A 288,358-nucleotide genomic window follows, 5' to 3' on the forward strand; every position below is an offset into this window, starting at 1 on the left:
AAAATAACTCATCTTATAATCCGAAATGTACTTCCTGTCTTTTAATTCAAACGGGATACGTAAGTATGTCGGCATTCCACCCAAATTATCTACGTACCATATGGGAGGGTCTCCACCCAAAATTATCCATGTGCTTCCACGTGAGGGGGAGTGTTAAGAAATAGTCTTACATGGATTAATAAGATAAAAGATCTTGAATTAATTAGTAGGTGGAAGAGGTTTATTAAGTAGCTAGTCATTTTGGGATAGGTTATTCGACCCAACTTAACATGGTATCAGAGCGATGATCTTGAAATTACTCCTTTCAATTTTTTTTCCGTCTGTCTCGCTGCCTCTTCCAGTTCCGGTGTCGCTTCCGTCGAGGTCCAAACCCTCGTTCGACAAACGAAGACATATTTGCGCTCATCGTCGAGAGAAGCGACCAATGCTCTTTTATTCTTTGGCAAAGGTCTCTCCCAGATCTAGGAACAACAGCATCAAGGTTTCATCTTCCCGACTGTCTTCGTCGCTGCCATTTCCGACTTCGCCCAAGTTCTGGATTCATTGTTGAGCCTTCCAGCCTCCTAGCGTCCTCCTAGCACTGCACCTTCCGACCTTCCTCTGTCGCACAGACGTCGCTAGAAAATCGCACTCTGAAATTCTGCCTGGCGCACTGACGACGTTCGCAATTTGCACCAACATCCTCTCTTTGCCAAGACGCCCATTGTAACCTGAACCGACATTCGAGTCGACATCCACAAACGTTGAGGTGTCTAGCTCGAAGTTCAAGCCAACACTCCACTCTAGGGCACAGTTGTCGAGGCATCTAGCCCGAAGACCGAACCGCTGCCCGAGCACACTAGTGTCTTGTCATTTGGCCTTGCAACGCCAGATAAGATCACGTAGACCAAAAAAACGACGCTACAGGAATTACATTCCAACAAGTATATCGTAAAATATGACATCCAACTTTGCTAATCCGAATCACCCACTATATCTTCACCATTCAGATCAGCAAGTGTTGGTTCTTGTACCACAACTTCTCACTGAGGACAATTATAGCACATGGCATCATTCCATGATTATAGCCCTCACCATCAAAAACAAATTTGGTTTTGTTGATGGATATATACAATATCCAGATAACGATACCGACAATGAATTACAATAGTGGATTTGTTGTGATAACCTTGTCAAAACTTGGTTATTGAGTTCGATCTCCAGAGATATTGCAGCAAACGTATTCTATTGTGATGGAGCACAAACAGTTTGGAATGAATTGTGCGACTGTTTTTCTCAAGCAAACAACATCCAATTATTTCACATTGAGAATTAAATACATTATTGCATACAAAATTCTACGTATGTTATTTCATACTGACAGCGGCTAGCAAATACAACCCAATAGACCGATCTGTTAGGTGCGAAAAGCTACCACCTACAAGAGTGGACGGAACCACTCTAATTCGAACACGGGACGTGGCGTGCCTATCTCTGATATCATGATAAAGTCCTAGGTAAGAATCTTTCCCAGGAGGTCACCCATCCTAGAATTACTCTCGCCCCAGCTCGTTTAACTACGAAGTTCTGAGTCAAATACCTAGCCAATACAACCCGAAAAGACTAGCCATTTAAAGTGCGAAAAGCCAAGTACCTAACTCAGACCATAAACTCTAATAAGAGTGGACGGAACTACTCTGACACCTACCCCACCCATTCTAGAGCCACTTCTCACAGGATACGAACGTGGGCCGTAGCGTGCCTAGCTCTGATACCATGTTAAAGTCTTAGGCAAGAGTACTTCCCATGAGGTCACCCATCCTAGAATTACTCTTGCCCAAACTCGCTTAACTTCGGAGTTCTGAGTCAGATACCTAGCCAATACAACCCGAAAAGACTAGTCATTTAAGGTGCGGAAAGCCATGTACCTAACTCAGACCACAAACTCTAACAAGAGTGGACGGAACCACTTTGACACCCCCCCCCCCCCCCATTCTGGAGCCGCTTCTCACGGGATACGAACGCGGGCCGTGGCGTGCCTAGCTCTGATACCATGTTAAAGTCCTAGGCAAGAGTACTTCCCAGGAGGTCACCCATCCTAGAATTATTCTTGCCCAAACTCGCTTAACTTCGGAGTTCTGAGTCAGATGCCTCGCTAATACAACCCGAAAAGACTAGTCATTTAAGGTGAGGAAAGCCAAGTACCTAACTCAGACCACAAACTCTAACAAGAGTGGACGGAACCACTCTGACACATGACTGTGGGATGAGAGACATTCTCTTTGTCCTATCTCACATTGTCATTGTGACTTTATGAAAGAGGAACTATCCTATCGAGAAACACAGAAAATCATCACGTTTCTCATGGGATTAAGTGAATATTTTACTACCATATGTGGGCAGATATTGACAATGGACCATTTGCCTAAGATCGACAAGGTTTATTCTCTAGTGCTCAGACATGAACCGCAGAAAGATGTATCTGATAAATGGAACATCATTCAACCTGAGGCAGCAACTTTCACTATCAGAAATTCAAAGAGTTCAGTTCTACAATGACTCTTGAAGGCAAGAGGATCATATCTGCAGAGGAGTTTGAATTACTCCAGAAGATAAAGCATATGATACCGTCTACCTTCATGAAGAATTTAAATTAATTCAAAAAATAAAGCACATGATGTCCCCGACTTCTTCACCATATCTTCCTTTAATTCCCCATTAACCTTTTATTTGGCAGCCTTTCTCCTACCATCCTTAATTTCTCCCGTTTACCCCCTTTGGCCAACCCTTTGGTGCGTTGCTTTGTGTTGGAAGATGGGCCCACGCCCACATGACCAAGGAAAGCCCACATATCCAAGTGTGTTGGAAGATGAGCCCAAACCCATAAGATATGGACCCACCATGATGACACGAGCTGGTGGGACCCACCATGATCACGTGAGGTGGCATTATGAGTCTTACCTAATAAGAAGTTTTACACAAGAAGAAGTATGTAAGAGCCACAATTATTATGAAAGGAGGTCTCACAAAAGAATTTCAGTTCAAAGGTGTTTTAGTCATGTTAGTCTTCTATTTATATTAGATTATTTTATTATGCTAGGACTTATCTTTAAGTGTTAGAGTTGAGTGTAATTGGAAAAAATGCAGTTTAATTGTAGTTGGATTCTACTACTTTTCCTCTATTATAATAGAGGTTCATGTACTCTGATTACAATAAGTCAATGAAGTATTTCTCTTTTCCATAAATTCAACATGGTATTAGAGCAGGTTCGGTGAGTTGACTTGGTCAACCCAGAAAGGTAATGTGATATTTTATGATTTATTATCTCTAATAGTTTAGGTTCATATTTATCTTTTTTTAATCCCTATACCCGTTATTTTCTTTACTATTTCACCTCTATACTGAGCTTTTCATATGACAAATTATATATTGACGAAAAGCTATTCGATTCTAATTTCCAATTATAAATGAGTTTTTTATAATTGGAGTTATCTACAAAGAGAAATCGATATTTGAAGCAGAAAAGTCCAGATTACAAAAGAGGTTCGAAGAGCACCAGAAAGCTTCAACTTCTGAGATATTTTATGTTATCAAGAACGAGACTTTATATGGAGAATTATATATCATAAGAAATATCTATAAGTCTATTTTCTTACCTATTCAACCAATTCTGGATCTGATTTTTTTATATGGAGATATTGATCTTGGAAGAGTCAATGGTCATGCTAGCAAAAAGAGAATGAGTACTTAGTTCGACCAGATTACAAAGACCAAAATTTATCAGATAATATATCTCAAGAGAAGTATCTTTTATGAAGAGAGTTATACTTGGATGAAAGTTATTTAAGTCTATTTTCATAAGGAGAAAGTTTCATATCAATCTGATCTATATTTCAGGAAATATTCGCATTGGAAGAATCAAATGTCATACTAGTATCCTGTTGCATTGAAAAATCAGAATTTAAGCCGATTATTTCGCATCGCTTTTTTAGTTACTGTTATTGATCAAGTATATCAGGAAAATATCTCATTTACCCCTTTTCGGTTACTACATCTATGATATTTGGTTCAAGCTGGGAACACTGCTATTACCTCCTAGCTTGAGGGGGAGAAGTACAAGAAGTACAAGAAAGAGGTATTTTATTCCATATATTGTGGTAAGTTTTATGAGATAAAAAAATTCAAGAAAGGGGAAGCACAAAAGATAAAGCTTTTGCATCTAAGAAGAAATCTTTGCAACAAAAAAAATTGAAGACCAAGAATTCTGACTTGTAATAATAATTGTGGCAATTATTGGTGATACCTGACTCGGGTCGACTCAAATCTATTTCTCCGACTAGATTATGTTAGTGTATCAATGCCCACCTCTCTCAAGTTACCGTTAATGTAATGTATTCACTGGCCCCCAAGTATGAGAAGCGCCAATGTGGATAGTGAGTAATTAGTTAATGGGTTCCAGCTTAGACGTTGATGAGGTCAAATTGTGACCGCAATGGTTACTTGTGAAGAAACTGTAAAACGGATAGTAGGGTTCGGGGCGTCAGCCTCGACGGTGGTCCAAAGGGGCTGGCCGCACAGTATGCACGTGTCATGATTGCATCACCAAGTGATGTCGTGGAGGACAACTAGATGACTTGCTCTACAAGCTTCCTAGATGGCTTGCTCTACAAGCTTACTAGATGGTGTGCTCTACAAGCTTCCTGATGGCTTGCTCTACAAGCTTCCTAGATGAAAAACACTTATAAATAGAGGTGTTCTTCAGTTGCATTGGTATCCAGAAAATGAGAGTTATTCCTTCTTCATTACTCTGTTTTATTGTTTAGTTTCTTCTTGTAATTTCTGTTCAATCTAGCAACCATTGTAGCTCTTCTAGAGCGTGTGGTGGGACGAAGTTTCTTATCGTATTTGTAATAGATCAGTGTTGTCTTTCTTCTTGATTGTTGTTTAGATGTTCCTTGGCTGAGCTTACTCTGTTTTACATGGTATCAGAGCTCTAGGGGACTCTTAACAATAATCATCTGTCGTAAAGCACAACATCATGACTGATCTTAAGCCTAGTAGCTCTTCTGCTAGTTCTGGTTCTGTACCAGCAATACGTATTCGTGCCCCAGCTTGCACAGAAGGTAAACTTGATGGCACGAACTATCTCCTGTGGAAGTTCAAAGTCACTATGATTCTGGACTCCTATGAACTTCTTGATATAGTTCTGGGAGTTGAACCTGTTGCCGTCACCAATGGTGGAAAGATCACTCCTCCTAATCCTCAGCTCGTCAAAGATTGGAGAAGGAAGAATGCTGATGCACTTTGTGCAATTGTCACAAGTATTCAAGATTCTGTCCTCACCCTGATTCAACATACTTCGAAGATGAATGAAGCATGGAACATACTGAAAAATCAGTATGAAACGAGGAACCAGACTCATATCCAAAATCTAGAAAATCAACTTGCTGTTGAAAGATTAAGTGAAGATGAGGCAGCAGAGTCTTTTATTACTAGGATGAAAAGCCTATTGATAAAATGGCTTCTGTTGGTATAGCCAAGTCAACAGAGGAACTTGCTCGAAGATGTATTCGAGTGCTGCCATAAAAATTTGATGGCCTCGTGACAGCACTCAATACACAAGTTCGTGATCCTCCGTTGACCTTTGAAGATTTCTCTGCCTTATTGATGGAGGAGGAGATGAGGCTAAAAGGTAGAGACAATCAGTCTGATTCTGCCTTCACAGCAAAAACAAAGGTTAGCAATGAAACAAAGAAGAAACAAAAGAGTAAGAAGTTCTTTGGATCTTGTTATTACTGTAACAAGAAGGGCCATGCTGTCAAAGATTGTAGAACACGAATCCACGATGAGAAGAACGACACAGTGAAACAAAACTGGAAGAATAGAGAATCTACAAATTCTGCAGAAATTGAGCTTCCTTTGTTCACTGTCACAGAGGAATCATGCTCTAGTGCTCATGTACAACAAAAGAGTACATGGGTGTTAGATTCTGGAGCTTCCCGACACATGACCAGCAAGAAAGAATTATACGATTATTTAAATCCTCTATAACAACCAATGAACGTGGTAGTCGGGAATAATGCGAGATGTCCCATTGAAGGGATAGGTACCATATCCATTAAGTCTGATGATGGAGAAAGTAAGAAGATAGCGGATGTTCTACTTGTTCCCCAAATCTCAAGAAACCTGTTGTCCGTAGCTGCAATTACAGACAAAGATTTGGAGGTACGGTTCAAGAAAAATGAATCTCTTATTCTTGATAAAAATGAGAACATAGTTGCAAGAGGTATCCGCAGGGATAACCTTTATGAAATCAACTCACTTTCTGTTGTTGTTGATGCCAAAAATAGTCAACTTTGGCATGAAAGATTCGGACACATTTCCATTCATGTGTTGAAGGAAATGCAGAAGAAAAATATGGTGACAGATTTGCCTTCAATTGATGTAATTGAAGAACCTTGTGAAGCTTGTATGCTGGGAGAGCAACAAAGAAAGTCATTTCCCAAAGAGAGTCAAAACAAATCAAAGGCTCTTCTAGAGTTAGTACATGTTAATCTCTGTGGGAAAATGACTACGATGGCGTTAGGAGGATTTTTCTACTTTATGCTGTTAGTTGACGATTATAGTAGAAAGATGTGGGTGTACTTCCTTCGGGACAAGGTTGATGCTCTTGCAAAATTCAAGGTGTGCATAAGCAAGTGACAAATGAGAACGCAACAACTGTGAAGAAGTTTCGTACAGATCATGGGGGGGAATTCTGTTATGCTGAATTCTCTAGCTACTGTAATTCAGTTGGCATCAAACGCCAACTTACTGCTCCACATACACCAGAACAAAATGGTGTAGTTGAACGTCGAAATCGAACAGTGGTGGAAATGGCTCGGTGCATTATAAAAGGTGTGGGCTACCAGATATGTTCTGGGGAGAAGCAGTAAATACAGCAATATATGTCCTAAATCGATGCTCCACAAAAGCATTGAATGACAAGACTCCAAATGAGGCTTACTCAGGTATGAAACCTTCTGTGTCTCATTTAAGAAAATTTGGGTGTGATTATTTTGTACATATTCCCAAAGAAAAAAGAAAGAAATTAGATGACAAGAGCAAGAAATGTATCTTCTTGGGTTATAGTAAAGAGTCTAAAGCATATAGACTCTATGATGTAGAGGCCAAGAAGTTAGTCATAAGCCGAGACGTGGTGTTTAATGAGTGACCATTCTCAATGGAGGATAATGATCCTGCCATTTTGTCACCAACCGATGAAGTAACTCACCAAGTGCCTGCTGAACAGCCAGTAAGTGATGTAGAAGATGTTTCTATTAAAAAAGAAACAACAACCCAACCTAGTGCACCCCCACGGAAGCCACAACCAAAGTGGGTGCACCAGCTCTTTGATGACAGAACTCCAGAAGTTGAAGATAAAAGCCCTTGTCCTGATGGGCTTAGACGACCAAAGAGAATAGAGGAGCAGAACAAAGCAGGACAACAACTTTTGAACATGGCTTTGAAGATTCAAATCATCGAGACGGTAAAAGAACCAGTAAGTGTGGAGGAAGCCATGTTAGATCCAAAATAGAGAGCTGCAATGCAATTAGAGTATTATAGTATCATAAAGAATGATACTTGGGAGATTGTTGATAAACCTCCTAACCGAAAGATCATTGGCAGCAAATAGATTTGGAAAACAAAGTACAAGGTTGACGGTACTCTTGAAAAATACAAAGCACGCCTTGTTGCTCAGGGATTCTCACAAATTGAAGGTTTTGATGTTGATGAGACCATCGCTCCAACAACAAAGATGACAACAATTCGGGTAGTTCTTGCAACTTTTGCTCATTATGGGTGGACGGTACATCAAATGGATGTAAAAATCTGCCTTTCTGAATGGGAAACTTGAGGAAGAAGTCTCCGTGGCACAACCACAAGGCTTTGAACTACCAAATGCAGAGGAGAAGGTATGTAAATTAAAAAAGGCCTTGTATGGTCTAAAGCAGGCACCACGAGCCTGGTACAAACGTATCGACTCTTTCTTTTTGAAGTGTGGGTTCTGTAGAAGTAAATATGAAGCAAATTTATATGTTCTTTGTGAACATGAGAAAAGAGTCATTGTAGTACTCTATGTAGATGACCTGGTAATCACTGGTGACCATGAAGACAACATTGTGAAGACTCGGGAATGGTTGAGCCAAGAGTTCGACATGACAGACTTAGGCCTTCTTCATTACTGCTTGGGAATTGAGGTATGGCAAAAATCTTATCATATTTTTATTTCTCAGGAACGTTATGCTCGAGAACTGTTATCTACTTTTGGCATGACCGAAATTAATCCAGTAGTCACCCCAATGGAAGTGAATACCAAGCTGTCAATCAATGACTCCTCTGAAAAGGTTGACAACAAGCTCTACAGAAAATTAGTTGGAAGTTTAATCTTCCTTTGTAACACAAGACCTGACATTAGCTATGGTGTGGGAGTGCTCAGTCGTTTTTCTAACAATCCAAGAAAAACGCACTGACAAGCTGGAATGTGAATCCTCAAATATCTCAAAGGTACTTTAACTTTTGGAGTATCTTACACAAGAGGAGATATTTTATCTGGGTATTGTGACTCAGATTGGGTTGGAGATATTGACACGAGGAAACCCGTTACTGGCTACGGATTCTTGTTTGGAAGTGGTATCATCTCATGGGCTAGTAAGAAACAACAAAAAGTTGCACTATCATCAACCGAAGCAGAGTATAAAGCTGCTTGTGTAGCAACCTGTGAAGCTGTGTGGCTACGACGCATCTTGACTGATATAGGTATTCCTTTGACTGAGTCAACTACCTTAAATTGTGACAGTCAAAGTTGCATAGCTATGGCGAAGAACCCAATGTTCCATGCTAGAACTAAACACATAGAGATTCAGTATCACTATGTAAGAGAACTGATTGAAGAGGAGACCATATACATGGAGTACTGCCCTACAAAAGACAACCATGCAGACATTTTTACCAAAGCACTAGGGAGTGCTCAGATGAACAAGCATCTTCGTGGCTTGGGCGTTGGCCCAAGAACATAGTCCAACAGAGGTGAACATTGAAGGGGGGTGTTAGTGTATCAATGCCCACCTCTCTCAAGTTACCGTTAATGTAATGTATTCACTGGCCCCCAAGTATGAGAAGCGCCAATGTCGATAGTGAGTAATTAGTTAACGGTTCCAGCTTAGACGCTGATAAGGTCAAATTGTGACCGCAATGGTTACTTGTGAAGAAACTGTAAAACGGATAGTAGGGTTCAGGGCGTCAGCCTCGACGGGGGTCCAAGGGGGCTGGCCGCACAATATGCATGTGTCACGATTGCATCACCAAGTGCCGTCGTGGAGGACAACTAGATGGCTTGCTCTACTAGCTTCCTAGATGGCTTGCTCTACAAGGTTCCTAGATGGCTTGTTCTACAAGCTTCCTAGATGAAAAACACTTATAAATAGAGGTGTTCTTCAGCTACATTGGTATCTAGAAAATGAGAGTTATTCCTTCTTCATTACTCTGTTTTATTTTTTAGTTTCTTCTTGTAATTTATGTTCAGTCCAGAAACCATTGAAGCTCTTCTAGAGCGTGTGGTGGGACGAAGTTTCTTATTGTATTTGTAATAGATCAGTGTTGGCTTTCTTCTTGATTGTTGTTTAGATGTTCTTGGGCTGAGCTTACTTTGTTTTACAGATTATTATTTTGAGGTACTCACAACATATTCCTTGGTCAACATATTATTTGGTGCAAATACTCGCATCGGATTATTTCATGGGTCCTTTTACAAGGATTTCTTTTATTTTGGTCTGTGTTATATGGGCCCAAGCCCATTTTATTTGCAACTATTGTGTCTCTTTGGATGAGACATTATTATTGAAGAAGTGGTGACCTCAATATCCTATCTTCTTGTTTAACCATTACCTATTGGTTCTTTGACAACCTTACTCCTACCATCCTTTATTTGATTCTCACATACATCTTTGGGCTAACCTTTTGTGTCTTGCTTCGGTTGGGAGTTTAAGTTCATCATGTATATTGGTGTTTTAGGTCCATTGAGACTTATATATATATATATATATATATATACTCGTGGGTCTTTTATCGCCGTCTTGTGAATGACATACATTTATCACCCACTTTTACTTGTGAGAGTTAGTGCCCTGGTTGGGACACCGTGATAGAGGAGCTTATTACTACATATATGTTACCCCCCTTAATTGACATTTATTACTCCTACCACTTGAGAGTCGTTGTCCTGTGGAGGGACACGGTGATGGAAGAATTTTACTACACTTCTGAACACTATGTAAAAACCCACTACCTGCGAAAGATAGAAGTGCCACTACCTGCGAATGATAGGAGTGCCACTACCTGCGAATGATAGGACTGTGCCCTACATCCAGCATGGGTTATGATTGGAGTATGGAGTGATGTCATACGGCTTGGAATGATTTTACTCTCACTTTTCTTATGCCAGATGAGCCTCATGGAAGAGAGCATCAGCGTGAGGGAGAGTGTTGGAAGATATGGAGGACTGCCATTTTATACGAGAAGATCCTATACATCATTTGCACCAAGCTAGGAGTTCATTATGTTCTCTCACCCCCAGTTGAGGGGGAGTGTTGGAAGATGGGCCAAAGCCCACACGACCAAGGAAGGCCCACATATCCAAGTGTATTGGAAGATGGGCCCAAACCCATATGACCAAGGAAGGCCCACATATTCAAGTGTGTTGAAAGATGGACTTAAGACCATAAGATATGGACCCACCATGATCACACGAGCTAGTGGGACCCACCATGATCATGTGAGGTGGCATTATGAGTCTTACACAAGAAGAAGTTTGTAAGAGCCACAATTATTATGGAAGGAGGTCTCACAGAAGAATTTCAGTTTAAAGGTGTTTTAGTCATATTAGTCTTCTATTTATATTGGGTTATTTAATTATTCTAGGACTTATCTTTTAAGTGTTAGAGTTTGGGTGTAACTGGGACAAGGGTAGTTTAATTGTAGTTGGAATCTACTAATTTTCTCTATTATAAATAGAGGTTCATGTACTCTATCATAATAAGTCAATGAAGTATTTATCTTTTCCATAAATTCAACACTTTGGTTGGTCCTTTTTATATGTATATGTTTTTAAGTCCAGTGAGACTTTTTTATTGGTAACCCTTGGATTTTTATCGTCGTCTTGTGAGTGACAGACATTAACCACTTTAATGATTAATGACACTATTTTTGTTTGAAATCCTTTGAGGTTGGTTTTGACTTATGTTTTAATCACCCTTTTTTTTTTAACACTTTTTGAGAGTCTGTGTTTGATTTCGTACTTATCCTTTGGATACCTTAATGGAGGAGATAATTACTACATCTATTTTATTTGTTTCAAGTTGAGATCACTGCCATTACCTCCGAGTTTGAGAGTGAGTGTTGGAAGATATGAATAAGTTGAGATGTCATTGATGTAATTATCTTATGATTTTTGTCTTTTATTCACTCATATGAGGGTGAAGGGCATACTTGTAATATTGATACTTTAGGCATCTATAAATAAAACTTAAGGGGGAGGGTTTGGATACAAGTCTATAACCCTATTTGGGATCCTCTTTTTCCTCAACGTGCTCACATCTCTCACCTATTTCTCTTGGACGTCCCCTTCTCCGTTCTTTCTTCTCTCTTCTTCCTTCCCTTCTTTACCCAAGATTGTCATCTATGAAATCTTGATAATCAACACCCTAGAACATAAATAATTAACACCCTAGTTACACCTAAAATCAAACACTAAAAGATAAGTTCTACAATAATTAAACAACTGAACATAAATAAAATACTAGTATAACTGAAACACCTATAACTAAGGATCTTCTGTGAGACCTCCTCCTGTGAGACTCCTATAAGACTCCAATATATTAATTATGGCTCTATGAGACTTCTTGATGTGAGAGACATGTAAGACTCTTTCATACATGTTCTTTAACATTATGTGGGTAAAAGGATGATATTATCCAAATCCTTAAATTTGATAAATTGTTTTGCTTCTTACCTAATTAAAATTGAATTGGTAAAGCAATAGAGCTAATAATTGGTAAAATTGATAGCCCTATTACCTACTTTATTTGGTTCTTTATAAAGATCAATCATGTTGGTAAGTTCAGAAGAAGTTCATTCCAAGATGAGAAATGAAAAGTTTATAGGTGACAGATTTAGTTGGACTTCAATAATTTCTTCTTTGATAATTGGCAAAAAAATTAGTAGGCCTATGAACACTTTATTTTGTTCTTTTATAAATTATTATATTGGTAAATTCAAAGGAACTTCATCCCAATATCAGATATGAAAATTTTATAATTGAATGATTTATGTGGACTTTGATAATTTCTTCAGGCAAAACCCTTTGATAATGTTATGAGGGTAAAATGATGATATTTTCTAAATCCTTAAGCAGATAAATATTTTTGCTTCCTTCGTACTTAAAATTGAATTGGTAAAGCAATTGAATTGATAACTGGTAAAAAATGGTAACCCTGTTACCACTTTATTTAGTCCTTCAAATAAATTATTTATATTAGTAAATTTTAAATAAGTTCATTCCTGTATTAGAAATGAAAAGTCTGTAAGTGAAGGATTTCAATAATTTCTTTGAACAAAAGCCTTTTAGGTGATTTTAAAATATGAATTTTTTAGATGTCATAATTTTAATGTAGTCAAATTTAAAATATTAAGAAAATAATCAACAATTAAGTTTAAGAGTAAAATAACTATATAAAATTCAAAATATTATTTTTAAATTTATTAAAAATAAAACAAGAGTCTAGCTATTGATGGGTCCCTCTTTTTCCAACAATGAGGGGGGGGGGGGGGCAACCCTTTGTATTTGTCATTTCAAGAAGAAGGGAAAATGCTCCCTATCTTACTTTCTCTTAGACTAAAGATGGTTGCCTCCTCTATTGTCCTATTTCTTAACACAGGGGCCAACTTTCGTCCTTGCTCTCCCAACCATGCTAGGGAGGGGGAGGGGGCAGCCACTTCCCCTCTCTTTCTCTTGCGTGTGAAAGAGGAGAAAGGAAGGGTGGCCGGCCACCTCCCTCCTTTCCTGCCTCACAAGCAAGGAGGGGAGGTGGACTAATTATTTGAAGTACAAAGTGAGGTTAGGCGGGTTGATTTTTTGAAGTAAAATTTTTTAATGAGTTTTTAAAAGCCATAATTTCATAATTTTGTATTAGGGCCTGTTAATGGTGTCGCCTTAATTTTCTATTAGATTTGAATCACAATTGCGTATTCAAAAACATATTTTTTTAAATGCACTAAGCTACATAATCTCCTCTGTGTTTTTGGCTCCAGAAACGCTGGTGTTCTGCATATTTATGAGCTCCTGCCTACAACTCATAAGCAGATGCCAATCTCAAATGGCCAACACTTCTAATCCAGAACGCGCTGAGAGATGCCCGAATCTTTAACAGAAAGCAACAGCAACCAGAATCCGAACTGATGAGACAACGCCATCAGTAGCTACTCAAAACGTAAGTATTCATTTTTATGGTTCCATCACTGATCTACATGGAATTAACTCTCGCTTATATCTTATTTCAGGTGGAAGGTTTCGTCAGCCGGCTGCTTTAATCGTGCGACGAAGATAACGGAAGATTCATAGCGGTAATACGATCGGAACAGGCCACAAATTAATCTAAAAGTGGCTTTCCAAGTTGAGAGTGACACGGACCCAGAGACAAAGCTAGCCGGTTTCGATCTTTGAGCAACTCGAGCATGTATAAATGGCCATCCGTTAACTGGAAGAGATGACGATGACTTTCTTTGTCCACACGAAGTACGTTCAATCAGCTGGGGCCAACGTGCAGTCAGCCATGGGCAGTCTTTGTCTTCAAGTAAAACCAGGAAAGTCTTTTTTACTTCCCAGTGTTTTCAGTTGTCTGCTCCACCATGGATCCCCGCTGGTTCATGCACACAGAAGAATAAATTAGGCTGCGCTTGGTAGATAATGTTCTGGGGACAAACACACAGTATTTGCAGTATCTGGTGAGGTCGAACTCAGTGAAGGGGTAAGCGATGAAATCAAGAAACAAAAAAACACTCAATGACAGCACTGGAGTCTGGTTTTTTATGTATAGATGATCGACACATGCTTTTTGGCTTTTTTAGTGGAAGAATTTAAAGAAAACGGAAGAATACAAAGTTAGTGATGAAGATTCGATTGAGAATAGTTAAAATCACGGGGAATCTGTTTCTTAATCCATGTTGGAGTATAGTCTTGGATTCTTTTTACAACTTCCGTCGGCCAAGAAATGTATCTTTCCACCATGATTGAAGTTCAAACTTCCACCTTATGCCTAGCTTTAAGAGCAGAAAGACAATCCGACATTTGCTTTAATTGATTTGACGGAAGAACAAGGAAAAGCTTTGTATATAAAAATTATTATCTCAGTAGCTGATTGTGGATCGCTTCTTCTGTTTTTCCTCTGTTGAAGATCGAGGACCAGTCGGTCTGTTATGCAGCGTCGGTGGAAGCTTGTATGCCCTTCGAAGAAGAAAGTAAGGCTGTGAAATGGTCGTATTGTGGGTTAGTATTGTACATCAGATCAGGGGACTTCAAAATCTACATATGATCCATTTTCATATGGATCTAGTTAAGTGCAGATTCGAGCAGCCTATTCAGTGAATTAGAATGAACGATTTTAATAAAAATTCTCTCAATTTGAAGTAACAATTTCACATTTCATGACTCCTAATTGCATCTTGATCAAAATAGGAACGATGTAATTTCTAAGTCAGTTTGCAAATGGAGAGAGTCAATTAGAATCTTATGAAATAATAAGATATTCATGTATTATTATTATTATTATTATTATTATTATTATTTCCAGTTGTAATCGAGGAAGTATCAAAATTAGAAAAATAATTTTTAAGTAAGTATCACTTTGATAGACATAAAGTGATGAGGTGATTCTTAGCATGTGCATTGCAAAAGTTAGAAGAGATTTTACACTTGAGTAAAATAGTTTATATAAATAATTACAACCTTGATAGCTGTTGAACTGTATAGTTGTATAGCGTGATCGGAGGAAACTGTATAGTGTGATTGTTTCCTCCGATCCCATGAATTTTATTCTTGATTTTATCCTTGATTTTATGATCTAAATTGATCCTAAAATCGACTTGTAATGTATTATAAATAGCCTCCTAGACGAAGAAGAATACATCATTGAAAATTATCTTGAAGGTTCTTTTTTTACATGGTATCAGAGCAGGTCGGTCCCGAGTTCGAATCCCGCTCCCTCCGATTTCCACAAGCCCTGAATTTCACAGATTTCCCCGTATGGGGGAGTATTGAGATATTTATATCGGGCTAGTCCTTATCGTCTTTATACATACTTGTTGCGTCTTCTCTAATGCCTAGAGGTTTTAGCGCAACTGGTTTCAACATGGTATCAGAGCAGGAGAAGTTTTTCTGCCGTCGCCAAAGACACTATCGCCGAAGAACAGAGCAGAAGCTCTGCCTCCTAGCCGAAGCGCACAAAGAGCTGGTTTAAAACCAGCTTCTGAACGTCGCAGACGACGCTGATGACGCCGACGACACCGATGACGGCATCATCAGCCCGGACGTTGCCGCCGACGACCGTTACACCGAAGACACTCTGTCGTCGCCATATCCTCGTCTTCGTCCACCACCCACTCCAGCGGAACTTCCGTCGCCGACGATCGTACCGTTAGCCAGCGAGGAAGAGGCGCACGACTGTCTCCTCTACTGTCGCAGAAAAATTCAGGTTGTAGCTGAAGACGAAGGCAATGCCGAAATAGCTGTCATCAGCGACCACCAATCACCGTCGATGAAAGAACCACCAGCCCCGTTGCTGACCACCGCCGTCGCCGAAGTAAGCTGAAGGACGACCGTCGACGAAACCAGAAGGCTTGCCGTCGCCGAAGACGGAGACGACCTGGTACGCGAAAAACAATTTTTTTCGCTTAACTTAGGTATGATTTCATTATTCATTATTCTGCCAACTCGGACCACAACTGAACCGAACCCAAACTGGGCCTGAACAAAACCGGACCTGAACCAAACCTGAACTGAACACAAACTCGGACCGAATCGGACTACTTCCCGAATCGGACCCAAAATTCGAGTAAACCCAGAGACAAAAAATGGGGAGCTATCGTCCAATTTCTAACAAAGCTAACAACCGGGTATGTACTCACAGCGGGGAAAAAGGTCATTCGCAACAGCATTGTTACGAGATTATTGGTTATCCAAAGTGGTGGGACTTCTCAAAAATACCTCGGACAAAGATTGTTGGGGAAAAGTTGTTGCCTACGACGAATGTTGCCCATCTAGGTATTATCAGTAAAGCTTCAGTATTCTCTGCATATTCTAATAATAGAAATTGGGTTATTGATACAGGTGCATCCGATCACATGACGAGGGATTCCAGTCAGTTAAAATCTGTCCTACCTTCTCCTCAATCCGTTATTTCTACCGCCAATGGTAGTTCCTCTCCTATTACTGGGGAAGGATCAATTATCTTGTTGAATAATCTTACATTAGATATTGTCCTTCCTGTTCCATCTCTTGAATATAATTTGTTGTCTATTAGCCAAATTACTTCAACTCTTGCTTGTACTGTAACTTTCTGGCCCTCCTATTGTGTCTTTCAGGATATTCTAACCCGGAAGATTCTTGATTATGGCGTTAGACGAGGCAAACTCTACTATTTGAATTTAACAGAGAACGGGGGATCAAAAATTAGTCAGGCAAATCAAGCTAGTAGTGAAGACAGTGCTTGAGTAACTATATGGTTATGGCATTGAAGACTCGGTCATCTTTCCCTTGGTTTTCTTAAGAAATTGTGACCACAACTATTTTCAAGTTTGAATAATTTGGATTTTCATTGTGACAATTGTGAACTGGCTAAGAGCCACCGTATCACTTATTTACCGAGTTTGAATAAGAGTTTTGAACCTTTTGAGGTTATTCATTCTGATGTTTGGTGTCCTGCAATGGTTCCCTCTATTTCTCAAGCTCAGTATTTTGTGACCTTTATTGATGAATGCACCAGAATGACTTGGGTATCCTTGCTTATAAAAAAGAGTGAGATGTGTCTAGTTTTTCAGAAATTTCACCAAATGTTACACACTAAGTACCAGAAGCAGGTTCGTATTTTGCGATCTAACAATGGTACTGAGTTTGTCGATGCTTCTCTTAGTATTTTTCTGAACATTCATGGAATTCGTCATCAGACGTCATGCACCTACACTCCCCAACAAAATGGATTGGCAGAGAGGAATAATAGACAACTTTTGGAAGTAGTGCGTGCCTCTCTCTTTGGCATGAACATGCCTCGATTTTATTGGGGCGAAGCTATCAAATCTGTTGCCTACCTTATCAATTGAACACATTCTCGAGTTATAGACTTTCAAACTCCTCAACAAAAAATTCACTCCCTAATTTTCATTCCCCATCTTCCGAATCTTGAACCCCGGGTTTTTGGGTGTACTGTATATGTTCATATCCCAAAAGTCTTGCGAAATAAACTTGATCCATGTGCCAAACAATGTGTTTTTGTTGTCTATTTTGATTTTCAAAAAAGGATATCGGTGCTATGATCCAGACACCCGAAAGCTCCATGTAACTCTAGATGCCTCTTTCCATGAATTAAAACCTTATTACGTAGGGGGAGTCTCTCAGAATTCTCTTCAGGGGAGAGCTCAAATGAAGAGAATAGCGGAGGGGCTGAGTTTATTGAGTTAGAAGCGGTGAATAACATGTTTAATCAACAAGAGAATAGTGGAGGTGTTGAGTTAGAAGTGCTGAATGAATTTTTTAACCAACCAGGTTGTCTTGATGTGCAACAAGACTGTGCTCCCAACCATGAAGCCGAGAGTGAATCATTAATTGCTCCTGAAGAATCCTCAGAGTTGCCTTCGTCTGCACCATCAACTAAAGAATCAATCCAGAATATTCCTCCTCAGGTAAATACGAATCATGTGTTTGATGAACCTATTGAAATATGTGTTCCTACAGAAAATATAACTCCTAGATATCCACAAAGATTGAATAGGGAAGTTCCAAAAAAATAGTATGAACCTGATCTTGAAGCCAAGATCAAATACTCAATCAACAACTATGTGTCATCTCATAGGTTGACTAAATCGTATGCATTTACTGTTAATCAATTGTCCAGGGTTTCTATTCTTAGTAATGTGCAGGATGCATTAGCTGATACAAAATGGAAAAAGGCGATGAACGAAGAGATGGAGGCTCAACAAAAGAATGCCACTTGGGAACTTGTTCCCCAACCTAAAGGAGTAAAGACAATTAGATGTCAATGGGTATTCACATTGAAACTCAAATCGGATGGAAGTATTGACAAATATAAAGCTCGGCTAGTTGCAAAGGGATATACGCAAAGGTATGAGATAGACTATTAGGATACTTTTGCACCAGTAGCTAAGATCAAAAGTTTTCACATTCTTATATCTATCAGCAAATTGAGACTGGCCTCTGAAACAGTTTGACGTTAAAAATGCATTCCTTAATGGAGACTTAGAAGAAGAAGTCTACATGGAGCTACCACCCGGAGTTAAAAGTGGTTCTTTGTGTCAAGGTGAAGTTTGTAAATTGAAGAAGTCATTATATGGGATTAAACAGTCACCTAGAGCATGGTTTGGGAGATTATCGGCTACAATGAAGGAGTTTAGCTATAAGCAAAGTAACTCCGATTATACTTTGTTTAACAAACACAAAGAAGGAAAAGTAACAGCTTTAATTGTATATATTGATGATATGGTCGTGACAGGAGATGACCCATGTGAAATGCAAGCTTTACAGGAGTATTTAGCGACTAAATTGGAAATGAAGGATCTCGAACAACTTAAATATTTTTTGAGAATTGAAGTTGCAAGATCGAAACATGGAGTCTTCCTTTCACAGTGAAATTATGTGTTGGATCTTCTAGCCGAAATCGGAATTCTTGATTGTAAACCGATAGAGACGCCCATGGAAATGAATCATAAGCTCAGAATTCTCCCAGATCAAAACCCAACAGACAAAGGGCGTTATCAAAGATTAATTGGAAGATTAATCTACCTATCGCACACAAGGCCCGATGTAGCATATGCAGTGAGCGTTGTGAGTCAGTTCATGCATGCACCAAGTGAAGAACATATGGAAGCAGTCTATCGGATCTTGAGATATTTAAAGAGTGCTCCAAGAAAAAGGTTGCTATTCTCAAAAAATGGTATGTCTAATATTGAAGGATACACAGATTCTGATTAGGCAGGTGATCAAACAACTAGAAGATCCACATCGGGTTACTTTACTTTTGTGGAAGGGAATCTTGTTACTTAGAAAAGTAAAAAAACAGAAGGTAGTATCAAGATCAAGTGCTGAAGCTGAATTTCGAGGTATGGCTCATGGTGTATGCGAGTTGTTATGGATACATAATATACTTAGGGACTTAGGGGTTGAATACGACAAACCTATGAATCTTCACTATGATAGCAAGGTAGCCATCACAATTGCACAAAATCCGGTTCAACATGATCGCACTAAACATGTTGAAGTTAATCGTCATTTCATCAAAGAGAACCTCGATGCAAAGATTATACAATTCCCCTTTATTCAATCTGAGAGTCAGATGGCAGATATGCTCACGAAGGCAGTATCAGGGAAAACATTTCATGGTATAATTGACAAGTTGGGCTTGACTGATATCTATGCACCAACTTGAGGGAGAGTGTTGAACTGTATAGCTGTATAGCGTGATTGTTTCCTCCGATCCCGTGATTGTATTCTTGATTTTATCCCTTGATTTTAGGATCTAAATTGATCCTAAAATCGACTTGTAATGTATTATAAATAGCCTCCTAGATGAAGAACAATACATCATTGAAAATTATCTAGATGGTTATTTTTTTACAATAGCAAACACGAGTTGTCCATCTACTTATTGAATCAACTATATATATCAAGCAAGTATTAATCAAATGCACTAAATACTTAGATAGACTACGGGAGTTTGGACTTTGTCATTAACATCTTTTTAATTAGCCAAAGAGACTTTCTAGTTGCACTAAATACAGTTGTGAAGCATAATCCAAATGGTTCCATGGCCCGTCTCAAAGCCCGTCTAGTAGCAAAGGGGTACACATAATGTTATGGAGTTGATTACGAAGAGACTTTCTCTCCTATGGCCAATTTAATTTGGTACATATCTTGTTACCACTTACTGCAAATTCTTCTTGGTCAATATATCAACTGGATGCGAAAAATATTTTCTTAAATGGTGATATAAAGGAGCAAATCTATATGCATCAACCACCGGGATTTGTGGTAGAGGGGAAGTCGATATGCAGATTGAAGAAATCTTTGAATGGTTTAAAACAATCTCTTTGTGCTTGGTTTGATAAATTTAGCCAAGTGATGCTTTGATATACATTTACAAGGTATTCAGTAGATCACTCCGTCTTTGTAAAGAATACCTCAAAGGAAATTATATTATTGGCAGTTTACGTGGATGATATTGTTTTGACTGAGAGTGATACAAATAGTATAAAGGAAGTCAAACAAAAAATATGCAATGAATTCAAAACAAAAGACGTAAGACTTCTTAAATATTTTTTGGCATTGAAGTCTTCCAGTCAAAGCATGACATTGTCTTATCTAAGAGGAAATACTTTCCTAATCTACTTGAGGACATAAGAATGATAAGATGTGGACCGATAGATACTCCTATCGATGCTAAACCAAAGTTATATGCAGGCTCCAATGAATATGTTGACGTGGGTAAATATGTGAAACTCGTAGGAAAACTTATTTATCTCAAGGTGACCATACCAAACATATCATATGCAGTAAGTGTGGCTAGTCAGTATATGGTTAAACCATAACTTACTCATTGGCAAGCTTTGGAGAGGATTCTCAATTCTCAAATATTTAAAAAAAGTTTATATAAATATCATGGCCACTTTGACATTGAAAGATTTGTAGATGAAGATTGGGTTGTGTTGAATTTCTGGAAAAGAGAAAATTTTCACTAACTTATTATAATTTGAGTACAATGAAGTTCTATTTATAATAGAGGAAACAAGTAGAATCCAATTACAATTAAACTATCCTTATCCCAATTATGCCCAAAATTAAACATTAAAATATAAGTCCTAGAGCAATTGAATATAAATAAAATACTAACATAACTAGAACAATAACCCCTCCCCCCCCCCCCCCCCCCCCCCCCCCCCCCCCCCCACCCTCCTCTCATGCTAGAGTTTATAACTTCAACTTGCAAGGAAAATTATTCTCGATCTTCAATTTTATTTTGTTGAAAAAAAATCTTGATAAATACAAAAAACTTCATCTTTTGTGCTCCCCCTTTCTTGAATATTTTGTTCATATAAAAACTACCACAATATGTGGAACAAAATACCTCTTTCTTGTACTTCTCCACCTCAAGTTGGGAATAAAAATTACATAGAGACCCAACTTGGACAAAACACAATATGGGAGAAGAATATTACTCCTAGCCATACGACAAAGCTCCAAACACCAATCAAAATGGTCATAATCTAAAACACACTCCACTCAATTTTAAAGATAGAAAAATTGCCCAACTTTAGGGCACAACAAAGAGACTATCAATTTCAAGGTTAGCTCAAACAGAAATCACATCTTGTATGAAGAACACAAGACCTGGCTCATGCTGAATTTTTGGCACACTCTTATACTTTTAGGTGGTGGGTCTAGGCATGGCTCTGAAGTGATAAAAATACAAGATGATAAACTGAAGAAGTGCTAGAGAAAAACAATTTTAACTGGAATGAGGCGACTATGCAACACTCACACTTCCAAAGTTACTTTTTTTTTTTAAAAAAAAAACACTAGAGGAGATTTTAATGGTAGAACTTAATAAATTTGAACAAGTATAACTTTTTTGGGGTGACTATAATTTTTCAGAGTTAACTATGCAGAAGATACACAACCTCGTAACAAAAACGGAAAACATAAAAACAACATTAAAGCAAGATATAACTTACCTTGAATGAGCACATCATGGAGTGAATAAGCATGACAAAAAAATCTCTTATTAGAAGAGAAATTTGGATAAAAATGGAATTTTGGGAGAAAAGGAAACTCAATTCTCATCAATGCAAGGAGAGATTAAAGGAGAGAAAATAGGGAAAAAAAAGAAATTTTTGGCGGAATTGACCTTGGTACTTTTGATATATCGATATCTCCAAAAAAATAGCTCAAAATCACAAAAAATTGTTGATCAAGAAACTATACTCAAATAGATTTAAATTTATACACAATTAGACGTAAAAAACTATGTTCTTGAATATTTTATGATCTCTTTATTTTCTTGTCTTTGTGGCTTGACCCTTAACGACTCCAATGCATCTCCTTAAATATAGATCAGATTGACAAGAGATTTTCTCCTTATGAAACAAGACTTTGATACCTTTCAAATAAATATAACTTTTTGTCTTAAAAATTAATTTTTTTAAAGAAATAATGATAGATTTCATACTCTTTAATCTTACTGAACTGAGTACTTGTTCTTCTTTGGCCTGCGTGACCATTGACTATTCCAAAATCGATATATCCCTGTAGAAAACTCAAATTTTGAATTGATTAGATAGGTATGAAAATGGACTTAAGTATATTCCTTTTGATATATATATATTTACCCGTATAAAGTCTCATTCTTGATGGCTTAAATCGGCTCAAAAAGTGAAACTTTTCGCTGCTGCTCGAAACTCTCTAGTAATCTGACCTTTGCCGCTTCAAATATCAATTTCTCTTTGTAAAAAACTCTGGTGTCCAAAATCATTTTTGAGTTGGAAATTAGACTCAATGATATTTTTGTCAAATATAATTATAAATATTAATTTAAGGTGAGAATGCCAAGAAACCATTGGGTACCGAGACATGAAAAAATGAAAAAAGATACAATATTGAATTTTTGGGAAAGAGAAAAACTTCTTTAACTTATTGTAATTTGAGTACAATGAGCCTCTATTTATAATAGAGGATATTAGAAGATGGACTCAAGTCCACACGTCCAAGGAGAAGGCCTACATGTCCAAGAGAGGTGGTATCTTGGTAAATAAGAAGACTTCTCTTAAAGATGGTATAAGGATATAATTATTCAAGGAGAAACATGTCTACTTATATCTTTTCTTATGTAAATCTTGAAGCCCTAAGGGCATCATAGATGTTGTAACATCCTCTAAAAAACTATAAATAGAGGCCTTTGTTTTGGGGTGGAGCATCAAGATCTCTCCCCTTGTCTCAATTCATCCAAGATCCCTTTGAAACCTTAAAGGCTCTTCTCCTCTTTCTCTTGCCCTCTTTTCTTCTGTAGCCGAGTTCTCTCTTTCCCTCTCTTCCCTTCTCTTCTTCTTCTCTTCTTCTTCTCTTCACCTCTCAAACTCTTCTTTGTTCGAGGTCTTAATCAAGGATGCTAAATTTAACATGGTATCAGAGCCATGAATTTAAGATCCCAATGTCAAAAGAAGATGCTCTAAAAGTTTGATGATCAAGTCATCCGTTGAAGGCTCTTTGAAAAAGCGAACTCATTGAGATAAGTTGATTATCTTTATTTTATCTCCTCATGATATGAAGAAGCTCTAATACTCAGATAATTGAATTCTTTTCAATCCCAACTTGTGGTTATTGTGATTTTAAGATTGGATTCTTGAGGCTTAAAAGATAACTACATCAATTATATGTTGCTTCTCTCATTGCCTCTTATTCATTAAAATCGGTTTGATACAAGTGATGATGAAAGTTCTTTTTTAAAGCATCACTTGGTTTTTTCTTTACTTCACCATAAGCTTATGATACTCTATGTTCTTCTCAAAGCCATGCATGCGAAGTTACTCAAGATTTTTCCCAATGATCAGATATTAAGTTCGAAGAGGCATTACCAAGTTTTTTCCTCAAATCGAGCATGAAGAATGAACTTCTTTGGTTTGCCGAACATGAACAGCAGTATTTGGTGATTTTTTATATTGAGAATTAATCTCCTTTCTCACCCTCACACGTTGAGAATAAGAGAAGATTTACTTTCCCAAATATCTCAAGAAAAAAAGGCTAGGAAAATTTTTCACTACCTCTCATGGCGGCATTTAAGGAAGGAAACTTCCCCTTTTAGACTCCCTTTTTTTGGCCAACCACGAATTTGGAAAGATGGTATTAGATTTTTAGAAATATTATAAGAATCAAATTTGATATCCTTGAGTATGAAGGCAAGGAAAGATTAGTTTTTTTGGCAAGTGATGCCATAATACAAGGAAAACTTTCCTTATTTATATTTGAAGTGGCTGATTTTGTGGAAGATCTTCTAAGATCATGAGTTGGTGAAATATTTGGTTTGATCAAGAAAGATATGATTTTGTTTGGCCAGCCAAGAAGTTCCTTAATTAATTGCATTGACTAAAGTCAATAATTGAAGATTGAAATTGAAGGTTTGAGCTCGGATTCTCTCTTGAGCCGAGTTGGTTCAAATTGATTGGTTCTTGGGCTTGAAAAATATTTGTTGAAGTTTCTTTCCTATGCTTTATTTGAGTGAATTTTTACTCACGATTTGCCTTTCATGGCTGAAGAACATATTGGAAGTAAGAATGAAGTTTTTAGGATTGCCACTATACCCTTAAAAGAGTTATCTAATTACTTGAGTTGGTAACGATTGGTTAGGAGACTCCTTATTACCCAAGACCTATTAGGTCACTTGATCAAGCTATGATCAAGTATTGATGAAAAAGACATCAATTACAATAAGTGGTTAAAAAATGATACCTTGGTGATTAGTTGACTTATAAACAACATGGAGGAATTTATAGCTAATAATGTAATCCATCTAGAGATAGTTAAACAAATTTGGGATACATGTCTCAAGTTAAACTCAAGCACTGATAGTCTCCAAAAGTTATATGATGTTTTACAAAGTATGTTTAATACCAAACAAGGAGACAACTTACATGAGTATTTAGCAAGATTCAGGGGTCTCATTCTAGAGTATTTGGCAAGATTCAGGGGTCTCATTCTAGAGTATTTGGCAAGATTCATGGGTCTCATTGGTCTTACTCCACCAATGTCTCTATTCAAGAAAAATAGAGGGAAGCCTTAGCCACCTCTATTTATCTAGCAAACATCATGCCTTATCTTGAGATTGCCAAAACTCAACTTCTTAGTACCTCCACTATTCCAACATTTGATGATGTATGTGGCCACGTTACTTAGAATTCTAGATTCTTCTTCCACCTCCTATAATGAAGTATCATTAACCATGTACTCCTGTAATAGGGCCACATCTTCCACCAACTGAGGTCATGGTCCACCAACTGAGGTCATGGTAGAAGTTATAGAGGAGACCGGAGAAGAGGAGGAATGCCCGGTCCATCCAGAACAAACAACCAGGGATGCGCTCATTGTGGGAGGTCCAACCATACTATAGAAAATTGATGGAAACTCGATGGAAAGCTAGACTAGACCATGGCTAACCAGGCCTCAGTCTACAGTAAAAAGGAGAACAAGTGAGAACCACAGTCAGAAAAAAAGACCCTCACTAATGAAGAGTATGAACTATTCCACAAAAGGAAAACTCTGATGGTATCTCCTACCACACCTTCACCACCACTTCAGGTATGCTTTCTACCACTACCTCTCTTTCATCCTTGATTATTGACTCAGGGGCTTTAGAGCATCTTTTGGGTAAGAAAGGTCTACTAAATTCTTTATCTCTATGTCTCTCTGATAAATTTGTTACCATAATTGCTGGATCCCAAACCAAGGTTCTCGGGAAAGGATCCACCTCTGTTACTCCATCAAAGATATCCTATTTGTTCCAACCTTTCCCTTGAACATATTGTCTATCAGTCAACATACTAAACACTTTAATTGCTCCATCACCTTCTCACCCTCTTCTTGTGTTTTTCATTATTTAACAACGAATCGAGTGATAGGTGGAGGCCGTGAACAAGAGGGGCTTTACTACTTGGACTTGCCTCAAATAAGTGTAATCTCAACCAAGCAAACAAAGGCAAGATTATGGCATAATTGGTTGGGACACCCTCAACACCACCTCTTCAATATCTCTTTCCAACCTTTAAAAATTTGTCATTTTTAAACCATGAAGTGTGTCAACTAACTAGAGGATCACATACTCTCCTCGGACTGAAGTTAAAGGTATTGCTCTTTTTTCCTTGATTTACACTGATATATGGGGACCATTAAGTGTCTCAAACATTTTCAGAGTTAAGTACTTTATCACTTTTATTGATTGTTGGAAGATGGGTTCAAATTCACACAACCAAGAAAGGCCCACCCGTCCAAGTGTGTTAAAAGATGGGTTCAAACCCACACAACCAAGGAATGTCCACACATCTAAGAGAGATGGAAGATGGGTTCAAGCCCACAAACCAAAAAGAAGGCCCACACGTGGTAGCATGATGGTAAATAAAGAATAATCTCATAAAGATGACATTGATATAATTAGTTTAAGTTTTAAGGGTATAATTACAATATTATAGTTTTACTTTTCTCTAAATCGAGCTTCAAGGGAGAGGGTTAGGACATAAGTCCATAACCTCTTTCTTCCTTCCATTTTCTTCTCAATATGCCATCTCTCCTTTTCTCCATGACTAGATCCATGGAATCCTAGAAATCAACATGGTATTAGAGTATTGGTTTTCAGGACTCCTAGTTATGGTTTTTTGAATTCTCATTTTTTAATATTGGGCACATGCCTCCACGTCGTCTCTTTATTTTTTTCTTTCTTCAGATTCTCAGCATGAATTTTTTTTTTTCCAGAGAGCTGGTCCATAAATTTTCCTGATAGAGAAAAGAGAAAACGGAGTCTATGCTTCATTTGAGTCTAGTTTGAAGAGAAAGGAATTGTCTAAGTCAGAGTTCAATTATCCAAATGGGCAAACCAGTTGTAGCAAGTTGATCAATGGTAGATCTCATGTAAGCCAGGTTAACACTCTCGAAGTGACCAACCAGTCCAATGGTCCTTGTGACTTGGTCTCATTCACCTTCTTGATATATTCAGATGGAGTAACAACGTGGTCACCACAATTCTCAAGGGTGTTAAACTCATTCAAAAACGCAGTCGTCCTTCTGTCCAACCGGAGAGCTTTCCAGTAAGCGTCAGTCAAAAATCCATCCCCATGCTTTCCAGTAAGCGTCAGTCAAAAATCCATCCCCATGCTTTCCAGTCATAGAAATTGAAATGCAGATTCTCATTCATGACGTCCCATCTGTTCACCTGGCATGCGTATCTCAACATGACGGAGTTGATCCTCTCGTTCACCACCGCTCTTAGCTGGTCCAACGAAAGGTTGTTGGTCCAATCGCATAAGACGTATCCTTTGACGGCGAGGTCGTGTTGCTTTGCAAAGGTGAACAAGATGTATTCACTGTCAGAGATTGGATTGATGAGATCATCGTCCAACAAATCACGTGAAAATCTCTCTGCTTCTAGAGAGCTGCAGCTGGAACAACTATTCTTCTGGAACGAGCAACGAAGACATTTTTTTTCGGACATTATCTTGCTGTCAATCCAAGTATCTTCACTTCCTCGTCAATCCGGAAAATAATTCCGAGTTTATGATAACTTTGTTGTCTGATTGCCATCTTCAGAAGATTCGTTTCTGTTCCTTCTTCTTCGAAATTTTCTCTGCTAGATCGTTGCTGCTGTTTTTTTCGGAAACTAATATGCCGCTGCCTCTGTTATCTTATTTGCGGAAGTCTCTGGTTCGTGTCTTCGCTAGCATTGAATCGGATTGATATTCCAGTCATTGTGCCAGCTTCATTGCCATTTTCTGGAGGAAGAAGACCCGGCTATTATGGTTCTCAGTGGTTCATCGCCGACTATGACTCTGCTGTCCATTCCAAGTTCCCGCCAGCTGGTTTACTGAGCTGGTTTGTCCGCTGTTTGGAAGCCAGTGTTGCGTGGAAGACGGAGACATTGCTTCCGAATTAAAATCCTCCCAATTAGGTGACTGCTGATTTTCATTCAACGTGTTAACCCAGCGAACCAGCGCCTTACTATTTTGGTGAGACTCGGACCAAGTCCACTCGGTCTGGGTCAAGCTGACTCAGCTCAATTGCTCCTTGCCTCTTTTATATTGGTCTGGGTCCCGAGTTCTATACCGACTTCTCTCGCGACTTAGCTATATTGGTTTGCTACTTGATTCAGTTCGAATAAGTCCCTTGGCTGTAGCTTGATTATTATTTTTGATTTTTGGCCGCTTATTACTTGGTTCCTTATTCAAGGATAGACTCTTTGAAGATTATTTCATGCTTCATTATTAAGGCCCCAGGCCTATTTCCGTTGCTGCTATTGTGTTTCTCTGACTGTGACATTATTATTGAAGAAGAACTTCTCGGTTGCTGATTGTTGTCAGCAGTAATTATTCTTATGAAGAAAAATTAACATGTTGACCTCATCATATTATCTTTCAGTGATTCTCCATTATCCTTTTAAAATCACTTCTGAGCAATGCTTATAGACCCACTACCTAAAGAGGATAGGAGTGAGCCCAACATCTAAGGTCAGTCAAGTCTATTATTTACCCAAGAGGTGTTTTTTTAGCTATCCTAAGAAAGTGGGTAGACTATGTACCCCACAATTAGGCTTCTTTTTCGCCTTTGAAATTGAGTGGAGAGTATTTCTAACTATGATCAATTGTCTAGAGTATGGAATTTTTTCATATGGCTTGGAGTGATTTTTTTCTCTAATATCATTATGCTAGCTAGGTCTTTTGACATGAACAAAGGGCCCACCAACTTGAGGGAGAGTGTCGAAAGATATGGTGGACTGCCATTTTATACAAGAAAATCTTATATATCATTTGCAGCAAGTTGGACATTTATGATGTTCTCTCACCCCTAGCTTGAGGGGGAGTGTTAGAAGATGGGCTCAAACCCACACGTCCAAGTGTATTAGAAGATGTGGTTGAAGCCCACAGACCAAGGAGAAGAGCCACACGTGGTGGCATGATGGTAAATAAAGAGTCATCTCATAAAGATGGCATTGATGTAATTAGTTTAAGTTTTGGGGGCATAATTATAATATTATAATTTTACTTATCTATAAATAGAGCTTCAGTGGGAGAGTTAGAACACAAGTCCATAACCTCTTTCTTCCTCCTGTTTTCTCCCCAATATGTTGTCTCTTCTCTTCTCCATGAGCTAATACATAGAGTCCTAAAAATCAACATTGATGATTTTACTCAAGTCACATGGATATTTAAGTCCTTTCATGCTACATTGACCACTTAATTTGCCATAAAAATAAAACTACTTCGCTCTGATAATGCCAAAGAGTATTTCTCTAGACGTAGCCTGCGACTTACTATACTACATGAAAGTACCATACTTCTACTGACCACATGTCATACTTACTGTTTGCTTTCTTATTAATAGGTTACCCTCATCCTTACTCAGTCATAAATCTCCATACTTTTTATTATTTCCAAACGACGAACCATTTTCACTTCCTTTAAGAGCTTTGGGTGCACATGTTTTGTTCATGTTACATCACCTTAGAGAAATAAACTTAACCCAAAATTTATCAAATGTATCTTCTTGGGATACTCTCGCACACAAAAAGATTATGTTAGTTATAATCCTATTCTTCAAAGGTTACTTGTGTCTAGGGATGTGACCTTCTTTGAAGACACTTCATACTACTCCTCCAAAAATGCTCATCAAGTTCTCTCATTTGTATATGCCTCTCTTCGACTGGTTGTGCCCCGTACTACAAATATTCTTCAACCCCCTGAAGTATTGACCGATACCACACCTGCGGAGTTTACGGATCCTACATTAGTAAGTCCATCTCCACCTACTTCTATTCCATTTGGACCACAATATGATACTCGGCGTATAGCCTTAAGGAAAGGACCCATGACTTGTGCTAGGCCCTCTACTTCTCACTCAATATCCAATTTTTTGTCTCACCATCGTTTGTCTTCTTCATGTTGTCAATTTTTTGCATCTATTTCTTCTATCTTTTTGCCACAGTCCTATCAGGAGGCTCTCTGAGGCATTCAGGATGGAAGACAGTAATGGAAGAAGAAATGCATGCACTATATGAGAATCTGAAATAGGCTCTAGTTCCTCTTACTTCAGGCAAGAAACCTGTGGGTTATAAGTGGGTTTATACAGTTAAACATAATCTAGATGGACCAGTTACTCACCTTAAGGCATGCCTCATTGCCAAAGGCTATACTCAGTGCTATGAAATCAATTATGAAGAAACATTCTCTCTGGTGGCCAAATTGAACTCGATACGTATATTATTATTCCTTGTTACTAATTCCTTCTAGCAGGTATATCAATTTGATGTAAAAAATGTTTTCTTAAATGGGGATATTAAAGAAGAAATATATATGCAACATCCACTTGGATTTGTGGTTGAGGGGGAGTCGATATGTAGATTGAGGAAATCTCTATATGGTTTGAAACAGTCTCATTGTTCGCGGTTTGATAAATTGAGCCAAACACTTATATGGGTAGGATTTCATCGATGCTCAGTAGATCACTCTGTATTTATTAATGATACCCCAAAGGGAAAGTTCTTATGGCAGTCTATGTAGTGTCAGGAGGCTGGCCAATACAACTTAAAAGACTAGTCATTTAGGTGCGGAAAACCAACCTAATCAAGAGAGGTGGACCGGAACCACCTCTGACACCCACCCCTACCCTTACAGCTCCCCGCGGGGTTTGAAGGTGAGACATGCCGGACCTGGCTCTGATACTATGTCAAGAGGTTAGCCGATACTACCTAAAAGACTAGTCGTTTAGGTGCAGAAGGCTGACCTACTCAAGAGAGGTGGACCGGAACTACCTCTGACATATAGATGATATTGTCTTAACCAACAATGATTCATATGATATTCAAGAGGCCAAAAAAAAAAAAAAGATATGTGAAGAGTTCAAAACAAAAGACCTTGGACTACCTAAATACATTTTAAGTATTGAGGACTTACAGTCTAAGCTTGGGATCAAACTCTCTTAGAGAAAATATGTCCTTGATCTACTTGAGGAGACAAGAATGATGCGATGTAGACCAGCAGATACCCCTATGGATTCAAATACCAAGCTATTTGTAGGCTCTGGAGAAGTTGTGGATATCGAGAAATGTGAAAGACTTGTGGTAAAACTTATTTACATTAGTGTAACAAGACTAGCCATATCAAATGCAATAAGTATTGTAAGTTAATACATGCACATTCCACGAGTTACTCATCGGCACGCTTTGGAAAAAATATTACAATATTTGAAAGGAGCTGCGGGAAGAGGGCTTCTCTATAAAAATCATGGACACTTCGACATAGAAGGGTTCTCGGATGCAGACTGGGTCGGATCTTTGGATGATAGAAAGTCTACTTCTGGGTGCTTTGCGAAGTTTGTAGACATGGTGGGGATGATCACGATCAATGAAGCCTGGTGGTTGTGCCATAAAAACATCCTTAGACAAGGTACCTTGGAGAAACACATTATTGACATCAAGTTACCGAAGCGACCATAGCCACGACTTATGGCAAGACTAAGAATAATGGGAATAGTGGTAGGCTTGACAACAGAATTAAAGGTTTCATGATAATCAATCCTAGGGCGCTGGTAAAACCCTTAGGAAACTAAGCAAGCCTTGTACTTGTCAATAGAGCCATCAGATAGATCTTTAGTACAAAAAAATTATTTGCATCTAACCAGATTCTATGAGGGATCCAAGGGAACAAGTTCCCATGTCCCATTCCAAACAAGAGCTTCATACTCATCAGACGTACCTGATGCCATTTGGGATCAGTGAGAGGTTGAGTCATGGTAGTTGGTTCATAGTCGATGGATGAAAGAAGTTGGGCTATGAAGTTTAATTTTTGGATGGGCTTGGAAATGTTGTTCTTGGATCTGGTGACAATAACACGAGGAGGGGAGGAAGAAGGAAAGGATAATGGGTGTGGGTCGTCCGATGTTTTAGTCGAGTTAGGTGTTGTAGTGGGGTTTGGTGTTGGAGTGGGGTTAGGTGCAAGGTCTTGAATGGAGCTTTTAGAGAGCGTAGGAATCTCATATGTGGTGGATGTGTCGGTAACAAAAAGTAAGGGCACAAACGTATAGCAATGGGAGAGTGTGTCAAACACAGAACGATCGCTGTGAGACTGAAGTGTAATGAAGGGGAAGATAGACTCAACGAATTTTGCATGAAGTGATGCAAAAAGATGAGAGGTAGTGGGTTCAAGACATAAATAGGCACTTTGAGTGGTAGAGTACCCAAGAAAGACACAAGAAGAGTAATGTGGATTGAGTTTGTGGGAGTATGGTCTAAACCATAGATAACAGAAAAACCTATTTCAACAATATTACGATGTCGCCATTCAAAATACCCATTGTGTTTAGCCGTATGTGGAGGGGACATGAGATGAGAAATGCAATTGGTAGTTAGAAAAGAGAACATTGCTTTATATTCTCCCTCATTATCAGAATAGAGTGTTTTAAGTACTGGCCAAAGTACTCTAGGCTTCATGAGAAGTCCTTAATTGAGTGATAAGCGTAATGAGAAATGGTATGAGAGAGCTGACAAAAGCACCAAAAATATATTTGTCCTGACCAAGCCATGTATGGTATTAGGGATTAGGAGCTGCAAGATTATTGACAGTCTTTGTGGTTGAGGGTGCAGGATAAGAACCATCAACGAACTTGTAGAGATCATAACCAATAAGAGTAGTTTCCATCTAAAACTTTCAACAAAGATAATTTGTGGATGTGTGATTGACATAATTATAGATGTTGAGCACCAAAAGAGGTTTGGTTGGGTCATGGACATTGGGAATTGTGGTTTGAATCTCTTCATTAGCCATGAGCACAAAGTCAGACGAGGCTTTGAGTAGTTTTTTTTTTCTCGCAATGTGAGATTCGCACTTGGGGCTCACTTGGACAACGTGAGTCGGCCTCTTCTCTAAGACTTTGATTAATTAGAAATCTGATTAATCGAAGCTTAGATCAAAGGTCTGCATTGAGGAGGAAGGAGGCAGCGACGATGATGGCAGCTTTGGAGTGGTCATCGAATATGTCAGTTGACATTGGCGACGAGCAAATAGAAAAGTGAAAGAGGGAATGACGAGTTACCTGGTTTAATAGACAACGTTGGTTTATGTCGAATTTTTCCAATAGTGGTGGAGAGAGGAACTTCTAGAGGGGTTCTAGAGATGAGTGATGCTGCTCTAGACGGGTCTTCAGCAACGGGGAGGGGGATTGCTAATCGAGAGCTTTGACGGGTCTTCAGCGTCGGGAAGGAGGATTGTCGATCGAGAGCTCTGATACTAATTAGAATGAAGAATATTTTGTCGTCCTTTACATTCATGAATCACAAGTATTTATAGGTTAGAAGTCTAATTGTGATGCAAGCAAGTAGTAAGGTGAAATTTTCAGATACATATTTATCGTAATCAAGCTTTTAATAAGATCAGTTCAAGGCAAGTCTCATTCCAATGGCATTCATGACGCCTAATGAAATTTAAATTAGTTATCAAGTACATTGAAGTGTATGAAGGTTTACCTGGCATATCTAGTTGTGTTGTGTTAAATTTAGAGAAAAATATAATCAAAATTACAACAAGGATACTATGGCCAATCAGGCTATTTTCAAGTGGTCTTACCAAAATGTCCTAAAGAAAATATTAATCACCCTAAACCCTAATTCCAGAACCCTCAAATACCGAGCACCAAACGCTAAAAACAAACCCTAACCCTAATCAAGAATTTTGATCCTAAATCCCACAATTATGCACAAATAACCCCAAATTAGGCACTGAAACTAAAATTAAATCAAATACAACACTAATTTAATAGAAAAAAATTAGGGTTTAGTCATACCTCCTAAAATTTGGGGAAAACCGAAGGTGAAAGGTGAAATCGATGCCTAATTAAAGTAGAAATTAAGCAATTGATGCCCAAATGTCAAAATCGAAGAAAATCGAAATCGAAATGGGAAAAATCGAACAAAATCGGAAGGTATTTTGGAGGAAAAGAGAATAGCAAGAGGGAGAAGGGATTGGGAGGCCGAAAGAGAGAAGAGAGGGAGGTCGAGAGGGATAAGAGAGAGGGAGAAGCGAGAGAGGGAGACTGGAGACCGAGTCCGAGAGAAGAGAGGGAACAGAGACCTCGGGGGCACAGGGAGACGAGAGAGGGGATGCGGGGGATAGGGCGAAAAAAATGAAAATGAGAAGAGACCGAGATACGAAGGCCAGAGAGCGAGTCCGAGAGAAGAGAGGGAGCAGAGACCTCGGGGGCGCAGGGAGATGAGAGAGGGGATGTGGGAGAGAAAAAAATGAAAATAAGAAGAAAGCGAGAGAGAGGAGGTGCGGAGAGAGAGAGGAAAAAAAGTCAAGGGTTCGAACCTGGGCATTTAATTCATCTGGATGATTGACAATTTTGGGTGAAAACCAGATTCCATAAATTATAACATGGAGATGATGTTCAGTTTCATCTTAGTCATCGAGATAATTTGAAGTCCGGCGCTTCACTAACAATGTCCGGAGATGAACTAAGTAATACAACTGAAGCTCATTTCTTACATCAAGTTGACTAACCCCTCACAATAGATATAAGTGACTTTAATTCTCGTTCGTCAATCCAACCAGGGCAAGCTATATACAATCACCTACTCACAAATATGGCATCTTGTGTCAAATCATGGGTTATAGGAAAGTTAACTGTTTGATGCTGTCAATGTGATCCTTTCTTTTAAGCTAACCCATGCTTGACAAAGGCAATCAATCATCCACGCAGATATCCTCGACTTATATTTTAAGAACCAATCTAGTTGTGCTTATTGGTCTCTCCTTTTTATGCTGATCATGTCTTCTTGGGAGAAACCCCTCTCTGATTAATAATATTATATAGCTCTAGAATTATTCTTCCTTGGCTCATGGTTATCCCAACGCCGTTGTTTAAGCTTTAAAGTAATGCTACCCTCCGCCCAGTGGATGTTGGCCAATCACTATATATAAACAGTTCTTGATTAGACTTCTCATTATCCGTTTCATATGCCCTTTAGTCCGCTCAAATTTTTACCCATCTTCGTTACCATGGGACTCTTCAAACCTTTCGAAAGACTTTCTTCACAGGGCTTAATCCTTACTTATTCATACTCACCTGATATAATAATGCTGGTGCCGTTAATTGCACGTGTAAGAACAGTTTGACGTCGAAAAGGAAGATTCCCTTCCAGCGGTAGGTGCAGGAGGAAACAGAAACAAGGAAATTATTGAAAGTTGGGTGCGCATAAACATATATTAACCAAAAGGCGAGAGATCGACTCTTTAGTCTTTGCCATCTTTAAATACACGACAAGTGCCAAAAGAAACATTAGGACTGCATTACTTGGTCGAGTGATGTTTAATAACTCAAAAATCTTGTTCATGGGGACCTCAAGTTCTCAAAAGTTGATTCCTCACACTAATGAGAAGCCACGGTTTCTTTCATATTAATAGACTATGAAAAAGCATGAAGCTTGTCTACCTACTACGAAAAGCTGCGATGCCTTCCAAACTGTAGGAATCTTGAACACAAATGACTTCTAAGGAATTGGAGGCTTGTAGCAGGCAAGCAAGTAGTTGGCAATGATGATTAAGATTAGAGGACAATCTAGTGAGCAAACGAAGTGCACTCGTGATTCGATTCCATGGAGATTGCTCGCGACCCGCCCGATGGGACATCACTTATGCAGAAAAGACTCATTTCTGCAGGTGATTCAAGTATAGTAGATTGTGATGTTTCTTTTAATGCCAAACTGGGCGAGATGAAAGAGAATAGATGTAAAGAACTTGCTTGCTTCCTGTTGATTTCTTGATCCCCAAAACAGAATTGCATTTTCACTAGTCGATGTTAATTAAGGACCCACTGGATTTCTTAGCAACAAGTAACCATTACGTGGAGAGGACCACCGATAGTTGGATTCTAAATTACATTGTGTGGGGGAGAAGTACATAGTGTTAGATATTAAACTCAACCACGTTAGATGATGAAATGAACCACAACTTTATAATTGATTAAGGATGATATTTATACAATTTAGAATAGGTAAAATAAGTTTTACATAAATCCAATGAGATCTTATTCGATAATTGAAAGGATGAAAGGATTATGCTTATCCCTTATCATACCTCCACAAGATAGGCAATTGTTAGAGAGGCTAATTTTGTCTCGTTGGCCCTGGCTATGTAAGAGATTTATTTCGAGGGTTCTTGGAAGTAAAATGACAAGAAGAACGGCACCGGTAGCTGTTGTGGCGAACAGAATTGGAGAGAGCTCATCGTCCGTTGAAGAGATGTGGAAAAGTAGTGGCTGGGGCGGACGAAATTGAAGAGAACTCATCGTACGGTGAAAATAAGTAGATGAGCAGTGGTTGGGGCGGACGAAATTGGAGAAAACACTTCATCTCATGAAGAGTTGTCAAAGAGTAGCGGCTAGGGTGGATGGAATCGAAGACAATGCATCGTCCGGTGAAGAGATGTGGAAGAGCAGTGACACTAGTAGCAACTAGGAATTGGTGCAAACTCATCATCTGGTGAAGAGATGTGGTGGAAGAGCAGCAGCACTGGTAGTGGCTAGGGCGAACGAAATCGGAGAGAACTCATTATCCGGTGAAGAGAGGTGGAAAAGCAATGGCACTGGTAGCGGCTGGGCCAAATGGAATAAAAGATAACGCATTGTCCGGTGAAGAAAAGTGGATGAGCAACAACAATGGTAGTGGTAGGGGCGGGCGGAATCGGAGAGAACACATCGCCCGGTGAAAATTTGTGGAAGAGTAGCGTTAGTGGTAGCAGCTGGGCCAGATAGAAAGAAATGTGGAAGAGCAGCGGTTGACAGTGAGATTTTTTTTTCTCTTGCATGTGCAAAATTCTTTTTTAGGGCTTCAATTAATCAAGTTGATTAATTGAAGCTCACCAAGAGATGCAAATGGGGCAAGGGATCTACCAACCGATGACGACAACGACAACAAGGAGTGACGGTTGTGGTGGCGGTGGCAATTGGCGGTTGTGATGATGGTGGTAGGGGGCAGTTGTGACTACAACGGTGTCTACGACTCCAATAGATGGTGACAGCGACAACAAAGACTGAAGATTGTGGAAGAGGAGACAGTTGCAGTAAAAGAAATATTCACAAATGGAGTTGACGACGACAACATCGCTACGAATCCAATGAAGGTCGAGAAAGCTGAGAAGGTTGCTGCCGTGATTAGCGATTTGACAGAATCGACGACATAGAGTCAAAATCTGCAGGTGGTAGCAGCAAGGACTCTTTAACCTCTTGCTAACAAAGTCGGGAGCAAAGGAATGATGGCGACAGGCACAGAAAGGAAGCAACAACGATGTCAAGCGACCTAAAGGTTGGGACAAGAAGGAGAAGTCGTGGTGACAGTGGAGGTGACAACAAAGGTTGGAGACGGTGGAGGTTGGCAATGAAGGATGCATCATCTACCAGAAGTCTGAAGGGTGACTAAAGGAAGAACAGCGAAGGGTTTCAGAGCTAGTGGGAGGGAGAGGAGAGAAAAGGGAGGGAAACTTCTTTTTTTTTCGAGAGGAGAGAGCTGGTGGTTCAACTTGAGTTGTGATGGGCGGCGAGGATTTCAAAAAATAAAACAATTGGAAGAAGTTAGATGTAGTTGTGACGGGCGGCGAGGATTTCAAAAAATAAAACAATTGGAAGAAGGTAGATGTAGAGAGTGAGTTATAGGTGCGATGGTGGGAGAGAGCGAGGTGGACGAAATTGAGAACGCATCGTCCGAGTGGTTTAGCTTGGGAGGGTGTGGCAGAGAGGGAGTTACGGGTGGAGAGGTAGAGGAAACAGGAAAAAAAAATTAGATGATGGCAGTTACAAAAGATCGATTGCTCTGATACCATATTAGATATTGAAATGAACTAAGTTAGAGGATGAATTGAACCACACCTTCTCGATTCTCCATCAAGAGTAATTCTTTTCATGACAATTGACTGATGAAACCCAACAACCTTGAGGGTTGTGGAAAACTTCAAAAACCACTGTCTATAAGCTCGTTTCAGGCCATATAGGGACTTGTTGAGTTTGCACACTCGAGTCTCCCCCTTTGGTCCAAAATCGGGAGGTATGGACATGTATACATCTTCATTAAAATCACTATATAAGAATACATTGTTGATATCGAGTTGGTGAATATGTCATCTTTGAATAGTGGAAACACTCAGTAGAACACGTACAGTCACTAGCTTGGCAACTAGGGCGAACGTCTCTTGATAATCGAGTCCTTCAACCTGATTGTATCCTTTGGCGACTAAAAACACTTTGTAATGCTCGACAGAGTCATCATATTTGAGTTTTACTTTGTATACCTATTTATATCTAATGGGTTTCTTGCCAGGTGGAAGAGAAATGAGTGTCCATGTATAGTTAGCCTGTAGTGTTTGAATTTCATTATGCATGGCTTGACACCATTATGCATGGCTTGACACCATTAAAGATCGCTCTGACTTGTAAGAAACTAGTTAATTTTTTTGGTAATGGTTAATGAATTTGTAAAAGCTTTACGAAGACCACACCAGAAACATATGATTATTCACGGTAGGGTCACTTCTACATAAAAAAAATTGAAGAAAATTGAGTGGCTTACTTGGTCTAGTAGAGAAGGTATCTAGGGCGAAAAATCATTATCATCATTATCTTTATTTTTCTTTTTCTTTATATAACCGCAAGAGAACGAGAGAGCGGTGAATATCAGTGAGGCGAGTTGGTTGCATCAAAGCAAGCGTGTCTCCTTCAAATTCAATTACTCCAATTAAATCATTCCTCAAAGCACTTTCGCCTGCCAAAAGGATGTAGAAGCTGGGCGATGGAATGGTGAAACTGCCCAGCACTAGCCACCGACCGCCCCTAGTGTCAGTAAGGGAAGTGAATGAGTCCAAATTTAAGACACGATGACAGAAACAATACAAAATATTACAATCATCTTATCAGAGAGGACCCAGAAGGGAGATTTTCTCGCTTTTTTCAATAATACAAATGAGGGAGAGGGAACAAGAAGGAAGAAAGCGTCAGTACGCATCGACACCACCACCTTCTCCTTCGTAATCCTCCAAACGCCAACAGCAAGGACCCATTCTATCACCCATCCCTTCAACGAGATTTGGTCGGCTCGTCAATCGTCAAAGATATCCCTTTCGTCTTGTGGGAGTAGCCCCTGAGCTCTTTTGTAGGGTAACCTTCGGCTTTCCCTTCAGTACACATCGTGACAGTAAGAACCGATCGCTCATTTGCTTTCTTCTCAAACGAAAACAAGCACGAGGCAAAAGCAGAGGAATGAGCACTGGTTTGACTTGGAAAAACGCCTCCGTTGGTATGAAAAGGGTCGTCCTGTTGCCGGTCGCCCAGCAAGCAAAAAATCCAAAAGAGATCTTGGTGGGTCTTGTTCTACAGGCGCTTTTCCTTCACCCTCCTCTTTCTTCTAAAAAGTAAAAGCTAGCTGCGACCATCTCTTTCCCTCTTCCGCAGTCCGGTTTTCCCTTTCAACCTGCATTTGCAACGCCAGCCGAAAAAGAGCAATATGTTAATTATCGACCAGAAGGTAAAACCGACCCCTCTGCAACAAATACAATTGCTAAGGTAGCGATTACAGGCTCTGTCTCCGCATGATAAGAGGATTACAAGGACGAAATCCGCTTCGTTTTTTGTAAAATAACTAGCCACCATCAAGAAATCAGATTAGCAATTACAGAGTCGCAGCCTGATACAATGGCTAACCACAGGGAAGACTTTCTTGAAACAGTCAAAAGGCCAAAAAGGCCCTTTTGCCAGCGTGCGCCGGAGTCGGAAGAGGGGACTTTCTCATTTGTTGCAGTTTAAATTGCATTTATCCAGCTGATAACTGACCTTTGGGTCGCTGTTATTCCAATTAAATTTTAGTATGTTCGTCGCCATTAATTCTGTAGGAACAGCAGCATAAAATTTAAGAACAGGAACGCCCCTAATCTCATTAAACTGAGATTTTCTCATGCTCAGAGATAAGACTGAGAAAGTGTGTCAAAACAAGCAGATACAGAGCTAATTTTCACGCTTTTCATTCATTTCAGATTTCATTTGGCAATAAAATGAGGAATCGAAAAGAGTTACAAAATCATCCCTACTCTCAATGACCTGAATATGTGTACAAGGATGGTTTCAGAGAATGAGAACACTTACTCACTACAAATTGAGGATTTAAGTGATTCTCGGAGCTGCCTGCTTGAACGCAACAGTGGGAGCTATTCTGCAGCTCCTCCTCTGATGCTCCAGTACCAGCTGTCCAGCAAACCAGTCCAACTTCTCCGCATTCGTCAATCCACCGATCCTCTTCCCCCCAAACAGCACCGATTCCACATTCTTCTGTTTTAGCATCTCGTCGGCAACTGCTGAAAGCATTTTCACGTTATTGGGGCTTGAATCAGAGTCGATGTTGGTCGACCACTGTCCCACATTAGATCCATTTGCCTGTAAAAAAAAAAAAATGCCACCACCATCTTTAGAAACTTCAAATGGAAAAAACGAGATGCCAAAACATCCACCATTTTCACGACAGACGGCGTCTTTGACTCTTTGTTTCTATAAAAGGCCCTGAAATAACAGCTTTCTTCCCAAAGTAAAGAAACACCTGGTCACCGTTTTAAAACCCCTACCTGTCCTCATCCGTGAAGACAAGCTAATCAACGCAGCTCATTGATGCTTCCAGCACTGCTCAGAGAGGAACGATCAACCCACCTCTCCTCCACAGCAAACATTCAGAAAGAGAATAAACCTACTAATGAGCTGTCCATCTAAGTTCAATAATGGAAATGGTAATGTTTTGACACAAGATTGAACTATGCTAACAAACTGATTCAGTTTTGATTCCACCACAATTACTAGGAAGGGATCACTGTTTTCGCGAAGAAAACTGTCGAGCGTGCCCTAAGTCTTCCCCTCTTCTTCCACAACCTCAATAACAAAATGACAAGTATCTCAGAGGAGCTGTCCCCGAGCAAACCCCGCCACCTATCAACCGAGAAAACAAAGAAAACAGAAACTCTCCGAACGAAAACCCGACTCCCGTCCTTGACGGAGCTGACATTGTGTCCTGACACGTATAACCGTTACGTGCTAAACAGCCTAACGGACAAGAAGACGACGAGCACTGTGTCTATATGGCGCATGTTAGACAGTTTCTGTGACTCTTGTCGGGTTGTTTGCGGCTTACCTGAATCCGAACATAATTGCTGCTCCGGCTTTGCCCGAAGGTCATCGCCACCGCGTGGTCCACCAAATCCGCAGCTCCGTCGCCGGCGATTCTGGCCATCGGCTTCGCCCACTCCTTGGCTTTCCACCCTTTCACCTGCTCGAACTCGTAGGTCCCCTCCATCAGCTGCCCGCTCCCTAATGACAGCACCAGCAGGTCCTCCACCCCCCGCACAAACGGGAACTCCTGCTTGTTGTGCAGCACGTGAGTGATTGCCGCCGCTGCCGGATTGTTCATCGCCAGCCCTCCGTCCACCGCCACGCACCGAGTCTGTCCGTCCACTGACTTCATCTCCAATGGCTCGAACACGCCCGGCAATGCCGATGTCGCACGGCACACTTCCCACAGCCGGAAGTCGTAGCTGTCCGTCTCCAATGCGTCTGCTCGGGAGAACAAAAATGGCGCCGAGCTCGAAAGGTCGTAGCAAGGAATTAAAACTGGCTTTATTGTATCTTTGAGCGTCATAGACGAAAACAGCCCTTTCATTGACTTCTCCATTGCGGCCGTCGCCGTTTCAGACTCCGGTCTTTTGCTTCCTTTCAGAATCCGGCGAATAAGACCGCCGCCGCCGTGCGACCTGCGGAAGAATCTCTTCCCTTGTTCCGCGAGAAATTTCCATGTTTCCTCAGCCCGAAAAGTGGGGCGGTTCTCTTCGCCTTGATAGGAGAAGAGCATCGCGGTGAAAATCCCGCCGATGCCGGTGCCTGCAGCGACGTCGAAGTAGTCGGCGATTCGAGCCTCAGGATCGCCGGATTTAGTCTTTAGGGCCTGTTCTAGGTAGGCGAGAGTTTTGCCAGAGAGGATGCCTCGCATACCTCCGCCGTCGATGCTCAGGATACATATTTTTCCTCTCTGGTTCTTGATTGATGCGATGTTGCTGGAATCGTCGGCCGGTGCTGTAACTGGTACAGGAGTGTCATCTTTTACCTCAGTGACGATGGCGGGGATCTGTTTGGGGACCCAGAGCTTCTGATCGTCATAACCGAAGAGAAACTTGCTTTCGAGGATGGAGAAGATCTCGTAACTGAGCTTATCCGTGTCAATGCTGGGTTCCTGCATTTCAGATGGATTACACGCCATTTCCTTGTGCCCTTTTTTCCCAATCTGGTCGCCTCTCAGATGAATGCTTTTAACCCTGTCTCTATTCCCTCAACCCGACGGGGATGGCCTAGGCGGACCTGGGTTTAAGGATTCTTTAGTGCTTTAAACGGTTTCGTGAAAGAAATAACGCCTCTTCCTAAAGCTTCGTTTTTAAAACCGTAAGGAGGTTTTGCCGCTTCTCGGTCCCGCCAAGAGATCGCCCCCCCTCCGAAATTCTCTGCTCTTTAACGAATTCCCGTCGATTTCAGATTCGTATCCTTTGTCCGTGCAAACGCTCGAGGAGATGGATTTATCACTTTATCAGATACTTGGGACAGTTTTCTTAGCAAATGTTCTTGAGCTTTTTCGACATCGGTAATCCCCAAAGCGCCTTCTCATGTGCTACTCAAGAATAGAAGAACTTCTGCAAAGATTGAAAGGCGAAATGACGTTCTTCCAATCAACTTTTTTCTCCTTCATCAACCTCTCATCACATCACCTTCCTGAGACTAGCCCCTCGTTATCAGAAGAAATTGAAAGAATTATGCTCTCGTTGTCTCTGAAGAATGGTCTCACCCCTTTCTTGAGCACGCCCAATAAGCGCAGATTAAAAAACCACAAAAGAACGAGGAAAGCACGGAACGAAGGGAGAGAGAGCTCACGAAGGAAAGCAGGAGCAGCGGACGCAGTGGGGATTCAGAGCATGTCTGCTGGTTTTAATACCCGAGAGATTTCCAATCCTCCGATCCCTGTCTGCTGGTTTTAATCCCACCCCTCTCTCTCTCTCTCTCTCTCTCTCTCTCTCCCCGACCCTCGTTTTCTTGTCTTTCTTGCTCGTCTCTTCGGGTTACAAAGTAACCTTGGTTACGGAAATGGAGTCACAAGGGGTTGGCTGACTTAAAAGACTTTCAGGTCGTGCCCTCCCACGCCTGGGATGTACTGGGATGTACTCTTCGTGCGCCATTGTTTCTCCGAGATGGACGGCGTTTATTCCAAATTTTCTTGGCGCGTGGAGCCCAGCTCTCTCTCTCTCTCTCTTGCAGCTACGGCCATGGCAACAATCGTCCAAGCGCATTCAATTGTTAAGAGTGAAAATCTTTCCTCCACAGTAAGGCAGCCAGCGGGTCCTTCATCGTTCTCCTAATTTCTTCTAGTCGGAAATCCCACACAAAGAACTCCCTTTCGTGATTCAAGGGACAAAACAATATTCTCCAAGACTTGTGTTCCTTCCTGTAATAAAACATGAGACGACCACAAATCAGCCACGGTTTCATGTTTGGCACGTTAATGAATTGCTTCAAGAGAAGGGAAATTAAGAACTCGCAGCCTGCGGAGGCGATGGTAACTACACTTGCAATGTCACAAATACGATTTACCTGTGACATGGCTGCAAGTTTAATAGCCCACAGGCTACCAAAACTTCATCCCACCACCATGTTTACTACTTTTAACTCTTTTGATTTAGAAGATAATGTAGGAATTGATTGTTGATAGTTGTAACTGTTAGAAAGTTGATTCAAGAGATAATTTAGGAATTGATTGTTTGCTATTAATTGTATATTCTTATGCATATACTCCATATTTACTAAGAAGAGAATTATGGGTTTTGGTAACCTCTTTTATGGCATCAGATCTTCAACCCTATTAATTGTCTCAAAAAAATATTTCGACAACCTTCAAGCCTTTTGTACACTTATTGTCTCCTACTCGCCATTGCTTTTCGCATGTTGTCCACCTTGAAAGTTTATATTTTGCGACGGTTCTTCTATTGTAAGATTTTTTACTCTTTCTACCATACAACCTACTTAAAGCATTGTAATTTTTTTTTTTTAATTTTTTTTTTGTTTTTGCTCTTTGGGAAGATTTTCCTTTTCTTGAATCTTTGTGCTACAAGACTTGAAATTGATTTCTTTGCCATCATGAGTTCTACAAATGAGGCTTTATAGCCTATTAATGTTGAATTTGATGGGTCCAATTATATCTTTTGGTCTCAATGTATGAAAGATTATCTTAATGGATGTCGTTTATGGAACATTGTGGATAGTTTTGAATCTCAACATAGTGAAACATATGCAAAGAAATTCAAAGAGTGGAAAATGAATATGAATAATTCTAAAATCATTTCATGGATTCACTCAACTTATAAGCAATTTATTGCTTTATCTACTGGTAAGACCACATCCTTTAAACAAGTATGGGACAAGCTCAGGGCAACCTACCTTCATACGGATTTTATCTGTGCCTATCAGTTAGAGATGTAGATTCATGCATTAAAACATCTACCTTCTCAGAATATTTCTGAATTTTATTCTCAAATAACAATTTTATGGGACCAGTTAACCATAATTGAACCCGAATGGACAAAAACACATGATGGGTATTAGGTACTATGTGAACGGATGAAACTTGTTCAATTTCTTCTTGCCCTCACCGATGATTTTGAGGTAGTCAGGAGTTCGATTCTTCATCATAAGCTGCTGCCCACTACTGATGACATTCTTCTCGAACTACTTGCTGAGCAGGCTAGTAAAGGAATGTCCACGCCTCTGCCATCTAATATTTCTCTTGCTACTTTATCTAAGGGTTCAGGGAAGAAACCATTTTGTGTTTACTGTCGCAAAAGTGGACATTGGAAAGATGATTGGCTTTGTCTCAAATGCTACAACAATGCTAGTTCCTCTAGAGCTGTAGCAGTGGAGGCCATTTCTGAAACTCCTACTCGGGAAATTGTAGAGGAGGCACCCTATTCTTCATTCACATATGAAGAAGTGCAATTGATCCGTATGATTCTCATGGTTCCAGGTAATTCTCATCTTGAAACTTTTTCCAAGTCGGGTACATCTCGTCACTCTTTGTGGTTCTTAGACTCTGGAGAGTTTAATCATATGACTTTTAACCCTGCTAATCTTTCCCATTCTAATCATGTTAAAAATTCCTTTTTGAATTATACAACTAATAACACTCCTCTTCCCATTACAAAGATTGGCATGGTTAATACAAGTTTACCCAATGTTTTACTTGTATTAAACCTTTCCATGAACCTTATAAACTTTAGTCAATTATGTGATCAAGGTAATCATATTTAATTCACTGCCTCAGGCTGTGCTGTGCAGGATCATTAGACAAGGAAATCATGTGGGAAAGGTGTCGAGTTGGACATCTCTATTGCATCAAGTCTCTCCATCTTCCATCACCTTCTTGTATTGTGTTGAGTTTTAGAACTCCATGGATCACATCTTCGGTAAAGAAGAGAAGGACACGTAGGAGAAGAAAAGGGAGGAAGAATAGGGTTATGGACTTAGTACAAACCCTCCCCCTTAAGCTATATTTATATATGATAAAAAGTAAAATATTACAATTATACCCTTCACCCTAGTAAGAGTGCAGAAGAGACAAAGAACATAAACTAATTACATCATATCTTCCAACACTCCCCCTCAAGCTGGGAGGTAATGGCAGTGATCCTAGTTTGAAACAAATAACAGAGATTTAGTAATAATCTCCTCCATCATGGTGGCCCAAGTATAAGTACAAAACCGGGCAGTGACTCTCACAGGGTAGAAATGGGTGAAAGAACTTAAGTCGAAACCAACGTCAAATGATTTCGAACAAATATAGTGATAATAATCACTAAAGTGTGTCATTCACAAGCCGACAATAAAAAATCCATGGGTACCAATAAACAGTCTCAATGGACTTAAAAAACACCCATATATATAAAAAGGACCAACTAAAGCAACACTCCAAAAAGGGTTGGCCAAAGGGGTAAGTGAGGGTCGAATAAAGGACAGTAGGAGAAAGGCTGCCAAGTAATAAAGGGTAATGGGGAATGATAAGGAAGATACGATGAAGAAGTAGTGGTCATCATGTGCTTTATTTTCCTAAGGAATTCTCATATGAACCAATGCTGACAACAGTCAGCAAATAATGAACCCAAGGCAAGCAACCGAGGATTTCTTCTTTAATAATAGTCTCAGTCAAAGAGACACAATAGCAACTGTGGAAATGGGTCAATTCTCAAATAACACGTACCAAATATGCAGTTGTATAGCTGTGGATAATTAGTAAAAATGAAAATTCTTAAGAGTAATAAGGAAACATGAATTAATCTGTAGTGAGTCCATCCTTGAATAATAGAACAGTGCACCAAGTAGTAAGCAGAAAATAATCCAAGGTAATAATCAAGTTGTAGCAGATAGCAAATAGCAGCTTTGACAGTGGGTGAGTGAATCAAGTCGAGTCATAAAAAAATGAGTCACGTTGAGTCAAGACGAGTCAAGTACTAAGTCAATTCGAGCAGAGTGGAAGACTTGGAATAAGTCAAGCGAGTCAGGCTGACTCATGAGTCCGAGTTGACTCGATCCAAGTTAACCCGGGTTAACAATATCAATATGATTATCAGGTCGCTGGTTTGAACCCGACATAACAGTACTAATAAGCAGTTGGGGATGTAATTTTTCCCATTAGATGATCCCCTTTCACCTCTCTCTCTCTCTCTCTCTCGGCTTCCCTCCTGTCTCAGTGGTCAGTCGGCATATTAACAAACAAAGACCCTTGATTGAAGAGCAATATGCAGTAACTCAGAAATGCCAGATTGAACTATGGGGATCAATCAGAGATCATGATAATAAGGATAGACAACAAAAAGGATTCCAAAGCATCACTCCAAGAGGATCAATCTGATCCAACACCAACAAAAACCAGCTCAGTAACTCCAAAAATAAACTAGCCGACTGAATGCAAGATGATTAGATGACTAGTGAGATTGAGGTTGTTTTCGATCAACAAAAAATAGCCAGAAATAGCAACGAACACACACAACAATGTTCGGGATGGCATAGCATAGACAACTACGTGTTAGGAATTAGACACCTTAATTCAAAATTAATGAGACCAATAATAATAATCATGGAAGAAGAAAAAACAAACAATAAAATTTATACAGGTTTGCCTCAAGGTGAAACTACGTCCAGTCTTTTGTCGATGCAGTAATCCACTATGAAGATGAAATAGTTTACAAGAGAAATCGCACACAGTTACAAGTATTTTTTCTCTAACCTCTCTCGGGCCTCAAATCAAGATGCTTCTCGAATGATGATAAAACCCTAATAGTGGTGCCCCATCAATTATTAAGAGAAAACTATGACAATCACTTTATAAGAGTGAAAATCTCAAACTACCCTTAATGAAATAACAGTTAATACAAGGTCGATCTACGTACCGACTCACCATAAGGCATTGATTAGGCTTCACAACTTAACACTATGAAGACGTAAGATAATTTCTCACTGATTGAGAGCAACAATCCAGTTTATAATTTTTGTAATCAAGCTAGACGAGATTGACGACAACTCTGGATAGTGACTTTCTAATCGAATTCCAGATTGTTGAGAATACCAGATGACCAGCAATAGTAGTAAGTTACCAAGTAGTAGTGAAATATGATCTGCCAGAGAACATTCAAAACAATAATGTTCCTTGATTGAGTAGAGAATGGACAGAAATAGATGAAAGATACAAGATCAATGGAAACTATGGATGGCAATGCAAAGATTGACAATTGTGCATGCTAGGTGTATGTAAAAAAATGGCAATGCAAGGGAAGACTTCAGTTGCAACTCTTCTTTGTTCTATAGTAGCACAAACAATGGCCACTGGCGTCCTCTAGCAGTGTGGCAAAAATGGGACAGGATGCCAATCTATGTTTCCTATTCGGCGGCGCAAGGTGATGCTCGGAGAAGGCACGATAATGAAATGAGAAATTGGATAGAGTAGCACAACAAAAGAGATTAGGGGATGCAAAAAATTTGATCATTGATGTTGTTGTGAAAGCAACTTCTTCACCCGAAGACTATCTTTTGGATCAACGGCTCTTCCCAAGGAAACAAAATAGCTTTGCCACCAAGTCCAACCAGAACAGGGTTGACAACAAAGAATCTCAAGGTGGACGCTTATTCTATCTGACAACAAGCAAGTGGTCTGAAGTGCACTGTTACTAGCAAGAGAGGTTTGGGGATTCCTCACAAAAGAACAAAAGGACAGTCAATCATGCATCTATTAATGCACAATTTGATTAGAAAGAAGCAACACAAAATGCCATTAAACAACTCCTCTTAATGGTAAACCAGTAAGGATCATATTCTCAATGGGATCCTAGTATTGAATGCTTCAAAAAATCGGCCCTCTTGCACAAGGCACCAACATGCCAAAAAAAAAAAAAAAAACTTACTGTTTCATAGAGAACTAAAGATGAAAATTTGTTATCTTTTCTGAATTAGCATAGGTAGTCTTCTTCAAACCGAACGACACCTTAATACCTCATATCCAAATAGCAAAGTAGTCCATTATTATGAGTCCTGAAAATAAATGCTCTAATACCATGTTGATTTTTAGGACTTCATGGATTACATCTTCCGTAAAGAAGAGAATGACACATTGGAGAAGAAAAGGGAGGAAGAACAATTTTATGGACTTAGACCAAACCCTCCATCTTAAGCTATATTTATAGACTATGAAAATATAATATTATAATTATACCCTTCACCTTATTAAGAGTAAAGAAGAGACAAGAAACATAGACTAATTACATCAATGATACCTTAATTACGTCATATCTTCCAACATATTGCTACTAGTCCCACCTCATCTCTTTGGCACAATCGTCTAGGACATCTTTCTTTTGATTGTTTTAAAATTTCATCTTCTTCTGACTATTTGGAATCTGGTACTTCTATTAAACATGTTAATTGTGAACATTGCATCTTAGGCCAACAAACTATTTTACCTTTTCGGTTGAGTTCTAGGATGAGTACAAGTATTTTTTATTTAATTCATAGTGATGTTTGAACTTGCAATATTCTCTCTTAGTGGTGCTTGTTATTATGTGCTTTTTATTGGTGATTTTTCTTGATATATTGGGCTTTATGTGATTCATCTAAAGTTTGATGTCTATAAAGTGTATATTGAATTCATCACTATGATTTTCACACAATTCTCCAAAAGAATTAAAATCTTTCGATTTGATTATGCTGGTGAATTTCGTTTTATTGCTTTTATAGACCCTCTTGAATCTCATGGCACCATTCCCTTGTCTAGATACACCATAACAAAATGGCGTGGTTGAGATTAAACATTGTTACATAATTGAGAGTACTCACACCATACTTCTTTGTTCTCGATTGCCCAAGTCCTTTTGAGGAGAGGTTGTTTCCACTGCTACATATCTCATCAATCGCACCCCGACACCGCCTCTACAAAGCAGGTCACCTTACGAACTTCTTTTCAATGTAGTTTCATCCTAGTCTCATTTACAGACTTTCAGTTCCAATTGTTGTCTCGTTGCCTATTGTTGAGCATACAAATTTGTTAGAAGGCACCCATGTGAAGGGTGGCACAACTAGTAACAAGGAGGAACTCCTCACCCACGTCTAGCAGTGGCAAGAAAAACTACATTAAGTGATCTTCATAAGGATCGCATAAGGGTGTAATTATATAAGATTGTATGTCTACTTATGTGTTGTCTTTCATAAAGCTTGTAGTTGTAAGGGCATTGTAGCCATTGTAAACCTCCTCCACAACTATAAATAAGAGCCTCAAGGTATGAGGTAGAGCATCAAGTCTCTCCTATTCTCCTACTTTGTCCCTAACCTATTCTCTCTTTTCCCAAGGGCTATCTCCCTCTTTCTCAACCAAGCGTCCCTCTCTTCCTCTTCTCTTCTTCTCTCCTCTTCCTTTCTTCTCTACTTCTTCCTCCTCTCCTTCTCCACCACCTTGATCAAGGCCTTCCACCATGGAATCCTAAAATTTACATGGTATCAGAGCAATGGTTTTAGGATTCCAAGTCCCTCGGTTAAGGTCTTAATCATACGAGTTTATCAAGATTGCCAAGTTGGAGTTTCGGTTGAAGCAAACTTAACCAACTCATGCTCATCCAAGATAAGTGTTCTTCTCTTTTTTTTAGATGATTATTTATGATTAACCTCATGAAGAAGGTAGAATAATGAGTATTATCCTCTTATTTTCATGAATATTAAGTGATGCTATTTTTTATGAATCAATTTAAGGTTTTTTTATTCGGTTTCCTCTCATTCATACAAGTATCGGTTAAGAAACAGTTTTCTATATTTTACTGCTGTTTTTTATCTTTGAAAATTTATTGAAATCAAGATTAGTTGATTTTATACTGAAATAATGGTGTATTATGCTATTACCATGGCAAAAATTATTTGAACAGCCCCATAAGGTACTCTTGGATGTGTATTGCTTGTTTTTCTCCACCATTGAATTCTTGGTGTCATCAAGGCAAGGAGAATTTTTTTTTTTTTTGGCAAGAAGGTTGTTGAATTCAGAAACATTTAGGTCCTTCTAATAATGAAATATATTCTGAGATTTATTTCTTTAAATACTCAAGAGCAAAAGAAAATTCCAAAGGCTGAGATTTCTTTACATATGGGGCATGCACTTCAAGGAGGAAAGTTTGCTTCTTTGGAATTGACTTGATTTTAGGCAAGATTTGAAGATTTGATGATTTGATTTGATCTTATTTTGGATTTGGAGAGTTTTTCTTGATTAATAATGATATTAGAATCCTTCTAAATTGCATGGGCAGGCATATGGAAGGTTTATTCTTGTTTGAATGCATGCATGAATTGATGTTCAGATTTAAGAAAAACAACACTTGATATGTGATCTCCTTGATTCATTTGTTGCTTTCTTATCTTAATTCTGGATTTTTGCACCCTATGCATGAATCTAGGTCTCTTGGATTTAATTCATCTTTGGCATTAGAACCACGAGGACATGTAGTTAAGAGATTGTTGTCCCACGTCAAAGGAAAAAAGGGGTGCTGAAATTTCAACAAGTGTAAATGATTCTTGAAGATACAACTTCAGCTCATAATTTCTTTGAGTGGGATTACTTGTTTAGTTGTTAAAAATTCATGGCTAAAGATATTGGATTTAATATGGCTGGGAAAAGTAACCTACTCAAAATCACCACAATTTTTCTTAAGTGGTTATCATATTATTTGATTTGGTCACAATCTGTTAAGAGATTTCTCACCACTCGTGACTTGTTGAGTCACTTGAATAAGCCACCTCCTCTTCTAGATGAGAAAGATAGTGTATACACCAACTGGATAAAGGAGGATACACTTGTCCTAAGTGGGTTGATTAACAACATGGAAGAGTGTTAAAAATAGTGTGGTGCTTCTTGAGACTACTAAACAAGTGTGGGATACTTGTGTAAAGCTATACACTAGTGCCAACAACTTGCAAAAATTATACGAAGTTTTGAAAACAGTGTATAATACCAAGCAAAGAGATAATGTACATGACTATATTTCAAGGTTTAGAGGTCTCATTCAAGAGTGGAAACTTGTTCAACCCTATTCTGTGGACATTTTGGTTCAAGAGAAACAAAAGGATGCATTAGCAGTAGCCATCTATCTTGCCAATGTCAAACCATATCTTGAGGTACCCAAGACTCAAATCCTCAGGTCAACAACTCTTCCCTCCTTTGATGATATATTACACTTATACGTATCCCGAATCCATCCACCACCTCCCAAGTTGATGTCTCATCAACCTTGTACTCTAATAATAGAGATGGTAGTTCCAGTAATTAGGGTCAGGGAAGAAATACTAGAGGTGATAGGAATGGGGAAGGTTCTTCTCAATCTAAAAATCAAACTTGTTCTCACTATGGGAAAACAGGTCACATAGTAGACACTTGTTGGAAAATTTGTGGGAAACCAGACTGGGTTACAACCAACCAAACTTTTACCAATAGTGGAGATAAGGTAGAGAACAGATTTGACACAACCAAAGGCAAGAAAACTGTATCCGAAGAAGGCTATGATTTACTTCAACGGATGAAGAGTATAATAATATCTCCCAGAAACAAGACCTGTCCCACTATTGCATCTACAACTATCTCAGGTATGATCTCAGATACTTCACCTTCTCCATCTTAGATTATTGACTCTAGGGCCTCTGAGCACTTGATAGGTAATTGTAATCTTCTGAGTTCTATCTCCCCTTGTTTGACTGATAAATTTGTTTGCATAACAAATTGATCCCAAACCAAGGTCCAAGGCATGGAGTCCACTTATACTACACCGACATTGCACTTACAAGATGTGCTTTTTGTTCCTCAATTTTCTTTAAATCTTCTATTAGTCAGTCAATTAATAAAAATATTTAATTGTTCCATTACTTTTTCTCCTACCTCTTGTGTCTTTCAGGACCTTCAAACAAAACATGTGATTGGTAGAGACCATGCACAGGGGGAAAATAGTTAGCAGACTCAGCCGCAACCAGATCACAGCACCAAGCCCTTCACAACAGACTAAGCCACCCGTCTTTGTAAACATTTGATTCCATCATTACAATCTATTTCTCATTTGCACTGTGAAAGTTGTCAACTGAGTAAACACCAGGGTAGTACTTACTCCCCTCGAGGTTAAATCAAAGGTGTTGCGTCTTTTTATTTAGTCCATACTAATGTGTGGGGACCCTTGAACATTTCTAATGTTTCTCATTAAAAGTATTTTATTATATTTTTTTATGACTTCTCTCGAGTTACATGGTTATTTTTACTTAAAGATAGATTGAAGGTATTAACTACTTTCAAATCCTTTTGTGCTATCTCTACTCGGTTTAATACCACCTTAAAGGTTCTCTGGTCCGATAATGCAAAAGAATATATGTCGAGAGAATTCCAATCCTTTGGCTATGATAATGGAATCTTACATTAAACCTCTTTTGTTTCACATCGTAGCAAAATGGTGTGGCTAAAAAAAAAATATAGACACCTTCTTGAGGTTGCTCGTGCCCTTCTTAAGCATATGCATGTGCCCAACTTCTATTGGCCCCATTCTATCCTTAGAACATGCTTTCTCATCAAAAAGTTGTCATCATCAGTTCTAAATGCTCAACCACCCTTCTCCCATATCTTTCCTACTGAAGACATGTTTTTCCTTCCTATGAAAGTGTTTGGTTGTACTTGCTTTATCCATGTCACATCTCCACTTGCAACTAAATTAGAGCCCAAAGCCATAAAATGTAATTTTTTGGGCTACTCTCATACTCAAAAAGGATACTTGTGTTATAATCTTTCACTCAAGAAAATTTTCATATCCAAAGATGTGACCTTTTTTGAAGATCAGCCTTTTATTCGTCCACTGGTGCCCCATCTGGTTTCTCTCCTACAAATGAATTTCCTCATCCTACTGTGCCCATTGAAGACTAAAAAATTGATGATCATGATCAATTATCTTTTCAACCCCCTAAAGCATTGGCTGACACCTCGCCTATGGAGTCTCCAAATCCTTCAGAGGTCAGTTCACCCTCTTTTCCTCATATGTTTTGTCCTCCCTTTGATACTTGACCAATTGTTCTTAAAAAGGAACTAATGTCTTGTACACGACCATCTACCTCTCACCCCATCTCCATTTTTTTATCTACTCATCAATTATCACCATCTTTTCATCATTTCCTTGCCTCCATATCATCTACCTCTATTCATCAGTCTTATCAAGAGGCCCTTCAACATCTAGGATGGAAAGCAGCGATGGATGAAGAAATGGCAGACCTATATAAAAATTAGACTTGGACACTTGTTCCCCTTCTATTAGGGAAACAATGAGTGGGTTGTAAGTGGGTATTCACTATTAAACACAATCCGGATAGTTCTGTGGTGTATGCCTTAAAGCTTGCCTCGTAGAGAAAGGCTACACATAGTATTATGGTGTTAACTATGAGGAAACATTTTCCCTCGTCGCTAAACTCAACTCAGTACACCTCTTAATATCTCTTGCTGCTTGGTCTTGTTGGTCAGTGTTTCAGCTCGATGTAAAAAATGTTTTTCTTAATGGAGATATTAAGGAGGATATTTATATATAGCAACCACCTGGTTATGTAGTTGAGGGGGACTTGGTATTCTATTTACAGTAATCCTTATATGGGTTGAAGCTGTCTCCGTGAGTTTGGTTTGATAAGTGTAGTCAAATTCACCAGGTGTTCTATGGACCATTCAGTATTTGTCAAGCACACTAAGAAGGGTGTGGTGCTACTTGCTTTATACGTGGATGACATTATTTTGATGGGAAGTAATACTGAAAGCATAAGTCAAATTAAACAAAAGATATGCATTGAATTCAAGACAAAAAGTTGGAACTCCTAAGTACTTCCTCGGTATTGAAGTTCTTCAGTCCATGCATGGAATTATCCTATCATATTTAATTCAGGATCCCAAGATTAGAACCTCGAGCAAAGTAAGAGAGGGAGAAAAGAAGAGAAAAAGAGAGAGAACTAGGGTAAAGAAGGGAGAAAGAGAGAAAAAGGAGAGAGCCTTTAGGCTGAGAGAGTTGGATGAATTTGGAGAAGGGGAGAGAAACTTGATTGAAAAATCCTTCAACCAAGACCCCTATTTATACTTTTTTCATTACATATTTAGGAAAACTCCTCAATCAATTAGGATCCGTAATTACATCATTCAAGGAAGATTACAAAAGCTTCCACCTCATGTGATGACACCTCATGCCACCTCTTGGATGTGTGGGCATAGTAGGCTTGGTCCCACCTTCTAACACTCCCCCTCAAGTTAGGGGTGAGAAAACATCATAGGTGCCCAACTTACTGCAAATGATTGACAGGATTATAATAGTGAGTGGTTTGGTGAAAATGTCTACAAATTGTCCTCGTGAGGAGATATATTTGAGAGATAATATGTCGGCTTAGAATTTCTCTCATATAAAGTGGCAATCCACCTCAATGCGTTTTGTTCTATTACGGAAGACCGGATTTGAGGTGATATGAATCGCTGCTTGATTATCGCAATATAGATCTATGAGGGTTCTTTATAGAATCACAATTCACTGAGAAGGGACTTGATCCATAGAAGTTCACTGAGTGTATGTGCCATGGTCCTGTATTCTGCTTTTGTATTGGACATTGCAACTATATTCTGCTTCTTGCATCTCCATGTAGCCAACTTTCCTCCAACCATTGTACAGTATCCCAAAGTAGATTTTTTGTCTGTCTTCTGGGGATCCAGCCCAGTCTTCATCTAAAAACCCTTTTAGGTTCTTCTAGAGAAGCCTTCTTCCAATGTGTAAGTTATAATTTGTGCATGTATTGACTCACCACACTCACTACATATGAAATATCCGACCTTATTACATAAAGATTAATGAGTTTTTCTACAAATTTTTAATATTTTTCGATATCCACATCTTCTCCAGTGCCTACAAATAATTTTGTATTTTATCCATAGGAGTTTCTGTTGGTCTACATCCCATCATTCTTGTCTCCTCCAATAGATCAAGGATATAGTTCCTTTGAGATAGTATAATCCCATGTTTGGATTATAGCACTTCAATACCTAAAAATTATTTAAGTAGTTCAAGATCTTTTGTCTTGAACTCTTCACATATCTTTTCCTTGGTTTTATGAATTCCCTCGAAATCACTACTGGTTAAGACAAAATCATCAACATAGACGGCCAAAAGTACTTTCCCTTTAAGGGTGTTTTCAATATACACAAAGTGATCTAAAAAACATCTATGAAATCTGGCCTGTGTTAGTGATTGGCTAAATTTATCAAACTATGCACGAGGAGACTGTTTCAAACCATAAAGGAATTTCTTCAATCAACATACAAATTGCCCCTCAACAACAAATACAGGTGGTTGTTGCATAGAAATTTCTTCTTTTAAGTTCCCATTGAGGAAAACGTTGTTCACATCAACTTGATAAACTAGCCAAGAAGAATTAGCAGCAAAGGATAATAAGATACATACTGAGTTCAATTTGACCACTAGAGAAAAAATTGCTCATAATTGATCCCATAGCATTGGGTATAGGCTTTAGAAACAAGGCAGGTCTTAAGGCGTACAACTGACCCATCCGAATTATGTTTATTCATATAAATCAGACATGGGTGCTAGTTCCTCTTCCTTCAGGCAAGAGACTTGTCAGCTGTAAGTGGGTCTGTATTTCCATAGAGTGCTTGTATTTCCTCTTCCATTGTCGCATTCCACCTTGGATGTCTCAAAGCCTCCTGATAGGACTAGACAAAGATGGAGGATATAGACTCAACAAATTAACAACATGAAGAAGACAGACGATGGTGAGACACAAAATTTGATATGAGATGAGAAGTAGAGGGCCTAGTGCAAGTTTTGGGTTCCTTCCTTAAGGTGATATGTCGAGTATCATATTGTGGTCCAAAAGGAATAGGAAAAGATGGACTTACCTCGATGGGATCCACAAACTCTGCAGGTATAGTGTCGGCCCATGCTTCAAGGGGTTGAACAGTTTCCATAGCATGGGGTAATACTGGTCAAGGAGAGGTTGGGACAAAGGAGAGACCTGGAGAGGTAGTTTTTTAGTAGTATGAAGAGTCTTTGAAAAATGTTACATCTCTAGACACAACCTTTGAATAGTAGGATTATAGCAAACATAACCCTTCTGTGTGCGAGAGTATCCTAATAAGATACACTTGACAGATTTCAGATCAAGTTTACTACGCTATGGAGAGGTAACATGAACAAAACATGTACACCGAAGACTTTCCAGGGAAGTGAAAAGGATCACCATGTGGAAACAATAACGAATTTGAGAATTTATGACTGAGAATGGAAGAAGGTAGCCCAGTTATAAGAATGCACGCAATAAGGATGGCATGTGGTCAGTAAAAGCATGGTACTTTCATAGTATATTATAAGTTGTGAGCTACCTCGAGAAGATAATGTCATTTTCTTGACAGAAGGAGTAAAGGTCAATAGAGATATATTTTTTGGTATTATTGGACCAAAGTACTTTTATTTTATGGCCAAATTCAGTGACTACCATAGCATGAAAGGATTTAAAGATTGATGGTATTTCGGATTGCTCTTTAAAAAGAAATAGTCATGTGGTACGAGTAAAATCATCAATGAAGGTAATAAAGTACTTACCTAGGGAAATGTTTGAGACGCTGAAGGGTCCCCATGCATATGTGTGAATTAACGAAAAAGGAGCAACACCTTTAATTTCATGCCAAGGAGAGTAAATGGTCCTCTAATGTTTGTTCAATTGACACACTTCACAATTTAAACTTGAAATATTTTTAAAAGTAGGAAACAGAAGCTAAAGAAAATGGGCGATTGGATGTCCCAACCAATTATGCCATAGACTTACCTCAGTGTGCTTGGTTGAGATGGCATTGATTTGAGGCACGTCCAAGTAGTAGAGCCCCCCTTGTTCTCGGCCTCCACCAATCACCTACTTTGTTGTAAGATCGTAAAATACATAGGAAGTGGGTGAGAAGGTGATGGAACAATTAAAATGGTGAATAAGTTGACTAATAGATGAAAGGTTTAAGGGAAAGGTAGGAAAAAAAGGATATCTATGACCGAAAGTTATGTCGTAACAGAGGTGGATCATTTCCCAAGAACTTTAGTCTAGGATCCATTAGCAATGGTAACAAATTTATTTGAGGGATAAGGAGAGACAAAATGGTGTAGACTTTTGTTGCCTGTTAGATGCTCGGAGGCCCAGAGTCAATTATCTGGGATGAAGAGGAGGAAGTGGTAGAGAGTATACTTGAAGTGGTGGTGGTAGCAGTTGTTGAGGAGGAACTTGGAGGAGAAACCATCAGAGTTTTTATTTTTTGAAATAAGTCATACTCATCATCGGTAAAGGTATTCTTTTTTGTTGGTTGGGCAGACCTGTCCTCCTTTGTACTACTTGTTGAGGCTTGATTAGCCTTGGCCCATTCTAGCGTGCCATAGATTTTCCAACACTGATTGATAGTGTGACCATATTTCCCACAGTGGGTGCATTCCTTGCCTTCTATTTTGGAGGAACCATTCCTTCATCCTCCTCTATAATTTCTTCCACGGCCTCAACTGCAATCGGTTGATTCGGTACCCGAATCAACATAACAAGATCTTTTAGCTCCAACTCACTCAATCTTGACTCGGTCCCTTGACTCAATGGGACTCATTTTTGTGGTTCGGCTTAACTTAGGATCCTATGCTTCCTTATTAACGAACTGACTCAGTGCAGATTATTTCATATGTCCTTATTACTCTTAAAGACTTTCATTAATACCGATTATTCGCTACTATACAACTGCATATTTGGTACGTGTTACTTGGGCATTGGCTCATTACTATTGTTGTTATTTTGTGTCTTTGATTGAGATATTATTATTGAAGATGAACTACATGGTTGCTTGTCTTGGGTTCATTATTTGTTGATTGTTTATGGCATTTGTTCATCTGATGAAGAATTTGAATTTCTTACGAAAATAAAGCACATGGTGGCCCCAACATCTTATCTTCCTTTGACTCTCCATTACCTTCTTATTATTTTGCAGCATTTCTCCTATTGTCCTATATTTGACTCTCACTTACCCCTTTGGCCAACTCTTTTGGTGTATTTCTTTGGTTGGTCATTTACATATATATGGGTGTTTTTAAAATCCATCGAAATTTTTTATTAGTACCCTTGGGTTTTTTATCGTTGTCTTGTGAATGGCAGGCATTACCCACTTTAGTGATTATTATCACTATATTTGTTTAAAATCTTTTGAGGTTGGTTTCGACTTATGTTCTTTCACCCATTTCTACCCTTTGAGAGTATGTGCCCAGTTTTGTACTTATACTTGGGCAACCGTGATAGAAGATATTATTACTACATCAATCGTATTTGTTTCAAGCTAGGATCACTGCCATTACCTCCTAACCTAATGGGGGTATTGGAAGATATGATGTAATTAGTTTATGTTTTTTTGTCTTTTCTTCACTCTTTCTAGGGTGAAGGGTATAATTATAATATTATACTTTTATCATCTATAAATATAGCTTAAGGGGGAGGGTTTGGACTGGGTCCATAAACCTATTTTTCCTCATCTTTTCTCCTTCTCCAAATTCATCACTCTTCTTCTTCTCCTCCTAAACCTTCTCTCTACAACGCTTCTTCCTCTTCTCAACCCTTAATCTTCTTCTACTTTGATCATACATCATGGAATCCTAAGTTCTAATAATGATATTTCAAGACAGGTGGATAAGTGTTATTTATTGTAGTGACTATTTCACTAAGACCAATTAGTTAGTCAAAGGGACCCCGCATTGCACTAAGAAGAGCTACTAGTCTCACCAAATAAATTTAAATGGAACCAATAATATAAAAATTGAGTGGGTCAACCAAGTTTAATCACTAGTTCAAAGAACAAGGTTTAACTCATTGAACTAGATGACATTATTATATATTATTCATATTTAAAAAAAAATAGAGTTCTGCCCCATGTTATGAAGTGGTGAGAGCTAGGGTTGTAAATAAGTTAGGTCGAATCTTGAGATCCACATACAATCGAATGTTGATCGGGTTTAAATATTTGAACCACACACTATTGTAAATCAATCGGCTCAAGTTAATTAATAATTTTTATTCACCTATAGACCTTGCGGATCAATACAGATAATTTTCAAATCCACTTATGATCCATTTCTATGTGAATCAAATTGAGTGTGAATTGTAGCCGATCATATTGCGAATTAGAATGATTTTTTCATACTTTATTTGAATGATTTTTTTATACTTTATTTATTCAACTTAGTTACAATAGACAAACTTACTTAAACTTTAAATGTACAATAAAAGTTTATAATATGCATTTAAATAATGATGGATACCGAAGAAGTAACATATATAATACATACGTATATAAAAATTTAATATATAAGAGAAAGTGTAATAATCTGAAATAAAAATAATCACATCAACTATGTGATTAGCTCAAAATAAATTTTATTAATTGCAACAAAGTCATTGAATTGATCGTTACAAAATTTAGTTACGACATTTTTAAATATAAGCATCCATAAGAGAACAACTAGTGCATTTAAAAACACATTCATAAATTTACACTTTAAAAAGACATAAATAAAAATATATAACACATTATCCACATGTCCCCATGACTCTTCTTTTCATCATCAATAAAAATTTGGGCAAAAGGAGTCAACTCCATGCATACATAAGATTCAAGCACTTCAATAGGGAAGACGAAAACTTGAAGCATAAAGGCTAAAATCAGTCCAACACATTCAGAAGAGTCGACCCGTTCAATTGAATAAATGAAGAAATAAAGTTAAAACCTTTAGTATGAGGGTTGAAGACTTGAAACACAAAATTCCATAGGAGTCGACCGCTTCGTAGTAGATACAATGAGAAAAGGAATCGACCCTTCAAAATAGTAAGTGTTCAAAATGAAAGGAATCAACTCCTTCATGAAGCAAAAACCTTAAAGGTTGAAAAAGAAGAACCCCTGGATATAGTGAATTTTAAATTAGAAAGAAATTGACGCTTTGTATAAATAGAAGAGCTACTAAGATTAGAAAAAAAGTCAACCATATCAAAGGAGTCAACTACATATACCTCCTCCTGAAGCAAGCCAGAAATTCAAAAAAGGGTCAACTACTTCCACTGGAGTAGACCCCTTTCAAATTGGCATAATGTCAAGTCCATGTTTAGTGATTGTAGCTCTCCAAAATACGTAAATGATATATTACTATGTTTAGCAACAAAAATAGGATTTAATGTATATTTTTCATAATATTAAGAATTGATTGGGACCAACTTTTGTTGGATGAAAAAAAAGTCATTTTTTCAACCATAAGTGCAAGTTTTTAAAATGTAGGTAAAATTTCTATTTAACTCAAGTCCCAAAACTCGTAACCAATAAGCTACAATGGTTTTCAAAACTCTCAAGCCATTCCACACGATTTGTGAAGTTTTTACCTCCTCTATAAGTTCAAATGAAAGTAAAATTTCATATTTTTCTTTATAAATTTAATATTTCAATGCTAGTATTGTCAAATTTGACGAGAATTTTTAGGATTTGTGTCAAATGATTTTTAAATCATATAAAATTTTGTTTTTACACTTTGAATGCTTGATTGATCAGTTTTTCTATAAGACCCATTTTGTAGTCACTCTTGTGGTTTTAATTTTATATAATTATATCCGAATTGTTGGTAGATTCACGTTAGGTTGGTATAATCTTTTATCGATCGTGACTATAATACCTGCTTATTAAGAGATATTATTTTTCTTAATTTGAAAAATGAGGAACCCTTGTATTTGTAAATCAATTAAAACTTTTATAAACTTGTTAGTAACGGTTAGAAAATGCATTCATGGGTCTAGGTGTTTGTACCTAGTTGCTACTAATAATAAGTCCCAAGATGTGGGTAAGTATTGTATGCACCCCTCGAGTTTGATGATGTAAATGTTGTCTGAACTTGTTATTTAGTGACTTGAACTCTAAAGGGTTGTGACCCATTATAAAAATACTTGTGCGTTTGTATTGATATCTAAATTGCTTATATTTAACTAAAAGATCACAATTGTCACCTCTTCCCCTCCCCTCCCAACCACCGCCGCCGCCGCCGCCGCCACCACCACCACCAATAAAATAAGATCCAAGATAAAATACAACCAAGTCTCATTAAATCAAATGTTACTTTTCCACTATCATCTATTTCATTAAAACATGTGGAAACATTAAAAGTGTGAAAACCATTTACTCATGCAATCAAATTATTATATATAAATTATAATCAAATAAATTATTTTTTTAAAACAATAGATCCAATTCGATCTATTTTCATATGCACATCAGATCAATTTGAATCGGGTTTTGTGTATGACATATCTATATATATGGATCTATATATTTTTCACCCAAATACTAATTCAATCTATTTATTCGTGTATTGGATTGAGTTTGACATATAAGCGGGTTTGAACTAAGGATTAACCCAACCCATTTACAGCCCTAGTAAGGATAATCCCTTTCTTCTGAAAGGGTAAAAGAGGGGAGGGCCTCCCCCAACAAAAGGAAAGGGGAAGAGGGGAAGACAAGGGAGAAGCATTCCCTACTCTATATGTTACAAAGAGAGGGAGGGGGCTCTCCCCTGCCCGCTTCCCGCCGGTGATCAGTCTAATCTTATCCCAAACTTTCAGGGATGAACTGTGAAAACTGGTATGAATTCCCCTTTCCCTCCGGGAGCCAAGTTCCGGTGACTCACTTTCGAAAGGGGAATTCCCCCTGCCCGCTTCCGGCCGGTGAGCTTCATGTGCCTCTTCTTCATCTTATCTTTTTTATACCCATGAAACTTTTGCACTGATTCAAAAATCTGCGCGTTCTAAGTTTTCATGCTCTGCATCCATCTGAATCCGAAAAGACGCAACAAATTGAAGCTGCTTCTACAAAAATATCTTATCACCAGGGTACGAGCAGAAACAGACAAAAAATCTCAGAAAGCGGAGTCTTCCACTAGAAAACTCTCAGCCCGGTTGATCACATTCACAAATTGATTCGATAAATGAGCATCCACGCTTAGAGTTATCATTCACAGAGAAAGTTACGAGCAGTTGAGGCATCATCTCAACCAACAGAAAACTTCAACCCACCTCGGTACATGAAGGGTTAAACATACTTGATTTGACGGATGATCATCACCAGCATCCCACAAGTTCAGGACTTGGCAAAGCTGATTGGTTCAATAACTAAAACCAGTCTTGACGCTCCAGGAACAGTCCCAGAACTGCTCAGTAGAAATTCAGAATCAACTCTACCGCGCCATTGCTTACCAGCAAGTAGCACAGGGACTGAACAGCTTCTCAAGCAGTTTAATTAAGACTGAGCAATGGCTATAAGAAGAGTACTTGAAAGGCTTCCTTTTCATCAATCTAATAAAAATAGAGATGGAAGACATTGTTACAAGTATCAGCTAGAGGCTTTTCACAGTGACTCGAGATTGAGATGAAACACGAAGAGAACACCCAAATAAAAATACAATCTCACAATCGTCTAATTATGCACCATGAAACTCAAGGCAGGAGGTAGACTCTTACAGCCATGCCATCTGAGCTGGTTCTCAGGTTACTTTTATAAGTTCCCAAATGGGTAGGTCTTGGCAAAAGGGCAACCAATTTCCTAGAATAAAAAGTATTAAAGCAAAGGGAAAAGAAAACACGAGGGATGACTACAAAAACTAACCTGCTTTATTCACCGTGCCCTGATCTCCCCCAACCCTGCCCCCCTCAGCTGTGTAAGCTACTAATCTCCATTTGGGTCTTCATATAAAACTGCATTCTCTGCAATTCAAGCTCCCTCAAGAAACCCATCCGCTGTTTCTCCATCTCTGTCACTTGCTTCAGCTTCGCTCTCTCCACTCTCTCATACACCTCCCCAAATCTCTCTATCGCCCTTGTTAACTCTCTCAGGGGATCCCCTCCTCCTCGGTCACCCTCCTTCTCCAACCTTCTCTTCTTCCCATTTACCATCTCCGGTGGGAAACTGTCACTGGAATCTTCCGAATTCGCATGATACTGGCGTACGGAGCGGGCTCTAGTCGGCACGGTGAGGGGCAATTTAGCCACAGGGGGTTGTGGAGGTGGCAAAGCAGGGGGTTTTGGAGTGGCGGTAGGTCCGCCTATGAGTCGGTCCAGCTTCTGAAAGAAGATCCAATTGGAATGTCCACCGCCAGTGGTAATCTTCCCCTTCTCGACCTTGTACTTCTTCTTCAAAGTGTCGATTCTATTCTTACATTGAACATCGGTCTTAGAAGTTTTCCGGTAATTCTCACGGGAAGTAACGGCATCAGCGACCTCCTGCCAGTGGTTGTGCTTGAGATTCCCGCGGCTGAGATGCAGATAACGCTCGCCCCAAGCATCAATAAGAGTGTCAGTGGCACCCTCGCTCCAGCAATCCTCACGGCCGCCGCCGGGAGGGCGAGGGTTCTGAATAGGGAGCGCAAGGGTTAGGTTTTTGTGGGAAGGGGGCGCAGGGGCCGCTAGGGTTACAGTCGGAGGCACCGGACGGGAAGCCGGAGGCAGCGAGGAAACGGCGATCGGCGGTGGCTGGTGCGAGATATCGTCGTTTTCGTTTTCGTTTTCATCGTCGTCCTCGTCAAGATCGTAATCCTGATTATGCTCCTGTTCCTGCTCTTGCTCCTCTTCCTCGTTTGAGTCGTCTTCCATGGTGGGAGGAGACCAAGATCCGGCGACGCAGAGGGTGGCAAATTAGAAAAGGGCGAGTGAAAGGGGACAACGGCAAGGGAGGAGCAGGGAAAGCGCAGGAGAGGAGGAGAAAGCAGATAGGGTTCCGTGTGCCCACCGGCGGAGGGTTGACGGGCGTTTTTACGGGTGCGAGTATGTGGATTTGTCATCTTTTCGATATTAAAATTTGGTAATGTAATTAGGTTGTTCTTCTAACTTCTAAAGGGTTTTTTTTTTTCTCTCTCTCTCACTCTCTCTCTCTCTTGTTTTTCCTTTCTGAAGTCGCGTGGGGGCTTTAGACGGGGAAACGGGCGGATCTGATGCCGTCCGTCCAGAATCTGGGGCGACCATGGACGTGGACGAGCACGAAGGTTTTCGACGCCTTACGTGGCCCTCTTTCATTTGTGGGGCCCAGTATCCTACTTATTCTTTACCAATTCCACTAACTCGATTGTCTCAGTAAGATTTTCTGTTGGTCCGAGGCCCATGACCCAGCCGTCCATAGCTGTCTTAACTATAAATCGGACCGGTTGAATCATATTAGCTTACCAAACTATTGTATTGTGTTAATAGCTAATGAATTAACCAATATATAATAAATTTAAGGGTACCATCCCACTTTGGTCCAACCTATGGTTGAACCCGGTTTAAGGGTAGCATGATTAATTGCTTTTGTGGGTGTCTAGTATGTGTCTATTCAACTTTAGCTCTTCTTGTATCTACTTTCAACTAAAACTAGTTAGAATTTCTTAAGAGTTGCTAAAGGTATCCTTTCTTAATTATTTGCCTTCTTGTTCTTTGCAGTGGAAAAAACAGGATTTCTTGGGCCAACACATAAACACAAGAGATCTCAAGCGAAGGAGAGAAAAGAGGAGTTCTAACCCTTGGGAGAGAAGAGAGATAATCAGTCTAAGTGTGGGATAATATTATCTCAGAGAAAGTATGTCTTAAGACTTTTTAAGTATTTTCTGAGCATTGAGGTTTTTTAGTCCAAGTATGGGATAATATTATCTCAAATGAAGTATTTCTTGGACCTTCTTGAAAAAATGGGAATGATGGGGTGTCGCCTAGTTGACACATCTATGGATGCCAATATTAAACTATGTGCAAGTTTTGGAGAAGATTTTGATATTGGTAAATATCAAAGACTTGTAGGCAAACTTTATCTACCTCGTAGTAATTAAACCAGACATATCATATGCTATAAGTGTGGTGAGTCAGTACATGCATAAACCACAACTTACCCATTGGCAAACATTGGAGAAGATATTACGATATTTAAAAGGAGTTGCAGGAAGAGGATTACTTTATAAGAAAAATAGTCACTTCAACATAGAAGGTTTTTTGAATGCAGATTGAGTTGGATCACTTGATGATAGGAAGTCCACTTATGGATATTGCACTCTTATTGGAGGGAACCTAGTTACATGGAGAACCAATAAGCAAAATGTGGTTGCGAGACCTAGTGCAGAAACAAAATACAGGGTTATGACTCATCTAGTCAGTGAACTCTTATGGATCAGGTCCCTTTTTGCCAAATTGGGATTTTATAAAGGAGGTTCTATGGGTCTATATTGTGATAACCAAGCAGCTATTCATATCACTTCAAATCCGGTTTTGCATGAAAGGACAAAACACGTTGAGGTGGACTGCCATTTTATACAGGAGAAATTTCAAGCGAGTATAATCTCCCTCAAACATGTATTATCGCAAGAGCAAGTAGCTGATATTCTTACAAAATCGATCACATTTATGATTCTATTTTTTATATGTGGCAAACTAAGTATTTATGATGTTTTATCTCCTCCAACTTGAGGGGGAGTGTTAGAAAATGAGCTCAAACCCACACGACCAAGGATAAAAGCCCACACATTTAAGAGGTGGCATCTTGGTAAATAAGAAGACTTCTCATAAAGATGACATGAAGATGTAATTACATGTCTATTTATGTCTCTTCTCTTATAAAGACTGTAGCCCTAAGGGTATTGTAGTTATTGTAACATATACTCTAAAAATTATAAATAGAGGCCCTTGGCTAATAGGAAGAACATTAAGTCATCTCCTCTCTTCACAAGTTCGTCTAAGCTTTCCTCTCCCTTCTCTTGGTAATCGAGCTCTAAACCCTCTCTTTTTCTCTCTTCTTTCTATCTTCTTCTTCTCTCCCTCCTTTACTTGAGATTAATATGATGAAGTCATAAATCCTACATGGTAAACAAAACTAGCAACAAAATCGAAAGGAGAAAATAGACCATGCATGAAAAAAAAATCATACAGGATTCATGAATCAAACAAAATGAAGCAGTAAGCCAAATCAGGGGAGAAGAGAGGGAGGGAATGAATAGAATGAGAGGGGTTGATAAAGATCACAAAAGGGGGGGAAACAGGTGGAGAGGAGACGGAGGAGAGGGAGAGAGTCTCGCTTGTAGAGAGAGGGGGTATCGCTTTTTGTAGGAAAAATTAGGTCAAGCAAGGTTGACCCAATGTTTTTCTAGGTAGTAATTTTCCCTCATCTGATGATATTCTATGTAAATATGTATTTCCTGGAAAAATGGAACACTAATGAATCTAGGAAATATTTTTCTAGCTTTTCATGGAAAATGCACTAATAGGGCCTTAATTTCCTTTTTCTAAAAAGAAATTTTTTGCCCAAGTGGCTTATCAAGAGGGGGGTGAATTGAGATTATTAAATTAAAACTTAGTTGTGTGTGTAGCTAAAAATCATGCATAAAACCAATTGTAAGCAACTCAAATGTGGGATAATATGTAGAGTAGAATAATTGACTTACACACAACCGATTTGTTTTAGATACAAAAGTTTTCAAGTTTTATACTTGATATTTTATTTTATTTTATTAACAATTTATGGTAATATATAAAACTGATTATTATTTTTTATTTATTTCCTGAGAAAATACACTAATAGGTTTATTTAATTTGTCCTGAAAAATATTAAATTAATTAATTTAATTTTTTAGTAAGTCATTAATAGAATTTTATTGAAGGTTTCTTGAAAATATATATCCTTGAAACAGTCATTAAATAAACGCCTAACAAGGCGTTTATTGTGTATTACTCCCACCTGAGTCCTGTATGGAGTACGGACTAGGTATCCAGAAGCTCAGACTTCAGACGGAGTTCAGAGACCATCTGTCTTTTAGACAGAACCTCGCTGATAATTACGCTCCAAAATTTACCCTATCCGGTATCCATAATATACCAAAACGGCGGGAAGAAAAACGGATTAAACGATTCCTACTGAAACAGCAGAAAGAAGAAGAGACCACAGATGAATATTTCAGCAAAAATTGCTGAAAGATTGCCATATCTCCACCGCCGTCTTCGTGAGGATTTGCCGTCTCTCAGAGGTGCACCTTAGAAAATCGTCAGTTTTCTTTTTCTCTCTCTCTCCCTCCCTCTCTCTTATGATGCTTATATCCCTCTTTCGTTTCTTCGTCAATATCAGACTGTCTTTGCTGTTTCTCAACCAAAAAATATGAGTTCATCTTATGTTTTCAGTGTTAGTGTAAGAATTTTACAGTTAGTAAAAACTAGATTTCAAGTCAGTCTGCTCTCTCCTCGATTTTGGCTTTCTCTAAGCTACAAACCCCTGCTTCCCTCTTTTATGCTTCGTGGGTTGGGGTATTTTTATTTTGTCTGTCATAATAACTATAGTTTCTAACATTTTTATTTGTGTGAATGTTTAGGTCTACACAACTTGCGGTTTTCCCCGTCTCTGCACAAAACCAGAGGAGCTATTGGGGGATTTTCAAAGAAAATGGCTTTTGATTGGAATGGATACGGAGCGGATCTTGCTGTTGAAACAGGGACTGTTCTTCCTGCATTAGAAGTTCATGCTGAAGAAGCAATTCAAGCAATTAAAGCTCAAAAAGTCATTGCAGTTCCCACAGATACCCTTTACGGTTTTGCATGTGATGCCTGGTAGGATTCAAAGTTCAAACCAAATTAGCCTTTATGATTTCTCTGTTCTTATTATATATCGTCTCATTAGATAATGTCTGATGAAAAACCTCAATAGTTTTCAAGCAGCATACAAGCTTTTATTCTCGAATGTTCTTGTATGAATTTTGTAGGCTAGAAAGTTATTGCCTCTCCGACTGATACCAATTACGATTTTTCATGTGATGCCTTCAAAATTCAAACCAAATTAACCTTCGTGATTTGGTATTCATGTTGTTTTGTGGTTCATTAGATATTGTATGATGCAGACCTCAATACGTTTCATGGGGCGAACTGTTTCATGCTGCATTATTCTATTAATACTCATTATTAATGTGTGTGTGTGTGTAACGGTGGGGTGGGGGGGGCGGGTGTTGTCGTATTGCGCCGATCAAGCCCTTGAATCAGTTTTAGAGATGGATTAGTGCGGAAGTTCAAGAGAACGGATTGAGACTCGGCTTCCCTTTGTTAAAACTTCGTTAAGATATGCAAAATCAGAAGATTAGCATTCAACTTCAAATGACCTTATCTGCACCTTCAAATGATTTACAAGATTGTAGCACCTTAAATGATCCTTTCTGTGCCTTCAAATGTTTTGGTTTTTAGATCTCCATAGAAGGAAACAAAACAAGGATACTTTAACCTAAGTCAATACCAGTAGTAAAAGAAAATCAATTGATCCCTCTTGCTCTCTTTGTCTGTCTAATTGGTATGAACTTTGGGTAGATATCATAATCGTGGGTCTACAAAAGCATTACGACACTATTTAATGATTGTAGTTAGCATCTCAGAAGAAGGTGCTGATATTTGGGCCTACTTCCAATCAAGAATATTTTACCTGACGGACCATATGATAAATACTCCTATTCACCTCCTGCACCCAGTCTCCACCACTGTAAATAATTTATTGTCTTATGCAAATGTTCTTGCAGCTCTGAAGAAGCTGTCCATAGAATTTATGAAATCAAGGGACGTAAACATACAAGCCCCATGGCAATTTGTGTTGGTGATGTAATGGATATAACACGTTTTGCAGAGACCAATCATTTACCTCATGGGTTGCTAGAGAACCTGCTGCCTGGACCTGTTACTGTTGTGCTTAAGCGAGGTATGCTTGATGATCATTATGAGGGAAAGTTGATCAGTTGACATATTCTTCTGCTTCTATTTTGAGTATAAAATGATGCTTGGTATGGTTTGCCACACTTATTCCTTGCAGGTGATTGTAGCATTCTTGAGAGGTCTTTGAACCCAGGCCTGGATACTATAGGAGTCCGAGTTCCAGATTCCAACTTCATCCGAAGAATAGCAAGTGGCTCTGGGAGTGCATTGGCCCTCACAAGTGCTAACCTAAGTGGGCAACCAAGTAGTGTCAGCATCAACGAGTTTGGAAATCTCTGGCAGCATTGTGCATATGTCTATGATGGTGGCATACTACCTGCAGGGCGAGCCGGTTCAACAGTTGTAGAACTCACAGAACCAGGACTTTACAAGATCCTTCGACCTGGAAGGTAAGCAAATATATTTGCTGCAGTGCTATCAAAGTCATCTATTGTGTGTCATGTATGTTTCAGATTGTGCTACTGTAGTCTTGTTTTGCACTCAAAGTTGTGGGCACTACAACAGAAAGCGTTAAACTAAGGCTGTGTGGGTCAATAAAGAACTATAGGAAAAAATGAGTGGCAAAAATTATTATGTTTGACAAAAACTTTTTGGTGCTTGTGCCAGTTTCTGGGAATGTTAAATGTTTTGTTTTACTCCTCTTAAATCCTTTTACCTTTAAAAAATGTTAAAGAGGATAGGAAAATGGGGTTTTTATTGCTCCAATAGGAAATCATGGGAAAGATAAACCAAGAAGCAATAAAGTGGTTTTTTTATCATTCATCTCTTCTACCGTTTCTTTTATTATTATAAAAAAAACTTTATATTTTGATTTTTGTATAGACAGTAGACACAAGCACTAAATTAGTTTTTCTGCTTTATGTTTTTATTATTTATCAACCTTTTTCTCTAGTGCATACACAAACACTACAATTAATTCTTTCATTTTTTACAGCGGCACAAAAGCAATAAAATTTCAGTTTGGTGAAATTCATTCCAATGAAGAAATTGTTCAAAGAAAAAATAATTTTCCCATCATTTTGTTTCCTATAGTTGCACAAACAGTCCTTATTACTAATGCACTAAATGGCCTGTAATCTCAGATTTCCTAGAACTATTGAGAAACATGTTCTGATACTGCCATAAGCTGCAGAGACGAGTATTAATGCCCCTGTAGACCTGAGCAATGTAGGGTCTTGCTAGTCCTTGATTTGGGAAACAATTTGTTGGCCTCTTGGGAGCAGCAGTCCTTTTAGTCCAATAACGACTAAAAGTTACAATTTTTTTCCTGTAGGTATTGGTGTAGGGATATATGATAGTTTTGTGCCTTATGTATTTCAAGCACTTCACTGTGAACTAGTAAATCAGTCTGCTAAGTTGTTTAAAATATGCAACTACTGTCCTGGGTTCATGCCATGGAAGCAGATGGCTGGTTCTTATTATTGATGTTTCTGTGATTTTCATGTACATGAGTTGCAGTGCAATGGAGGAAACTGTGAAAACCCTTGAGAAATTTGGCATTCAGAACGAGCACTGAAATTTGGCATCGATGGTCGACCAGAGCCTGCGGCGAGAGTGTGTTCTTCAGAACTCTTTTTCTCTGTTGAAATTGTAAGTGATGCTTGCTGTGGATATCATTTCCAGAGGTCTATTGATGATTGTAATCAAATATTATTATTATCAAAGAAAAATCTCAATGATTGATTAAAAATGATGATATTTTATCTAAAATCAGTAAAGGGATTATGGGAGAATTCGAGTTTGAAATAGAGGAAGAAACAAAGGCAAAAGAGAATGGGAGTGTTTATTGATTTGCTTAGTATTTTTTTATTTTTTTTTATGAAGGATTTGCTTAGTATTTCACACAATTATTATTTTATTTTAATAAGTACCCTTAATTTTTTTAAGTTTTTAAATTGTTGAGTGTCTCAACTCTCAATCATCTTTCTTCCAACATGATTTCTTCAGTTCTATCTGTCATGGGATGTCTAATTTGTTCTCAAATTTATTTAAAAGTTCTCAAAGTTCAGATAAGATGATGAGTTGATTTTAAATGGTTATCTTACAATACAAGAATTTGAACAAGACAAGGTTACCGTGATTAAATACAATCTTTGATCTTCATGATAAGAACAATTACTCTCAAGAATATTATTAGAAAAGATAAATGAAGAGAAGAAAGTAAGCTAAAGCCTCTGCCAACATTGAAAAAAAAAAATGAAAATTATAGCATGTTTGGAGAAATACATTTAACCATTCGTTTTTTACAGAAATGAATCATCCAAGAAAAGGCTTTACCCCACGAAGAGAAACAAGGAGAAGTTTGAAGAGCTGCCCAACCCTTCCTCCATTTTGCTGGGAAGCAGCTAAATTTTATTCCCTTACCAAATATTTTATTCTCACAATTACATCCATAATAGTATTCTTAATCATAATTTAAGTAAATAACTACTTAAAAGATAAATTCTAGAATAATTAAAAAACTTTTAGTAAAGTAGAAATCTTAAAATACTAAGGCCTTGTTAGTGCCTTTTTTCTAGGAAATGTTGGAAAAACATTTCTAGTAGAAATACGTTTTCGATGACCATTAATGCCTCATGTTTCCTTAAAACACTTTTCTAACTAGAAATTCTTACCAAGAAAATCATATAATTTTTCTGGTAAGATTTTTCCAACCAAGATGTGTTAGAAAACCATATGGAAAGTTTTTGAATAAGTATTTGACAATTAATGTTGTAATACTTTCAACACAAGATAAAATTTTTATGGCAATTTTATATTTGATAACTTATTTTAATGAAATTTGTTGGATAAGTATAGCAATGTATGAGATTTGATTACTAATTTTCATTTATTTCCCTAAAAAAGGCACTAACAGATTCATTTAATTTTCCATGTAATTTCTTAATAAGGCACTAATAAGATTTTATCTGAAGGTTTCTTGAAAATATATATCATAGGTAGGGGTGGCATCGAGCCGAGCCGAGCCCGAACCTGCTTATGTTCAAGTCGAGCTTGATTTAAATATTTCGAGCCAAGCTTCGAGCTGAGCCTCGTCTCAAGCCTAAAATTGTTATCGAGCTCGAGCCCAACGAGTTCGAGCTGAGCTTCGAGCCGAGCTCGAGCCTCAACATACATTTAAAAATTTTTAAAAAATATATATCGAATAAAATATATATAAAATTATGCATACATTTTACATAAAATCGGGCATAACTTATATATATAATATGTGTATAAGATTGGGCATAACCTCTACTTAAAATTGAGCATAATCTATATATATAATACTTGTATAAAATTCGGCATGACCTCTACTTAAAATTGGGCATAATCAATATACATAACACCTGCATAAACACTCCATAAACACTCCATAAAATTGTCTATACATTCCATAAACACTTCATGAAATTGTTTATACACTCCATAAAATAATCTAAACACTCCATACACTACATAACATTATAAATAAACTCCATACAATAATCAAACACAACAAAATTAAATAAAATATCACTATCAATTTACAATCACCCAAATAAAAACTATAAATCCTTTAAATAAAATCCTATTACTATTACTAACTTACTAGAAAATTACAAGAAATATTTTAAATTTTTCTTAGGAAAGTTAAATGGACCTCTTATTGCTTTTTCTAAGGAAATAAATAAAAATTAATAATTAATCTAATATATTATTATACTTATCGATAAATTTTTAATCACATAAAATGTCAAACACAAAATTGCTATGAAAATTGCCTCATGCTCAAAGTATTATATCATCAACTGTCAAATACTTATTCAAAATTTTTCTATATGGTTTTCTAATCCATCTTGGCAAGAAAATCTTACTTGGAAAATTATATGATTTTTTAAAAAGAATTTATAATTAAAAAATATTTTGAAAAAATATGAGGCACTAATGGTCCCTATATTTCTATTAAAAGTGTCTTTTCAACATTTATTGAAAAAACCACTAATAGTCTCTAGAAACGTATTTCTACTAAAATATCTTTTCAATTTATTTAAGAGTCATGAGGAAGGGACAAAGAGTTTTTTTTTCCTTGTTTATGATCTCACACGTAGGGGTGGCTTTGAATAAATTATATATAAAATTATGCATACATTTTTAAAAAATATAATGATAGGGGAGGTTCAGGATTGAATTTCAATAATGGATTAAAATGCACCAATATTAATATTTTTTACTCCAATTGTTGTCGAGCTTGTTTTGTAATTTTTGAATATGTTTATGGCCTCCTTAGTGCCCCTAGATAAAAATTTATATTCTAGGAAAAACTAAAAATATTTTTCCTATGATACGTATTCCCAAAAAAACCTTTAAATAAAATCTTATTACTATTAGTAACTTATTAGAAAATTACGGGAAATATTTTAAAATTTTCTTAAGAAAGTTAAATGGACCTTTTATTGTCTCTTCTAGGGAAATAAATACAAATTAATAATCAATCTAATATATTATTATACTTATCGATAAATTTTTAATTAAATAAAATATCAAACATAAAATTGCAATGAAAATTGATTCATGCTAAAAGTATTACAGCATCAACTGTTAAATACTTATTCAAAAATTTTCTAGACAGTTTTCTACCCCCCCATCTTGGTACGAAAAATCTTACTTAGAAAATTATATAATTTTTAATAAAAAATTTCAATTAAAAAAATATTTTAAAAAAAATGAGACACTAATAGTTTATAGAAAATTATTTCTATAAAATTTATTTTTAATTTTTTCCAGAGGAAAAAGTTTTTTTTATTTTTTTATTTTATGATCTCACACGTGTGAGATCATCTTCTCGCGAGGAAGGGGGAGATTATTTCTCCCCTGTTCTGGTTTTCCGTCGAGACGACGCGGAGGGAAGGGGGTTAAGGCGCCAGGGAGGACCTATCGTCGGGGATGATGGCTACGATGGAGTCGGTGGCGACGGAAGCGGCAGTGACGGAAGCAGCGGCGATGGAAACAGAGGCGACGACGAGGAGAGGAAGAAATCGAACGGACGACCACAGAGGCGGCCAGCGAGCAGCTGTGACGGCGGTATAGACGCCGGCGAATAGCTACGACTGCGTTAGAGGCGGCGACAACAACCGATGGGAGGGGACAGCGGTGACGAGGGGGGAGGAAAAATTTTCCCCCCCCTCGCTCTCGCTCCTGCTCCTGCTCCTGCTCCTGCTCCCCCGCTTGCTCGTGATCCATACCGATTCATACCGATCCGATTCATTTCGAGCTAGTTCGCGAGTCGACGAACCGAACCTAGCTTTGGTCGAGCTCGGCTCGTTAAGGTAAACGAGCCGATTTTGGTGCTCGAGCTCGATAAATGACGAGTCGAACCGAGCTGATACCGAGCAGAACCGAGCCGGCTCGCGAACCGGCTCGGTTTGAAGCCACCCCTAATCATAGGAAAAGCATCTCTAGCTACTCCTGGGATATAAATTTCCAACCAGGGGCACTAACGGAGCCTAAACCTCCTCCTTGGCCACAACTCTTTTCCTTAAGATATTTTTCCATAAGAGTCATGTAAATCTCTTCCATATTTATTATTCACATTCCCCCTCAAACTGTAGTTTGTAGCTTTTAGTTTGCAAAGAAAAATATTTTTGGTCTTCAAGTTTATTCTTCAATCTTGATTGGCTCAAAAAATTATTGTGTTCTTCCCTTTTCTTGGATATTTTGGTAATATAAAAACTATCACAACATGTAGAATAAAACACGAAACCATTTCTTCTTACTTATTCTTCTACTTATCTCCCTCAAGCCGGGGATCACTCTTTCTTTTTCAAGAGGGTCAAATTGCACAAAATAATTATAGGAAAAGAAAAATTACTCCTATTCATAAGACAAAACTCCTTACACTAGTTTTGACAAAAAGTCCACTTAATTTCAAAGGCAAACCTAGCCCAACATTAAGGCAAAAAAAAGAAAAATAGTCTATATTCTCATTTTATAATGATAGCTTAAAAATACCACTTGGGTAAAAAGAATAAAATAATTGACTATAAGTTGGATGTTGGGAGCACTCTTGTTCATTACAAGTAGTGAGTCTATAAACATTGTTGCAAAGTAATAAAAAATAAAAGATAAGTTAAAAAATACTAGAGGAACAAAAATAACAACACTTATATTTCAGATAGAAGGAGATGACAATGCAACATTTATACGTCTAAAATATGAATTCTTAAATTTAATAACTTCAAACAGAAAGAGGCAACAAACCGAGTTTCTAAACTTAAAGAAAATAAGGTGTTTATCAAATCAATAGACTAATGAGAGTGAATAGTTTTAACATTCAAGAGGAGAGACTATAACAATAAATGTACTAAAAGAATAATAACATATATAAACATCAAATTGACTTTTAGAAGAGACCAAGTTATGGAAAATAGTGTTTAAGAAGCAAGCCAGAATCAACAATGTCACCGACAATGTGAAAGATTAGAATTAGATATTCATAATAATGAAAACAACAAGCCAAAAAGGTTGAAGGAAAGTGTTGTAAAGCATAATAGAGAAATCTCAACTTGGAAATATGGAAAGAAGACTTTGAATTCCCATAAAAAAAAAATATTGACAACACCAATGAACCATAGAAACGAAAATTACCCAATGACCATAGTACTAAAGTCGTAACCAATGGATACCAATTGAAGGTCAACCAAAGAAACATAGAATTTTCACGTAAATATCCTTAATTCAAGAAAAAAAAAGTGCATAGAGCAAATGCCTAGAAGCCAAAGAACAGGAAAAATAAAACATATGAGAGGAGATAAATGACTGCCCCTCTCCTCTGTCTTAGTTTTCTCAGAGTGACTTTGATCTCTAAATTCTTGCTTCAATAAAAATTTGTTTCTAGCCCCCAAAGTTTGCCCATGAATTAATCAAATAAGACAACAACCATATATCCAAGCAACACCAAAAACTATTATTATGGTATGATCTTCTTCCAAATAATTACTCTGGTCCTATGCTTCTTCTTAAGGAATATTTTCAAACATACATTTATGTGTCCTTTGCAAATAACAACTATTTTCAAAATAAGATGTAGCCATCCAAGGTTGTAATGCTTCCGACTTGAGATAATTGCCACGAGGATCGCACAAACACTCTCACTAGAAGCATTTTCACTTTGTTGATCATTTGAAACAAAAGAGACGAGTGATCTTATCTTGGCTTGCCCCTCTTTGGGGGGTTAGTCAACATGACTTAGGACATGATCTTCATGCGCATTACTCAGTTCATGTCCTGATGTCGTTAGGGAGCGCCAAATTTCATGTCATGTACATGATCATCCATGACTCAGAAGTTCATGTCCCAAGAGTAAACGACGAAAAGTGTTTTCCGCCCGATTTTGAGAATCATGTACATGACTCACATGTGGGGCTCTCTCTGGCGCACATCGTCTCTCTCATTTATGCTCATTTCGTTCCTGCAGTCCCTCTGTCGTCTCCCTAAACCCCGAGCTCTCTGCTCCCTCTTTTCTCCCTCTCGGCGTACCGTCAGAGCGCCGCCTCTATCGTCGTTGTCCGCCGCCGTTGCTCGTTGGCTCGCCGCTGAGGAAGACGACAATGGTTTAATTTTTCCTAAGTTAGGAAAAATCAAACTATCGTCATAAAAATCATTAATTTATAAATTTTATTTATAAAATATTTATTTTTTATTTATTTAATATATTTATTTTATGATTACTATAATAAAATAATGATTTAATAGTCATAATTAAAATATTTATAAAATAAATATTTGATAAATTATTTTGGCATAATTATCCAATTGCTATAGTTAATTAAACCAATTGTTTTAAATTTTGTGATAATATATTATTAATTAATAATACATAAAATATATTATATACAAATATATAGTGTGTTAAAGTTATGATTAGATCAATTTTTTCTCTTAAATTATTTATTTTTAGGTTAAAGTATATCATATGTTATTAATAAATTAATAACTCAATGTATTACTTTTGTTTTTGTTATTTATAACATTATTTATTTATTATTTGTAATTAATCATGTGCATATTTAATTGGCTCATGTAATTACCATATTAATGCATAATAAAATATCTAATTCAATTAATACATATATTAATATATTTAATTATACATTAAATAACTTATTCGTGTAGTAATAATGGTTGTTTTACCTAATTTGGGGTTTAAGGATTATGTTGTAATTAAGTGTACTGTAAGGGTTTAGGGATTCTCTTATTTTTTATATTTTTTTCATGGGGCACTAACACTGGAAACTGTTTTTTAGTTCACATAAAGTCGTCAACACTAACACCAAGTGCGAAGATGATCTTCATGTACATGACTTACATAATCTTCATGCTAGACATGAACTTGAACTCCAAAAATTCATTTAGGGGACTAACCCCCCCTTTGTTGCTTATTTCTTTCTCTTCCAAAGAGTCTACCTAAATATTTTTGTCTTTGACATGGGGGTTTAGTAGAGACATCATTAAATCTCTAATCTTGCACAAAGACATAAACTTGTAGGACAAAGACTCAAGCTAATGACATACATATAAAGTCTATGCCGTCTCCAGATGATTACACCTACGTCATAGGATTAGGAGGTGAGAATGGATTTGAATTTTAGGTGTGCCCAAGTGACCAGAGAAAGGCACTGACGGTTTTCATAGTTTTGGTTCAAGAGTCAGTGGTGAAGCTTGTGGCAAGTGTCGTACTAGTTGCGAAACCTTAGCTGCAACAAAAAAGTTGTCATTCGCTTGTCACTTTCCTTCGAGGATTGGAATCGCAACACCGACGACTTAGGTGTCAAAAATCGCTTTGTGGACAAGGATTTTGATATTAAATTCGATAAACCATTTGATAAAACAAGTAGAGAAAAAAAGCCTACAACTTTGACTCCATGGCGAAGAGAAATGGAAGCCCAATCTACCATACAAAAGCGGAGTTTAGCAAGAAAAAGTGAGCCAAACAATATTGAAAACTAGGTTGATAAACACTATTGTAAGTAAAAGTTGAATAGAATAGAAGAACATTAAATACTAAAAGTTAGGAATCACATAAAATAAGTGCTTCAATGTCTCTGTGAGTTGATCGAGGCAACTCACAAAATTTTCTCTAATATCATGTTAATTTTTTGGAAAAAAACAATTCATTAACTTGTTAAATTTGAGTACATTGAGCCTTTTATTTATAATTGAGAAAAGGCATAGAATCGTAATGAAATTAAACTATCGATGTCCCAATTACATTCAGAGTAAAATTCTTAATCATAATAACAGTAAGCATTTACTTAAAGATAAATCTTAAGACAATTAAATAACTTCTTAAGTAGAAATCTGAAATACTAAACTTCTTCCTGGGTTATAACTCCTTCCTATGATATAACTTTCATAAGAGATGTAAAATTCTTTCGTGTCTATTCTTTAACACTTGATATTAAGCAGGTACTCGAACCTTCTTTAAAAATGATCATATTATCCCCTTTAATCATACAACTTGAAATACAAAGTGGGTGTGGCGTTAGTATTTCATCCTCAAATACAAAGTGAGCTGGGTTTAAAGTTGGATTGGACTTGGGTCATTGATCTCTCACCAATTACATTAGGGGCCTATTAGTGCACTCAGTAAGTGAGATTTCACTTTTACTAGATAAAGTACCAAAAAAAAAAAAAAAAAACGATAGGTCACTCTGTAAGTTACGAGTGAAATTGAATTACATAAGTAATTCACTTTCACTCGTTCAGTTCCCTTGTCAAAAGAAAGAAGGAAGGCCGGTCTGCCCTCACGAGAGTTGAAAAGTTCATCATCCCCAAGTTTGGCTTGCATGAACAAAGCCACCCCACAACAATGTCTTCAACCCAATTCCTTCTTCTCTTAATCAATCCATTCTTCCACGAAAAACCCACCTCACCCGCACCATCTCATCTAATTACTTGAACTCTACAATCGCACCTTGGGGTGGAGGGTCACGAGCCAATTCTCTGGTTAGATTCCGTGAACTCGAACCTATATTAGAGGCTCCATGGCCATCGACGCTAGTTTTGAATGGCCAAAAAGAAGGAGACGCAAAAGAAGAATTCAGCTTCTCGATACCAAGTTTCTCCAACATCGATATCATTGAAGGAAAATAAGTTACAGTGCCGCAGTCACAGGCCAATTCTCCGGTTAGATTTCGTGAACTCGAACCTATATTAGAGGCTCCACGGACATCGACGCTAGTGTAGAATGGCAAAAAAGAAGGAGACGCAAAAGAAGAATTCAGCTTCTCGATACCAAGTTTCTCCAACATCAATATCATTGAAGGAAAATAAGTTAGAGTGTCGCAGTTGTTCGACTTGTGGAACGGAGCAGAGAAGGATTCTTCCCTGAAACCACTTGTGTCAGCTATGTACATGATTGCCAGGTTGGGGTTCATACAGAAAATTGTATATTGAGAAAAAAAAGAAAATTTCGGGCAAAAAAGAAATACAAGAAAAAGAGAAAACTTTGCAATAGGGCAGATAAGGGTTTTTCCCCAAAACCACCTATGTCAGCTATGTACATGGTCGCCGGTTTGGGGTTCATAATGAAAAATGTAAATTGAGAAAATCCATTTAATAGCAAACTTAATGAATAATTAATAAAATAATTAATTTAATTTTTAATTATTTATTAATTTATTGCAAGTTAAAATCTATCTTAATGCACTTATAAAGAAAGTTAAGTACAAATATCTTAAGAGTTAATAAACTAACTTTATATAATAAAATATCCTTTTTATATAAATTGATGATGGTTAATATTATATTTAATTATTAGTTTATGAGTGAGAATTTAGATATTACAAAATTATAATTTGATTAACTATTTTAATATTATAATATAATTATTTGTTTAATTATTATTTTTAGATATTTAATTAATTAACTTATATTAATATAATTTTTTAAGTATTTCGTAATTCATCACAAATTAAAATTGATGTTTTTGTTTATTAATAAAAAAATTTAAGTAAAAATTATAAAAGTCAAATCTATCATAATATTTTATTAATAAAAATTCTCTTTCACTTTACACTGCACTTTCCATTATGCATACTAATACAAATAAGTACTTTACATTGCACTTTTCATTGCACACTCTAGCACAAAAAAATAATTTACTTTCATTGGAAATTTCCTTTGACTTTGACTTTGACTTTGACTTTTCCTTTCCACATCACTTCCAAAGAGCAGACCCCCTAAATTGGAGTGAACGCTTCAGCACGAGCACGCTTATCGTGGTGCCAACATTTCTTTTTTCAAAGCTTCGATTCGTGGGTTTCTATAGCTCTATTAGTGTCCTTTGTAAGTGAAATGTATTTCACTTATGCTAGGTAAAATGCACTAAAACCCGTTAGTGCCCTCTGTATGTTGGGAGGGAAAGTGAATTCAGAGGGGTCAAGCTCTGAATTCACTTTTCGTCCATCAATTAAATCGGGTTGTCGGGAGGGCTGTCAAATGAAAGCTTGGAGAAAAAAAAAAATTGGCTCCTCTCTCGCTCGCGACCTTTGGCGATTTCAATCGGCCCCTCTACAACCTCTCCCCGGAGCTCGATGAACCTCTCTTCCTCTCGCCATTCCCAGTACCAACGACCTTTAGTGACTTTTCTCCCCCCTTTGCAACCTCTCTGGCTCGATTAGAAAGAAACTAGGGTTTCTTCCTGAAAATCGAAGGTTCGTTCTTTTTGTTGTTTCTAAATCATTCTTTTGCTTCTCATTTTAATTTTCGGCTCCATTTTCGGAATCGTTCCTTTGCCACTGCAGCCCTTCTCGTTCTATCCGATAGAAATTTTGGTAGTTCTGTAAGTTCTATAAGTTCAGAATCGTTCCTAACCTATACCTTTGTTTTATGTCACATTGAGTCCAATTTCATAAATTTCATTCTCTAGATTGTGAGATGAAGGGATGGATGCCATAAGATCCTCAAATTTCAGAGGTGAGTGTCGGGCAGTGTACTGGAACTTACAAAACTTACAGAACCTGTATCTGACCACTGTTTTCAGCAGTGATGTTGGAGATTATCTAACATGCTTCTTTCTAGTGTGTTTGTGTATTAAACCAGAGAAGTTAATGATCTCGTTGATCATCTAGTACACATTGGAGTTTCCTGTGATCACCTAGTTGTGATTGTCTAGTAGGAAGAAAACTTACAGAAGATGTGATCACCTAGTTGTGATCATCTAGACTCTCTATATTAGTTTGGTGTTTGGTGTTATGATCCAAATTCCAACTCAAAGCTCAGGAAGCAAACCATTGAAAAAGGAAGAAAATATAAGATGCAAATGTAGTTATTCTAAGGAGGTCAGAATTACATTCCTATATTTTTTTTCTAGAGTGCCCATCTACATTATTTATGAACTTATATCTTAGCTATGAACTATGAGTTTGAGTCTAGACACACTGTACTAAGTAATTCCAATTCCACAACCACAAGAAAGTCATGAACAACATTCATACCCAACAGCAATAGCACTTGCATCAAAACTTCCTCTATCAATAACTGTATTGAAATGGAAATCCCTGTGTGAAAACTTTCGATTTCCGACATTGCTAGTCTTAGACTTCTCTTTTGCTATCTCTGAAAGAGATGGAGAAGATTCAACCAAATTTCTTTTGGACTCAGGTTCATCATCAACTTCTGCAATCCTAACAAAGAAATGAGAGTTCCTAAATCGACTCCAAAAGTGTTTGAGTTCTTTCTTTGTGTGTTTCTGGGGTTTTATTTTGCTGCTTACCATTTTGGTCAACTAAACTATTTTTACTCATGCCAACAACAACCTTAAATGGGGTTATAACTTTGGTATCCCTGCTTTGATATGGAAAGCATGCCAGTATATGAAGTTGTTCATCTGCAGGTAAAATCAAGGTTTTTGTCACGAGTACAAGTTCAAGCTTGTTGCACCTTTGTCACAAGTACAAAATCAAGGTTTTTGTCACCAGTGAAGAAGATGATTCAAATGATGATTATAGTGGAGAACATTGTGATGATAACAATGCAAATGAACATGAAAATGAAGACAATGATAGTGGTGATGATTTTGAGGATGATGTGGACACTCAAAGAAGTACTCAGAGGGAGTCTGCAGTGCAATCTACAAGAGCAACGTATTTTCGAGATGTATTAGCAATTCAGATGTGGCAAAATTATTGACTATTATGTTTTAATGCCATTAAATATTTTTTTGTGCTGTATTTTGTATGTACAGTTGTAGGTATTTTATATTAATTAGGTTATTGAGTTATATTTGTATTATTTTTAATTTTATTAGTACGATGTTTGCATAATACACTGGGTAATGAATTTAAACAAATATAATTGCATATATACATTAGTTTAAGAGTGAGAATTGAAGCACTTTTAATATAAAAATTACATTAAGTTTTTGGATATTATAAAAGTAAGTATTTGTGTAAATATTTTACTTTTTTATAAATTATGTTAATAAATTAATATTATTTTGATTTTACTAATATATATTAAGTTAATAAATATTTTATAATATCCTTTTTATATAATTATTTCGTATTTAAATATTACATAATTAAAATTTGATTACAATTTTAATAGTATAAAAGTAAGTATTTATTTAATAATTAAATTTAATATATTTTATTTATTAACTAATATTAATTTAATATTATGAAAGTCAGATATATCAAAATATTTTATTTAAGAAATAATCTCTAAACTTTAAACTGGTGCACATTGTATTGTACTCATTAACAAAAACAATTACTTTATATTATGTTTTCCACTGCTCACACTAACACAAAAGTTCTTCGCTTCCCAAACGGGGAAAGTATTTACACTTTCCTAGTAACTTCAAAGAAGTGGTAGCTGCCTCAGAAAGCCGAAGCACTGGAGCAAGCCTAGGTCGAAGAAACGGAAAAGAAAGAGCTCAATGATGAAGATAGCAGAGGTCCAGTCGACTACAAAGAAACAGCGAGTTGCTACTTATACTCACATCAAAGGCATCGGTCTCGAGGTGATCCTCCTGCTCCCTCGTTAATACTTCTTTGTCATGCCAAAATAAAAAATACATTCTTTCGTCTCTTTTGCCGTTGGGTCCCCCTGCATTTTTTGCTTGAAGCAACGTCTCCGGCTAGAAACATAAGTAGTCTTTAGTTTTAAGCTTTTAGGAATTAGATTTTTCGCATTTATTTTGCCTCTGTTGCGGTTTTTCGTGATTTCGAATTGTCAAAATTTTGCAAGTTTCTCATTACTTTTTGGTTGTGGTAAAAAATCTAACTAAAGGAAAGGAAAAGAGACACTTCGCTGGCTCTGTGTTTTGTTTGAATGGTTGATGTAATTCGTAGTTTAGAGAACTTAGGTGGTTTAATATAATTGACAAATTTTTAGAGCCGTGGCAGTATCTATGGAGTTTATTCGTTCATTATCTGTCGCCTAAGTTGATTGTGTGGAAGATCATCAAAGAGGCAAGGTGACTATCTTCAGAAGGGAGATAGTGTGACAGTAACTAGTATTTGTTTTTAGTAACTAATGAAAGTTATATCTAGTTCCTGGACTGTGTGTGCCTCTTAGCAACATTACTTTTAGTGCATAATTTATGGAAAATTCTTACCAGAGAGAAAAATAAGTTGTATAAAGGATAATAGGATGCATTCGTGTCAGCACAATCCTTTTCACATAGCCTTCCTGTTGGCCCTTATTCGTCAGGGTAATATGCTTTTGAAGGTCTGGATTAATGAAATTTTGGCTTTGGTTTCTAATGAATTATATTATTTTTATTATTTTTGAATGTTTGCTTTACCCTTGTGAGACTTGAACTCAAGAACTTGAACTAAAAACCCAAATGTCGCCATTGAGCCAGAAACATTAGTCATGTTATTGTTACCTCTCTGAAATGAGATTTATCATCTTCTTGTGACTGTGTAGACCTTTTGTCTGAGTAAGCTGTATATACCTTCAATGTCATTGTTCGAATCTTCTTAGGCTATTTCTCCTGATGATTGGGTCTTTAGTCCATATTGCTCATGTTTGTAGTTTGCACTAGAAATATTTTATAAACTACTAAGAGCTCAGTGAGTATGCACATGACAAACTAAGGACTTGCTATTTATGCAGTCATTCAGCCCTCATCATGTAATAATATGGTATGTCATGGCTTTGTTGATGAGAGTGAAGAATCTATAGATGTAGCTAGGACTTAAGACTAACCAAAAGTTGAGTTTGTTGTTCCAGGAATTGAAAAGGTTTTATTAAGCATGCATTTTTGTTGCTTTTCCTTTTCTAGTAGTTGGAAATAGTGCAGTGTAACCTAAGGCCATGTGGTCTGATGGTATTCTCTTTACAACCAGGAGCGTCAGGTCGCAACTTCGAATTGCGTCACGCCCTCTCAAAAAAAAAAAAAAAAAAAAAAGTGCAGTGCTTTTTTTTTTTTTTTTTGAAAAAGGCGGATTTCATTAAAGACAACAGCCTACAATGGGGGATGATCAACACAAGGAGAGATCAACCCTGTCTTTTGCTAATTTTTTTGTGTGCCCATTGGCACTTCTATTAACATGAGACCAGCTGCATACAACACTATCAGCAGGGAAGCATATCTCAAGATTAAAATTCGGGTGCCTCCAGTGTTAAAATTGTTTTGGGAGCTCAAATATTTCGATTCTAGGTTTTGGTTTGTGGATTATATGCATTTCTGCTTTATTCCCTTGGCTATCAATTGATGTTAGTGTCAAGAATGAAAATTAGAATTTTTTTTTTTGAAATAGGAAAAAAACTGGAATAAAAATTTAATTTACGGTGCTTCAGATGAGTCTTGGCTACTATCTTGATTAAGGACTTGTTAATGCTTACAGCTTCATGATTTCTTTCAAATTCCCTCTTTGTGTTTATAACATTGTTTCATTTCATGATAATGCACCTGTGCATTTCAGCCTAGTGGAGGCGATACATATGGCTGCAGGATTTGTAGGTCAAGTGGGAGCCAGAGAAGCAGCTGGCCTTGTTGTCGACACGATAAGGCAGAAGAAGATGGCAGGGTGGGCACTTCTACTAGCTGGTCCTCCTGGTACTGGCAAGACTGCATTGGCTCTTGGAATAGCTGAGGAGCTAGGAACCAAGGTACTTTTCATATTATTTGGTTTTCTTTGGTGGCGCATGCTATTGTGGCAATTCCTCTAGTGCATAAATATGGACAAACATATATACACCATGGACATGAATGCACAAAGAAAAGATGATGGGGACATCCCTCGTGTGCCACCGATTACACGAGTCTATACTCAGAGACACCGGACTACGACAAGACCCACCATGTTGTGGTTGGGGAATTAGGTGTTTAGGACAGATTAATTGTTATTTTATTTGTTTATATTTTATATTGTCCTTAGAAGTAATTTTATTTGTTCAGGGGTATTTTGGTCTTTAAGGGCATTTTTACTATTAGGGGTATTTTGGTTATTTTGAAATGTTTTAGGGTTTTGGGTCGCTATTTAAACCCGTTATGCTTATAATTGAGGATCATTGATGAGTTGATAATTTTTCTTCTTCGTTCTCTCTTTCTTCCTTCTTCTTCTCCTTCTTATATTTCTCTGTTCTCCTTCATTGCAACCATACTTGACGCTCGTTCTGCGTCAAAACATTTTCTGTAGGTGTTATCAAGCTAGGTAATAAGCCATTTTTTGGTTGTGGATATATAAGCCTTACTCTGCATGTTAGTTATCGTAATTTAGGTTTGCTCAGCCTGGAGAAGGGCTTAATCTGAGTTACATAGCATAGCCTAAATTCGACTACTGCCTTATTGTCCTAATCAACCGACTTCATTGAGAAAGATTACTTTTTTTAGGGCAAGAGATTGATAGCGAGACCTTAAATCAAATTGTGGGTCTCATGATATATCTTTTTTTGAAAAAGTCTCTCCTTAGTCTCATGATATATCTCAGTATAGAGAATGTGAGCAGGGATCTTTATTTGTTTATAAACTCTCCCAGCGGGTTGGTAATCCCCGGAATAGCTAAAATTTGACTAATGCCTTATTGTTGAGCAATGAATGGCCCAAGTCACAAAATTCTAATGGGGACACCAAAACAGAGATCTGTTTCTAGGTTGTCCACAATTGAGCAGCTGTCATATATATATGATGCCATTTTTTATTTGCTGATGTTTACATATTATATTACTACAAATGATCAAATGCAGGTTCCTTTTTGCCCTATGGTGGGATCAGAAGTCTATTCCTCGGAAGTAAAAAAGGCTGAGGTGCTTATGGAAAACTTTCGAAGGTCAATTGGTCTGCGTATCAAATAAAATAAAGAAGTCTATGAAGGAGAGGCAAGCTTTTCCTGCCAAGGACTTGAGAAGAGTGCATTTTACTTCTCCTTGTCAGTTTCATTGTACAATCCTTTTTTCTTTTGCCTGGGAATGGTTCTATATCTTATGCTTGTTGTTACTCTTGATTAGGTGACTGAGCTTTCTCCTGAAGAAACTGAGAGTTCAACTGGTGGCTATGGAAAAAGCATTAGTCATGTTATTATTGGACTCAAAACTGTTAAATGAACCAAATAGCTGAAGTTGGATCCAACTATATATGATGCTTTAATTAAAGAGAAGGTATGAAAGACTCACTCCTATGCCTATTTACAGCATTTTCTAATCAGGTATAGTAGCTTCTGATAGAGAGTCAGTCATCTATAATATATGGTGCAGGTTGCTGCTGGTGATGTTATATACATTGAGGCAAATAGTGGAGTGGTGAAAAGGGTTGGTAGAAGTGATGATTTGGCATCAGAATTTGACTTAGAAGCTGAAGAATATGTTCCACTTCCCAAAGGGGAGGTTCACAAAAAGAAGGAACTAGTTCAGGTATCTATTATTTTACTGTACTCGGTTTTTTATGAAGGTATTTTTGGGATCTAGTGCACTAGTAATGTGTATCACCTTGGAGCCATTGTTGTAATCATGGTTTTACTTTCATAATATTGAGGTAAAAAACATTTGTAATAGTTTCTGTTATTTGTCAATTTCCTCTACAGGATGTTACGCTGCATGATCTGGTTGCTGCAAATGCTCGCCCACAAGGAGGCCAAGATATGTTAAGGAATTGTCCTACATAGATTAGTGAGTACAAAGATTTTGAGTTTATTAGTTGGGAAAGAGGCTTCTTAAGGTGGTTGCTCATTTTGGGATGAGCCTTAGACCCAACTTTATATGGTATCAGAGCAGGTACTCATATATGGGTCTACACCTAAACTATCTACTTGTAGAGCCACAAAAGAGGGCCTACACCTAAACTATCCACTTGTAGAGCCAAAAAAAAAGGGGTCTACACGTGAGGGGGAGTGTTAAGGAATAGTCTCACATGGATTAGTGAGCACAAAGATCTTGAGTTTATTAGTTGGGAAAGAGGCTTCCTAAGGTGGCTAGTCATTTTGAGATAAGCTTTAGACCCAACTTTACATATTGTCTTTGATGGGTCAGATGATGAAACCCAGAAAGACTGAAATTACTGACAAACTACACCAAGAAATAAATAAGGTCTTTTATTTTATCCTGGACATATTTTTTTCTTCAGAATAGTAATCATATCGTGCCAGGCATAGTAAAAGTTTCATGGAAACAGGTTGTGAACAGATATATTGATGGAGTAGCAGAGCTTGTCCCAGGTGTTCGTTCATTGATGAGGTATTATCTTCTTCCTAAGTCTGGTTACTTACTAGAATGCTTGGTCTTACGGTGAGTGTCAAAATGTTTGAAGGTTCATATGCTTGATATGGAATGTTTTTCTTACCTTAATTGTGCTGTAGAAAGCTCTTTATCACCCATTGTAATTTTTGCTACAAACAGGGGGATCTGTAACATAAGGTATTTATACTATTAACTTCAATTGTCAATTTAAAAGCTGAAAGGGCATGCATATTTTTGTGGCATAGTTGTTAATCACTTATTATTTTCTCTTGTTTTTGTTGATTTTGGACTTACAAAGGAACAGATATGAGCTGCCCACATGGCATACCTGTTGATTTATTGGATCACCTAGTGATCATACGAACGGAGACTTATGGACCTGCTGACATGATGCAGGTATTTGGTCATCTATCATTAGGTGGCACACTGGCTTAAGTTCTTGTATTTAATGGTTGGTTTTTCCATTCCCAGATATTAGCAGTATTTGCCCAGGTTGAGGAATTGGTCATTGATGAGGAAAGCCTCATCTACCTTGGAGAGATAGGGCAACGAGCATCACTCAGGTCAGTTGGCTTTTTTTTTTTTTTTTATCAATTGTATAATTATTGTTTCTTACTTGAATACACTTCATTGCTAATGGCAGAGGTTTTTTTTCCCTTCTTCTAACTTGTCTCAACTTGAGTTTTGTGTGTGAACAATTTAAACAGTAGTAGTGTACTAATGGAGATTTAAGTAGTTGATACCATAGTGCTTGTGCATCCTAAGTAAGTTGGAGGCCAATATTGGTAAATAATAGTGAAATGCCACAAGAGTTCCAAGCATGGAAACGAATTTAGGAGTAGTATTATCAATTTGATTCTAAAAAGCGGGTAGAACTTTACATGCCTGCCAAGTCAACAAGGAGATAATGCTTTGATTTTATCAATTTCTGTCTTTAATCTATGCACTTTCATGTAGATGAAGCTAAAGAAACTACAGGTTTTCATCCCTTAAATACCACTTTTGGTCATCAAAGTGCATTTATCTGGACTAGTTATGTTCATTAGATTAAATAAACTTTCTTTGATCTGAGCCTTGGATCACCTAATTGGAGATAAATTCAAAGGTAGCAGTGGTTTGGAACCTTTCAGAACTTCCTGTGAATAATTTTGTGAAGTCTCTGGAATCTTGTATTGTATATTCCAGGAAAGTTTAATTTGGACATGTTTACTGTGAGAAGCACATATGAAACCTTATCATATTGCATATATATTTCATCATAGCAGCATATAAACTTTCACTGAGTTGGTTAAATTATATAAAATTCATGGAACTTCAAACAGTAGACTAACTGTCCAACGTAAACTCTTTCTTGACTTGGTTGTCTTGGGTCCTGGCTAGGTCAAACCCAACCAAATCTGAGACAACTTTGCTGAGGATGAAATGTTTTCTTTAGTCGCTTATATCTGATGAAGATAAGAATTTGAGAATACAATGAAATGCGAGATCAGATGATGTTTTTTAATTTTTTATTTTCATTTGAATTTGTTTTGGTGGATTTAGATTGTGGGCTTAGCTCATACCATAGCAGACCCATAGTTTAAGAAGAACTAATACATGATCACCTATAAGCTTGAGGCTATTAGAATCTAATGAGTTTTTCCTAGTTAGTGCAGTTTGCTGACAAGCTGGTAAGAATTTTCGGGCTATCTCGGAAAAAGGGTATGGCAATAGACGTATGGAGTAAATTGTTGATATATGAAATTGTTGGATGTATATCAGATTTATTAGATTTATGGATACCACATTCTGATACAGTAAGCCATGCATGTGACATGAGATTGTAATCTATTGTTTGCAAACTATAAAATTATAAAGAAATCACTATGTCAATATGAGTTATAAATTAAGGTTTGAGTCTGAAGAGAGAGAAGACAACGTAGTGTAAGAAGATTTAATAGGTTAGAGAGTCAAATATGGGGTTTGGAAAAATGCAATGTGAAATCTAGATGGCAGAATGTGGTCAGAAGTGTTGCACGAGGTGTTCTTAATAGGGTTCAAAGTAAGGATGAGTGTTTTGGTTTTTTGAGATGTCTTGCCCATGTTAAAATCTGAGATATCTCGAGTGTAACATTACATATGTTATTCTTAGTCAGGGGTGAGATGTCTGGTCCCTTGGAAATCCGAGACATGTTGCCCCAAACATGAGACATTGATGAAACACTCACTCCTTAGAGCATAAGGAACATTCTCAATATTTTGTTGCAACTTGAAAAATTCTCATTTTGGAACGAACGAGGTGACTTCGGATGGAGCGCCACCTGGGTCCTCCCAAGCGTACCCCTCGGATATAGGGGAACAAGAGAAAGAAGCACGCCGACCTCCCCAACCTGGAATCGTCGACGATGGGGAGGCTCCAGTCGCGCGAACCCGACAGTGGCCAGCAGACAATGGAAAAATGGCGGCAACGGACGAAGATGGATCCTGGAGCACGGCGAAAGGAAGGTCTTCGGCAAGGAAAGGAAATCTTAAAACCTGGAAATCATCGTGGGCTTGCGGTGAGTCGAAGATCTCTCTGGAACTTAAGCAAGAGCGAAGTGAAAAGGTAATACGAATCACTATTAGAAATGGATGAAGAAGCTCTTTCATTTCGATCCCTCTGGCTTCAATTTTGGATTTTGTGTGAAGTTTCGAGGATGGGGATACGGGGAGAGCGCCGAGACTACGTGAAATCCGGATCGGAGAGGTCTTTTTCTCCCTTTCTATTTTTCAGAAAAAGGGGATTAGAGAGCTCAAGATAATCTAGCGAAGGGGGACTACCATCATGGCGCACGTCTACCTACTAGAAATTTTCAGGTCCTCTCACTACTGGAAAGAATTGCAAAGCTCGATCATAGCCATAGGTGAGAAGTTCGCCGAGGTTCCTCCGACGAGAAACTTAAAAAGTAAGATCCTCCCCATAAATGACCTCTGTCACTTCCCTCCCCTTCAAACTCCCAACCAGGTAAACCTAACCCCTAATACACAAACTCCAAACATCACCTTCCTCCCACCCCCTCAGAAAATCCCTTACCTCACGGCCCAAAACTTGTATAAACTTACCCTTAGACACCTTCGTAACCGGAAAGATGAAGCTCAGTAATGGCGTAATCGTGAATATCTGAGTGCTGGAATAGCACAAGTCTCGCGGAACGGTTCTGTGACTCCTTCCAGCTTGAGCACAAAATAGCTTGGATGGAGCCCCGGAAATGCCTGGTTATTCTCAAATCGAGGGAGGAGGTAGAAGATATTCTAGTTAAGGGGAAATGGTTGAAGGAAGATGGCATTTTGGTGTCGACGTGGGAAGAAACCCCGGTGTGCCAACCACTCAGTCAATGGGTCTCGGTCCGAGGCCTCTCGGTCGAACTATGGACGGATGAAGTGCTAAATCAAATTTTCAGCTCATTCGGAAAGTTGATACGGTGGTTAGATACCATGTCGAAAAAATCAAAGCTCGATGTCACGACGACTTTCATAGACCCAAACTCACGTTGGATTGAACCTTGTTTCTTGAAACTTGTTTTCGGCGAGAAGTTTGTATGGATTGAGGTTTCTTTCAGGGAAACCTGTATGTTGAGGTTGTCAGAGTGTCATCGAACGTGATGCACGACTCCTGAGTTCCCAACCTGTTCGACATCCGGACGAGTCAACTCAGTGAGAACTCAACAGGACCCCTCCTGTTCAGGTGAGTCCACATCACTCCCAAGTTCTGATTCAAACTCAAACTCGGGTTTGATTTCTTTGGGTTGTTCTTCGAGATCTGGCATGGTCCCGACTCACGATGCCCCTCTGTCAGAAGGGTTTAAATCAATCCCAGATTCCCAAAATGAAAAAGTGACATATGTGTCAGATTCCCCATCCACTCTCTCTGTCCCGATATCTAAAGCCCCTCGGGCTCCGACCCAAACGTTTCAAAATTCAAATTTAAAGTGTCAGGTGAGATCCCCGAGACATGTCCCCTCAAATTTAGCTTCGGTTAACAAGTCAACTTTATGTGATCCAACTATAAAATCGGGCTCCCAAAAAGAAAATGTGTTAGACCACACTCCCTTTCCCCAACCCCAACACGGAATCTTCTCGTACTTCGGCTCCAAGCTATCAAATTTCGTTAGGTCTCTCGTCGCCTCTGTCAGAAAGGTTACCTCGTCAATCTTCTCAAACCCCGAAAATACATTTCCTCTGTGTCTACTTCGTTTTTTTCAACTTTCCCAAGTTCACCCACGAGCCTTCTTTCCAACCCTCTCTTCCAAAAGTCCTTCCATGTTTTACCCCTCGTACCATGAAACATCCCCGCAGAGTATGAGATTATCTGTCGGTCACAAAGACTTTGGTATCCTCGGGCACTCAACTAACCAAAAGGAGTCCTTCAATCTAAACCTCAAACCAAGTTCCTCACTTGCTCCTCATCTCGAGGGTCCAATCAACAGTAACATCTCGGGACTTGTCTCTTCGAGCACAGAGATTACAGGGACTTCTCTCGTGGACATCACACTCTTCCCCTCAAACTCTGTCTACTTCGGGGGACGGAATTACCAACCTCTTATCGATTCCAGCTTCCATCTGACTACTATTGAGCAAGACTCCCCCCCTCTGAGAACTGAAAGGTCGTCGGCCCTTACCTCACCCCCTCAAACTCACATGGAACCCAGACATCCCGACCATCCAGACCCGAAAACACACCTCCTTTACATCCAGTAACTCCCCCTGTCTCGGCTACATATCAAAGAAGAAGAAGGCGTATGGAAAATGATGTTTCTTAGGGTGAATCTATTCGTCTCCCTGATAGAAAATACTTTGCTCAACCTCCTTCTATTCCTAATGATAGATCAACTCGTCTTGTGGAGGAACGTCAAAGATATGACGATGAGACATGGAATCATATGATGCATTTGGCACGCCTTATGGGTGTTGTCTATAAAGGTTAGTTGCCTGGTGACAGTACTACGTCAGGAGTCAAAAATCGAGGTATCAAATGATTTTGATATCTTGGAATGTCAGAGGGATTGGTGTTGCCCGGAAGCGCAACATGATATCCAACTTCCTTTCCCAATTCAAACCATCTATATCTTCCAACAAACAAAATGTCAAGAGATGACAGATGACGTTGCTAAGGAGCTCTGGTCGTGCCCCTCAATTCAGTGGGTGGTGGTAAATGCTATTGGTTACTCCGGAGGGATCTTTGTAGCTTGGGACACGACAAAATTCGATTCTCTTAATGTCATCGAGGGTCGTTTCTCTTTGGGTATCCAAATTAGAGATCTTTCCTCCGGAAGAATTTGGTGCATGGGCGGCGTGTATGGTTCGACCAGGTATAGGGAGCGAAGCCTATTCTGGAATGAGCTCAGTGTACTTTAGTAGAATTGGACTCTCCCATGGATATTTGCGGGGGATTTTAATGCAATCAGATACTGTCATGAGAAGAAACCTCTGTCAACCCAAATTTCTGCTTCAATGTGAGGCTTCTCGGACTTCATTGGCGGATGTGGTTTGGATGAGATTCCTCTCTCCGGAAAGAACTACACTTGGACAAACGGCCAACAACAACCTATCCTATCAAAATTGGACCCTTTCTTGGCATGTTATGATTGGATGCAGCTGTTTGGGAATGTTACTGGACGAGTTCTCAATAAGGTAGGGTCTGATCATTGGCCTATCATGTTGACCACAATTTTTTAAAAAATGGGGACCCTCTCCTTTTCGTTTTGAAAACTCATGGTTGATGGAGTATAATTTTGAAGTTCTTATTGATAGTTGGTGGGCTGAAGGTTCTAGCTTTGGTAGAAGGGAGTGGGCCTTTTCCTCTGAGTCTGAGCATAAAAGGAAAAATAAAGGAGTGAGCTACTAGTCGACATGCCTCTTTGGGTACCGCGAAAGCCTCCCTTCTCTCTTAGATCGCGGCCTTGGACCTGGTGGAGGAAGAAAGGTACATAACTTCTGATGAGTTTTCTTCCAGAATTTCTCTAAATTCTAAGCTCAATACCATTTTGTGTCAAGAGAAGATTTGTTGGAAGCAAAGAGCCAAATTAAAATGGCTGAAGGAGGGGGATACAAACACTAAATTTTTCCACGTCGTTGCCTTGACAAAGAGGAGATCCAACTGAATTACCTCATTATGCATTAATAATGTGGTAACGTCGTGTCGGACTTCGATTACTAACGAGTTGATTAAGTTTTTTACATATCTATATTCGGAGTGCCCCAATCGGTCGAAGTTTCAACACAAAACTTCTCTCGACTCTCTCCAGCAGCCGCTTTACTGATTGAGTCCCCTTTCTCTTATGAAGAAATTGAGTGGCCAATTTTGGGCATGGAAAGCGATAGGGCCCCTGGCCCTAATGGCTTCAATGGAGATTTTCTAAAAAGATTTTGGTCTCGACTCAAGGAAGATATTATTGCAATGATTCATAGTTTCTTTAGAAATGGCATCACCTTCCATAGTATTGGTACCTTTTTTTTATCACTTTGGCTCCGAAGAAAGCTAGTGTTGAGAAACGAGAGTATTTTTGCCCAATCAATCTTTTTATGAGTGTATATAAAATCATTGCAAGAATCCTAGTTCATCGTTTAAAAGTACTGCTTCCTATCGTTATCCACATAGGGCAAGGAGTTTTCCTTAAGGGGAGAGAAATTTTAGACTCCACAATGGCAACCCATGAGCTCATGGATCACTTCTGTGTAATCAGGACCTGAGAATCGCCCTTAAGCTTGATTTGGAAAAAACTTTTGACAGAGTAAATTGGATCCTGCTTGATGAGATAAAGGAAAAAATGGGTTTCAGAGAAAAATGGCGATTATGGATCAGAACCTGTGAGCTTGGCATCGTATTCCCTCATCCTCAATTATTCGGTCTGTGGTTATTTCAAAGGAACTAAGGGGATCAGACAAGGTGACCCTCTCTCTCCACTCTTATTCAATATAGTAGTAGAATTCCTCTCCGCTATGTTTTATTCGGCTGTTAATCTTGGATGACTTCCCCCTACTAGTCCCCAGCAAACTTTTAATATCCCTATTCTACAATATGCGGATAACACCATATTATTTGGAATCGGAAATATTGATGGAGCCAGAAAGATCAAAGTAGTTTTGGGCCTCTTTGAATTAGCGTCTGGGCAGAAAATTAATTGGGGGAAAACTTCCCTCATCGGATTCAATGTTGGCCCTGAGCTTCTTGCAGGGATGACAAATTTATTTGGTTGTTCAACTACTAACCTCCCAGCAACGTACCTTGGTCTCCCTCTTTTCAATGGGCATATATCCCAAAGTCTATGGAACTCGGTGGTCGAAAAAATGGAGTCCCGATTAGCAACTTGGAAGGGGCGTCTCCTCAGTATAGGTTGTAGGCTAATCCTCATTAAGTCTTGTATTGTAGGCATCCCAAATTTTGCAGTCTTTCTTGCCTTGTCTTTCTTCTGTATGTAAAACCATGGATAAGATGAAAAGAAGGTTTCTTTGGAGGGGATCAAGTGATACATTTAAATATCACTTGGTTTGATGGGATGATGTTTGTCTGCTAAAGACATTGGGTGGACTGGGGATTCAGAAAACAAAAGAAATGAACCAAGCTTTGCTCATTAAATGGTTATGAAAGTTCAACACTAATTCTTCTAATCTATGGAAGGATATGGTTTGTGTCGAGTTGGGTTGGAACTCTCCTTGGTGGATGTCTGGTAGAAATCGGAGAGGATTGTCCTCAATATGGAGATCATTGTACCGACTTCTCTAGAATTTTTCCTCAGCCAGTAAATTCTATGTTGTAAACGGTTGATCCCTTAAATTTTGGGATGATTTGTGGACAGGGCAAGAGCCATTGCGGAATTCCTTTAGGAATCTATTCCTCCTTTCTACACAAAGGGAGATGTCAGTTGCCGATGCTTTTGAGGGGGGGAGGGGGGGTCGGAACCTGCACCCTCGAAAGGGCCTTTCAGATTCAGAGGCCTTGGAAGCGAGTAGTTTATTGGATTCCTTGAATTCTGTCAAAATGAGACCTTTTGATGCGAACAAGCTTATTTGGTGGCTTGACAAAAGCGGCACATTTTCAGTTTCATTTGCATATAGTTACATTAATGGCTGGGGTTCGACGCAAAAGGGAGCATGATATCCACTTTGTATGGCGTTTTTATGCACCTCCAAAGATAAAATTCTTCATGTGAAGCGCTTGTCAGAGTAAAATTCTCACGACTAATGTGCTTAGTAGAAGGGTCCCACCCATCTATCGACCCCCTCTGTACTGTCTACAACACTGAAGTAGAAACCGCTAGTCATATTCTTTTACATTGCTCCTTCTCATAGAATGTGTGGACCTCTGTTCTATGTAAGATGGGGCTGCAATTTTGTATATCAGCTGATTTGATCTCCTTCAGCAAGTCGATCGTTGGCCTCCCCCTTCCTGGTCTCAGAAAAGTGATGATCTCCGCCTGTACCAGCTTTGTACCATGGGGGTTCTAGAATGAACGCAACTGAAGGCAGTTTAATGCTAAAAGTGAATCAGAAGTAAGAGTAGTGGAAAAGGTATCAGAGCAAATATCCTCTTGGCTTATAACTAAGAAGGTTTTTTCCTCCTTCAAACGAACCTCTATCCGTGATAATTGGAGTATTTTAGCAAGGATGCACTTTGGGATCAAGGCTCCAGCAATGTAGGAGTGGACCCCCCCGAAAGCTGGATACTTAAAGTTGAATTTTGATGACTCTTCTCTTAGCAATCCAGGATCACTAGTTTTAGGAGAGTTATTTCGGATCCATCTAGCAATCAATGTTTCTCTTATGCCGGCCCGTTAGGTATTTTTTATTTTACGCTGGCTGAGCTCTATGGCCTCCTCATTGGGCTTCTCATTTACATTGAAGGAGATTCGAAGGTGGTCATTGGATGGTGCGAGCGTGTTTCCCCTCCACTGTGGAGATTTTAGATATTACCTCACTACACTCTTGTATTTGGTCTCACATTTCGAGATCTGCAAATTCGATTGCAGACGTGTTAGCCAAACAGGGAGTGTCCCTGCAATCTCTTGTTGTGAGGAATTTGTTCCATCTTCTTTTGTAATTTTCTCTTATTAATATAAATACATCGTTATAAAAAAATAAAAAAATAAAAACAAAAGGAACAATTAAATAAAAACATCTTGATGATCAACTGAGGCTGCAAAAGCTGCCTTATAAGAATTTCTTGAAGAATGACTTTTTCTCAAATATGAAGATTATAAATTACATAAATAAACAACAAATAAAGCTATATGGGTTGTTAAGCAAAGGAAGATCTATAACATACAATAAATTAGTAACTACTTAGGAGAGAAAGAAAACTATAAACAAGCAAAATTAGAGGAAATGAAAAGGAAAGATGTAAACTGTGTTAAAATGCATTAAGAGTAATGAAAATGTTCTTGTTGGAGGATGAGATCAAATAAAGGCCCTGAAACTCTTATTAGTAACTAATGAACAAATTTGGCTGAAGGATTTTGGAAACACAATAGATATTTGTAGCAATGACAGAGTGATTAATGAAAAAACAAGAAGCTTTAGCAAAGATGAAGATTAGAAAAATTACGCGGCCAAATATGATATGTGAATGTTCATGGAAAGAGAACTATGCTCTTGAATAAGATTTTAGATAGAGAAGTGTTGTTGTTGCGCCTGTTATTAAGAACAATTGAGTACTTCCAAAGTTATAATTGTAATTGGTGAAGAAAAATATTGATCACTATGGAATTATGGGAGAATGATAGAAAAGAGGTGTAGGTGGATCACTAGAAAAGTCAAAAAGCGATTTCCTTGGGTGATGAGCAATTTTCTTCCCTGGGCAACATGTTGTGGAATATCAGGACAAGAATCGTGTCATCTTCATTGATCTAAAGACGGTGGAAGTTGGTGAAGATTGAGAAGAAAAATTGTTTGTACAGGAGTGTTGTAGCTAGTAAGAGAATGATAGCTGGGGATGTGGAGGGTGTACATAAAAGGATCAATTTTATGCTTGTATCTGTTTGAACTTACTATGAATCCACGGCACCTTGAGATTTGGAAATGATTAGATTTTTTTGTAATCCATAATATGATAAATAGAATTAATATGGAAGTGGCGTTCTGAATCCTTGGTCAATCTAGGACTGGTTGTAGTATCTGCGGTTTTAATGGAGAAATTCAGGAAATCTGTCTCTGCTGTGAATTGAGGTTTAAGTTTAATCACAACGAGGACTGTTAAGTATGAGCAGTACTAAAGTACAATAATATGTAAGTTTGAAAGATAAAAGACTGTTAAGGTGGTTTTATGACAAAGCTAGGAAAGGAAAAAATGAGAGATGAATGTACTAAAGAAGTGAGAGTAGCACTAAAAGACTTAAAGAGAATTTTTTGGTATGCTTTAAGTAATGCACCTGATCGAAAGAGTTGAATGTGAACTAGGAATGGAGATAAGGCAGATTAAAGCTTTTAAATACTTTTTCTAATGAATTGTTTACTTTCAAACAATTACAGATATTATTCCTATACCCTTGAGCATCTTTAACTAAAAATGCCTTGGTTTGTTATCTTCTGAATCGTATGGCTTGAGTGTTGTTTCCACAAATTTGGTCTTTATGTTTTATCAGGACTGCACAAACTTGATATCTATCATGGCTTTCTTCCATGCAGTTCAGCTGTTATCACCTGCAAGCATTGATGCTAAGATGAATGGTAGAGACAATATCTGTAAGGTAAGTTAATTTCATCTTTTGCTTGGTCAAAATGGCTTTCAATGACCGTCACGTCCATATCTGAGCACAGAGAGCTTTCATTTTTTGGTGTAACTTTTGCTCCCTGTAATGTTTCTTTGGTGTATGACGGTAATCCTGATCTTTCATATTTACTCCATCCAGGCTGATCTACAGGAAGTCACTTCTCTCTACTTGGATGCAAAATCATCAGCAAGTCTGCTTCAGGAAAGATACATCTCTTGACTGCCATCGTTCTGATCATCCGAGTAAAAAAAGCATATGCTATATGATTGGAAACAGAATGGCATCCTAATGCAGAAACCTTGAAATTACAGCGTTTGCGTTTGCTATGTTTACTTCATGCTTGTACGGCCAAAACAGATCAGCACATTTTCTGAGTTGACCAGGCTATCCACTCAACCCTACTCACAACAAGATTGTACGAGAAATATGAACAGTATACCTTCTACGCCTCGTAGAAAGGTCAAATTGGAAAACCTCGAGACCCCTGATGACGTCACACCTGCCTCAATTCTTCGTGAGATGAGAAAAGATCAAATTGAGTTCATCACCCATCGGTGTTTAATTTACCTTGTTCCCAGGGCATACGTCGCAGCATGAAAATAATGGTAACAAAGGACATCACAATAACTTAGAGGGAAATGACCAACAAGACTACTACAGTAGAGAGCCGTCCAAGGAAATCAAAGAGAAAACATTACTAAATAAGAGCAGCAAAATCCTGTTATCAGTCCACGAAACAGCTTTAATAAACAATTCATCTGATAGATCAATGATCAGAGAGAGAACATGATAATTTTAATAATAAGAATGCTTCAATAATATTGATAACATGACCTTACCATCCAACGCCTGCCTAATGAACTATGCTGTACATATACGGCTTCAACAATTCCACCGAATCATTTGCTCCAATTCTCCTTCCTTTCCTCCCCAAGGTAAAGCTGTCAATCATCTATTCCTGCACAACACCTACCTCCTGTTCTACACGCCAGTAGTTAGTGTCATTGTACTCCAAAATGCCTACATCATCTGCACCTGTCTCAGGTATCTTTGACATGATGAGGTTCCTCCTCAGAGGCCCTGCCTCCCCCACTATTCCTTCTTTCAAAGCCAGCTCCATTGCTTTCTCTATTCCTTCCAACTCGACCCCAACAAATTCCACATCCTCTTCAAATAAAGAGAGCACACTCCGTGAACTCACTTCATTCCCCTTCAGACCATTGCTATAACCCATCTTGCCACTCTGTCCATTTGGAATCCCGGGTCCACCATCAGACTCTGAACCCATCACCGACCCCTCTGCTGTGTTTGGTTTGATATTTGTATGAGAAGCCACTCCGTCCTCAAATGGATTCCCATTTGACACACCCACCATAAAATTTGATGATGAATCAGACCGCCCTACCAACTCAGGTTGAGCCCCCTTGTCCGTATTCAAAACTCTCTCATAAGAGTAACCATTGGTAATGTTTCCATTTGAAATACTTGTACCAGAAGCAGACACGCTATTTATAGATGAACTTGATTTTTCAGCTATTGCCTCCTCTCCAACCACCACCTCATCATCGCTGCTACTACCACGATTGGCAGATCCTCCAGTGCCATTGAGATTAATCTCATCCATCCTTTCCAAAGGAGGACTAGTGCTCAGGGATTCATTTGCAACTATATCTTCTTGGAAAGTAAACCAGTTGGAATTAGTAAACACACAGCTGCAGCACAGATTTGCCATTTCAAATATCAGGTAATTAAAGGAAACAGTTCTCATTTGCATTATTCATAGATTACAGTAAGGATCCATAATTTGCTCCTAACTTCAGACAAAATTCTCATTACACACTGGTATCAGATCACCAAGAAATTTCCTGGCTCTTTACCCAAATGAGACAACAGAAGATTCCTGAGCAGATTTCAGACTCATCCATGGTACACAATCTAGCTGTCCAGATCAAAGAGAAAAAAATAAATCCCAGTGGGCTAGAAAAAATACCTCTCACGATCATCTCCCAGTCTTAGTGATGATATAACAACTTCAGCAGATTCATCTTCAAAGTAAACATCCTGTTTACAAAAATGCATATCAGAATATTGGTAATACAGTATTCAGTACAGAAATGCAGTTCATGAATATAAAGGTAATGAAACAGTTCTTTTAATAGTAAACACAACAATTTAAAATGCTTGCAATGGTAATAAATAATAATGTCAAATTACCTCATCATCCCGCTCAAGGTAACCATGGACCTATGCAGTTAGCACATTTGAAGAAGTAATTATTGTAAGAATAAAAAGAAAGTACACAATTAAGAAAAAGTATTCTACACAATCAGCACCAAGTGACCAAGTGATACCTCTTCACAATCTTCATTGTCATACATGTTGTTATATCTAAAGGCATTGCTTATATCATCAGCCAATGCAGATACATCATAATCACGGTGATGGAGTTCTTCATCATCACTGTCCCTTGTCCAGTCATGCAAGGCACTTGGGCGGCTGCAGATACAGGATAATGACACCACAACTCAGCCAAGTCCAGAAAAAGTTTATAAGAAATATTCCTCCCCCCCAAAACCAATGTGCTAATTACATGAAAGAATTTCTCATGAGAACAGACTAACATTAGTGACAAGTACCAATTTTTTTTATTTTTTTTTGGTAATGAACTAATCATAAATACCACCTGACATAATGCCTTTACCACTATTCACTTTTTTTTTAATAAATGTTTCTTGTAATAGTCCCAGTAATTCATTGTTGCTGAGAAGAGGAGACCAAAATGAAAATTAATGGAATATGAGTTTAAAAAACTTGACATTAAGCCAAAATGGCGAAACTAGACAAAGGAGGGACTAGGAGGGGTTGATCGTTACAATGAGAATTTTTCAGAGCATTTCAAATCCAGTTCCAATATTTCAAAATTTATTGCTCTTGAATTGTTCAGAGGCAAGATTTTGATCTTTTGGTAGATAACTGATCAATTGTTCTACTTGTGCTAACACATGCAGATTGAGAGTTTAAGCATACATACCCACAAGCCCATAGGTAAACATTTTCCACAGAATTACGTTCTTCTAAAATATTAGCTTGCCAATCAACCCATTCAGAATTTTCCTATGAAATGAAGGAAGATCAAAGCAAAAAAAAAAAAAAAGAGTTAGAATTTGTAATAAAAAAAAACTTAAATTTTGGTTCAGCTCAATCAAAATGTTCAATGAAGCAGATCATCTGAGAGATGGCAAAAGAATAGATATAAGAGCATTTCCATAGACCTGTAGATATCCATTAATATGGTTATTGCCAATCGTCAACTGAACAATCTTGTTTGCAATCCGAGTTATGTGTCCTATGTTGCCTATACGAGGTGACTTTCTTCCAACAGCACCGAATGTTGGCTGACAAATTCACAATGAATTACAACTCACAAATGTAACAGGACCAGAATGATGACATAAAATTAACCTTAATATACAGAATCATCAGACAGGATTATAAAGCACAAAAGAACTTTTTATACAGATTACCATATCTGACTCAGAAAGAACAGGATGCCTATCAGCATGGACAAACTTGCTGATTAAGTTACAATCTCGAAAGAGATGATCAACTACAGTATTATTATTGCACTCCAAGCATGATAATATGATGCTCTCAACATGATGGTGCAATGCATTATTGAAGGGGAACCTGCATCCATACAAAGACCACATTAAAAGGCAGAAGCTTTCTCCATATGCTGCCAAAGATCATTAGCTGACGAGAAAACTCACTGAAAAAACAGCTCTAGAACTCTCTGAATAGCACCGGAGCTAACCAAATCTTTTTCAGCAACATGATGACCAGTTTTCAAAAGCACTGCTATGAACTCCACAATCTGAATATGCAATTGCATGAAGAAACTAAAATATTAAAAAAGGATTACAAACTGTGGTAATCTCAGGTCATCTTGAGAAAAATAGTAGAAGTAAAAGTAACTTTCTCATTACTTTCAATAAATCAAACAGTTCATCCAGACGTATGCTGACTAGCTTCCTCATTCTTGATTAAGAAGAGAAGCCAAGCAAAATCAGGTTTTATAAATAAAGAGCTTCCTGCAACACCTCTAAAAATAAGAACAGCAGGATACACCATAGGCTATGCAGAATAACGATACTCTAAAGAAAAAATACCTTTAGCCGATGCTTCCCAAGTGGAGGTCGTAGTTCACCATAGGAAGTAGGCAGAACATTTTCATTATCAGTCACATTTAAAAGCTGAAGTAAGTCACCTGCACCAGTTGATCAGATACATCAGAGATGCCTGACAACAGAAGCTCTTCAAGAAAGTAATCATGAATCAGGTTCTAAAAACAATAATAAGTTTCTAAAGGTCAATGATTCATAAACTCATTGATGTCAACTGCTATTTTCTTCTTGGCAAGAGGAATGCTTATTTCCAATAAAATATGTGTATATTAAACATGAGTACAATCATTGATGCCGTTGAGAAATTAGAGAGACCTACGATGGACTAGGTAAAGGCTGTAAAAAGAGTTCTCTTAGACATTACTGTTCTTGAAATAAAAAACATTAAATTTGCCCGTGGATTAAACTAACATCAATTAGTGGCAATAAGCAATAATTTTACTTTTAGCTCACACTTGTACAAGTCCACACAAAGAATCCATCAAAGGATCAGCGCAACTTACTCCCACAACTTTCAAAGGAGCACAGAAGTTCCCGTTCTCCATTTCCACAAAGAAATTACAGAACTGAAAGAAAAAACAGACCTCAAAACACTACACTACCATTTAAAATTTGCGAAAATCCATAAATGTATAAGAGTTAATTAGGCACTAATTACAGAAACACGTGAATTGCAGCAAAATAGCAAGCGAGTTCATTGACAAGTTAAGAGCATTTTACATTTGATCCATTGAGGAGCTTGAAATCAGTAAAAACAGGACCTTGCATAGAAGAATTCAATTATGAAGCCAAAGAGGCTCTCTCATGAACATTAGCCTCTCCAATAGAAAAAACATCAGATAGAATACGCCATTTCGGATTTCTCACCGCCCATGCCAAAAGTGCATGTACTACTACTGTTCAGTTGTCCAACATTTTTTTTCTTTGTGCTCATTTTTCAACCAACTAATAAAATATAAAACACTGAAAAAGGACCCAAAGGTAACTGACAAAAGCAGCAAAAACACAACTAAAATTTTGGAGAAAAAGATACCAGTATTCCTGAAACTCACCAAGCTTAGGCAACATTGCACTGATAGTTTCAGGATTTACAGGAACAACAGATTCATATAAATGCTGGCTTCTGAAAGAATGAACCAGAGTAGATGAGCTTGATCTTTTGGGTTCCAATAAGGATATACACACAGATAGCGAATAGATAAGAGAAGATCTCGACGTTGAGCCTTCCAATGTGAAACCAAGAATCCTCTCAACAAAGCTACATACAAATGGACAATGGCATAGTAATTTACATTAAAACAATTTTTTTCTTGCAAAAACTGTTTGTTAAAAGTCTCATTTAATATTTATATACGCACTTTCATAAAAAAGAAAACAAATTTAAAGTATAGATAAAATGTACCTTGGACTAGATATTTTAACTTTCAGAGCTGAGGGAATATTTCGCGTTATTGCACAAAGCGTTTCTGATGCATTAGCATGTACTTCAGGAGGGCTCTAATCGATGAAATCAAGGTCAGCAGTGACAGTGAAAAGATCAAAATTACAAAAAAAAAAGAATTGTTTTATGGACAAAATGAAAAGAACCATGTAAACCAAAATTTCCCCTTCTCCATGTCAAAAAAAGTTTCCACAACACTGACGTGTATCAATCACTACAACAGAATCTCACTAGATATATTTTCTGACAGAACGAAGTCAAGAAAATTGAACACCAGCAGTGCTCCCAATAGAAAGCTTGGTCAGTTTCTTTTCCATAAATAGCAAAACCAAGGTTACTACAAAGAAAATAATTACGGTTGGCTAATTCAACTCAATCACAAACAGGGCGTTTCGCATGATTGTTAATGTCAACTCCAATTCTATCCTAAAATCACTAGCTGAAGTTTAGGAGATTTTTTTGAACTATATGACTTTTCCTGATATTAACCCATGCAAGGCAGATATCCTACTTTTATACCATCTTAAACTCAATGTCAGGTTCACCACAAAATGACTAGTTGAAGTTGGGAAGCTTTTTTCCAACTTATTATATAATGATTTTTCTAATATTAACGCATTTGGGATTATTCTTGTTGGATTCTAGGGCTTTAATGTTGGAAGCTCAAATGAAGAACGTGTGAATGAAAGCTAGACGGAAGAGAAGAAGATGAGAGAGAATTTTAAATTTGGGAAAAGAGAGAAGCTTAGCAAGGAGAGAGACAGGGAGAGCAAGTCCCTTCTCCTCTATAGTTAAGTAATAAAAATTACAAAGTTTCAAATATGCCCTTGCAGTAAAATACAAGTTTGGGCTTACATATACTGAATAATAAGCAATAAAGTATACAAATATAAGCAATTCAACACTCCCCCTCAACTTGGCGCATACAAATAAAAAATGTCTACCTTGAAACATGCTTCATATAAGGTCCACAATGCAATCACTTTGGTGAAGATATCGGCCAATTGATTCTTTGAGGCAACACATTGAGCCACAATTCTTCAGTCAATAATTTCTCTCTAATGAAGTGGCAATCAAGCCTGGCCTATAACAATATTAAGACATTTGCGAGTAAAATCCAGGCTATGCTTGATTGGCCCGCACCGACCACACTTAGGGACCTACGAGGTTTCCTTTGTCTTACAGGATACTATCGGAAATTTGTTTCGGGTTATGGAGATATTGTGCGACCTTTGACTGATCAATTAAAAAAACATAGGTTTGGGTGGTCGGATGAAACCACCGGGGCATTTGAGCATTTGAAGGAAGCCATGACTACAGTACCAGTTTTGGCTCTACCCGATTTTTTGAAACTGTTTGTTGTGGAGACCGATGCTTCTGGATATGGGCTAGGGGTTGTTTTACTGCAAGAGCAACGGCCGGTTGCATTTTTTAGCCAAGTATTGAGCGAACAAGCCAAATTGAAGTCTATTTATGAAAAAGAGCTCATGGCCATTGTGTTGACCATTCAGAAATGGCGTCCATACCTATTGGGCAGGAGGTTTTTGGTGCGAACTGATCAGCAAAGTTTAAAATTCTTGCTGGAACAGCGTCTCGTAAGTGTGGAATACCAGTGCTGGTTGGTGAAATTGATGGGCTATGACTTTGACATTCAATACCGACCGGGGGCAAGTAACCGAGTGGCGGATGCACTCTCTCGCAAACCGGACATGATGAATATAGCAGCAATTTCTGGGGTGCAATGGCTAGATATGGATGTGTTACAACAAGAAGTGGCAGAGGACTCATTCTTACAACAAGTTATTACCCGATTGGCAACTGGTGACAAAATAGTCGGGTTTTAAGTTGACCATGGGCAGCTCTTTTACAATGGCAGGTTGGTTTTGTCGGCGATTTCCTCTTTAATTCCAACATTATTGCGTGAATACCATTGCACACCTATTGGGGGCCATTCGGGAGAGGTTAAAACCTATAGAAGAATGGTTACGGACTTATATTGGCCGGGAATGAAGAAATATGTGACAAAATTCGTGCAAAATTGTGAGATTTGCCAAAAGAACAAACGGTTGGCAAGGTCCCCAGTTGGTCTTCTTCAGCATATTGATTTACCTGAGAGGGTTTGGGAGGATTTGACCATGGACTTTATTGAAGGGTTGCCCAAGTCAGAGGGCATGGATACCATTATGGTGGTGGTGGATATGTTGAGCAAGTATGCTCACTTTTTGGTGCTGCAACACCCATTTACAGCCAAAACCGTGGCTGATTTATTTGTGAAACAGGTGGTTCGATTGCATGGGGTGCCCAAGTCTATTATTTTGGATCGGGACAAGGTGTTTATGAGTCATTTCTGGCAGGAACTCTCTCATTTTCAAGGGACTGATTTGCGGCTCAGCACTGCCTACCACCCTCAAACAGATAGTCAATCTGAAGTGGTCAACAGGTGTTTGGAGACCTATCTTCAATGTTTTGCTTCTGATAGACCAAAAACTTGAGCAAAATAGTTGTCATGGGTGGAATATTGGTATAACACCAGCTTCCGTTCTTCTACGGGTACCACTCCATTCCGAGTCTTATACGGACGTGACCCTCTGTCCTTATTGTACTATAAGTCCGGGACAGCTACAGTTTCTGAAGTCGAACAGATTTTAGAGGAACGGGATGTGTATCTCGATGATTTGAAGATGCAATTACTGTGGGCTCAGCAGAGAATGAAGGCCACGGCTGATCTTAAAAGGAGGGATGAAGAGTTTCAGGTGGGGGATCGCGTGTTTGTAAAACTCAGACCCTATCGACAACGTTCCTTGGCCACTCAGCGTAGTGAGAAGTTGGCGGCACGTTTTTATGGACCTTTTGAGGTGGTGTTACGTGTTGGAAGCGTGGCTTACAAACTGCAACTTCCCCCAAAGTCCTCCGTACATCCGGTGTTTCATATCTCCCAGCTTCGTCTGGCAAAAGGAATATCACATTCATCTTCGCTTCTTCCTCCACAATTGAATGCTGAATTAGAGATATTGGTTGAACCTGCTGCAAGTTTGAATATACACAGAGTGGACAAAAAATGGGTAGCAACGGATGGAGGTTTTGGTGCAATGGAAGGACCTACCAGAGTTTGAAGCCACTTGGAAGGATTTTGAGGCAATGAGGCTCCAGTTTCCTGCTTTTCACCTTGAGGACAAGGTGAAAGTTTGGGCGGGGGGTAATAATAGGCCCCACATTAGTATTACCTACTCTAGAAGGATAATTAGAGGGTGATTAATGGGTCGGGGGCATTTTGGGAATTTGAGAAGGCTAATTGGTTTCGGTAGGGAATTTAGAGGGAGAGGAAGGGCGGTTGTTTCGTCTACAGAGTTGTGCATCAGGGAGAGTCTTGGTCTCTCGATACCAGTGGTTATCTTGCTGATTTTAGTGGAGTTCGATTGGGATTTCGATTTCAGAGTTTCCGTTTTTTGTGGTTATCGCTTTCACCGTCTGGGATTACTGTTATCGAAGTAGTTTGGCGTGATCGGGAGGTTATTGTCTACTCGAGGTTGGGTTTGCTGAGCTATTGAGGAATCACCGTCTACTCGAGGAGGTTATTTATTTTGATTTCAACAGCGAAGGTTCGTGATTTATTTCTCTTTGGCTTGAAACTCTTTTATTTTGGTTATCGGGGTTTATCAACATAACTACTTGATTATCACAGTAATGGTGCATAGGACTAATCATAGACATACCAAGCTCTCCAAGTAGAGACTTCAACCACATCATCTCACATATTGCTTGAGCCATTGCCGCATATTCTGCTTCAATGCTTGACTTAGCCACAACATTCTGCTTCTTATTTCTCCCAGTAACAATATTACCTCCAACAAAAATGTAATATTTACACACTTCTTCTTCAAAAAAAAAAAACATGTCAATAATATTTATACACTAGTCCTTGTCTCAGAGCCTTTCTCAAGTAGTGCAAAATTATATCCAAAGCATACCAATAACTAAGTTTTGGATTGTGCATGTACTGCTACTACATTAACCAGAAATAAAATTGTTAAAGAATAGTCCCACATGGATTAGTGAGAACAAATACGTTAAGTTTATTAGTTGGGAAAGAGGTTTCCTAAGATGGCTAGTCATTTTGGGATGGACCTTGGACCCAACTTCACATGGTATCAGAGCAAGTACTCGTACGTGGCCCTCCACCCAAATTATCCACATGTAAGAGCCCAGAGGGCCTACACGTGAGGAGTGTTAAAGAATAGTCCCACATGGATTAGTGAGAACATATATGTTGTGTTTATTAGTTGAAAAGAGGTTTCCTAAGATGGCTAGTCATTTTGGGATGGGCCTTGGACCCAACTTCACAAAAATGTCTAGTCAAGTAATAGTACGACAGATGAGCTTACCAACCATGTGCGTAAATCTTTCTAGATCAGTGAGAGTATCATCTGCTTCAGCCTCTGCAGATAATTTAACATTTGGATCCATGGGTATCACTACTAGCAGCACCCTAAGATCCATTTTCAGAAGGTCTAGCATAAATTTTCTTTGGAATAAAACTATGCCATATCTAGATTGTAACACTTCAATACCCAAGAAATATTTAAAGAGACCAGAATCTTTGGTTTGAAAATTATTACACAACCTGAGTGTTACCTTTTGCATTTCTGTTATCTCACTTCCTGTCAAGATTACATCATCTACATACACAAGCATAAGCATCACCCCTCCAGTTGTCCTCTTTACAGAAATTGAATGGTCCAAAAGCATCTCCTAAAATCAAACTATACAACCACCGAATTGAATCTATCAAACCAAGCTCAGGGGATTGTTTCAGACCACATAGGGACTTCTTTAACTTACAAATTATCTCCCCCTCAACCACAAAACCAAGATGGTTGGCTCATATAAACTTCCCCAGTGACGTCACCATTTAGAAAAGCATTTTTAATATCTACTTGATACAAGTCCCATTGAAAATTAGAGGCTAAAGATATGAGAATACGTCTAAATTCAATTTTGCCACCAAAGAAAAGTTTTTTTCATAGTAATATTGTAGGCCATGTAATATTGTAATTTTTTTCAGATTTTACACATTGATAATGGATTGGAATTCATGAATAAGAAATTTAGAGCATTTTGTCAAGGTCATGGTATAATTCATCAGTCTTCATGTGTGTTTACTCTACAGCAAAATATAATAGTTGAGTATAAGAATAGACATTTGTTAGAAGTGCAAGAACAATGCTTATCCATATGCATGTCCAAAGTCATACAGGGGTGATGCATTTCTTACTTCTTGTTTTTTTATCAATAGGATACCATCATCAGTACTTGGGGGTAATATTCCTCAATTGTTGAACCTATCAACTACATTGTTTCCAGTGTCTCCTAGTAGTCATTTTGCCCATGTTTTTGGTACATCATCAAATAAATTATCCCCACATGCAGTTGAATGTGTTTTTCAGAGATACTTTCGAACACAGAATGATACAAATGTTATTGTCATTCGCTGAGGAAAACATTTGTAGCTACAAATTTGACATTTTTTTAGGATGTTTTGTTCTTTTCTAACTCCGATGCAGTGTGTCCTCCATTAGTCTTAATTCCAGGTATTGCTGCTCTTGCTCATGTAAAAGATATGCCTTGTCCATGACAATCCATTGTTATAGGGAAACCCTCAGGTGTATCAATGACGTAAACATGGTCGGCAAGATGCCATAGTTCCCTCTCTCTCTCACAAGTTCCAGCATTTTCTTTGTCTTCAAATCCTGAGATAACTAATTTAAATCTTCCTATTGCTCTTCATAAAGGAGTTCATGTGTCTACTCGCCATCCATCATCCCATTATGTCTCTTTTGACTCTTTGTCTACCAAGTATAAGCAATTTTTAATGTCATTGTTCTCTTGTATTATTCCTTCTTCTGAGTAGGATACTCTTCAATCACCTCAATAAGCAGGCTATGGATGTTGAAATGGAAGAGGAGGTACATGGACCCGGTGCGACGCTCCTTCTAATGCTAATACAATTGTTTTGGGGCATACATAATTAAATACAAAGCAGATGGATCTATTGAACATATAAAGCTTGGTTAGATGTTAAAGGGTATACTCAAATGTACGGCATTGATGTCTTTGAGGTTTTTCCTCAATTGCACGGTTGACATTTGTACATATTGCAATTAACCAAAAATGATCATCGTTCCGACTAGATATTAAAGATGTTTTCTTTTATGGTGATTTAGTAGATGAAATTTATGTGGAGCAACCTCTTGGATATGTTGCTCAAGGGGAGATGGGAAAGGAATGTAAACTGAAGAAGGCAATTTATGGGTTTAAGTAGAGTCCTAGGGCACGGTTTGAGAAGTTTAGCCAAGTGGTGGTGTCCTTTGGGTTCTCATTGAGCCACCGTGATCATTCTCTATTTGTCATGAATAGGTCTTCTGGAACAGTAATTCTTCTTGGATATGTCGATGATATTATTCTATTAGGCATTGATATGCAAGGTATTGAAGATGTTAAGCATCATCTAGCTAAACACTTTCAGACAAAAGATTTGGGGACTTTGATATACTTCCTTAGGATAGAGCTTGTCAGAAATAAAGCTAGTATTGTATTAATACAGAGGAAATATGTCACTAACATGCTGCAAGAGTATGGCTTATTGGGAGCAAAACTTGTAAAAACACCCATGAATGTTGAGAATAATCTTGATGAGGACAATGGTGAAGAACTCAAGGATAGAAATATATTTCTCAGGTTGGTTGGAAAGTTGATCTATGTCACTATCATGAGACGAGATATATCATTCTCGATTAGCTTGGTGAGTTAGTTCATGGAACACTCATGGAAAGTTCATTTAGAAGTTGCTCAAAGAATCCTAAGGTACCTGAAGATCATCTGAAAATAGAAGTTTGTTCACATGTTGATTATGTTGGGTCCAAGCTTGACATAAGGTCCACTACATGGTATTGTGTATTTGTTGGGGGAAACCTGGTGAGCTAGAAAAGTAAGAAGCAAAATGTGGTCGCTCACTCCAATGCAGAAGCTGAGTATAGAACTATAGCTCATATAGTCAGTGAGTTAAGAGGGTAAAGCCGTTTATTCATAAATTGAACCTAAAGACTGATGCACCTATCGTGATGTACTTTGACAATCAGGCAACTATCTTTATTGTAAGTAACCTAGTATTTCATAAGCAGACCAAACATATAGAAGTGGATTGTCACTTTGTTTGAGATGCAGGGATGGAAAAGAAGTTACTATTCCTTTTGTACGATCAGATGATCAGCTTGGTGATGTTTTCACTAAAGCATTGGGTAAATGTGAATTTGGAAAATTTTGTAACAAGTTGAGTCCTTTAGATATATATACTCCAGCTAGAGGGGAAGTGTTAAATATGATGTAAGGGGTATTTTGGTTATTTCGCACGATGGGTATGTATCAGTTAATACTAGTAGAGTCAGTATGTATATATTAGTCTATGATGAGATATTGGGTTTTATGTGTATGAGGGGTAGAGATGGAATTTCATCTCTAATCACTTAAGTTAATAAAACCCTAATGGGGGTCGTTAGCCTCCCTTCCAAAATAGTTACACTCTTTTCTAAAAGTCTCTCTTTCTCTCTTCTCCACCCTCTCAACTCTCTTTTACTAACAATTTCACACTCATAGTATAAATTCATGTTAGGAAGAGATCGACCCCATTCATGACCTAAGTGGGAATTCCTCAACATGCCCTCAAATTCTCCTTCTCCTCTTGCCTTCTCTCTTCCAACCTCATACACTAGCTTCTTCTCTCTTCTTTCCCTTCTACTTTTTACACCTTAAGACTATGAAACCTAGAATCTAACATGGAATCAGAACAAGGATTCTAGGGTTTCAATTTGAAACTGCTCAGATTTTTCATGCAATTTTAGAAGAACACAACTCATGTGTCATGTAACAGAAATTGTAATTCACCAAGAATTCCACAAAGTTTTTTTCTTGAGAAATCCTTTTAGGGAATCTCTCCTTGAGTTCCTCAAGGTGCAATTTGAGTTTCTTATTTTTTTTAAATTTCTGGAATCCCTCCCCCCCCCCCCCCCAGCATAGCCTCTAAAACTTAATTTTTTGAAAGCCCCTTAAATCATCTCAAAAGAGGTCAGATTTAAAATATGCTATGGCCATGAAAATTTCAAGCACTCCTTTTGAGTTTCTCCTTTTAAAGTTTTATACTTTTTGAGTTATTGCATCTCATGTGAAAATCAAAACCCTAATTTAGGGTTTGATGCAACTCAGCCTTGATTCTACTTCTAATGCATGTAAGAGGTTTGCTTCTTTGTTTAATTGATCGAGTCATCCTCCTAAATATGTTTTGGCATCAATATCAAGTGTTGTGAAAGACAAAATCATACCTTTATCTGCTGACATAGAAAATTTGAATTTTATATATTGCTTCTTTATCTAACTCTTACATACTAAAGTTTGTTGATTTATTTTTATTCTTAGAAGTGTCTTTGTGTTGCTTCCTTCATAAGTGAGAGTGTGTCTCCATATATTCCGTTCTAGTATTTAATAGAATTCTTGGAAGTTTTTAAAATTTTGAGAGTTTACATCACTCATGGTTGAACACTCATCTTCTTCCCATGAATTTCAGAAATCTAATTCTTAAGAATCATTATAATTCCTTTGAAAGGTGTCTCAAATTATTTAGCCTGCTCTCAATCAGTCAAGAGATTTCTCGTTACTCATGACTAAGATGACACCTCACAAAGACACCTCCTTCATTAAAAGAAGAGGATTCTAGCTGAAAAAAATGGCTTGAAGAAGACTCTTTGGTGATTAATTGGCTTATTAACAATAAAAAAGAGTCAATGGCTAATAATATGCTCCACCTTGAAACAACCAAAAACATATGCGATACATGCCTCAAGCTTTATTCTAATACTGATAGTCTTCAAAGGATATGTGATGTTTTTAAGGCCATGTACAATATGAAGCAATCAAAAGATCTCAATGAGTAGTTTGCCTGTTTTAGAGGATTCTTGCAAGATTGGAAGTATGCCCAGCCTTACTCCATTGACATTGTTGTTCAAGAACGATAAAGAGAGGAATTAGTTGGAACTATAAGCCATGCTAATTTACAACCAGACCTGGATGTTGAAAAAACCCAAATTCTAAGATCATCTGCAAAGCCCTCATTTGACGACATATGTGTTATAAAGCTTCAGATTCCAGCCAAACAAACTGAGCAAAGAACTGAACCTTCTAAGACATCATTTGTGGTTAGTCAAGTTCGAGGTCAGACCAATCACGGAAGGGATCAAGGCAGAGGTTTTGGTAGAGGCGGAGGTAGAAGTTCTAGAGAGTCTTCAAGGGATTCTTCAAACCTGGAGATAATTTGTTCTTATATAATGACTTCATTTTTTTGGTACTCTTCCAGCCATTATTGCCACTACTAGTACAGGTATGTTTTTTACTTTTTCATGCTACAATTCTTCTTCTTGGATTATTGACTCAAGTGCCTCGGAACATCTCACTAGGAAGTTAGGCAATTTATCTTCCTTATCCCCATGTACTACTGACCAATTTGTGTCTTATTAAGGATGGCTCACAGACAAGTTCAAGCCATTGGTTCTTCCTCTCCTCATAACATCTCACTAAGAAGTTAGGCAATTTATGTTCCTTGTCCCCATGAACTACTGACCAATTTGTGTCTTATTAAGGATGACACAGACAAAAGTTGAAGCGATTGGTTTTTCCTCTCCTTCCCCAAATTTGCCTTTGTTGGATGTCTTATTTGTGCCTCAATTTGCATTGAAATCCATGTTTATCAGTCAAATTACCAATAAATTAAATTATTTTCTCACTTTTCACCCTTCTTATTGTGTTTTTCAGGCCAACCAGAATCTAAAACCATAAAATCTAACATTCAAGACTCCATGTTATGTATAGTGGATTGAGCAGCTGCAACAATTAAATCCTAGGATCCCTGTTTTGAAATCATGTTGGATTCTAAGGTTTTAGCATAGGAAGATCAAACAAGGAACGTGTGAAGAAAGCTAGATGGAAGAGGAGAGAAGCTTGGCGAGGAGTTGAAGAATGTGTGAAATAGAAAGGGAGAAAGAGAGAGCATGTTTCTACTCTACAGTTTGTACTCATTAGAAGTGAAAATTACAGAGTTCCCAACATGCCTTGTAAGAAAACCTAAGTATGGGCTTACATATACTAAGTAAATAAGATATAAACTACAAAAATATAAGCAATTCCACAATTCCCACTAACATTTTTGTAGGTTAGAATAGAGAATGTAACAGCTTCCATTGACTTGATTTGTCAGTTTTCTGTCTAATCCTGGATCAGACAACTTGGCCAAGATTGTATTTATTTTTCAGCAAATTACATCAGCATCTCTTTTCCCATCAAAATTCTAACAGAATTTTCTATGATGAAAAACCATGAGCATTGAGCCTCCACAGAGGAATTCTCTCACTAGTGAAACCAGCAGACATATACCACTTGTATGCACTAAAGAAAATAAAAGAAGAATAGAAAAGAAACAGAAAAACAATAAAATAATGGATCTCGGCCCTCTTCAATTGCCGTTTGTCCAAATATATAACAAAAAACCAAAGATCAACCTAACCTATTCTTACATGCACTATCAACCAGCTTACATTAAAAATGTGAAATCAAGGTCGCCATGCATACGCTCATTTAACACAGGCTGATCTCCTACTTTATTCCTTCCTTCAGAAACAATAAACTATTCAACATAGAAAGGCATCTAATACTTACAGATGGGCTCAATTTGTCCACAATCATTTCAAGCAAATTGCTATCAGCTAACCACTGCATCACATCCACAAAATTTGGATACATATGATCTTCGGTTCCCACAAGTCGAACCAGAACCTATGGAAGGAACATTTTGAAAAAAGAGGTCAACAGCAGAATGATCAAAGCAAAAAAACAGATGATGAATGGAAGGAACGTTTTAAAGAAAAAGGTCAACAGCAGAGTGATCACAGCAAATCAACAGATGACACACAATCCTGAGTTTTAGATGAAGAGATATAAAATTATTTCAAGGAAGACTAACTCAAGGGGCACCTGAAGGAGAATGATGAGCCTGTAATCAAGATATTGGTGTTCTCTAATTTATGGTTTCATGAATTTTTCAATTCCAGCAATTGAAAGACCAAACTAATGCGCACGAAGAAACAACGTTTTCTTTTAAAATAATAAATAATCAAGACATAATTGATGTGATAGTCACTTCAATCATAGATTTGAGTTTTAACTTACACTTAAGTCTTCACTGACTGATACAATCTCATATCCTAAACCATTTTCAAATATCATATTAATATATTTTTTCCATACACCATCTACCACTATTTCATCTCATTTTTTATGACATTATTTGCTTGTATAAATTTTTTTACAAGATGGATATAAGATGTGCTAGTTGGATGGTCCTCTCCATAGTCATTACCCTCTCATCAAGATTTTCTCCATCCCATATGACACTTCATCGCACAAGTACAAAGAAAGTTCCTTTTACAAGATGGAGGTTCTATCCTGCAAGACAGCAAGTTGTATTTCCTCTTACCCCCAATACAACTTGAGGGGAATGTTACGAGAGAAATTAAATTAAATTATGTAATAATTTAGGAAAATAATGACAAATCAATCAAGAGATTGATTTGTCACGATTTTCTAAAATCAAGAGAAAATCTTGATTGATTTTGATTTCATAAATTAAGGAAATTTGAATCCTTAATTAAGGAATCAAATAATCCTTCATTAGCCTATAAATAGGATTATATTAATTGTAAAATTCATTCTGATTCAATAAAATTTATCCCTCTCTTTTCGTTTGTGGATTAGGCTCCTAGGACAACCACGTAAAATTGGTTTGTGTTTTTTGTTCCTTTCATCATCAATGTCATTTTTGCTATGTTTAGGTGTGTCTCTCAACTCACTTTTTTTTTTAAAATGAGGCGATATTTTATTAGAAACAGCAAAAGCAAACTAGAAATTAGAGGAACTCTCCCCCTACAACAAGGGATTGGAGGGAGGCTCCATTTTTAGCAAGAGAATCAGCAAGCGAGTTTGCTGATCTCGGGGTGTGGATCCAATAACATTGAAAGGGGAAAATAAGATTAAAAAATTTGTGAAGAACATTCCAATGATGCCAAGGAGGAAATAAGGTGGTAGAACACCAGTTGATGACAATCAGCGAGTCACCTTCGATAATGAGGGGGCCGCTGAGATGATGCCAAAAGAGGAGGCCTTGATAGAGAGCAAAGAGCTCAGCTTCGATAGAGTCAACAGTCCCCATAGGTCCCGAGTAAGTGAGGAGGGATCGACCATCAGCATCATGTATGATACAACTGAAACCAACTATGCCATGGCTCCCACAGGCGCTACAGTCAAAATTTAGCTTAAGGAATCCGACGGGAGGAGGGGTCCAGGATTTGTTGGTGGGTGGGCGTTGATGGCAAGTTATACCAACAATTATCAACCAATTGAGATGAGGGGAGGAGCTGATAATCTTGTTGACTAACATCTCAAGACAGAAGGCCTTGAAGTTGAAACGCATGTTATTATGCTCTTTCCAGATGGCCCAATGAATGTGACCAATAGCTGAGGAGATCAGGATTTTACCTAAGGTGAGAAGATGGGGTCTTGAAGCGATCTTTAGGGTAGTGAGGAGGTCGCTGGGCAAATATAATTGAAGACCGAAGTGGTTGAAGATGTTGGACCAAACAAACCAGGCAAAATGACAGAGAAAGAGAAGATGATTGGTTGTCTCCTCAACTACATTGCAGAATGTATATAGTAAGGAGGGGGAGGTGTTACCCAGTTTGTGAAGATTGGAGGTCATGAGAATTCTACCTTTGATGGCACACTAGAGGAAGAATTTAGCTTTGAGAGGGGCGGCCTACTTTCACATGCAACGGAGAAGATGGGATCACGTTTAACGTGCCACAGGATCTTATCTTTGGCATTTGGTCAGATAGTACTATGCTCAACTCACTTAAGTGAATAAGAAGGGGGGTCGAGTTGTGATCCCCAACAAGAGCTAGTACTACTCTCTCTTCTAGCACCTTCTTCCTCTCTCTTCTTCTTCTTGGTAGGAAGATATGATGTAATTACTTTACGTTTTCTATCTCTTATTCACTCTTACTAGGGTGAAGGGTAATCTTGTAATATTAGTATTTTTATTATCTGTAAATACAACTTAAGGGGGAGGATTTGGTTAAATCCAAGACCCTAATTTCTTCCTCCTTTTACTTCAGGTATTCTCTTCTCTTTTCTCTCTTGGACATGTATCATACTCTCTCCTATCTTCTCTCTTGGATGTGTATCATACTCTCTCTTCTCCCTTCTTCCTTCTCTCCTTTGCTTAACCTTATTACCTATGGAATCCTGAAAATCAACATGGCATCAAAGCGGAGATTGATTTTCAAGATTCCAATCTACCAGTGGAGCAAAACTTTTTCCATCTTTCATAGTTCATCTTGCTCTTACTGAGAATTCATCATCTCTCTAGCAATTTCATGGTGTTTTTGGAGTGTTGTTAATCTCTTGGCAAAATTGCAATTATGTTAACTAATTTGGCTCAGTTCGTTGGAAAGGAAGAACCTGCAAATGCTTGCACCTGAAAGACCTTGCGAATTCAAGGGGGGAAAAATATCTCTTTGATTCTAAATTCTCTTTGTTATTGTTAAGTTGTGGAGCCTAATTAACACTTTATACTCTGTTGCGGATTGACCTTCATGGTAAGGTCACCGTAGGGGTTGGAAACCCCCCTCCAGGGGTTTCAGAGGCAGAGCCCCCTAGCAAATCCACGATATATTAATTGTTGTATCATTGGGGATTTCACACTTGTAATCTGGTTGCCCTAATTTTCTCTTTATATATGGGGGCACCATTGTTAGGGTTTTATCACCTCGACATCAGTTGCAACTGAAAGAGGTTAGAGAAAAAACAACACATATAAGTGTGTGCGATCTCTCTTGTAAACTATTTCATCTTTATAGTGGATTACTTCAGCGGCGAAAGACAGGACATTGTCTCACCTTGAGGCGAACTTGTATAAATTTTGTTTGCTCTCGTGCTTGTTTTTTTCCTTCTTCCGCGATCATTATTATTGCTCTCGTTAGTTTGGAATTAGGGCGTCTAATTCCTATCAAGTGGTATCAAAATTTTGGATCGTGATTGAGAGCAATGGCTGACCAAGAAGGATCAACACTTGGAATCAATAAGTTCGATAGTATGGATTTTGTATTCTGGAGGATACAGATCGAAGATTATCTTTACAGTAACAAGCTGCACTCACCACTTCTAGATTTGAAACCAGAAGGTATGAAAGATGATGAGTAGAATCTCCTCAATAGACAGGTGTTGGGAGTAGTTTGGTTAACACTACTGAAGAACGTTGCTCACAACATGGCATCAGAGAAAACCACAGCAGGGATGATGAAGATTCTATCCAACAAGTATGAGAAGCCTTCAGCAAATAATAAGGTACATCTTCCCTCCAACAGCTTGTTGTGGAGGAAGGCCACTTTAGCTAGGTATTGTATTCTCTCTCTTCTTTTGCAATATATTCACAACTTCTCTAAAAAACAATAAAATAATAATAAGGTACATCTCATGAAAAAACTCTTCTCTCAATGGCATCGCATTTGAATAAGTTTAGCACGATTGTCAATCAATAGACCTCCGTTCAAATTAAATTTGTTGATGAGGTTCTTGCTTTAATTCTTTTGGCAACTCTGCCAAATAGTTGAGAGTCTATGACGGTTGCGGTCAATAACTCTGTAGGCAACGGGAAGTTAATCTTTAATGATGTTCGGGATACCATTCTCGTGGAGGAAATTCGTGGAAAGGACTCTGGAGAATCATCGACATCTAATTCTGCCCTAAATGTCGATACTAGGGGCAGGAACTTCGAGAGGAATTCCAACAAGGGCAATGGTTGAGGGAAGTCAAGGAATGGCAGAAGCAAGTTCAAATCCAGAAGGAATGTGGAATGTTGGAATTGTGGCAAGTCTGATCACATAATGAATAACTATAGAGCACTGAAGAAGGATGAAACGAAAAGCAATGCTGCAAATGCGGTGACTGAAGAAGTACAAGATGTTTTACTCTCGTCAATTGATAGCCCTATTTTGACTCTTGGGTATTAGATTCAGGAGCTTCTTTTCACACCACCGTACATCGTGAGATCATGGAGAATTATGTTGTTGGAGATCACGGGAAAGTGCATCTTGTTGATGGAGAACCGTTGGATATTGTCGGTATTGGTAATATCAGTTTGAGGATGTCAAACGGGCTAGTGTGGAAAATTCACAAATTGAAACATGTACCAAAACTAATGTGTAATTTAATCTTAATAGGGCATCTTGATGATGAAGGTCATAATGTTGGAAGATGGGCTCAAGCCCACGAGCTCAAGACAAGAAACCCACACGTCAAAGGAGTGGCATGTGTAAAATATGGTACTTTCCATAAAGATGGCATAGAAGTGTAAATATGTGTTCCTTTTATGTCTTTTATTTTATCAAGTTGTAGCCCTAAAGGTATTGTAAAACTATAAATAAAGACATTGGCTAAGAGGTAGGGCATTGAAGCACTCTCCTCTCTTTTCACAAATTCGTCCAGCCCTCATTTTTCTTTTTGACGCAACCCTCTTCTCCCTTAATCCAAACTCTCTCCTTCCACGTTCTTCTTCTTCTCTTCTCCTTCTCTCTTCTTCTTCTTCTTCTTTCTTGTTGATCTAAAGTTCCTTTCATGAGATCCTAAATTGTACATGGTATCAGAGCAAGGAGTTTAGGATCTCTTCATGGAGTTATTATGAAATCTGTTCAAGAAGTTGTAAAAGGAATTCAGTCATAAAGAGAAAAGTTCATCATCTTCTTATTTATGTTTTTTTTTTGTTTCTTTTTCTTATTTACATACTCCTTTTTACTGTTTTTCTTTACTTCTTGAATTTTGAGTCACATCAAGTCAAGATAAATCTTTATATGTTGTAAAGATTTATTTCTATGACTAAATAGATGTTATAATCTTGACTCCTTGTAAATCAATTACAAGAGTGATCAAGATCATTTGTTGTTTGCATCTTATTAAGATTGATGGGTGAAATTCAATTACCTTTATGTAATTTGGATCCATCTCATTTGAGGTAGAATTCCAGCACATGTTGTTGTATTTTCTCCTACTTTAGGTTGCTCATGAGTTTGTGTTATGTTGTTGGATGCCCATTATATGTTTGATGAAATGCCAACAGCCATTTACCCTTTGTAGTTCCCTTTTTTTTTAACTTCAACCATTGAATTTTTTCTTACGTTGATGTCTCCCATGAGCTAAAGATAAATCTCTTCCAAGTGTCTTGGTTTGTCGTTAAATCTTCTCTAAATTTTTGTCTATTGCTCGTTTGTGTTGGAGTTTGGATTAAGGCCTAATCGATTGCATCTACTTTCTTCTCTTTGTTCTTATAAATACAAGAGAAGTTGAGTAATGACTGGATGTTATTATCACTTTCTAAAGGCACAAACTTGTTGATAATTTGGTGTTTGCCCTTGTGAAATAAATTGGTTCTTGTTCTCTTTTGTTGGTGATTGATTTGGTCTACGGGTTCTTCAAATTACATAAGAGTAATTGTTCTTTGAAGAAGGTCTTTTCCCTTGACCTCCATATTTTACTTACCTCATCATGGAGATTGGATATAATAGTAATAAGGGTGATATACTCCGTATTACTACAATTCCACTTAGAGGTCTCTCCAATTACATGAGCTGGTCACAATCGGTTCGGAGGGTTCTTATTACTCGTGACCTTTTGAGCCACATTGTTAACTTTCCTCCTCCGACTGATAAAGAAGATGTGTCCTACCACAAGTGGGTTAAGGATGATAACATGGTGATAAGTTGGCTCATTAATAGCATGGAAGAGCAGGTGGCCAACAATGTGGACCACTTGGAAACCGCCAAGAACATATGGGACACTTATGTCAAGCTTTACTCAAGCACTGCTTCATTACAAAAAATATATGATGTCTTACAAAACATGCTGCATACGAAACATGGAGATAATATTCACGAATTTTTGGCACGGTTTCGTGGTCTTCTTCAAGAATGGAAACTAGCTCAGCCATATTCTACTGATATTACCGTTCAAGAACGACAAAGAGAAGCTTTGGCAGCAGCCATTTGCTTATCGAATATTAAACCATACCTTAAGGTGGCCAAAACTCAACTTTTAAGTTCTTCTACTCTTCCATCCTTCGATGATATTAGTGCTACATTACTCAGGATACCGGATCCATCCCCTCCTTTTCCTATTGATGCTCCATCGGCGATGTTCTCTGGAAATCGGGGAACATCTTCCTCATCCAGAGGACAGGGCAAAAATATGAGAGGGGGTCAAACTATGAGAGGGGCTGAAAATAGAGGTGGTAGAATGGGTCAGAATTCTTTCCGTACTGAGCCTCAACTTTGCACTTATTGTGGCCATCAGAATCACCTTGTGGCATCATGCTGGAAACTTCATGGCAAGCCTGATTGAGCCACAACTAACCCAGTCTCAGTTAATGCTGAGAAAAATGAAGATAAGGTTGAATCATCATCCGGAAATGTGACTCTTACGGCTGAGGACTATGCTGCATTTCAGAAAATGAAGTCCTTCATGGAATCATCTATTCCCTCATCATCTACTGCTGCCACTACTATTGCCTCAGGTATGCTTTCTTCCTCTTCTTCCTCTTCCTCTTGGATCATCGACTCCGGGGCCTCCGAACATCTATCAGGTAACAAACACTTGTTGCAATCCTTATCTCTTTGTTATCCTCATAAATTCGTTACTATTGCTGATGGTACCCAAACCAAGGTCCTTGGCAAAGGTTCCTCCTCTCTTACTTCATCTATTCCCCTTCAAGATGTTTTGTTTGTTCCTCAATTTCCTTTAAATTTGTTCTCGGTTAGCCAATTGACCAAAGAATTAAATTGCTCTATCACCTTCTCACCGTCTTCTTGTGTCTTTCAGGATCTCACTACAAAGCGGGTGATTGATGGCGGCCATGAAAAGGGGGGTTTGTACTACTTCACTCTTCCACCATTAGTTGCATTATCGTCCACTACATCTGAGGCCCAACTTTGGCACAACCGACTTGGTCATCCGTCTACCCCTTCACTTCGTTCTTTGGTTCCATCTTTAAAAGGACTTTCTAATATCAGTTGTGAGGTTTGTCAATTAAGTAAATATGTCAGGAGTACATATTCTCCTCGTCTTACAATTACAAGTACTGCTCCGTTTGAGCTAATACATTCTAATGTATAGGGCCCTTTATGTGTCTCAAATATTTCCTAAGTTAAATATTTTGTCATTTTTGTTGATGATTTTACTCGAGTGACTTGGTTATATCTATTTAAAGAGCATTCCGAAATTCTTCCTTTGTTTAAAAATTTTCATGCTATGGTCTTGACACAATTTGGGAAGAAAATTCAAACCCTTAGTTCTGATAATGCTAAGGAATACATGTCTCATGACTTCAAATCATTTTGTGAGAGTAATGGGCTTACTCATCAAACATCATGTGCCTATACTCCTCAACAAAATGGTGTTACTGAAAGGAAGAATCGTCATCTTCTTGAAGTTGCTCGGGGCCTCCTCTACTTCATGAAGGTACCCTATTTCTATTGGCCTCATGCTATACTTACAACATGTTTTCTCATTAATAGGTTACCTTCAACAGTCCTTCATCGTAAAACTCCTTACTTTATGTTATTTAATGGTGAAGATCCTTTTTCTCTTCCTTTGAAAGTGTTTGGATGTACGTGTTTTGTTCATGTTACATCTCCACATAAAAATAAACTTGATCCTCGGTCTATGAAGTACATTTTTTTGGGATACTCTCGCACCCAAAAAGGTTATGTCTGTTACAATCCTACCCTTCGGAGGATGTTTTTCTCTAGGGATGTGACTTTCTTTGAGGACACTCACTTCTACTCCTCCTATGATGCTCCTCCAGGATGGACTTGTCCTTCTACTACTCCTTGTCCATTTGTGCCGTTCAATCTTGAAGTGGATCCATCCCATGATGCACCGGCCGTACCTTCACCTGTGGAGTTGTTGGATCCACCCGAGGTAAGTCCTGCTCCTCCTATGTATGGGCCTGAATTTGATACTCGGCCTATTGCTTTAAGAAAAGAACATCGCTCCTGTACTACTTCGCATCCTATCTCAAATTTTATGTCTCCCCATCGCTTGTCTTCCGAGTGTTTTTAGTTTCTTGCGTCCCTTTCTTCTACTTTCGTTCCGCAGTCGCATCAGGAGGCCCTGAGACATCCAGGATGGAAGGCGGCTATGGATGAAGAAATGCACGTCTTATACGAAAACCAAACCTGGTACTTAACATCACTCCTGAAAGGTAAAAGACCGGTTGGTTGTCGATGGGTTTTTTCGGTGAAACATAATCCAAATGGATCGGTTGCTCGTCTTAAAGCTCGACTGGTTGTTAAGGGCTATACGCAGTGCTATGGGATAGATTATGAGGAGACCTTCTCTCCTGTTGCAAAATTGAATTCGGTACGCATCATCTTATCTATTGCTGCTAACTCCTCATGGCCCGTCTATCAGTTGGATGTAAAAAATGCTTTTTTAAATGGTGATATCAATAAGGAAATTTATATGGTTCAACCACCTGGTTATGTGGTTGAGGGGGAGTCGGTATGCCGGTTAAAAAAGTTTTTATATGGGCTTAAGCAGTCCCTTCGGGCTTGGTTTGATAAATTTAGTCAAACACTCCTACGGTTTGGTTTTCATCGATGCTCAATTGATCATTCCGTATATTATAAAGATACAGTCAAAGGGAAAATATTATTGGCTGTATACGTGAATAATCTTAACCGGTGATGATGCTTTGAGTATACAAAAGGTGAAACAGATGATATGTCAGGAATTCAAGACTAAAGACCTTGGTATGTTTAAATATTTTTTGGGTATAGAAGTTCTTCAATCCAAGCATGGGATAATATTGTCTCAAAGGAAATATGTCTTGGATCTCCTTGAAGAAACAGGAATGAAGGGTTGTAGACCAGTTGATACACCTATGGATACAAATGTAAAATTATGTGCCACAAATGAAGAAGATATTGATATTGGCAAATATCAAAGACTTGTGGGAAAACTGATTTATCTCACGGTAACTAGGCCAGACATATCATATGCTGTTAGTGTGGTGAGTCAATTCATGCACAAACCACAAATTACCCACTGGCAGGCTTTAGAGAGAATATTACATTATCTAAAAGGAGCTCCAGGAAGAGGATTGTTGTATAAAAAACATGGGCACTTCAACATAGAAGGCTTCTCAGATGCAGATTGGGCTGGATCTCCTGATGATAGAAAATCTACATCAGGATATTGTACTCTGGTTGGGGGAAACTTGGTTACATGGAAAAGTAAGAAGCAAAATGTGGTTGCAAGATCTAGCGCCGAAGCAGAATACAGAGCTATGGCCCATACCGTTAGTGAACTTTTATGGATTAGGACCCTTCTTACCGAACTAGGTTTTTATAAAAAGGGGTCCATGAATCTGCATTGTGAAAATCAAGCAGCCATTCATATCACTTCAAATCCAGTTTTTCATTAAAGAGCTAAACATATTGAGGTGGATTGTCATTTTATACGGGAGAAATTTCAAGTAGGAATAATCTCTCTCAAACATGTGTCATCTCAAGAGCAAGTAGCTGATATTCTCACTAAACCCGTTACATCTAAAATCCTATCGTTTATATGTGGCAAGCTGGGTATTTATGATGTCTTTTCTCCTCCAGCTTGAGGGGGAGTGTAGGAAGATGGGCTCAAGCCCACGAGCTCAAAACAAGAAGCCCACACGTCAAAGGAGTGGCATATGTGTAAAATATGGTACTTTCCATAAAGATGGCATAGAAGTGTAAATATGTGTTCCTTTTATGTCTTTTGTTTTATCAAGTTGTAGCCCTAAGGGTATTGTAAAACTATAAATAAAGGCATTGGCTAAGAGTAGGGCATTGAAGCACTCTCATCTCTTTTCACAAATTCGTCCAGCCCTCATTTTTCTTTTTGACGCAACCCTCTTCTCCCTTAATCCAAACTCTCTTTTTCCACGTTCTTCTTCTTCTCTTCTCCTTCTCTCTTCTTCTTCTTTTTCTTTCTTGTTGATCTAAAGTTCCTTTCATGAGATCCTAAATTCTACAATGTTGTTGGAGATCACGGGAAGGTGCATCTTGTTGATGGAGAACCGTTGGATGTATTGGTAATGTCATTTTGAGGATGTCAAACGGGCCAGTGTGGAAAATTCACAAATTGAAACATGTACCAAAACTAATGTGTAATTTGATCTTAATAGGGCATCTTGATGATGAAGGTCATAATGTGGAAAGCCACTAAGGGACTCACAGTTCTTGCACGAGGAATTAAAACTGGAACTCTTTACATAACTTCCAGTTGCAGAAACACAGTTGCAGTTGCTAGTGCTGTTACTGATTCTGATTTGTGGCATTATAGGCTCGGTCACATGAGTGAAAAGGGAATGAAAATGCTTCAGTCCAAAGAGAAGCTACCAGAGTTGTTATTTCCTGAAAAATAATGAGGGAGAATACATAGATGATGATTTTAAGCGGTATTGTGCTGATAATGGAATCAAGATGAAGAAGACCATTCCTGGAAAACCTCAACAAAATGGCGTGGCAGAGAAGATGAATAGGATTTTGAACGAGCATGCTAGGAACATGAGATTACATGTGGAATTGCCAAAGATGTCCTGGTTTGGGGCTATTAGCACCGCTACCTATTTGATCAACAGAGGTCCTTCAACACCATTGGATTGCAAAATACCAAACAAGGTATGCAGCAGCAAAGAGGCAAACCTCTCTTTCTTGAAAGTGTTTAGTTGTGTTTCTTATATTCACATTGACTCTGTTGTTAGAAGTAAACTTGATGTTAAATCTAACATATGTTTCTTTATTGGCTATGATAGTACCAAGTTTGGTTATCGCTTCTAGGATAACCAAAGTTGTAAGGTTATCAGGAGCAAGGATTTGATCTTCAATGAAAGTGTCATATATAAAGATAGGTTGAGAACAAAGTCTGAGAACACAAATGATGAAGCCAAGAAATCTAAAGTAATTCAATTGAGAAATCTTCCAATTATTGAGATGGAGAATATTGCTCAGGAAGACCAGTAAATCAGAACATTCTTGTGACTGAACTCAGGAGATCTACAAGAACTAACAAACCACCACAAAGGTACTCCCCTGCACTGAATTATATATTTGTTGATTGATAAAAGTGAACTAGAGAGTTATGAGGAAGTCGTGTAAATTAATGAATCAACCAAGTGGGAGTTGGCTATGTGGGATGAGATTAATTCACTAATATCCAATCAGACATGGCAGTTGACCAAGTTACCAAAAGGGAAGAAGACCTTTTATAACAAATGGGTGTACCGAATAAAAGACGAACATGATGGCAGCAAGCAGTACAAGGCAAGATTGGTGGGAAAAGACTTTCAACAAAAAGAAGACATTGACTACACTGTGATTTTCTCTCCAATAGTGAAATTGACTACTATTAGAACAGTGCTTGGACTAGTGGCAAATGAAGACTTGCACTTAGAGCAGTTGGATGTAAAGACAGCCTTTCTTCATGGTGATTTGGATGAAGAAATTTACATGATGCAACCACAAGGTTTCAAAGCACATGGAAAGGAAAAAATGGTGTGCAAACTTCAAAAGAGCTTGTATGGTCTTAAACGGGCTCCAAGACAATGGTATAAGAAGTTTGACATCTTTATGTGTAGTAATGGTTTCTTGAGGTGTCATGCGGATCATTGTTGTTATGTGAAGAAGTTGTATAACTCCTACATCATTCTACTACTATATGTTGAACACATGTTGATAGCAGGTGCTTACAAACCGGAAATAGATAAGTTGAAAAGGGAGTTGTCCAAGAAGTTTGCAATGAAGGATTTAGGTGTTACAAAATAAATCATTGGGATGAGGATTACTAGGGACATTGAAGTCTAGAAACTGTCACAAGAAGAATATGTGAAGAAGTTGTTAAGGAGGTTCAACATGAACGATGCAAAACCAGTGAGTACTCATTTGGCTAGTCACTTTAGGCTATCTAAAGAGTAGTCAGCAGGAGAGCCTTATGCTTCTACTATTGGCAATCTCATGTATGCCATGGTGTGTACTAGACCAGACATAGCTCATACAATGGGAGTTGTGAGCAAGATATATGAGTAATCCAGATAAACAACATTGGGAAGCAGTGAAATGGATTCTCAGGTATTTGAAAGGCACTGCAAACTCAGCCTTATGTTTCAAAAAGTCAGACTTGGGATTACATGGTTATGTAGATGCTGACATGGCTGGAGATATTGATGTAGGAAGAGTACCACTGGATATGTATACACATTGGGTGTACAGCAATTAGCTGGGTCTCTAATTTGCAAAAGATAGTTGTTATTTCTACTACTGAAGCAGAATATGTCACCGTGACCGAAGCCATCAAAGAGATGGTATGGTTGCAGTCTTTCAGGGAAGAATTAGGTCTCAAGCATGGGAAGAATGTGTTGTATTGTGACAGTCAGAGTGTTATTCATTTAACAAAGAACCCTGTTTATCATGCCAAAACAAAGCACATACAGGTGCGTTATCACTTCATTAGATCGGCACTGAAGATGGAGTATTAGCACTTGAGAAGATTCAAGAGAGTCAGAATCCGGTTGATATGTTGACAAAGACTGTAACGATTGAGAAACTGAAGTTGTGTGCAATTTCAATTGGAATTCTCTTTTAGGATTGAGAAGTTGTTGTCGTTGCAAAGGAGATATTGATGATGGATTAGTCTCTAAGTGAGAGATTGTTAAGTTATGGAGCCTAATTAACACCTTACACTTTGTCGCGGATATATTGACTGTTGTGTCATTAAGGGTAATTTTGGGATTTCACACTTGTAACCCGATTACCCTAATTTTCTCTTTATATACGGGGGCGCCGTTGTTAAGGTTTGCTTACCTTGACGAGGATCATCATCCGAGGAGCATCAGTTGCAGCCAAGAGAGGTTAGAGAAAAAACAACATATGTAAGTGTGAGCGACCTCTCATGTAAACTATTTCATCTTTATAGTGGATTACTGCAGTGGCAGAAGACAAAACGTAGTCTCACCTTGAGGCGAACCTGTATAAATTTTGTTTGTTCTCGTGCTTGCTTTTTTTCTTTCTTATGCGATTATTATTATTGCTCTCGTTAGTTTGGAATTAGAGCATCTAATTCCTATCAGTTATTTCCTGACCACCTCCACCCGTTTTGCTGCCTTCTCTTGACAAACCCTTCTATTTGGAAAGGCTGGTTACATCTTTGTTCGAAACTCCCGGCTTGATGAAGTTATCTCGGGATAAAGGCTCCCACTGATTGAGAATAGACATCGTAAAGTTATTGCAGTATTGAAAGGTTATGTTTTTCTGTTTGAACATGTAATAATCTACACGTTGCTGTTTGGAAAGTTTAGAATGTTTATCTTTGGAATTGATAAACATGGAAAGGTTATGTTTGGAAAGTTTCCGTTTCAGTCATGGAAGATCAAGCAAAGCCAGGCAATGTTTCATGTTGTTGTTGCTGTAAATCCGGAAATCACACCACAAGATTCTGGCTTCAGAATTCTCCCGCATTGTCCCGTGATTCTTGGTTGGAGTCTTTGAAGGATTGATATCGCACATGTTCGTCGGGATTTTCTATGCAGTTGTTTTTGGGGGGGGTTAGTCAACTTGAAGGACGAGAAGATCTTCAACCGCATAACGCCCTTCAACACTTGAAGTCGTTAGTGGAGCGCAGATGAAGCTTCATCTCGATGCAGGGGATGAAGGGGTCCTTCATCTCCACGGTTTAATTTTGATCATCTGGAAGAAGGCCTTGTTTGATCTTCTTTGAATTGAAGGACGGGCGACGCTCGCTTTTTCCCCTCTCTCTCCTCGCACCCCCCCATCACGCGTCGTCATTTCTCATTTTTTCTTCCTCTCACCCGTACTCTCTCGTCTCCCTGCGCCCCCGACGTCATTACTGCCAAAATCGATCTCGTTCTTCGTCTCTGGCCACTGTCTCAGTTCCCTCTCGTCTCCGGCCTCATCTCTCGGCCTCGCCCTCTCTCTCGCACCCCTCTCTCGTCTCCGTGACTCCCTCTCTTCTCTCTGACTCGCTCTCTCTCGCTTCTCTCTTTCCATTCCCTCCCGACCTCCCTTTCTTCTCTGTCTTCTCCCTCTCTTCTCCCTTTCGGCTTCCCACTCCCTTCTCTCTCTGGCTAGTCTCCTTCCCCCCCCCCCCCCGAAAACCTTCCAATTTCGTTCGATTTCCCCATTTCCATTTTCTTCAATTTTGGACATTTGGGCATCGACTGCTTAATATCTACTTCGATTAGGCATCGATTTCACCCTTCGGCTTCAGATTTCCTCAGAAGGTATGCCTAAACCCTAATTTTTTTTCATTAAATTAGTGTTTTATTTGATTTAAATTTATTTTCAGTGCGTAATTGGTAGTTATTTGTGCATTATTTTGGGATTTAGGGTTACGGTTTATAGTCTAAATTCTTGATTCGTGTATGGATTATTTTTAGGGTCTGCTCGGTATTTAAGGGTCCAGTAATTAGGGTTTAGGGTTTATGGTTAAGGATTTAGGGTATTTTAGGGATTAGGGTTTTTAAGGTTTAGGGGGTTTAGGGTTTTTAAGGTTTTGGGAGTTTTGTGTTTTTATGCTATAAGGTTTTTTGGGTTTAGGGTTTGGAATTAGGGTTTAGGGCTTTTAATGTATTAAGTTCTGGAATTAGTGTTTAGGGTTTAGAGTTTAGTAGGTGATAGGTTTAGGGTTTGATGGTTTAGGTTTTTTTTTTATGGTTTGTGTTTCGGGTTTAGGGTTTAGGTTAAGGATTTAGGGTATTTTAGGGATTAGGGTTTTTAAGGTTTAGGGGGTTTATGGTTTTTAAGGTTTTGGGGGTTTTGTGTTTTTAAGCTCTAGGGTTTTTTAGGTTTAGGGTTTGGAATTAGGGTTTAGGGTTTTGGGCTTTTAAGGTATCAAGTTCTGGAATTAGTGTTTAGGGGTTTTTAGTCCAATTCAAACAAGGTTGAGTCGCCTACACAGGCGTCCATTAGCCAATGAAACCTGACCCCCATCACTGACGAGGTACAGTTCATAGTGACTGCGAAGTTATATGGGGCTCTACCAGGGGTCTTCGGTGAATTTGGACTTGATGTGTGTGTGTTTTCATTGTTTAGTGCATATGCATTAGTGAAAATAATTTAATTAATTTTGAAATGTGTGAGAATGTTGTTGAGAATTTTTGAAGTGCCATGGAATGTTTTTGCCATGTGGGGAGGAGATTCGGGTATTATACATATCCACCACATGGTATTTTTTTTTATGGTTTGTTGTGGTATTTTTTTTTTATGGTTTGTGTTTCCGTGACGAGTAAAGGTTGTCTGATAAAGTTTTTTCCGTGAGGACCATCTCGGATTTAGATTATACATGGCTGCAAGAAGACAACCAAGTGGTTGAACATATGATATTTGGACATTCGATGATGATAGCAAAATGCTCGATCTCTTGGTCGAGCAGGTCAAACTAGGGAACAAGTTGCCTAACAGGTTGTGGAAACATGAGGTATACATGGACTGTGTAAATAAGTTCAATGAAGACACAGTCATGAAAAAAACTATTGATCAGGTGAAGAATCGAACAAGAGCATGGAAGAAAACATACCAAACGGTAACGAGCTGTATCAACACTAGTGGGTTTGGTTGGGATGCAACCACACAACGAGTTACTGCATATAATTCTGTATGGCTTGATTACATAAAGGTCAGTAAATCTATATGGCTTGACTACATGATGCACTATAAAATATTTTTTATGTTTTCCGCATTAGTATAACTCTATTCCAAGACGTGTAAATGATGTTTTATTCTTGTAGGAGCATAAAGAAACTAAGAAGTACAGACGTGAAGGTTGCCCCCTGTACGACAAATTAGCTGTGGTGGTGGGAAACACAATAGCGGTAGGGTAAGGAGCTGCAACCTTTGTAGATCAGGGCGATGAGGTGATCCATGAATCGGAACATGTCCCGATGGATGAGCCAGAGGATGTTGATATAGTTAGGGATACTCCATCACCATTATTAAGCATGGATGAGTCTCTAGGTAATCAATCTGAAAGAAGTAAACGGTCATCTTCAAGTCGTCGTAGAAAGAGAACCGAAATGCCCGATGATGACACTAGTAGAAGAATCTTTGATGCAATAGATCGAATTGCTAAGACATTTGAGAATTTCATGATGAAAGACGATATTGTAAGAGATTGGGTCAAAGCCCTCAGGGAAATCCCGAACTTGCCTACAGAATTGAAGTTTCACGCTCCTTCATGGTTGGATACGCCAAGTAAGAAGGTCATGTTTACGGAGATGACAGTAGAAGAGCGAGTCGAGTGGCTTGAATTTTGTTTTGAAAACTAATTGTAATGCATTATAAATACACTATTCTTTTTTGAATATTGTTATGTATTAGGTATGATATTTGAATTATGACGTTGCAAGACTTATTAGTATGGTTTGTATTTAAATTTGATATGTTGTTGTGTTTATATATTGCATGGATGAATATGGTGCTTTGAGTATGGATGTGGAATGTGGATGAATATAGGATGTGAAATGTGGATGAATGTAGGATGTGATTGAATGTAGGATGTGGAATGTGGATGAATGTAGGATGTGATTGAATGTAGGATGTGGAATGTGGATGAATGTAGGATGTGATTGAATGTAGGATGTGGGAATGTGGATGAATATGGTTGTTTATAGGTGTGATTGCAAATAGTTTATGATTGAAGATTGGTGTTTACTTGTGTTTATGAATTTTAGGCGATTGAATTTGTGGATTTCCATGGATACTATGACAGACGATGAAAATGTTGCAACTATGGTTGCATTCACAACTTTGTTGATCGCCATGGAAAGATATTATTTGTACCATTGCAACAGACATGTACCATGTTCTTGTGGGATGAATGGTCCATTGTATTTGGAAAAGGCACTAGACAAATCACCAGTTAAATTTTGGAAAGTTTACAGGATGAACCAACTGGTATTTCACAAATTGGCAGATATACTTACTAGTAAAGGGTTTTTATCAGCCACAAAGACCATCTCAATTGAAGAACAACTTGCATATTTTCTCCTAACTGTTGGTCAAAGACAAGTGTATAGTGTCACAGCAGAGATGTTTAATAGATCAAACTAGACGATAAGTAAGTATTTCAACAAGGTGTTGGATGCAATCCTCAAACTTCACTCTGATTACGTCAAACGGCCTTCGGAACGCACACACTCAAAGATTTTAACCAATTCAATGTTTTATCCCTACTTCAAGGTAACATCACTTCCTATAACTAAATAAACAAAGTTAGTAAATATTAATTGAAAATGTATAATTAGGATTATATTGGAGTTATTGATGGAACTCATATCAAAGCCACCATTCCACTTGAAGATCAACCAAGGTTTTGGAATAGAAAAGGTTATCTCTCACAAAATGTGATGGCAGCATGTTCATTTGATATGCAATTCACTTATGTACTTGCTGGATGAGAGGGGTCAGTAGCCGATTCCCGTATACTGAAGGACGCATTGACTCGTCGAGATAAAATCTTTGTGCCTGAAGGTAAGTAATATATTTTTATGCAGTAACTTTTTATCTATTTTATCTTCAATTATTTTATGTGGTATATAATTTCTATTATAGGAAAATATTATCTAGTCGATGCTAGTTATGCAAATATTCCGGGATTTTTGGCTCCATATCGATGAACCCGATATCATCTACAAGAATTTGGAGATAATATTCCTAGAAATGAAAAAGAATTATTCAACCGAAGACATTCATCTTTATGGAATATTATTGAGCGAACTTTCGGTGCTTTAAAAGCTCGATTTCAAATGTTAAAAGGCACTACATTTTCTTTTAAGATCCAGGTGAAAATTGTACATGCTTGTTGCATATTGCACAATTATATACGTGCAAAAGATTATGATGATATATTTGAAGATGAAGATGATGATTCGGGTGGCGAGCTCGGTGGAGGAGGTGATGCGGTCCAATTAGGTGCAATGAATGATACAGATAGCAACGATTGCGATGATCTTGAGGATGTGGGTAGCCAAGTAACAAGCATTCGGAGGCAGAGTGCATTAGGTTATTTGAGTTCCTCTCATCTTTTGGAGATTATTACAAGAGTTGATTCTTTGTCTTGGGTCGATAACTTTTGTTGGTATTGACAAGGCTGAACATATCAATTAACAGCAGCTGGAATGGCTGTTGAGATACGATTAGCTCAGCTTCAGAGGTTGCTCTCTCTGGTATCTCTGTTCTAAGTATACCAGCAGCAGAGATATCTTCTGAGCAGCATAAGGAAGACATTACTCTTCTCTCAGACATCTATTATGGCAGCAACATTCCGTATTGAAATTCTGCAGATTACGCATCTATGGCACATTGCTGATTGAAGATCAGCATCAGTATCTTCTCTGTTTGCAGCAGCAGTGTATTCTTCTCAATTATCTTCCTCTGGTTTGCAATAGCTTTTGAGACTAGCCGTTGGAGCAGCAGATTTTGATTTGAATTATCTCAGCAGCAGAGGTTTATATTCTGCTCACCGTGTCAAGACAAACTCAGAAACCAAAATGCTGTGTCAAGTGTCACCTGCTTTGATAAGAGAAGCAGCTGCTGCCTTCTCATCTCTCCCGAATTCCAGCACATGTTGCTGCAACTCCTCTAACACTAGGTGCTTTTATTGATGACTGTTGCTGTGATTGAAATATTACTTAGTGCTGAGATATATTTGGTGACTTGCTGCTTGATGATGATGTTTTGATACAGCAGAAACTGAAATCTCTTATACAGAAAGCCAACAAACCAGCAATTATTATCCGGAGATAATCTTTACTGCATATGAGGATTCCATATTCCTTGAATCACGTGATTTCTCTTTGATCCCGTAAGATTAATCTGGCAATAAAGATTGGTAATGCCAGCATAGATCTTTGGATTCTGCAACTCTATTCTCGTTTTATTCTGATCCAGCCTGCTGTTGGTATCCCGAGTTGCTGATTATACATAGAAAGTATTGGTATCATAACCACCAAGTTGATGTTTATATCTAACGAGTTGCTGAGTATAGCAAGATTTCTGAGTTGCTGATTTAACTTGGACCAGCGAGGTGTGGCTCGAGACAGGTCCACTCAGACTCACGAGTCCGCTTGACTCAGTCTGAGTCTTCTACTCTACTCGGCATGACTCATAATTTTGGTGACTCGCCTTGATTCACTCATTGACTATCAAAGCTGCTATCTGCTACATTCTTGACTTTGGCTGGGTTATTATCTTGGATCATTGTCAGCTTATTATTTGGTACACATTTTCCTTATTCAAGGATGGACTCACTACGAATTATTTCATGTGTCCTTATTAAGGACTTTCATTATTTAGTAAACGTTATTTGGGCATTGGCTCATATCTACTGCTGCTATTATGTCTCTTTGATTGAAACATTATTATTGAAGGACTCCTCAGTTGCTGACTATTATCAGCATTGGTTATTCTAATGAAGAATTGAATTTCTTAGGAAAATAAAGCACATGGTGGCCCCAACATCTTATCTTCCTTTGATTTTCATTACTCTTTTATTATTTGGCAGTTTTTCTCCTACCGTCCTTTATTTGACTCTCACTTACCACTTTGATCAACTCTTTTAGGAACGTTGCTTTAGTATGTTCCTTTTATATATGTGGGTGTTTTAAGTCCTTTGAGACTATTTATTGGTACCCTTCGGTCTTTTATCATCGTCTTGTGAATGACAAACATTACCCACTTTAGTGATTATTATCACTATATTTGGTCAAAATCCTTTGAGGTTGGTTTTTACTTATATTTTATCATCCATTTCTACCCTTTGAGAGTCGGTGCCCGGTTCGTACTCATCCTTGGGACATAGTGATGGAGGAGGTTATTACTATATCTATGTTATTTGGTTTAAGCTACGATCATTGTCACTACCTCCCAGCTTGAGGGGGAGTGTTGGAAGATATGATGTAATTAGGATGGCATTGATATAATTAGTTTACGTTTTTTGTCTCTTATTCACTCTTACTAGGGTGAAGAGTATTCTTGTAATATTAGTATTTTTAATAACTATAAATACAACTTAAGGGGGAGGGTTTGTTTAAGTCCAAGACCCTAATTTCTTCCTCCTTTTTCCCTCACGTATTCTCTTCTCTCTTTTCTCTCTTGGACGGGTATCATACTCTCTCATCTCTTTTCTCTCTTGGACATATATCATACTCTCTCCTCTCTTCTCCCTTCTTTCTCTTCCCTTCTTCCTTCTCTCTTTTGCTTAACCTTATTACCTATGGAATCCTGAAAATCAACATTCATCTCCTTCCTCATACCTCTATTTCTCATTATTCTACAACATTATATTCCAGGACAAGATCATGAAACCTTAGAGAAGTAGTCCTACCCAAGTTCTTTACTAGATTATCAATTACATTGCAATTGATACGAGGTTATTCTGAAAACGTTTACTAATATGTTATCACTTATTGTAGCATTGAACACATCACTTAAACTAAGTAAAGGCCCAGCTATACATGATGGTCCATTTGATTTACTTAGATACCATAAGAAAGACATCCAACTTAAAACCTCAACCTTGAGAGGATCAGACAAAGTTCTTAAACAGGTTGTAGATGATTTCACAACGATGTGAGATATGGATATATTTTAACACCATGAAAAAGACCATCCAACCGCAATGCTCAACCCTGAAGGTTCAGCTAATGTTCTTAAACTACATTGCAATGACTTTATAGCTAATATTGGATTATCCTCAAAAAAATATATTTACACAATCAAAGCAATGGTAGAATGATACTATAGTACATGTACTGTCCAAAGCATCTCGGATTTAAGGGAGATATTATGGACAATATGTAACGCATAACATGCAGGGCATCATGCATTTTGGGAGGTATTATGGATGTTACATAACATGCAATGCCCAATAGGTACCAGGTTTTGGGAAACCTAATACACACCGGGATCTCATAAAGCACTCCAGAACCAAATTAAAAGATAAAACAGTACCAGATGCCTTTTTCTTTTTTTTCATGGCAATACTAGATGCACTTGTCTCATGGTCCAAAGAAAATGCAGCAAAATAGTGCTTTTTCATAATCAGTGGTCTATAAACTTGAAGTAATTAATATGTAGTGGCAGATTTAGCTCCTGACCTCCATGATGGATGTGATTCCAATCAGATCAACCAACTTACAAATAATATCTTGATGAGCCTGAACAAGCCACCAAAGAAAGGATTCATTTAACCAAAAAGTTCCCGAGCTCAGAAAACCAAAAAGATAAATAACTAAATAATACAGCAAAAAATTTACATACTTGAACGTAATTCATCAGAGGCACTGTCTTTCGCATCATGAGGCATACGAGAACCTAGAAAATGACAACAATAGATTAAACAGCTTATTGAAACAGGTGATCTATTAGAACACCAAACTTCGAGAAAAAACCTATTTTCTTTCAATAATATGAAACATATTAGAAAGATGATAAAATCTGGAAAACCCAATATACCTTGCTAAAGTACCCAGCCAGTAACGTCCCATGATGGTGGTGCGGTTCCAGGAAAGAAAAGAGCAAGTTCATCAACTGCAGCAGAAAGCAAAACTTCAGAGTAATTATTGAAATGATTTTGCAACTAAAGTGAAAGCTTGAAAAGGACACATACCGCCTCATCCTCAACTAAGGTCTTCAAGATCACATCAATTTCGCAACTGAATATCTCACAAGCAATAAATGGAAACCTAAATCATCAAATGAACCGATACATGAGACACATAGATCAATTTCAAATCTAACAAAATTAAAATAAAAAAGAAAAAAGTACATACATAAAATAGATCAGGCAATTATAGGAGTTTCAATAGCCATGGATTATAGTGACTTACTTGAAGATCTGCTTGCTTTCAGCATCTTCCGGAGGTTCCTCAACAATATATCTAAGTAACTGCTCAACCTGAGTCGCATCTCGAAGACTGAAAAAATACAAAAAACAAATGTTCCTTAACTAGTGCATGTCTCTTAAAACTATTTATTAAGGAATAATCCCACATAGATTAGTGAGTACAAAGATCTTGAGTTTATTAGTTGGTAAAGAGGTTTCCTAAGTTGGCTAGTAATTTTGGGATAAGGCCTTGGACCCAATTTAACTTGGTGTCAGAGCGGGTACTCATATGTGGGCCAACTCTGATACCATGAAAAATAGGTGATTTGGGGAGAAAATAGAAGAGAAAATGGATTTCTGGAAGAGAGGCAGTTTTGCTGCCTTGGAATACGAACCAGAAAGGCCCTTCTTGCTTCTTTATAATCAGGGTTTAAGTGAAATTTTACAATAAGACAAAAATGCCCCTCAATACTCAAAATTACATATCTCCTAAAATACATGTCTAAATTGAATGAAAATTTAACTAGAGATAAAAAAAGACATTCTCTATCTAATAACCATACTATAAGAGAAAAATGTAAAATTGAAAATATAAGAAATGACCAAAATACCCCTGAACTTGTATTTTAACACTCTCCCTCAAGCCGGAGAGTAGATATCAAACAATCTCAGCTTGTCACTAAAGGATACATGTTCACGTCTCCCCAAAGGTTTGGTAAATATATCTTCCAACTGGCCTGAAGACTTTACATAAGGAGTTACCACCTTCCTCTACATAACTGCATCTCTAATAAAGTGGCAGTCAACCTCTATCTGTTTCGTTCTCTCATGAAATACAGGGTTGCTGACAATAAAAATGGCTGCCTGATTATCACAATTTATAACCATAGGGTCAGGTAACATAAAACCAAACTCAAAAAGCACAGACTTAATCCACATAAGCTCACTAACTATATGAGCCATTGCTCGATACTCGGCCTCTGCACTGGACCTAGCCACAACTGTCTGTTTCTTACTTTTCCAACTTATCAGGTTGCCTCCAACAAAACAACAGTAGCTTGATGTAGAACGTCTATCCATCTTACACCCAACATAATCGGCATCAAAATACCCAAGTACATCAATTTTCCCATTATGAGTATACAGAAGACCTTTTCCAAGTGCACCCTTCAAGTACTTCAAAATCCTCTGAGCAGCTTCTAAATGGACTTTTTGAGGATTTTCCATGAATTGGCACACAACTCCCACAACAAATAAAATATCCGGCCTGGTAACTGTAGCATAGATCAGTTTACCTACTAACCGTAGATATTGAGTTTTATCCTTGAGTGTAGGACCCTGGGTGTCATGTAGACTATGATTAACTTCCATGGGGGTGTCTATAAGTTTAGCACCTAATAAACCATACTCCTGTAACATATCCAATATATATTTTCTCTGAGAAAGAACAATACCTCGCTTGCTACGAGCGACTTCAATGCCAAGGAAGTACTTGAGAAAGCCCAAATCCTTTGTCTGAAAATGTGTGGCCAGATATTGTTTAACTTATGTAATACCATCAAGATCATCACCAGATAACACAATGTCATCTACATAGACAATCAAAACCACCATACCCGTCTTCCTTTTAAGTAAGAACATATAATGATCACAATGACTCCTGTAGAACCCAAATTGTAGTACCATATCACTAAACTTTTCAAACCAGGCCCGTGGACTTTGTTGAAGTCCATAAATAGCCTTTTGTGTCTCCCCCTGAGCAACATACCAGGAGGTTGCTCCATATACACTTCCTCATGTAGATCACCATATAAAAAGGCATTCTTCAAAGAGAGGCCAACCCTTATTAACAGCCACAGATATTAAGATACGTACCGAAGTAAGTCGGGCCACAGGAAAGAATGTCTCAAAGACATCAACTCCAAAAGTCTGTGTATACCCTTTTGCTACCAACCGAGCTTTTGTTAAGCTCCTAGCCAATACTACCCAAAAGACCGGGCTGTTAGGAGCGGAAGACATAGGTACTTAACTCAGGCCCATAACCAAGATGTCCCATAACATCACACTCCCCCCCTTTGCGAGCCGAAGACCACGGCGGCGCAACGACATAGGCCCGACCCGGGTTTTTATCCTACGGCCTACCTGTATTTTAATCTAGCCTTTGCGCGCAACGCAACGACATTGGCCCGACCCGGGTTTTTATCCTACGGTCTACCAGTATTTAAATCCAACCTCTGCACCGTTGTTGAGAATCAAACTCGCGACCGAGGGTCGGCTTTGATACCAAATGTTAAGCCCCTAGCCAATACTACCCAAAAGACCGGCCTGTTAGGAGCGGATGACATAGGTATTTAACCCAGGTTCATAACTAGGATGTCTCATAACAGCTTTGTACCGTTCAATAGAGCCATCAACATTATATTTGATAGTATAAACTCAACGACACCCCACAATAGCAGCTCCTGCAGGTGGATCACATAGATTCCATGTTCCCCAAAACACTAAAGCACTCATCTCATCATCCATAGTTTGTTTCCATTCTGGAGAGCACAAGGCTTCCTACACCGAACGAGGTATATGGGAAGTAGACAATGACATAGCAAAGGACTTGAAGGATAGGGACAAAAAATCAAGTGACACATATTTGGATCGGATGAGAAGTACAAGATCGTTTACCTTTTCGTAGACTAATAGGCAAGTCCAAATCAAAGACAACAGGATCTACAGGCAATGAGGAAGCTGGTGGATCATGAGGAGAGAGCTCTGTAGAGGTAACTGCTGGAGACACTGCAGGAGTACGAGAGCGACGACTGTAAACACGAAGAGGCAATGAAGAACTCGATGATGCTGGTATATTCAAAACTGCAATAGGAACAGGACAATCTAAAGGAGATGCATGTGATACAGGAAGCTCAGTAGATGATGAAAAATATGGAGTATGTTCAAAAAAGATCACATCGGCTGACACATGTTTTCCGTCGAACAGGATCATAACATTTGTACCCTTTTTGTTTACGAGAATATCCCAAAAAAACACATTTGACAGACCGAGGTGACAACTTATCGACTGAAGTTCCAATCATATGAACAAAACAGGTACATCCAAAAATACCAAGGAACCACACCAAACAATTTACAATTGGAACAGGACAATCTAAAGGAGATTCATGTGATACAGGAAGCTCAGTAGATGATGAAAAATATGGAGTATGTTCAAAAAAGATCACATCGGCTGACACATGTTTTCCGTCGAACAGGATCATAACATTTGTACCCTTTTTGTTTACGAGAATATCCCAAAAAACACATTTGACAGATCGAGGTGGCAACTTATCGACTGAAGTTCCAATCATATGAACAAAACAGGTACATCCAAAAATACAAGGAACCACACCAAACAATTTACAATTGGGTTTTAAAACCTGAAGTGGAACTTGACCACACAAAACAGTTGAGGGCATACGATTAACCTAGTAGCAAGAAATTAAAAATGCATCTCCTCAAAAAGATTTAGGAACATTCATATGCAATAATTGTGTCCTTGTAACCTCAAGGAGATGTCTATTTTTATGCTCAGCCACCCCATTTTGTTGTAGTGTATAAGGGCAAGATGTTTGATGGGTAATACCATGAGACTCACAAAATACTGAAAATTTATGGTTAAGATATTCCAAACCATTATCAGTACGAAGTACATGAACACATGCACCAAATTGATTTTTTATTTCATTGAAAAAATTGAGGAATACATCAAATACTTTGGACTTCTCCCGTAGGAGATACACCCAAGTGACTCTACTAAAATCATCAATGAACGACACAAAATACTTATAACCAAATGGGCTAAGAACCCAACATGGACCCCATACATCAGAGTGAACTAATTCAAACAACTTGGTGCTTTAACTAGAACTAACTGGGAAACTGGAGCGACGATGCTTTCCCAGTTGACAGGATTCATATACAAACGAAATATTGGCCGGCAAAGAAGGAAAAGACTGACACAACTTAGCTGGTGAGGGATGTTCCAAGTGCAGATGCCACAAGTAAGAAGAATCTATAGTAGTGAGAGCTACAACTCGAGAAATGGATACATCATCCAACATGTAGAGCCCTCCCTTCTCATGTCTTGAACCAATCGTCCTCACGTCTGCAAATCCTGGAAAACACAAGAAGTAGGATAAAAGGTTATTGAGCAGTTTAAGGATTTAGTTATATGACTCACAGACAAGAGATTAACTGAAAACTTTGGTACAAATAAAACAGAATCTAAGGATATTTGTGGAGTAGTGTGAACTATACCCTCCCCCTGAATGGGAGAGGTGGACTAATGGACTGAAATAGAGAGGACATATCTGACATGTGTGTAGAAGCTCTTGAATCAATGATCAAAGAGGGGGAAGAGACACATTTAGTGCATTTATACCTGTAATAGCCATCGTGGCAATCGCTGAGGAAGAAGGAGTCGTTTCGGTAGTTTGAGAAGTAGTAGATGAAGCAGTCAATTGACCCAGTCACTGTAATAACTGCTGAATTTCCTCATACGATCCAGTGTGTGAGGAGGTGTCCTTATCTGTGACTATAGAATTGGCCCGGGTAGGTTTACCAAATTTGTCCTAACATTTCTCAGAAATATGATTAGTCCTACCGCAATAAATACATTTTTGATCCCCCCGACCATTTCGGCCACGACCATGGGTTGTGTAAGAGCGACCTCTTACCTCTATTATTACCACCATGAAACCGACCGCCGAGCTTACCAGTAGAAGATTGAAGGTTAAGAGCAGCTGCTTCTGAGAGCGCTCCACCTGACTCATTCTTATTTTCAACTGCACTTTCAGCTCGAAGAACTCTGTTAAAAGTTTGCTCAAAAGTGGTCACATCCTCATTAACCAACAATTGGGCTCTAATAGCATCACACTCATGTCCCAAACCATCCAAAAACCGGGCTACTTGAATCTGATTTTCTTTCTTACGGATGTCTTCAACATTCATAGTAAAAGGATAGAATGTACTAATCTCCTGTAGTACTCCCCTCATCTCAGTGAATTTGTCATTGATCTACCTCTGCGCTTCATATTAAAGAACTTCACATATAACTCATAGATCCTTGATAAATTACTTTCTTGAGACAAAATGGAAGCCAATATAGTCCACATTGCCTTAGCAGTATTGCAACTCAAAATCTGATTACTAAATCTGGATTCCATACTATTTACCAACCAGGTCATTACTAAATTATCTTCTGCCACCCAATCTTCAGTAATAGGTACTGGGGGATCATCATTTATATATTTTGTCATTCTTCTGGCTCTCAAATACATCAAAACTGATCTAGACCAGTTTACATAATTCGATCCATTCAACCGGATCGTAGTTATCTGAATAGATTGAGAGAACTTCACATCTAAGTTCTCAGCTGTCCTTTGGACAACAACCTATGTGCTGGAATCAGCGATTAAATATCACCAAACACCACACTTCAGTACACTAGAGCGTCAATTAACCAAAGGAAAGCACTTTCCCCAAATTTCAATATTTGCATAGTCAAGTGGGCCCCACACCGAATTCAATTAGGGCAATACAGCACCCAATTCATTCAATTAAGAACCAATAGTGATCAATTCCAGCAATTGAGACCATTAATCAATGAAAGAATGACCTAATTGCAAGAAATCAAGATGGTGTAGGCTATATGGATGATGATGCAAGCATTAGGTTGACGACGCAAGCAGATTTGAGAAATTTCCTCAAATTGGGATCATTAAACACTTCTAAATCCCAACATTCAGTCAAATAGAAACAGTAATCATTAGCCAATAGGCTAAGATAGGCACAAAAAGGAAAAAAAACGAAAACTTTACCCTACCAGTCCAGAAATGTGGGAAAAACCTTCAAGGATATTGCTAAAAATGGAGAGAAGATCCACAAAATCCAAAGAAACTTGCCCAAGACTTGCGTTATTAGTTGGTAAAAAGGTTTCCTAAGTTGGCTAGTCATTTTGGGATAGGGCCTTGGACCCAATTTAACACTATTAATACAGTTAGTGAGCAAAAGCCCATGTACACCTAAGCTCAAAAACTTGCCTCAGTTGTTTATTAATAAGAATGTAAAAGGACTCAAAGAAATGAATTCAAAATCACCTAAATTTTCAACAATGATGTCATGACTAAAATTACAACAAGCATCGCAGCTTTTCAAACTCATTATCCTCTATGAGTGTGAGAGGGATCTTGTTGAAGAGAAAAGAAAGCTTTGAGGAATGGAGTCAGAAAAAGATCTAGGCATATAACTTTTTTATTTATTTTTTAAGACAACTATAATTTGTTTCTACATGTCACCCAACAAATAGCAAAATGAGATGATGAAGTATTTAACATTGCTATACCCTAACAAAATCAGTATGACTTTGAAATGTGTCAATTTTCTCATGTCCTAAAATCAAACGAGAATATTTATCTTTGGTGTTTCAGGTGAGCTGAAAGTAAGATGACCCGACAACTTGCAGGTGAGGAAAAGGAATTCCAAGACTCCTGAGCGCAACCCAATTGTTGTGGCCTATGTGCAACCCATATGTCAGCGATCATACACCTACTTTCTGTATAAACTAGAGATCAACTGATGAGGATGGTTCAAAGAACTGCCAATGGCAAAAAACGTAGACTTTAAAAAAAACAAAACAAAAAAAAAAGCAAAGATTTCATTCCAGCAAAGCTTACAAGAATAAAATCTTAGGAAATAGTCCCTTAACAACAAGGGATTAGAGGGACAAAAGTTTTTTTAGCTGAGTCAGTGACACTATTAGCTGATCTCGAGACATTAGTCCAAGTACATTGAATTTCTTCTACACAAGTCATAATTTATGATAAGTTTGCCAATGCTTCCATGGATGTGGGTTGGCCTTAAAACACCAGCCAATTATATTTTCAGAGGCACAAAGAATGCATTTGTAAGGCAAGTTTGACATATTTAAATGTATTACAAGACAGGAGATACAAAATATTTAAATAAAAGGCCATACAAATTTATGAGGCGACAATTTAGTCCTTTGCACTCTTGGATTATTTCTTCCTCATCAAGAAGCTCCTCAAGGGTGAAGTTTTCCTTATCCAAGATTGATTCCACCTATCAAAATTAAGGCTCATGCAATCAGCAGAAAACATCATAATTGCAGAGCAGCTCTTGGAGCTAATACATGTAAAAGAAAAAGAGGAAACTCAAGCTCACACACAAAAATTGAAAAAAAAAAATATAAAACACAACCAAATATCTAAACAACAAAGGGTAATGACTAAGAAAGGGTATTTCTCATACATCTGGCAAATTTAGAAAAACAAATAGGAAAGGATATCAAAGATTGTAAGCTAAACGCACAGTTAGCAACTCAAACTACAAATGCCAATTTCTTTACCATTTTTCCATGGAGAAAAACCCAGTAACCTCCAACTAAGATGGAACAATTCAACAGACCAAAATTCCTCATAAATAAGGGTAGCCTTTAACTAAACAAAACTGTTTGTCAAGTGCAGACACCAAGATCAAACGAAAAAAATAAAAAATAAAAAGAATCAGAGAAGAAGGACAGAGCTTTCTACCAAGCAAGGAAGACAAAAAGCTGTTTGCTCTTCAATTTCAAACCTCAAAGCATAAAAAATATTTAGTGACAACAGTAAAAGAAGAATAACGTGAACATACAAAATCAAGAAGAAGATAACAACTGCTTCCAACCTAATAACCAAAGTAACATGCAACTTCTATTTCCCATGAATCTTCTCTCACTAACTCATGCGATCTGTAACAAATAATGAGAGGTAGGTATCTATGAGGAATATCCAAAAACAGAAACATGCAGAGCAGTCCAACGGTACGGAGACCCAAAACCATAACCAGCTCGTGCAAAGACACTCATTTGAGAATTTTTAAAACATAAATCCACCAACTAAACTGATTTAATGGAGGCAAAGTCTATATGCTTCTCTGCACATTAACAATAGCAAATCAGCAGGCATCCGAACCAGAAGAAACTTTAATCAGAAGCATCAGCAAAATAGATGACTCAGAAATCAATATACGGAAAAACTCATATACTTAAAATTTTCTCAATGCCATAAATTTATCCTCAACCAAAGGGAGTATAACTTGAGGTAAATACTAAATCGAACCTTCATTATTATTGTTACTCATAGCAAACAGCCATATCCAAAAAAGGATAATTGAGTAAACTCCTATCATAAAAATAAAAATAAAAACAAAGATAGAATGTGCCAGGCAAAGGTAAGAGGAGGACGAGTGCAGACTGTCGAGTTCCACTTACAGGCGAAGATGCAGAAAGAGCAGGCATGCACCAAAACATCTTGACAGAGAAATGAGAGCTCGACGATGCAGCTGCAGAAATCTCAAACCCTAAAACATACAAGAATTGAATTAAGCTGCTCTGCAGAGCTGGAACAATAAAAAACAACCAACTCAAAGTACTAGAATAAAAGAAAACCCTAGTGTTGCAGCTACTAAAAAGCAGTTTGGGGAAACATAAAAAGAGAAAGACATCCAGAAAGACGAAAAAGGAGACCTACCACCCTTAGTAGAAGTTGGGAAGCAGCCCAAAAACTCAGACCTTGCAGCACGATGGTGATACTGACGGAGCGAGTAGCAAAAGTACAAAATAGTCGGAATTTACTAAACCCCCCATACGAAGAGATCAGCCGATGCTAAATTGCGCCTGCCAAGGTGAAGGTGAAGGCTTCAATGTGCGCTCCCAATCCGTGCGCTTGTCCGAAGCCCCGATTGTCGTGTATGTCACATGCAGCATCCGCCCCAATCCGTCAACCCTATAAAATTGGAGTCGTCTCACACGTGTCGAATCTGAGACTTTTGTTGAACTCAGGCTTTCGTGTCTAAAGTACGCAGGGACGAGCACTAAGCAGCACGCGAGCCCTAGCTATTTAAAAAAGCAGAGCGCCAACCATTTTTCAATTTCAACACGCGCGAGGGAATCTCATTTGCATGCACTGGCTGCTAGAGTGCGCCGGGTGAACAAAGCCCACATACCTGGTTCTGCCCCCTTAAAAAAAACAAAAAATGGATCCACTCATTATACGTTAAAATCCTCACATAAGTGAAAGTAATTTTAAATTAACGGAAGTCACGTGTAATGTATGCTAAAAAAAAAAAATTAATGTCAAAATCAAGAGAAAATTATGTGTTCTTCCCCAAAAACTGCCGGCAAAAGCTTTTTTTTTCTTTTATCTTTTTATCTAAGACCGTTTATAAAGCCTCTACTAGAGCATACCTGAGATAGGGAGATCTTGACCGACTATGAACCTATGTCCTCCTCTCAATTGTTTCCTTCTTTCTTCTCTTTAGTTTTTTGTTTTGTTCTATTTGCTTTAGATCTTGCTTATGTTTTTTCCTTTTGTTCTTACCTTAGTTTGTTGGCTCCCTATGATATACTCTTCGAATGTTTTTCAATTATTTTTTCTTCTTAGGTCTATTAGTTCTCAACAAAATTTTATAGATTTACTCTTTGATCTATAAAATTACTAAATTATTTGATGGTTGAAGAGCTATTTTCCATCCGCTTTTGTTTTTTTATCATTGAAAAGCTAGCTTTCACTGTCTTTGTACGTTTTTTCGATGGATACATGAGAAACTTGTTATGGTCAGTTCTTGATTTGAAGATACTCAAAATAATACTTTTTTCTTGCAACAAAAAATTAGCTATGAAGTGAAAAACATGTCATTAGGTTTTTTATCTTTGTAGAGTTGTCAAACATTTGAGAGAATTGATGATTATTTGGATCATATTTTGGCATTTTTATGAAGTATGGTAGATATATCATTAAAAAACTTCCCCTTATCGTAGCGTATGTCTCATTGGAAATTCATTTGGTGGTCATTAATATGTTGTGTATTTTTCTCTTGCTATTCATTTTTTAAATTTTTTTTAGTTTGTTGGGATCTCAAACTAGTTATGTTGTAGAGTTAGTTTTATTTTTCTTTCAACATAGGTGTATAAGATGTGTGTAAATGATCTTATATCGCACCCTGCATAATTTGCTTTAATTGTTATCTACCTATTTGACTTCTAGTTCACTTTCTCGCTTCATTTAGCAATTTATGAATTCATAATTCAAGTTGTCGGACTTCTACAATTGGCAATGCTATCAATTCTATCTATAGACTAGAAAGGAGAAAAGAGTGTAGTGTCCTTCTATGTGTTTAGAGTATATGTGATAGGAGAGAGTGGTGGAGCTCAAATAATTATCTCCTATCTGTGGTTTATTTACACATAAATTCCATTGAATTTTCCATGAAAAGTCAAAATGGGAAACTTTATATCGAATCTTAAAGAACCAAAATGGAGTAAAGAACAAATTTGTTGGCAAGTCTTTTCCCGTCTACTCTTTAATGATGAACATCATCAAAGATCAAAAGGCAAAGAAAATACACAATTCCAATGAAGCAGTAGTGAAAGGGAAATAACAAGCAAAATAAATTCTTTATACAAACAGATCTCAACTCTCTTGGTGGGGTAAAAAAAAGATGCATTAGTTAACGTTTTACCATTAAAAACAAATATGTGTATATATATATATAAAGAAATTAAAGGTTCACAAATAATTCATTTGAGAAAGACATTTTCTTGAACTTATTTTATAAAGTAGTGAGTGCGCATATCAACTTTATCATATTTTCAAAATAATTTCTAAATAGGGATGCTTGAAGTCATCAAAATAATCTCCAATATTAGACTAGAATCAGGTATGAGAGTTTGAATAATTTTAGTTTGCTCAAGTGATTGTAGTAGATTCTTCATATTATAGGTCTGGATAGGAAATGAAGGCGATGAGATATTTACAATCACTGATTCATAAATTAAAATATTACATTTTTAAATAAAAAAATACAACAACTTGAAATCTATTGTTTTACTACTTACCAATACTGATAATAATAACAAATTCAAAATTTAAATTTGATTCAAACTGAAGAATATAAAACATCATCAAAATGATGGAGGTTGTCTTCATTTTTTTATATATTTCCATATGCAAGAAACAATGAAAAATTGAATTTCATACTTCTAAAGTTATCTTAGATAATATTTATAAATGCATTTAGCTATTAACACAAAATCAAAATCTATAAATAAAAAAATTCAATGATATAATATGTTGGAAGATGGTCCCAAGCTCACACGACCAAGGAAGGTCAACAAGTCAAAGTATGTGGAAGATGGTTTCAAGCTTATTGATCAAGGAGAAGACTCACAGACCCACACAATGGTGGCATGATGGAAGGCCAACCAGTCTAAGTGTGTGGAAGATGGATTCAAGCCCATAGATCAAGGAGAATGCCCATAGGCCCATGCAGTAGTAACATGATGGTAAATAAAAAGTCATTTCATAAAGATGACACTGATGTAATCAGTTTATGATTTATGTCTTTTATTCACTTTTACTAAGGTGAAGGGTATTCATGTAATATTAGTATTTTTTATATTTATAAATACAACTTAGGGGGGAGGGTTTGGATAAGTCCATTGCCCTAATCTTCCTCTTATTTTCTCCAAATTTGTCACTCTTCCTCTTCTCCTCATTAAACCTTCTCTCCACAACTCTTCTTCTTCTCATCCCTTAATTATCTTCAATTGTAATTATACATCATGGAATCCTAAGTTTCAATATGGTATCAAAGTGGGCAATGATCTGAGATGTAAAAGAAGAAGAAGATGGAGAAGAAAGGGAGGAAGAAGAAGAAGAAAAAAGAAAAAAGAAAAAAGAGGAGTCTTATTTCTCAATTTCTATATTTCATTGGATGTTTCACTCTCTTGCCATATTTTTCATATACAAAATTATATACCATTGGAAAGATATTTGAGTTTAGTTTATAAATAAAAAAGAATTGTTTAAATTATATTTTACAAGAAAGAGAAATCGATATTTGAAGCAGCAAAGATAAAGCAACAGAAAAGTTTCGTGCTATAGTAGCAAGCTTTACCTTTTGAGCTATTTTATGCCATAAAAAATGAGATTTTATATGGAGGATTATCCAATCTAGGAAGAGTCAATGGTCATGTTGGTCAAAGAAGAAAGAGTACTCAATTCGGCTAGATTATAGAGTCGAAATCTATCAGATTATTTTTCTCAAAATAAGTATATTTTATGAATATAAGTTATACTTGTTTAAATATATTTAATTCTAGTTTCATAAGGAGAAAATTTCATGTCAATCTGATCTATATTTTAAAAGATATTGAATCAAAGGTCATGCTGGTATATTGTTGCATACAAAGATCCGAATTTAAGCCAAAAGTTTTGTTTAACGTTTTGAGTTGTTATTATTGATCAACAATATCAGGAAAATGTCTCATGATCTATCCTTATAAAATTTCTATTTGTTAATTAACAATATCTGGAAAGAATCTTTAGAAGATCATCTTATTTTCAGAAACTTCCATTGATTTATTTGTCAAAGATTGTCTTGCCTAAAAAATTTAAGAAAAAAAAGGCAATGAAAGGTGTCTTCTTTGATTGTTAAGTTGGCACCAATCGAAGGAGGAAAGTACCTTATTTAGAAGATTTTTCCAACCCAAATTTTGTGAGATTTTTTTTGGTATTTTGAAAGATTACAAAGAATTTAATTTAGTAACCTTGCCTAAAACATTAAGGCAAGAAAAGATTGAAATATTTGGTTTGGCTTGATTTACTTGGTTTACAATATTTGAGTTAGCGAAATTGTTGATACTAGCCTTCTTTTAGTTGATCATACAAGATGGATCAACACTTGAGCTTGCAATATATTTGTTGACTTCAAGCTCAGAACATTGACATTATCTCCTAGTTTGAGATGGATAATAGAAGGAGAAGTATGAAGGATGAGCACATTAGAGATTGTTTAATTTATTGGTTATCAAACAATACTTGGTTCAACTTATTATTGGCAGTCAATTACTCGGCTTGACTTACTCACTCACTATCAAAGTTATTATCTCCTATCTGCTACCGACTTGACTTTGGCTTAATTATTACCATGGATATCCTCAGCTTATTACTTAGTGCATAACTTCCTTATTCAAGGATGGACTTGCTACAAATTATTTTATGTGTCCTTATTGCTCTTAAGGACTTTTACTACCTACTGGTTATCCGCTGCTATATAACTGCCTATTTGGTATGTATTATTTAGGCCCTTACCCATTTTAGTTGTCGCTATTGTGTCTCTCTAATTGAGACATTATTATTAAGGAAGGACTTCTCAGTTGTTGATTGTTCTCAGTATTGGTTATTCTGATGAAGAAAAAAATACATGGTGGCCCTAGATTACCCTTATTTGGTATTTTTACTTCTACTATTTGAGAGTTGATGCCCTCTAGAAGGACATTGTGATGGAGAAGTTTATTACTACACTTATAAGTAATGCCTATAGACCCACTACCTACAAAGGATACGAGTGTGCCCAACATCCAGCGTGAGTCAAGTCTATTATTCACCCAAGAGGTGTTTTTTTAGCTACCCTAAGAAAGTTGGTAGACTCACAGTATGGCTACTTTTCCGCAAGTGAAATTGATCAAAAAATACTTTTGACTATGACCATTTGACTAGAGTATGGTGCGATGTCTTGGGCTAGGAGTGATTTTACTCTATCTTATATTATGCCAGTTGGGTCTCTTGGAAAAAAACAAAGAGACCACCAATTCGAGGAGGAGTGTTGGAAGATATAGTGGACTGCTATTTTATACGGGAAGATCCTATACAACATTTGTAATAAGTTGGGCATTTATAATGTTCTTTTATCCCTAACTTGAGGGGGAGTGTTGGAAGATGGACCTAAGCTCACACGACCAAGGAAGACCCACATATCCAAGCGTGTAGAAGATTGGCTGATACCAAGGAAAATACCCACATGCCCACATAGTGGTGGCATGATGATAAATAAAGAGTAATATCATAAAGATGACATTTATGTAATCAATTTATGATTTATGCCCTTTATTCACTCTTAGTAGGGAAGGATATTATTATAATATTATTACTTTCGATATCTATAAATACAACTTAAAGGGGAGGGTTTGGACAAGTCCATTACCCTAATCTTCCTCTTCTTTTCTCCAAATTCGTCACTCTTCTTCTTCTTCTCCGCCTAAAACCATACTATGGATAAAAATAATCAAAACTATTGAAGAACATGTATTGCTGGTCTTATATGACTCTCATAGCCAGAAGTCTCATAAAGCCATAATTAATATGGTAGAGTCTAAAAAAGTCTCATGGGAAGGAGGTCTCCTAGACTTGGTTCAATTTAAAGTTGTTTTAGCTATATTAGTTTTAAATTCATGTTTAGTTGTTTAATTGTTCTAAGACTTATCTTTTAGTATTTAACTTTGGGTATAACTAAGACAATGATAGTTTAATTATAATCAAATTCTACTTGTTTTCTTTATTATCAATAGGCTCATTGTATTCAATTATAATAAAGTCAATAAATTATTTCTCTTTTCCATAAATTCAATATGGTATGAGAGCAAGTTATGTGAATTGACTCGATCAACTCATAGAGATAATAGAGCCTTATTTGATGAGATCTTAATTTTTAGTTTTCTTTGCTTAGTCTTTTATTTGTTATGGTGATTGTCAACTCACATAGACAATGATCTTGGTTGTTCATCTCTTTGTTTAAATAATTAGTTCTTCAATTTGTTTATTTGTCTTAATTGTTTATATGTTTATCATCTCCCTTGAAATTTCCTTCCCACGTGCTCTTAAAAAATCAGCATCTTAGTCTTTGTTGCATTTTGCCTAAAATTAGACTAGTCATGCTTTGGTTATGGGTAGTTTCCTTGTCAAATGTTTTTTTTGTCGGCTCAAAGGATTCACGACAAAAGTTGTTGCCCAACTAGATTCGATTGATTTGTTACTCTTATTAATTGTTGTCTGAGTTGTTGTTGTGAAGCTTGGACTTTTCAATGAATAAGACAATTCAATCTTACATTTGAAGACAATAGCACAAGAGTGTCATGCTTGGGTAGTGAATCTTGTTGTTGTTTTTTACCAGCAGACCAAGCTTTTGTATTCCCACAAATCAAGAGCTTGCCTACCATTGCATTGACACCGTTCTAGAGTTTAATTTTGTTGAATAATATATATGGAAGAGTCTTGTATCACTCTTACAATAAGAAGTCTCATAAAGCCAAAATTAATCTGGTGGAGTCATATAGGAGTTTCACAGGAGGAGGTCTCACATAAAAGTCTCAATTAAAGGTGTTTTAGTTATTTTAGTCTTCTATTTATGTTAAATTGTTCATTATTTTAGGACTTATCTTTTAATGTTTAACTTTGAGTATAATTGAGACAAAGGTAGTCTTTTATGCACTGACATTTGCAAGAACAATCAATGTCAATGCTTCACCTTCACTAAAATGTAGTCGGTTGCTTCTTAGATGCCCAGGACGATAAACACTAGAGCCATGGATAAAATGATGGTAACTAATCTAAACTGAATATCAACTTATGAGTTTGAACATACTTAACAGGTTAAGAGGTTTTGGGAAGTCTGCATAAATTGACATAGATTAATAACATGTGTACATAAGTTGAAGTTGCATACTAAAACAAACTATTAACTTAAAAATATTTTTCACTGGAAGTGGATCAACATCACTTAAAAAGACTTTAGACTGAGCTTGCCAATCCTGCCTCACATGAAGAAATGGCATCTCATCCCCCTCTTAAAGCTTTAGAAGTAGAAGACTCAACTTAAAGTCAATGTTAGTTTACCTAAGAATCTCACTCGTTAAAATGTCATGATAAGTAAAAACTACTATTTGGTCCATAACATCAAGTAGCGACTTCCCTTTTATCATTTAAGAATGAAAAACTTGAAAGGAGTCATAGCTGTAACATGTGGTACAAAAAAAAAAAAACTTTTATTTGAAAAGGGTTGATATTTAAGCCATTTGAGGAAGTTATTACTTTTAGATTATAAAACCCGATTGAACAAAGTAATCATCAATTGGATTTAGTCCCTAATCCAGGTTGAAAGTATAAAAGATCTAGGAAATTCATTAAGTTCGGTTGAATCGGCCAAGTTTGCCTGCTACCATTAGAAAGGGTGGTGGGTGTTACCCCCTCCTTGCTAAATTGGGGGCATTGAATAATTTAATAACATATTGAATTGTAAATTAAATTTTTTTTATAACATTCTGTAATCATATGACTAAATCTTCAATTTTTCCTATATCCCCCTAGGCAGTATCTATCTCATTTTTTTATTTTCAATTGTGCTTCGAGCCATTGAGTTTAGATTTTGTTTTCAATGTTTTCATGTTAATGAATGATGAATGAAATTACAAAAGGAAACTAACTTACCAAGCCTTTTCAGAAATGGAGAAGGTTGATCGATTAACTTGAGAAGAGTGTTAGATACTAATAAGATCATATTTGTTAATTTTTAAAATTAGTAATAAAATCTGAAAGTCTATAGCTGTACCTTATTGCTTGGTAAAAGGTTTCCGAAGCTTTGGCAGCAGCAAACAGTTTGGAATCAGTGAGAGCCATCTGTGTAATGATCCTTGTATTCAGTTCTTCCAGGGATTCGTCTATTTCTTCTTATTCTCCTTTTGACCTGCTCCTCGCCGAAACTTAAGCAAACCCATTAAAGCTTTTGATCTTCTTGGATCTGGTTTCCGTCAACAAGGCTTTCTTTTACGCTGTAAGAACATATCAGGATTGCAGTTGAACGAAAAGATTGCACTTCCTTCCATTCTATTGACGATTGTAGAGTGCAAAAAAGGTTTTGAGGATCAAAGGTGAGGCTACTGATTGAAATTTTGGTTCTTTTTCATAGATTTTGATCTGTTAAAATTTTCATAAATACTTGTTCCAAGTTTTTTCTAAGTTTTGGCCCTAAACAGTAAAAAATGTTCCGATCTCTTTAATCATTTTACTTTCTAAGTTGCAATGGGAACGTTGGACGAATTCAAGAAGCAAGCATCCTCATTTCTTCAAGAAAAGTACAAGACTGCAAGACTTGTCTTGACAGATGTAACCCAAGCAGAATTGTGAGTATCAGTGACCCCTTTTGTTTAATAAGACAATTGTGAACTGAGAATCGCCATTAAGATTCAGATAAAAGAAAGTTTCAGTTCTTCTCTTTTTCTGCAAATAATAAATTCTCTAGCTTCTGTCAAGAGAACTAATTCAGCTAAATTATGTCTTCCCCTGTGAAAAAATAATATTCAGGTTGGCTGAGGATGCTACAAATGGTGATCCTTGCACTCCTGATGCCAAAACCATGACTAGAATCTCTGAGGCTGCATTCGACATGGACGATTACTGGAGAATCGTCGATGTTGTGCATAGGAGGTAACGTGACTTTGCCCTAATTAATCTATATGGATTTGCATCCTTCATCTCTGAAAATGCCAAACCAGCCTTTGATATCAATTCGACAGGCGGAATCCCAAAGAAAACTGTTTATTCGAAAAATGAAGAATAGATTATTCCTGGTCCTGAATCGATGCCAATTTATTTATTCAGTTGTCTACTGTAAAATGCAGACTCTATGTTGTTGAATGGCTAGACTGGAGGCAATCATACAAAGCATTAGTTGTGTTGGAGTTTCTACTCACCCACGGGCCGGAGACTGTCGCAGAAGAATTTCTTTGTGATGGAGAAGCCATTGAAGATCTCGGAACATTCAAATATGTCGACGAACGAGGGTGAGTTACCGATTCTTGCTTCCGCTGATCAGCAAACCAGGGAGATAGGATTAAATTCATATAAAAATCTTGAAATAAAGAAATAAATGATTAGAGAAGCTAAAGTTGAACGTACTCTTATCAACTGAATTTTGTCGCTGTTTCTGTATCAGATTCGATTGGGGAGCGGCAATGCGGAAGAAATCAGAGAGAATACTGGAACTCCTTCTGCACAAACGTTTACTTAAAGAAGAACGGCAAAAAGCTCTAAGATTAAGCAAAGAGATTCAAGGATTCGGCAATCTGATCATCAGTCCACCTTCTTCCTCTTCGCCTTCGACATCCTCGACGGTCAAAACAAATTCCCCTTTCAGCTCCAACTCAAGCTCTGCTCACAGTCACACCTGCTTTGATTCGGAATTCAGCGAAAAATCATCGCCAGCGTCAACGAGAGAGAGTGCGAGCTCACGTACTTGGGAAGAAAGCGTGGAGGAGACCGGCACTTTGCTTGACGATGGTCGTGAGGGAGGGAGAGAGAGAAGCAAAGAGAACTGGCTCTTCAATGGCGGGAAAGCTGGTCTGCTGCGGAGCCTTTCGAATGTGGGGAGGGAGATGAAGAAGAAGCTGGACCGGAAGCGGTCCATTGGGTTTTGAGGGTTTCGGAGTTTCAAAATTCGGTTGGTGTATTCTCAGGCTATATAAATTAAAATATAAAAATTTAAAGAAAGAATAAAATGTTTACTCCTTGAATAAAACTATTTTCCTTTCGTAGGTTTTAGTCTTTCAGATTAATTTAAAAACATTTTCCCTCAATTTTCTACCCGATTTTTAAGGAAAATAAAGTTGTTAAGAAAGAAAAGACCACGTCCGCTTTTATAGACGATTTTCATAAAAGAAAAGATGCGCCAATGGATCGTATGGATTGGCAGACATAAAATTACAATAAAGTATTGAGTCACTGAAAATGAATCTAGTATTGTTAAAATTGAATTTTATATCCCTCAAAATTTTCAATTCTAAAAAGTATAATTCAGTTTTGAAAATAAGTCTATAAAAGTTTAAGTAAACCCATTTTTTTATTTAATAATCCAATTTGAATTTAATGACTTAAAAATTTTATTTTTCTTATTTTACATTTATTTATTATCTAATACTTTAATATTGAAGTGCATTTAGATTTGTTGTTGTAGTATTGCATGCTTACATCATATAATAAGATTTAAGCTTGATCAAGAAATAGTGATACGTGAGCATGACCTACGCCTGGGCCCACATATTGAACAAGAGGTATAGAAGAGTCTTACATAACTCTTGTAGCAAAAAAGTCTAATAGAGCAATAATTCATAGGGTGAAGTCTTACAAGAGTCTCACAAAAGGAGTCTCAAAGAAGTGTCTCATTTAAAAGGTGTATTAGTTATTTTAGTCGTCTATATCTTATGAGTTAGACTTTGGGTATAATTGGGACATAAATAGTTTAATTGAAATCTAATTCCACTTGTTCCCTCTATTATAAATAGAGACTCAATGTACTTTGTCTTAATCAAGTAAGTGAATTATTTCTCTTTTCTAAAAATGTAACACCACATAAACGATGATTATAAGTAAAGTACTTTGATACGATAGAATCTTGTTCATTGAGTTTGACCATCGATTGTCCTAGATTATTTTATTTATTTTGAAAATTTTAAGAAAGAGTGATAAGGGGAGACCTCCCTTGATCAATAATGAATTATGAAAAAGGTGAGGTACACTCCTCCCCCTTCCTTTTCAACGATGGGGAAGGACTCTTCTCTCCGTCCTTTTCATCTATAAGGGAGGCCTTCCTCTGTCGAAAGAAAGAGAGAGAAGAGTAGGGGTGGATCAGTAGTGTCCTCCCTAGCCTATTTGTTACGAACATAAAGGTCGAAGAGGAGGGGGCCTCTATCCCACCCTCAACTTTTTTTTTTTTCTATAAATAAGATAGGTTTGCCTTGTACTCCTCATTTTGTTCTAAAAGGAGGGAAAGAGGGAAGACCAATATAATTTGAACTAGGTTAGTTTATTTCATGGGTTAGTTTTTTCCCATCCCCTTGGTTTTCATACCTTGACTAGAGGTTAGGTCTAGTTGAACATGACTCAACTGGTGAGATCGATTAAAAGATCCAATTAAAACTTTATCTAGAATATATAGATGATTTTAATATTTTATTTCTATCTAAAAACTTTTAAAAATAATAATGTAATACTTATGACTCATACACCCACCTTGCTTTAAAAATTATAATCCTAAATGTCCAGTCCAATGTTGTTAGAACTGAACTATATTGGCCAATTGAACTTGATTGAACCGGAATCAGACCCTTTTCTAGTGTCATATAACGAATACGGTTTTTGGCTTAAATCATGAATATTTGGCTGGTTAATTTGGTTTGAACCTTAATCTACCTACTTTGTTTGGTCTGGTTCAATCATTTTCTTATAAAGAAATGGTGAAAAAAATTATTACTAGAGAGATGATTCAAACCATTGTAGAATATAAGAATAAAGAATAATATTGTCATGATTATTATTGATCAGGTGTAAACTATATATAGAATTACACAGAGACTGTAGGTGATTAGGACTCTACAATTTGAGTCTATCTCTAATTCAATTACTAGTCATCTTTATCTCAATCATTATCTTTATATATAAACTACCTACATAGAAATGAGTTTCATGCAAAAAAATACGAAACGACTATTCTAGTCGTTCGATCTTGATCAACGGCAAAGGCAAAAATTCACATTCATCCTCGCTCATTCCCTCTCATTTCGCCGTTCGTTAGAGAGTTTCATTCTTATCGTCGTCATTTACCATTCATTGTAGAGCCTCTTCCAGCCTTCATCGCCCCTCACCTCTTATTTGAAAATCCTTCTTAGTCTCCTCTCATTCCCTCCCGCACGTCTCCATCGCTATCGTTGTTCATCGGACCTCACCTCTTCCTTGAAAAAGAAAATCCCTCTCACTCTTAGTCACCTCTCATTCCAATCGACACCTCTCATTCTTGCCTCTACTAGCCTTTCTTTGTCCCCATCCACAAGCACCTCGTCCTCCCATTCTTCTCTTTCGTTTTGTCAACACCTTTGACTCAGACATTGGCCCTCCACAATCTTCTCACTTAGACATCAATTTGCTGAATGGTAAGAGAAGTAGATCATTCTTCAAATCTTAATAATTTTTCTCCATTCTATTTTAGTTAGTTCCCATTTAGTGATAAATTGGGATATGCTTCTAATATTTTCATTTTTTTATTTGGAGTAATTTAGGGAGTTGTGTTAGAGAACAAGAAGATTAGTTAGCTATTTTTTGCTGGTTGCTAACGTTTTGTTTTATCTTCTAACATTTTGTTTAATTTCTTTAATGTACACTTTTTTTATATATTTTGAATATTTCACTGGTTATTTTTGGAAATCCAGTAGCAAATTGATGTTATTCCTTTGAAAATTTGGGGCTTCAGTAATCTCCATGCTCTAGCTACAGTGATCACATTTTTGTGGTGACTTGTGAATGATTAGAGCTTCAACCTCTTTGATTTGTTTAATTTTTATTTTTTATTGTTAACATTAATTCAGCGATGGGTCCCTTTTTTCTTTCTTTGATGTTTTTTTAATTTCCTGGTTTGTTGCTACTCGCTTTCCTTTTGTTGATGGTCAGTCCTTGGCTCGCCTACCCATTCATTTGTGTTTTTTGTCCTTTTTTTAGGGATTTTTCGGATATTTGAGTGGATTGACATACTTAATGCTCATATTATTTCAAGTCTAGGCATTGTTAATTATCTTAAGTTAAAGGTTTACTTTTTGTGGTCTTAAGTTAAAAGTTTACTTTTTGTTTGTCTTATCTTCGCATGGCTTTATCAAGCCACATGATGGTGTGGTTCTATTGCATGACCAAGAATAAAACATTGACACTTTGAAAATGTTTTGCATGATTATCATTTCTTTTTATTTGGACTAATTTTTTTCTTGTCCTATATATGTAGGGTTTGCCTCATGGTAGAGGTTTGTTGTCACTTGCTAAGATGAGATCAACAGGTAACCTTGCCACTGGTGATTATACTACCACTGTTGTAAAAATTGCATAGAGCCATTCGGATTTTGTTGATGGATTCATATCAGTCAACTTTGTATCATGGAAATCAAGGCCCTTGAATCCATACTTCATTCATGCAACTCTAACGTAATGTTGATATTGGTGACCATGAAGCCAGAGGTAATCTGGGTCTAGCTGGTGGAGGTAATGTTTTTTAGAACTATTATCGTATATGTTCACCTTGTATACTCGTGTCTTTTAGCAATGTAACTTCCATGGTAGGTCTTAAGGCTGAGCATCTATTTGTGTTGATTTGAATTATGCAGAAAGTAACTCTACAGTGGTTATCCGTAATGTGATTGAGATCATTACACGTCACCTGGTAAGAATTTAGGCTTTTGTATTAGATCGGGTAAATCTCATGTAGTTGAAAGTCCAATGCATGTCATGTATTCTCACATGTGGTTGTAAAAACTATACTTCTATTGACTCTAGAAATGCCCTAATCAAAGAATTTGTCATTTACGTTTTTAACATTCAAATGTAGAAGAAAGAGTTCTTGGTTTTCGGAACTGATAGGAGGTTTTACTACAGTTAATCAAGTAATCTTTTCAACTACCAAGTTTTGTGCTTTAGTTATTTTAATTTCATTGCTTTCGAAAACATGATACAATGTTTTACTTGTTTTTCTTTATGAATTTATGATATGTTTTGGAGCATCTTTGGCATACCTTCTCAACACTATTTTAACTTGGAAAGCATTAGCAATATTGGGTACGCTGGAACAATTTAGTAAATTTTGCACATTCAATTCCAATTAAGTAGAGTGCTCCCATACATAAACAAATAGGTTATAATTTGATATAAACGTGGTACTAGTAGTGGATTCTATTTCAAGTAATGAATTTATTTCTCCCAATTAATTTGCATCAATCTCATCATTCTACTTTTGTTTTTTGTTTGTTTTGTTTTTTTTGCTTCTTAATGTTGATGCAACAAAATTTGTCCTCCTTTGTGCTTAAGACAATGGCCTAATGGATAAGGCACCAGATTATTTGGAAATTTTGGGTTAAATTCCCAACTGAGACATGCATTTAGTGTCATGTGTAATAGATTTTGGGCTAAAAATTTGTGAAGCTAGACTTGTATTTGATTACTATAGCATCACTTTGGTGTAGATTGGGTAGAAATTTGGCAGGTTTTGTGGATGGTGTGGTTGGTAGTGTAACTCTTATGAGTATGGTAGTTTGGTATAATTGGTTGTTTAATAGGGTTCATTCCGTTTCTCTCTTTTTTGTGGTTTGGGGAGGTTTGGCGAAGTTGGTGCTGGTTCATCGTGATTCTTATGTGTGATGATTTATGGGCTACATAGACAAGGAGTGTGCTATTTTTCCTTTTATATAGCTTTGCTTCTCTTTGATATCCAATATATATCTAGTATGTTTTCTTATCCTTTGACTCTTTTCCAAGATATAACTATTATGACTCCCAATCTTTGGAAGAAGGACCTACCAAATGGTTTTTTGTTCTGCAACTATTTTTCCAGGTGTACTTATGTTTGATTCTCATATCTTTCTAATATGACTGTATTGGAAACATGATTTTGACTAAGAAGTATCTCTTATTGATGCCTTAGTCGTGGATTTAGTCGTGCATTTTAAAAGTTTTACATCGTATGAATTTTGAATTTCTAGGGAAGGCCAAGAAATTTCTTATGGTATTAATTGGACTTTAACTGGAAGTGGTGTAATTGTAAAGGAGAAAGCATTTCAAAACTTGAAGACTTCAGAACTTCATCAGAAGGGTGCAACCACTATACGTAGATACTTTCACATTTGCTTGCATGTTTTTATCTTAAATGTTTTTCTCTATAGTTGAACCCGATCCTTTCTCTTGTGTTTTGTTTATCTGTTGGATAGTCCATGATTTATGTATCGAAAGAGTTAAGAGAATTGAAGACTTTGTGGCCTAATAGATAAAACACCAGTTTAACTGGATAATTTGGGTCTGATTCACAACAAAGTTGTTTATTTGTTGTGGTTTTAAGTAGATTTTGGCGTGCCTATGCGTAACTACCAAGATACCTACCCAAAAGTTGTGCACTTTTGCTTGACACTTTTGCTCCTTCTATATCCTGCCTATGATTCTCAGCTTTAGCTCTTTCCTATCCCAAAAAACGAGTGTCATGTTTAAGGAGTTGTTTTCCACAGTTCACATGCCAAGTAGGATAAGACTTGATAAACCCCTCAGTTTTGTACAAAGTAATAATCTCTAACAACTTTTGAGATTTTTTTGAAGGAAAAATATATACTATAAAAAAGAAGAATAAGAAGCAAAAGAAATAGAAGAAGGGTTCCAATCCAAATAGGAGGGACAACTGATTCCTTATGACCTCTAACAAAATATACTTATGATGGTATTTTGATTTTGGACGTACATAATCGACTTCTCTAGTGACATACAATTTGTACTTAACGCCTGACCTAAGGCAACATTCTTTTCCACATTATCAAAGTAACCATGAAGTGAGCATTATTTTGTTTGCCCAAATCATGAAGTTAATAATTGCTTATAAACAACCCAAATAAATGAGAATATTTATCTGAACTAGCTTCATATGAAAATTATCTCCGTGGTATTCTTTCTTGTGGGTGCACAACCATTTAGTTAAAAAAAACACACTTCTATTCCTTGCGTAGTACGACACAATCCACAAATCTATCCAAACTATAAAGAGAGAAAATGAAACAAAGAAGACTAGAAAAAAAGATTAGAAAAATTACCAAAGACAATGGGTGGAATAGTTTGGAAGGGAAGAAATAAAGATTCCAAATTTAATATTTCACTGTATAAAATACAAATGTGATTTCATTTTCAACAATGAGATAAACGTAAAGTCTAATTAAGAGAGACCTACAATAGGGACATGCTAAGCTTCTATAATTAGTTGTTGGTTTTTCAGTAGCTCCTCTAATCGCAAAAGAGTACAAATTTAGGTTAAAATAGAAGAATCCATAACCTTCCTTTCATTGTTGGAAAACAAAGTCATAAACATAGCTAGAAACCCACCAAAAATGAAATTGAATAAAACTTCAACAGAGAACAAATTACAAACAATCAACACCCAAGACCCCATACTGCCCATCAGAAGTAAAGTTGCTTCAATTGTCACATTGGGTGAGGGTTCCATACTAATTCCACATCGTTGCATGAAGAAGAAAGGTTATACATCTTTATCATTGTATATGCCAAAGCATCCAAGAGTAATGAAGTCATGGCTCAAAATATTATACCATACTAGAATTGTTATATTATTATTATAATCATAGTAAGAAATAATACATAGATAGAAAAAGTTCGAAGTGCAAGAAAAGCTTGTAACCACTAGAATGAAGTGAAACACATGCACATCAATACATATATTAGCCTTTTCAAGTAGGTTGACAAACCTTCTCACCATGTATGCATCAAGCACATAGATATGATTGTTTCTTGTTGTGAGGAGCAAAGATTTTCCATCATTGCTGAACTTGATGTCACATACTTCATATGTATCCTCACTTACTAAAAAAGTATCAAAAGGATCCTATATTTGGGATGCAAAAATGAGATCAAAATCCTTCTTAGAACACAATTAATGTACATGATTCTGTATTCACAAGGGAACTGAGAACCTGGCCTTGTCGTATGAATGAGAATCAAACAACTTTGGCACCCCCTTCCATTTCAACTGCAAATGCTAGGCCTTGTTGATCATACACACAGGTAGGCCTACTACCTAAGTGCATATGCCTTTGAAACTTGTATCAGTGAGAATGTATCATTATCTATCTATATTGATTCATTTTCCCCTAATACAATTATTAAAAAAATGTAACTTTGAGAAATTAAACTTTCAAGCGATTCACACGAGAAGTAATATTCCAACCTGGCAAGCATTAACACGAAGATCCCATAATCTCATAGTATGAGCAACTAGGACAAGTGGCTGGGCAGGCTTCTTCTTCGCCAGAGCAGAAGAGGGATGCATAAGTTTCTTCTCCGTCAAAGCTGGCTACAAGGTTTTGCGGGTGGCCCAAATGGGTGGGAGAAAGAGGAAGGGATTGCCGGCAGTTTGATATCCTATGTTGATCATCGAGAGATCTTAGATAGGCGAGAGAAAGTGGAAGGGTGAATGAGAGTCTTGTGCGAAGGAGGAAGAGAGGGAGGAATGAGTGTTTCATTGTCAAGCTGCTCGGTCAGGCAAGTGAAAGAGGAAGGAATAGAAATTGAAGGGAGGAAGAGAGATTTGAGCGAAATTAAAACAACACAGTTAATTATGATGGAACGGTACAAAACTCATTTTCGTAAGTTTCACTTCCCTTTATATAATAATAATAAAAAGAAGAAGAAGAAGAAGAAGAAGATGACCCAATTAGACTTGGTTCAACTAATGGTTGAACCTAGTGCTACTAGTTTGGACTAAAACTAGTCAATGTTAATAAAATTTCACTTTAGTTAGGATTGCGAAGTCATAACCACCCACTAGCCAATGAAAGCGTGTATAATCAAATACATACTTTTTAAAAAAAAAATTCATGGATGGGAATGGGATTTGTAAAGCATATATTCTATGACACAAATATTTTTTTGCTGGTTGTTGCGTCATTGTTACTAACTGCCATTCCAACTCCTCTAATCTCATTTCCAAAATAATTAAGTTAGTTGCGGAATCATAATAATGGGCCCACAAAACAAATAAAATTCGAGCTAATCAAGATTAATAAGCCCAATCTAAAAGTGGCACGGGATTATGTGTCAAAAGAATATGATATGGGAGGAAGAAAAGAAGGAGAGAAAAAAGAATCCATAATTGTTTATTTGTACTTAGAAGACAAGCAAAGGTTGCCATTGCTAAGTTGTTCACCTGAATAAAACACGTATGATCATGCCAATAAAAGTCTAGGGGTGGGCCCACCTCCTTTATCTTCTTCCCTTCTTAACCTGATCCTTGCTTTTGACTCTTTAATCATATTATTATAATAAAAATCTTATCAAGTTTAATTATGGAGAGATACGCCTTAACTCTTAATTGGACTTATGATGAATATATGAAGGCCGAGCCCTTTTCCGCAATTACTCGTTCGCACGTGGGCCAATTTGTTACTGAGTTGGATTCTCGGCTTTCGCCAGCTCTCCACCGTCGCCGACGAAGATCACCCTTTCTCATGGGCGCGCTCCCCCCGCTCGGCTGATGCGGGTGGCGCCATCATTTGCTGTGATCTGCAGGAGCGGTTGTCGTTACAGTAAAGGGTGGTGGAACGGCATTGGCCACGGAGTTTTATCTTTGCTGGACCCACTTACGGTAACGTCGTGGAAAGGAAATACCACTTGGGCTGAGTAAGAGTGCCAGCTGGCAAAGATTGCGAGGGTGTTTTCGTCCGTGGAGAAAAAAATTCAAAGAGAAGGAATCTGCTCACGTCTTCGTGATTCTCTCGGTATCCAGCAACGCAAGTACATAGAGAATAATCTTAACATAAAATTTTTAGTTGACGATTATACCCTTAGAAGGCCGTTGGGTTATCGAGGGCTAGGGTGGTTTTGATGCGACCTATCAACGGTTCGATCTTAATGCGACTGTAGGCAGAGTGAAGGGGCAATCTGTTAATATGTGAGGTGTTTTTAGTAATTTGACGAGAAAAGTTTACTTGCTCGCGGTTGCTCCTGCGTCTTTGTCCTGTTCTGGCCACATTTTTATCTCTTTGCTTCAAGTGTCAGCGTCTTCTGCAGATTGAAAAGACGAAAATACTCTCTCCACCCTCGTGACTGACTGATTTCTCGTGGCATTTCGCGGCTACCGTCGGAATCCCAAGACGGGCTCTCTCTCTCTTTCTCTTCCTTCCTTTTATTTACTGTTTCGTCATTAAAGCAACTCGGTTTCTCTCTCTTTTATTTGTAACTATTGATTTTTTCCGCCATTAAAGCTCCTTTGTGAAGTTTTTTCAGTTCTTCTTCGGTTTTGGTGCTCTTCTTCATGTTCCGGTGGATTTCTCCGTTATTTTTTTCTTAAGAAGGCATGTTACTGTAGATTTTTCTCCGAGTGACTCTGGGGAGTGATCTCCGTCGTTTGAACGTTGAAGACAGTTCTTTTTTCGTTTTTATACGCTTTGTCTTGGCTCTCTTCATTCGGTTGATGATCATCAGTTCTCTGGAGATCTATTAGCGGCAATGAAGTCGGAAACACGCCTCGATTCAGTTGTTTTTCAGCTCACACCTACTCGGACTAGGTACTCTTAATCTGTGATTATGGCTTTGTGTTGGTCTAGTTCCGTTTTATTGGTTGACGTGGATTCCGGAGTTTCAGAGGCGTATGGGATTTGGCTTGAGAACTTTGGGGCTTGAAAACATGTGTATTCGTATCACATTCTTTCTGAATGCCTTGCGTTATACACTGCTGATGAGAGTTGATGATAACCCATCTGTGTGCGTCATGTCATGTTCATTGATTGCGTTTTTTGATTAGTTTAAGTTTTTAATTATTTCGTGTATTCCCTCTATTTTGGCTGTCATGGCGGGCTGAGTTAGTTGATCTCGCAATTCTATCGCATTTCAGCTGATTAGCAGTGATATGGTTACTTCATGAAACTAAATATTTTCGGAATACTAGTTTTTGCATCTGGGAAACTATTGTAAAGTGCGATCTGGATTCAAAATTAGTTTACGGAGGAGAGCCATGAATTGATCATTTGCCATTACAGTTTCCTCTTTTTTTTTTCCTCCTGTCTACTGGAAGTAATTTCTTATGGCTTTCAGCTGTTATAGACAGGTCGCTCTTTTAGATAACTTATGTTTGGAGCCTGAAATGACCATCTTGTTGGCTTTATATCTTACCCATTTAAGGCCTTCTCAATCTCGTTTCATACCCAGACTTCAAAATTTTACGTTTCTGTATCAACAGATTGCACTAGGGACAGTCTGGTATTGGCATCTTGAATGCCTTCTCGTTAGCTTTTTGTGAAGAACACCCAAATATTCTGAAGTTATGCTCTTTGTGCTTGTCTATACTGCACATTGCTAATCTTCTTGTTACCCTTTTGTTCATCAGGTTTGATTTGGTTATCATAGCTAATGGTAGGACTGAGAAGATAGCATCAGGGTTGTTGAACCCTTTTCTTGCTCACTTGAAGATGGCCCAAGATCAAATTGCCAAGGGTGGTTACTCAATCAAACTTGAACCAGAGACTAGCAGTGATCTGACATGGTTTACAAAGGGAACTGTTGAGAGGTTGGTAAATTTTTCTTTTTTCTTTTTGGAAAAGTTTCACAGATTTTTCTTTGACATGCTGTGATCCATTTAAGTGGGTAGCCTAGTTTAAAGATTTATCTCAATCTAATACTTGTTATGTCGTGATAATTATCTCTTACCAATGAAAAGCCCTCTTGATCTTTATGTTGCCTATTGCTTATTAAATGCTTGATATTCTGGTATAGAATTTCTGATATGAAAAATTCTCAAATGTGTCTGTCGATTAGATTTATGCGGTTTGTGAGCACCCCTGAGGTTTTGGAAAGAGTTAATACCATAGAATCAGAGATCATACAGATTGATGATGCTATTGCTATTCAGAGCAACGAGAATCTAGGGCTGAATACTGTAAGTAATGACCTCTACTGTAAGCTATTTTCTCTAGTTTATTAAAGAAAAAAAATTAGGTAAATGATCTTTTCATTTGCCATCTTGCATGCAGGCTGAAGATCGTCAAACAAGATCCAGTGACAGTACAGAAGGTACTGATGAAGTTAGTCCATAAGTGAATCTGTAGTATGCTACTAATCTATGTTAATCCATCGCACTTTGTGCTTGCTTAGTTCAGCTTCAAAGTTTGTGCCAGTAGGTTTTCATGTTTGCTGGTTCCTTTTCAAGTTTGGAAACTGTTACATGTAGAAATACATGTCAACACATGTTGATTGCTCACATTTCATCCTTAGTGACACTAGTCATCTTGAACAGGTAGCAAGCTTGCGTTTGATGCAGATTCAGAAAAAGCAATCATCCTTTATAAGGTGTGTACGTACATGATAAGTCTAAATACTTAGCTTCTCCACCATCTAAGTAGATTTTCTTTTGTTTAATGGCAGCCCGGGGTGCATACTCCGGAATCTAATGGTTCTGCACCGGCACAAGAGGAGAACTCAAAGTATGTATAGAAGATGCTCATTTTTTGAGTAATGTTCATTGCATTTTGTTGAATTTATGAAAAAGAGAAATACTTTACTAACTAGTTGTAATTTGAGTACAACGAGCCTCTATTTATAATAGAGGAAACAAGTAGAATCCAATTACAATTAAGATACCCTTATCCCAGTTACACCCAAAGTTAAACACTAAAAGATAAGTCCTAAAACAATTGAACAATTGGACATAAATAAAAAACTAACATAACCAAAAATTCTTTAACTGAGATTCTTCTGTAAGACTCCACCATATTAATTCTGGCTCTATGAGACTTAATACAGTGAAAGTCATGTAAGATTCTTCCATATCTACTCTTCAACACTCTCCTTCATGTTGGAGTTTATAACTTCAACCTGCAATGAAAAAGATTTTTGGTCTTCAATCTTCTTTTGCTGAAAAAATTCTTCATTTATGCAAAATTCTTCATATTTTGTTCTTCCCCTTTCTTGAATATTTTGATCACATAAAAGTTACCACAATATGTGAAATAAAATACCTCTTTTTTGTACTTCTTCTCTCTCTCAAGATGGGGATAAAAAAGACATAATGACCCAACTTGGACAAAACACAATATGGGAGAAGAAAATCACTCTTAGCCGTACTTCAAAACTCCAAATACCAATCAAAACGGTCACAATCTGAAGCACACTCCGCTTAATTTTAAAGGTGGAAAAATGACCCAACTTTACGGCTTAACAAAGAGACTACTCACTTTTTTAAAAGTAGTTCAAACACTAAAAGATAAGTCCTAAAACAATTGAACAACTAAACATAAATATGAGACTAACATAACTAAACACTTTTAACTGAAACTCTTTTGTGAGACCTCCTCTTGTGAAACTCGTATAAGGTTCCACCATATTTATTATGGCTTTGTGAGACTTATTATTGTGAGAGTCATGTACGATTCTTCCATATTTGCTCTTCAACACATTTGTTAAGCCTCAAAGGGCTAAGGAGTAGAAGATAGATGAGTAGTTTTCTTTCTTCTACAGATTCAAGTAAAAAAAAGAGACTCCCTAAACATAACTCTGCACTTTGCTCTCTGGCATCCTGCCAATGATACCTCACTCTTCAGGGAGACTTTATGATCATAGTTGTTAACATCAATATGGAGTCTTAGTTGCCAATAATTAAAAGGAAAAAGCAATGTTATAGGCTCAAATGATCTTTTCATTCTGTTTAAATAAGGAAAATGTGAGTTGATAACCTTGGTATTTATCATTGTAAATTGATATGAATATTCATGGAGGACAAAGATTTTCTTGAAGCAGTTCATCTTTTAGTCAAATTGATGCTTATTGCAACCTTTCAATCTTTTTGCATATTTATTTCTCAGAGTTCAGCTTCTACGAGTGCTGGAGACACGTAGAACTGTGTTGCAAAATGAACAGGGGATGGCTTTTGCTCGTGCTGTTGCTGCAGGCTTTGATATGGACAACTTGGCACATTTGGTTTCATTTGCTGAATGCTTTGGTGCCTCACGTTTGAGGTAAGCTGTAATCTTTATCAAATGATTGGCTTTATAACAATCATTACCATGTCCATCAATTATTATTAGATAAATGGCAATTTCCTTGTTAGTACTGGTCATCAATGATATATTTGCTTGTATAACAGGGAGGCATGCTTAAGATTTAGGGAATTGTGGAAGCGAAAACATGAAACGGGCCAATGGGTTGAAATAGAAGCAGCTGAAGCTATGTCCGCCCAATCTGACTTCTCTTCAATAAATGCTTCAGGTAGAATGCTCTCTGTTGATACCAGGAAGCAGATGGAATTCAGTGAAGGATGGTTTGGATCCAACGGTCAGTCTGAAAGCAATGGAAAAACCAGTGTTGCCATTGATAATAGTTCAGACAGTAATGGAGGTATCTTGTTAAGTGTGGTTCTGTCATGAATGATATCTGTTTCTCATTTAAAACATTGTACTTTTTTAGAGAGAGAGTTTTAGAGAGAGAGAGTCATCTAACTGCTTCTTTATTTGATGCAGATAAACGGCCTCCCCTGGATTCTCAGGTCCCATATGGTCAACACGAATATTTTCAAGGGCAATTTCAGCCTCATATGTACTCTCAGTGGCCTCTTCATCCTCCACCAGGAGGCCCAATCTTCCAACCCTATCCCATGCAAGGGATGCCCTACTATCCAACCTACCCAGGAAATGGGCCTTTTTTCCAGACACCGTATCCACCTACGGATGAACCTAGGCATAATAATTCTCATAAGGCTGGACGCAGAAGGCATTCCATGGACAGTAGAGAGAGTAATGTTGAATCTGAAGAAGGTGCAGAACAGAGTATGGTCGAGTCAGAAAAAGAAGGTCACCAGGGTCATAAATCACAGAGGAAAGATGGTCGATCCGGTAAAAAGAAATCAGGAATTGTAGTTATTCGGAACATCAATTATGTCACTTCAAAGAGGAAGAGTGCTTCAGAGGATGAGTCTCAATCTGCATCGGAATCTGGAAGTGATGAGGAAGCTGATAATGCTGGATCTGGTTCCTCAATAAGGAAAAACAGGAACTTGACAAAATCTTTGAAAGGTAATGAACTCTATCGCAAATCTACTGATGCATGGAAAGCAAATGATGGGGACGAACTGGTCTGTGAACGGGGAACAGATAATGGAAACTGGGACGCATTTCAGAATTGTCGACTGCAAGAGGAAGAAGAAGAAACCAAAAATCATGCAGATAAATATTTTTTCACGAGCGAGAAAGAGATATACTTTAAGAGACAACAGAGTACTACAGGGGCAGACCCTATACTTTCACACAAACGAGATTTGAGTGAAGTCTCAGACAAAAGGATGCTTGAGTTAAATACAGGCAGTGGGAACATGACTCTCAGTAGATCAAAGATGTCAAGTGATGTACTGGCAGTTCGTCCTGAAGGGCTTCAAGCAGATGATTCCCAAATGGATGTTCAACTTGCTGAAGTTGAAGGTGGTGGCCGTGGTTACAGAAGGGTGTCTAATGATGACTTTGTCATTTATGGAAGAGGGAACCGGTTAGGAGATGTAAATTCTTTCTCAGACCCACTTGCAGGAAATGAATATGGGTGTGCCGGTAATTGGGACAAGAGCTCCTCACGTGACACAACTGATGAATCATTTATAGTTCCTTACAGGTCAAGTTCACCAGATCGTGTTGCAACAGATAGCAGGATTGCTATTGACATGGACTCAGAGTTACCCTCTACACATCAGAGAAGTGTAGATTCTTCTAGTAGGCTTAGGAGCCAACTCAACTATGAACCTAATGACCTGACCTTGATGCCAGAGCGTGGAACTGAGAGGGAATCTATTGGTTATGATCCCGCTGTAGACTATGAATTGGAGGTGCTTGCTAAAGATATAAATGCACAAAACACTGGTGATGAAGAAGTAGTAAGTGTGGATATGGAAGGGTCAAAAACGTTGGACAAGGAAAAGAAAGGAAGTTTGGAGAGAAGGAAGGCAGAGTCCGCTTTAAGGAAGGGCAAACCATCAAGGTTGAACCCTCTGGTGGAAGCACAATTACAAGCAGAAAGGCTAAGATCTTATAAAGCAGATCTTCTGAAAATGAAGAAAGAAAATGTATCAAATCCTATTCTTCTTCTTAATCACAATCTTTTGAGCATGTCTCATAAATCATTACCATTTGGTTTCAAATCGTTTAAAATATTCCAATTTCCAAAAATAAAAGACTAACTATGCTCTTCAAGTAACAAAACAATACTGTCTTAGTTTCATCATTTTCAAGGTAAGCCTGATTAGCCAAATCTACTGAGTTTTCTGATTGTATGAATTATTGCAACTTTATTGCTGAGAAAATTGTACAGAAAATGTAACTGCTGAAATGGGCTGCTATTTATTGTTGCATTCAGAGGAGTTTGCATTAGTACTTTGTGAGTTTTGGCATGGTTGGTGAAGGTTCAGCTAATGTGTGTCACCCTTACCCTCTGGTTTTCTGTTGTTTAATCAGGTCGTGGTAGTTCCAAAGTAGCTTTAGATATTCCCCTCGTTGTTCTCACACTCAGTAAGATATTTGTTCTGCTTTTCGAAAATGTGACTGTTAGAGAGTAAAAAAGTCCATCAGTCAATAGTTGAACATGCACCCTACATCTCAGGCTTGTTGTCTGAGAGTGAGAGTTGTTTGGTATGGGAGAATAGTCTCAGATAATTTTGGCCATGAAAAGACATTATTCTTATTAGTTAGGAAGAGACTTCCTAATTTTGACTAGTCATTTTGGAATGATCAAGGTCCAACTTAACATGGTATTAGAGCCAACCCATCAATTTTTGTGTTTCATATGATCTCTATGTTTGTTCTCTATGGCCCATGTGTGTATATTTGCTATGACTCGAGCCAGGTGTTGGTTTAGGCTTTTAGACATTAGGAGGATTAGTGGGTATTACTGTCCACCAGTTCATAGTGGTACAGATTCTCCATGTCTCAGGCTAATTATCTGAGAGTGAGAGTTGTTGTGCATGGGAGAATAGCCTGTCATTGGTTTGAGCTTAACATTAGGAGAATTAGAGGGTATTACTGTCCATCAGTTCATTGTGGTACATATTCTCCATGTCTCAGGCTAATTATCTGAGAGTGAGAGTTGTTGTGCATGGGAGAATAGCTTTTCATTGGTTTGAGCTTAAAAATATTCTATGCTTATTAATTTGGAAGAGACCTAACTTCAACTAGTCATTTTTGAAATAAACCGGGTTCAACTTTAATGGTTGTAGAATGGAAGGATGATTAAATGATCCACTTTAACGTAAAAGGAATATTAATGTCAGTAGTATGCGGTGCAAAATCTATAATGAAAAGGAAACTGGTATTAGATTGCATATTTTACATGCATGTATTTTCCTATTCAATGTGTGGTAGTTTCTGTTTGTGACTTTGACCTTTGATGGTGTTTCTTTCATGTCTGTTAGTTTGTGTGTATGAACCCTCTGGATTTATCTTTCTAATGCAGGAGGAGGAGGAGATAAAACGACTGGAAGGCTTAAAAAGGGAACGGCAAAAGAGAATTGCTGCAAGAAGTAGTTCAAACTCTCTCCATTCATCCTCTGTGACAACAAAATCTCGTTTGTCTGCAAAGCTTTCCCCTAGCTCAAACCGCTCAAAATTCAGTGATTCTGAACCTGGATCTGCTTCACCTATACCAAAGTTGCCTTTCAGGATGACTTCAGTAGGAACTGTGGATACCGAAAAAAATTCTATGGTCAGTAAATCCAACAGTCTGAACATTGCTGGAAATGGACTTAGTCGGTCAGTGTCATCTTTATCTGAGCTGAAGAAAGAGAATAATAGCAACACTTCTGATCCTAAGGGAGCCCCAATCCGTGCTCGAAGATTATCAGAACTGAGAGGGAGCAACAGCCATCATGTTTCTTCTCCAAGATCTGGAAGAATTGATTCAGCAACAAAGCCCAAATTAGCTGATGAGCCAGAAACAAAGAAGATGACTGCTATTATGAATCTTGACAAAACAAAGTCTGCTAGACTTCCAGAGCTGAAAGTCAGGGCTCCCAGAGGCCCTTCAAATACAGTCCCTGTTAAGCCTGTCGCTAAGGAGACAGCCAAGAAAGTAAGTGGAACAAAAGCATCTCTATCTTCTGAAGAAATAAAACCCAAAAAGGGTAGTGACAAAGGGCCTTATGAAAGCCATGGAGATGACAACCGAGCTACTGAGAAAACAGTTGTGAGACTTGAACACAAAAGAATTCCAGCTCCTGTAGCAGATACATCTCAACAAACAGAGTTTAGACATACAGGGATAGGTGCTGATAATAATGGAGAGGAAAATGTCATACGTTCAGCATATGCTGCTATTCATGCACCACCTTTGCCGATTATTGTAGGTGAAGCTGAAAATCAAGGTCCTCCTGTATGTCTGTTTGATGGGCACTCTGATTCTCAAGAGGTAAAAGAAGTCCTCATCGTTGATATTTGAGTGTCTTAATTTTGTTTTCTACTTACTTTTCTGGGAGCTAAACTGCAGCATGGTGCTCTTAGGTTTAGAAGTGATATATCTAATTTCATATTATGTTTGTATATAGTCTTGTCTAATTGCCACCATAGTGTTTCACGAGTTATCTAACACTGAGAATCATGCTGCTTGTTGTAGAGAATTCAATGTAGTAAAGTATTTCTATTTTTTCAAAGAATCTTGTGCAGACACTAAGCATTTATCTTTTCATTCCTATTATTCCTGGTTTCTTATTCGTTGAAAGATTTCTAGATTCAAATGTGTACTGCTTGTTTGATGGTGAGGATTGTGAACGGTGATTGCAAATGGAGACTGTTAGCTTATGCTACTTCCCTAAGTATGAATACTGTGCAGGACATAACTCTCTCATAGCGACTTTCTAATGGAAGTTGAAACTGCCTATTCATAATACATTTGATAGATCTTTTAGAAGGCTCAATGATAACAGAATCAATACCTAACTGTACAGTGCAATTGTCCAACTTGTATGGAGCAGTTGGTATCCAATGAAATGACCTAATCCTAAATGCAGAAACACAATAAAGGTGGGCAAACATCTTGACTTGTGGTGGTTAGCTTGGTTTGATCATCGTCTTTGATGTGCTATTTTTGCTTTTCAATAACTTGTTTGATTAAGTGTAGCAAGTACGACATCTTTCATACCATTTGGAAGGGCTTCATAATTATGCATGGGTGTTTGTCTCTAGCATGACCACTTGATGAAATGTGGAGGGAAGGTAAACGGCCGCTTATACTGGAAGCATTCCTCTTTGGTTGATAGGATTTTGCTGATTGGATGATTAGGATTGTCCAATCATGACTATTGTACTGCAAGAGCAAGGTCCTAAAACATGTCTGCATACTTAGTATGTCGTTTAGTTTTTATACTAGAGACTAACTTTGTGATATGTACTGATGGTTGGTGCTATAGGATAAGCTGCCAAAGTCATCTATCCTTAACAGTGCTGATGAAAAACCCTATCAGCCTATATATGCACGTACTTCCTCTCTAGAAGATCCATGCACAAGCAATGTCGATTGTGGTATAGCTCTATCAATTTCCTCTGAAGAGAACAACATAGAGGCCATAAAGGCCCACATCTCTGATTTTTCAGAACCCCAGTCACCAGGAGCATTGGAGAAGCCTCGGGGAAAAGAGTCGACCAAAGGATTCAGAAAGCTTTTGAAGTTTGGAAGAAAAACTCATGGTTCAAGTGGAGGTGAACAAAATGTGGATGCAGACAAATTGAGTGTGGACAGCCCAACAGCTGATCATAACAATAACATGACTTTCTCCGATGAAGGTAAGTTTTTGTTTCAGACACTTGATTGATTTTTCAAATCAGTTCTATGTGACAGTTCCCAGTATCTGGTCATGTTTCTCAAATAAAATTTCCTAGAGCTTTCTACACCCTACACACTACATCCTCCCTCTCTTCTGACAATTGGAAAAAGAAAAGAAAAACAGTGGACACTAAGCCAATGGCCCAATCCAGAATTACATCCTGCATGTCCTAGTCCATTGACTTCCTTGGACACAACCTTTGTTCTATACCTGAAGGCATGCAGACTTACTGAGCCATTTAAAAACTGCATTTTAAAATATTTACATTCTTTACTTGGTTTCCACGCACTTACATTCTTGAGCCAATGTAATCTTTAAAATTACACAATTAATTTAGACTATGGTAAAAGTTATCCAGCATGTCCATCCTCAGCTTTGTGAGAATTTGTACATACAAGTGTTTTGGCATTAATTCTTGCATCTCCTTCTGTAATTCAGTTCCAACATTGAAGAATCTCATTTCCCAAGACGAGAGCCCTCTGGCTGGTGCTGCCCAGAAGGGTAAGAATTTTGTTTAGTTTTCTTGGTCTTGCTGCAAATTTGTTGCTTCATTAAAAAAGAAAGATGGATTTGAGCTCATTTGCTTAATTGTTTGTTACAGTCGGTCGGCCGTTCTCTTTGCTCTCGCCCTTCAGAAGCAAGCCTGCCGACAAGAAGTTGATTACATGAGTTTCCAGGTAAAATATTTGAAGGACATGAAGAAAAGGCTTTAGGTAAAGCAAGTTGTGTTTCTGTTGCCAATTCTAAGTGGTTAATATCATTTCGAAATTGGTGGTGTTCTTGATCGTTCTTGTGAAAGCTGTTTTTTTCTTTTCATTTTATTTGTTAATGTTTTATATCATAAATTGGTTTCTCTTATCTTTGTATTCACATTCTGTAATTGGTTTGAGTTCATTTTATACCTATGCCATCCGGTTGTATGTATATAATAATAAAGGCTTCACAGGTCCTAACATTGAAAGAGTCAATCATTTACTCCCCACCAAGAAGTGCAGAAATAATGCACACCTCCTTGGTAAGTGGTAAATTACTATTGTCCCTGGATTTCTAGTTTATTTTGCTCACCCTGCTTTTATCGGGGGATGACAATGGGGTTGGGTTTAAGAAAACCTTACCTTACCTTACCTCACCAATCTACCTTGTGAACTTGCTCTACAAAAGTCCATAAAAGGGTATTTGGTTTTCGAGAACCGTATCAGACCCATGATGATAAATTGAGAAAAATTGATTCCTGTTTCAAACAGATAAGACCCCCTTCCTCCTTGCCTCTAGGACAAAGGGTCTTTGTGCTGGAGGATGGAGGGAAGGGGCGGGGGCTCCCCCTAACCCCTTAGGTAAGAAATAAGAATGGGTCCATCCTTCATCAAATTGAGCTTTGCTTTTAAATTATGAAAGTTACAAAAAATTTGAACTGTTTGGGGTGTATGCAATTTCTGATAAATCTGAGAGCTATAGTTTTGACATAATTTCAGTTTTCTATTAGCTTGTTGGAATGTGAGAAAGATTGAATAAACAGAACAGACTATTCTTTTTCTTTTGTTGAAGCTTGAATTCATCATGGTATTAGAGTAACAAATTCTAAAGGAATAGACAGTCGGGATTTCAACCAAGGGAAAGGAGTTTTCTATGGTATTTTTTTTCCATTTTGAAGAGATTACTAATTTCTGAGAAGATTTGGGAGGTTACAGTGTCACAAATGCAACAACCTTATGCATTATTAATTTTTTTTTTCATAGGTATCATGATCTCCATACGACGTCTTTTTATTTTATTTATTTATTTATTTATTTTTTAGTAGAATTAGGAGGAGGAAGAGGAGAAATAACAAGAAATGTTTACCAAATTAGAAAAAAAAACCACAAAAAATTAGGGAAAAGCTCATAAAATTTCAATTTTCTTTTTGTAAAAATCTTACAAAAATTCTCTTCCACATGTCTCATCAAACCGTCTTGTCATAATAAAAATAAAGTCCAAAATTTTAAAAATTACCATTGTACTCTTGAAAGGTGTTATTAAATTTCTTATTTAATCTAACGCTACTAAATGGTTTCTCATTACTAGAGAACATCTCACGATCTCAACACCTATCTAGGATTCCCCCCCATGCAAAATATAAAAATGGGTGAAAGAGGATATGTTAGTTGGATAATTAATACTATTGAGAGCAATAATAATTGTTGAAGAAGAAATAATCAAGCACGAATACACAATATTTATATAGGTTTGCCTCATAGTGAGACTATGTCCTAATCTTCCATTGTTGCAATTATTCACTATGATGAATAAGAAGTTTACAAAAGAAAATCACACACACCATTCTCTTTTTATTTTACTCTTTCGCTCAGTTGCAATGGAAGACAATAAGTTGGATGGTGAACTACATGGAAGAAAATGTTGCTCACAGTAAAGTTGACCCATCCCAAAATGACTAGTCATCGTGGCACTCGTTGAGGAAGGAGTCTCGGTAGTTTAAGAAGTAGTAGATGAAGTAGGAAGTTGACCCAATCGCTGTAATTACTGTTGAATTTTCTCATATGACCCAGTGTCTGAGGATGTGTCGTTATCTGTGACTATAGAGTTGGCCCAGGTAGGTTTACCAAAATTTTGCCAGAATTTAGTAGAAATATGATTAGTCCTACCACAATAACACGTTTCTGATTCCCCCGAACATTTCGACCATGACCACGAGTTGTGTAAGAGCAACCTGTACTTCTATTATTATCTCTATGAAACTAACCATCAGGCTTACTAGTAGAAGATTGAAGGTTAAGAGCAGCTGCTTCTGAGAGGGCTCCACCTAACTCATTCTTATTTACAATTGTACCTTCAACTCAAAGCTCGAAGAACTCTGTTAAAGACTTTTTCAAGAGTGGTCACATCCTCATTGACCAACAACTTGGCTCTAATAACATCATACTCATGCCCCAAACCATCCAAAAATCAGGCTACTTGAATCTGATTTTTCTACTTACGAATGTCTTCAACATTCGTAGTAAAAGGATGGAATGTACTAATCTCCTATAGTACTCTTCTCATCTCAGTGAAATAATCTATCACTCGTCTACCTTCACACTTCATATTAAAGAACTTGTATTATAACACTCCCCCTCAAGTTGTAGCTTGTCTCTAAAGGATACATGTTCACGTCTCCCCAAAAGCTTAGGAAATATATTTTCCAATTGGTTTGAAGACTTTACATAAGGAGTTACCACTTTCCCTTGAAGTCGCAATCAACCTCTATATGTTTCGTTCTCTCATGGAATACAGAGTTGCTGGCAATAAAAATAACTACCTGGTTATCACAATTCATAACCATAGGGCCAAGTAACGTAAAACCAAACTCAAGAAGCACATACTTAATCTACATAAAGCTCACTAATTGTATGAGCCATTGTTCGTTACTCGGCCTTTGCACTAGACCTAGCCACAACTATCTGTTTCTTACTTTTCCAGCTTACCAAGTTGCCTCCAACAAAACAACTTAGCATGAGGTAGAACGTCTATCCATCTTGCACCCAGCATAATCGGCATTGGAATACCCAAATACATCAACTTTCCCATTCTGAGTATACAAAAGACCTTTTTCAAGTTCACCCTTCAAGTACATCAAAATCCTCTTAGCAACTTCTAAATGGACTTTTTGAGAATTTTCCATGAACTAGCTCACAACTCCCACAACAAATGAGATATTTGGCCTGATAACTGTATCATATATCAGTTTACCTACTAACTGTCGGTATTGAGTTTTATGTTTGAGTGTAGGACCTTGGGTGTCATGTAGATTATAATTAACTTCGATGGGGGTGTTTATGGGTTTAACACCTAATAAACCATACTCTTGTAACATATCTAATATATATTTTCTCTGAGAAAGAAGAATACTTCGTTTGTGACGAGCAACTTCAATGCCAAGGAAATACTCGAGAGAACCCAAATCCTTTGTCTAAAAATGTGTGGCTAGATATTGTTTAACTTTTATAATACCACCAAGATCATCACCAGATAACACAATGTCATCTACATAGACAACCAAAACCACCATACCGGTCTTCCTTTTAAGTAGGAACATAGAGGGGGGGTTAGTCCAAAATGAATCAGACATGAATTACTCCCGCATTACTCAGTTCATTCGATTAGGCCGTTAGTCCAAAATGATATCCTCTTCATATGAATCACGTCAGGTAATGTGCTCAGGCAAAAACGGGGGAATTAGGTTTCATACCTATTTTGTGAATCATCCACATGACTCACGTGCGGGGCGCGTTTCTCCCTCCCCCCGAAGGAAATTTTTTCCCACATTTCGTTTCCTCTTGAAATTTTTTTCTCCCGCTTGGCCTTCCTCCCCAATTTTTTTCCCCTCTATCTTCTCCCTCTCGGCGTATCATCAGAGTGCCGCCTCCGTCGTTGTTGCTTGCTGGCCCGCTGTAGTCTCCCGCCATTATTGGCACTATGAGGAAGATGACGCATCGGGGCGCCGTGAGGAAGACGAAGCTGGTTTAATTTTCCTAAGTTAGGACAAATTAAACCAGCGTCATAAAAATAATAATCTATATTTTTTATTTATAAAATAATTGTTTTTATTTATTCAATATATTCAATTTATAATTATTGTATTAAATTAGTGATTTAATAGTCATAATTAAAATATTATTAAAATAAATATTTGATAAATTGTTTTGGTTTAATTATCCCATTGTTATAATTAATTAAACCAATGGTTTTAAATTTTGTGACAATATATTATTAATTAATAATACGTAAAAATATATATTATGTTATTGATAAAATAATATATATGTATATTTATTTATTATATTTTTATTACTGTATTAAATTAGTATTTTTAATGTTAAAATATATCTTATGTTATTAAAAAATAATTTATTTATTTATTATATTCACTTATGTTATTTTTTACTTTTATTTTTATTTTTATAATATATCCTAATCACACGTAATTATTATATTAATTTATAATAAACTGTAATCATCAAGTAATATAATATAGTCTTTCATTAATTAGTTTATTAATATATTTTAATACTACACATTAAATCACTTATAAGTGTAGTAACTATGCTTATTTTGGTTAATTATCTGTTTAGGTATATGTCTATTTAAGTATATTACAAAACGTTACTCATTCTCTTGTTTATATCATATTTTTCATTTTGGGGTACTAACACTGGAATCTGTTTTCCAGTGCACTTGAACTCGTCTATACTAACACCTAAGGTTGAGTTGAAGTTGAATTAATTCATTTAAGATGAATTGAAATCTTCACTTCATTTCAAGTTTATAATGGACTAACCCCCCCCAAAATGATCACAATGACTCCTATAGAACCCAAATTGTAGTACCACATAATTAAACTTTTCAAACCAGGCCCGTGAACTTTGTTTAAGTCCATAGCCTTCTTGAGCTTACACACCTTTCTTGTCTCCCCCTGAGCTATACCCAGGAGGTTGCTCCATATACACTTCCTCATGTAGATCACCATATAGAAATGCATTCTTCACATCAAGTTGAAAGAGAGGCCAACCCTTATTAACAACCACATATATTAAGATACATATCGAAGTAAGTCGGGTCACAAGAGAGAACGTCTAAAAGACATTAACTTCAAAAGTCTGTGTATTTCCTTTCACTACTAGCTGAACATTGTACCCTTCAATAGGGCCATCAACATTATATTTGATAGTATAAACCCAATGACACCCCACAATAGCTACTCTTGCAGGTGGATCACATAGACGCCATGTTCCTTGAGACACCAAAGCAATTATCTCATCATTCATAGTTGGTTTCCGTTTTGAGAGCACAAGGCTTCCTGCACTGAACGTGGTATATGGAAAGTAGACAATGACATAGCAAATGACTTGAAGGATGGGGATAAAAAATCAAGAGACACATATTTCGATATCAGATGAGAAGTACAAAATCGTTTACCTTTTCGTAGACTAATAGGTTGGTCCAAATCAGAGACAACAAGATCTGGAGAATGAGGAAGCAGGTGGATCATGAGAAGAGGGCACTGTAGAGATAACTGTTGGAGATACTGCAGGAGTACGAGAGTGACGACTATAAACGCGAAGTGGCAATGAAGAACTCGACGACACTGGTACATCCAAAATTGCAACAGGAACAAGACTGTCTGAAGGAGATTTAGGTGATATAAGAACCTCGGTAGATGATGAAAAATATTGGGTATGTTCAAAGAAAGTCACATCGTTCGACACATATGTTTTCCGTCGAATAGGATCATAACATTTGTACCCTTTTTGTCGACGAGAATATCCCAAAAAAACACATTTGACAGACTAAGGTGACCACTTATCGACTAAAGTTCCAAACATATAAATAAAATAGGTACATCCAAAAATATGAGGAACTACAACAAATAATTTACAATTGGGCTTTAAAACCTAAAGTGGAACTTGACCACTCAAAACAGATGAGGGCATACGATTAACCAAGTAGCAAGAAGCTAAAACCACATCTCCCCAAAAAGTTTTAGGTATATTCATATGCAGTAATATCGTCCTTGTAACCTCAAGGATATGTCTATTTTTACGCTCAGCCATCCCATTTTGTTGTGGTGTATAAGGGTAGGATGTTTGATAGGTAATATCATGAGAAACACAAAATACTAAAAATTTATGGTTAAGATATTCCAAACCATTGTCAGTACGAAGTACATGTTCATAGACACCAAATTGATTTTTTATTTCATTGAAAAAATTGAGGAATACATCAAATACTTTGGACTTCTCCCATTAGTGATACACTCAAGTGATTCTACTGAAATCATCAATGAACGACACAAAATATTTAAAACCAAATGGGCTAGGAACCTGACATGGACCCATACATCAGAGTGGACTAATTCAAACAACTTGGTGATTTGACTAGAACTAACTGGGACACTGGAGTGACGATGCTTTCCCAACTGACATGATTCGCAATCAAATGAAATATCAGCTGGTAGAGAAGGAAAAAACTGACGCAACTTAGTTGGTGAGGGATGTCCCAAGTGTAGATGCCACAAGTAAGAAGAATTTGCGGTAGTGAGAGTTACACCTCGAGAAACGGATATATCATCCAACATGTTGAACCTTCCCTTCTCAAGTCATGAACCAATTGTCCTCTTCATTTGCAAGTCCTGGAAAACACAAGAAGTAGGATAAAATGCTACTGAACAATTTAAGAATTTAGGTATATGACTCGTAGACAAGAGATTTGTTGAATTTATAGAAAAGAGAAATAGTTCATTGATTTAATCAGAGTACATGAACCTATATTTATAATAGAGGAAGGTAGTAGAGCACAATTACAATTAAACTACCTTTGTCCCCATCACACCCAAACTCTAACACTTAAAGATAAGTCCTAGCATAATTAAATAACCTAATATAAATAGAAGACTAACATGACTAAAACAACTTTAAAATGAAACTTCTCTATGAGATGTGCTTCCATAATAATTGTGGCTCTGTTAAACTTCTTATTGTGTAAGACTTCTTATGCCACCTCACGTGATCATGGTGGGTCCCATATCTTATGGGCTTGGGCCCATCTTCCAACACTCTTGTATATGTGGGCATTATTTGGTCTGATGTGCTTGGGCTCATCTTCCAACACACTTGGATATGTGGGCCTTCCTTGGCCGTGTGGACTTGGGCCCATCTTTCAACAAGATTAAGTGTGAACGATACCCTCCCCCTGAATAGGAGAGGTGGATCTATCAGCTAAAGTAACTCGACAATATGAATGAGATGGACTAATGGACTGAATAAAAGATCCAAGAGGGGGAATGAGACACATTCAGTGCATTCATACCTATAGGACTAATCATATTTTTGATAAATGCTGGATTTTTTTTTTTGTAAATCTACCTGGGCCAACTCTATAGTCACAGATAAAGACACCTCTTCATACACTGGATCCTATGAGAAAATTTTGCAATTATCACAACGGTTTCATCTACTACTTCTTTGACTACTGAGACAACTCCTTCCTCAACGAGTGCCACGATGGCTAGTCATTTTGGGATGGACCTTGGACCCAACTTTACGTGGTAATAGAGAAGGTACTCATATGTGGGCCTACACCTAAACTATCCACTTGTAGAGCTACAAAAAGGGCCTACACCTAAACTTTCCACTTGTAGAGCCATAAAAAAGGGCCTACACCTAATCTATCCACTTGTAGAGCCACAAAAGAGGGCCTACACCTAATCTATCCACTTGTAGAGCCACAAAAGAGGGTCTACACCTAAAGTTATCCACTTGTAGAGCCAAAAAAGAGGGCCTATACCTCAACTATCCACTTGTAGAGCCACAAAAGAGGGCATACACCTAATCTATCCACTTGTAGAGCTACAAAAGATGATCTACACAAAAAATTATCCACTTGTAGAGCAACAAAAGAAGGCCTACACCTAAACTATCCACTTGTAGAGCCACAAAAGAGGGCATACACTTAATCTATCCACTTGTAGAACTACAAAAGAGGGTCTACACAAAAAATTATCTACTTGTAGAGCCACAAAAAGAAGGCCTACACCTAAAATTTCCACTTGTAGAGCAACAAAAGATGGCCTGCACGTGATAGGGAGTGTTAAGGAATATTCCCACATGGATTAGTAAGTACAAAGATCTTGAGTTTATTAGTTGGAAAAGAAGTTTCCTAAGTTGGTTAGTCATTTTGGGATTAGCCTTGGACCCAACTTCACACTCACAATGGAGTTCTTTTGGACACTACCAAAGAAAGTCGGGAATCAATTGTATTTTAGTTTGGATAACTTTCAAAATATTTATGATATCCTTTGGGAGATATATACTTTAATTAGGGGAGGATTTAAATGCCTATTCTACCCAGTTCAAAGAGTGGTTCACATTGAGTTGAAAGATAAGTCAACCCTTATTAACAACCACATATATTAAGATACATATCAAAGTAAGTTGGGTCACAAGAAAGAATGTCTAAAAGACATTAACTCCAAAAGTTTGCGTATACCCTTTCACTACCAGCCGAACATTGTACTGTTCAATAGGGTCATCAATATTATATTTGATAGTATAAACCTAATGACTCCCCACAATAGCTACTCCTATAGGTGGATCACATAAACGCCATGTTCCTTGAGACACCAAAATACTCATCTCATCATCCATAACTTGTTTCCATTTTGAGAACACAAGGCTTCCTACACTAAACAAGGTATATGAGAAGTAGAAAATAACATAGCAAAAGACTTGAAGGATGGGGATAAAAAATCAAGAGACACATATTTGGATATCGGATGAGAAGTACAAGATCGTTTACCTTTTCATAGACTAATAGGTTAGTCTAAATCAGAGACAACTAGATCTGCAGGCAATGATGAAGCTGGTGGATCATGAGAAGAGTGCTCTGTAGAGGTAACTATTGGAGGCACTGCAGGAGTACGAAAACGACGACTGTAAACGCGAAGAGACAATGAAGAACTCGATGACACTGGTACATCCAAAACTGCAACAGGAACAAGACTGTCTAAAGGAGATTTAGGTGATACAAGAAGCTTAGTAGATGATGAAAAATATTGGGTATATTCAAAGAAGGTAACATCGACTGACACATGTTTTCCATCGAATAGGATCATAACATTTGTACCCTTTTTGTCGACGAGAATATCCAAAAAAAAACACATTTGAAAGACTGAGGTGATAACTTATTGACCGAAGTTCCAAACATATAAACAAAATAGGTACATCCAAAAATATGAGGAACCACACCAAATAATTTACAATTGGGCTTTAAAACTTGAAGTGGAACTTAACTTATCAAAACAGATGAGGGCATACGATTAACCAAGTAGCAAGAAGCTAAAACTGTATCTCCCCAAAAAGATTTAGATATATTCATATGCAATAATAGTGTCCTTGTAACCTCAATGATATGTCTATTTTTACGTTCTGCCATCCCATTTTGTTGTGGTGTATAAGGGTAGGATGTTTGATGGATAATACCATGAGAAACACAAAATACTAAAAAATTATGGTTAAAATATTCCAAATCATTGTCACTACGAACTACATGTAAATGGCACCAAATTGATTTTTTATTTCATTGAAAAAATTGAGGAATACATCAAATGCTTTGAACTTCTCCCGTTAGTGATTCACCTAAGTGACTCTACTGAAATCATCAATGAACGATACAAAATACTTAAAACCAAATGGGCTAGGAACCCGACATGGAACCCATACATCAGAGTGGACTAATTCAAATAACTTGGTGCTTTGATTAGAACTATCTGGGAAACTGGAGTGACGGTGCTTTCCTAACTGACATGGTTCGTAATCAAATGAAATATCAGCTGGTAGAGAAGGAAAAGACTGACGCAACTTAGTTGGTGAGAGATTGCGTAAGCGCAGATGCCACATGTAAGAAAAATTTGCGTTAGTGAGAGTTACACCTCGAGAAATGGATATATCATCTAACATGAAGAACCTTCCCTTCTCATGTCATGAACCAATCGTCCTCTTCATTTGCAAGTCCTGGAAAACACAAGAAGTAGGATCAAATACTACTGAACAATTTAAGGATTTAGTTATATGACTCATAGACAAGAGATTCTTTGAATTTATGGAAAAGAGAAATAGTTCATTGACTTGTTATAATCAGAGTACATGAACCTCTATTTATAATAGAGGAATGTAGTAGAGTCCAATTACAATTAAACTACCTTTGTTCCAATTACACCCAAACTCTAACACTTAAAGATAAGTCCTAGCATAATTAAATAACCCAATATAAATAGATGACTAACATGACTAAAACACCTTTAAACTGAAACTCCTCTATGAGACGTGCTTCCATAATAATTGTGGCTCTACTAGACTTCTTACTGTGTAAGACTGCTTATGCCACCTCACGTGATCATGGTGGGTCCCATATCTTATGGGCTTGGGCCCATCTTCCATCGCACTTGGATATATGGGCCTTCCTTGGTTGTGTGGGCTTGGGCCCATCTTTCAACAAGATTCAGTGTAAACTTTGGTATAAATAAAACAAAATCTAAGGATATTTGTGGAGTAGTGTGAACTATACCCTCCCCTTATATAAGAGAGGTGGATCCATCAGCTAAAGTTATTCGACGATATGAATGAGATGGACTAATGGACTGAAATAGGGAGGGCATACTTGACATGTGTGTAGAAGCTTCTGAATCAATGATCCAAGATGGAGAATGAGACACGTTCAATGCATTCATACCTATAGGACTAATCATATTTTTGAGAAATGCTGAAATTTTTTTGGTAAACCTACCTGGGCCAACTCTATAGTGACAGATAAAGACGCCTCTTCTTACACTGGATCCTATGAGGAGATTCAGTAGTTATTACAGCGATTGGGTCAACTGACTGCTTCATCTACTACTTTTTAGACTGTCGAGACTCCTCCCTCTTCCTCAACGAGTGTCACGATGGCCAGTCATTTTGGGATGGACCTTGGACCCAACTTTACATGGTATTAGAGCAGATACTCATATGTGGGCATACACCTAAACTATCCACTTGTAGAGCTACATAAGACAGCCTACACCTAAACTATCCACTTGTAAATCCACAAAAGAGGGCCTACACCTAATCTATCCACTTGTAGAACCACAAAAGATGGCCTACACCTAATCTATCCACTTGTAGAGCCACAAAATAGGGTCTACACCTAAAGTTATCCACTTATAGAGCCACAGAGAGGGTTTATACCTAAACTATCCACTTGTAGAGCCACAAAAGAGGTCCTACACCTAATTTATCCACTTGTAGAGCCATAAAAGAGGGTCTACACCTAAAATTATTCACTTGTAGAGCCACAAAAAGAGGGTCTACACCTAAATTATTCACTTGTAGGAATGAGATGGACTAATGGACTGAAATAGGGAGGGCATACTTGACATATGTGTAGAGACTTCTGAATCAATGATCCATGAAGGGGAATGAGACACATTTAATGCATTCATACCTGTAGGACTAATCATATTTTTGAGAAATGTTGGAAATTTTTCTGTAAAGCTACCTGGGCCAACTCTATAGTCACAGATAAAGATGCCTCTTCATAAACTGGATCCTATGAGAAAATTCAGCAATTATTACAACGACTGGGTCAACTGACTGCTTCATCTACTGCTTATTAGACTATCGAAACTCCTCCTTCTTCCTCAACAAGTGCCACGATGGCTAGTCATTTTGGGATGGACCTTGGACCCAGAGCAAGTACTCGTATGTGGGCCTACACCTAAACTATCCACTTGTAGAACTACAAAAGAGGGCATGTACCTAAACTATCCACTTGTAGAGCCACAAAAGATGGCCTACACCTAATCTATCCACTTGTAGAGCCACAAAAGAGGGTCTACACCTAAAGGTATCCACTTGTAGAGCCAAAAAAGAGGGCCTATACCTCAACTATCCACTTGTAGAGCCACAAAAGAGGGTATGCACCTAATCTATCCACTTGTAGACCCACAAAAGAGGGTCTACACCTAAAATTATTCACTTGTAGAGCCACAAAAAGAGAGCCTACACGTGAGGGAGAGTGTTAAGGAATAGTCCCACATGGATTAGTGAGTACAAATATCTTGAGTTTATTAGTTGAGAAAAAGGTTTCCTAAGTTGGTTAGTCATTTTGGGATGAGTCTTGAACCCAACTTCACACTCACAATGGAGAGGGAGAAGAGAGGGAGGCCGAGAGGCTCGGCCTCCCATGCTTTGCGACGGAGGTCGAGAGGGAGAGGAGAGGGAGGCTGAGAAACAAAAATTTGGGGGAGGAAGACCGAGTGGGAGGAAATTTTTTCGCAGGGGGGAGGGGGGAGGGGGGGAGCAACGCGGGACATGCGATTCATGTTAATGAATCGCAAAATAGGTCTGAATCAACTTTCCCCAATTTTTGCCTGATTCAATTACCTGACGTTCAAAAGAAGAGGAATTCTTTCTACACTAACAACTTATTCTAATGAACTAAGTAATGCGGGAGTAATTCATTCTTGTTCATTTTGGACTAACCAGCCCCCCTCCCCCCCAAAGAAAGTTGGGAATCAATTGTATGCTAGTTTGGATAACTTTCAAAATCTTTATGATATCTTTCGGGAGATATATACTTTAATTAAGGGAGGATTTAAATGCCTATTTTACCCAGTTCAAAGACTGGTAGTTGGCGCAAGCATATAGAATAAATATTGCAATTCAACAACAACAAGGTGACAAAATCATGATGTTTTCTACTGTTCTAATATTAAACCATACTTGATGACCATACATATAGATATTTTAACCCATTTTGCAAAGTCAGAAATTGAATGATATTATCACATTCTAATTGACGAGTTTGGATCATTGACTTAGAACATTGATAAAACAACAAGGAAATGGAAATTCCGTGCATTCCAATCAAGGATGCTTTTTACTTTTTCAATAATAAAGCATGCTTGGAGACTACTCATATATAGATTTTAATCCATTGTGCAAAGCCAAAGCCAAATGATGTTAAAATTGCACATATTGTGGAGTTTGGGTCATAAAGTTGATGCTGTTTGGTGTCTTCATGGAATAGTTGATTGGGCAAAGGCCAAAGTTAAACTAGGCAAAAGGAAATTGTTTGCTTTTTTCCAAAGAATTTGAAATGTTTCAAAAGATGAAAGATCAATTTCCCACTTCTTTTTCTAGTGCCACGTTTACATGAATAGATTCGGGCTTGTCTCTTTGTCCTTCCCTCATTCTTGGATTATAGATTCTAGTTCCTCTTAAACTATGTCCAATCCATTATATTTATTTTCCTAGTATTAACCACAATTTCACAAGTTTGTTACATTGGCTAATAGTTCTCAAATTAAAATTTATGGCATGGGATCCTCAAACATTACATCTACTTTATCCCTATCAAATGTTTCGTACCCCCTTGGTTTCCTATTAGTCTTCTATCTTTTAGCAAAATCAATAAACATCTGAATTGCATTGTCAACTTCTCTACTTCTCATTGTACTTTTCAGGACTTATAGATGAACCAAGTAATTGGTAGCGGCTGTGAACATAGTGGTCTATATTATTTAATTGTTGATCCTTCCAAAATACTAGCAACTACATGTACACAATTGCAATGGCACTAGAGACTTGGGTAACCTTAACTCTCATCATTACAACATCAAGTTCCATATCTAAAACCAATTTCTAGTTTAGAATGTGAGTCATGCCCATTAGGTACCAACGGATCTTTAGTCTTGAGGGATAAGTTGCGGTCTTTCGAGTCTATTTTCGTTGGCACATTTAGATATCCGAGAGGACCTATGCGTGTATCAAATGTATCCAATTTTTAGTATTTTGAATTTTTATTGATGACTACTCCAAGGTTACTTGACTTTAATTGCTGAAAGATAGATATGAATTGTTTTCAATCTTAAGGTTAGTTTTTTTTTTTTTTTTTGTGGTGAATTGTGATTTATGATGTGATTAAACACTTTATAAAACAAATTTACAAGATTGAAATTTGAAAAGGAAAAAATTACAAAATCATCTATTAGAATTGATAGATTGTATGCAAGAGAAGGACTGAGACCAATCCGAGCTAGTAGTGGAGTGGTGAAGGAGATCTTGATTAATATGGGCCAAGCCTTGAGATTGCACGTGAGTAAAAATGAATAAAGGAAAAAATGGAAGTGTGAAATCCTTTCTACTTCCCCTTAGTTTATAGCGATGTTAGCTCTTATATATGGCAGGAATGTTTATTTAATTCATTAATTGGGGAGAAACAAGAAAGAGATAACAAAGTCCTTTGTTTTTTTCTTGCCTAGAAGTTTCTTTCTCATTATAGAGCAACCTTTTCTTCCTTTTCATCTCTCTCTCTCAACTCTTCTTTTCTCTCCATTTGGCTTGCACCAGTTATAGGATCCTGGTGACATCTTCCACCATTAAGTCTTTGTTTTCTCGTTTCCTCTATTCTGTTGATTCTATTATTTTGTTTTATGTTCCCTTTTCTCTTTTTTCCCTTTTTTTATTTTTATTATTTATTTAAATTTATTTTTTTCCTTATAATTTTTTATTTTTGCTTTTCTCGACTTGGAATGAAAAGTAGATGAAACCAACCATCTAGGTTTCTCCGTCTATCTTACTTTCTACTCTTTGTTTCCTTCTTCTTCTTCTTCTTCTTCTTTTTTCTTCATTTCAAGACATCAGCTTTGGAGGTTTCTGGCTTCGCCACAACTGTATTTGGGCTTTGCTCAGTCACATGAGAGTAGAGAGCTTCTCTACCTACGTGCTTTTTTTCTTCTCTCTTTCATTTTTATTTGTTAGAATTTCATTTGAAACTCAAAATCATTCTTTTGAATCCTATGAATCATTGATTTCAAGAAAAGATATTAGAGCATGAGATTCAATAAAATATTCAAAATCATCATATAAATGCTTCAAATTGTCTTTGGAACCATCCTACAAAATTTTACCAAGTTTGGATTCGATTTGAATCTTGAAAAGGGTTAAAATTGAAGTATTATGTATGACATGATAACAAAGATCGATCATTCACATACAATGATATGTCATCCTTTATATTTCATGATCGATCATCCAGGATACAACAAGTCAAGTTTATAAATTATGATTGGTCATTGGCTATAAAATATGATTAATCAATTGTGAATTGTTGGCCTCTGAAAGATGCATGATAAGTGATCATCAAGCTATGTGAATTCAAAAATACTGCCATTGAAGGCCAATAATCAATCATTGGAAGGTGAATGATCGAATATGATCGTGAAGCAGTTTTTATAACTTCTCTCCAAAGTCACATAACAGCTAACTTATAAACAGGGTTCTTAAGCACATCTTGAAGTATGAATTCACTTGAAAATCCTTTGTATTTATGAAAACATAACTTTTTGTGCGAAATCTTAAAAGAGAAACTTTGGGCTTATTTTCTCAAATCCTTTCAATTCCTACATTGGTTTTTCATCATTCGTAATCTAGTTGAAGCTCCAATTCATAGGCTAGCTCGACCTCAAAGATTTGGGAGTTTCAAGTTCACCACATGTCACAACCACATGTCACAATATGACTATCTCCATAGTTGTAAGTAGTAGTTCCTGTTATTTGGTGGCTTTATTGTAAAGGTTTTAGAACCTAGAATCTAGAGATTGGGCTATCTAGAGCCATGAATCTAGAGTGAGGGGTTTCTAAAGCCAAAAGCTAGCCTTTGTAAGGAAAATCTCTTAGGGATTGGGGATTGAGTCGGTTGTGGTTTTACTAAGGAGATTAGTGAATTCTCAGGTAGGAGTTCTTGGATGTGACTACCAATAGGAAAACATTGATAACAGAACAACTTGTGTTGTGTTGTTTGTGTGCTTTTTATCTTGTATTTGTATTTCTTAATTACCTTTGTACCGTAAATTTTTTTTTAAAAAAAGCTCCACTCATGGATTGTACTACATTTTTAGTTCTTAAACATTCAATAGAAACATCAAATTGGCTCTGAATTTCATTACAATATTTCTATAAAATAGACAACATTTCAATCCTTTATTTCAAAATGAAAACCCAAGTACATCGACTGAAATCATTAATGAAAGTAATAAAATACTGAAACCCACCATCAATAGGTACCATGCATGCTTCTTAGATATCCGAATAAACTGATTAAAAAACTTTTGAGCTACCCAAACTCTTCCTTCTATGAAAAACACTCCTATGATGTTGACTAAGTTAATAGGACTCATATAGTAATGGACTTGAAACCTTGATTAATGGAATCAATTTAACTTGTCTAAGGAGGGATGCCCCAACGTAACATGCCCATCCAATGGAGATGCAAAACTTCATCTTTATGCAAAAAAACTTCATCTTTTGTGCTCCACCGTCTTGAATATTTTGGTCACATAAAAATTACCATGAAATATGAAATAAAATTCCTTTTTCTTGTAATTTCCCCCCTCAAGTTGGGGATAAAAAGAACATAGAGACCCAACTTGGACAAAATACAATGTGAAAGAAGAAAATCACTCCTATCCATATGACAAACCTCTATACACCAGTCAAGACGGTCATAGTCTGAAATACACTCCATTCAATTTAAAGGTAGAACAATAACCCAACTTCAGGGCTTAACAAAGAGACTACTCTCTTCTTAAGGGTAGGTAGCTTAAACACAAATTACCTCTTAGTTGAAGAATAAAATACTTAACTCAAGTTAGATGTTGGACACACTCACATACTTTTTAGGTAGTGGGTCTAGGCATTGCTCTAAAGTGATGAAAATATAAAAAAATAATATGAAGAAATACTAGAGGAAAATAATTTTAACCGGAAAGAGGCGACAATTTGTTTGTCTTTTGAGTTTTTAGAACCAACCTTTTTTTTAAAGAGTTACTAACCACTTCTGCCTTATCCTTGAAGGGTGTAGGAATATCTTTAATGTTAATGATATGAGATTGAAAAAAACCATTCTTTCAAATTTCTTAGGCTTGCATTTTCATCATATCCGAGGTCACTCATGTCGTGAGCTACCTTATAAGATTGGATTAACCAGCCCATTTATCCTTCATTCAAAAAAGAACATTTTCAAAATCCATCCTTAAACAATTTTTTTTTTCAAAAGAGGCAATTAGCCTTCAATGCCTCATGCTCCTCACAGACTTATGTGACCACCATACAATTTTTCAAGGTCTACATGCTCCTCACATTTAGTACATTTTTCCATGTGCTTTGACCAATACCTCATGCTCATCATCAAATTATCTAACCTTCAAAACACTTCATTGTAGATGACATTTGATTTCACATTGTCAATCTTTTTTTTGGTTCAATTCTTGTTTTCTAAAGAAGATACCCATATTTAGCGAGCTTGTTCACATCAAGATTATATTTGCTGTTTATGTTGAACCTGTCTTCTATGACACTAACTCGGACGAGTGTTAATTGCTCCAAATTAACTTTTCGACGAGTGATGATCTCATAAAGAGCCAAAATGACCTTAAGGTTAATCTTCTGTTCACAAACATGTAGTGTCATATGCAAATTGGAGGATTAGAAGGTTTGTTTCCTTTATAACTAATTAATAATTTTTATTAATTAGAGCATGTAAGTAATTGTTATGTTTCTTTAATAATTTTTTACATTCACAATTTTTTGTTTTTTTTGTATTATAACATCAATAGGGACGTAACGTGTTTCCACTCCTGCGAGACGTATCGGAATATAGAGTGGACGATACGTTATGCCTTGCCGAAACGCCCACCCTTGGTTCGGATTCTCCGTTCTCACGGGCGGACTGAGACAGGGAGGTCAACGAGTGGAGATGAAGAAGAAAATACGATAAGCGAAGTGGTGAAGGCGTAAATCTACTATTTTGACAAAGCTTTAGCGTACAATCACATTATTGCCACTTCTCCCTACCTGCCCTCTCGGTCGCCTGTCTCTTTTTTCTCCATCTTAAACGAGTCTCCACCCTCTGCTTTTTTTTGTCTGCCGCCATCCTTCTTCAAAAATATACATTATTTGATACTATTTTGTACCTTAGTTTCTATCAGAGGAGTATTTGGAAACAGTTCGGGGAACGATTCGATTTTGTATCTTAAGAGTTTGAGGAAGAGATGAAGGTTGTTGCATTGGTAAGCGGTGGCAAAGATAGCTGCTATGCCATGATGAGGTGCATCGACTACGGCCATGAGGTCTGTCTGCTAGTTCTCTTGGAGCTGTTTTTTTTTTTTCTATTTTTTATTTATTTTTTGTTCTTCTTGTAGATCGTGGCTCTCGCGAACTTGATGCCATTTGACGATTCTACTGACGAGTTGGATAGCCACATGTATCAGACTGTTAAGTTTCTCTCTCTCTCTCTCTCTCTCTCTCTCTCTCTCTTTGAAGTTCCTAGTTCTCTGTTCCTTTTCGTTACTTAGCTTCTTCATTTGGTAGTATTCATGTCAAGTGTTCTTTACCGGCTTATCGCAGGTGGGCCATCAAATTATAGTTAGTTATGCAGAATGCATGGAATTGCCACTGTTTCGAAGACGCATACAGGGATCCACAAGGCAAGCACTTTGATTGGGGCACTGTGGGTAAATTTATTTTTTGTTGACGAATCTGATTCAATAAGAAAAATAAACTATCTCAAGTTGCATAACGAGGAAATTTTCAAAAGAAAAGCAAACTGTAAGTTGCATAATGCGGAAAAATTCAATTATAGCTGTTTATATAATTTTCTTTCATGTTTCTGTAAAATTTCCTCTTTTTCATCCGTCTCACAACTATCGGGATTTTATATCGTTTTGGGAATTTTATGGTAATGAATGCCTATTAGCTCTGAACAATTATTTCCCATAGGCATCAACAACTTAGCTATAGGACAACTCCAGGTGATGAAGTAGAAGATATGTTTATTTTACTAAGTGAGGTGAAACGGCAAATTCCTTCCATCACTGCTGTGTCTTCTGGTGCTATTGCTTCAGACTACCAGAGGCTCCGAGTTGAGAGTGTTTCTTCAAGGTTACAGCTTATTTCTCTGGCATATTTATGGAAACAAGATCAATCTACTCTCCTTGAAGAAATGGTACTTTCTTTATTAACAATTGTTTCTGATAATGTTGTTTCCTTAAATTTCATTATGTTTGTTAATAGTGGGTATAACTCGATACTCGATTAATTTCAACTCTTGGTTCTGATTAGATGAGGAAGGGAATTGTTGCTGTTCTTGTGAAGGTAACACATTGCTTTCATTGTAGTTTAAATCTTCTCTTATTACTTTTTTTACAAAAAGTTGAATTGATGATTTTGTCCGCTTCCTAGGTTGCAGCACTTGGATTGAGCCCAAATAAGCACTTGGGCAGAGAGCTTGCAGACTTGCAATCTGAACTTCATGAATTAAAAGAGTATTGTTTTGTCACTTCTCTTCTTTTCTGATTTGCAAACTGTAACACATGCTGTCATTTTATTCTCTTGAAAAAATGAACCTTTTGCTCTAACAATAAGTATTCTTTTTTACAGAAAGTATGGAATAAATGTATGTGGTGAAGGTGGAGAATATGAGACACTGACCATTGACTGCCCCCTTTTTTCTGTAAGTGCGCTTGCATTTTACGGTGGTTCATCAGTTTATCATTCCAGCATGTTCCTTTGCATTCTTTCTGTAACTATTGTCAGCTAGAATAGGTGGTAGAGGTCTTAAGATTCATCTATAAGAACATCTCATGAGTTTTTTTTTCTGATTTAAAGATGCGACTTGTTTGGATGTGTTTCTTTTCTTTGTCTTTCAAAGAATCAAATGAGAAAATTTAACTCTTCAAATTAACAGAATGCCCGAATTCTTCTGGATGATTACAAAATTATACTACACTCGCCGGATTCCATAGCCTCAGTAGGAGTTCTTCATCCTGTGTCTTTCCATCTAGAATATAAAATGGAAGCCACTTGTCAGAGAAGTATCTCGGGTATTGAAAAGGTTGGGTTTGTCCATGAAGTGCAAGGAAGAAGTGATCTAGGAACTGAAGCCAATTGCCAGTTATCTACTGGATTAGCATCGGATTCTTTTAGTTTGACAGATGAAAATTTCTATCTCTCAGTGACCAAGAGGAATACATTTTCCATGGGTTGCTGCATCCAAGGTCCTTCTGGAACTTCTGAAGGTAAATTGTTTTCTATTCTCTTAAATATCGGTTTAATTCTTATATTCTTTCAAGATTTTTTGGATATTTTACTTAGTGAATTGTTGATGCCAACTCAATTAATTAGTATCAGACTTAATTGACATTAAAGCAGGGAAGTAGAGTAGTACGCAGGAAACTGTGAATTACTAACCCTTAATAATAAGTTTTCTGCATTCTGTATTATATAAAACAATCTAGCTAGAAGAATCAACTTTGTGCTGCAGTGATGTTTTCATATACTAGAAAATGAGGAGCTTTTTCATGCTGTATGTATCGTCATTTACTTTTCCATTGCAGGTTTGCAAAGAGATCTGACTGCAGTTCTCAAGAAAGTTGAATCAAAACTAGGAGAAGTTGGTTTCAGTTGGGCAAATGTTGTATATGTCCACCTCTACATTGCAGACATGAAGGATTTTGCTTTGGCAAATGAAACCTATGTTAGGTTTATAACAGAAAATAAATGCCCCCAGGGTGTTCCATCCCGGAGCACTATTGAGCTTCCTCTTCTGGAGGTGGGTCTAGGCAAAGCTTATATCGAAGTCTTAGTTGCAAGCGATGAGACAAAAAAAGTATTGCATGTACAGAGCATTTCTTGCTGGGCTCCTAGTTGCATAGGCCCATATAGCCAGGTAAGAGATCATTTATCAAGTATCATATATTTCATAAGCTCATGTTAGCAACACTCAGCATTTATTTTCATTGTTGTCTAGGCAACTTTACATAAAGGAGTACTGCATATGGCTGGGCAGCTTGGGCTGGATCCACCCACAATGGTGCTATGCTCTGGTGGTCCAACTTCAGAAATGAAGCAAGCCCTAGAAAACTGTGAAGCAGTGGCCAACTGCTTCAGCTGCTCTCTAGCTACCTCGGCAATTCTTTTTGTGGTCTATTGCTCAGCTAGCCTGACATCTTCTGATAGAGCTGAAATTCAGAAAAGCCTGGAAAATCTTCTTCAGCTGATATCATCCTCTAGGTTGCAGAATGGGTGTATGCATGAAATGTTCGATCCCATCTGTCTTTTTGTCCTTGCATCAAACCTTCCAAAAGGGTATTGTGGTTGCATTTTTTGTTTTGTTCTTTTCTTCTTTTGGTTCTTCTTGTCTAATTAAATTTTGGATGTATGTTTAGCCAGTCCTGCAGAATGTGTAAGAAAGTGTCAATCTTAGCTACATTATAAAAAAAAAAAAAAAACGGCATATGGTTTTATGAGCCAGAGCATATCAGTCTTAACTAACAGCAGCTACAATCCAAGTCATCTTATCTTACTTATGTCTGTTATCTAATTTTATGATTCCTTGAGCCCTTTTTTCAGCTCAGATGTAGTGTACTAGACATTTTTTTTCTGCCTTTACTGAATCAGCATGGTTTATTCATTTAACATTTGTTGCACTACAGGGCCCTTGTAGAAGTGAAGCCTGTTCTTTATGCTCCAGATGATAGTGAAAATAGTACTGAGACGGATCTGCAAAACGAAGCTTGGACTGAGAATCTGGGTTGCTGGGGATTGGAGTCGTCAGAGTGGCCAAGTCAGTGCTGTCAGAATTATATCATTCCCGGAAAGATTTGTTCAATTGTTGTTCATATAACAGATGAGGTTGTAGAACAACTTTGTTCGGAAGCTGCTCAAATGGGTACCAAGCAAAGTTATTGTAGTGAAAGACAACTGAAAAGAATAGTTAGGTTCTGCATTTATCTCCTTGATAAGACTCTTACAATGAGCAGTTGCTCCTGGTTGGATTTAATGGTAAGGTTCCTTTTCATTTCGATTTACAGAATTTTCATTAATCAGACCTGAATAAATTTGAACTTCAGAATTTTCATCTTGACGTCATTTGTTTTGCAGAATTTACGGTTTTACTTCACAACTAATCTTTGTGTGACTGCCAATGTGCTTTCACTTGCTTTCATGGAGGCATTTGATGAATTTGCAAAAATCAACCAGAGAATTGAAATAAGTGGTGAACCCTTTTTCAACGTTATCCCTGTCTTGGGTTCTGGAGGAGACGCATCCATGTCTGATCTGCTCACTTGCGAGTTGTTTGCCTCCAACTTTTGAGCATGGTTTTCCGAGTTACCTGGTTAATCTGGATTTTAACAGGATCGGGTCAGGTTGGGTTGGACTCATCCAGAACTCGCCCTTTCATTTTTGGCAACCAATCCTGGGATGGAGTTGATTTTCCTTTCACGAGCTTAAGCTTGGTGAGATATTGTAATTTATTTCCTACAGTAACTGTGAAGTACATTAGTGTTGTCAAAAGCATTTCATCAAATCTGCTGCATAAGAATTATACACTATTTCTTTCTTTGTTGGTTTAAGCAGAAGTTACAAAGGATGCAAGTGTAAGCAAATATAGTTAAAGCCCATGAAAGTTTTTCTTATGAGAAGAAAGAGTTATCTTGGGTTTATCCTGGAACATAACAGTTGATCTAAATGATTTTTGTATATTGTTAGTTTTATCTAATTTTTTTTTTTGTACTTGAATTCATATTGATGGATGCAAGGATTTCCCCACATGTATTTGTCACATAAATTATATTTATAACTAAGATGGTAGTTTGATTTTTTATTTTTATATTAGTAGACAGCATTAATCTCTCTCGCTGGATAAAACCACCTATTTTCAGTAAAAATAGTAAGAACAACCAAGTCTTTCTAACCAAAAAAAAATACTGTCAATTCAAAACAAAATTTTGACAACCTAAGCAGCCTGCTTCTTCAACTTTGCAAGTTCTTGCCTGATCGCACCAGCTCTCTGCACACAAGAATTTGAACAAATTTGAGCGGATAAACAAGAGAAATTGGAAAGTTCACATCAAACACACTAAACAAGTTATTAGAGTTTCCCTCTGTCGTTGGTTAGTTTTAACCTTAGCTTGGGACTTCTTCAGTTCATTAAGAAAATATTACAAACCTTGATCTTAGCTAGCATGATCTTGAACCGATCAAAGTCATTGAGAGATGCTCTCTTCTTCTGAACAATCAACTTCCGGCCCCATGAACTTCTCTCCCACTTGTTTTTCACATCTGAATTGTTTTAAAGCAATCAGTAAAACATGAGGGGATCAGAAAGAATGTAAAAAAATGCCTACAGTAGTCAAATAAGACGGAAAAATGCTTGACACCTGCAGCTTCCATGGCGGCAATAAGGGACTTCTTCTTTGGGATCCTTGGAATGTCAATCTTTATGTCTGTAAGAGAAAGCCTCTTAAAGTTCATTTGATCTCTCACCATATCAGGCGCATCAACAAGAGCCTATCAAGTTTTGATAACAGTTAATTCACGTAAGGATGCATAAGCCACTCAAACAGTTTTAGCAGATTAGCTAGAGGTAACAAAAATATCCAGAAGAGCATCAGTTAAACACAAACTAGTGTTAGGGCCATGAGTAAGCACAATCTGAAAATAAATTTGAGTAGAAATAGCATATGCCACCAAAGTAGAAGAGCATCTGCTTCTTCACTGGGGAATTCACATCAAGAAACACTATCTTTTAGGTCAATGAACAAGACTAAAGAGATAACAGAAAATCAATTCTTTAGCAAAAGAAACTCAAAACAAATCGATGATAACTTATTTCCTAGTGCTTGATGACTATATAAAGGAGGCATTCGCTGAGGCCACAGAACCCATCACTACATTTGATGAATATGAATATTTCGAACATAAAAAAGTAAATGAACATAGTGCAAGATTTGAAAAAAATATATTCGTTCCGACAAAAAAAGAAAAAGAAATTTAATGCTACAGATTATAGGATTAAGTCATCCTGATCTTTGCCCCCCAAAAAAAAAGTTACCAGAAATATAACCTGTCAAGGGTAAATCTTCTTTTATTAAGAATTGGTTTGTTACTGTCCCTCAAGAATGAAGAACAAAGGACAAGGCTCTTCAGTTTAAAAGACGATGGTCCTCCATTTAACATATTTAACATGAGAAATAATATTATTCAGATCCACAATGAAGAAAAAAAACGCATGGAACTCGTATAACTGAAAACTAGGCCAAAAGGGGAAAATGAATTCTAAAAAAAAAACCCTACACTTAATACACTCGGAAACACATGAACAGATAGGGACGACAACAGAGACCTTTAATTCAAAGAACTAAGATCTGCAGGAGAAGAAAGTAAACAGAGAAGAGGGAAAGAAAATAGAGCAAGTACCCGGTTCTGGTCAATGACATCGACGATAACAACGAGTTTGCCGTAGTCCTTCCCATAGTTAACGAGAGCCACCCTCCCGATCTCAACGTATCGCTTGAACGGCTGCAGAACAAATCAAAACAAAACAAATAAATGCTGTGGCAAACATGGAGAGTGAAAGAGGGAAAACGAAACCAGAGAGACTGGAGTTAACGGACCATTGTTGCTCAGTGGCTGTTCAAAATGGGCGAGAAAGACAGAGACACAGGGTTTTAGGCGACTGGCTCTCTGAGAAGAGAAGGGCGAACTTTTATGTCGAGATGGCGGGACGCTTCTGGCCGTCGGATTTAGGGTTTGTCAGGAAATACCCAAAATGAGCTTGAAATTACAACGACACCACTCCCCCTGGCTTGTGGTCGACCCAGGACCCAATATATCAGTGCCTCTTGATCCGAGCCGCGCAAAATAATGGTTAACCAGAAAGCCCAAACCCATTTCTTTTGAAGTTAATGACAACATGATGATGAGGGAAAATTAACTACACTTAGGGTTTGTAAAAATATATTATTAATATATAATAATAATACATGGCAATCAAGTCCTCATGCTACTTCAATAATAACAACATCAAATAAATATTTACATAGTAATCTCAATAGATCTATCGGTAATTATTATTATAATTGATGATTTTCTGATTTTCTGATCTAATCATAGGAGTGACTTTTCCAAAGGTTAGAATCTTTAAAGCATGAGATAAGGTGGGTTCTTCGATGTTTCCTTAGTTTCTTGTTTTCTTTCTCTCTTCTTCTTAGGGAGGATATGGAGTCAGCAAGTTTTCTCATCGATTCTTCTTTGGCCAATTTCTCACAACTATCACTCTCTGAAGTTTCATTTCGATTTGAGATGTTGTTTCCCTATAAACATAAGTGCATACTATTAATAATTTCAATGTTATCACTAGATGTATTGCACTGAAAGTTTGAAGAGTAACATTCTTTGTTTCTAGAAAGATCAAATTCTATTTTATCCCTTAAATTCTTTGATTTACAAGATACATAAGAATCAACTATTTTGTCACTAAAGGAACTAAGAATGAGTTCCATAGCCTTAGCATTGCCATCTATTCTTGCAATGCCAAGGTCATCCCAATCACAAACAGATTTTGGAATAAATCTTCTCTTTACATTTTGGGATGGGATGAAGGGTCCACTTATGATAGCTTCCTATACTTAAAATTTAATGGAATGTAAAAAAAAAAAAATTATTCTTGATTTCCACCATTGGTATTGTGAAGTAATGAGCAAGGGAATAGAGAAGGGATCATGACACTCTTGGAACATAATTTCTACTTGAGATGACATTTAATCGATTTCAAAATCATGAGGATTTTGACTCAAATTAAAAGTTTGGCGTGCTCTGATACTAATTGTTGACCCAGGTGGCTTCTCAAGAGGGGAATGAATTGAGTATTTTAAATTAAAAGTTATGTAAGGCGTGTAAATAAAATGTCATGCATATTCATAATTTCAATAGAAAATAAACATTCACACACTATAACACAAGGAGAATTTTTGTTATCAATGTTCCTCTAATGTTATTCACTCCCCAAGAACCATTTCTTGGGAAATTCTGCTATTTCAAGCTCTAATAGCTGAAATTTACACAACGAGATTTCGATTCTCTTTAAGCCATGTGTAGCTCAATACAAGCTTTTTACAATCACAATCTCTCCAAGAGATTGGCTAGATTCTAGCTCTAGTTGGTTCTTTCTATTTAAATTGAATAGGTTCTAGATGAACCTTCACAATTTAAAAATAAAAGAAAGGAAAACTGACACCCTTAACTTGGAGAATTCTTTTTTCCTAAGACATTCAAACATCTACTTCGTTTGCACCACAATGTGGAGTGAGGGAGCTTGTTTAGTACGCAATTCAAGGAAATGAATGGAAAGAGTAATGAATTTTTTCAAGGCTAAGACTTACTCTTTCATTCTAAAGCACTTTTGAGAAGCTTTTCAAGTTTGAGGACAAAAGCTCAAAGATTTTGACAATAAATATTCATTGACTTCTCAATGCATTGTTTGTGGGGGTATTTATAACTTCCCTAAGCAATGAATTTTTTCAAGGCTAAGACTTACTCTTTCATTCTAAAGCACTCTTGAGAAGCTTTTCAAGTTTGAGGACAAAAGCTCAAAGATTTTGACAATAATTACTCATTGACTTCTCAATGCATTGTTTGTGGGGGTATTTATAACTTCCCTAAGCCAAAATAGTTATTTTTTGCTCGTTTGCAAAAATTAGTACATTGATAGAATGATCGTTGTAAAGTGGTTGCTCGATCAATCGACTATAACAACTCTTTTTGTGTCAGGATGTCACCTATTGATTGATGGATCGGTTGATCAATATGTTACTGTTGGTCCTAAAAAGTTAAGTTGATAGGTCATTACTAAGAGATTATCGATTAATCGGAATTCCCTCTCTGGCTCTGTAATGCAAGTATGATCAATCAATGAATTTCCTATGATCGATCATGTTTTATGTCCCTGACCAGCAAAATTTTATCTGATTGATCAATTGTGTGGGATGATCAATCATTCCATGTAAAATGTGCTTGCCTAGAAAGTACTGGTCAATCAATCTAAATTGGATAATCGACTATACTTTATAGTATAATATGGTCATTTTCTGAATTATAATTCAATCGACTAAGGTTGATTGATCATGTTTTATACTCTTAAAGTAATAGCTGTACTCTCATTTTGATTATTTTTTCACCAAATTTAGAAGTGACAATTAAAAATGTAACACAAAGATGGTCATACTTGAAAATCCTATATCTAAGGAGGACATATTTGAAAATTACCTTTATTTATATTATTATAACTTGTATACATATAGAAAAGATTTTAGAACTCTTTTATGGTATAAGTTAATAAGTGGTTCATTGTTGGTTGGAACAAGTGAGGTAAGACCCACCTAATCATCATTCATAATTTGTGTGTCCAACTATGCATCTTTCAAGTGACTTTTTGAGGGTCCATATTAACCTATACACCCCAAATTATACCAAGTTCCAATGTTACATTTGTCACTTTTGTTAGGGTTTTTAACGAAGTTTGGAAATGTTATAAATCTATAGTATTATTCTAAAAGCATGACCACATCGACATTTATGTAATCAATCCATTTTTTCTTTCACTCCATTAGACAATATCAAAGGAGCCTTTATTTGACAAAGGAATAAAGCACCTTCCTTTAAGTTAAATTTTTTCTTCCTTTAAGCTGGTTAGGTCCAACCTAAACAATTCAATAAAAAATAAATTGATTAAATTATAATGATTAAAAAGAGAAATATATTTGGAGGTGGTAGGCTCCAACCTCCCTTTCACAACAAGAAACCTATGACAAGGGGAGGGGTTGACCTCTAGTCTTCCAACCCTTTTGCCTTTGTAAAACGCAATGAATGTGTCATTGAAGGCCAGAGAGTGATTGCATTGTCCTTCTCTTGACTCTCTATTTTCACTTAAAAGATAACGTTAACTTGGAAGAGCTTCTTATGAAAGAGGAGAGGTTGGGGTGGTGGTCTCCTCCTCCAAACATCCTTTTTTTTATATGAGGCTAAAGGTGTCTAGCCTCCTCATTAGGAAGATGGAGGGCAATCTTTTCCATCCACACTCTCCCTTTCTAAAGAGGGACGATTCCCTATCACATCTCAAAGTGGGAAGGAGTACAAAGGCTTAACTTGGAGTAGGGCTTAGCCTTTGCACTCCTCCCAAGTATGAGGATGAGGGCATAGTCCATTCTCCCTACACAAAGATGAAAGCAAAGGCCACCCTCTTTCTCTTTAATAGGGGAGGGATTTCCTCCCTCCTTAGCACATCAAAGAGGAGGGACCAGACTAGTTCCTTAGTTCAACAATCAAACCATACAAACCAGCTTGTTTGACTGGGTTTTTAACTTTTTTTTAACTTTTAAATATTTTTATCAAGACAAGGGACCATATCTACTTGGACCAATTCAATTAACAAGTCTAGTTCAATTTAGTTCTTGCCCTTAGTGCAATTCCATTGTGTCTCTTGAAAACTTTCCATGGTAGCATAATCTATTATATGCAATTCATTGGAATAATCCGAAATTATCTTCTAATGTTCTATATACATACACAAAGAAATAAAATCTAGATCAACAAAGATGGAATGCCCCAAGCGTTATAAATTCATGATTTGAGGAAAAAAATGTTTGTTATTCCATTAAACTATTGAAGAGGCCAATCATACAAAGACCAATAATTTTTAATAAAAGTTTAAAGCTTAGATAGAGTTTGGATCTTGGGCATAAGTTCTCATCTTAGCTTAATTTGAAGGAGTATCCATACCCCAATAGAGGCACGCACCCCTCCACCCGCCCCCTTAGCTTCTTAGAGTTTCTTTGTTCAATACTGAAGATTTTTATTTCAAACAATTTCCATTAGGACTTATTGTAGATATTTCAAATGTATAAGAACCGAGGAAGAAAAAAAGAAGTGTTCTAAAAGTGATGTTTATTTTTTCAATGTATTAAATTGTGGATAAAGATATAAAAAAGTTAAACGAGAATATGCCTAATATTATTTGTGGGACTTCTTTAAAAGTAGAACTCTTCTACTCGGGTACGAGATTCTTGATTTCCTACGCTTGAGGATGACAAAAGGGAGAACTTTTTGCCCATAAGTCAAGATGAAGCAAGGGGAACCAAACTTAATCTCTTGCTTGGGCATCATGAAATTAAAGAGTGGTTGAATGGGGCTAATATTCTTCCCTTTCCTTATCAAATGTAGAGATTTAAGGAAAGAGGTATCCCTCCTATCCCCCCTCTACTTTGATTGCCCAATAGAAGCACACACCCCTCCCCCGCCCCCTTAGCTTCTTAGAGTTCCTTTGCTTCAATACTGACGATTTTTATTTCAAACAACTTCGATTAGGACTTATCGTAGATATTCCAAATGTTCAAGAACCAAGGAAGAAAAAGAGAAGTGTTCTAAAAGTGATGTTTGATTTTTCAATGTGTTCAATTGTGGATAAACATATAAAAAAGGTAAAAGAGAATATGCCTAATATTATTTGTGGGACTTCTTTAAAAGTGGAACTCTTCTGCTTGGGTATGAGATTCTTGATTTCCTAGGCTTGAGGACGACAAAAGGGAGAACTTTTTGCCCATAAGTCAACATGAAGCAAGGGGAACCAAACTTAGTCTCTTGCTTGGGCATCAGGAAATTAAAAGACCTTGGAAAAGGAAAAAAAAGGGGTTGAATGGGGCAAGTATTCTCCCCTTTCCTTATCAATTGTAGAGAGTCCAGGAAAAAGGTGTCCCTCCTCCCTCCTTTGTTTTGGCTACTTTCAAATGGATATGTAATAAAAATCCTTATGCAATTAAAATTTTGGATATATTTACCTATTTAATCATGTACTAATTATTACATGAAAATTATTTGGATAATGATTATTTCATATGCGATTACTCAACATATTTAAAGATAATATTATAATTATAATTATAATAATATGAAAGCATACAAAACCCTAACCTTCTCCCCCTAATCCTAGACCCTATGTCAACATCCTCTTTGTCAACTATCATTGTACAACTTAGAACATCCTAGGTATAAAGTTATTTTAATTTAATTTATCTTTATTTTTATGTGAAGTTTAATGAGGGGGGTGGGTAAAGGTGGGATGACCTAATTCCATTTTCTTATCTCTTTATATTAGTCAGCTATCTTTTTTTTATTAATGTTACTTGTTTGTATAAATGTCTTAATTTTTTAATAATTTTATAAATTATTTTATTTATCTATTTATCTGCTTGTTTACACGATTACCCATGGGCAGCAGAAGAACTTTTCCCATTTTAACTAAACCAGGTAAAGAAATGAATGTAATGGAAATAAAATGGGTAAGAAGATACTCTTATATGCTCACTATGTTACCTATTTACACCCCTATCTTTAACAATAGAAAAGAAAGGGGAACGAAGGGCCCTCTTTGACGAAGTCTCTTCGTTTGTAACAAAGAGGTCGATCCTTGTCTCTTGTTTTATATTTTTATTTTTAAGTATGATACTATTATGTGATAATTGTATACAAGAGAAAACTTTTTCTTTTGAAGCCATTGAATTCGAGTTGGTTAGTTTTCCATGTTAATGTCCAATTAAAGTTTGACAATATTAGAGAATGTTCTATAGTAAGTAGATTATGGTTGCATTGAAGTGATCTTCTTTAGAAAACTCTCTTATGCAGAGGAAGAGTAGTTTGGATATAATTATTTAAAAGTTGTGCAATAGGCACATTTTATAATGCTGATTATAATTGTATAAAACAAAAATTTTAAGATAAATATGTAAGCACTCTTACTAATAAATTGGTCCCATGATATAAATACGAGTTTTACATAACTATGTGAAATATCATATAAGTTTCTCCTTAGACTAAAGAGCTTAGCCAAATATATAGCATTGATATCCTCTGAAAATATCATTCTTCCTACATGATCTAATTCATCTTAAGCTTTGATCAAAGTTAAGTTTAATTGGGATAGAAAAGTAATTATTGATAATTCATTTTCCTCTCTCTATATATCTTCATGATGTACAAGATTTGTATCATCTTTTATGTTTGTATGGCTACTCCTGAAATCTTATACATATCGGTGTGTTGTCTTTTCTCTTTAGTCTTTTGACAAAAAAAAAAATCTTTAAGCAAGAGTCTTCTCCGTTGTCGAATCATTAACTCCTTGCAAAACATTCAGTTTCATCAAAGAGTACCATAGACTTCTTCCCTAATAATTTTATTGAAGAAGTATTTCAATCTATTGAATCTCTTTTCTTTTCACAATCATGCACAAAACTTTAATTGGTTCATCTGAATGGGATTATCAATGTATGGTATTAATCACATGATCGATAAGAATCATTTATCCAAAGACTCTTACTTTTTCTATTGTAACATATGCAAACTACTTGGTTGAAAAACCGAAACAATTCCACTCTTTATCACCATAGAATCATGTCTATATCAATTATCAACAACCACAAGGATTATCTATCCGTTTGTATTATCTAGTGACCATTGGATGGGAACATTTTTCTTAATTTGGTGAGGGAATAACTTAAACCATCATTGGCTAGATAACATAAGCATAAACTACAAAGCACAAATTCATATGTAGTTTTTTGTTCCATGGGATTTTGCTAACAAACCCACTTCTCCATTTATCCAAATTAGACAAAAAAAATTGTCAATTAGGAATATAATCCCTTCATAATTGCATTTTGTTCCATAAACTTGGGTCTATAAATATAAAAAGGTTATTATGCTATTTCTTCTAATTATGCACCCGAATATATTACCCACTTTTTTCGAAACAAGTAAAAGAGAAAAAACCTACATGAGTAAAAAGATATATCTATTTATAAATAGACAAGTTAAGTGGGACAAAGAGAAATTAGACAAAATTGTTAACCATGCTTAAAGATTATATAATAATTATCTACAAAAAAATTCCTAATTGTCAGTCTAAAAATAGAAAAATGATAATCATAAGGTTAAGATATGTCATTAACATGTACTAGCCTTAAAGGAAATATTCTAGCAACAACAATGTTATTAAAATCGAACTAACCATCAAACCGGTAGGATGATTGATTGTAGTCCAATCGGGTTAGATAAGATTCAACCATTAGTTGGATTGGGTGCAATTGAATCACGTTCTTGTTTTCTATACATATATTATTTTGTTGAAGTTGAACATAAATTAATTTTTGGTTGGTTGATACTACCGTTTTTTAATATGGGTATACTTGGTCATTAGCTTTTGATCTTCTCTCTAATACAATTTTGTTCGCCATTTCTTCATGAAAAAATGATTGAACTAGACCGAACTAATCGGTCCGACTAGTGTTCAGACCAGACTAAACAGCCAGGTATTCGTATTTTAAGCTAAAGATGGTTTTCCTTATGCGAGAGACGAAAAAAGGGTCTCATTCCATTTCAATCGAGTTGAACTGGCCGGTCCGGTCTAGTTCTAACAACACTGAGCAATGGGGTTGGTCCCCTCTCTATGTGATTGGAGTGAATCAGTCTCGTTACTAGAATAGATATATCTGTCACTTTTCCAAATAAATGGGTTCTATCCCATTCCCTTCAAATGATAGAATGAGATTAGAGCTAGAGCTAGTACACATAGGGGGTGTAAACCGTATATGGATGAAACAGAATAGACTCTTTTGTCTACCATTTTGATTACCATTTCGATATTCCGCATCCATAAGGCATTCCAGGGTAAATGGGTAAATAAACAAAAAATAATAAAAACATTATAAAATTATAAAATTCTTAAAATTAGAAGAAAAAAAAACTCGTGTTTAATTACAAGGTCCCTCTGTATAGGTAAATAAGAAAATTATAATAATACCTTTACATAATCCGTAAAAGGGTAAATAGTAAACAGATAAAATTATCTGGTTTAATTAGATAAAATATTAAAAAAATGGCAAATAAAAAAAATCAGATAATTAGATAAAATTAAAACGGCTAAGTATAAGTAAAAAAACACTCATAACTATATCCCTCCTAGAAGGAATCGCCAGCGCATGGATTCATTGTTAGCGCTAAAAGTGTCAAACTGTCATATTAATTGTTCAACCTGAAAACGGGCCAAAACCAGAAAAAAAAATCAGGGATGATTTCATCGAGTAATTCTCATTAATGGTTTTTGTCTAATAAAGGAAATATTCTCCTCATATTTTGAATAAGGAAGCAGGCCATTTTTGCATGGTGGGTGGCAGAATCTCATGCATTCAAGTTGAAGTCTCAATTGCCACTTTTCACACCCCTTCTCTTCTTATAAAGCCTGCAAACCTCTCCCCTTTCTTCTTCGAGTCACTCGGGGAGTTCAGCCATGGGACGCCAAGCTGGAGGTGAAAACCCAAGTCTGGGAGGAGACGGAGATGAGATTGCAGAAGTAAGCCTCAAGGACCTGTCAAGGAAGCTTGAGGAATTTGCCGAGGAAAGAGACTGGGAGAAGCATCACAGCCCCAGGAATCTTCTTCTTGCAATGGTAGCTTCATATCTTTCTTCTCTCTCTCAAAGAGGGAGTTTGTTTCCGTCATTTTTTTCCAAATAACTAATTGTTGCCGTACGTCGCCGGAGCTTTTGTACCAGTAAAACCGCCGGTGACTGCTTCTTTTGTAGTGGTGACATGACTTTACGCTTTTCCGCAAAAAAAAAAAAAAAAGAAGCTATTATTTACAGTATATAAAATCTCCAGGTTGGTGAAGTTGGAGAGCTCTCGGAGATATTCCAGTGGAGAGGAGAGGTAGCCAAAGGCCTGCCAAACTGGGAGGAATCTGATAAGGAGCATCTGGGGGAAGAGCTATCGGATGTGCTGCTCTATCTCATCAGATTGGCAGACATCTGCGGCATTGATCTGGGCGATGCTGCACTCAAGAAGATACTGAAGAACGCCATCAAATACCCTCCGAGGGTCTTCTAATTTCTAGATCATGTCAAGAACCCAATTCTTTGGCTAGTTTTGGAAATTTGGAATATGTTCTCCCTGCTTCTTGTCTAAATAAAATCACCGGGACTGTGAAGTTTCTGGAAAAAAAATTCTTTTGTTCGGAAGGTGGTGTCTAAGTTCAATTTCTTTGGTTAACTTGTTGTTAGGAATCTGATTCAGGTTCATGAAATTAGATGATAATCCTGATTCTTAAGCTGTTTATGGTCGTTGACAAAGTAGTTATCATAGTCCTAATCTTCTTTTTTTTAATTTAACTGTTGAACATCATGTAATAACCATCTCCTCATATACCAATAACTGAGTAATTGTCTTTAGTAAACAATGAGGAGATTATTAGTGCTAAACATCATGTAATATGCTCACAATAGACCAAAAATTAGGATTAATATACATAGCAAACAATCTCTAGGGACAAAAGACATGATCTATGATTTCATTCAATGAACTTAATGATCTTATTTTAACTTTTTTAGCGCAAACACGATAGAAAATATGATTTTTAGTAATGACCCATTTGTACGAGAGTTTTTACAAAATACTTAACTATTTACAATGAATGGGAAAGTCAAGTAATTGCAAAAAATTAGTATTTTATTATACAAATAAAAGTTGTTACCAAAATTGCTTCTTTTTATGACTTTAATTGTCATTACAAAAATTTATATAAATTTTCAATTAATATAAAAGTATAATTTTATAAAGACAAAAAATCCAAATATTTTTCTTCGATGGTTAGTCTTTCTCTTACATTAAACATGGTCAAGATAACTCTGGTTCAATCCATCTTGCATTGGAACACCTTTGGCTGGACAAGAAAGTGATTATGCTCGTTGTTTGCTAAACTTCTTGAAGTAAGGTTGGTAAAGGACTCCAAACATCATCAAACAACAATGTTTAATCCTCCTAAAAATTGGATTCTAATTTTTCTATGGAAGGACCACCACTCTGGGGGAAGTCGCCCGTACCTTGCTCCAACTTTGGGGCCGAAACAAGGTTTGGAATCAGGTTTGAGTCCGATTTTGGGTCCAATTATGAGTCCTATCTGAAATATATTGTTCTGACCAATAGAGTCAGTTTGGCCCATGTGTTATCATACCCATCTCTAATAAAATTACTATTTTTTTATTCTTAGGGAAGATCGCACGAGGCGATTTTTGGTCAAATTTGTTAGCTTACTTGTCTGCATACATTACGTATCTTCCGCATCATCAATTCTGAAAATTTTGGTCACTCCCCAAAAATTCCGTTGACATCATACTTAGTCAAATTTGTTAAGTTAATTTGGTTCTATCGTTATAGTCTCTTACTTATTACTTGTGGTTGTATTTTCCCTTTGTTTCATTCCCTACAAACCCTTTTTTCAATTACTTTTTCCTACCGTCATTTTTTTCACTCTTACATACCCCTTTGGGCCAACCTCTTGTGTGTTGGTTGATCCTTTTATATACATATGGGTGTTTATATCCATAAGCACCCTTCAGTGGGTTTTTATCACCATCTTTTGAGTGACAAACATTACCCCTTTTAGCGATTATTATCATTATTTTGATCGAAATCCTATGAAGTTAGTTTCAACTTTTTTATACACACATCACCCATCTTATTTTTTGACAGTCTATGTCTAGCTAAGTACTAATCCTCAAGACACCTTGATGGAAGATATAATAAATACAATTATATTTTTGTTTCAATCTGGGATTACACCGATATCTCCCAGCTTGAGGTGGAGAATAGAAGGAAAAATAAAAAGGATTCTAGAAGACTGAATGAAACCAAGTAACCTTCATTACTCTACTAATTTGATGAATGATTTCTTCATATTTTCTTTACACATAAGAAATTGGTTTGGAAGTTGAGTGTTGCAATGGTTGTGCGTCCTTTCGATTTGTTTTCCTTATATGAAAAAAAATCGATCTGAAATTTGAGTGGTACAGTGGTTCCTTTTGGAATTGAAAGTATGGGTATTGTTATTATTCAAAGAAGTAGTACAATCTACAATGAAGAATTCCACGTGTTGTGGTAATCAAATATTATGTAACCTAAATATCTACGTCAAGGGGAGTGCAACATGAAGATTTATTTATTGATGAACATGATTCTTTTTCATTGCAAGCTGAAGTTATAAACTCTAACTTAAGGGGGAGTGTTGAAGAAAATGTATGAAAGTCTTAATAGACTCTCACAATAATAAGTCTCACAGAACCTAAATTAATATGGTGGAGTCTCATAGGACTCTCACAAGATGAGGTCTCATAGAAGAATTTTTATTTCAAGGTGCATTAATTATGTTAGTTTTCTATTTATGTTCGATTGTTTAATTGTGTTAAGACTTATCTTTTAGTGTTTGATTTGGGTAAAACTGAGACAATGGTAGTTTGATTGTAATTGGATTTGGGTAAAACTGACAGGTGTTTTCTCTAACCTCTCTCGGGCAGCAACTCAAGATGCTCCTCGAATGATGATCCTCGACAAGGTGATGAAACCTTAACAACTGCGCCCTCATATATAAAGAGAAAATTAAGGCAACTGGATTACAAGTGTTAAATCCCCAACTACAGCAGTCAATATATCGTAGACCCGCCCAGGGGCTCCGCCCCCGAACCCCTAGGAGGGGGGCTCCCCACTCCCCTTCCAACCCCCATGATAACCTTACTGCGAAGGTCAATCAGTGTGCCGACTCAACGAACGACGTTGAATAGGCTCCACAAATTAACAATCTCCCACTTGGAGACTAAGCCATCATCAATATTTCCTCTGCAGCGACAACAAATTCTCAATCCTCAGAGAGAAGTCCAACTGAAGTTGCACATAACTTCAGTTTCTCAATCATAACAGTCTTTGTCAACATATCAGTTGGATTTTGACTTCCTTGAATCTTCTCAAGTGCTAGGACTCCATCCTTTAGAGCTGATTTGGTGAAGTAATAATGCACCTGTATGTGCTTTGTTCTGGCATGATAAACATGGTTCTTTGTTAAATGAATAGCACTCTAACTGTCATAATACAACACATTCTTCCCATGCTTGACACCTATTTCTTCCCTAAAAGACTGCAACCATACCATCTCTTGTCTGGCTTCGGTCACAACGACATATTCGGCCTCAGTGGTGGAAAGAGTAACTATCTCCTGTAACTTAGAGACTCAACTAACTGTTGTACCACCCAATGTGAATATATATCCAGCGAAACTCTTCCTGCCATCAATGTCTCTAGCCTTGTCAGCATCTACATAACCCTGTAATCCCAAGTTTGTCTTTTTGAATCATAAGGTTGTGTCTACAATGCCTGTCAAATACCTAAGAATCCACTTCACTGCTTCCCAATGTTATTTATCGAGATTACTCATTTATCTACTCACAACTCCCACTGCATGAGCTATGTCTGGTCTGGTGTACACATTGCATACATGAGACTGCCAATAGCAGAAGCATAAGGCATATTAGCCATGTAGTCTCCCTCCTGCTCTATAGAAGGTGACCGCTCCTTGGATAGCCTAAAGTGATTAGCCAAAGGTGTACTCACTGGTTTTGCATCATTCATATTGAACCTACTCAACACCTTTGTAACAGTTTCAAGACATCAATATCTCTAGTAATCCTCATCCCAAGGATTTGTTTTGTAGCACCCAAAGCCTTCATTGCAAACTTCTTAGACAATTCCCTTCACAACTTATCTATTTCCTGTTTACAAGCACCTACAATAACATGTCATCAACATATAGCAATAGGATGATGTAGGAGTCATCAAAGTTCTTCACATAACAGCAATAATCTGCCTGACATCTCAAGAAACCATTACTAGTCATAAAGGTGTCAAACTTCTTATACCATTGTCTTGGGGCCTGTTTAAGATCATACAAGCTCTTTCGAAGTTTGAACACCATTTTCTCCTTCCCCTGTGCTTGGAAACCCTGTGGCTGCATCATGTAAATTTCTTCCTCCAAATCACCATGAAGAAAGGCTGTTTTTAGATCCAACTGCTTTAAGTGCTAGTCTTCAATTGCCATTAGTCCAAACATTGTTCTCAAAGTAGTCAATTTCACTACTGAAGAGAAAATCTCAGTGTAGTCTATGCCTTCTTTTTTTTGAAAGCCCTTCACCACTAGTCTTGCCTTGTACCGCTTGTTGCCATCATGTTCCTTTTTTATTCTGTACACCCATTTATTCTGCAAGGTCTTCCTCCTTTTTGGTAGCTCGTTTAATTGCCATGTCTGATTGGATAATGGTGAATTCATCTCATCCTTCATGGCCAACTCCTACTTGGTTGATTCATCAACTTGCACGACTTCCTCATAACTCTCTAGTTCACCTTTATTAGTCAACAAAATATAATTCAATGCCGAGGAGTACCTCTGTGCTAGTCTACTAGTTCTGGCAGATCTCCTGAGTTCAGTCATAGGAATGTTCTTATTTACTTCTAAGGGTATGTTCTTGTTGAATTTATGAAAAAGAGAAAAACTTCATTGACTTAATGTAATCAGAGTACATGAACCCCTATCTATAAAAGAGGAAAGTAGTAGAGTCCAATTACAATTAAACTACCCTTGTCCTAATTACACCCAAACTCTAACACTTAAAGATAAGTCCTAGCATAATTAAATAACTCAACATAAATAAAAGACTAACATAACTAAAATATATTTCAACTAAGACTCTCCTGTGAGACCACCTTTTGTGAGACTCTTGTAAGACTTCACCATATTAATTCTAGCTTTGTGTGACTGCTTACTTTGAGAGTCACATAAGAGGCTTTCATATCTTCTCTTCATCACTCTCCCCCTCAAGATATAGTTTATAACTTCAGCTTGTAATGAAAATGAGTTTTGATCTTCAATTTTCTTTGTTGCAAAATTTTTTTCTTAGATGCAAAAACTTCATCTTTTGTGCTCCCCCCTTCTTGAATATTTTTGTCTCATTAAAATTACCACAACATATGGAATAAAATACCTCTTTCTTGTACTTCTTCTTCTACTTCCCCCCCTCAAGTTGGGAGGTAATGGCAATGATCCCAACTTAAACCAAATAATATATATGTAGTAATAAGCTCCTCCATCACGGTGTCCCAAGTATAAGTATGACAGTAGGTACAAACTCTCAAAGGGTAGAAATGTGTGATAAAACATAAGTCGAAACCAAACTAAAAGGATTTCGAACAAATATAATGATAATAATCACTAAAGTGGGTAATATCTGTCATTTTACAATACAACGATAAAAGACACACCGATACATATAAAAAGTCTCAATGGACTTACAAGCCCCATATAAATAAAAGGGACCAACCAAAGCAATGCTTTAAAATGGTTGACCAATAAGATTAAGTGAGAGTCAAATAAAGGATGGTAGGAGAAAGACTACCAAATAACCAATGGGTAATAGGTAATGAGGAAGATAGGATACTGAGGCCACCATGTGCTTTATTTTTTTATAGAAATTCAAATTCTGCATTAGACGAACCAATGCCGACAACAATCAGCAAATAATGAACCCAAGGCAAGTGACCAAGGAGTTCTTATTCAGAAATAAAGTCTTAATCAAAGAAACATAATAGCAGAAGCGGGAATGGGCCAATGCCCAAATAACATATACCACATGTGCAGTTGTATAGTAGCAAATAACTGATAAATAATAGATGTCCTTAAGAGTAATAAGGACAGATAAAATAGTCTGTAGCGAGTCCATTAGTAAATAAGGAAGTTGCACTAAATAGTATGTTGGAATTGAGTAATAATCCAAGATAATAATCTAGCCAGAGATAGAGAACCGAGTCAAAGCGAGTCAAATAGTAGACTAATATAACCGAGTCATAGACGAAATGTATAGAACTCAAGACCTGAACGTATATAACTGAGGTAGAAAATAAGTGGGTTGAGTCAAGTTGACCCGGGGCCGAGTTGACTCGCTGAGTTGACCCGGACCTAGATGGCCCGAGTTAACTCGATAGACTAGTGCGGAAGCAGTAAGAGTGGGGTCAACAAAACCATCGTTGGATGAACTTGGCCGGGTCCGATCTGTGATTCAGGCAAAACCAGTGCTGGTTTAATTTTTCCTAACTTAGGAAAAATTAAATCAGTAACAGTGCATCTTCTTCCTCATGACACCGATGATTGCAGAGAAACATCGTCGTGGCCATACGCTCAGGCAAGTATTTTCAGAAGATGTCGACAACCAGTGAGAGAAAATAACTCGATGAAAACAAAGTTCTCAACGAAAGAAATAATCCAGTGGACCGAAATTGAAAACAGACTCAACAGAGACATCTTCTCCAACAACAACAACATGAATCAATCAGTGAACAATGAGGATTGTTGTCGATGAACCAACGATGGCAGACGAGTCAGAAACAGAACCCGACAGGCTAGACCAATGTCTTCGTCCTCCCAAAGCGGCTCCTGCTGATTGCCGAGCAAAGCGAATGAGCGGCAAAGACAACTCTGTGATTTCCAAAAAAATTGTCACAACGATAGAAAAAAGATCTTATCCAGCAGGTCCAGTAGAGTAATCAACATGAAAATAACCACAAGAGACCATAGGAGTTTCCGAAAATCAATCGGTAATAGTAGTGGATAAAAAATCTCACAACGCTGAAAATACGACAAACCAGGCTTAATCAACGTCTCCTTCTTCCCCGTGATGCATGAGGCAGCAGAGACAATTTCAGATGATCAGCAACGCATTCAAACCAACAAGAGTATTTGAAACCAAAAATGAAAAATAAATCTAGCTATTGTATCTGGTATCGACGCCAATCCGTCATCTTCCTCCCATATTCGGATTCTTTGTAGAAGCCTTGATGCTTATGGCTTTTGGGGTTTTAATATGGCACGGTGACAACCAGACAAATTTGATCTCGGATGATCTTCTGAATATAAACAAACAACAGCAAAGAGTCGAACCAAGACAACAAGGATAATCAGGAAATATGTTATAGTTTTCCCTGCGACACTGGCTCCCGAATAGCGTGAGATCAGCACCAGCTCAGTATAGAGGTGAAAACGCAAAGTAAACAACAAGTATAGTGACTGAAAAGAGAAAAAAAGAAGATACGAACCTAAATGGCTAGAGATAATATATTAGAAAAGGATCACATTATCTCTGTGGGATGACCGATTCAACTCACAAAACCTGCTCTGATACCATGTTGAATTTATAAAAAAGAGAAAAAATTCATTGACTTGATGTAATTAGAGTACATGAACCCCTATTTATAATAGAGGAAAGTAGTAGAGTCCAATTACAATTAAACTACCCATGTCCCAATTACACCCAAAATCTAACACTTAAAAATAAGCCCTAGCATAATTAAATAATTCAACATAAATAGAAGACTAACATAACTAAAACATCACCTGTGAGACCACCTTTTGTGAGACTCTTGTAAGACTCCACCATATTAATTCTATCTTTGTGAGACTGCTTACTGTGATAGTCATGTAAGAGGCTTTCATATCTTCTCTTCAACAGTCAACCTGGTCTTCTTGAGCAATATTCTCCATCTCAAAAGCTAGAAGATCTGTCAATTGAATCACTTTGAATTTCTTGGCTTCATCATTGGTGCTCTTAGACTCTGTTCTCAACTTGTCTTTATACAGGGTTGTTAGGAATTAGATGCCCTAATTCCAAACTAATGAGAGAAATAATAATAAACACAAAATAATGAAAAAGAAAACAAGAAAAAGATAACAAAATTTATACAGGTTCGCCTCAAGGTGAGACTACGTCCTGTTTTTTCATGGATGCAATAATCCACTATGAAGATGAAATATTTTGCAAAAGAGATCGCACACAATGACAGGTTTTGTTTTTCTCTAACCTCTCTCGATCTCAACTAATGCTCCTAGGATGAATGATAAAACCCTAAAAGCGGCACCCCCCAATTATAAAGAGAAAATTAGGGCAACCGCTTTACAAGAGTAAAATTCCAAAACTGCCCTTAATGAAACAACAGTTAATAGAACGGGGGATTGGGTCGGGACTCTGCCCCCACACTCTCGAGAGGGGGGCTCCCATCCCCCCTTCCAACCCTCATGGCAACCTTACTGCGAAGGTCAATCCGTGTACCGACTCAATGTAGGGCGTTGATTAGGCTCCACAACTTAACAATCTTCCACTTGGAGACTAATCCATCATCAATATCTCATCTGCAATGGCCACAACTTCTCAATCCTCAGAGAGAAGTCCAACTGAAGTTGCACCCAACTTCAATTTCTCAATTGTAACAGTCTTTGTCAACATATCAGACAGATTCTAACTTCCTTGAATCTTCTCAAGTGCTAAGACTCCATCCTCTAGAGTCGATCTGATGAAGTGATAATACACCTGTATGTGCTTTGTTCTGGCATGATAAACATGATTCTTTGCTAAATGAATAGCACTCTGACTGTCACTACACAACACATTCTTCCCATGCTTGAGATCTAATTCTTCCTAGAAGAACTACAGCTATGCCATCTCTTTGCTGGCTTTGGTCACGACGACATATTTTGTCTCAGTAGTGGAAAGAGTAACCATCTTCTGCAACTTAGAGACCCATCTAACTACTGTACCACCCAATGTATATATATATCCAGTGGTACTCTTCCTACCATCAATGTCTTCAGCCTTGTCGGCATTTGCATAACCCTGTAATCCCAAGTTTGACTTTTTAAAACATAAGGTTGAGTCTGTAGTGCCTCTCAAATACCTGAGAATCCACTTCACTGTTTCCCAATGTTGTTTACCTGAATTACTCATATATCTGCTCACAACTCCCATTGCATGAGCTATGTTTGGTCTAGTGCATACCATGACATACATGAAACTGACTATAGCAAAAGCATAACGCACATTGGTCATGTGAGCTTGCTCTTGCTCTCTAAAAGGTGACTGCTCGTTAGATAGCCTAAAGGGACTAGCTAAAGGAGTACTCACTGGTTTTGCATCATTCATGTTGAACCTGCTCAACACCTTCTTCACATATTCTTCTTGCGATAGTTTCAAAACATCACTATCCCTAGTAATCCTCATCCCAAGGATTTGTTTTGCAACACCCGAATTCTTCATTGCAAACTTCTTGGAAAACTCCCTTTTCAACTTATCTATTTTTTATTTGCAAGCACTTGCTATCAACATGTCATCAACATATAGCCGTAGAATGATGTACGAGTCATCAATTTTCTTAATATAAAAACAATGATTTGCCTGGCACCTCAAGAAACCATTACTACTGATACCGGTGTCAAACTTATACCATTGTCTTGGAGCTTGTTTAAGACCATACAGGCTCTTTTAAAGTTTTCACACCATTTTCTCATTTCCTTGTGCTTTTAAACCCTGTGGTTGTATCATGTAAATTTCTTCCTCCAAATCACTATGAAGAAAGGCTATCTTTACGTCCAACTGCTCTAAGTGTAAATCTTCATTTGCCACTAGTCCAAACACTGTTCTAATAGTAGTCAACACTACTGGTGAGAAAATCTCAGAGTAATCAATGCCTTATTTTTGTTGAAAGCCCTTTAGCACCAGTCTTGTCTTGTACCGCTTGCTGCCATCATATTCATCTTTTATTCGGTACACCCATTTATTCTACAAGGCCTTCTTCCCCTTTGGGTAGCTTAGTCAACTGCCATGTCTGATAGGATAACAGTGAATCCATCTTCTCCTTAATGCCAATTCACAGTTGGTTGATTCATCAGCTTGTACGACTTCCTCATAACTCTTTGGTTCACCTTTATCACTCAATAGAATATAATTCAATATTAGGGAGTACCTCTATGGTGGTCTACTAGTTTTGGCAGATCTCCTGAGTTCAGTCGTAGGAAATTTTTGATTTACCTCTAGGGGTAAGTTTTTTTGGTATTCCTGAGCAATATTCTCCATCTCAATAACTGCAAGATCTCTCAACTGAATCACTTCCTACTTCTTAGATTCATCACTTGTGTTCTCAGACTCTATTCTCAACTTGACCTTCATTGAAGAATCCTTGCTCCTAATAACCTTATGACTTTGGTCATCTCAGAAGCACTAACCAAACTTGGTATCACCATATCTAACAAAGAAACATATCATAGATTTAGCATCAAGTTTACTTCTAACAATAGAATCAATATGAATATAAGAAACTCAACCAAAAACTTTCAAGAAAGAAAGGTTTACCTCTTTTTCACTCTAGACCTCTTCTGGTATTTTGCTATCCAATGGTGTTGAAGGACCTCCATTGATCAAATAGGCAACAGTGCTAACAGCCTCATACCAAAACATCTTTGACAATCCCGCATGTAACTTCATGCTCCTAACACACTCGTTCAAAGTTTTGTTCATCCTCTCAACCACATCATTTTGTTGAGGTTTTCCAAGAATGATCTTCTTCATCTTGATTCCATTATAAGCACAATACCTCTTAAAATTATTATCTAAGTATTCTCCACCATTATCTGACTATAGGCATTTCACCTTCAAATCTATCTCATTCTCAACCATTGCTCTCCATCTCTTGAATGTATCAAAGATATCAAATTTCTTTTTCAGAAAATAAACCCATACAGTTCTGCTTGCATCATCAATAAATGTCACATAGTAATTAGAACCGTCAAGGGAGGTAATAGTTGAAGGCCCCCACACATCAGTGTGAACCAACTTCAATTTTGTTGTCTTTTGCTCCTTTCCAGCCTTAGAAAAGCTAACCCTTTTCGGCTTGCTAAAAATACAGCCTTCACACAAACTGTTGTTTATAGTTTTCAACCATGGTAGCTTCCCTTTGGACTGAAGCATTTTCATTCCCTTTTGACTCATGTGACTGAGCCTATAATGCCACAAATCAGAATTAGTAACAGCATCACCAACTACAACCGTGTCTCTGCAACTGGAAGTAATGTAAAGAGTTCTCGCTTTAACTCCTTGTACAACAACCATGGCTCCTTTAGTGACTTTCCGTGCAGCACCATTAAAAGTCATATTATGACCTTGATCATCAACATGCCTTACTAAAACCATATTACATATCAGTTTTGGTACATGTCGCACCTTGTGAATTTTCCACACTGACCGGTTTGACATCCTCAAACTGACATTACCAATACTGACAATATCCAAAGGTTCTCCATCAGCAAGATACACCTTCCCATGATCTCCAACAATATATTTTTCCATGATCTCGCTGTGTGTGAAAAGAAGCTCCTGAATCTAACACCCAAGAATCAATATGGCTATCAACATACAAGAGTAAAGCATCTTTTATCTCTTCAGTCACCGCATTTGCAGCATTTCTTTTCTTTTCATTCTTCTACGGTGCTCTACAGTGCTTCTTTATGTGGTCATACTTGCCACAATTCCAGTATTCCAAATTCCTTCCAAATTTTGACGTGCTTCTACCATTCCTTGACTTCCCTCTACCATTGCCCTTGTTGGAACTCCTCTCGAAGTTCATGCCCCTAGTATAGACATTTAGGGCTGAATTAGATGTTGACAATTCTACGGAGTCTTTTCTATGAACTTCCTCAGCGAGAATGGTTTCCCGAATATCATTAAAGATCAACTTTCCATTGCCTACAGATTTGCTGCCCGCAACCCTTATTGTCTCCCAACAATTTGGTAGAGACGCCAAAAGAATTAAAACACGAACCTCATCATCAAATTTGATTTGAACGGAGGTCAACTGATTAACAATCGTGCTAAACTCATTCAAATGCGATGCCACTTGATGTATTTTCTATCATCTTTAAATTGAAGAGTTTTTTTATGAGATGTACCTTATTATTTGCAGAAGGCTTCTTATACATGTTGGATAGAATCTTTATCATCCTCGTTATGGTTTTCTCCGATGCCACATTGTGAGCAATGTTCTTTGATAGTGTCAACTAGACTACTCCCAGCACCTTTCTATCGAGGAGATTCCACTCATCAGCTTTCATACCTTCTGGTTTCATATCTAGAAGTGGTGAGTGCGGCTTTTTACTGTATAGATAATATTCGATTTGCATCCTCCAGAATGCAAAATCCATACCATTGAACTTGTTGATTCCAAGTGTCGATCCTTCTCCGCCAGCCATTGCTCTCAATCACGAACCAAAGCTTTGATACCACTTGTTTGGAATAAAACACCCTAATTCCAAACTAAGGAGAACAATAATAATAATAATAGAAGAAGGAAAAAGCAAGCACGGAGAATACACACAAAATTTATATAGGTTCGCCTCAAGGTGAGACTACGTCTTGTCTTTCACTACTGCAGTAATCCACTGTAACGATGAAATAATTAACAAAAGAAATTGTACACACTTACTGGTGTTTTATCTAACCTCTCTTGGGTCGTAATATAAGCTCTACTATTTTTAAAAGACGTGTCACGTGTGCAGGGGTGGCATAACTAGTAAATAAGGAGAACTTCCATAGATATGGCATAAAATTGTAATTACGCAAGCTGGTGTATGCCCTCTTATGTCTTTTTTATTTTGAATCATGTAGCCTTACGGGAATTGTAGCAATTTTAAAAACCTTCCCACAACTCTATATATAGCCTAAAGACATGGGTAGAGCATTCATACCTCTTCCTCTTGACTCAAATTCATCCTTACATCTATCTCTTTTCCTCTTATTTTTCTCTCTTGGTTTCTTCTCTTCTGTCCTTCCCTTGAGATCTCTTATGTTTATGTGTTGGCCCTAGAAATCAACATGGCACTAAATAAAGCAAAGATTTGACATGGAAAAGGAGAAGAAGAGGGAGGATAAAGGGTAGAAGAAGAAAAAGAAAAAGAAAAAATAGGAGTTTCCCATTTTTTTTCGTTAGTCTTCTTTTTGAATTCCTATTATTCATTAGAATTTTTTACTTTCTTACCATAATTTTCATATATAAAATTATATACCATTGGAAAGATATTCAAAAAGAATTGTTTCAATCAGATTTAAAAAAAAAAGAGAAATCAACATCTAAAGCAACAAAGGTCAAGTAGTACAAAATTTTCAAGTAACGGAAAAAAGCCTCAACTTTCTGAACGGTTTGTACGAACATAACGGAGAATGTATATTTAGAGTTATTCAAAAAAAAACTATGGGAGTCTACTTTCTATTCCAATAAGTCTTTTCTCAATCTTATCTTTCTAGATAGAGATATATACATTAGAAGAATCAAATGTCATGTTGGCAGCCAGTTGCATGTGAATATCCATATTTAAGTCGATTTTTTTGTTTTACTTTTGAGTTATTAATGTTGGTTAAGTTTCCTATTTGTTTTCAAAATCTAATCAAGATTTTATCAACTTGAGTATCTTTCCTTCCTTGAATTTTTTTATTTTATTCTCACGTTACATTAGTTTCTGTAAGAGAAATTTTTCCCTATATGAGTTTAGTTTCCTTTTTAATAAAGTTTGAAAATTTTGAATTAGAAGGTTTTGTTTCCTAATTCTAAATTTCAAATGTTAGTGTCCAATATTTCCCTTATTCCAGAATTTATCTCTTGAATTATTTTGTTTCCAAATTGGCCAAGTTGTGTTAAAAAAATTATCTTATAAATGAAGTCTATTTTTAGAAAGTTTTCATTATAATGTTCCATCTCAAAAAAAAATTATTGAATTTTTTTTGGGTTTCCCCAATCATCATGTTCATAGAGGAATTATTATTTGAGGTCATACTTGGTCAAACTTGTTTAATATTTTTACAATTCTACAATTATAGTCTCCTTTTAATTTTATTATCATAGTGTATATTTTTTTGTTCCTTCCATCCCCTCATAACACTTTTACTGAGTTACCTTTCTCCTACCACCCTTTTTTAACTCTTGTTTACCCTCTTAGGCCAACCCCCTAGTATATTGCTTTGGTTGGTCCTCTTTTTATATATAGGTGTGTTAAAGTCTATTGAGATTTTTTTACTGGTAGCCTTAAGTGTTTTTTTATTGCCATCCTTTGAGTGATAGACATTACTCTATTTAGTAATTATTATCACTATGTTTTTCAAAATCCTTTGAGGTTGGTTTCAACTCTTGCTTTATCGCTCGTGTTTTTTACTTTTTGAGAGTTTGTGTCTGATTGAATACTTATCCTTTGGACATCTTGATGGAGGAGACATTTCTACAACTATTTTTTTTATTTCAAGCTAGGGTCATTGCCATTACCTCCCAGCTTGAGGGGGAGAATAAAATAAGTATGGAGGATGGGGTTGGAAGTTGATTGTTGTAGTGGTTGTACCTCCTTCTGAATTGAAATATGGGTGTTGCTATCATTTGAGAAGAAGAAGTATAATTTACAATGAAGAATTCCATGTGTTGTGGTTATCAAACTTTCTTTGACTACAATATCCAAGGGAGAATAAGACGAATACTACAAGAGAGATGTGAATAAGAACAAGATGAATCAATGCAAGGGTATCCAAGAAATTTTCAAACATACAAGTTTCTTAACCAAGATTATTTACAAAGTGAAGTTACAAACACCAACTTGAGGGAGAGTGTTAAAAGACACCTAGGTGTGTAGGAGTGGCATGGCTAGTAAATAAGGAAAATTTTCACACAGATGGCATAAAGTTATAATTATGCCACCTGTTGTATGTCATCTTATATCTTTTTCCGTTTCAATCATGTTGCCCTAAGGGCATTGTAGTCTTTGTAAACAACTTTCCACAACTATAAAAATTGAGATTTCATCCTCGCATAGAGACCACTTTTTCTTTAAGCGAGTGGGAATTCTAGTTGCTTTGAAGTTGTGTTTGGAACTCAAAAAGTGAAGAGAATAGAAAAGAAAAGAAAGATGAAAGGAAGAGAGAAAAAAACTAAAGAAGTTTCTTTTGTCTTGTTTTGATGTCCATGGAAATAAAAGAGAAACATTGTTTCTCTTGTTTGGATGCACAAGGAAAATGGAAAAGAAAAGAAAAATTAATAATTTAAAAAAAATTAATGATCAAAGTTATATACAAGCCTAAGAACTAAAATATCTATAAGTATTCAATTATTATCAATGGACTTTTATTTTCTCTCTAATAATTTTTTTTATCTATAAATAAATTCTCTAATTTCCCTTTCTTTTCTTTTCTCTCCAAATTCCATGTTTTTTCAGAGAAAATCCATTAACTAAGAGAGAAAGTAAGTTTATCTTATATTTTCTTTTCTCTTAAAGAATTTGTACTATCAAATACTGGAAAAGGACTTTCTCTCCTTTTTTCTTTTCTTCACTTTTTTTGTGGTTTTCAAACATGCCCTTAAGGAATCAATATTTGAATATGAGAGTGGGAATGACTCATGCCTTGCTATCTTGAATGATGACATCGTCATCTGATAAATTAAAATCCAATTTGGAGGTTTTCCATTAGCTCAATGAAGAAAATTGAAATTTCAATTAGCTTCAGACTGAGGAATGTAGGGGTTGGGAACTATGAGAGTGAGAGAAAGGGGAGGGCCTTCACCCTTCATTGGGGTGGGTGGGGGGTGGGTGGTTGGTTGTCTTCTTTTGGTTCAAGTAAAAGTGAAAGTGAAAGTAAATGAACTAGTTCAAATTTAAGCACTTATTGGTGTTAGTGCGAATGAGGTTCAAGTGATAGTGAAAGTGAATGAACTAGTTCAAGCTCAAGCACTTGTTGGTGTTAGTGCGGACGAGTTTAAGTGCACTGGAAAGCAGTTTCCAGTGTTAGTGCCCAAAATAAAAAATATGATGTAAACAAGATAATGAGTAACTTTTTATAATATATTTAAATAGAATATATACCTAAACAAATAATTAACCAAAACAAACATAGTTACTACACTAATAAGTCATTTAATGTAGAATTAAAATATATTAATATACTAATTAATTAAATAAAATATTATATTAATAAATGATTGCAGTTTATTTTATATTAATACAATAATTACGTGTGACAATTAACTATGCACTAATTAATTATAAAAAATAGATTAAAAAGTAAAAAAAAACAGAAATGAATATAATAAACGTCCTTCATGTTATCCTGACCTTCAAAGCCATCAAATATTGTTACATCAACGCATCAACGTAGGAGACTAGTAGCTTCTGTATTAAGTCAACTAAATCACCATTTGACTAATTTTGTCTTCTGAGGCACTAGTATGATCTTGAACTATAGCTTCAATTTCACCTTTTGCTACACTTTGCTGAAAAAACATTTGAATATTTGCTTGGCTTCATAAATTACATAGCATGAGGACAAAAAGGAAAATTTGAAAATACAAAATAAGCTTTTGTTCTTGCATCTCCTCCTACATTAAAGGGTTGAAAACATTAACTTAGAAACAAAATTTCAAGAGGAACTACATTCAAGGTGGCCCAAATATTGCATTGGATCCCTAGTGTTGCCAACAACCGAAACACATTACTCTTCGAGGTTGGACTAAAAGTCCAGATAAATGAAAATATAACTGTTGCAACATTTTAAAACTGAAGTGAAGAGAATACAGAAAAGATAGCCGCTCCTCTATTTTATGGCAAAGAGAACAACCATTTATATGGTGAACAATAAATCTTAGTATTAGACAAAGAGAATTTGAAAAAAAATATAACTTAACCAACTAGAACTTGTGGTGAATGTGATTATATAAAGTTTCACAATAAAAAAATTTATTCACCTTGCTTTCATCCTCAAACATCCACAAAGTTCACTTTCTTCTCATATAAATTTTCTATTACTTCATTGAGTAAAATTGTTCTAAATGAAAAAACCACCACGTAATTGATATTAAGAGATACCTTTTGTACTAGTTTTTTTAAGAACATAGTACATTTAAAAAATATAGCTTACGTGTTTTTGATATTCAATACTTCCACCACAGGCCTTCCCTTCAACCATTCAGTAACTGCAAGTCAAAATGAGATATCATTTAATTATCATAAAAACAACAGGAGTCTAAAGCAATCACTCAAAACAACATCTCAAAAGCCCAATCCACTAAGATACCGAAACCACAAATGATGAAAGAGGTCAAACAAAATAATGATGAAGTGCCAGAACATAATACCTCTTTTCTCACTTTTGTAAAGCCATGTAATTTTTTTGGGCCCGACGAGTTCGAGTAGATGAACCTGGATTTCGGTGGGAATCCTGGTTCACCCACTTTACTTTGGAGCCCGTTCAAGTGATGGCTCCGAGTGCAAGACTAATGGGTTCAAGTGAATGAACATGTAATCACATGAACCTGTGCCTCACTAACCCCCAACCTCCCCCCCCCCCCCCCCCCCCTACTTTTATATATTGGAAATAAGAATACACTTTTTTTGGTTGATCTCCTTGCATGTCGGTGATCATTAGAGTTTTCACATATATAATAATTCAATTTCGTTTATTGCCCTACGATTTGAATTTGTTGTTGCTGATTTTGATTTGAGATTATACACATGTGGTCAAGCTTCTCATAGCCCTAACAACACTAATAAGTTTCAAGTAGATCTTGATTAGCCCTTCGCTTAATTTTTTTTTTGGTGGTTCTTGGGATGTCCTTGTTGAACATTTCTTAGAGCTTATAATCAATAATGTTAAAAAAAAAAATCAAAAGTTAGATTTTGATTTTATTAATTTTAAATGATAAAATTGAGAAAATTACATTGTTATGAATATACTAAAGTTAAAAACTTTTTTGTAAATAGCATGGTTTCTAATGAAGAAATTAAAAGTGGGTTATACTTAGTTCACCCTCTTGTCCATCTCCAAAATAATCTATTATCGATTACTATCATCTTCTTTTTTACCAATAATTGACTTTTTTTAATAGCCAACAAGTATACGATTTATATTAAACATCGTTCAAAGTATATTATTCACATTAAAACCACAATCAACATTAATAAAAAAATTAGAGAAAATTTATATAATTCACAATGGAAGAAAAAAAGAAGATAAACAACAAAAATAATTATTTTAGCCATTAAATGTCACCTAATGGGTAAATAGGATAGATGTCTACTAACTTATATGAATTTGTTTTTATATAAATTTCTTACTAAGAATATAATTTTTTATAATAACAACTATATGAAACTTAAAAGGAGAGTTGTGTACATATATGGAAATAGGTACTGAATTTGAGTTATTACACTAAATTAAAATTAAGACATACATTAAAACCGACTTAATATTATTAAAAGGGCACGCATATGCTAATTTGATGCTCACATGAATAAATAATTTTGCTATAATTTTAAAGATGTATAGTAATTATGAATTACAATTAAGAATATATATATATATATATATATATATATATTAATTTAAATTATTTAATTTAAACTTAAAAGTTGATATAAATATGGAGTTAAGTTAGACTTAGATTTGTATGTATATTTCCTTGCTATATAGATCTCGAGTTGAGATGAGATTAGACTTAGTGGGCTCCACAAGGATCCACCACAAAATTAACATTAAAGATTTATTTAATAAAGTAATTTCCACAAGTTTCTTTGAATGATCATAAACGTATCATGGAACAGATTGAATGATGGAAATCAGATTGAACAGGTAGTCATGCGGTGCCACATCTCCATCCACGATCTTCTGAGATAAAAAAAAAAAATCATCTTTTTACAGTAAACAGCTCAAATGGGTAGTAGTCATTGATTGGCTCTGAACACAAACAGTCAAAACGAGAGATTTTGATATGGAATGACTACTTTCTTTTTGCCAAATTTTTGTACAAGCATCGTGTTATTTTCTGTGTTTTTGAGCGTGATGAGCAAATTTGAAAGATTGCCGAACAATTTGCTTAAATATTTAAGAATATTTTTGAAACTTCAAAGTTTCATTTATAAAACTCGATTACAGCTGCTTCTTGTCTCTAAGAGCGAGAGACTTAGCACGGTTTAGTAGCTTGATCTGGGTTATATAGTTTGATGTATTTTCTGTCGTATTTAGAAAGAAAGAAATAAGTGAAAACTAAGAAGGAGAAGAAGAAGAAAATGGGTGAAACCTGGGGAGAAATTTTAGGAGAAAATCCCTATTTAAAGACAAGGTTGGTAACTTTCCCTCTCACATGCAAGCGCGCATCATACGTATAGAGGATCTGCTCTCCAATTTATGTCCTGATTCCCACCTTTGTCGCCCTTTCTTATCGTCTCTTCCGACAGGACGCAAATTACATGTTCTCCTGATTCCTCGTTGTTTTCTGTTTCCATGTGTTTTTTTTTTTTCCGTCTTCGTCTGAAGGCGCCACCACCCATCACCGTTTGCTGACTGTATTCGAGCTTCTGATTTTCTTCTGGTCCGTTGCGATTTCGGGCGCAGGGTGACAGACTTTGCATCCTCCAACTGCGCGGGAAGTTTGTTGAAGAACTGATGTTTGATTTTAATTTCCAAGACCGGAAGCTCAGATAAGGTAGACATGGGTGGTTCAAACTTGAAATGTGCTTCTCGGTTCTCCTTCCTTGTATAAAATTATTGGTTATGATTTATTTAGATGTCGAGTTTTTGTTTTCCTTTTTGAAAGGGCTCTTCTTCATTCCTTGATTGTGGCATTTGCGTTGACGTCAGTGGTATTCGTGGTTTTCTTCTGTCGTCTGTATTCCTTGGCTTTTATTTCGTTTTTGGTTGTTCCTATCTTGACGTCCGTTTTTAGAGCTCTAATGCCGCATGAGCTTTTTCGAGGGAACATAATCATGATTCTATTTGCCAATATTTGGTTTTGTCATCTATCCAGTAATCTAATCGTCGCTCATAAATATAAATTAATGAAGATGACCTTGGAAAGGGCTGGTGAAGCTATCCTACGAAGGGTTTAACTGGAAACGGATTTCATTGGTGATTTGATTCCTTCTTCTTGTGAAAGTCACCGTCGACCCCCTTCACTTGCTCAAGGAAATTCATACTTTCAGAGAAAAAGCAAATCTCATTATCTCACACAGTTTGATATTCAAATTTCAAATGGACAAAAGAAGTGCAAAGTGTAACCATATTACCAAAAGAAAAAGAAGACTTATTAGAATAACCTCAAAGTATCTCCTTTCTTAGTCGATAATTTGTTTCCTCTCCACCTTCATTTGTATTTTGTTGGAATTGGCTGCCTGTCTTTAATATTCACGTTGCGCCTTATCTAAAAAGTCAATCTTTTAGAGCAAATGGTTTCAATATGGTATCAGAGCAGGTATTCATATGTGGGCCTGCACCTAAAATTATCTACTTATAGAGCCACAAAAGAGGGCCTACACCTAAAACTATCCACTTGTAGAGCCACAAAAGAGGGCATACACCTAAACTGTCTACTCCTAAATTATCCACTTGTGGAGCCACAAAAGATGGTCTACATGTGAGATATTTCCCTTTTGTTATACGGGTTCATTACAGAAAGGCTAATGTCAAGAAAGCTTCATTTTCAACAAGAGCTGTTGACTTTACTGAGATAATTGATTGTTGTCACTTTTCTTTTTCAAGGAAACAACTATTAGGTTGGAAGTTGATGACCTTGGGTTTGTTAAATAGGGCAGTAGGCCAGATTTGACAGGATAGAGGAGTTATTTTTTTTTCTCTCTTAGAGTAAAATTGGAGTAGTATTTGGTTTTCTAATACCACATATAAGGGTTGTTCATATTCACTAATGGTTTGTAGTAAAGGTTGTGGAAGTTCCTATGTGGAAGTCAATGACTGAAACTGAGAACTACTATGCGGTAAGGCCAGAATGCGAAGATGATGTTCGGAAAAGCCGGTTCAAGCCCAGGGTAAGTTTCTTTGAACCAATTTTTTTATTTTCTCTTCTTATTGTATATTGAAAATTTAATATCTTGTAATGTTTGTTTAAATAATGCTAGGATATCTGTGAAGATCGTGGAAACGTTTGTGAGGTGCCACAAAAACTTCAACTCAATTAATAAATAAAGAAAATGAAATGATTTTATCTATCAATGGTGCAAAATGACAAACACTTCTAAGTTTGATTACTAGGGAAATAGACCTTCTTCACTTTACTATTTTTTTTGCTAAAATTTTCAACTATAGTTTGAGAAAAATGCACTTCAAGTATGATTTACCTAGAACATGTTGAATACAAATTTTGTTTTTATTATGTTATAGAAGTTGTTAATATTTTTCTGATAGTTAACAAAATCTTATGTATATATTGAATGGTGATGAATTTGATTAAAAGAGAGGCAAAAAACCCCCACAGAAAAAACCAGGAAAGGTGAGAGGAAAGATAAAACTACAAAAAAAGAACAATCAGCAAAAATAGAAAGAATCAATGAGAAGGGAGACATATCCACTAGAAGAAGTAGAAGGGTAACCCCTTCTTTAGCAAGGGTATCTGCCATTGAGTTTGCTGGGCAGGGAACATGTTCCAAAAGTTTGAGAGCCAGCGATGAGGCCACCAATCTGAAGGAAATGATAGCAAGTCTTTGTAAAGTTTTTGGCAGAACCATCTTGAAATAGGAGTTAAATGAATTTTGAAGATGGATTTTGCGAATCATAGGAAATTCATGTATTTCATGAAGTGTACTTTCTTCTTTAAATTGATTTTTATTTTGAGAGACCTTTAAGTCCCTGGTTTCTAATTCAATGCATATTAATGCAGTTGATTGATGGGTACCTATTCATACCTTGAAAATTACACTTAGAATTTGTGTGTAGGATAGTTAAGCTATCTGGTCTTAGTTTGAGTGCATATATCTTTAAGGTAAGTGAGCTATTTGGACTCAATTTAGTTGATAAGCTGTTCATATTGTTGAATCTTCTTATGTTACTGTTGGTTATCAAATTGATTCTTCAACAGCTTGTTTCCCCCTCTTTCTCTTTGTAGCCTGGCAAAACTCTCAGTGCAAGAAAGTGGCACTCGGCATTTTCTGTGGAAGGTCGTCTTGATATTGCGAAAGTGCTTAGTCGCATCCAGCGTGGGGTGAGGGACAAGTTTCTCATGTTATCTGCTCTTAAATTTCTCAACAAGGGGACATGTTTGTCCCACAAACACAAAAGGTCAATTAGGCCCAAACATCATTTATTGTGCACCACCCTTTTAAACAACCAAAACTTGCCCAGCGAAACTACAAGTGGTGCATGGATTTTATTCACATAATTCTTAGTTGATATATCTGTCCTTTGATCTTGTTGAAAAAAATGGGCTGAATTGAGGAGGAAGAAGCAACTCCAGGTTGGGGTGGTGCACCTCGTGTTAGCGCAAAAAATGAAAAACTTGGTTCTTTTACCATGTCTGTTTCCTTTGTAAACTTTGTAATTGCCGAAGATGTTGAAATTGGGATGTTCTTATTGTTCTAGGGTGTTCATCCATCAATAAAAGGGGCAGTTTGGGAATTTTTGCTGGGTTGTTATGATCCCAATAGCACTTTTGACCAAAGGGATCAACTGAGGCAAGAACGCAGGTAAAGGCCTGACCATTGTCATCTTGTAGATGTGCACGCTCATTTAACCATTTTTATTTCTACTTTTTTTTTGCTTCTATTTTGTTTTCTCTTTACCCTTATAATGTGAACTGTTTAAATATGTTGTTCTTCAAGTCCATACTATACTGGTGTTCAGATGAGCTCATCTCATATAGTTTCTACCCTTGGTGGAAGTCTATAAAAGACAATTTTTCCTTTAGAGTTACCTGTTTTTCCAGAAGAACATAATCCCCTTATTCTTTTCTGTCTTTTTGTTTTCTATTTCTTCCTGTACATATTAACCTGGCTGCCACTTTTAGCCTTTGCTACTTTATCTAGTAACATGAAAGGGCAAAGTTGCTATTTTACATCTTTTCCAGGTTTCCACAAAGCAATATGCATGAAAGTAGATGCTATCAGAGATTGGGTGGACTTAATTAGGTCAATTGAGTTAACTACGGGACCTCAATAATACTTGTCCAAGTCTTCAAGTCTTGAGGGTATCTTTATATGTTTATTCAGAAGTGACTTGGGGTATTTTTATGTTTATTCAGAAATAACTTGTCAGTTCTACATGATGATGATAGGGAGCAGTATGCAGAATGGAGGGCAGAGTGTCAGAAGATGGTTCCAACTATTGGCAGTGGTAAAATTATTACTAGTCCAATAATCACTGATGATGGCCAATCAATCCTGGATCAGGGAAGTGATTACCAATGGCAGGCAGTAACAGAAACAAAAAATGCTCCTGAGGACAAAAATGTCATTCAATGGAAACTACTTTTGCATCAAATTGGTAAATCTTTAGCTTATTAGTTGTGAATTGGTTTTCTTAGAGCGTGGCTAATTCCACTTGTATTTTCCATGCATGTTTGTCAGCCTATGATTTGTTAGATGTTACATCTGAGTGGAAATAGGAAAAGTGATTATAAAAAATATTTATTGTCTCTTTTTTTGTAATAGAAAAAGAAGAGAGAGAATAAATCTATTAAAAAAATAACTTGCCATGCAAGTAAAATGTTACACTTGCCAAGGTACAAGTAGAGTAAGCATTTTCCCTCTCTGCAAAAGTATAATTTTACCTGTATTTATTGTCTTATGTAAGCTACAGCTGAAATATTAAAACATTCCTCATTTATTGAATGCTTTTGGTTTTCCAACTATGAACACTGTTTTTTTCCCCTTTATACTTCTGGTTTTTACATTAATAACCAGTCAAAACTTTTCAGCGCCTAGACAGACCTGTATATATTAGTTTCCCACAGTATCTCCCCCCCTCTTTTCCAAAGTACCAACTATATTTCCTCATTCTGAGTGAAAAAACTTGTGCATTTTAGATGTTACTACTTTCCTTTTTTGGATAATTATGCTTATTATACTTTTTTCGAATGAGCTTGATGTTTAGGTCTAGATGTAGTTCGTACAGATCGAGCTCTAATCTTCTATGAGGACCCGGTGAATGATGCAAAACTTTGGAATATTCTGTCAGTTTATGCATGGAGAGACATTGACATTGGTTATTGTCAAGGTGGGTAGAGTTAATCTAAATCTACTATTTGTGGGAATGTCATCAGCCATGGTCAGTGTTCTTTTTTAATTTTATTGTTGCATCTGTTATTGTTGCTTTAATTGCAGGAATGAATGACATCTGCTCTCCGATGGTGATTCTTCTTGAAAATGAAGCAGATGCATACTGGTGTTTTTCACGTCTGATGCGTAGACTGGTACGATCTCTACTCTTTTACCCACTTTGAAGCTTCCATAAAAACGAGATGTAGTGATTGGGAATTATTTTTTCAGTTTTAAGTATTTAAGGCATCAGTGGTAAGAGTAGTGAATTTTTGCCCAATGTATCAATGTTGTAATGTTTAAAGGAGAAATTTTACCAGTCATCCCATGAGGTAATTTTTTTGTTGATTGCTGGGACCTTGTTTACTGTTCAACTTATTGAGTTATTCAAAATACCCATCTGATAAATGTTTACTCAGTACTTCGACCTGCAATGATGTTTGGTGTTAATTTGTTCGAGTACATTCTCTGTTGTTTTCTATTCCTAACATTTATTTTTGGTGTTTGAATTTGAAGCGAGAAAATTTCAGATGCACAACAAGTTCTACAGGAGTACAGTCACAGTTGGATTCTCTAGCTTCTATAATTAAAGCTCTTGATCCCAAGCTTCATCAACACCTCGGTATGAATAGCATTGAAAACAGTATTTCATATTATTTTCTTGGTAGATTTGCTTTGTAGGAATATTCAACTGAGCCTTTAGTTTAGATTTACTTTTATTGGTATTTTTTCGTCCCAAAGTTTGTAAAACTTTATCATGTGATTTACTTGTTGTCTATTGGATCACTTTTAGATGCCTTAAGGGCATTATTTATTGCATATCAATTCATTTTCTCCTACTAATATATTTGGCAACTAAGTTACACTCAGGATCGTTCCTTCTACTAATTTTTTTTTGAAATTGGCCTAGTTCCTTCTAGAAATTAGGAGACTTTCCTAGCTAATAACCATAAAATCTTTGCTGCCACAGATAATTGTTGGACTGCTCTTCCACAAAAACTCTTGAAAAATCTGATATTTGGGTGAAAAAGAAGAAAAATAAGAGAAGAAGAGCAGCAACTATTGCCTTGGAGTGCGTGCGTAAAAAGGACTCCTTTTCTTTTACTCAGGGTTTTAAGTGATTTTTACATGCCTCCGATCGCACTTGTCCCCTTTGAGGTGTGTGCGACGAAACAATCCAGCATATTCTTTTACATTGTGACTTTTCTTGGCAAGTCTGGATGAAGATATTTCAGAAGATTGGTCTCCAAATGGGGCTGCATTAGGACCTTTTCGGAACCGTTGAAACGGTTATGGGGATATGCCTTTCTGAGTTGGGTTAGATAATTCTCTTGGCATGCCTTGCGCATGTCCCATGGTGTATATGGCTCGAGCGAAACAACCGGAGATTCAACTCCAAGACTAGCAACCCGGATAATATAGCTTCTTAGGCAGTAGGCCTTATCTCAAGTTGGTTACATTCTAGGAAGGAGTTTGCTTATTTGTCGGGTGCCATCCTTTGAGAAAATTGGGGCTTGATTGCGCACGTGGCGGGCCCCTGTAAGAAACCGGTTATGGCCACCTGGGATCCTCCCCCTTATGACTACACCAAACTCAATTTTGACGGCAGTGCTTTAGGTTGTCCTGGGCCGACTGGAGCTAGTGGTGTTTTTAGAGACAACAGTGGAGACCCTATTCTATCCTATGCAGGGCCGGTGGGAATTACTGATTCAAAAACTGCTGAAGTGGGTGCTCTTCTATTCGGCCTCCAAATCTTTAAAGAGCGGCTTCATGGCAAGCTGATTATCGAAGGCGACTCAAAGACTCATCAGTTGGTGTTCAAAAGATAGCTACCCTCCTTGGCGCCACTGGCCAATCATTGATTGGATTGCTGACATTGTATCATTCATTCATTGTAATTGGAACCTTGTTCCTAGATCAGCCAATTCTTTGGCTGATAAATTGGCTAAATTAAGAACCTTCCAGCAATTTCTTATTGTTTGGGAAGACTTCCCCTCTTGTAATCTGCTAGTTTGAGCTCTCATAATAAAATTCAGCATCATTTAAAAAAGAAGAAGTGATTTTTACATAAAAAATAGAAATACCCCTCAAAATATAAACGTACATATCTCCTAAAATACACCTCTAAAATGAATGAAAATTGAACCATAGGCATATGAAGAGATTGCTTACCTAACAGAAATCATATAAGAAAAATATAATATATAAAATGACTAAAATACCCTTGAGCTAATATTTTAACACTCCCCCTCTAGCTGGAAAGTAGATATCAAATAACCCCAGCTAGTCACAGAAGGATACATGTTCGTGTCTTCCCAATGGCTTGGTAACGCATCCCCCAACTAGTCTGAAGACTTCACGTATGGAGTTACCACTTTTCCTTGCATAACTGCATCTCTAATAAAATGGCAATCAACCTCTATACGTTTACTTCTCTCGTGGAATACAAGGTTGCTTGCAATAAAGATAACCTCCTGATTATCACACTTTATGACCATAGGACCTGTAACTAGAAACCTAATTCAAGAAGAACAAATTTAATCCACATAAGCTCACTAATCATGTGAGCTACTGCTCAATATTGGGCTTCTAGTAGGCTTCTGTACTAGATCTAACCATAACTGTCTGTTTTTTACTTTCTAGCTTATCAAGTTACATCCAACAAAACAATAGTAGCTTTATGTAGACTGTCATCCATCTTACACCCAACATAATCAGCTTTAGAATATCCAAGTACATCAATTTGTTCATTCCGAGTATACAACAAACCTTTTCTAGGTGCATCCTTCAAATACTTTAAAATCCACTGAGCAGCTTCTAAATGTGCTTTACGCGGATTTTCCAAGAACTGGTTCACGTTTTCCTATGCAAATGAAATATCTGACTTTGTGACTGTAGCATAAATCCATTTACCTACCAAGCGTCGTTATTGAGTTTTGTCCTATAGAGCAAGACCTTGTGTGTCATGAAGATTATGGTTGACTTTTATGAGAGTATTTACCGGTTTGGCACCCAACAAACCATACTCCTGTAGCATATCTAATATATATTTCCTCTAGGAGAGAACAATACCTTGTTTGCTATAGGCAACTTCAATGCCAAGAAAGTGCCCTAGTATGTCGTCTGAAAATATGTGTCCAAGTACTGTTTAACTTCGGTAATGCCTTCAAGATACCAGAGAGTACAATATTATCTACATAGACCACCAAACTACACCAGTCTTCCTCTTAAGTATGAATATAGTGTTAAAATACAAGTCCAAAAGTATTTTGGTCATTTTTTATACTTTCCACTGTACACTTTTCTCTTATAGTATGACTATTAGATAGAGAATGTCTTATTTTATCTCCAGTTAAATTTTCATTCAATTTAGACATGTATCTTAGGAGATGTAATTTTGAGTATTGAGGGGCATGTTTGTCCTTTTGTAAATTTTCATTGAAACCCTGATTATAAAGAAGCTGGAAGGGCCTTTCTGGCTTAGATTCCAAGGCAACAAAGCTGCTCCTTTTCCAAAACTCTTTTTCCTCTTCTATTTTTCTACCCAAATCACATATTTTTCATGGTATTAGAACAGTAACGCAAGTCTTGGGCAGATTTATTTTGATTTTGTGGATCTTCTCTCCATTTTCAACAATCTCCTTCTAGGTTTTTCCAAGATTTCTAGACTAGTAGGGTAAAAATTCCATTTTTTTCCTTGTTTCTGCCTATCTTAGCCTATTGGCTAATGATTACTACTATTTGATTGATTGTTGAGATTTAGAAGTGTTTGATGATCCAAATTTGAGTAAATTTCTCAAATCTACTTGTGTTATCATCTCTATAGCTTGCGTCATCCTGGTTTCTTGCAATTAGGTAATTCTTTCATCGATTTATGGTCTCAATTGCTCAAATTGATCACTATTTGTTCGAAATTGAATGAATTGGGTACTGAATTGCCCTAATTGAATTCAGTGTGGGGCCACTGGACTGCCCAAGCATAGAAATTTGGGGAAAGTGTTTCACTTTGGTTAATTGATGCTCTAGTGTTTTGAATTATGGTGTTGAGTGATATTTAATGGTTGATTCCAGCACACAGGTTGTTGTCCAGAGGACTGTTGAGAACTTAGATGTGAAATTCTCTCAGTCTATTCAGATAACTACGATCCAGTTGAATAAATCGAATTATGTAAATTGGTCTAGATCAATTTTGATGTATTTGAGGATCAGAAGAATGACAAAATATATAACTGATGATCCCTCAGTGCCTGTCACTGAAGATTGGGTTGCAAAAGATAATTTAGTAATTACTTGGTTGGTCAACAGTATGGAATCCAGATTTAGTGACAAGATTTTGAGTTGCAGTACTGCTAAGGCAATGTGGACTATCTTTGCTTCGATTTTGTCTCAAGAAAGTAATTTGTCAATGATCTATGAATTATATGTGAAGTTCTTTAATATGAAGCGTGGAGGTAGATCAATGACATATTATTTCACTGAGATGAGGGGAGTACTACAAGAAATTAGTACATTCCATCTTTTTACTACGAATGTTGAAGACATTCGTAAGAAAGAAAATCAGATTCAAGTAGCCCAGTTTTTTTATGGTTTGGGGCATGAGTATGATGCTATTAGAGCGCAGCCGTTAGTGAATGAGGATGTGACCACCCTTGAGCAAGCCTTTAACAAAGTTCTTTGAGCCGAAGGTGCAGTTTAAGAATGAGTCAGGTAGAGCTATCTCAGAAGCATTTGCTCTTAACCTTTAGTCTTCTACTTGTAAGCCTAATGGCCAGTTTCATGGTGGTAATAATAGAGGTAGAGGTTGCTCTTACTCTACCCGTGGTCGTGGCCGAAATGATCGGGGGATCAGAAATGTGTTCATTGTGGTAGGACTAATCATATTTCTGAGAAATGCTGGGAAAAATTTTGTAAGCCTACTTGGGTCAACTCTATAGTCACAAATAAGGATGTTTCCTCGCATACTGGATCCTATGAAGAAATTCAACAGTTATTATAGCGTCTGGGTCAACTAACTGCTTCATCTAATGCTTCTCAGACTATTAAGACTCTTCCTTCCTCAACGAGTGCCACGATGGCTAGTATAGGTATGAATACATTGAATGTGTCTTATTCCCTTCATTGATTTAGGAGCCTCTACCCGCATATCAGGTATGCCCTCCCAATTTCAGTCCATTAGTCCATTTCATTCATATCATCGAGTTACTTTAGCTGATGGATCCACCTCTCTCATACAGGGGGAGGGTACAGTTCACACTACTCCACAAATATCCTTAGATTTTGTTTTATTTGTACCAAAGTTTCTAGTTAATCTCTTGTCTGTGAGTTATATAACTAAATCTTTAAACTGTTGAATAACTTTTTATCCTACTTATTGTGTTTTCTAGGACTTGCAGACGAAGAGGACGATTGGTTCAGGACATGAGAAGGGAGGGCTCTACATGCTGGATGATGTATCCGTTTCTCGAGCCGTAACTTTCACTACTGTAGATTCTTCTTACTTGTGGCATCTGTGCTTGAGACATCCCTCCCAACTAAGTTGCGTCAGTCTTTTCCTTCTTTGCCAGTCGATATTTCATTTGATTGTGAATCCTATCAGTTGGAAAAACATCGTCGCTCCAGTTTCCATGCTAGTTCTAGTCCAAGCACCAAGTTATTTTGAATTAGTCCACTTTGATGTATGGGGTCCATGTCGGGTTCCTAGCACATTTGGTTTTATGTATTTTATGTCGTTCATTGATGATTTCAGTAGTCACTTGGGCGTATCTCCTACGGGAAAAGTCAGAAATATTTGATGTATTCCTTAATTTTTTCAATGAAATAAAAAATCAATTTGGTGCATATGTTCATGTGCTTCGTACTAGCAATAGTTTGGAATATCTTATGTTAGGAATTAGATGCCTAACGAGAGCAATAATAATCGCAGAAGAAGAAATAATCAAGCGCAAAAACACAAGATTTATACAGGTTCACCTCAAGGTGAAACTACGTCCTGTCTTTCGTTGCTACAATAATTCACTATGATGATGAAGTAATTTACAAGAGAAATTTCACACACTCAAGTGTTTTTCTTTAACCTCTTTCTACAACAATTGATGATCCTCGATGATAACCCTAATAGCAGCGCCCTCAAATATAAAGAGAAAACTAGGGCATCCAAAATATAAGTGTGAAATCCCCAAACTACCCTTAATGAAACTAAAATCAAGATATCACGGACCTTTCGGGGGCTCCACACGGTGACCTTACCTCGAAGGTCGATCCGTGTGCCAACTCTGCGTAAGGCGTTACTTAGACTTTACAACTTAACATCTTAACCATAAATTTTCAGTATTTTGTGCTTCTCATGGTATTAACCATCAAACGTCATGTCCTTATATACCACAACAAGATGGGGTGGCTGAAAAACTAGACATCTCTTTGAGGTTACAAGGACACTATTGTTGCATAAGAATGTTCCTAAATCTTTTTGGGGAGATGTTGTTTTAGCTTTGAGCTACTTGGTTAATCGTATGCCCTCATCTGTTTTGAGTGGTCAACTTCCTCTTCAAGTTTTAAAGCCCAATTGTAAATTGTTTGATCTGGCTCATGGTATTTTTGGATGTACTTGTTTTGTTCATATGTTTGGAACTTCGGTTGATAAGTTGTCACCTTGATCTATTAAATGTGTTTTTCTAGGGTATTCTCATCGACAAAAGGGTATAAATGTTATGATCCTATTCTACGGAAGACATATCTGTCAGCTGATGTGACCTTCTTTGAACATACTCCATATTTTTTCTCATCTACTGAGCTTCCTGTATCACCCGAATCTCCTTCAGACAATCATGTTCCTGTTGCAATTTTGGATATTATCAGTTTCATTGAGTTCTTCATTGCCTCTACGCGTTTACAACTATCGCTCTCATGCTCCTGCAATACCTCCAACATTTTTTTTTTTTTATGAAATGTGGTTTTATTAAGAGAGCAAAAAGAAGCTAACTCCTGACAACAAGAGATTGCAAGGAGGCTCCTTGCTTGACTAAAGCATCAGCCACAAAATTCACTGATCTTGGAATGATAGACCAAAAACAATCAAGAAGATTAACAATATCCAAATTTTCAAAAACGGCATCCCAATGGTGTCACGGAGGTGAAGAGGCATTCTGGCACCAATCGATCGCCACCTTAGAGTCTCCCTCAATCAGAATTGGTTCAGAGCAATGATCGCGAAAAACACGAAGCCCATTAAGAAGACTTTAAAGCTCAGCTATCGTGGAGTCTGCAATATCGAGAGGCCCGGAGAAGGAGACGATCTGGTTCCCAAAAGAATCACGAATCACGCCACAGAAACCGGCTAAGCCAGGATTACCAAGAGAAGATCCATCAAAATTCAACTTAAGGACTCTAGCAGGAGGCGGGGTCCATTCACAGATGATAGGGGGCTTCGAAGAGATGTGGAGCTGGGCTAGGCTCCTCCAATTATTTATGATAGATGATCCCAATATTGCCTGAGATGGTTTCAATGACTCTATCTTGAGTACTGAATTTGGCACTGAATATTCTTTGATTGCGCTCCAGCCAGAGACCCCAGGGGATGAATGCGAATAAAGCAGAGATCATCAATATTCCAAGACCGGGGATAGGATTCCCGACAAGCATTCGGTAGGTGGCAGCCAAGTCCTCAGGGATGCAGAGATGGAGCCCAATTTTGCTAAGAATTGATGTCCAAATCCCCCAAGAGAAAGGGCACAAAAGAAGCAGGTGGTCAACAGTTTCTTCATTTGCATTGCAGAAAGGGCAAATGGGGTCAACTCCAAGTTGGCCACGAATTTTGAGGTTGCTAGCAAAGAGAATCTTGTTGCTGCATGCACTCCATATGAAGAATTTTATTTTTGGGGGGGCATTGAGACACCATGTGAATTCCACTACATGCTTGGGACCACGAGTGAACCCTCCTCGAATAGCAAAATAAGTGGAAGAGACTGAGAAAGAGCCACTTTTATTTGGCCACCAGATTAATTTATCTGATTTGTTAGCTTGAATTCTGGTTGGCTGCAAAGCGTCCAACAGGCGACTTGACTTCAAGACCTTCTAGCTCAGATAGGCCACGAAGGCTGAATGTTCCATCCCCCATTATCAGCGACTTCAGCAATGGTACTATTCCTCAATCTTGAAATTCTGAAGAGGCTAGGAAAGGTGTTATGAAGAGGCATATCACCCAACCGCTAGTCTTACCAGAATCTGATATGATGGTCATCACCCACATAGAATTGGACTGCCGCTGAGAAAGTAGGAGTAAAGAGATAGAGTGACCCCCATATAAGAGATAAATTCCTTTTGTTTTCCCCTTCAATCTACCAATTTGAAGAAATGCCGAGCTTTGAAAGCACTATATTTTTCCAGAGGTTTGGAACAGATGAGTTGAGTCTCCAAATCCATTTAAGGAGCAAGGCTTGATTCATGTCTTTGGAGAGCCTGATTCCGAGACCTCCAAAGCTCTTCGAGAGGCAGACTTCCTCCCAACTGACCAAATGGTACTTGAAATCAGGGCTGATTCCTCTCCAAAGAAATCGCTTCTTCATTTTATCAAGCTGCTGACAAACAGAAGTTGGGCAAGGCATGAAGGATAGATAATGGTTTGGAATGCCAGCGATACATGATTTCAAAAGAGTCAACCTTCCTGCCTTGCTAAGCAAACCTCCCTTCCATGATGCAAGTCGCAATTCCATCTTGAAAATACGACGAGTGAACAGAAGAAGGCTAAGATAAATACTAGGGGTAGATGAGATTATGCAACCAAGCACTTCCACCATTTAAGAGAGAGAGTTTGGGTTGATATTGAACCCAATCAAGGAAGTTTCCTCCAATTGACTTTCTAACCTGAGCAGATTTCGAAGAGCCCCAAAATTGTCTTTACTTTTTTTATGTTGTCCATTGTTCCTGCTCCAAAGATCAAAGTGTCATCCGCATATTGAAGCACCGGTTTATTGAAAGCCGAGGAGTTGCTGGTTGGATGTAGCCATCCACATTCTTTGGCCGAAAATAGCATAGCAGATAGGAATTCCGCCACAATGTTGGAGAGAAGAGGGCAAAGAGGATCTCCCTGTCTTAAACCTCTAGATCCATTGAAGCATCCATAGACTGTACCATTTAAGACAAGAGAGTACGAAGCAGAGAACAGACAACTCCTAATCCAAAATCTCCAACGATCTCCGAAGCCCATCCTAATGCAATACTTCCAACAGTTACCTCTATAGAGTTCTCTTCTCATGATCCACTAGCTTCCTCATTGCCTGCAGATCCTATTGTCTTTGATTTTTTGACGGGCCTACCTATTAGTCTACGAAAAGGTAAACGATCTTGTACTTCTCATCTGATAGCCAAAATGTGTCTTGAGTTTTTGTCCCCATCCTTTAAATCTTTTGTTATGTCATTGTCTACTTCCCATATACCTCGTTCAGTGTTGGAAGCCTTGTGCTCTCCAGAATGCAAACAAGCTTTGGATGATGAGATGAGTGCTTTGATGTCTTGGGGAACATACGTCTGTGGAATTTAGGATCTCATTAAAGGAACTTTAGATCAACGAGGAAGAGGAAGAAGAAGAGAGAAAGATAGGAGAAAAAGGACGTGGAAGGAGAGAGTTTGGATTAAGGGAAAAGAGGTTTGCGTCAAAGTGAAAATGAGGGTTGGACGAATTTGTGGAAAGAGAGGAGAGTGCTTCAATGCTCTACCTCTTAGCTAATGCCTTTATTTATATTCTTTACAATATCCTTAGGGCTACAAATTGTTGAAATAAAAGACATAAAAAGAACACATATTTACACCTCTATGCCATCTTTAAGTGAAGTATCATAATTCACACATGTGCAACTCCTTTGACGTGTGAGTTTCTTGCCTTGAGCTTGTGGGCTTGAGCCTATCTTCTAACACTCCCCCTCGAGTTGGAGGAGAAAAGACATAAAAAACACCCAACTTGCCACTTATAAATGATAGGATTTTAGATGTAACGGGTTTAGTGAGAATATCAGCTACTTGCTCTTGAGATGACACATGTTTGAGAGAGATTATTCCTGCTTGAAACTTCTCTCGTATAAAATGACAATCCACCTCTATATGTTTAGTTCTTTCATGAAAAACTGGATTTAAAGTAATATGAATGGCTGCTTGATTATCACAATGCAGACCCATGGACCCTTTTTTATAAAAACCTAGTTGGGTAAGAAGGGTCCTAACCTATAAAAGTTCACTAACGGTATGGGCCATATCTCTGTATTCGGCTTCGGCGCTGGATCTTGCAACCACATTTTGTTTCTTACTTTTCCATGTAACCAAGTTTCCTTCAACCAGAGTACAATATCCTGATGTAGATTTTCTATCGTCAGGTGATCCAACCCAATCTGCATCTGAGAAGCCTTCTATGTTGAAGTGCCCATGTTTTTTATACATCAATCCTCTTCCTGGAGCTCCTTTTAGGTAACGTAATATTCTCTCTAAAGCCTGTCAGTGGGTAATTTGTGGTTTGTGCATGAATTGACTCACCACACTTACAACATATGATGTCTGGCCTAGTTACCGTGAGATAAATCAGTTTTCCCACGAGTCTTTGATATTTGCTAATATCAATATCTTTTTCATTTGTGGCACATAATTTTACATTTGTATCCATATGTGTGTCAGCTGGTCTACAACCCTTCATTCTTGTTTCTTCAAGGAGATCCAAGACATATTTCCTTTGAGATAATATTATCCCATGTTTGGATTGAAGAACTTCTATACCCAAAAAATATTTAAGCATACCAAGGTCTTTAGTCTTGAATTCCTGACATATCATCTTCTTCACCTCTTGTATGCTGAAAGCATCATCACCGGTTTAGATAATATCATCCACATATACGACCAATAATATTTTCCCTTTTACCGTATCTTTATAATATATGGAATGATCAACTGAGCACTGATGAAAACCAAACTGTAGAAGTGTTTGACTAAATTTATCAAACCACGCCCGAAGGGATTGCTTAAGCCCATATAAAGAGTTTTTTTAACCGGCATATTGACTCCCCCTCAACCACATAACCAGGTGGTTGGACCATATAAATTTCCTCACTTATATCACCATTTAAAAAAGCATTTTTAACATCCAATTGATAGACGGGCCATGATGAGTTAACAGCAATAGACAAGATGATGTGTATCGAATTCAATTTTGCAACAGGAGAGAAGGTCTCCTCATAATCTATCCCATAGCACTGCGTATAGCCCTTAGCAACGAGTCGAGCTTTAAGACGAGCAACCGATCCATCCGGATTATGTTTTACCGAAAAAACCCATCTACAACCAACCGGTCTTTTACCTTTCGGGAGTGATGTTAAGGACCAGGTTTGATTTTCGTATAAGGCGTGCATTTCTTCATCCATAGCAGCCTTCCATCCTGGATGCCTCAGAGCCTCCTGATACGACTGTGGAATTGAAGTAGAAGAAAGAGACGCAAGGAACTGAAAACACTCGGAAGACAAGCGATGGTGAGACATAAAATTTGAAATAGGATGCGAAGTAGTACAAGAACGACGTTCCTTTCTTAAAGCAATAAGCCAACTATCAAATTCAGGCTCATACATAGGAGGAAAAGGACTTACCTCTGGTGGATCCGACAACTCCACAGGTGAAGGTACGGCAGGTGCATCGGGGGATGGGTTAACTTCAAGATTAAAAGGCACAAGCGGACAAGGAGTAGTAGAAGGACAAGTCCCTCCTGGAGGAGCATCATGGGAGGAGTAGAAGGAGGTGTCCTCAAAGAAAGTTACATCCCTAGAGATAAACATCCTCTGAAAGGTAGGATTGTAACAGACATAACCTTTCTAGGTTCGAGAGTACCCAAAAAAAATGCACCTCATAGACCGAGGATCAAGTTTATTTTTATGTGGGGATGTAACATGAACAAAACACGTACATCCAAAAACTTTCAAAGGAAGAGACAAAAAATCTTCACCATTAAATAACATAGAGTAAGGAGTTTTATGATGAAAGACTGATGAAGGTAACCTATTAATAAGAAAACATGCTGTAAGTATAACATGAGGCCAATGGAAATAGGGTACCTTCATGGAGTAGAGGAGGCCCCGAGCAACTTCAAGAAGATGACGATTCTTCCTTTCAACAACACCATTTTGTTGAGGAGTATAGGCACATGATGTTTGATGAATAAGCCCATTACTCTCACAAAATGATTTGAATTCATGAGATATGTATTCCTTAGCATTATCAGATCTAAGGATTTGAATTTTCTTCCCAAATTGTGTCAAGACCATAGCATGAAAATTTTTAAACAAAGGAAGAATTTATGAACGCTCTTTAAATAAATATAACCAAGCTACTCGAGTAAAATCATCAACAAAAATGACAAAATATTTAACTTGGGAAATATTTGAGACACATAACGGTCCCCATACATCAGAATGTATTAGCTCAAAAGGAGCAGTACTTGTAGTTGTAAGATGAGGAGAATATGTACTCCTAATATGTTTACTTAATTGACAAACCTCACAACTGAATTAGAAAGTTCTTTTAAGGACAGAAGCAAAGAACGAAGTGAAGGGTAGACGGATGACCAAGTCGGTTGTGTCAAAATTGGGCCTCGGATGTAGTGGATGATAATGCAGCTAATGGTGGAAGAGTGAAGTAGTACAAGCCCCCCTTTTCATGGCCGCCACCAATCACCTGCTTCGTAGTGAGATCCTGAAATATACAAGAAGACGGTGAGAAGGTGATAGATCAATTTAAATGTTTGGTTAATTGACTAACCGAGAGCAAATTTAAAGAAAATTAAGGGATAAACAAAACATCCTGAAGGGGAATAGATGAGGTAAGAGAGGAGGGACCTTTGCCAAGGACCTTGGTTTGGGTACCATTAGCAACAGTAACGAATTTCTGAGGATAACAAGGAGACAAGGACTGCAAAGTGTTTGTTACCTGATAGATGTTCGGAGGCCTTGGAGTTGATGATCCAAGAGGAAGAGGAAGAAGAGGAAGAAAGCATACCTGAGGCAATAGTAGTGGCAGCAGTAGATGATGAGGGAATAAATGATTCCATGAAGGACTTCATTTTCTGAAATGCAACTTAGTCTTTAGCAGTAAGAGTCACATTTTCGGAGGATGATTCAACCTTATCTTCTTCTTGTTTCTCAATGCTAACAGAGACTGGGTTAGCCATGGCCCAATCAGGCTTGCCATGAAGTTTCCAGCATGTTGCCACAAGGTGGTTCTGATCACCATAGTAAGTGCAAATTCGAGGCTCAGTACGGAAAGAATTCGGACCCGTTCTACCACCTCTATTTTTCAGCCCTTCTCATAGTTCGACCCCTCTCATATTTCTGCCCCGTTCTCAGTATGAGGAAGATGTACCCCGATTGCCGGAGAACATCGCCGATGGGGCATCAATAGGAGGAGGGGATGGATCCGGTATCCGAAGTAATGTAGCATTAATGTCATCGAAGGATGGAAGAGCCGAAGAACTTAGAAGCTGAGTTTTGGCAACCTCAAGGTAAGGTTTAATATTCGATAAGCAAATGACTGCTGCCAAAGCTTCTCGTTGTTGTTCTTGAATGGCAATATCAATGGAGTATGGCTGAGCTAGTTTCCATTCTTGGGGAAGGCCTCGAAACCGTGCTAAAAATTCGTGAATATTATCTCCATGTCTTGTATGCAGCATATTTTGTAAGACATCATATATTTTTTGTAATGACGCAGAACTTGAGTAAAGCTTAGCACAAGTGTCCCATATGTCCTTGGCGGTTTCCTAGTGGACCACATTGTTGGCCACATGCTCTTCCATGCTATTGATGAGCCAACTTATCGCTATGTTATCATGCTTAACCCACTTGTGGTAAATCTCATCTTCTTCAACAATCGGAGGAAATTTAATAACGTGGCTTAAGATGTCACAAGTAATAAGAACCCTCCGAACCAATTGTGACCAGCTCATGTAATTGGAGAGACCTCTAAGTGGAATTGTAGTAATACGGAGTATATCACTCTTATTATTGTTGTGTCCACTCTCCATGATGAGGCAAATCAAATGTGGAGGTCAAGGGAAGGGGCCTTCTTCCAAGAACAATTACTCAATGTAATTTGAAGAACCCGTGGACCAAATCAGTCACCAAAAAAAGAGAACAAGAACTAGTTTCTTTCACGAGAGCAAACACCAAATTATCAACAAATTTGTGCCTTTAGTAAGTGAGAATAACATCTCGCCATCACTCAACTCCTCTTGTATTCTTAAAAATAAAGAGAAGAAGGTAAATGCAACCGATTAGGCCTTAATCCAAACTCCAACACAAACCTAGAGATAGAGAAAATATTTAGAGAAGATTTAAAGGCAAATCAAGATACTTGGAAGAAATTTATCTTCAACTCATAGGATACTTCAACGTAAAAAAAAAATTCAATTGTTGAAGTTCAAAAGGAACTACAAAGGGTAAATGGCTGCTGGAATTTCACCAAACATATAGTGGGCATCCAACAACATAACACAAACCCATGAACAACATTAAGTAGGAGAAGTTACAGCAATATGTGCTGGAATTCTACCTCAAATGAGATTGATCCAAGTTACATAAAGGTAATTGAATCTCAGCCATCAATCTTAATAAGATGCAAACAGCAAATGATTTTGATCATGTTTGGAATTGATTTACAAGAAGATCAAGATTATAACATCAATTTAGTCATAAAAATAAATCTTCACAACATATAAAGATTTATCTTGACTTGATGTGATTCAAAGTTCAAGAAGTAGAAAAAACAGTAAAGAGGAGTATGTAAATAAGGAAAGGAAATAAAATGTAAATAAGAAGAGAATGAACTTATCTCTTTATGACTGAACTTCTTCTTTTACAACTTCTTGAACAAATTCCATAATAACTTCATCAAGAGAGATCCTAAACTTCTTGCTCTAATACCATTTGGAATTTAGGATCTCATTAAAGGAACTTTAGATCAACGAGGAAGAAGAAGAAGAAGAAGAAGAGAAAAGGAGAGGAGAAGAAGAAGGACGTGGAAGGAGAGAGTTTGGATTAAGGGAAAAGAGGTTTGCGTCAAAGTGAAAATGAGGGCTGGACGAATTTGTAGAAAGAGAGGAGAGTGCTTCAATGCTCTACCTCTTAGCCAATGCCTTTATTTATAGTCTTTACAATGCCCTTAGGGCTACAACTTGTTGAAATAAAAGACATAAAAAGAACACATATTTACACCTCTATGCCATCTTTAAGTGAAGTATCATAATTCACACATGTGCAACTCCTTTGACGTCTGAGTTTTTTGCCTTGAGCTTGTGGGCTTGATCCCATCTTCCAACAACATCTAAGTGATCCACCTACATGAGCAACTATTGTCGGGTGTCGTTGGGTTTATACTATCAAATATAATGCTGATGGCTCTATTGAACGGTACAAAGCTCGGTTGGTAGCAAAGAGGTATACACAAACTTTTGTAGTTGATATCTTTGAGACATTCTTTCCTATGGCCCAACTTACTTCAGTACGTATCTTAATATTTGTGGTTGTTAATAAAGGGTTGGCCTCTCTTTCAGCTTGACGTGAAGAATGCCTTTCTATATGGTGATCTACATGAGGAAGTGTATATGGAGTAACCTCCAGGGTATGTTACTCAGGGGGAGATATGAAAGGTGTGTAAACTGGAGAAGGCTATTTATGGACTTAAACATAGTCCACGGGCCTGGTTTGAAAAGTTTAGTGATGTGGTACTATAGTTTGGGTTCTATAGGAGCCATTGTGATTATTTTATGTTCCTACTTAAAAGGAAGACTGGTATGGTGGTTTTGGTTGTCTATGTAGATGACATTGTGTTATCTGGTGATGATCTTGATGGTATTACAGAAGTTAAACAATATTTGACCACACATTTTCAAACAAAGGATTTGGGCTCTCTCAAGTACTTCCTTAGCATTGAAGTCGTTCATAGCAAGCGAGGTATTGTTATTTATCAGAGAAAATATATATTGTATATGTTACAAGAGTATGGTTTGTTAGGTGTTAAACTCATAGACACCCCCATGGAAGTTAATCATAGTCTACATGACACCCGGGGTCCTACACTCAAGGATAGATCTCAATACTGATGGTTAGTAGGTAAACTGATCTATGCTATAGTTACTTGGCCGGATATCTCATTTGTTGTGGGAGTTGTGAGTCAGTTCATGGAAAATCCTCAGAAAGTCCATTTAGAAGTTGCTCAGAGGATATTGAAGTACTTGAAGGGTGCACTTGGAAAAGGTCTTCTGTATACTCAGAATGAGAAAGTTAATGTACTTGGGTATTCTGATGTCGATTATGTTAGGTGTAAGATGGATAGATGTTCTACGTCAGGCTAGTCCAATGCAAACAATTGTGGCTTGGTCCAGTGCAGAGGCCGAGTATCGAGCAATGACTCATACAGTTAGTGAGATTATGTGGATTAAGTTTGTGCTTTTTGAGTTTGGTTTTACATTACCTGACCCTATGGTTATGAATTGTGATAACCAGGCGGCCATTTTTATTGCCACCAACCCTGTATTCCATGAGAGAATGGAACATATAGAGTTTGACAAACATTTTATTAGAGATGCAGTTATGCAGGGGAATGTGGTAACTCCTTATGTAAAATCTTCAGACTAGTTGGGAGATATATTTACTAAGCCTTTGGGAAGACGTGAATATGTATCCATTAGTGACAAGTTGGGATTGTTTGATATCTACTCTCTAACTTGAGGGGGAATGTTACAATACAAGTCCAGGGTATTTGGTCATTTTCATATTTTCTACATTACGTTTTTCTCTTATAGTATGGTATTAGATAGAGAATGTCTTATTTTATCTCTAGTTAAATTTTCATTCAATTCAGATATGTATTTTAGGAGATGTAATTGTGACTATTAAGGAGTATTTTTGTTTTTTTGTAAATTTTCACTTAAACCCTGATTATAAAGAAGCTGGAAGGGCCTTTTTGGCTTGGATTCCAAGGCAGCGAAGCTGCTCCTCTTCCAAAACTCTTTTTCTTCTATTTTCTCACCAAATCACATTTTTTTTTATGTAGAATTGTCACAATGGCTACGGTGGAACCCAAATTGCATTACTACAGTACTAAATTTCTCTAAACCACACCTTGGGCTCAATTTAAGTCCATAAATGGCCTTCTGTAGTTTACATACTTTCCCTGGCTCCCCCTGAGTAACATACCCAGGATGTTGCTCTATATAAACTTCTTCATTTAAATCTCCATACAAGAAGGTATTTTTCACATCAAACTGAAAAGAGGCCAACCTTTATTAACTGCTTCAGAGATTAAGATACGTACCGAAGTAAGTCAGGCTACAGGAGAGAATGTATCAAACACAACAACACAGAAGGTCTGTGGATATTCCTTTGCTACCAATCGGGCCTTGTGTCGTTCAATAGATCCATCGGCGTTATATTTTATTGTATAACTCAACGACACCTCACAATAGTAGCTCCTATCGGACGATCACATAGACTCCAAGTTCCTCGAGACAACAAAGCAATCATCTCATCATCCTTTGCTCGTTTCTACTTTGGTGAACACAAAGCATCCTACACTAAATGGGGCATAGTAGAAGTAGACAAGGATGTAACAAAGGATTTAAAGGAAGAGGGCAAAAAGTCAAGAGAAACATATTGAGAGATAGGATGAGAAGTGCAATACCGTTTACCTTTTTGCAGACTAATAGGCAAGTCTAAATTTGATAGAACAGATCCTCAGGCAAAGAGGAAGACGATGGGGCATGAGAATGTAGCTTTGTAGGCTTATCTGTTGGAGGCACTATTGCAACATGAGAACGACGGCTATAGACATGTAGAATTGGAAATGAAGGTGGGATATCTAGAACAACAATTGGAACTGGACTATTTGAAGAAGACTGAAGAAATAGAAATCTCACTAGAGGACTCAAATTCCGAGGTATGTTCAAAGAAGGTCACATTAGTTGACACATGTCTTTCGATGAACTAGGTCATAGAATTTGTACCCTTTTTGTCAACGAGAGTACCCTTGAAAGACACATTTGATTGACCGAGGTGACTACTTATCAACTGAAGCTCCAAACATGTGGACAAAGCAAGTACAACAAAAAACATGAGGTACCACATCAAATTGTTTACAATGTAGTTTTAAAACTTGGAAAGGAACCTGACCATTTAAAACAGAGGAGGGCATATGATTAATTAAGAAACAAGAAGTTAAAATAGCATCCACCCCAAAACGACTTTCAAACGTTCATGTATAGTAATAGTGCCCAAGTAACCTCAAGAAGATGTTTGATGGATAATACCATGGGAGACACAAAAATTTGAAAACTTATGATTAAGATATTCCAACCATTATTTGTACAAAGCTCATGAACACAAACACCAAATTAATTTTTTATTTCACTAAAAAGATTCAGGAATACATCAAAGACTTTGGATTTCTCCCATAAGAGATATTCCCAAGTTACTCGACTAAAATCATTAATAAATGGCACATAATACTTAAAACCAAATAGACTAGGAATCCGACATGGACCCCATACATCAAAATGAATTAACTCAAACATTTTGGTGCTATGACTAGAACTAACTGGTAAATTGCATTGATGATGCTTCCCAATTGACATGACTCACAATCAAATGAGATATATGTTAGCAATGAAAGAAAAGACTGACGCAGTTTAACTGGTGACGTATGTCCCAAGTGTAGATGCCATAAGTAGGATGAATCAATAGTAGAGAGTACTATAGCTCAAGAAACAGATACATCATCTAGCATATAGAGTCATCCCTTCTCATGTTCAGAACCAATCGTCTTATTCGTCTGCAAGTCCTGGAAAACACTAGTAGGATTAAAAGTTACGAAACAATTTAAAGATTTAGTAATGTAACTCACAGACAAGAGATTAACAGGAAACTTAGGAACAATTAGAATAGTCTAAGGATATCTGTGGGGTAGTGTGAACAGTACCCTTCCCCTGAGGCATACTTGTACTCGCTATTGTGGTACTTGCTGATGATGAAGGATAAGCCTCTACAATTGGAGTAATAGATGATGTAGTCAATTGGCTCAGTCGCTGTACTAATTGCTGAATTTCTTCAAAAGAACCATTGTGAGAAGAGCCGTCTTGTTCTCTGACTATAGAATTCGTCCAGACAGGTTTACTAAATTTCTCGCAACATTTTTCAGAAATATGGTGTTGAAGAGAAGATCTGGAAGCCTCTTATATGACTCTCATAGTAAGCAATCTCACTGAGCTAGAATTAACATGGTATCATAGCAGGTTCTGTGAGTTGACATGGTCAACCCACAGAGATAATGTGATCCTTTTCTGATCTATCATCTTTAGTAGTTTAGGTTCGTATTCTATTTGTTTTATCTTTTTAGTTTAAATACTCATTGTTTTCTTGGTGTTCGCACCTCCATACTGAGCTTTTCATATTGCAAATTATATATTGACGGAAAGATAATCAAGTCTACTTTCCAAGGAAAAACGAATTTTGGTAATAAGAGTTTTCTACAAAGATAAATCAATATTTGAAGCAGTCAGACTGCAAGAGAGGTTCGAGCAGCTGTAGAAATCTTCAACTTTCGAACCATTTTATGCTATCAAGAACGAGAATTTATACAGAGAATTATATATCGAAAGAAATATCTGTAAGTCTTTTTTACATATTCAACCAATTCTCAATCTGAATTTTTTATATGTGGATATTTATCTTGAAAAAGTCAATGGTCATGCTGGCAAAAGGAGAAAGAGTACTTAGTTCAATCAGATTGCAGAGACCGAAATTTATTAGATTATTTATCTCAAAAGAAGTATATTTTATGAAGAGAAGTTATACTTAGATAAAAGGTATTTAAGTTTAGTTTTAGAAGGAGAAAATTTCATGTCAATCAAATCTATATTTAAGGATATATCCGCATTGGAAGAATCAAAGGTCATGTTGGTATCCTGTTGCATTCAAAAATCCGAATTTAAGCCAAATTTTTTGTGCCACTTTTTGAGTTGTTATTGATCAACAAAATCATAAAAATATATCACTTACCCCTTTTTGTCAGTTACCTTTCTCCTACCATCCTTATTTGACTCTTGTTTAGCCCCTTTGACCAACATTTTTGGTGTGTTGCTTATGTTGGTCATTTTTATATATATGGGTGTTTTTAAGACCATTGAGACTTTTTATTGGTACCCTTGGTTTTTTTATCGTTGTCTTGTGAATGACAGGCATTACCCACTTTAGTGATTATTGTCACTATTTTTGTTCGAACTCCTTTGAGGTTGGTTTTGACTTATGTTTTATCACCCATTTTTTCCTTTTAAGAGTCTATGTCCAGTTTCATACTTTTCCTTGGGACACCGTGATGGAGGAGATTATTACTACATCTATGTTATTTGTTTCAAACTGAGATCAATGCCATTACCTCTCAACTTGAAGGGGAGAAGTAGAAGAATAAGTACAAGAAAGAGGTATTTTATTCCATATGTTGTGGTAATTTTTATGGAAAAGAGAAAAAATTAATTGACTTTATATAATTTGAGTACGTGGACCCCTATTTATAATAGAGGAAAGTAGTAGAGTCCAATTACAATTAAACTACCCTTGTCCTAAGAATAATTAATTACCTTTTAGATAGAATGGGTTTTGGGACTTGGTGGAAATTTTGGATGAGAAGTTGTATCTCTACTGCATCATATTCTGTCCTAGTAAATGGGAAGCCCTGCGGTTACTTCAAAGCCACAAGAGGAATCAGACAAGGTGACCCACTATCCCCTTTTCTCTTCACTCTCATTGGGGAACATCTTGCTTCTATGGTCCGGTTTACCAAAAGAACGGGTTGGCTTAATTTGGTCTCAGATGACCCAAGCCAAGATATTCCGTTATTGCAGTATGCTGATGATACTATACTATTTTCTTCGGAGAAGGTACCTTGAGTCAGATCTCCCACTTGAAAGCTCTGCTTAACCTTTTTGAGCTGTCTTCTGGACAAAATGTAAGTTGGGCTAAATCATCTATTTTGGGCTTCAATATTGATCATTCGGTTCTAAATTCCATGACTAATTATTTGGTTGTAAAGTTGTCTCCCCTCCGGGCACGTATTTGGGACTTCCTCTTTCCCCTGTCTTGCCTTCAAAATCTGCTTGGCACCCAGTCATTGAGCATCTTGAAGGTAGACTTGCCTCCTGGAGAGGAAAGTTCTTGTTCAAAGCTGGTAAATTTACTCTTATTAAGTCTTTCTACATGGTATACCGTCTTATTTTCTGTCTTTGTACTGTTGCCCTGCCTCTGTCAGAAATAGAATTGAGTTCTTAAAAAGAAGATTTTTATGGGGTGGGCAAAATGGTGAAAGAAAATACTGCCTAGTGAAATGGGTTGATGTTTGCAAACCTCTTGTTGAGGGTGGTTTTGGGATTCGCGACATTGCAACAACAAACTTTGCTTTGCTTTTGAAGTGGATCTGGAAATTTAATATGCACCCGTCGCTGATTTGGAGGAACATAGTGGCGGCAAAAGCAGATAAGTTTTCTGGATGGTGGACAAAAGGAGGAAGGTATAACAAATTATCTTATGTTTGGAAAAAGATAGCACTTTCGTTACCTGTTTTCAAAAACGCCGTCAAGTGCTACATTGGATCTGGCAGTCGGACAAAATTTTGGACAAATTGGTGGGTAGGACCAGCTAGTCTCAATTCTAGCTATGGTCAAATTTTCACTTTTGCCAGCGAATATTTTTGTGGTCAGGCAAAATTCTTGTGAGTGGAATTTAAACCTCCGAAGAGTGTTGACGGAAGTGGAAACCCTAGAAGCCGCTGATCTTGTCACGAGATTATCATCGGGTCGTCTCAGAAATGCTCCAGACACACTGATATGGACTCCATGTCCCAAAGGTGCGTTTTCTACTTCTACTGCCTATCTTGTCACCCATCTGCTATTGCATGCCTCCGAGAGCAAAGTTTTTTATCTGGACAACATGCCAGAACAAAATCCTGACTCCAGATTCGCTAATGCGTCGGGGAACGAATGTTCTGGATCCCCTCTGCCCGTTTTGTCGGACCTCTCTTGAAACCACGGACCATATATTATTACACTGTAATTATGCTCACTCTATTTGGACCAGACTCATCAGCCAAATTGGTCTGCAATACTGTTCATCCCAAAATCTCACATCTACTATTCATACGGTCACAAATGCCCATCTCCCAAGGCTTGGAAAGTTATTAATCTCATGCTGTGTTGGTCACATCGTTTGGGCCTTATGGAAAGAACGGAATAACAAGAAGTTCAATAGAAAATCTCTTCCCGAAAATATTCTAAGCAACAGAATTGTTGGGCAAGTTACATCTTGAATTCTTATGCGAAAAGAATTTAAAAATCTCAAAGGAGTAAACTTACAAGGAAATTGGCATCTTGTTGCGAAAATGTCTCATCTTTCCCGCCCTCCGATTATGCAAACTTGGTCTCTTCCCTCGGTAAGACATTTCAAACTGAATTTCGATGGAAGCGCGTTGGTTGTCCTGGCCCTGCTGGATATGGAGGGGTTATCCATGACGATAAAGGTAACCTTCTCCTCTCTTTTTCCGAACCAATTGGTGAATTGGACTCAACAACAACCGAGCTTTTTGGTTTGTTTAACGGCCTAAATCTTTTTCATCAACGGATGGTAGGCCCTCTCTATGTTGAAGGCGATTCAAAAGTTTCATCAATTGGTGTAAGAAGAAGACATGCAAATCTCCTTGGCAGCATTGAGATCTTTTCAAGGATATATGTAATTTAATTTCTCAATTACAATGTAGTTGGAATTATATTCCTAGATCAGCTAATCACTTAACAGATAATCAGACTAAACTAGGTGTTTTCCTTCAACATTTTGTTGTGGAGGAAGGTTTTGTACAGTAAGGTAAGTATATTTTTTCTCTCAGTAATACATTCACACCTTTTTTCTCAAAAAAAAAAAGTCCTAGCATAATTAAATAACTCAACATAAATAAAAGACTAACATAATTAAAACACCTTTAAACTGAGACTCTCCTGTTAGACCACCTTCTGTGAGACTCTTGTAAGACTCCACCAAATTAATTATGACTCTGTGAGATTGCTTACTGTGAGATTATGTAAGAGGCTTCTAGATCTTCTCTTCAACACTCCCCCTCAAACTGAAGTTATGAATGACAAACATTACCCACTTTAGTGATTATTGTCAATATTTTTGTTTGAAATCCTTTGAGGTTGGTTTAGACTTATGTTTTATCACCCATTTTTACCTTTTGAGAGTGTGTCCAGTTTTGTTCTTATCTATGTTATTTGTTTCAAACTGAGATCATTGCCATTACCTCCCAGTTTGAGAAGGAGAAGTAGAAGAAGAAATACAAAAAAGAGGTATTTTATTCTATATGTTGTAGTAATTTTTATGTGACAAAAATATTCAAGAAAGGGGAGCACTAAAGATGAAGTTTTTGCATCTATGAAGAAATTTTTGTAGTAAAGAAAATTGAAGACCAATAATCATTTTCATTGCAAGCTAGTTATAAACTCCAGTTTGAGGGGGAGTGTTGAAGAGAAGATATGGAAGCCTCTTACATGACTCTCATAGAGCCAGAATTAATATGGTGGAGTCCTATAAGAGTTTCACAACAGGTGGTCTCACAGGAGAGTTTCAATTTAAAGGTATTTTAGTTATGTTAGTCTTCTATTTATGTTGAGTTATTTAATTATGCTAGGATTTATCTTTAAGTGTTAGAGTTTGGGTGTAATTGGGACAAGGGTAGTTTAATTGTAATTGGACTCTACTATTTTCCTCTATTATAAATAGGGGTTCATGTACTCAGATTACATCAAGTCAATGAAGTTTTTTTGTTTTCCATTAATTTAGCATATGGTTTGACCTACCACAGTGAACACATTTTTTATCCCCTTTATCATTCCGACCACGGTCACGGGTAGTGATGGAATGACCCCTACCTCTATTATTACCACCACGAAACTGATTATCAAATCTACCAGTAGAGGGCTGGAGGTTAAAAGCAGTTACATTTGAGAGATTTCCACCAGAGTTATTTTTACTCACTACTGCACCTTTAGCCCGAAGAGCCCTATTAAATGCCTACTCTAGGGTTGTCAAATCTTCATTGGCCAACAATTGAGCTCAAATGGCATCATACTCAGAGCCCAAACCATCTAGAAATCAACTTGATTTTGATTTTCTTTCCTACGAGTGTCTTCAACTTTCACAATAAATGGATGAAATGTGTTGATTTCCTGTAGTACCCCTCTCATCTCAGTGAAGTAATCTGTCACTGATCTACTGCCACGCTTCGTGTTAAAATATCTCACATACAACTTGTTAAAATACAAGTTCAGGGGTATCTTGGTCATTTCTCAGATTTTCAATATTACATTTTTCTCTTATAGTATGGCTATTAGATATAGAATGTCTTATTTTTATCTCTAGTTAAATTTTTATTCAATTTAGACATGTATTTTAGGAGATATGTAATTTTTAGTATTGAAGGGTATTCTTGTCCTGTTGTAAAATTTCACTTAAACTTTGATTATAAAGAAGCAGGAAGGGCCTTTCTGGCTCGGATTCCAAAGCAGCAAAACTGCCTCTCTTCCAAAAATCTATTTTCTCCTCAAATCACCTATTTTTCACAATTGATAGATTCTCGGTAAATTACTTTCCTAAGACAAAATAGATGCTAAGGTAGTCCACATTGCCTTGGCAGTACTACAACTCAAAATCTGGTTATTAAATCATTATTCCATAATGTTGACCAACCAGGTCATCACTAAATTGTCTTCAACTACCCAATCCTTAGTAATAGGTATATGGGGATCATTTATTATATATTTGGCCATCCTTCTGCCCCGCAAATACATCAAAACTAACCATGACCAGTTGACATAATTTGATCCATTCAATTGGATCGTAGTTATCTAAATATGCTGAGAGAATTTCACATTAGAACCCTCATTGATCTTCTGGACAACAACTTGCGTACTGGATTCAGCCATTAAACACCACGAACTACGACAATCCAGTGCAACGATGCGTCAACCAATCAAATGGGAACCTTTTCCTAAAATTCTATGCATGTGCAGTCAAGTTGGCCCCACGATTGAACCAATTAGGACAATCCAGTAGTAATCCCAATCAATTTTCAATGAATAACAATCAACCTCAGCAATCAAGACCAGAAATTGAAGAATAAACAACTCAATTGCATGAAATTTGGGTGACATATGCAAAATTGATGATGATGCAAGCAAGGTAAAGGAAGACTCAGATTGAAGAAATTTCTCAATTTGGGATTATTAAATGACTCAAAATCCCTATAATCTTTCAATTAGTAGTAGTAGCCATGAGCCAAGAGGTTATGGCAGGCAAAAAAAGAAAAAAATGAAGTTTTTATCCTACCAGTTTAGAAATCTTGGAAGATCCTCCAAAAGGTTACTGAAGATTGAGTGAAGAACCACAAAAATGAGAAAAATCTGCCTAAAAAATGCTTAACCTTGCTCTGATACCATGAAAAATCTGATATTTGGGTGAAAAAGAAGAGAAATAAGAGAAAAAGAGCTTGGATAGGAGCAGCTGCTGCTGCCTTGGAGTGCATGCCTCAAAAAGAACCGCCCCTTTTTCTTTTAATCAGGGTTTTAAGTGATTTTAATGTATGTGGGATTATGTCCACTAACACTCCTAACATCCAAGCGTAAATAAATAGACAATGAGTTTTGAGACACGGATAACATATACAAGGTATAATGTAAGGCAAGGACTAGACGTAACGTAATAGATACTTGACTTTGATACCATATTAAAAATGGGTATAGACCTATCACAAAATGACTAACAAAAGCATGGAGATATGTTACAACTCTGGGATTATGTCCATTAACCTTTGTTAATCTCCTCGCTGTTATTTGAACAAAACATAGATATATAATTCATTAACTAATCGTCCTCTTTGTTTTGCAATCTTATTTATTTCTTAATGGAGGTTGCATCCAACTGATATCTTAAATGACTGTATATCAAATGACAGAGAACCTAGATGGTGGAGAGTATTTGTTTGCATTTCGTATGTTGATGGTACTCTTCCGCAGAGAATTCTCTTTTGTTGATGCCATGTATCTTTGGGAGGTAAGCACCAAGTTTGACTTTATGGTTTTATTCATTGCTGAGAACGACATAAAACGCCAAAACTTGTTACTCTTGAAAGGGTTTAAACCATAATATGGTTCTTTGGATGAATGGTTATCAGAAGATGATGATTTTTTTGCAGTTGATGTGGGCCATGGAGTACAATCCTAATATCTTTTCTTTATACGAAGAATCACATGCCAATACTGAGTCAAGTACGTCGAAAAATTATAAACATCTAAAACAGTACGGGAAATTTGAGAGGAAAAATGTACAAACAGGTGGAAGTGGAACAGATCAGCAAGCTGGTCTGTCAGTCTTTCTCATTGCCAGTGTTCTTGAGAACAAGAACAAAAAACTCATGAAGGAGGCAAAAGGGCTGGATGATGTTGTCAAGGTCTTTCTCTCTCTCTGTCTCTCTATCTATTTGTATCTCTCCTAAGAACACATGGCATTAACATACACATATCAACACTACCAGATTTTGAACGATATAACCGGGACAATTGATGCCAAGAAAGCGTGCAATGAGGCATTAAAGCTTCATAAGAGATACTTGAAACAGGCAAGTATTTGGTTATAGATATGCTCAGGTTTTCACTTTTCTCTCAATATTTCAACTTGTTGTATTTTCTCTGTTCCTCATCAGACCAAGAAAGGATAGACGTGGCATTTCTCTTCAAATTCAACTCTTAGAGCTAACTGCAATGGGCACTTAAACGAGGCGTTCTGCAACATCTACTTCTTTTTACTTAAGTGTGTTGTTTATTTCTCTTATTATCTTGAGTTTGAGAAGAAGCCCTGTCAGTGACTGTTTACAACTTTATAGCAGTTGGTGGAAGAAGCCTTGTAAGCTTGTGCTCTGTTACATAATTTGTATTATTTGATTTACTTCTTTTTGTTGCTCATACTTTTTCTTCTTTCCTATTAAAAGGAGAAAGAAAAAGAGTTGCCTCCAGAGCCTTGGAAGGGAAGTGTAAGAGTCAATTATTGTGTTTGAGTTATAATGTATATAAGAGGTGAGATTTGAAGGGGTATTTCTAAAATGCCTTCAATAGTAAACTGGCCTTTATTAATAAAAATAACACATTAGGCTGTATGAGTGATCTAGAAGCAAGGTTGTAAGGCTCAATTTGCCTCAAGAGTCCTACTTATCTTGCACTCCTTGGTAGTTTTGGTGTGATCATGACTGGAATCTCTGGCTAATTCTTCAATTGAAACAAACCTCTTTTAGATTAGTTTTCTTGCATTTGTGTCATCATACAAGTAATAGGAATATCAATTATGTAGGATTTTATGAATAGATTGGAAACAAAATAAGAGATGAGTGACTAACAACTATTTTTTTTTCTAAAGATTCAAATTGGAGCAATAAGTAATTTATTTATTTTATTTATAACATTCTTTAAAAGAAATAAATCAAAATAAATCATCTAAAAATGGTACAAACTCCATAAAATTTTGGCCAAATGGAAAATTTTCTGTTTAGGCTATATCTTTAAATAAATTCTTATTGGCACAAATACACCCTAAAAGTTTGTTCAATCATTCGTATAAAGAGAGTTTTGTCGAAAATTTTGTCGGACGACAAATATATCTTGAATTTTAGGGTGTTCAATATTTATTGAAAAACCGATACACTTTATTGATGTCTCAAGGGCACCTAATATGTTAATTTGTTATCTTATTTGACAATGTAGATTAACACATATTAGTTCTTAACACACATTAATCCATATGATTTACGAGTCCAATTCCAAATTATGACAATCCAATTCAATGATGTGAGGATTAGCTAGAGATTACTTTAACCTTCGAAATGATGTGAAAATATTTTTTTCTTTCACTAAATTTTAAATAAGGTTGATGTGAGAGGTAAGTAACCAGGAACACTACAGGCCCTATTAGTGCCATGTCTATGTAGAAATGTGTTTTCGAGATTCACAAAAAATCTTACCTGAGAAATTATTTGATTACTCTCTCCGCTGCTGCCGCCATGATCGATGAGAATGGAAACATGGATTTGCATAACAACGTTTTATAAAAGAGAAGAGGTAATCTTAATCTGCATGATTCGAAGTTGCGAGGTAGAAGAAGATATTTTTTTCTTTGTCTGTTGCTTGTATCTTGATTGATATATGGAAGGGATTGACAAAATTTTCCGAGAAAGTAGTGGCGACAGTGGACTTATTGCCGCCTTCCCGGCTTTCATCGTCGTTGTCATGTGGTTCCAATTCGATGTCTCCATACTAAACTGCGGATGCCGTCGAAAGGGAGAGGAGATTCACCGGAAGAAATAGTTACGACGATCTAGGGAGTAAATCTGGTCGGTTTGGTTCGATTCGGGAGGGAGATTTGAAATAAGGCGCGGTATTACAACGACAGATCGGTGAAATCAGCTCTGAAAGATGAGAGGAGAGAGGCTAGAAAAATGGAGAGAATGAGAAGTAGTTACCTGCAAATCGCCCAGTGCATTGACACATGGAAGGGAAGGAAATAGCGCTCTCTCGCTCGTCTGAGGTTTCTTCCGCTCGTCAGAAGGGAGCTTTCTCTCGCTCGTCGAAGGGAAGGAGCTCGACATTGTTATAAAATCTAAATATTATTTATGTTGTAAATATTAAAAAAATAATTGGATAAATTGGTAAATCTACTCTTTGGGGGGCCCAAAATCCGAACAGATTTAAATACTAAAACATAATTAGGGTATGAAAGCAAAAGTTGTTAATCATAATCACAGATGCATGATCCTGACCGTCCATTGAATGGGACCTTAGAATTCACATAGGTGAGAAAACATGGAGAGTGAGAGAATTCTAAATAAGGCGGGGAAGTGTCATCAGACGGTTTCACGTTGACCAGTTTCTGTCCCTGTTCCTCTGGCCTCCGACTGGTTGTACGAGGGACCGTCTGTTCGCCGCGCTTTTACAGCAAATTTGCTTCGTTAAGCTTCGGAAGCTGCCCAGAAATAATGCATGGTGGAAACTGGGGAAGCAGGAGGGTAGGCAGTTGGGGAGCTTCGATACCAGTCCCCCCCTCTCTTTTAATCTGAGCCGCGAAGGTCTTCAGCATTGGATGTTGCAAATATCGATTGAACAACCCTCCCGCTGCCTTCGGGTGCCAGTCTGATTCTTGGCTTTAAACCCCATTTTCGATCCTGTTTCTTCCTCCTCCTCTTCCTCATTCTCTCTCCGACGCCCTCGTCTCTCATGAACATCGGCTTTCCTTCACCTCTCCACCTCTTCCTCTACTCGTTCCTCCTCCTGCCCAACGAGCAACTTTAGAGATGTCACCATGTCTGTCAAGTCAGATAATGTAATCAATGATTTGAAAAGTCATTTAGAATCGGATGGTATAGACCTCGGAGATTTGGAGCAACGCGGAGATTCCATTCCTGAAGGTGCCTTGCATGCATGCTTTTCCATCTGATCACATATTCATCACAATTAATTCATCATTCTTGATTTCGATCTTTTCCTAGTAAAATTTCTTAATTTCTTCTTTCTGTTCTTTTTATTCATTCTGCCGGCCGGTAATCCCGTCCTCTCTTTGGCCTCAACTGCGTAAGTTCCAATTTCTTCTGTTTCTTATCGATACTTTTAAGCTGTTAATGCATTTGGGAAATCTTCCAGGGTCGACGCATCGACGAACAAGGTCCCCTTCCGTGGTGGATGGTTTGTGGAACAAGCAACAGATTCTTCCACCTCAGATGACAACAAAGATGAAGGGCCTCTTAAAGGGGCTCAGATACATTTCTCAGATCTTTGGTACGTCAAACAGTAGAACACGCACATATATATAATTTCGTTCCTCCCGGTCGATCGTCTGGCTTCTTTTTTCCATCCGATCTCTCCGCTGAGTCTCTAACTCTTTGAGTTTTGAGTTGATAGATAACAAAGAGCAAGAGATGGAAATTGGTTTTCCGACCGATGTGAAGCACGTCGCCCATATAGGCTGGGACGGCCCCTCTGTAAATGCTCCGAGTTGGGTAAGCTAATTTGGTCTCCATTTCGATCTTTATTGACTTAATTGAGATCACTTTGGATATTTCGAAACTATATCGGAGGTTTTCTCCACTGCATTGTTCTTCAGAATAATTATAGAAGTGAGACTGAGATTCCGTTAAACATAAGTCTTTTCCTTGGGCAGATGAACGAGTTTAGGACGACGACGGATTTTTCCTCGGCGCCTCTTAGTAATGTTGGAGAAGGAAAAGATATGCAATGGTGTGGTTCTTCAGGTCAGTAATTCGAAATTTTCTTTTCATGTGAGAATGGCCCTTTCTTAGAGAAGCTTATGAGCTCAGAGCGGCTATCAACTGGCCGCAGGTGGGAACCAAGAATCGACAGCAAAAGACTTGCCGGAGTTGTCGAAGCCGTCGCGGCGCCAGTATTTGTCGTCTGACTCCCCTTCCCGCGACGGATTAGAGGGGCCAAGGCCATCGCGGCGTCAAGCCAATGGGGAGCACTCCGACGTGCCCAGGCATCCGCGCCGCCGCCAGGGTTCGGGAGCAAGCGGCGGAGGGGCCGGCGATTCTCCAACCAAGGATGCTGCCGCCGGCAGTCAGCATTCTCGCCGGAGAAAGTCCAAAGGTTCCAGCGGGGGGTCTACGAAATCGGGCAGGACCAAGGCGCCCGGGTCCACGTTAACCGATCCGGACGTGAAGAAGGGTGAGCCTTTGCCGTCTCTGACAGCTATAGCTGAGGGCGAAGGGAACTGAATTTGAGAGAGAGAGTTGGTGTAGTTACTTCTGAAAAAAAATCAATTGTATGCTTTTGTCTGTAAAAAACTACCGAGAACAGTGTAATTCCCATTTGGTGGAATTGTTTGCTCCTCCTTTTTCCATTAAGAACTACGGGAATAGGCCATGGCTTTTTCATACTTTTTTACATAATGCAAGTAGATGGAATTTTTCCGTTTCCAAAATCCTGTACCAGAGCATCTTCATTCCATCTTTTGGCGAGTTATTTGTTGCTTCAATTTAGAGAGAAAGGAAAATAAATTGCAGAAAAGGTTCTATGGGTCACATCTCCTTCCTCTTCAAGATCACCATACAGTTCGAAGAAAGAAAATGATTGATGACCTGTCAAGAAACAAAATTCTTCAGTATTTAACTATCGCTAGAGAGGAAGCAACATGAATTACTAACCCCGTTTAATGCACCCTTCTGTCTGCACTATTTCATTCAAACAACAAAATCCCGTTCAAGGCAATTCTGTTTCTCGTTTCCCGTAGAACTGTAATTCCTCCCATCTGGGACGCCAATAAAGAGAAAAAGGCACACGAAGGAGAAGAGAGCCAGGGAAAAAGCTTCAGATGAGGACAAGCGATAAGAGAGAACAATAAAGCATCAGGAGTCACCGATTTTCTGCAAACCGTCACCGCCCCCAGAGCGGCGCCACTTTTAGATGAATTCAAGCACAAATCACGACTGCCTCCCAATTTCACCGTAACGTCAAACTTAACAGGGAGGAGTTCTTCCCACGCAGACCATTGTTCTCCAAATTCAGCTCTTTCACCGCCGAGCTTCTCCCAGATTTCTGGGATGTGGCCTCCAGACGGGTTCCAGCTCAAATAAACCTTCCTCAACTTCGGCATATCAGCTAAGACGAGAGACATGCTGGAACTCGGGAAACTGTTGTAGCTAAGGTCGACAAACTCCAGTTTCTGTAAATCCCCTAGTCTATTTGATATTTTCCCTTCGAAAAGATTTAAGCTCAAGTCCAGTTTCAGGATATTGGAAAGCAGCACAACGCTCTCTGGGACAAATCCCGTCAACCAGTTGTAACTGAGATCGACAATCTTCAGTTTCCTTTAACATGGCAAAATTTCTGGTTACTTCACCGGATAACCGGCTTTTCGTCATCAAGCTGCTCCAGCTGCGAGAGATTCCCGACAGATTCCGGTATAAGCCCGGCAATCCTGCTTCCGGAGAAAACAATCATTCGTAAACGAGTGAAACTACCGATCCTACCACTGACGACCCCTGCCAGTGTGGGGTTACAGAGGAGGTAAGAGTTCTTCCAAGGACGAAGAATTCAAAATCCAAAGATAGCCAGGGAGGACCATTGTTTCCGAAGCGAAACATCTATAGAAGAGCAGCTTCCGAAAAAACGGAAAGGATGCAATACGAGGAGTGGAAATGGAGTTGGGCGAGCAAGGTGGATTAGATAAATAATCAGGAACATAACCCAAGTTCAGCTCGGTGACGTGAAGCCTCCCCTTGGAAGTAATCACCAACAATGCCATGAGGGCCAGAGATGCAGAGGTCGTGAGGATAGAGGTATCGCCAGTTTATATCCGAGTTAATCGCCTCCAGAAGATATGTTTTCCTCTTCTTCTTATTTTTCTTCTTCTTATTTTTCTTCTTCTTCTTTGACTTCTTCTTCTTCTTCTTCTTCATTCCCTTCTTCTCCATCTTCTTTTCCTTCGCCATTTGGGTATAATTTGTTGAAGCCATAGAGGCTAAATCTCACTTGTAAAAGTGACCAGTGTTTAGATAAGTTATGATTTGAAAAGATAAACCAATGCAAAACATAGTAATCGTTTTATAATTCAGTGAAGTCATTGGAATCTAATAACTTGAACAACCTGTCTGGAGTGATTTCGAAGAAAAAATTACTATTTAATGGCAGGGTGGAGTTTCCCGTTTGGAAAAAAAAAAAAAAAAAAAGCAAATCTCGGACCATGTGGTATAAGAACTGCATACACTTTCTATCTTATAGTTTTCCAATTTTCTTTGCACATTTCGGCAACTCTTCTCTGAAGCTCTTCGAAGTGGAACCATGGAAGGCTTCTTCAAGTTAATATCTTACTTATGATCTTGTAAGTTCTTGCCATTGATCCTGGAAGGAAAAAATTCCTTGTTATATTGAGTGAAATTGGAGATACTAATCTAAAAGTTGATCTTGGTTAGGAGCAGCCCTTGAAGTTATTTAGTGTCTTCACTGTTACTTCACTTTGAGGAGCTTGGAGATGGTTTGATGAGCCTATGTTAGACTGCTGTGAACCCTTGAAAAAGGTTAAAAAATAAGGTATCACAGTTAGAAAAGGTTGAAACTTTCAGGACCAATTTGAGCACAATTGATGATTGCTCTTACCATGTACTTCTTCTGAAGATTGTCATTTGATCACTTCCTGTCACCGAGCTACTTTCAAACAACACACAAGTTTATTCATGGATCATCACCGAACATGCAGAAACGAGACATGAAGCTTTTCTTAATGTTTCTTAGTTTATTTCTTCCATCATTTCTATCTAGAATAATTGGAAATTCTTGTTCTATCCAATTTTACTTTTTGTGGGGCAAGATAAACTGGCAAGAAAATTTTTTCACGCCCTAAAACCAATGCAAACACTCTTCATAGGCAGACAACTTTCACCCATAAAAAAATAGTTGGATTACAAAGCTAAAGAGTCCAAACAGCCATAACATTTAGGCAGGCGCTTAGCTAGTAGAAACTTAAAAACTAGGACTGACAAGAAGTTGCATCAGTCCCTGTAGTTGCTCACTATAGTTCTTCTCCTGCTAGACCTTCTTGTCACCTTACTTGTGCTGCCAGCACCTTCATCGACCAGTCTTCTGCTATGCCTTCGTTTTCTCTTACTTGTACTGCTGGTACCTTCATCTGTCTGATAATGCATCACCAGATCAATTGTTGAATTCTCTGGTACATTATAATCTCCTATTGTGTGACCATCTTCAAGAACTCTTTCAGCATATAGGAGAAGCTGAAGGCACTTTAACTTCATTTTCTGTTGGATCATGGCTTTGAGATGGCTGATGGGAGTAGAGCTCTCCACCTCAAGCTCCACCAGCTCTTTTCTTATGGAACGGATAAATATCTTCATAACAGAGGCCACTATATGAAGATCTAATCCTTCTTCCAGGTTATATTCAGCTAGTGCACTATCGTCTTCAAGACATTCTTCTACCTCCTTTCCTGGAAAAACAAGCCTTTGCCGGCTTGGTGGTATTCCCTCTATGCTCTCAATAATAAGTTTCACATCTCGAAGGCTATACCATGCTTTAACTTTTAGTGTAGCGACCTTCTTCCAGGGCATGTTCACCTGTAGCTGCAACTCTGCCTTTTTGGGAATGATCAAGAGAAGAGTAGAATCCATGAGGACATTGTAGGATCTCAGCATTTGGCTATCCTCCAACACTTTACCATAATAGAAGAGTGTTTGTGAATCCACTGGAACTCCTTCTTTGTCCCGAATCTTGGTCTTGATTTTTAGGATGGTATCCGAGGGCCTCACTTCTAGTGAAATTTTTTTTCCAGAAGATATCTTGACAAAAATATGTAAACCTACAACATGCACTGACACTGTGGAGTCCCTTCGTATTCCATAGTCAGCCAAATTTTTTTCATCCTTCAGCTGCTTTCCTTCAAAAAACAGTTCCTGCAGACTAACTGGAATACCATCTTTCTCATAAAGTTTTTCTTTCACAGAGTTCACTCTATCAGAGCTTTTCACCTTGATTGACACTGTTTTGATTACTTTCATAAGTAACCTCATCTGAGAATGAAATGACACAAAAGGAAAAAGAGAAAATTTCAAGAAAAAAACAACTTGAATAACTGAGGAACAATAGGCACAAATGAATACGTAAGTCACACTCATTCTCGTAGTAAAACCGTTTCTAGAACTTCTCCACTGGCAATCAGAAACATCTTGACATTCTTACATGATCTTTTTATCTTTTACAATAGCAAGCATCACACTCATTTATTTGAATTATAAATTTCCCAAATGAATCCAAGACAGACCTCTCTGTTTGTCACTAACTTGTAAGCTTCATCGTTTTCTTACTAAGCATATAAGAAACGTTCATAACTAAATGCAGATTCATTTGGACACATTTCCATCTCATGTGACCAAAGGGATAAAGAAAGAGACCAACATCCTAAAAGGGTCCAAATATGGGGATTGTCCAACCCCTTTTATAAAGCGTCAAGATTACAAAACATAGAAATAGATGCAATGATTAAAGGATTTGGAACTCGGCATCCCATCAATTAAGATTTACCTCAAGCATACTGGCCAAGTGGTAGGAACCAGACCACATAGATAAACCTCGACCACTTCAAGTTGACTGGAAGGGTAGAGAAAAGAGGTAATTTCTATTAAAAAACCTTAATTGGAACCGTACCCAAATTCACAAAAACCCAGATTGACTTTAATAAGGCATCGAGCAGGGTAAACCAGTGACCTACTCTTTGATGACAATGAAATTACCAAAATGTTACCCCTTATGTGATCCAGCTATGGGCAATGTTTTCTAGAATCATAAACCATTCAGTGAAACTCAGGGAACCCACAAAACACGAAATAGCTAAATGTGTTGAAGAAAGCATTTGAGCAATGCTTTACTGCCTCTATCTTCTCTCGATGTCCAAAGTAAACAAGTGGCAATTGTCTATGTTGTTGCTCACACATTGTGCAAATTGTGGGAGGAGAAAATGTTGGCAATCTAAACAAAAACAAACATCTGCAATGTCATCGCTGAATCAGAATATAGAACATGCCATCCGGTATAATGATACTAGTGGTAAGGTTCAAAATAAAACCACTTCATCGCATCTCCTCGGCTTCCAGTCAAAATTTTCCCTCATGCATCATTAGCGTTTATGTAACTTCTGTGATCATACAAGCACGAGTGAATTAAAGAAATTTGTAGTTTCTTACATGATCCTTTCAGGAAATCGCAAAAACGAAAATCGATACCAAGAAAAACTCTGCCTGGTCAGCAATATAGCAAAATCAAAAAAATTCAAAAAAAAATAAAAATCGAACCATATGAATTAAGATACGTAAAGGGTACCGTCAAAAGAGAAGCAACATTACACTAAACACTTGGAATTTCCAGTGGAGAGAATGAAAAAAGATCGGTAAGGAGAGTAATGTAATACCTCTTCTGGTTGACTGAATTCGTTGTCAGACTTAGAGGAAAGTGTTGTGGCTCTCTTTGAAGAAGACTCGCTTCCCAGTGACTCCATTGAGGCCTGTTGAGAAGCCAGAAGTCGATTGCAACGACCCGAGAGGTAGAATAGAGTAGAGAGGAATGGCTTGCAGGAGACGCTTCAAATGGGTCAGACAGTAAAACTCTCATACGTGTACCCAAGGAATGGAGAAGTCACAGGTGTGACGAGGTGGGATATGTTGAAACGGTAGAAATGGAGAAAGACAGTAAGAAGTAAGAAGGAGACAGAAGGAGACACTTCCCCGTAAGATGGTTTTATTATTTTTTTATTTCCCAATTTTGTTTATGAGGTTTAACAGAGAAGTGGTGATATTCCCTTTTATCCGTTCAAATAAAGTAGGTCTTAGTAACTGATTCTTACCCTTGGTAAAACCCTTTTTGCTTCTCTCTTATATTTACATAGAAGAATTCCTTTTAAAGCTTCATCGCTGATATTTTTGAACTGGGTAATGGAAACTTAGAACTTAAAATTTAAGAGAAGAATCAGCCACGAGATTGATATTTATAAGCTGCCAATCGCCATTAACATTTTCTACAAAAGCATAACAGTCATGACCCAGAATCAAACAACATCGAACCAGACGTATTTAGAACTACTACACAGATTCAACTAAAAACCTTAAACATCACGTAGAGCAGAATTTGAGACTCCAGAGAGAAGGAACACAGAAAACCATTTTTTCTAGTTCTGGTATCCTCCACGAAGACGGAGAACAAGATGAAGGGTCGATTCCTTCTGAATATTGTAATCTGCTAGGGTGCGACCATCCTCGAGCTGCTTCCCAGCAAAGATAAGCCTCTGCTGGTCTGGTGGAATACCCTCTTTATCTTGTATCTTCGCCTTCACGTTGTCTATCGTGTCCGAGCTTTCAACCTCCAGCGTTATTGTCTTCCCCGTCAAGGTCTTCACAAATATTTGCATTCCTCCACGCAGCCGAAGGACCAAATGCAGAGTTGACTCCTTCTGTATGTTGTAGTCGGCAAGAGTTCTCCCATCCTCCAGCTGCTTCCCGGCAAAAATCAACCTTTGTTGGTCAGGAGGAATTCCTTCCTTGTCTTGAATCTTCGCCTTAACATTGTCAATGGTGTCTGAGCTCTCCACCTCAAGCGTGATGGTCTTCCCGGTGAGAGTCTTAACAAAGATCTGCATACCTCCACGAAGTCTCAGAACCAGATGGAGAGTTGATTCCTTCTGAATGTTGTAGTCTGCCAGAGTCCTGCCATCATCCAATTGTTTACCAGCAAAGATAAGCCTCTGCTGATCCGGAGGAATGCCTTCCTTGTCCTGAATCTTTGCCTTGACGTTATCAATTGTATCAGAGCTCTCCACCTCAAGAGTTATAGTCTTTCCAGTAAGGGTCTTCACAAATATCTGCATGCCACCACGAAGACGTAGAACCAGATGCAGGGTGGATTCCTTCTGAATGTTATAGTCAGCCAATGTCCTGCCATCCTCGAGCTGCTTCCCAGCAAAGATAAGCCTCTGCTGGTCCGGAGGGATGCCTTCCTTGTCCTGAATCTTTGCCTTGACATTATCAATTGTATCCGAGCTCTCAACTTCGAGGGTAATCGTCTTCCCGGTCAGAGTCTTCACAAAAATCTGCATACCACCACGCAGACGTAACACCAAATGCAAGGTGGATTCTTTCTGGATGTTGTAATCAGCCAAGGTCCTTCCATCCTCAAGTTGCTTTCCGGCAAATATCAGCCTCTGCTGATCGGGAGGAATTCCCTCCTTGTCCTGTATTTTGGCTTTGACATTGTCAATAGTATCGGAACTCTCAACCTCGAGGGTTATGGTTTTGCCAGTGAGAGTCTTGACAAAGATTTGCATTCCTCCCCTCAGGCGAAGAACAAGGTGAAGGGTGGATTCCTTCTGAATGTTGTAGTCGGCCAATGTGCGACCATCCTCCAGCTGTTTGCCGGCAAAGATGAGCCTTTGCTGGTCAGGAGGAATACCCTCCTTGTCTTGGATCTTGGCCTTGACGTTGTCGATGGTATCAGAACTCTCAACTTCGAGAGTAATGGTTTTCCCAGTGAGAGTTTTCACAAATATCTGCATCTGTAATATGAAATGATAGAGTCCAGATTAGACCAGTTAATAGGAAAAAATTTATAAACAATGAAAGAACAATAGAGAGTACCAAGATGAGAAAAACAGCCGCAAAAAAAAAAACAGAGAGAAAAAGGTCAAAAAACGAGAAGCTTCTGCAGAAGAGGAATCAAGTAATCAAACATGTCAAATACTTTCTAAAAAATTAACCGACAATCCAACAAGAATAACTGGAAAACAATCAAAAAGCAGCATAAGTGCGTGCTCGACACACAGATTTATGTACAGAAACTGAATTGCCAAATATGATCAGATCGATAAAAGTCGATCCCTTGGAGAAGGGAGAAGGACTAGCAGACCATCAAATCAAACAATTTATGAGGAAGCTCATATTCGAATAGTAATTGAACGAGAATCAGAAACATCAGAAAGATGAGACAGAAGCTTCTTCTGATTCCATCGTCTCATCGCGTAGTAATCTTTTCTTAGATCAAGAAAACAAAGATCAACATGGAAAAAAAGGCCGTTCTCATAGAAAGGGAAGAATCAAACGAAACCGAAGAAAATAGAATTTCCCCAAGAAACTAACATGGCAGGACATTGATCAAACACAATCAACAAAAGGAGAAAAGAAAGGAAAAGGGTAGAATCAAACGAAACCGAAGAAAATAGAATTTCCCCAATAAACTAACATGGGAGGAGATTGATCCAACACAATCAACAAAAGGAGACAAGAAAAAAAAGGATAGAATCAAACGAAACAGAAAAAAATAGAATTTCCCCAAGAAACTAACATGGCAGGAGATTGATCAAACACAATCAACAACAGGAGACAAGAAAAGAACATGAAAGCCATAAAATCAAGCCATTAGACTGCTAGATCAGAAAACCAATGGACCACCAAGATCTAATCAGTTGAATAACAACGCAGAGAAAGAAAGATCACAATAATCGGAAAAACCATACCTTGATTGGACGAAGAAAGAAACAGAAAGCGATTCGCAAAAGCAGAATATTAGAGGAAGCAGTACAGGAACATCCAAAGACAGAGAATTTATAGGGGAGGACTGAAGGTCGGTAGGATTGATGCTTACCAGGTTCGGAGTTTACCGATTCGCCTTTCTTCCACGTGTCTCTTTCCGTGTCGGTGGCTGATTTACGGAAAGTAGTTTCCGTTTCTTAGAAGGCGTGGTTACGGGTAGGGGTCGTATCAAACCGAGCCAATTTGTGAGTGGCTTAGTTAGGCTCGATTCCGGTTCAGTTTGATTCGGTTCAAGATCTAGATCAGGTTGTTTTAAGTTAACGAACCAAACTCGACCGAACCAAAGTTCGTTTCGCAAACTCGTGAGCTGGTTCGTTAACTTAACGAGACCCGAGTGCAGAGGGGCCTTCAACTCTTCATCCTTCATTCTTTGAAATCGGGGGGAATAGGGGAAATTAGGATTCGGAAGACGACAATTGAGCGAAAATGGGGATTTGGGAGGGAGATCGGAAGGAAATTGACTGCAATCTACTCCTTTAGGTAAGTTTTATTTTTTTATTCTATTTCGTCTTCTTATTCTTCGCTCTTCCTCTTCGGTTTCTTCCTCCCCGATCTTCTTCCTCTGAACTTCTTCCTCGCCAATGAAAGTGATGAAACAAAGGTAAGTTCTTTTATTCTTTATTTTTTTTTCCTCGCCAACTTAACAATGATTTTTTTTTATTTTTATCTTCTTTATTCCATTATTTATCTTTAATCTCGCATTAAAATTGTTATGGATGAATGCCTCATGCTATTTCAGGAGTTTCTTCCTACTCATTTCTCGGAGATAATGACTGTCACCCTACTGTTAATTTTTTTGTTTTTCAGCTCTTACCATTCTGTTGATTTTTTGTTTTTCCATTGTATTATTTCGTTGGGCATTTTAATTGTTTGGTATGAATGTTAGACTAAAATATTTGATAGGATCCGTTTCGGGAACATGGAATGTTGGAGAAATTAAAATAGAATAACCATTCAGCCACGAGAGATTTTTTCCCCTTTTGTCTCTGATGGCTACCCGAATGAAGAAACCAAGGAAGAATACCAAGAACTACAAAAAAGTGGATTTGTTTAGATGACCCTTCCCTATGGATCTGAGGATTCCCACCAATTTAATTTGTTTTGTTGGTTGTTCAATTTTAGGTATTTCAAAACCTAGCTCTTACACAATTACATGAACTCAAAAGTCATCGCTCCACATTGTTAGGTTCCCATCATCTTCTTTCCGAACAAACTGTACTTCCGACAGGACCACCGAACACTTCCCTTTTGCCGTTTCAGTTGGGTTTTCTGTACTTGTATAATCACAACTTCACATGCACACGTTCATGAATCTACTGTTAGTGTAATCTCATGGTTGGTGTTGTTTTTGCTATTCAATACTGAGATGGGAACAATTTCCTATTTTAGCTTTTGGTAGTTTTACTTATACTGGTAAAGAAATTCACTTGAAGATGACAAGGCTATAAACAAGTAGTTATTCCCAAAGGGCATTTCTTGGGTGTACTTGCACTTGAGAGTATGGTTGTTAGTAATTTTAATTCTTGGGTGTACTTGCACTTGAGAGTATGGTTGTTAGTAATTTTAATTCTTGGGTGTACTTGCACTTGAGAGTATGGTTGTTAGTAATTTTAATTCTTGGTTGTTAGCTATTTGGTACAATTGGGGCTTAAACCCTATTTGCATGGAACTACTAATGTTGTTTGGATTATTTTTTTCTTTATATTTTTAATTTGTAATTATTTGTTTTGTAGAAGTAAGAATGCCAATACCTCTTGTTCAATTGACATCAGTAGTTAACACTAGTTCTAGTGTGGCCATAGATAGTGATTCAACTCCACCAAAGTCATAACCCTCTAGAACTACTAATGTAACAGAAGTGAGCCTAGATGAAGGTACCCTAAATGAGGAAGAATGTAACTCTATCCATAGTTCAAAAAGACAAAAAAGGTATTATGTGTGGTTAGAATTCAAAGAAGTCTCTGTTGGGGGGGGGGGGGGAGTGGGGGATGTAACAGAAGTGAGCCTAAATGAAGGTACCCTAAATGAGGAAGAAGGTGACTCTATCCATAGTTCAAAAAGACAAAAAAGGTCTCATGTGTGGTTAGAATTCAAAGAAGTCGGGGGGGGGGGGGGGGGGGGGGGGGGGGGGGGGGGGGGGGGGGCGTGTTAGTCAACATGAATCAAGAGATTAAGTTCATTCCGATTACTTAGGTCATCAAAGAAGTTGTTTAGTCAACATGAATCAAGAGATTAAGTTCATTCCGATTTCTTAGGTCATCAAAGAAGTTGTTCCAACTTCATCTGAAAGACATAGGTTTATCAGGATGAAGCCGCCTCAGGCTTAAACCGTGGAATCAAGAATGTGCCCAAATTTACGATTCATCCACTTGAAGCCATCGGTCGGGACACATCTCTTCCTCCCAATTTTTTTCTTCTCTCACGCTCTCTTCTCCCTCTCAACTTCTTCGTTTGTCTCTTCTCCCTCTTGCTGCTCTCCTCTTCTCGGCCTCCATCTCTCTCTCTCTCTCTCTCTCTCTCTCTCTCTCTCTCTCTCTCTCTCTCTCTCTCTCGCACTCGATCTTCCTCACGGCCTCCCTCTCACTTCTCCCTCTCTTCTCCCTCTCAGCCTCCCCCTCTTCTTCCTCTCTTCTCCTTCTTGGCCTGCGATAAGCGATGAGTGACGAATGTTGGCGACGAGCGACGATGGCATTCTCGGGCCTCTACGGTGAAAGGACAGCGGTAGCTAGCGCGGGGAGCCAATGACACCGATGACAGCAACCGACATCTAGCGTCTGACGGGGGTCGACAATAGCCACCATCAAACCCCCTCTGCGGGTGGCTGGAGGTTGAAGACGACCTCCAGCGTGCAGAAAACTGAATAAAAATTACTTATTGAATAAATTAATATTTTTTAATATATTGATAAAATAATATATTTATTTATTTATTATATTCATTTTTATTATTGTATTAAATTAGTGATTTCAGAGTGGTCAATTATATTTGTTTAATTATTCATTTTTATGTTAAAATATATCTTATGTTATTAATAAATTTATTTATTTATTTATTTATTATGTTCGCTTCTATTTTTTTTACTTTTTATTTATTTATTTTTATAACTAATCACCCTCAATTAATTGTCACACGTAATTATTGTATTAATGTACAATAAATTGCAATCATTAATTAATATAATATTTTAATTAATTAATTTGTATATTAATATATTTTAAATCTACATTAAATTACTTATTAGTTTAATAATCATGCTTTTTTGGTTAAAATGGTGTTTAGGTATATATATTTTATTTAAGTATATTATTACAAGTTACTCATTCTCTTGTTTACATCATATTTTTTATTTCAGGGCACTAACACTGGAAATTATTTTTTAGTGCTCTTGAACTCATGTAAACTAACACCCAACTTGAACTTGAAGTTGAATTAAATCATTGACCTAAATTTGAAGTTGAATTTCAAGTAATTGTTTAGGTAGACAAACCCCCCCTTATAGATATACAAAAAAGGCTCAATGTATTCATTGTAAAACCATTTTGAGTGTTATTAGTAGTGGAATGACCACACATATGAGTCAACATTTGAAACGTTTGCCTAGTAGAAAAGTGGCAATGAGAAAACAAAAAATCATAAACTTTCAACTTGTGGGGTCTGATCATGATCAGAGTCCATCTGGACTTCCTTTGATGGATTTTGGAGGCAAATATGATCAAGCTAAAATGAGAGTACTCATTGCTTATCGGATTCTTATGCGTGAGCATCCATTCATGATAGTAGAAGAGGGGGGATTTAATTTTGTAATGAATATAGCAAATGTGAATTATGATAAAATATCTCGTAAGACCATTACGGAGTATATGGAGGTGTACAAGGCAGAGGAAAAAAAATTAAAAATTTTATTAAAAGAGACTAACAAGATTAGTCTTACCACAAATCTTTAGAAGTCCAAAAATCAAAAGATTGAATACATGGGTTATTATTGGGCATTTTATTGACAGTAATTGGAAGCTACAAAAATGAGTTTGAGTTTCGTGTATGTTCCTCCTCCTCTTCGTAGTGTTGACATACAAATGTCATTTATAAGTGTTTGAAAGATTGGGAAATCGGAAATAAAGTATTTAGCATCTCTATTGATAATACTACTGATAATGTTGCATATAATGATATTTGTCTGAAAGTTTTGAAAGAAATTTTTCAAGAAAAAATAAATTGGTTTGTGGTGGGAAGTTATTCCATGTGCGTTATTGTGCTCATATTCATTGAGAATATCATTGAGATTAAGGATATCATTAAGAATATACGTGAGAGTGTCAAATTCATAAATATGTATGAGGCTAGACTTCGCACTTTTTCTGAAATTGTACAACAACTACAACTAGGTGAAAAGACATTAGTTATTGATTGTCCAAAGTCGTTGGAACTTCACTTATGACATGTTATCTTCTACATTAAAATTCAAAGATGTATTCCCTATATTTCAAGATAGAGAACCAAGTTATGATTGTTTGCCAAATCTTGATGAATGGGAAAAGGTTGAAATGGTTTGTGGGATTCTAGAAGTTTTTAATATAGTCACTAATATAATTTATGGGAATGACTACCCTACTTTGAATTTGTACCTTAGTGAAGTACGTAGGGTAAAAGAAGTTTTGAATTTTATTCTAAAAATGAAAATGTTTTCATTAGGAGAATGGTTCATAGAATGAAAGAGAAATTTGAGAAGTACTGGGATGAATGCAATTTGTTGATGGTTGTTGTTTCAATTTTAGATCCAATGGTCAAATTAAGGTTGATCGAAATGTGTTTTCCAGAGATATATTCTGAGGAGGAAGCTACGATGAATATAAACTTAGTAAGACAGACCATATATGAGATTTACGATGAATATGTATTCATGTATAATGTGGAGATTAGTAATGAAGTATGGTGTTTCCACAAGTTATAGGTGACATTCTTCATCAAGTTCAGGTTGGTCAAAGTTAATGACTTATGTGAAACAAGTGGAAGTAGTGAATTCACCAAGGTCAAAATTGGAAAATTATATTGAAGGTGTGTATATTTGTGAGGAAACTTCACAATATGATTTTGATGCTTTAAAATGGTGGAAATTGCATCATATGAAATTTCGGGTATTATCAAAGATGGCAGCCTTATAATTCCCACATCCACAATAGCTTTTCAGAGTCTACCTTTAGTGCTAGTAAAGTAATAAACCCATATCATTCTTCCTTGGCACCAAATACAGTTCAAACTTTAATTTGTGATAGTGATTGGGTTCTGGCTCTTCATTGTGTCGAGAAAAATAAAAAAGTGAACTACTTTTGAATAATTATTTATTATGATATTTTTGAGTATACTTTTTAGTTTTATTTATTAAAATTTTGTTTTATGATTATAGCCTGAGAAGAAGATTGTGGAGATAATGCTACCACTTACTTGATTTTTCATCTTTTTCTCATCTTAGTAATTTTAATATTTTTCACTACATTAAGTAATTAGTAGTAGAAGATTATTTTTTTATTAGACATTAATAAGTTTTATTCTTTTGTTTTGTCATAGGTGGAGATTTTGCTCATGCGAAGGGGACTTCGTATATTGTTTCCTTAGTACGAAGAGAAAGAGCTAGAGTTTATAAATTTATATTGGATGTATAGTTTTTATTTGGATGATTTAAAATTGATATTGATATTTCAATGATATTTTTGTGTTTGATTATTGAATAAATTTTATGCATAATTATGCAGCTTTTATGAATAATTTTATGCAGTATATAGATAATTTTATATATAATTTATTTTATATGTATTTTATGCAAAATTTTAAATGTAAGTTGGAGCTTGAGTTCGAGCTCGAACTCGATTAAAATTATTGGCCTCTAGCTCGATTACAATTTTAGGCTCGAGTTCGAGTTCGAAATATTTAAATCAAGCTCGGCTCGAGCATAGACAGTTTCATGCTCGATTGGATTCGATACCACCCCTAGTTACAGTTGAATGTATTTACTATATTAACTTTTTAGGGTATGTTTGTAACACAAAAAATGGGGAGAAAAAAAAAGGAAAAGAAGAGAAAGAGGAAGTGAAAAAATAATATTTTTTCTTATTTGGGTATCCATGAAAAATGAAAGAGAAAATAGAAGAGAAATATGGTTTCGTTGTTGAGAAATACATGGAAAATGCAAAAAGAAAAGAACTCTCAAGTTTCTTTTTATTTTATTTTCTTCAAAAGTTCTATCATTTTATGAGAGAAAATTTATTAACTAAAAGACTTTCTCTCTTGTTTTAATTTCTCTCAATGATTTTTTGTTGTCAAATAATAGAAAATATTTTTCTCTTCCTTTTTCTTTTTTTTTTTCTTTTTTTTTCTTTTTTGTGGGTTTCAAACATGCCCGGTTACTTGGGTCATTCAAAAAAGCTGTTAGTGGTGCACCTGCTCCAACTTCATCTGAAAGACATAGGTTATCAAGATGAAGCCGCCTCAGGCTTAAATCGTGGAATCAGGAATGTGTCCAAATTTGCGATTCATCCACTTGAAGCCATCGGTCGGGACACGTCTCTTCCTCCCAATTTTTTTTCTTCTCTCACGCTCTCTTCTCCCTCTCAACTTCTTAGTCTCTTCTCCCTCTAGTTGCTCTCCTCCTCTCAGCCTCCCTCTCTGTCTATCTCTCTCGCACTCGATCTTCCTCTCCGCAATTTCTCCGCAATCGACATATTTATTAATTATTGTACCAAAAATATTTTTCAATGAGCTTAAAAAACTAAAAATATAATATAACATTAAATACTTTAAATATTAAAAATAATATTTAAAAAACTGAATCGTCTAGCCTCTAATCAAATTATTTTTCTAAATTTCTTACTCAATAAGACATGGCATTTTTTTTATAAGTAATAACAAGAATTAATGTGGTTGTCTGATTTCAATTGTTTATGGGGTTAGTCTGGAATTACTTTGGATGTGAAATTTAATTCCAAATATTAATAAAAAATATTAAAATGCTAAATTTCTTTTTTTACGTGTCCGACTCCCGGCGTGAGAGAAATTCGTCTCGCACGCGGATTTCAACTCCGCGGGAAGTAAACTAGGAAAGTTTGAGCGAAATCCAAGTAGTTCCGCAAATTTCGCGTTGCGATCTGGCGGAGTCCTTCTAAGATATTCATCCACTCCCCTTCTTATCAGATATTTGTTTTCTTCGTTTCTCTCTTAAATTTCCAGCCTCCGTTCTGCTCTTCTGCCTTTACATTCTATACCTCTTTTTAGTTGCGGCTTTTGCTACACGCCTTGCGCGCACAGATATCGGTTTGAGCCCACGATTTGGGTTGGGTTTTTCGTGTTATCAAGAACTGGTGAGTTATTCTACTTCTTGTTTGATGTTTTCTTGCGAGTATGCGATTGAGTTTTAACTAATTTATTTTTAGTTTCCGATTCGTCTTGTGAGTTTTTTTTTTTTTTTTTTTTTTTTTTCTGTTATTGTATGCATCTATTGCGTGGTTTGTTGGATTTGGTGTACAAAACCCAGATCGTGTTTTTGGTAATTGATGTATTCCATTGTCATTGGAGATTTTCTTATCATCCCCGTCATGGTCCACGCCGTCGATCTTAATCTTGTTTTTTTATATTTTCATCTCCTATAATTGTTTTTATTATCTATTACAGATGGAGAGTAAGTTGAAACCAATGACGAGTGAGGCTATTGCTATTACAGAGAAGAAGTTGGACATGACTTTAGGTATGATTCTAGGGTTTCCTCCTGTCAAAGATTTTCAGATTTTATGTTCACAGCTGGGTACAGCTGTGGAGCTGGGTGCGATGTCTTTAATTTGTTTCAACGTTGTAGATGACCTTATCAAGATGTCGAAGAAACCTTCTTCTAAGTCGAAGAATAAGCGGGTTCCTGTAAGTTATCTCCCTACGTGGAATTTGAAAAGATTCTTGGTTTACTCTATTAGATATTTTTGTTGCTAAGATGTGGTAATTTGTACAGAACAAAAACCGCGGTTTCTTTAATGGTGGTTCTTTTCAAGGGAATGCTGCGAATGCACAGCGATTCATGGATTCACGATCATCTCTAAGACAGGTATCTTGAGCCCTTCCTATTTCTTTTTTGTTTTTTATCTTGCTCTCTTTTGATGCAGTTGTAGTATGCAGCCCTTTTATTTTAGATGGTTGGACTAAGAATGAGTTTTTTCTGTCGCTCTTGCTCTTCAGGGATTTCTCACCCAAAGAAGGTCAAATTTCCAAGGAAACCAGTTCCCTTTAACAACAGAAGTCGCAAAGAAGGCTGCTGTTGCTCCCATCCGCAACAGAGCGTTTACCCTTCCTAGGGTTGGCACTTGGAACAAGTCAAGGTATGCTTATCTACAACTGCTCTAGTTTCTGTGGTCGTATTTTCCTTCATGATATTTGAGCGTTCCATTCTGTTTTGTGCACTAGGTAAAAAGATGGAATGTCATATGCTGTACTTTCAGTTAAAATGCTCGGAGCCATTCATGAAGCCCTGGGCCTATATCTTGGGTTATACATATGGTTGATCTTGGCTTAGAATTAGCAAGACGGGATATTGCTTGAGCATTGGCCTTTGTTTATCTGTTAGAGGATATATTTTCTGCACATGTTGGCTTAGCTTGAACAGTGGCAAAGGTTGCTTTTAGGTTGAGAGTGCATCTGCAACACTTTTGAGCTTGAGACAATTCAATAATCATGATTGCTCCAACATGAATGTTGGGCCAGCAGCAGGGTTAACCAACTTGGAATGCTCATTCTGTGCTTGTGTTTGTTGAATGTTGAGTTTGTTTCGAAGAACAGGGTTTTGGCTTTGGTTTGGTTCCCACAGAGGCTAATCATATTATACTAGCAACACAAGTTTGTGAGGAAATTGGATCTCTAATGTGATTAGGATGTTTGATGATTGCAGACTCCCGTGCCACACTCTCTTTCTATCTGCTACTACTACTTTGGTGAAGGGTGTTGGCATCTTCTTCTCAGCCATGCTAATATTTGTGTGTTTTCAAAGAGAAGGGGCAGACCTGGTTCTTATATACCCGCTGTACATTGGCTGTGGTAACCTTGCTCTGGTTGCTTGGGCTGCCAGACAACCAACAATAGTTAACACTGTTCAGCTCATGATCACTGTTATCTTCCAGCTTCTGTCTGATTTTTTGGTCATTTCAGCAGCTAATAGATCCTGCCATGATCGTTTTGGGCATGGGTTGGCAATCAAACCCTAAAAGGCCATTTATGGTTGGGGCTATAATTTCCTTCTGAATAGTTCCAAATCAATCTTTTTATGATCATATCTTGGCTATAATTTCGTTTGGCATAGTTCCAAATCAGTCTGTTTATAATCGTATCTGGAGACTCAAGTTCATACTTCTTCCACTCCTCTCATTTGGTGGAGGTTCTCTATGTTTGTGAAGTTTATTTGGTTTTCTTGCCTTTGTCATGTCTTAAATATTGGGATTTTTCCGCTTACACAAGTTGTGAAACTGGGATTGTCATTACCCTTTGCTTTTCACACAATGTTGAAGAACTGATATTGTTCCCATCTTGGAGATGAATATATTATCTTTTTTGTCGACTGTTCATGGACAAGATGGAGGATATAATGGAAGCTGTGGCTGACAAGTGTGTCCAGTTGTGTATGTGCAAGGCTGGTTTCCTTGGGCTCTGCCAAGGACATAATGGACTTTTTTGAGGCTGATATTCTGTTCACTGGGACATTTCCACCTGTTACAACAACTATAGCAGAGGACAGCTGACCTTACAGATGTGGAAAGATGTGAGGAAGGGTCTTCATTCTATTTGTAGTGCCTGTTGGTTGATAAATCCAATTGGCATGACAGGGTTTCATTGTCGGTAAAACTAGTTGCTGCCAGCAGGCTAGTGGTTCTGTGAATCCTTATGTTGTTGCCTTGAAGCTCTATTTCTCCCATGGGATGAGAGGCTTCTTAGAAATTCCAGGAGTCTACCAATGTGGGTATCAAGTTGAGCTTGCGAGTATTCTCTTACTTCGTTGGGAGTGGAGGAAGGGGTTTGCTAGAAAATTTAGGAGACACCAAGAAAGTTGTTCATCAGTTTGGGGGCTTGTATGGTTCAATTGATACTCCTGATTGGAGTAGAAGATGAGAGAGCTGTCTGTCGTTCAATACTGATGGTGGTTTTCTCCTGTGCAGGGTTACATCTATACCAGTGAATAGAGAGGTTGTTGCTGAAGATGCATTCTTGGGTATCCGGGTATGCTACTGTTTGACATGTTTTGTATGTTTTGTATTTTTACTATTTGTTGAAAAACATTTGAGAGTGTATGGGGGAATATGACAGAGGATACTGCCTTCTCTCTATGTCGGTAGTCTGGTCTTAGTGTGCTTAGTTTTCCTCAGAGACCGGTGTAGATGATTTAGAGGCGGCAGTTGAGGATATATGCCTGGATTTGTTGGTGGGTTGTATGCAGAAAGAGTGTTTTGTTGATAGGTGATTTGTGAGGATATTTCTGAATCTTGTCTTGTGTTGTACAGGAGAATGCTGTCCCCGAGCAGAGGCCACAGACCCTGGATTCTCTATTTGCTGACATGAAGGAGGAGAGGATGAAGGCCCTGTCGAGGCAGCAAGGAAACAACCAAAGAAACGTTCGACCTCTCATGGGAAGAGGATACCACAGCAGAGGCGCGGGGGTTAGGCCTGCTATTGTTGCTTTCATGTAGGCCAAATGAATATGGCAAGCTCAGAGATATCTATTTCCAGTCAAGCCGTGGCTGCTGTGACGTTTTACCCGCCCCTGTGATTTTTTTTTGTTTCTTAGTTTCATGTTAGTGTCAATGGTTGCTTCATTTTGAAGTGAAAATCATGGTCCTCCATGCCTTTATTGGTAACCAAAATTTTTACTAGAATGGATGAAATTGCCAATGGTGATGATGTTATGGTCTTAGTTAAATACTTATGTCAATGTTAAGTACTTACCCAATATTACCTAAAAGACCGGCTTATTAGGTGTGGAAGACATAGGTACTTAACTCAGGACTATAACATCACACCCCATTTTCACGAGCCGACGACCACGACGGCCCACTCTAGTGAGATTGGTCGGACCCGGGTTCTAGGTCACCCCTTCCGAGATTCAAACTCAACTATCCAAAAGACTGGCCTGTTAGGAGCGGAAGACATAGGTACTTAACCCAGGACCATAACAGATAATTGTCATTATGTATACCAAAAAATATTTTAAGAAAATAATATGAAAATTCGTTACAAAAATGATGAGCCCATGGGTTTTGTTGAGAATGTTTTAATTTTAGCAGTTCAATACCCTACCGGGTTATAACATTGACAAGCTTTATGGACTCAAACATCAGGGAATGCTTGTGTTCCAGGGATAGTGTGATCTAGGGAAGCAGCAAATATTGTATCATAGCCTAGTTGATTTGTTAAGAAGGCTTAGTAGAGCTTTCGACAATGTAAGTTCATAAACTTGCTAGTGTATATATGATATTCTGACATCCAATCTCATTCTTTCATTTTATTAGAGTCGTGGAAATGTAATTCTTTTTTATTGATTACATGCTTATAATGAACTAATGAAAACATTCTTAGAATGTAACAAGGTTAGTAATCTCATGATGAGTTGGTTAAAAATATATTCTTCACTAATATAATTTTTTGAAAAGTGTAGTAAAAATCTCCATCACGATGTCCCTCCATAGGGCACACTGACTCTCAAATGATAGGAGTAAAAATGTCAAATAAGGGAGTAAAAGGTAATCACCAGAAGATAATATTTTGGGGCCACCATGTTTTTTATTCTTTATCAGAATAATCAATGCTGACACCAATTATCAATTGAGAAGTTCTTCAATAATAATGTTTAAATCAGAGAAACACAATAATAGCAGCTGAAATGGGCCTGAACCCAAATAACACATACCAAATAGGCAGTTATATAGCAACGGATGACCAGTAGGTAGTAAAAGTCTTTCAGAACAATATAGACACAAAATAATTTGTAGCAAGTCTATCCTTGAATAAGGAAGTTATGCAGCAAATAATTAACTAAGGATAATCCAATATAATAATCCAGGGTAATAATCAAGCCGGAGTCAAGTCGATAGTAGATAACAGCTAGTAGATAGCAAATAGTAGCTTTGACAGTGAGTGAGTGAGTCAAACCGAGTCATAGACTACCAATTATAAGTCGAACCAAGTCTTGTTTGATAATCAATAAATCAAACCATATCCTATGTGTTCATCCTTTGTATTTCTCCTTCTATTCTCCCCCTCAAGTAGGCCACTTGAAGGCTAATATCAACAACTTCACTAACTAAAATATTGTAAACCAAGTAACTCAAGTCAAACCAAATATTTCAATATTTTATTGCCTTAATTTTTTAGGCAAGGATACCAAATCAAATTCTTTGTAATCATTCAAAATCTCACAAAATTATGGACTGGAAAAATCTTCTAATTAAGGTACTTTCATCTTTCAATTGGTGCCAACTTAGCAATCAAAGAAGACACATTTCTTTGCCTTTTTTTTCTTGAAATCCTTAGGCAAGGCAAGTTTTGACAAATAAATCAAGGAAATTTTCTAAAAATAAGATGATCTTTTAAAGATTCTTTCAAGATATTGTTAGTTTACAAACAGATATTGTCCAAGGGTAGATCATTTGATACTTTTTCTGATATTGTTGATCAATAACAACAACTCAAAAAGTTAAGCCAAAAATTTGGCTTAAATCCAGATCTTCGCATGTAACAATATACCACTATGATATTTGATTCTTCTAATGCGAATATCTCATTAAATATAGATCAAATTGACAAGAAAATTTCTCCTTCTGAAACTATACTTAAAAAAATTTCAACCAAGTATAACTTCTATTTATGAAATATACTTCTTTTGAGATAAATAATCTGATAAATTTGGGCTTTATAATCTGCCCGAATTGAATACTCTTTCTTCTTTGGATAGTATCATCATCGACTCTTCCAAAATTGACATCTCCATATATAAAACTTCGATTGAGAATTGGTTGAATAGGTTAAAAAATAGACTTACATATATTTCTTTTGATATATATTTCTCCATATAAAGTCTCGTTCTTGATGATATAAAACAGCTCAAACGTTGAAGCTTTCAACTGTTGCACGAAACTTTTCTGCTCCTTGACCTTTGCTGCTTTATATGTCTATTTCTATTTCCAAAAAAATTTGATCTCAAAGATTCTTTTTGAGTTGGAAACTAGACTCAAATATCTTTCCAATGATATATAATTTGATATATGAAAAATATGACAAGAGAGTGAAACATCAAATAAAATATAGAAATTGAGAAATAAGACTTTAAGGAAAAAACGAGAAACTATTTTGTGTTATTTTTCTTTTTCTTCTTCTTCTATCCATCTCAAATCTTTCCCCGCTCTGATACCATGTTGAAACTTAGGATTCTATAATGTATAATCTAATAGAAGATGATTAAGGAGTGAGAAGAAGAAGAAGAGTTGTCAAGAGAAGGTTTTAGGAGGAGAAGAGGAAGAGTGGCGAATTTGAAGAAAAGACGAGGAAGATTAGGGTAATTGACTTTTCTAAACCTCCATTAAATTGTATTTATAGATATAAAAAGTATTAATATTACAAGAATATTTTTCACCCTAGTAAGATTGAATAAGAGACATAAATCATAAACTAATTACATCAGTGTCATCTTTATAAGAAGATTCTTTATTTACCATCATACTACTATTGTGTGGGCATGTGCGCCTTCTCCTTGGTCCGTAAGCTTGAGCCTAGCTTCCATATTTTTTTATTATTTTACATACATTCTTTAAACTGTATCTTGTTTAATGTCCCCGACTTTATTTTTCCCCTTAAAGTATGTTTAAGTTAATAGTATTGCTTAAAATGAAATGTTAATGATTATAAATTTTGTTAGAGTTGCAAAGCTTATGCAAATGAAAAATAAATAAATCCAATACAATGAACTGATAATTTATTTGATTTACTTGAGAATTAAACATTTAAAAAAACCAAAAAACAATCAAAACATATTCAGATGATTAACCTTTTTAATTTATTTATTTTTCCACCCTTTTCTATTTTTATTTATTCTTTTAATTGTTTGCTTAAGAGTTAATTAAAATTTTAATTTTGCTTATTTTCAACTATTTTAATTTTTTTTTTTTTTTTGATAATCAAGCACAAATCACCTTTTCTTCAATTAGAAAAAACCAATCCAGATATCCACAATGCGACGAAACTGTTCTTGGAGGATTGTCAGTCACGGAGGATACCTTATGTTTAAGTAAAATTCTCAATGATCCAGCAGAAAAGTGAGAAAAAAAAGAAAAACACGGCCCTTTCTATCACAAATAATACAGAGAGGTAAACCTCTCCAAAAAAATACAAAGTTACACTTTCCCATTTAGACTCGAATGCACACAAATACATTTACATGTGGACAAGATATCCATCCCCATCCATGATTTCAATCACTTCTACGCCTGCAATCCTGTAAGAAAAGAAGCAGGCCTTGCTGGGAGTTTGTTCTCCAATGGACTGAATGGCATTTGATCAGGCCGTTGCATCTTCTTTACAGGACGTAAGCTAGCAAGATGGCCGCTTCTCTGGTTGTTGCAAATTGGGAGTTTGCTCACCTGAATAGTCTGCTCCTTCTCCCTTGCCACAGGAGCTCCAGTGGGATCCTGTTAGAAAAAACAAGAACAAAATGAAAGGTTTAAAATGGGTTTATAACCCAGCTTAGTGATTCTTGAAATGGATCCTGAACTTCCTTAGCACGGGTGTTAAAGCTAAATAATAGAAAGAAAAGAGCATAAGAAGTGGGGAACTTACCCCCAGCATAAGAAAGGCGAAGAAAGCTTGCTTCTTGTTTTCTTCACCAAAATGGTATTCTATCTGCTTCCGCAAGTCCGCCAGACTAGAATTGTTCAACACCATCAGCTTAGTGATGAACTTTCCCCCGCATTCTTTCGTTGCCTCCCATTTCACATAAACTTCAACAAGTCCATCCGCATTCTCATTGCCTGGTTTTTGGTTCTCCTTTGATTCCTGAATTGTTTCGGACAGAATACCCATTTGGGTATCCACTGACTTGACCTTATCTTCAACTGCTACTGGCATTGGCACAGCTGGCTCTACCCTGGCAATGTTGTTTTCTCCTGTGTTTGCCTTATGGATTCCATCAGATGTGAAAATGTTGTCATGAGAAGAGAATTCTGGCTGATAAGATATGTGACACTCAGAAAGTTCCCTGAGTATTGTAGCGGGTTCCTCAAGAACAGGCATAGGCATAGGAGAGAATCTGATGTCAGTGGCTTCAGTGGGCTTTTTCTTGGTTGGAGTTGGGGTTCTAACATTTTGTGAAAGCTCCCTGTGGTTCCCACAGAGCATGAAAATGTTTTGGATCCTTGTTCTTCTAGCAGATGATGATTCTTTCTCTGACCTGAAATTATCGGTGCGGCACAGGTCTCTGCCAAATGAATTTGGAGCCCAATTTGGAGAATCAAGAAATGAAGCTGCTCCTTGGGTGGCCTTCTCTTCCACTACTTCTTTCTCTACCTCATCAGCATCTCCTTCCTCTTCTTCTTCAGCTGCCTCAAAGACGGTACTCAAACACACTTTCTCTGGGTATTTCAGGCCAACATCATCATCTTCTTCTGCATCCCATAAACAGGGATTCAATTCCAAATTCGATTTTGTATTTCCAACTTGATAAAGTGCATCATTTGCTTCTATCACATCTTGAACCTGAACAGCTGGTTGCTCTCCCATATCCAAATCCATTGACATCTCCATTCCTCTGTCGCCATTAGCACAAATTGCTGATAGACTTCTTATGAAGTTGTTTCCATCAACGCCCACATGTCTTATCTCTCCATCAGTAATTCCCTTCGCCCTCCATAACTCGGACTCAATCTCCTCCAATCTTCGGCGCAGAATCTCGACTTCCTCCTGTTGTTGTAAAATCTTCTCTTCCATTCTCTTCCTTCCAACTTCTACAAACTCATTTGCAATTTTCTGACACTCCTCCATCTTCTTTTCCAACT

General features: G+C 37.3%; 13 protein-coding genes, 1 long non-coding RNA gene and 1 pseudogene across 19 annotated transcripts in view; 9 read left to right on the forward strand and 6 right to left on the reverse strand.

Annotated features, from left to right (window-relative positions):
• Positions 1-38,825: 38,825 nt before the first annotated feature.
• Positions 38,826-42,979, reverse strand: LOC137962818 (patatin-like protein 6). Of its 2 annotated transcripts, XM_068809905.1 has the most exons (3): positions 41,251-42,979; positions 40,221-40,508; positions 38,826-39,552 (listed from the first exon to the last, which is right to left on the reverse strand). In XM_068809905.1, exons 1-2 carry the CDS (start codon positions 42,367-42,369, stop codon positions 40,239-40,241), a joined length of 1,389 nt encoding a protein of 462 aa, XP_068666006.1. In that variant the 5' UTR covers positions 42,370-42,979; the 3' UTR covers positions 38,826-39,552; positions 40,221-40,238. The 2 variants fall into 2 exon arrangements, with proteins under 2 accessions (XP_068666006.1, XP_068666005.1); XM_068809904.1 differs by lacking the exon at positions 38,826-39,552 and having other exon boundaries at positions 40,100-40,508.
• A 20,110-nt stretch (positions 42,980-63,089) lies between these two features.
• Positions 63,090-64,598, reverse strand: LOC137962695 (trihelix transcription factor ASIL2-like). The gene has a single exon (XM_068809709.1). It carries the CDS (start codon positions 64,407-64,409, stop codon positions 63,471-63,473), a length of 939 nt encoding a protein of 312 aa, XP_068665810.1. The 5' UTR covers positions 64,410-64,598; the 3' UTR covers positions 63,090-63,470.
• A 2,983-nt stretch (positions 64,599-67,581) lies between these two features.
• Positions 67,582-71,179, forward strand: LOC137962696 (uncharacterized). The gene is made up of 5 exons (XM_068809710.1): positions 67,582-67,792; positions 68,132-68,366; positions 69,317-69,492; positions 69,604-69,895; positions 70,965-71,179. Exons 1-5 carry the CDS (start codon positions 67,714-67,716, stop codon positions 71,020-71,022), a joined length of 840 nt encoding a protein of 279 aa, XP_068665811.1. The 5' UTR covers positions 67,582-67,713; the 3' UTR covers positions 71,023-71,179.
• Positions 71,180-83,354: 12,175 nt separating this feature from the next.
• LOC137961852 (uncharacterized) lies at positions 83,355-99,493 on the forward strand. Of its 2 annotated transcripts, XR_011115089.1 has the most exons (12): positions 83,355-83,493; positions 85,406-85,592; positions 86,670-86,851; positions 86,931-87,080; positions 87,177-87,332; positions 87,503-87,587; positions 88,090-88,151; positions 88,274-88,331; positions 88,453-88,550; positions 88,626-88,717; positions 98,793-98,854; positions 99,017-99,493. It is a non-coding gene; the product is annotated as an uncharacterized lncRNA (long non-coding RNA). The 2 variants fall into 2 exon arrangements; XR_011115088.1 differs by having other exon boundaries at positions 88,090-88,331.
• An 86-nt stretch (positions 99,494-99,579) lies between these two features.
• On the reverse strand, positions 99,580-146,236 carry LOC137961851 (uncharacterized). The gene is made up of 20 exons (XM_068808455.1): positions 146,152-146,236; positions 145,893-145,981; positions 144,600-144,703; positions 137,583-137,669; positions 137,363-137,438; positions 137,209-137,283; positions 137,014-137,067; positions 136,851-136,910; positions 115,259-115,375; positions 104,465-104,559; positions 104,115-104,320; positions 103,048-103,145; positions 102,649-102,752; positions 102,403-102,565; positions 102,151-102,273; positions 101,910-101,992; positions 101,230-101,374; positions 101,093-101,122; positions 100,869-100,939; positions 99,580-100,590 (listed from the first exon to the last, which is right to left on the reverse strand). Exons 2-20 carry the CDS (start codon positions 145,929-145,931, stop codon positions 99,831-99,833), a joined length of 2,490 nt encoding a protein of 829 aa, XP_068664556.1. The 5' UTR covers positions 145,932-145,981; positions 146,152-146,236; the 3' UTR covers positions 99,580-99,830.
• Positions 146,237-154,536: 8,300 nt separating this feature from the next.
• Positions 154,537-155,930, forward strand: LOC137963320 (uncharacterized). The gene is made up of 4 exons (XM_068810458.1): positions 154,537-154,637; positions 154,819-154,941; positions 155,136-155,297; positions 155,450-155,930. The coding sequence occupies exons 1-4, from the start codon at positions 154,537-154,539 to the stop codon at positions 155,928-155,930; spliced, it is 867 nt and encodes a 288-aa protein (XP_068666559.1).
• Positions 155,931-165,177: 9,247 nt separating this feature from the next.
• LOC137963020 (COP1-interacting protein 7-like) lies at positions 165,178-175,833 on the forward strand. Its single transcript, XM_068810199.1, has 13 exons — positions 165,178-165,593; positions 166,412-166,591; positions 166,840-166,960; positions 167,055-167,094; positions 167,318-167,370; positions 167,446-167,504; positions 168,882-169,034; positions 169,163-169,413; positions 169,536-171,121; positions 172,504-173,454; positions 174,452-174,824; positions 175,304-175,366; positions 175,467-175,833. The coding sequence occupies exons 1-13, from the start codon at positions 165,535-165,537 to the stop codon at positions 175,532-175,534; spliced, it is 3,957 nt and encodes a 1,318-aa protein (XP_068666300.1). The 5' UTR covers positions 165,178-165,534; the 3' UTR covers positions 175,535-175,833.
• A 17,540-nt stretch (positions 175,834-193,373) lies between these two features.
• Positions 193,374-197,968, forward strand: LOC137962496 (diphthine--ammonia ligase). The gene is made up of 12 exons (XM_068809397.1): positions 193,374-193,562; positions 193,635-193,706; positions 193,840-193,919; positions 194,212-194,437; positions 194,554-194,586; positions 194,674-194,756; positions 194,872-194,944; positions 195,179-195,509; positions 195,828-196,159; positions 196,241-196,578; positions 196,926-197,274; positions 197,374-197,968. The coding sequence occupies exons 1-12, from the start codon at positions 193,485-193,487 to the stop codon at positions 197,584-197,586; spliced, it is 2,208 nt and encodes a 735-aa protein (XP_068665498.1). The 5' UTR covers positions 193,374-193,484; the 3' UTR covers positions 197,587-197,968.
• A 158-nt stretch (positions 197,969-198,126) lies between these two features.
• LOC137962497 (large ribosomal subunit protein eL14y) lies at positions 198,127-199,990 on the reverse strand. Its single transcript, XM_068809398.1, has 5 exons — positions 199,890-199,990; positions 199,693-199,794; positions 198,654-198,783; positions 198,443-198,555; positions 198,127-198,283 (listed from the first exon to the last, which is right to left on the reverse strand). Exons 1-5 carry the CDS (start codon positions 199,890-199,892, stop codon positions 198,230-198,232), a joined length of 402 nt encoding a protein of 133 aa, XP_068665499.1. The 5' UTR covers positions 199,893-199,990; the 3' UTR covers positions 198,127-198,229.
• An 8,607-nt stretch (positions 199,991-208,597) lies between these two features.
• Positions 208,598-209,428, forward strand: LOC137963819 (uncharacterized). Its single transcript, XM_068811024.1, has 2 exons — positions 208,598-208,768; positions 208,979-209,428. The coding sequence occupies exons 1-2, from the start codon at positions 208,610-208,612 to the stop codon at positions 209,201-209,203; spliced, it is 384 nt and encodes a 127-aa protein (XP_068667125.1). The 5' UTR covers positions 208,598-208,609; the 3' UTR covers positions 209,204-209,428.
• An 18,671-nt stretch (positions 209,429-228,099) lies between these two features.
• Positions 228,100-260,258, forward strand: LOC137962540 (rab GTPase-activating protein 22-like). Of its 4 annotated transcripts, none has more exons than XM_068809458.1 (12): positions 228,100-228,148; positions 228,421-228,511; positions 229,743-229,847; positions 230,921-231,016; positions 231,394-231,497; positions 232,085-232,293; positions 232,903-233,025; positions 233,133-233,221; positions 233,583-233,688; positions 259,125-259,222; positions 259,365-259,619; positions 259,704-259,805. In XM_068809458.1, the coding sequence occupies exons 3-12, from the start codon at positions 229,758-229,760 to the stop codon at positions 259,803-259,805; spliced, it is 1,272 nt and encodes a 423-aa protein (XP_068665559.1). In that variant the 5' UTR covers positions 228,100-228,148; positions 228,421-228,511; positions 229,743-229,757. The 4 variants fall into 4 exon arrangements, with proteins under 4 accessions (XP_068665559.1, XP_068665560.1, XP_068665558.1 ...); XM_068809459.1 differs by lacking the exon at positions 228,100-228,148 and adding an exon at positions 259,872-260,258 and having other exon boundaries at positions 228,224-228,511; positions 259,704-259,787; XM_068809457.1 differs by lacking the exon at positions 228,100-228,148 and having other exon boundaries at positions 228,224-228,511; positions 229,738-229,847.
• A 2,668-nt stretch (positions 260,259-262,926) lies between these two features.
• Positions 262,927-263,939, forward strand: LOC137963321 (CRIB domain-containing protein RIC9-like). Its single transcript, XM_068810459.1, has 4 exons — positions 262,927-262,986; positions 263,110-263,207; positions 263,369-263,459; positions 263,548-263,939. Exons 1-4 carry the CDS (start codon positions 262,929-262,931, stop codon positions 263,937-263,939), a joined length of 639 nt encoding a protein of 212 aa, XP_068666560.1. The 5' UTR covers positions 262,927-262,928.
• Positions 263,940-266,576: 2,637 nt separating this feature from the next.
• LOC137961975 (polyubiquitin-like) lies at positions 266,577-272,305 on the reverse strand (annotated as a pseudogene).
• A 7,040-nt stretch (positions 272,306-279,345) lies between these two features.
• Positions 279,346-283,212, forward strand: LOC137962863 (uncharacterized). Its single transcript, XM_068809973.1, has 7 exons — positions 279,346-279,652; positions 279,963-280,035; positions 280,144-280,202; positions 280,291-280,383; positions 280,515-280,654; positions 282,479-282,539; positions 282,821-283,212. Exons 2-7 carry the CDS (start codon positions 279,963-279,965, stop codon positions 283,004-283,006), a joined length of 612 nt encoding a protein of 203 aa, XP_068666074.1. The 5' UTR covers positions 279,346-279,652; the 3' UTR covers positions 283,007-283,212.
• Positions 283,213-286,552: 3,340 nt separating this feature from the next.
• LOC137963706 (kinesin-like protein KIN-10A) overlaps positions 286,553-288,358 on the reverse strand; it is a 3,967-nt gene continuing 2,161 nt past the window's right edge. The window contains exons 5-6 of the mRNA XM_068810876.1: positions 287,145-288,358; positions 286,553-286,996 (exon numbers count right to left, since the gene is read on the reverse strand). The exon at positions 287,145-288,358 is cut by the window's right edge and continues 379 nt beyond it. Of these exons, the coding sequence (XP_068666977.1) occupies positions 286,790-286,996; positions 287,145-288,358 (1,421 nt within the window). The 3' untranslated portion in view covers positions 286,553-286,789. The remainder of the gene's footprint in view (positions 286,997-287,144) is intronic.

Source organism: Aristolochia californica, unplaced genomic scaffold (genome assembly GCF_029961685.1).
Source record: "Aristolochia californica isolate CCGP_79_NKW_82.1479 unplaced genomic scaffold, dmAriCali1.0.hap1 SCAF_4, whole genome shotgun sequence".
Classification (NCBI taxonomy): domain Eukaryota; kingdom Viridiplantae; phylum Streptophyta; class Magnoliopsida; order Piperales; family Aristolochiaceae; genus Aristolochia; species Aristolochia californica.

What these genes read in the sequence shown, in the direction of transcription:
- LOC137962818 (XM_068809905.1), bottom strand. Translation starts at nt 42,369, where the DNA reads ATGGCGTGTAATCCATCTGAAATGCAGGAACCCAGCATTGACACGGAT. An exon ending in GCAATTATGTTCGGATTCAG is followed by an intron (nt 40,509 to 41,250) that starts GTAAGCCGCAAA and finishes TTTTTTTTACAG; the next exon opens with GCAAATGGATCTAATGTGGG.
- LOC137962496 (XM_068809397.1), top strand. Translation starts at nt 193,485, where the DNA reads ATGAAGGTTGTTGCATTGGTAAGCGGTGGCAAAGATAGCTGCTATGCC. An exon ending in GCATCGACTACGGCCATGAG is followed by an intron (nt 193,563 to 193,634) that starts GTCTGTCTGCTA and finishes TTCTTCTTGTAG; the next exon opens with ATCGTGGCTCTCGCGAACTT. An exon ending in CGCATACAGGGATCCACAAG is followed by an intron (nt 193,920 to 194,211) that starts GCAAGCACTTTG and finishes TATTTCCCATAG; the next exon opens with GCATCAACAACTTAGCTATA.
- LOC137963320 (XM_068810458.1), top strand. Translation starts at nt 154,537, where the DNA reads ATGGGAACGTTGGACGAATTCAAGAAGCAAGCATCCTCATTTCTTCAA. An exon ending in GTCGATGTTGTGCATAGGAG is followed by an intron (nt 154,942 to 155,135) that starts GTAACGTGACTT and finishes TGTAAAATGCAG; the next exon opens with ACTCTATGTTGTTGAATGGC. An exon ending in AAATATGTCGACGAACGAGG is followed by an intron (nt 155,298 to 155,449) that starts GTGAGTTACCGA and finishes TTTCTGTATCAG; the next exon opens with ATTCGATTGGGGAGCGGCAA.
- LOC137961851 (XM_068808455.1), bottom strand. Translation starts at nt 145,931, where the DNA reads ATGTTTTGGTGCATGCCTGCTCTTTCTGCATCTTCGCCT. An exon ending in TGGCTGGGTACTTTAGCAAG is followed by an intron (nt 137,068 to 137,208) that starts GTATATTGGGTT and finishes GTCATTTTCTAG; the next exon opens with GTTCTCGTATGCCTCATGAT. An exon ending in GTTTACCTATGGGCTTGTGG is followed by an intron (nt 101,375 to 101,909) that starts GTATGTATGCTT and finishes CTGTATCTGCAG; the next exon opens with CCGCCCAAGTGCCTTGCATG.
- LOC137962695 (XM_068809709.1), bottom strand. Translation starts at nt 64,409, where the DNA reads ATGGAAGACGACTCAAACGAGGAAGAGGAGCAAGAGCAGGAACAGGAG.
- LOC137962863 (XM_068809973.1), top strand. Translation starts at nt 279,963, where the DNA reads ATGGAGAGTAAGTTGAAACCAATGACGAGTGAGGCTATTGCTATTACA. An exon ending in CGAAGAATAAGCGGGTTCCT is followed by an intron (nt 280,203 to 280,290) that starts GTAAGTTATCTC and finishes TAATTTGTACAG; the next exon opens with AACAAAAACCGCGGTTTCTT. An exon ending in CACGATCATCTCTAAGACAG is followed by an intron (nt 280,384 to 280,514) that starts GTATCTTGAGCC and finishes CTTGCTCTTCAG; the next exon opens with GGATTTCTCACCCAAAGAAG.
- LOC137963819 (XM_068811024.1), top strand. Translation starts at nt 208,610, where the DNA reads ATGGGACGCCAAGCTGGAGGTGAAAACCCAAGTCTGGGAGGAGACGGA. An exon ending in GGAATCTTCTTCTTGCAATG is followed by an intron (nt 208,769 to 208,978) that starts GTAGCTTCATAT and finishes TAAAATCTCCAG; the next exon opens with GTTGGTGAAGTTGGAGAGCT.
- LOC137963321 (XM_068810459.1), top strand. Translation starts at nt 262,929, where the DNA reads ATGACAACAAAGATGAAGGGCCTCTTAAAGGGGCTCAGATACATTTCT. An exon ending in ATACATTTCTCAGATCTTTG is followed by an intron (nt 262,987 to 263,109) that starts GTACGTCAAACA and finishes TTGAGTTGATAG; the next exon opens with ATAACAAAGAGCAAGAGATG. An exon ending in CTGTAAATGCTCCGAGTTGG is followed by an intron (nt 263,208 to 263,368) that starts GTAAGCTAATTT and finishes TTCCTTGGGCAG; the next exon opens with ATGAACGAGTTTAGGACGAC.
- LOC137962540 (XM_068809458.1), top strand. Translation starts at nt 229,758, where the DNA reads ATGTGGAAGTCAATGACTGAAACTGAGAACTACTATGCGGTAAGGCCA. An exon ending in ATGCCATGTATCTTTGGGAG is followed by an intron (nt 259,223 to 259,364) that starts GTAAGCACCAAG and finishes ATTTTTTTGCAG; the next exon opens with TTGATGTGGGCCATGGAGTA. An exon ending in GGCTGGATGATGTTGTCAAG is followed by an intron (nt 259,620 to 259,703) that starts GTCTTTCTCTCT and finishes CAACACTACCAG; the next exon opens with ATTTTGAACGATATAACCGG.
- LOC137962696 (XM_068809710.1), top strand. Translation starts at nt 67,714, where the DNA reads ATGAATATTTCAGCAAAAATTGCTGAAAGATTGCCATATCTCCACCGC. An exon ending in GGATTTGCCGTCTCTCAGAG is followed by an intron (nt 67,793 to 68,131) that starts GTGCACCTTAGA and finishes GTGAATGTTTAG; the next exon opens with GTCTACACAACTTGCGGTTT. An exon ending in TACTGTTGTGCTTAAGCGAG is followed by an intron (nt 69,493 to 69,603) that starts GTATGCTTGATG and finishes TATTCCTTGCAG; the next exon opens with GTGATTGTAGCATTCTTGAG.
- LOC137963020 (XM_068810199.1), top strand. Translation starts at nt 165,535, where the DNA reads ATGAAGTCGGAAACACGCCTCGATTCAGTTGTTTTTCAGCTCACACCT. An exon ending in ATCCAGTGACAGTACAGAAG is followed by an intron (nt 167,095 to 167,317) that starts GTACTGATGAAG and finishes CATCTTGAACAG; the next exon opens with GTAGCAAGCTTGCGTTTGAT. An exon ending in TAGTTCAGACAGTAATGGAG is followed by an intron (nt 169,414 to 169,535) that starts GTATCTTGTTAA and finishes TATTTGATGCAG; the next exon opens with ATAAACGGCCTCCCCTGGAT.
- LOC137962497 (XM_068809398.1), bottom strand. An exon ending in ATGTCATTGACCAGAACCGG is followed by an intron (nt 198,784 to 199,692) that starts GTACTTGCTCTA and finishes AAAACTTGATAG; the next exon opens with GCTCTTGTTGATGCGCCTGA. An exon ending in TCATGCTAGCTAAGATCAAG is followed by an intron (nt 198,284 to 198,442) that starts GTTTGTAATATT and finishes TCTTGTGTGCAG; the next exon opens with AGAGCTGGTGCGATCAGGCA.